At 43.8% G+C, this 271,404-nt stretch overlaps 7 protein-coding genes across 24 annotated transcripts; 4 read left to right on the top strand and 3 right to left on the bottom strand.

Annotated features, from left to right (window-relative positions):
• Window positions 1-41,120: 41,120 nt before the first annotated feature.
• On the top strand, window positions 41,121-79,328 carry Zmym6 (zinc finger MYM-type containing 6). 12 transcript variants are annotated; one of them, XM_078025886.1, is made up of 17 exons: window positions 41,122-41,443; window positions 41,896-41,947; window positions 42,493-42,658; window positions 48,648-48,732; window positions 49,384-49,627; window positions 55,115-55,289; window positions 55,404-55,595; window positions 57,615-57,765; window positions 58,478-58,593; window positions 59,784-60,065; window positions 60,241-60,391; window positions 61,159-61,331; window positions 63,257-63,404; window positions 64,922-65,062; window positions 65,615-65,652; window positions 74,626-74,779; window positions 77,270-79,328. In XM_078025886.1, exons 3-17 carry the CDS (start codon window positions 42,566-42,568, stop codon window positions 79,129-79,131), a joined length of 4,005 nt encoding a protein of 1,334 aa, XP_077882012.1. In that variant the 5' UTR covers window positions 41,122-41,443; window positions 41,896-41,947; window positions 42,493-42,565; the 3' UTR covers window positions 79,132-79,328. The 12 variants fall into 12 exon arrangements, 10 of the variants coding, with proteins under 10 accessions (XP_013220077.2, XP_077882012.1, XP_013220066.2 ...); XM_013364612.4 differs by having other exon boundaries at window positions 41,853-41,947; XM_078025887.1 differs by lacking the exon at window positions 41,122-41,443 and adding an exon at window positions 41,486-41,654.
• Window positions 79,329-80,600: 1,272 nt separating this feature from the next.
• Window positions 80,601-119,906, top strand: Tmem35b (transmembrane protein 35B). 4 transcript variants are annotated; one of them, XM_013362247.4, is made up of 5 exons: window positions 80,601-81,026; window positions 81,646-81,699; window positions 82,391-82,571; window positions 119,093-119,147; window positions 119,731-119,906. In XM_013362247.4, the coding sequence occupies exons 1-4, from the start codon at window positions 80,730-80,732 to the stop codon at window positions 119,134-119,136; spliced, it is 576 nt and encodes a 191-aa protein (XP_013217701.2). In that variant the 5' UTR covers window positions 80,601-80,729; the 3' UTR covers window positions 119,137-119,147; window positions 119,731-119,906. The 4 variants fall into 4 exon arrangements, with proteins under 4 accessions (XP_013217701.2, XP_040144285.1, XP_013217699.2 ...); XM_040288351.2 differs by lacking the exons at window positions 119,093-119,147; window positions 119,731-119,906 and adding an exon at window positions 83,357-83,498 and having other exon boundaries at window positions 80,602-81,026; XM_013362245.4 differs by lacking the exons at window positions 119,093-119,147; window positions 119,731-119,906 and adding an exon at window positions 83,506-84,651 and having other exon boundaries at window positions 80,624-81,026.
• Window positions 119,907-121,766: 1,860 nt separating this feature from the next.
• On the top strand, window positions 121,767-182,514 carry Dlgap3 (DLG associated protein 3). Of its 3 annotated transcripts, XM_040288349.2 has the most exons (13): window positions 125,498-125,626; window positions 125,853-125,961; window positions 142,903-142,985; window positions 144,471-145,628; window positions 149,587-149,792; window positions 150,118-150,190; window positions 163,456-163,669; window positions 163,929-164,242; window positions 164,631-164,716; window positions 178,973-179,457; window positions 180,442-180,533; window positions 180,846-180,989; window positions 181,657-182,514. In XM_040288349.2, the coding sequence occupies exons 4-13, from the start codon at window positions 144,522-144,524 to the stop codon at window positions 181,873-181,875; spliced, it is 2,940 nt and encodes a 979-aa protein (XP_040144283.2). In that variant the 5' UTR covers window positions 125,498-125,626; window positions 125,853-125,961; window positions 142,903-142,985; window positions 144,471-144,521; the 3' UTR covers window positions 181,876-182,514. The 3 variants fall into 3 exon arrangements, with proteins under 3 accessions (XP_077882015.1, XP_040144283.2, XP_077882016.1); XM_078025889.1 differs by lacking the exons at window positions 125,498-125,626; window positions 125,853-125,961 and adding an exon at window positions 121,767-121,975; XM_078025890.1 differs by lacking the exons at window positions 125,498-125,626; window positions 125,853-125,961; window positions 142,903-142,985 and adding an exon at window positions 149,001-149,256 and having other exon boundaries at window positions 145,495-145,628.
• A 3,129-nt stretch (window positions 182,515-185,643) lies between these two features.
• Smim12 (small integral membrane protein 12) lies at window positions 185,644-191,829 on the top strand. 2 transcript variants are annotated; one of them, XM_040288338.2, is made up of 3 exons: window positions 185,644-187,615; window positions 190,728-190,821; window positions 190,908-191,829. In XM_040288338.2, the coding sequence occupies exon 3, from the start codon at window positions 190,913-190,915 to the stop codon at window positions 191,189-191,191; it is 279 nt and encodes a 92-aa protein (XP_040144272.1). In that variant the 5' UTR covers window positions 185,644-187,615; window positions 190,728-190,821; window positions 190,908-190,912; the 3' UTR covers window positions 191,192-191,829. The 2 variants fall into 2 exon arrangements, with proteins under 2 accessions (XP_040144272.1, XP_005317845.1); XM_005317788.5 differs by lacking the exon at window positions 190,728-190,821 and having other exon boundaries at window positions 187,457-187,615.
• A 45,380-nt stretch (window positions 191,830-237,209) lies between these two features.
• Gja4 (gap junction protein alpha 4) lies at window positions 237,210-239,998 on the bottom strand. Its single transcript, XM_078025884.1, has 2 exons — window positions 239,856-239,998; window positions 237,210-238,728 (listed from the first exon to the last, which is right to left on the bottom strand). Exon 2 carries the CDS (start codon window positions 238,710-238,712, stop codon window positions 237,708-237,710), a length of 1,005 nt encoding a protein of 334 aa, XP_077882010.1. The 5' UTR covers window positions 238,713-238,728; window positions 239,856-239,998; the 3' UTR covers window positions 237,210-237,707.
• Window positions 239,999-246,618: 6,620 nt separating this feature from the next.
• Window positions 246,619-251,089, bottom strand: Gjb3 (gap junction protein beta 3). Its single transcript, XM_005317786.4, has 2 exons — window positions 250,646-251,089; window positions 246,619-248,072 (listed from the first exon to the last, which is right to left on the bottom strand). The coding sequence occupies exon 2, from the start codon at window positions 248,036-248,038 to the stop codon at window positions 247,232-247,234; it is 807 nt and encodes a 268-aa protein (XP_005317843.2). The 5' UTR covers window positions 248,039-248,072; window positions 250,646-251,089; the 3' UTR covers window positions 246,619-247,231.
• Window positions 251,090-268,226: 17,137 nt separating this feature from the next.
• Gjb4 (gap junction protein beta 4) lies at window positions 268,227-270,996 on the bottom strand. The gene is made up of 2 exons (XM_005317785.5): window positions 270,618-270,996; window positions 268,227-269,566 (listed from the first exon to the last, which is right to left on the bottom strand). Exon 2 carries the CDS (start codon window positions 269,259-269,261, stop codon window positions 268,461-268,463), a length of 801 nt encoding a protein of 266 aa, XP_005317842.2. The 5' UTR covers window positions 269,262-269,566; window positions 270,618-270,996; the 3' UTR covers window positions 268,227-268,460.
• Window positions 270,997-271,404: the final 408 nt, after the last annotated feature.

The raw sequence follows: 271,404 nt of genomic DNA, 5'->3' as shown, positions 1-271,404 counted from the left end.
GCTGCAACATTCATAAAACAAATTCTCCTCAAATTCAAGAATCAAATAGACCACAACACAATAATTATGGGTGACTTCAACACACCTCTCTCACCATTGGACAGATCCTCCAAACAAAAGTTGAACAAAGAAACTATAGAACTCAATATCACAATCAATAACCTAGACTTAACTGACATATATAGAATATATCAACCATCATCAAGTGGATATACTTTTTTTCTCAACAGCACATGGATCCTTCTCAAAAATAGACCATATATTATGCCATAGGGCAACCCTCAGTAAATATAAAGGGGTGGAGATAATACCATGCATTTTATCTGATCATAATGGAATGAAACTGGAAATCAATGATAAAAGAAGAAAGGAAAAATCCTACATCACATGGAAAATGAACAATATGTTACTGAATGATCAATGGGTTACAGAAGACATAAAGGAGGAAATCAAAAAATTCTTAGAAATAAATGAAAATACAGACACAACATAACGGAATCTGTGGGACACAATGAAAGCAGTTTTAAGAGGGAAATTCATTGCCTGGAGGTCATTCCTCAAAAAAAGGAAAAACCAACAAATAAATGAGCTCACACTTCATCTCAAAGCCCTAGAAAAGGGAGAGCAAAACAACAGCAAATGTAGCAGAAGGCAAGAAATAATTAAAATCAGAGCAGAAATCAATGAAATTGAAACAAAAGAAACTATTGAAAAAATTAACAAAACTAAAAGTTGATTCTTTGAAAAAATAAATAAGATTGACAGACCCTTAGCCATGCTAATGAAGAGAAGAAGAGAGAGAACTCAAATTACTAACATACGGGACGAAAAAGGCAATATTACAACAGATGCTACAGAAATACAGAAGACAATTAGAAATTATTTTGAAAACCTATATTTCAATAAAATAGAAGATAGTGAAGACATCGATAAATTTCTTAAGTCATATGATTTGCCCAGACTGAGTCAGGAGGGTACACACAATTTGAACAGACCAATATCAACAGATGAAATAGAAGAAGCAATCAAAAGACTACCAACCAAGAAATGCCCAAGACCGGATGGGTGTACAGTGGAGTTTTACAAAACCTTTAAAGAAGAATTAATACCAATACTTTTCAAGTTATTTCAGGAAATAGAAAAAGAGGGAGAACTTCCAAATTCATTCTATGAGGCCAATATCACCCTGATTCCAAAACCAGACAAAGACACCTCAAAGAAAGAAAACTACAGACCAATATCTCTGATGAACCTAGATGCAAAAATCCTCAATAAAATTCTGGCAAATTGGATACAAAGGCACATCAAAAAAATTGTGCACCATGATCAAGTGGGATTCATCTCTGTGATGCAAGGATGGTTCAATATACGCGGAAATCAATAAATGTTATTCACCACATCAATAGACTCAAAGATAAGAACCATATGATCATCTCGATAGATGCAGAAAAAGCATTCGACAAAGTACAGCATCCCTTTATGTTCAAGACATTAGAAAAACTAGGGATAACAGGAACTTACCTCGACATTGTAAAAGCTATCTATGCTAAGCCTCAGGCTAGCATCATTTTGAATGAAGAAAAATTGAAGGCATTCCCTCTAAAATCTGGAACAAGACAGGGATGCCCTCTATCACCACTTTTATTTAATATAGTTCTCAAAACACTGGCCAGAGCAATTAGACAGATGAAAGAAATTAAAGGCATAAAAATAAGAAAAGAAGAACTTAAATTATCACTATTTGTGGATGACATGATTCTATACCTAGTAGACCGAAAAGGATCTACAAAAAAACTACTAGAACTAATAAATGAATTCAGCAAAGTGGCAGGATATAAAATCAACACGCATAAATCAAAGGTATTTCTGTATATCGGCGACAAAACTTCTGAAACGGAAATGAGGAAAAACACTCCATTCACAATATCCTCAAAAAAAAAAAAACACTTGGGAATCAACCTAACAAAAGAGGTGAAAGATTTATACAATGAAAACCCTAAAGAGATAAGTAGAAGAAGATCTTAGAAGATGGAAAAATATACACTGTTCATGGATAGGCAGAACTAACATCATCAAAATGGCAATATTACCAAAAGTTCTCTATAGGTTTAATGCAATGCCAATCAAAATCCCAACAGCATTTCTTGTAGAAATAGATAAAGCAATCATGAAATTCATATGGAAAAATAAAAGACCCAGAATAGCAAAAGCAATTCTAAGCAGGAAGTGTGAATCAGGCGGTATAGCAATACCAGATTTCAAACTATATTACAGAGCAATAGTAACAAAAACAGCATGGTACTGGTACCAAAACAGGAGGGTGGACCAATGGTATAGAATAGAGGACACAGAGACTAATCCACAAAGTTACAACTATCTTATATTTGATAAAGGGGCTAAAAACATGCAATGGAGGAAGGATAGCAACTTCAACAAATGGTGCTGGGAAAACTGGAAACCCATATGTAACAAAATGAAACTGAATCCCCTCCTCTCGCCATGCACAAAAGTTAACTCAAAGTGGATCAAGGAGCTTGATATCAAATCAGAGTCACGGCATCTGATAGAAGAAAAAGTTGGCTCCGATCTACATATTGTGGGGTCAGGCTCCAAATTCCTTAATAGGACACCCATAGCTCAAGAGTTAATAACAAGAATCAACAAATGGGACTAACTGAAACTAAAAAGTTTTTTCTCAGCAAGAGAAACAATAAGAGAGGTAAATAGGGAGCCTACATCATGGGAACAAATTTTTATCCTCACACTTTAGATAGAGCCCTAATATCCAGAGTATACAAAGAACTCAAAAAATTAAACAATAAGATAACAAATAACCCAATCAACAAATGGGCCAAGGACCTGAACAGACACTTCTCAGAAGACGACATACAATCAATCAACAAGTACATGAAAAAATGCTCACCATCTCTAGCAATCAGAGAAATGCAAATCAAAACCACCCTAAGATACCATCTCACTCCAGTAAGATTGGCAGCCATTAGGAAGTCAAACAACAACAAGTACTGGCGAGGATGTGGGGAAAAGGGTACTCTTGTACATTGCTGGTGGGACTGCAAACTAGTACTGCCAATTTGGAAAGCAGTATGGAGATTCCTGGGAAAGCTGGGAATGGGACCACCATTTGACCCAGCTATTGCCCTTCTCGGACTATTCCCTGAAGACCTTAAAAGAGCGTACTACAGGGATACTGCCACATTGATGTTCATAGCAGTACAATTCACAATTGATAGACTGTGGAACCAACCCAGATGCCCTTCAATAGATGAATGGATAAAAAAATGTGGCATTTATACACCATGGAGTATTACACAGCACTAAAAAATGACAAAATCATGGAATTTGCAGGGAAATGGATGGCACTAGAGCAGATTATGCTTAGTGAAGCTAGCCAATCCCTAAAAAACAAATACCAAATGTCTTCTTTGATATAATGAGAGCAACTAAGAACAGAGCAGGGAGGAAGAGCAGGAAGAAAAGATTAACATTAAACAGAGATATGAGATGGGAGGGAAAGGGAGAGAAAAGAGAAATTGCATGGAAATGAAGGGAGACCCTCATTGCTATACAAAATTACATATAAGAGGTTGTGAAGGGAATGGGAAAATAAACAAGGAGAGAAATGAATTACAGTAGATGGGGTAGAGAGAGAAGATGGGAGGGGAGGGGAGGGGGGATAGTAGAGGATAGGAAAGGTAGCAGAATACAACAGTTACTAATAGGGCATTATGTAAAATTGTGGATGTGTAACTGATGTGATTCTCCAATCTGTATTTGGGGTAAAAATTGGGAGTCCATAACCCACTTGAATCTAATGTATGAAATATGATATGTCAAGAGCTTTGTAATGTTTTGAACAACCAATTAAAATAAAATAAAATAAAATAAAATAAATAGCCAGGAAAAAAATAAATATAAAATAAAATCAGGAATAAATGAAGGTCAAAAAAAATAAATAGCCAGGAAAAAAAATAAATATAAAATAAAATCAGGAATAAATGAAGTTCAAAAAGAAAAGAAAAAAAAGAAATAGATAAAGCAATTATGGAATTCATATGGAAAAATAAAAGACCCAGAATAGCAAAAATAACTCTAAGCAGGAATGTGAATCAGGCGGTATAGCGATACCAGACCTCAAACTATACTACAGAGCAATAGTAACAAAAACACCATGGTACTGGTACCAAAACAGGTGGGTGGACCAATGGTACAGAATAGAGGACACAGAAACCAATCCACAAAACTACAATTATGTTATATTTGATAAAGGGGCTAAAAGCATGAAATGGAGGAAGGATTGCATCTTCAACAAATGGTGCTGGGAAAACTGGAAATCCATATGCAACAAAATGAAACTGAATCCCTTCCTCTCGCCATGCACAAAAGTTAACTCAAAATGGATCAAGGAGCTTGATATCAAATCAGAGACTCTGCGTCTGATACAAGAAAAAGTTGGCTACGATCTACATACTGTGGGGTCGGGCTCCAAATTCCTTAATAGGACGCCCATAGCCCAAGAGTTAATAACTAGAATCAACAAATGGGACTTACTCAAACTAAAAAGTTTTTTCTCAGCGAGCATGATTATAATCCCATTGATTTGAGATGCTGAGTCAGCTTCAGCAACTTATTGAGACCTGTAGCAATTCATCAAAACCCTTACTAATAATAGTATTTCTGGATTTAATCCCCAGGACCAAAACAACAAGAGCAAAAGCAAAGGTCAGAGGGTAGAGGGGAAAAGAGATAAGGAAAGGTAATCCGTTAACAGTGGCTACAGAACAGGGATGTAGGTTAGTGATAGAACACTTGCCTACCAGGTGGGAGGCCTCTGATTCTATTCCCAGGACAGCAAACAACAAAACAGTTGCTACAGGCAACATCATCCTGAATGAGGAAAAAAGAAAATATTTCCTCTAAGAGAAGGAACAAGACAAGTTCACTTTCACTTCTCTACTATAACATTAGAAGTTCTTTTTTTAAAATTTTTTAATATTTATTTATTTTTAGTATTTGGCGGACACAACATCTTTGTTGGTATGTGGTGCTGAGGATCGAACCTGGGCCACACGCATGCCAGGCGAGCGCGCTACCGCTTGAGCCACATCCCCAGCCCAACATTAGAAGTTCTATCCAGAGCAATTAGGCAGGAAAAAAAAGTAAGGAGGCATACAAATAGGAAAGGAGAAAGTCAAATTATTGTGTTTGCAGATGATATTGGAGGATATGGAAAACAACAACCCCCAGGGAAAAAAGGGAACAACCCTCAAGGAGAAAGGAGTTCAATGGATGCTGGGGAGAGAAGGCAAACAGTGAGCTCTGGGATCTGAATGTTCATTCACCCTTTCCCAGAAACAATGGGTTTTGAATTTTTGCTACTGTTTTCTGATTTGGGGTTTGAACTTGCACAACTGTTCCCCCTGACTGCCCATCCAATGCATTTTACAAATAATTCAAATCTTATTATGAATCAAATTGTAATAGGGGTTCACTTGATGTTTTGACTATATCTCTTGTGGCTTTAAAACTTATATATTTTTTTCCTAAACTTTTTCTCCCTAATCTTTTTTCTAACCTTTCCCCTGATCTTCTCTGATCTTCTTTTCCCTAAACAACTTCTCCTTGATCATCTTCCTTTTCCTCCTCCTCCTCCTCCTCCTCCTCCTCTTCTTCTTATATTTTTTTAGTTGTAAATGGACACAATACCTTTATTTCATTTATTTATTTTTATGTGCTGCTGAGAATAGAACCCAGTGTGTCACACATGCTAGATGGGTGCTCTACCACTGAGCCACAATCCCATCCCCCTCCCTTATTTTCCCTCATCTTCTCCTTCATGATTTCTCCTCTCTGATCTCATTTTCTCTGAATCACCTCTGTAAAAGCCCCCTGTTTCTGCTGATGAACGGAATTACAGCCTTGGGACAGGAGTCCCCTGTGTTTCTCCCTTGCTAGCAAAGCAATAAACCTTCTTTTTCCTTTTTTCTCAAAACTGTGTCCTGTTATAGGATTGGCATCAAAGACAAGGAGCAGGTTTCCAGCAACAAAATCTCATGTATTATGAATCAAAACTCACTCAAACCTATGAATCAAAGCTCACTCAAACCCTATAAAAAATCAGACTCCTCCTATAATCAGTTGCCATTTTCTCTCCTGAAAATGTGCCATTCTGCTACTTAATAAAGAAAGCTTGCTGATCTATTGAGGTCTGTCCCCATTTGGGTTATTTTTGCTTTCAAATATGTTTTTTTTTTAGTTTATGAAAAAACAGAAATTTATTTTTAACAGTTTTTATTCTTTTTTAATTGGCACATTATAATTATACATAACAGTGGGATTTGTTATAATATATTCATATTTGCTCACAATAAAACAGTATAATTTTATCAATTTCATTTCCTAGTACTTCCCTTTTCCTTCTTCTCCCTTATCCTATATATATTTTTTCAATTATTTGTAATTAGTTATACATGATAAAAGAATGCATTTTGACACATTGTACACAAATGGAGCACAACTTCTCATTCTTCTGGATATACATGGTGCACTCATACTAGTAGTGTTCATACATATTTATAGGGTAATAATGTCTGTCTCATCCTATCGTCCTTTCCATTCCCACAGCCCCATCCCTACCCTCACTACTTTCTGCCCAATCCAAAGTTCCTTCGTTCTTCCCTACCCCCCACTACTATGAATCAGCATCTGCTTATCAGAGAAAACATTCAGTCTTTGGTTTTTTTTGGGGGGGGGATTGGCTTATTTCACTTAGCATGATGCTTTTTAGTTCCATCCATTTACCTGCAAATGCCACAATTTTATTTTTTCTTTAGGGATGAGTAATATTCCATTGTGTATATATACCACATTTTCTTTATCCATTCATATGTTGGAGGGCATCTAGGTTGGTTCCATAGTTTAGCTATTGTGAATTGAGCTTTTATAAACACTGATGTGATTGTGTCAGTGTTGTATGCTGATTTTAAGTCCTTTGGGTATAAACCAAGGAGTGGGATAGCTGGGTCAAATGATAGTTCCATTCCAAGTTTTCTGCGGCATCTCCATACTGCTTTCCAAAGTGGTTGCACAAATTTTTGGTCCTACCAGCAATATATGAGTGTACCTTTTTTGCCACATCCTCCCCAACCCTTATTATTGCTTATATTCTTTTTTTATTGATTTTATTTTATTTTTTAAAAATACATGACAGCAGTGGAATGCATTATATTTCTCTTTTTTTGTTGTTTTTAAAGAGAGAGAATTTTAATATTTATTTATTTATTTTTTAGTTTTCAGCGGAGACAACATCTTTATTTGTATGTGGTGCTGAGGATTGAACCCGGGCCTCACGCATGCCAGGCGAGCGCGCTACCACTGGAGCCACATCCCCAGCCCCTACATTTCTTATTACACATATAGAGCACAAATTTTCATATCTCTCTATATAAAGTATGTTCACACCAATGCATGCCTTTATATGTGTACTTTGTTTTTGGTTTTTTTTTTTGCATTACAATTCTTAATACACACATATACCACAATTTTTCATATTTCTGTTTGTATATAAAATATGTTGACACTCAATTCAAGTCTTCGTACATGTACTTTGTGTAATGATGTCCATCACATTCCACCATCTTTGCTAATCCCCTGTACTCTGCCTTTCCCTTCCACTCCTCTTCCCTATATAAAATTCATCTAATCCCCCCATGCTCTCCCTCTCTACCCCACTATAAGTCAGAGAAAAATTCGGCATTTGTTTTTTTGGGATTGGCTAACTTCACTTAGCATTATCTTCTCCAATGCCATTGCTTGCATTCTTGATAATTGCCATTCTGACTGGAGTGAGATGAAGTCTTAGAGTAGTTTGGATTTGCATTTCTCTAATTGCTAGAGATGATTAACATTTTTCTATGTGTTTCTTGACCACTCATATTTTTTCGGTGAAGTGTTTAGTTCCTTAGTCCATTTATTGATTGGGTTATTTGTGTTATTTGTGTTTTTTGGTGTTAAGTTTTTTGAGTTCTTATATATATATATATATATATATATATATATATTGGTGATTAGTGCTCTATGTGAGGTGTATGTAGTAAACATTTTTTTCCCATTCTGTAGGCTCTCTCTTCTCATTATTGATTGTTTCCTTTGCTGAGAAGAAACTTTTTAGTTTGAATCCATCCCATTTACTGATTTTTAATTTGACTACTTGCATTTTAGGAGTCTTCTTAAGGAAGTCAGGTCCTAAGCCAACATGATGAAGATTTTGGCCTTCTTTTTCTTCTGTTACGTGTAAGGTCTCTGTTCTGTTGGAACAGATCCCCTACAGATCCACTTTGACTTGATTTTTGTGTAGGGTGAGAGTTAGAGGTTTAATTTCATTTTGCTACATATGGATTACCAGTTTTCCCTCCACCATTTGTTTTAGAAGCTATCTTTTCTCCAATGTATGTTTTTGGCACTTTTGTCTAGTATGAGATAACTGTATTTATATGGGCTTATCTATGTGTCTTTGATCTTGTACTATTCGTCTACATGTCTATTTTGGTACTAATACCATGTGGTTTTTGTTACTATTGCTCTATGGTATAGTTTAAATTCTGATATTGTGATGGTTCCTGCTTCACTCTTTTGACAAGGATTGCTTTGGCTATTCTTGGTCTCTTATTTTTCCAAAAAAAACTTAATGATTTCTTTTTATACTTCTATGAAGAATGTCATTGGAATTTTAATAGGAATTGCATTAAATCTATATAACAATTTTGGTATTATGGCCATTTTGATAATATTAATTCTGCCTAACCAAGATAATGGAAAATCTTGTCATCTTCTAAGGTCTTCTTCAATTTATTCTTTAGAGTTCTGTAGTTTTCATTATACAGGCCTTTTACCTCTCTTGTTAAATTGATTCCCAAGGTTTTTTTTTTTTTGAGGCTATTGTGAATGGGGTAGTTTTCCTTATTTCTCTTGCAGTAGATTCATCACTGATGTATAGGAATGTGTTTGACTTGTGGGTGTTGATTTTATATCCTGTTACTTTGCTGAATTAATTTATTAGTTCTAGAGGTTTTCTGGTGGAATTTTTTGTATCTTCTAAGTATAGAAACATGTCATTGGCAAATAGTGATAATTTGAGTTCTTCTTTTCCTATTTGTATCCCTCTGACTTATTTCATCTGGCTGATTCCTCTGGCTAGAGTTTCCAGGACCACGTTGAATAGAAGTGGTAAAAGAGGGCACCCTTGTCTTGTTTCAGTTTTTAGAAGGAATGCTTCCAATTTTTCTCTGTTTATAATGATGTTGTCCTTGAGCTTAGCATAGGTAACTTTTACAATATTGAGATATGTTTCTGTTATCCCTAGTTTTTCTAGTGTTTTGAACATGAGGGGATACTGCATTTTGTCAAATGCTTTTTCTGTGTCTACTGAAATAATCATACGGTTCTTGTATTTAAGTCCATTTATATGATGTATTACGTTTATTGATTTCCATATGTTGAACCAAGCTTGCATCCCTGGGATGAACCCCCACTTGATTGTGGTGCACTATCTTTTCAATATGTTTTTGTATGTGATTTGCTGAATTTTATTGAGAATTTTTGTGTCTATGTTCATCAGGGATATTTGTCTGAAGTTTTCTCTCCTTGATGTGTCTTTGTCTGGTTTTGGTATCAAACTCATAGAATGAGTTTTCTATTTCATGGAATAATTTGAGAAGTATTGGTATCAGTTCTTTTTTTTTCTTTTTTTTTTAAAGAGAGAGAGAGAGAGAATTTTTTTTAATATTTATTTTTTAGTTTTCGGCGGACACAACATCTTTGTTGGTATGTGGTGCTGAGGATCGAACCCTGGCCGCACGCATACCAGGCGAGCGCGCTACTGCTTGAGCCACACCCCCAGCCCGGTATCAGTTCTTCTTTGAAGGTCTTGTAGAACTCATCTGAGACACAGTCTGGTCCTGGGCTTTTCTTGGTTAGTAGGCTTTTGATGGTGCCTTCTATTTCATTGTTAGAAATTGATCTGTTTAAACTGTGTATGTCTTCCTGATTCAGTTTCAGTAGATCATATGTCTCTAAACATTTGTTGATGCCTTCAAGACTTTCTATTTTATTGGAGTATAAATTTTCAAAATAGTTTCTAATTATCTTCTGTATTTCAATAGTGTTCATTGTGATATTTACTTTTTCATCATGAAGTCTAGTAATATGATTTTTCTGTCTCCTTCTCTTCATTACTGTGGTTAAAGGTTTATCAATTTTATTTATTTTTCTAAAGAACCAACTTTTTGTTTTGTTAATTTTTCTTTTATTTCAATTTTATTAATTTCAGCTCTAATTTCAATTATTTCCTGTCTTCTACTACTTTTGGTGTTGATTTGTTCTTCTTTTTCTAGGTCTTTGAGATATAATGTTAGGTCATTCATTGACTTTTTATTCATTTAAGGAATGAGCTCAATGCAATGAACTTTCCTCTTAGCACTGTCTTCTTAGTGTCCCAGAGATTTTGATATGTTGTATTGGTATTCTCATTTACCTCTAAGAATTTTTTAAAATCTCCTCCCTGATGTCTTCTGTTATCCCTTCATTCAATAACATATATTTAGTCTCCAGGTGTTGGAGTAGCTTTTATTTTTTATTTTATCATTTATTTCTAATTTTATTCCATATGATATGATAGAATGCAGGGTAGTATTTCCTTTTTTTTTGTATTTGCTGAGAGTTGCTTTGTGGCATAACATATGGTCTATTTTAGAGAAGGATCCATGTGCTGCTGAGAAAAAGGTGTATTTGCTCACTGATGGATAAAATACTCTATATGTCTGTTAAGTCTAAACCATTGATTGTATTATTTAGTTCTATAGTTTCCTTTTTAAAAAAAATTTTTTAGTTGTAGATGGACACAAGTCTTTTGTTTTGTTTATTTATTTTTATATGGTGCTGAGAATCAAGCCCAGTGCCTCACATGTGCGAGGCAAGTGCTGTACCACTGAGCCACAACTCCAGCCCATAGTTCTATAGTTTCTTTGTTTAGTTTTTGTTTTGCAGATTTATCCAGTGGTGAGAGAGGTGTGCTAAAGTCACCCAGTATTATTTTGTTTGGTCTATTTGATTCTTGAAATTGAGAGGGGTTTATTTGATGTACATAGACGCTCCATTGTTTGGGGCATAAATATGTACGATTGTTATATCTTGTTCATGTATAATTCTCTTAAGCAGTATGAAATGTCCTTCTTTATCCTTTTTGACAAACTTTGGTTTTAAGTCTGCTTTGTCTGATATGAGGATGGAAACCTCTGCTTGTTTACACAGTTCATATTAGTGATGTTTTTTTTTCCCCCAACCTTTCACCTTCAGCCTGAGGTGAGTCTTTTGAAGATAGCATATTGTTGGGTCTTTTTTTTTTTAATTCCAATCTGCCAGTCTATGTCTTTTGATTGATGAGTTTAGGCCATTAACATTCAGTATTATTATTGAGATATGATTTGTATTCCCAGTCATTTTGGTTTACTTTTGGTTTTTAATTTGACTTAGTTTCTCCTTTGATTGACCTTTCCTTTGGTGTAGCTTCTCCTTTTGCTGGATTTCAAGTTTTTTTTTCCATTTCTTCCTTGTGGAATATTTTGCTGAGAATATTCTGTAGTGTAGGCTTTCTAGTTGTGAATTCTTTTAATTTCTGTTTATCATGGAAGGTTTTTAGTTCATCTTCAAATCTGAAGCTTAATTTTGCAAGACATAAAGTTCTCGGTTGGCATGCATTTTCTTTTAGAGCTTGATATATGTTATTCCAGGACCTTCTGGCATTAAGGGTCTGGGTTGAGAAATCAGCTGAAATCCAAATTGGTTTCTTTTGGCATAATTATAGCCATCTTCCTTTCCCCACCTTCAATTAATACTGTTTTTTTTTTAAAAAAATATTGTAGCTGTAGATGAACAGAATGCCTTTATTTTATTTGTTTATTTTTATGTGGTGCTGAGAATCGAACCCAGTTGCCTTACACATTTGAGGCAAGTGCTCTGCCTCTGAGCAACAGCCCCAGCCCAAATACCATTCTTATCTTCATCAAATTACTGCTGGTCTGTTCTCTTATTGAGAGATAAGAAACAACTTACTGGTCTCTTGAGATGGGGATGTGTCAGTTCCTCTGTTCTCTCCTTGAGAGAGAACTGCCTGACTTGGTTCCCAAGAAGCAAACGTGTCTTCCACAAAATCAGGTGAGACTTGCTGGGCCAGTCACTGGTACTAAATCCATCCCTAACTCTCCGCCAGTATTCTAGCCTATAAAAAGTAACATTCAAGGGGCTGGGGTTGTGGCTCAGAGGTAGAGCACTTGCCTAGCATGCATGAGGCACTGGATTTGATCCTCAGCACCACATTAAAAAAAATAAATAGAGATATTCTGCCAACCCCAATTAAAAAATAAATGTTAAAAAAAGAGTAACATTCAAGGGACAGACCAGCCCATCAGGCTCCTGACAATAAATCTGCTTCTTATCGCAGGTGTGTGTGTAATCCTGAACCACTTTTCTTTCAGTTTCCCCCCCTATGTAATTTGATTTTTTTCTCTCACAGTCTTTAAAATTCTATCCATATTCTGTACGTTAGTCATTCTCATTTATTATGTGCCTTGGTGTGGATCTGCTGTAATTTTGTACTTTGGGGATCCTGTAAACCTTTTTCCATTTTATTATTTAGATTTAAAATTTTTTTCTGACATTATGTCTTTAAAAAGATTATGCATTCCTTTGGTTTGTATCTCTATGCCTCCTTCACCTATTCTGATAAATCTTAAATTTTGTAATTTCATATTATCCCATATTTCTTTTTTTCTTAGACAAGCACTCTACCAACTGAGCTATAGCTCCAGCCATTATCCCATATTTCTTAGAAGTTTTGTTTCTGGTTTCTTACCATCTCTTCTATGCAGTTGACTTTATTTTCAAGAGTTAATTTGTCTTCATTGTCTGAGGCTCTATCTTCTAAGTGGTCTAGTCTGTTGGTGATACTTTCCACTGAAGTTTTAATTTAGTTTATTGTTTCCTTCATTTCCAGAATTTCTGCTTGATTCCTTTTTATAATCTCTGCCTCTTTATTGAAGTGATCTTTTACTTCCTGTATTTTCTCTCCAATGCCATCATTTATTTAGAAGATCAGCCTATTTATCTTCTAAACTCCTTCTCTGACATTTCTTCTACTGTATTGTCTATGGATTCTATTCTTGAACATCTTGGTTTGTCTCAGGCACTTTATTCTCTTGTTTTTTCATGTTGTTTGTGTGTCTTCACATCTAGTGGTACAGTTTCTACCCTGTGGTCTTATTAGTGTCCCTGAAGGCTTCTAGGACCTCACCTTTAAGTGGGAGACCAATATTAACAGCACCCAAAGTAAACAATGTACACCTTTAAACCAAGTAGCTCCTATTAAGGCATCTACAGTTTTGTTGCAACCAACAGAAATGATGTGTTCAATTATTGTCTATAATATAAACAGTGAGTTTGATAAAAGGGTTTACTATTTCTAAGGATGGACAATGAGGAGCAGAAGTAGTGTACGATGTGATGTTTATGAGGGAGAAGAAAAGAAAATAGATGTAAAAATTTATAATAAGAGTGAGGGAGGAATTAATAGAGGTTGACTGCTAGTATGAGAGAAGTGAGAAAGAGAATCCAGGGAGACAGAGTGGTGAGAGAAAAAAATATAGAGAGATTAAAAAAGTAAAAATATAAGTATACACAACAAAACTGTATATAATATTCAGACATTCCATTCCTCAATAAATTGATGCATGGAAATATTTGGATTCAAAGATGGTGGAGATAGGAGAGAGAGGGCAAAAGAAAAAAAGTCTCAATGGAAAATTGAACAATAGCTCCCACTGGTTTTCAAAAATTTTCTTTGCTTCCCTTCTCCACCCATAGTGATAACCGCCAGTTACTGCTGCGACAAGTTCTGCTCCCTCAAATATTGAAGTTTGAACGTTAGAGAAGCACGCCGAGGCAAGCATATAAAGCAAGGTTTATTTAAAAAAGGGCAACATAGACTTCTCCCAGGAGGGAGAAGGGGGCCATAGCTGGTATCCTGGTATCCCTAAAAGCAAGGTGTTCTGCCCTTTTTATATGTCCTAGGCTTCCTTTGTTCTCCTGCCTTTCCCCTCTTATCTTTCTCCTTCCTTCATACGTTATTAGGCCCAGAACTAGGCCCAGGAATGCTTGGTGGGAGGGCCCAAAGGTGGGAAACAGGTGGGCTGAAGGGGGAAGGGCAGGATGGAGCAGCCCAGGGCACATCAACAAACTTCTAGCTCCCTGTAAGGAGAAGCAATTCCTGGGACAGGTTATCTTGGCAACAGGTTGGAGCAGAGACAGGTTCTTGATAAGGGTGGAGGAAGGGCTCTGAAGGAATTAACATTTCAATCCCTCAGGGGACAGTCTCCAACTTGTCAGGCTCACTCAAAGTTGGCCTGACTTAATCGACTCAATAGATTTACCTATCTATTCTGACTGCCTGTTTAATTCTGGCTTCATTAGACGGGTTTGTCTGAAGTTTGATGGTAGCTACAGTCCAGTGGGTGCTGGACACTTGGGTGGGTGAGCCGATGTAGCAAGATGCTCTCACACCCTCTCTCCTACCTTCAGTCTTACCATTCCTTGTAGCTGGCCCCTTCCGTCCCTGCTCACTTCAGGACTCCCTGAGTTGGAGAGAGCTTGGTTTTCTCCAGTTTCTCCAACCTGAGCTTCCCCTGGGAAACTGCCCCTAGTCTCCAGCTTTCCACAAGCTTGCTAGTCCCAGACTGGTCCACTTAAGTCCAACTGCAATCTGACCAAGTTGGGCTTCAGCTTCCCCAGGCTCTGCCTTACTGCAGTCCCAAGGTATCAATGCCCTTTCAACTTGCAAGGGAGACCATCAGGGATGCACTCACACAAAGGAGTTGTAGGGACAGATGAGGCAAGGCACCAAAGATAGCAGGAAACAGATTTCTTTGGCTGCAGCCAGGTTCAGAGGGCACAGCTTTTGCTGTAATCAATTCCCTGAACCCCGAGTTTAAGAGTTTTATACCCAGCATCAAAGGGGAGGGTCCCAGAAGTTCACAGTCTGCATAAGTTCACATAAAAGCAACTTTTTCTTTCACTGTTTGGGGCAAGTTAACCCTTCAAGGACAACATCTGAGAAGGGGAGAGCTTCTTCTCCCCTTTCTTTCCTCCCCCTGCCAGCTGTTACCATGGAGCCCAATTGGTAACTTCTCTTATCTTAAAAATGTAGACATCACTGTGAAGCTCCAGCTCAAGGCCAGAGGCCTTGTTTGCACATTTCTACAAACTACTATACTGGATATGTTTGCAAAAAACTAGTAAGGAGGTGTCCAGCACCTGGAGTGCTGATTTCTTCCTGGCCAATGGCCAAGTAAGATAGGGCAACATGAAAATAGGAAGTTTATCTACATTGAACTCTTTTGCAGAGACTCTTATGCTGACAGTCCTAAAATCAACCTGGTGAAGATTACTGGAGAAGCCCAGTTAAGACTTTTCTGTGGAGAAAGGGGGTGCCACTACAGAGTGACCATGCAAAGAGGCAGCCAGATGGCAGCCACTAGCACACCCAGCAGAAAGACCTCAGGTGCAACCAGACCTGCAAGTACCCCAATAATATATCTCCAGGCTCTGGCTGTTGTCCTCAGATTGAGGTAGCTATGCCCCAAGATGGCAGCCATAGGCAAAACTGAAGGCCATGGCCAGTGTCCCCAAGATGGCGGGGGCCATGTGTAACCAAACCTGTGCATATTGTGATAATGGACTTCCAGGAAGCAAGGTGCAGCCAGCGATCCACTGGTGGTCTGTGGGCGGTCTTCAGGCTAAGGGCAAGCGATTTGTTGGGTGGTAGGTGATGGGCAGGCAAGAGGTGGTCATAGGCTCAAACAGCCAATCATAGGCAGTAGTCAGTCAGTGAGATGTGTTCAAAAGGCAGGCAATATTCTGGTAGACAGTGAGTGATCATGGCGGACGAATGGGGGGTAAACAGCCAGGGATCAGTGGGCATCGATGGCTGCCTTGCAAAGAACAGTATTTCCTCTGCTTCTCTGATATGATTCTATATGTATAAAAACCAAACTGTGTGCAGTGGTACATGCTCATTATCCCAGCTTCTGGGGAGGCTGAGGCAGGAGGATTGCAAGTTCCAGGCCTGTTTCGGAAACACTGTCTCAAAATAAAAAGGATTAGGGGTGTAGATCAATGGCATGGTGCTCTCCTAGCATGCTGCAGGCTTGTGAGACTCAAAGTTGTAAGTTTTTTGACTTGCAAATTCAAAAAATGAGATCCACAGACAAGGGTGAGAGCCAAGTAACAGGATTTATTAAAGTAATAGAAAGCAGAGCTCCCACAAGGGGAGAGGAACCAAGGAGGGTTGACATTGGATGGCTGTTTTCAGGGGTTTATATGATAATGTTAGAAGGATGTTGGGTGGCCTTAAAGACCATATACTACAGAATTTAAAGAAATGGGTCTTTGAGTCCAGTCACACCAGGGCACCTGGTGTTCAGGAGCCCCATGTCCAATAGGATGTTGATCACGTGCTGCTTCCCCTCAGGGACTGGCTCAGAGTCCCATTGCAGACCTTCAGTCTCCAATAGAGACACTGGTTATGAGCTATCTATTCCATTTGTGGTCAACTGCAGAAATGCGTAAGTCGTCAAATGCAGAAACTCCTGAAGATGGGACCCTTAACCCTGTCTGCCTAACATATTTCTATCTCCTGCTCTCTCTTGAATCCATACACAGACACACACAACCCAAACAAATCTACCCTGAAAATAATCCAACTTAAAAATGGGCAAATTAGTCAGGTGTGGTGGCGCATGCTTGTAATCCTAGAAGCTTGGGAGGCTGAAGCAGGAGGATCTCAAGTTCAAAGTCAGTCTCAGCAATTTAGTGAGGCCCTAAGCAACTCAGTGAAAAAGGGCTGGGGATGTGGCTCCAGGGGTTAAGCATCCCTGAGTTCAATCCCTGGTACCAAAAAAAAGGAGGGGGCGAGGAAAAGTGGCAATACTGGGTAATGTTATTGGCCAAATTATATTGTAATATCATGTACAAGTATCAACATGTAACAACAAATCACCCCATTATGTATAATTATAATGCACCAATAAAAATATAGAAAAAAAGAAAGAACTGCTAAGGGAAGTTCTTCAAACAGAAGAAGTGCCTGAAGGAAATCTAGAATATAAGAAAGACCTGGGTATGGCAGCACAGGCCTATAATCCCAGAAGCCTGGGAGGCTGAGGCAGGAGGATAGTGAGTTCAAAGGCAGCCTCAGCAATTTAGCTATGCCCTAATCAATTTAGCAAGAGCCTATCTCAAAATAAAATACACTCAAGGGCTGGGTATGTGGTTTAGTGGTTGAGCACGCCTGGGTTTAATCCCCAGTACCAACAACAATACCTTGAAGGAAGAAAAAAATAATCGAGGATGTTGAAGAACTGAATAACATCATCAAACAATTTCACCTAATTTACATTTAATTGAACACACACCTGACCATAGGAAATTTATATATATATATATATATATACACTTACATACTGGGGATTGAACCAGGGGTATGTAATCACTTATCCATGTCCCCAGTCCTGTTTATTTTTTATTTTGAGTCAGGGTCTCATTAAGTTGCTTAGTGCCTCGCTAAGTTGCTGAGGCTGGCTTTGAACTCATCACCCTCTTGTCTCAGCCTCTAGAGCTGCTGAGATTCCAGGCATGTGCCATTGCACCTAGCAAAACGTACATTCTTTTCAGGTACAAATGTAACATTTTCCAAGATAGACATATCTTGTATCATAAAAACCAATTATAATAAATTGGGAGACGAGGGTACTAGAGATTGAAACCAGGGGCATTTTACCACTGAGTCACATCCCCATCTATTGGCATAAGATCAATATTAGCATCAAACCAATATTGGCATCAGCTTATGAGATTCCTCTTGCTAGCCATAAACCTGCTCTCTAAGTGCCGACAGGCTGCTGCTCTCCTTGGAAGGACAGCGTATACCTTATGTTACCGACAATAAATCTCTTGCGTGGGAATCTGGGGTATGGCTTGGTCTTTGGACTTTGCGTGGACTCTGTGAGTGACATTTCACCATTCCTTTTTTATTTTTTATTTTGAGACACTGTCTTATGAAGGTGCTGAGGCTGACTTTTAATGTGTGATCTCCCGCCTCATCCTCTCAAGTCCCTGAGACTACAAGAGTGTATCACCACATCCAGCCAAATCAGAATAAGTTTAATAAAACTGACAAAACAAATATTTCTCTGAACATAAAGGAAATAAATTATAAATCAACAACAGAAAGATAACAAAATATTTCAAAACATTTGGAAATTAAACAAACTTCAAAACTTCTGAACAACACAAAATGTGATCAAAGGAGAAGACTGGAGGAAAAATATTAAAAAGTAATATACACACACACACACACACACACACACACATTTTTTGGTACCAGGGATTGAACCCAGGAGCGCTTAACCACCGAGTCACATCCCCAGCCCTTTTTTATATTTTATTTTGAGACAGGGTCTTGTTAAATTGCTCAGGGCCTTCCTAAGTTGCTGAGGCCGGCTTTGAACTCAGCCTCTGGAGCTGCTGGAATTACAGGCTTGCACCACCCTGCCTGGTTAGAAAATATATATTTTTTAATATTTATTTTTTAGTTATAGGTGGACACAGTATCTATTTTTATGTGGTGCTGAAGATTGAACCCAGTGCCTCACACATGCTAGGCAAGCTTTCCACCTCTGAGCCACAACCCCTGCTCATTAGAAAATATTTTTTATTGAATGAAAAGATACAACCTATCAAAACTTGTGGGATGCCATCAAAGCAGTATTTAAAGGGAGATTTATAGCATTAAGTAATTATAAAGAATGTCCTCAAATCACTGATACAAATTTGTTATAAAATTAGAAAAAGGAGAGGAAAATACAAAGTAAGCAGAATGAAGGAAATTTTAAGTAAAAATCAATGAAATTTAAAAAAAGTGTCTGGGAATGTTGTTCAGTGGTAGAGTTCTTGCCAAGCATGCACAAGGCCCTGAGTTCTAGCCCCAGATCTGCAAAATATAAAATAAATAGTTCAAAATGTAAATAATACAAAAATTGATAAAACCAAAAGTTTACTTCTGAAAAGATCAATAAAATTAGTAACCCTGTAGCAAGACTGACAAAGAAAAATGAGAATAATCACAACTATTGATACCAGAAGTGAAAGAGGGGAGGGAGATTGGGAAAATAGTTCAGTGTACAAGCATGTGCTTGGTTTATGTAAGGTCCTGAATTCAGTCCACAATCAAAATAAAGCAAGAGGAGGCAATGTAAAAGAAACTATTGCTATAGACCTCATAAACATGAAAAGAACAAAAATACTACAAGCAACTTTGCACATAAATATTTAACCACTTAGGTTCAAAAAACCATAACTTATAGATAACCTGGGGCTGGGGATGTGGCTCAAGTTGTAACGCACTTGCCTGGCATGCGTGGGGCTCTGGGTTCGATCCTTAGCACCACAGGGGAGTCTGCTAGCCTATGTGTTTTGATTGGTGAGTTTAAGCCATTAACATTTAGGGTTACTATTGAGATATGGTTTGTAATTCCAGCCGTGCTTATTTATTTTTGTTATTTAACTTAATTTGTTTTTCCTCTTTGATTAGTTTTTCCTTTACTGTAGTATCTCCCACTGTTGATTTTCGCTGTTGAAAAATGTTTTGCCAATGATGCTTTGAAGCACCGGTTTTCTAGCTGCAAATTCTTTTAATTTTTGTTTATCAAAGAAGATTTTTATTTCATCTTCAAACCTGAAGCTTAATTTTGCTGGATACAAGATTCTTTGTTGGAACCCATTATCTTTCAGCGTTTGAAATACGTTGTTCCAGGATCTTCTAGCTTTCAGAGTCTGTGTTGAAAAATCCACCCTTAACCTAATTGGTTTACCCCCTAAATGTAAATGTAATCTGCTTCCTTTTTCTTGTGGCTTTTAAAATTCTCTCCTTGTATGTATGTTGGGCATTTTCATTATAATGTGTCTTGGTGTGGGTCTCTTGTGGTTTTGTAGATTCGGTGTCCTTTAGGCTTCTAGGATTTGGATTTCCGTTTCATTCTCCATGTCTGGAAACTTTTCTAAAATTATTTCATTGAAGAGGTTGCTCATTCCTTTGGTTTGGATCTCTATACCTTCCTCTATTCCAATAACTCTTAGATTTTGTCTCTTTATGCTATCCCGTATTTCTTGGATGTTCTGCTCGTGGTTTCTTATCAGCCTTTCTGAGCTGTCTACATTTTTTTTAGAGATGATATATTTTGTCTTAGTTGTCTGATGTTCTGACTTCTAAGTCTTCTACTCTGCTGGTGATACTCTCATTTGAGTTTTTAATTTAGTTTTTTATTTCCTTCATTTCCAGGATTTCTTTACCTATTCCAAATGCCTGGGACATGGAGTACTCAGATTCACTGGTCTAGGTCACATAGTTGCACTTCTAATGTCCCCTTTCCCTGATCCAGCTACTTCTAAATTCTGTGAGTCAGTGGTCATTTGTCACCAAACATCCTATTATATGTATTTGTGAGTAATTCAACAAATATGCTTTAGTTTCTAGGTGAATAAAATTTGTCTCACTAAGCAAGATAAAGCAGTTGAGTTTACAAGACACATAGGATCCTGTGTCTATTTAAAGAATAATTTATCTTGCTGGGGCTGTGGCTCAGCGGCAGAGCACTCACCTAGCATGTGCAAGGCCCTGGGTTTGATCCTCAGCACCATATAAACATAAATAAATAAAATGAAGGTATTGTGTCCAACTACAACTAAAAATACATTTTAAAAAGAAAGTATAAAAAAAGAAAAATTTATCATTTTTTCCTCTTTTATGTGCAGTGTGGGGATGGAACTCTAGGCCTCCAGCATGCTAGGCAAATACCACCTTTAGAAGAACTGGAACAGTGACTGCACATCCCCGATTTTGGTAGTAGGACTAAGAAAAAAATACTATAAAAAAGATTGAGAAGTGAGGATTTAGATCAGGGTCAGATTGCTTGCTTGGTGTATGCAAGACCCTGAGTTTGGTCCTTAGAAAAAGAAAGAAAGAGAAAAAGAAAGAAAAAAAATTGAATCCCTGTCTCAAGTGAGGACTTACATTGGGCTTGTTCATTTGTGTTATTTGGTGGGTTCTTTTCCATTCTTGATTTTTGTCTCAAAGATGTTACTGGCGCCCAATGTAGAAGCTGTTGGGAGAGTTGATCCTATGTTTTGTTAAAAATTCAAGCTGACTGCAAAAATTATGAAAGTATCCAGTGAAGAAACAAGAAGAGTGTGTGCATTTGTGTGTTGGCTTAGGAGGCAGCCAATGTCTTTGACAAAACCAAGGAAGAAAATGTTTCAGAAGGTAAGAAGAGGGTGAAGTTCTGGGGGCTATGAGATTTTAGGGTGCCCAACCCAGTGCTCTTTGCAGCACTTTGTTGAAAGGTCTGGAGACTATCACTGGGAGTCATGTCTTGATGAAAATGATCACACCCTGGCCACAGGCCCCCATGAGGACATGAAGACTGAAGCAATGGCCATCTCCAAGGTAAACAGACCATTGAACTAATGACCACAAAGCTTCTGTGATGCTTTGGTAGCAGGCAAGACTGACAGTGGCATCTATCTATAACCCTGGTGGCATTCTCTTGGGAACCTCAATAATGATGGAGGTTAAATTTTCTGTCAGTGTGACAGCATGAGGTCTCATATTTGGATTTAATTTAATTAAAAGAAAATAAACAAATGTACGGTTTTTTTTCTTACCTGAGTGTGCCCTAAAATTCAAAATTGTTACTTTTGGATGAAGCATTGGAATCCACCTTATCCCTTGATTTACCTCTTTTGAAAAGTGTCTGAAGAGAGAGACCCTGTGGGAGCCAAGTACCATCCAAGAAGGGTTCCGAGGATTGCATGCATAATCAGTGACATTCTTACCTGTAGAAGGCATAGATGTTGAAAATATACTGGTTTGAGTCCAGGAGTAGAAATTCATAAAGAATAGAACTTAATGCAACTACTTTATTCTTTGTATTCTGTATCCCTCCGAATAGGCTGCATTTATTTTTTAAGAGACTAGTACTAAAATTTCTTCATTTGATTGTCCCATATGGATGATGTACCCATTTAGTGCTCATGGTTGCAAGTAATATATAATCCAACTTAAATGGTTTTTTTAAAAAAGGAAATGTATAAAAAGAGGACAGTTTCAAACTTGCCTTAGTTGGGGCAACTGACTCTCAGCTCTACCTTTTAGACGGGCTTTATTCCCTTGTTGCCCTCTTCATGGGGATAGAGGGGGTTTTAGTCATCTTTTTAATTGCTGTGACTAAAGGACCTGACCAGAACAATTGTAGAGGAAGAAAAGTTTATTTGAGGGCTCTTAGTTTCAGAGGGCTTACTCCATAGAAAGCTGGCTCCATTTTTCAGGGCTCAAGGTAAGGCAGAAATCATGGTGGAAGAGTGTAGCAGAGAGAAGCCACCCATATGGTGATCAGAAAGGAGAGAGAGAGAGAGAGAGAGAGAGAGAGAGAGAGAGAGAGAGAGAGAGAGAGAGAGACTCTACTCTCCAGATACAAAATGTATACCCCATAGGCATGCCTCCAATGAGCCACTTCCTCCAGCCACACCCCATCAGCCTCCAGCCACCACTCAGTTAATCCCATCAGGAATTAATCCACTGATTGGATTAAGGATATGACCCCATCATTTTTTTTCCCAAACTTTCTGCATTGTCTCACACATGAGCTTTTGGGGGACACCTCACATCCAAACCATAACATGAGGTTACTATGAAACATCCTTCCTCATTCAGAACCAGGAAGAGAGAGGGTATTTCTTTTTATACATATTGGACTACTGACCTGTTTGGGGGTCTTGTGTTGTTTCTGAACTAATTAGTGTGGCAAGGAGGCTGGAACACTATTACTACCAGACTTAGAGGTAGCGTCAGTTCCTAAGTACTTGGCTGCCACAGAGTGGGGAGGGCTGGGATGGAGGATTGCATAAGTGGCACAATTTCAAGTACATCTAAAAAAATGATTCACAGAAAGGAGATAGGATGAAATATATTAAATGCAAAGTGTCTTTGAGACTATGAGACTCAGGGTAAATTTCCTTTTCCCTTACATTTTGAGTTAAATGTGTGTATCTAATGCCTATATCTACATATATCCCCCTGACCATATAACCATGTATCACTTTTACAATAGAAATAAAACACCATGAAAGTAGCAAAATACCAATGTAAGATTACACCACACAATTAGTACACAGTCTAATTGCTAGTAAGTAGAAGAATCTGTAACAGGAAAAGTAAGAATGAGTCATGATTCTCTTTGTCTCCTTGAAGAGACTTTTACTTTCTCAAGGCTCTTTATACCAAACGGAAGAAAAATTGAAAACTCTTTAATGCATAACACCATGTCTCAAGACAGCTATTAGAAATATATTTTGGGTTCTATTTGCTGGCTGTATAGGTCTTGCTTTGTCTTCCTGTTTGACAATCACTTTCTATCTGTTCCTGAAACTGTGTGTCCTGTCTCTTATAGCCCTGTCTTCTAGTACCCAGGAGACCAGTGGGCATGGAGTTTTCACTCAATAAATGTTTGCTTAATGAATGGATGGGTAAACGTAACCTTTCTGTCTCAGGGTGTCTTTGTGTTCATCTTTCATTGTGACTGTCTCTGAGCCATGAATCTAAATGACCAAGTGTGGAATAAATTAACCTTGAAACTGTCTGGCTTTTTCCAGCTGATATAAACCTTTCAGGGACATAGCATTTGGATACAGCACTGTTTTTTTTTTTCATACATTTATTGGTATATTATAATTATACATATTAGTGTGGGATTTTTTGTTATGTATTTGTATATGCACACAATATAATAATATAATTTGGTCAATATCATTCCCCAGTTTTTCCCCTTTTCCTTCCTCCTCCTACCCCCTGGTCCCTTTCCTCTATTTTCATTGATTTTCATGAGTCTCAACTTTTTTCTCCTTTTTTCTTTCCTCTAGCTTCCCCATATGAGAGAAAACATACAACCCTTGACTTTTTGAGTTTGTCTTATTCAATTAACACAATGCTCTCAAGTTCCAGCCATTTTCCTGCAAATGACATAATTTCATTTTTATATTTTTTATTTTTTTGGTACTGGGGGTTGATTCCAGAGGTGCTTTACCACTGAGCCACGTTCCCAGCTCCCATTTTTAAATTAAAAAAAAAAATCTTTTTTGAGACAGGGCCTTGTTATGTTGCTTAGAGCCTCATTAAATTTCTAAGGCTGACCTTGAATTTGGGAACCACCTGCCTCAGCCTCCCGAGTTTCTGGGATTACAGGTGTGCACCACTGTGCCTGGATCATTCTTATCTATAGCTGAATAAACCTCCTGTTGTATATAGACCACATTTTCTTTATTTATTATCCAATGACATGTTTTGTAATTTGGCTATTGTGAATTGTGCTGCTATAAACAGGGGTATGCATGTATTACTGTAATATAACTTTAACTCTTTAGGGGAAGTACTGAGGAGTGGTACAGCTGGATCAGTTGGTTTATATGGTGGTTCCATTCTTAGTCTTTTGAGGAACCTCCATATTGCTTTTCATTACGTTTGTACTAATTTACATTCTCACCAAAGTGTAAAAGTGTTCCTTTCCCTCTACATCCTCTCCAGCATTTATTGTTTGTATTCTTGACTGCCATTCTAACTGGAGTGAGGTGAAATCTCAAGTGTAGCTTTGATTCACATTTCCCAATTATTAAAGATAATGAACATTTTTTCATGCATTTGTTGGCTATTTGTATTCTTCTTTGGAGAAGTGTCTGTTTAGTTCATTTGCCCATTTATTAATTGGGTTTATTATTGTTTTTGGCAGTCAGTTTTTTGAGTTCTTCATATATTCTAGATGTTAATCTTCTGTCAGAAGAGTAGCTAGCAGAGATTTTCTCCCATTTTATAGGTTCTCTCTTCACATCCCTAATTATTTCCTTTGCTGTGTAAAGCTTTTTATATTTTATTTTTTCTTTCCATATTTTTAATTGGTGCATTATTGTTGTACCCAATGGTGGGATTTGTTGTGACATAGTTGGACATGCACACAATATAACAATATAATTTTGTTAATATCATTCCCTAGTATTTCCCCTTTTCCTCCTTCCATCCCTCTCCTTGTCCCTTTCCCCAACTCTACTGATCTCCCTTCAGTATTCATGAGACACCCCCCCACACACAAACACACCTTTTTTTCTCTGCAAAAGTTTTTTTTTTTTCACAAAGCAATCTTTATTTAGCAGATTCCAGGCACTATGGAGATCGACTGACCCACACTCCTTCTTAGAATAAGACACATTAGCACTTACTTCTGTGAAGCTGATGGTAACTCAGGGCCCCTTCAAACCTGTTGAATATATATTCAGTTGGGATAGGGATTCTCTATTTAATAAAATAGATTTAATAAAAAGCAAAAGCTTTTTAATTTTATGCCGTTCCATTTATTAATTCTCAGTATTATTTCATGAGCTTTGGGAAGTCTACTGAGAAAGTCATTGCCTGTGCCTATATGTTGTAGTGTCGATCCTAGGTTTTTTCTAGGAGTTGCATGTTTTCTAGTTTAATTCCTAGGTCTTCAATCCATTTTGAGTTGGCTTTTATGCAGGGTGAGAGATAGATAATCAGTTTCCCCAGAACCATTGTTAAAAAAGCAGTCTTTTCTCCAACATATGTTCTTGGTGCCTTTGTCAAGGATCAGATGACCATCTGTGTAGGTTTGTATCTTTCCTGTATTCTGTGTGATTGGTCTACGTGTCTGATTTTGTGCCCTTACCATGCAGTTTTTGTCACCATAGCTCTGCAGCATGATTTGAAGTCTGGAATTGTGATGCGTCCAGTATTGCTTTTTTGGTTTAGAATTGCTTCAGGTATTCTGGGTCTTCTGTTATTCCAAATGAATTTTAGGATTTTTTTTCCTACTTCAGTATTTGGCACTGTTCCATAATCTTTCCACAGTGATCTCCAAAGGAAGGCTTGGAGTCACTTAATCTGGGGTAAACCACTTGGTAGCATATGAAGTAAGAATCCTCTCACTTTTTAGGGGTCAGGCTCAGCTTGGAGTTCTTTTACTGCTAGTTCATTTCCCCATTTTAAAGACATTCATAGAGCAATATGATCTTTGGAGTCATCCTGTGTGTAAATCTGACTCTATCATTCACTGAAATCTTGGGCACGAAGTTTCCTCATATGTAAAATGGTGATAGCAATACTTTAAAATAGTATTGAACTCAGGGATGCTTAACCACTGAGCCACATCCCCAGTCCTTTTTTAAAAAATATTTTTTTTCAGTTGTTGATGGATTTATTTATATGTGGTGCTGAGAATTGAACCCAGTGCCTCACACATGTGAGGCAAGTACTCTACCAATGAGCCCCAACTCTATCACCCCCAGTCCTTTTTGTTATTTTGAGGCAGGATCTCACTAAGTTGTTCAGGGTGTTGCCAAATTGCTGAAGCTGGCTTTCAACTTGTGAATCCTCCTGCTTTAGCCTCCAGAGTGCTAGGATAACAGGCATGTGCCAAAATGCCTGGCCAATACTATTTTATTCATTATTTTTATGTGGTGCTTCATGCATGCTAAGGCAAGTGCTCTGCCACTGAGCTATAGCCCCAGCTCTAATGCTACATTCTTAATGGGATTGCTGAGCAAATCAAATGGAATAATGTATGGAAAGCACATCTGCTCTAAAATGAGTGCTGAATAATTGTTAATTATTAAGTTGTGAAGAATTAAAACCACACACACACACATTAAAATAGATGTAGTTCCTGCCTTCTTGGAGCTCACCTGGAGGATGAGGTTTGGACGTGTAAATAAAATTGCCAGCATGAGATCTTCAGGTGACAATATCGTGTGTCGGGAGCCTCATAAAAGGGACACTTATCCTGGGATTGAGGTCAAGGAAGGCTTCCAGAATAATGTTATGTAAAAATTGATATAAGAAAGCTGAGTAGGACTGTACCAAATAAAGAAAAGGAGAAAGAGTATTCTAGGAATAGCATCTTCAGAGGCTGAGAGTCAAGAAACAGCTTGAATCAGTTGAAGAATTGAAATAAATTCAGCATTATTGAAGCTGAGAGGCAATTCTTCAAGTTGAAAGTAATAACAAGAACTAAGGCTGGAGGTAGGTACAGCCACATCATACCGAACCTTAAATCAGTTTAGGAAGTGGGAAGGGTAGTGGGAGGACATAAAAGAATTTTAATCTAGGAAGTCACTTGATCCGATTTGCAGTGTACAAAGACTGCCCTACCAGCTGTTGTTATTGGGAGCAGCATGTCTCCAAGTACAGAGACCACCAGGCAAATTCAGAGACTGTTGTCATAATCCAGATCAGAGATGATGATGGCCTGACCCTGGAGGGTGGACTGGGGTGGAGAGAAACAAACTGATCAGAACACATTTAAGAGTTAAGATTCTTTCATCATGGATGGATGTGAGAGTTGAGCTAAGCATGATGATCAGAAAGCCTGGTGGATGGTAATGTTGACCTAAAATAAGAGTAGATTTCAAAATAAATGAGTTTATTTGGGAATGACCTGGGGATTATAATTCAAACTATGCCTATTTGTAATGGATCATAGGCATATCTGAGGAGGTAAGGGCAAGGGAAAGATTTTAAGGGCTAAAAGGAGAAGTTCACACACAATGTCCTGAAACAAAGTTTATTAATCACAGAGGCTCATGGCAGAAGCTGGAGATTACTTATTGTTAACACTGACTGTTGCCGGGGAGATGTCTTTGCAGAGCAATTTATCTGGAATGCTTTGTGTATTAGAGAGTTCTTGTAATAATTTTCATCATAGGCATACGTGCATAGGGACCTTCAAAAGGGCTTTGTGATAGTTCTTATCAAGGGCATGTGCTAAGAGACTCTCCTTTATGCTCTCCTAACTCCCTTTTGTTAGGATTTGGCATAACACAACTTAATTTTGATTATGACAACTTTCACAGTAGTATTATTGCATGAGGTAGGGAATATCGGAAGTAGTTGTTGGGGTGGAGCTCCTGGGCAAATAATAAGTTCAATGTTAGCTATATTGAGTTTTGTTGAGTTTGAGGTGCTGGGGAAATATTTAATAGGCAGTTGGATAACCAGTTCAGAAGAAGTATCTGGGAAGGAGTTATAGCTTTTGAGTTGTCACATAGAGTTGTCTACAACCATGGAAGTTAGTGACAAGTGTACCATGTTGTGGGTAAAGTGAGCTGAAAGAGGACCAAAGAAACACTGACAAGAGTTAATATAGATAGGGGAACACAAAAAAAGAGGCAGAAAAGAAAAGGCCAGAGCAATATGAGGAAAACTTGGAGATTATGTCAAAAACCAAGTGAAGAGAGTTTAAAAGAGGATGCCGTTGAGCTAGGCTCAGTGGCATATGCCTATCAATTCAGCTATTTTGGGAGTTCAAAGCTATTTGCAAGTTTGAGGCCAGGGCAACTAGAGAGACCCTGTCTCAAAAATACACAAGTAAATAAAAATAAAAAGGGCTGGGGATATAGCTCAGTGGTAAAGTACACCGCTGGGTTTGATCCTCAGTACCAGAAAAAAAAAAAAAGAGGATGATGTGGACAATATCAAGTTTATTGATTGTTGAAGAAAGGACTAGGAAATAGCCAGTCAATAATGACTAGCAACAAAGTCATTAGTGAATTTACTGAAGGTGGTTCCTGTAGGAGGCAGAAGCCAGATAGCTATGAATCAAGGAGCAGGTGACATGAAGAAGTAGAAACCATGAATGTAGCCAGCTCTTCCAAGAGGTGTGTGGCTGTGACAAAGGAAATAAGGTGGTAACTAGAGAGATGCTCTCTCTCCTTTGAAACAGGAGAAGAAAAAAAAATTTTCACATAAACTGTAGAAAACTGAGTTTGATAAGAGAACTGAGGGATGAGTTTGATAAGAGAACTGAGGGAATTCTTATTTAATGACATCTAGTATTTTCTATAAGAATAAGAAATTGGGCCATCTGCTGTGTGTGCCAGGGAAGGGTTACAGATTTAAAGAGAAAGCAACTCTGAATAGTTAGAGGACTAACATCCAGAACTATAAAGGAACTCAAAACCCAAAAAACCCAATTAATAAATGGGCAAATGAATTAAACAGACATGTCTCAAAACAAGAAATATAAATGGCCATAAATATATGAAAAAATGTTCAACATCCTTAGCAATTAGGGAAATACAAATCAAAACTATGATGAGATTTTATCTCTTACCAGTCAGAATAATAGAGTTCATCAAGAATACAAACAACAGTAAATGTTGGAGAGGATGTAAAGAAAAGGGGACACTTTTTACACTGCTGTGGGATTGTAAATTAGTACAACCACTATGGAAATCAGTATGAAGTTTCCCCAAAAGACTGGGAGTGGAACTACCACATGACCCAGCTATAGTGATGCATGCTTATCCATATCTATAGCAGCACAGTTCACAGTGGCCCAACTATGGAACCAGCCTAGGTGTCCAGCAATAGATGAATGGATAAAGAAAATGGGATATGTGTACCCAGTGGGGTTTTGTTCAGCTATAAAGAAAAATGAAATTATGTCATTCTTGGGAAAATGGATGGACTATTATGTTAAGTGAAATAAGCCAAACTCAGAAGGTCAAGCGTTGCACATTTTCTCTCACATGTGGAAGCTAGAGAGGAAAAAGGAAAAGAAAGGTGTTAGGTCTTGCCAGCGACCAGTGCAAATGAGATGAACCAGGTTTAAAAGAGCTGGCTGCTACATTAAGCTAAGAAAAAGGGTGAAAAAGCACAGTAATTTTCATATCGAGTGTGGGACAGCTCTGTGACCTTAGGGGTCAGCTTCTGCTTGGAAAGAGAGCGTGTACCCAGAATCTCTTTATTTTTTATAGGGGGACACACAAAGGAGTTTTGATAGAATGTTCTCCACCAAATAAGGCAGGGGATTAGGTTTCAAAGGGGGTTGTCCAATCCCATTGGGTAACACCCAAGTCCAGGGCTAGAGCAGACTTTTTTTGCCAAGCGAAGTTGGAGGCCCCTTGTATTGCACAGTGTAAGACGAGTAATGCCAGACCAACACCCCCTTACTCAAGGCTGGGAGAGGATGCTTAGCTTATGGGCGGCCTCCCATAGTTGGGGTGGGGAAAATCAAAAGGCGATCAGTTGAATAAAGGAAAGGGATTAGGAGGTGGGAGGTGGGGAGGGAGGTGCGAAGTGCTGGGGAGAAATAATTGCCAAATTATATTGAATATGTAACAACAAATTTCACCTTGTGTACAAGTATAATGCACCAATAAAAAAATGTGAAAAACAAAAAGAAACTCCGAATAGTCATTGCAAAGAGTGGAAGAGAGATCTGACAAAAGTCATGGGGGGATTTCTGACCAATGCCATTATCCCAGTTGAGATTGAAAACTGAATATTTGTACCGGCTCGGTAGGCTGTAGGGGTAAGCAGACAAAGTGTGGGCAGGAGAGACTGTTTTCTTGACAGGTACAACAGAAGGTCCCCAGAAGATAGCTGAGAATATTGGCAAGTGATTAGGAGAAATGATGCAGCATGAACTGTAACCTGATTATAAAAAGAAAAAACACAATGGAATGTTAATAAATAGAATAAAAGTAGAGTGGTCAAGGAACTAGTAGTCTTTATAAAACACAGGGGCAGGGCTGTGGTAGCTCAGTGGAAGAGCGCTTGCCTAGCATGTGTGAGGCAGTGGGTTTGATCCTCAGCACTACATAAAATAAATAAAATAAATGTATAAAAAGCACAGTAAAAAAACCCCACAGGGGCAACTTTAGAGAAAATTTTAAAAAGATTGGAGAGGCATGATGGTGTATACCTGTAATCCCAGCAACTCAGGAGGTTGAGGCAGGAGGATTACAAGTTTAAGGGCAGCCTCAGAAACTCAGTGAGGCCCTGTCTCAAAAGAAAAAATAAAAAGAGATGGGAATGTAGTGCAGTGGTAATGTACCCCTAGCTTCAATCACCAGTATGACGACGACGACTACTACTATTATAATAAATTTAAAAAGATAGGAGGCTATAGTTGGGATTGATAAGGGATTCTTGCAGAGAGACTGGACACGGAGGCTTTCAGCTAGGAAGCAACTTTGTTAGTGCTAGCACCTTCGGAGTGAATTGGCATTTATTAGGAAAGTGCCCTCTGCCTCTTGCTAGGTAACCGAAACCTAACTTTAAACCATAACTGCCCTCCTCTTGCTAGATCACCAAATCTTAGCTTGTAGCAAGAACTGGCCTTGAACATAAAAAAATAGAAACTTACCCTTCCCCCGAAATCACCTGGCCCTTACAGCCAACCAAGAATATTAACCCCGCCCTTTGAAGAAGTAGCAATGGCTGTTCCAACTAGAGGCTGTCCCCCCTTAAAAAAAAAAAAAAAAAAAAACCCTTGTTTAGGTCTGGGGTTGTGGCTCAGTGATAGAGCACTTGGCTAGCATGTGTGAGGCACTGGGTTCGATCCTCAGCTCCACATTAAAAAAATAAATTAATTAAATAAAGGTAGTGTGTCCGTCTACAACAGAAAAAAAAATCTTCCAAAACAAACAAACAAAAAAAACCCCTTGTTTAAAAATCCTTTGCAGATTTTCTGAAAGTGCAGCACTCCTCTCTCTGGGTGTCTACCCAGTAGTCTGCAACAATAAAACCTTTTATTCAGTGTGATCTTTTCTCAATAGTTAACCTTACAGAATCCTAGTTAACCTTACAGAATCCAAAGGCTGAGCCCTCAGCTCAGCTGCTCAATGCCTAATATATCCTCCATTAGTTTTCCCTTTACATGTTAGGCCCTCTATTTCCAGTAAGTGGTAACAGTCATTCTGATTGGGTATTTTATTATTGATGTATTATATGTTTTACATAATGATGGGATTTGTCTTTACACATTTCAGTTATAATTTTTTGTTTATTTTTTACTTGCCTGCTTGGCCAAATACATATATAACAAATTTAAATTATATGTGTAAATACATATTTAAATCAACATACTCTTTACAGAATAAAAATACTGAAAAAATAATCACATACCTATGCAAAGACACACTTATAACTCATTATTAAATGTATCACATCACATTCACCCTTGTGTTAAAGCTAGTTTACTTTTCTCTTTTGAGTATTAGAGAATGCATATTTTTATAGATTTGACTTATTCTAATGGACCCAATTATAATATTTTTAAACAAAATTGCTATAACTTGACCAGTGGATGTATCTTGAAACTTTGTCTGTTTGGCTCTTCCCCTTATATTCTTGAAATATTTTTTTCTTTCTTGTTTCAACATAATAGTCCAAAGACATACTGATTTGTGTGTGTGTGTGTGTGTGTGTGTGTGTGTGTGTGTGCGCGCGCTGCATGGAATCAACTACTCTGCCAAAGCATTCCAGATTCTTTTGGTAGAGGTGCCCAGGGCCTTGGGTGCAGGGGCAAGCTCTATCACTGAACTACACTCCCAGCCCCAAATTTAGATTTTAGTGGTGTTCTTCAGACTAGATGTTGGGCAAAATTTTTTGAGCAGCTATCGGGCCTTTTATAGTAGTGACAAATTTAGAAAAAAATATTTTAAGGTCATGATCTTGAAATTTTGTTTTCTATTTTAACATGATTTCTTACTGAATCATAATTTTTCCCCCGGTGGTACTGGAGATTGAATCCAAGGTCACTCTATTACTGAGCATTATCACTAACCCCTTTGAAAATAGTTTTGGGTCAGGGTCTCACTAAGTTGCCCAGTTGGCTTTGAACTTGTGATCCTTCTGACTCAGCCTCCCAAGTTGCTGAGACTGTAGATGTACTGGATTTTGAAATTTTGGTAGTCTAAGCATTCAACACTCCCTCTGACTCAGAATATTCTGATCTCCCTTTTAGGGAAATTCTCCATTATTGTGGGTGAAGATGATTCTCTGCCTGCCTTCTACTGCCAGTCTCACAGTGGGAAGTTGTCTTAATCCATTTTCTGTCACCAATAGCACACTATCATAGATGGGCAAGTTATAAAGAAAATAAATTAGGGCTGGGGCTGTAGCTCAATGGCAGAGCGCTTGCCTAGCATCAGAGGCACTGGGTTCTATCCTCAGCACCACATAAAAATAAACAAATAAAATAAAGGCATTCTGTCCATATACAATTACAAAAATAATTTTAAAAAAAGAAAATAAATATGTTTTGGCCCATATTTCTGGTCCAAGGTGGAGGGGCTGCCTCTGGTGTTGACCTTGCTGGCATGACCTTCATGGTAACTTCTGTGTTTTAATTTAAACTTGCTGAGTATTCCCTTGCACCACTAGTCTTATTTATTTATTTATAATGGAACCCATGGCCTTGTGCATGCTAGGTAAGTGCTCTACCCCTGAGCTATATCCCTCCCATTGAAATACTATTAATGAGATCTATCTTTGTAATCCACAGATGAAGTGTGATGCCAGATTCGTGGGATCCCAATAGAACTCCAGGAGCCGAATCCGATGCAATCACACAAGAGTCTTTATTGCAAGCTCCAGCCTGGACTCATAAGCGTTCTAGACGCAGCGGTCCCAGAGAGTGAGTCCCAGTCCTTTGTTCAGTGAGATTTTATTGGTTTTGGGGGGATACTCTATATGTCACAACATCACACAGCAAATCATTCCATACCTCGGGAAAGTCAAACAACAACTCTTAACATTGATTAGCACATTCACTGGCGGGAACAAGTTGTGTCCATCTACAACTAAAAAAAAAAAAAGATAAAAATGTTTATATGACTATAGGCGTGAAAAAGAACATTTTGCTTACAAAACAAAGGATTAGACTTTGGCTTTTTCTTCTACAATACATCACTCTTGGACAAACTGCTGACAATTTTGGAAATACCATAAAATATATTATAGAGGTTGCTAATGTTCCACTAAAATCCACCCTTCCTCCTTTCTGTGAGATTGTAATTGTAGTCTGGAATGTGTCCCTCTATCTTGATCCCCAGTACGATTAACGTGTAGCCATGTGGACTGAGTTGCATCTAAATGAATGCAATCAGAAGGGTTATGTGCCATTTCTGAACCCAGCAACTTAAGACCTTGTTCACCTCCTCTATACTCGCAGAAGATGTGCCTTGATCCAGTTACAATGACAGAGAAACAAGATGTGAAAATACTCTGACCTACTAATGCCCTGAGGTGTTATACAAGAGAAGGATAAACATCAATTTTATTTGAGCCATTGATTTTTGGGGTTTATTTGTCATAGAAATTTAGTCTTTAATACATAACCTTATCTGAAGAAAATAATTTGAAGGGTAATCTAGTTTTCAAGGTATTGGAAAATGAAAAAAGTGTGAAAAACAATAATCTGTACACTATAGTTAAATCTACATAGAACAGAACATTTTAACAGAGAATATATCATCAAAGTATAAAATAAAAATTCTTGAAACAGAAAATGCATATGTAAAGGAAATTCTAATCAGACATGATAATATGCAGTAGTCCCAGCTTCTTGGGAGTTAAGAGACAGGAGAATCATTTGAGCTCGGGAATTCAAGGCCAGCCTAGGCAACACAGTGTGACTTCCTTCTTTTAAAAGATAAAACCAAAACCCAAACTAAACTTTAAAAGGAAAAAAGAATTTCTTAAAGGAAATTCCTAGTAATATCAGACTAAAATTTGCTATTGTATTGTGTTATTTATTGTTATGTAGCAAAATATTCCAAAACTTAATGACTTAAAACAATAATTTGGTATTTCTAATGATTGGTCAGAGTACTTCCATTCCACATGATGTTGATGGGGTCATTTCTGTGTCTGTGTTCTGCTAGAAATTTGACTGGAATATCCAAGATAGTGTCACTCAATTTTCCTTGTTTCTAGAATAAATATAATGTTTAATCATTTTAAATTGAAAATATAATAGCAGAAACAAGATAAAGATGCCCAATTGCATGATTTTCATTCAACATATTATTAGAGGTTTTAGCCAATACAATAAAGCAAGAAAAAGAAATAAAAGTTATAAGATTTGAAAGGAAGGAAAAACATTAGAATTAATAAGTGAATTTAGCAAGGGTGCTATGTTCCAAACCAACATACAAAAGTAAGTTATATTTTTGTATTCATACTGAAAACAAATAATTATAAAATAAAAATCTTATAATTTAAAATAATTTAAAATATTAAATCACCTAGAATTAATCTAACAAAGACATAAGCAATCTTTATGCTTAAAACTATAGAACATTAAGATAAATTAGAGACACCAAAATAAATGGAAAGACATTCTATCTTCATAGATTAGATGAGTAAACCCTTTATATGCTGGTATTAGTTTCCTAGTATTTTAATAATACTTTAATCCCTGTCTCTCTTGTCACATGGTGTTCTTCTATGTGTCCATCTCTATGTCTCTTTTCTTATGAGGATGTTAGTCAAACTGGATGTAGGGCCTGTCTTACTCCAGTATGGCCTTGCCTTTACTAATTACATCTGCAATAACCCTATTTCTAAATAAGGTCACATTTTAAGAGTTAGGACTTCAACATATCTTTTGGGGAAGACAAAATCCTACACACTAAGTAACAAATACTTATTTTACAAAATAAGTATACAGCTTCAGTATAATACTGAATACAAACACAGCTAATTTTAAAATTTACAATTTTTCTTATAATTGATCTGTTTCTAAAATTTATACAAATATGCAAAGGAGCAAGGAAAGGCTAGACAATCTTTTTTTAAAAAACATTTTTTTAGGGCTGGGGTTTTGACTCAGTGGTAGAGTGCTTGCCTAGCATGTCTGAGGCACTGGATTCGATTCTCAGCACCACATAAAAATAAATTCAATAAAGGTATTGTGTCCATCTACAACTAAAAATTTAAAAATTACATTTTTTAGTTGTAAATGGACACAATACCTTTATTTTATTTAATTACTTTTATGTGGTGCTGAGGATCGAACCCAGTGCCTCACATGTGCTAGGCCAGCTATCCACCACTGAGCTACAACCCCAGCCCCACAAACACAATTGAAGAACATAATGGGAAGGAGAATTTTTTTCTATCAGATATCAAGATTTATTATAGATCTGTAACAGAAATTAAGACAGTGTGGTATTTCCATAAGGAGAGACAAAGGAAAAAACTGCATGGTTCTGAAACAAACATATGCATATATAGACAAGATATATGACGAAGGTGACAGTGCAGAGAAATAAAGGACAGCCTCTTAAAAAATAGGGTTTTGTCAATTTAATATTCACATAGAAAAAAAGACACCCGATTTACCACATACTATATGCAAAACCCAACTTCAGAAGGATAATAGCTCTAAAGGGGAATGACAAAGTAATAAAACTTTCAGAGATTTCCAACCTATGGTAGAAAAATATTTCTTTTTTTTTAAAGAGAGAGTGAGAGAGGAGGAGAGAGAGAGAGAGAGAGAGAGAGAGAGAGAGAGAGAGAGAGAGAGAAAGAGAGAGAGTTTTTAATATTTATTTTTTAGTTCTCGGCGGACACAACATCTTTGTTGGTATGTGGTGCTGAGGATCGAACCTGGGCCGCATGCATGCCAGGCGAGTGCGCTACTGCTTGAGCCACATCCCCAGCCCCAGAAAATATTTCTTAACAGTATGCAAAAGGCACTTAGTGTAAAAGTCTTCTACATTCATCAAATGGCACCAAAATAAAGTGAAAAGGCAAGCAACTAAATGGGGGAAGATATTTGGAATACTTGTATTCAAAAAGGACTTGACATAGTCCATTTCTATTGTTACAACAAAAATTGGGTGATTTGTAAATAATAGAAACTTATTTCTTTTAATATTTATTTTTTAGTTTTTGGTGGACACAAGATCTTTATTTTATTTTTATGTGGTGCTGAGGATCGAACCTAGCGCCCTGCACATGCCAGTAAAGCACGCTACCGCTTGAGCCACATCCCCAGCCCTAGAAAGTTATTTCTCATGGTTCTGGAGACCGGGTAGCCCAAGATTACTGTGCCAATCAATCTGGTGTCCAATAAGTGCTCACTCTCTTGATTTTACATGGAACCTTGTTGCTGGATCCTCTGGAAGGGAGTAACATTGTCTCCACATAGGTGAAGGGTAAAAGAGAAGGAGGGTCAGGCAAACTTTGTGTTAAGCCTCATTTATAAAGGTATTAATTCCATTCTACAGTCTAATCATTACCTCTTAAGAGTATCACTTTGAGATTTTAGTTTCAATATCTAAGAGAGGAGAATTCATATCCAGAAAATATGTCCACAAGAAAATGACAGACAATCCAACAAAACAAAAACACCAAAAGCCAAGTAAGACTCTTGAACAGGCACTTTGAGAGAGGATATCTAGATATCCAAAAACATGAAAATGAGTTCAACCTCAATAACTTGGGAAATGCTAATTTGTTGAGAGCCACAGCCAAAGCGGCCCCAGCAAACTTCCAGCTGATTGGCTCCTCTGCGGTGATGCTCATTGGGCTGTTTCCCCGCCCTTTCAGGCCATGGAGCTGCTCATTGGGAGACTCTTTTGGCTCCACCCACACGACCCAGCCAATTGGCCTCAAGAGCGGGAGGAGTGGGGGTTGAGAGGCTCGCTGGAAGCCGGTGGTGGCAATTGGGCTCTGAGGGAATTCCTGAAGAGCTCCTGTGGTGCAGTGTGTTTCTAAAAAGTTCGTTTCTGCTTGACTAGTGGCTTGTGAATTGTTCCCAGCCAGACTGTGGCATTTGGTGGCCTACACGGGGAACGACTGAGGGTAAATGATAAGGTAAACTGCTTGCCCCTGAGGGCAGGGCGAGAGGATGGGTAGCCATTTTAAGATTCTTCTTTCGTATTGTTTTGCTTTTGTTTTAAGTTGCCTGTCCCTGGAGATGGGTGAGACGGAAGAAAAACTGCTCACATCTGAGGAAAAAACTATTTGCGTCTGAGGAACAGATAGGGAGAAAGGACGGATGGACATTTCAGGAGGATAGAGAGGCTGATATAATGAATTTTTGTTCCATTTTTGTTTTATTCTGTTTTGGTTTTGTTTGGTGTTATCTTGTTGGGTTGTGTTATCTTTATAATAGAAATATGGGATCAGGAATTAGTAAAAAACAAACCGAAAGAGTGTTAAGTAAATTATTAGAGGAAGGAGGCATCCCAGTAAAACCAAGAACAGTTAGGGCATAGGTCGATACAATACAAAAATGTAGCCCATGGCTTTTTAAGGAGGAGTTGTTGAATATATCACAATGGGACCATCATGGTGAAGATTTAAGGGAGAGGGAAAAGAAACACCCAGGAACTCTGCCAGTTGGCACATTGCCATTATGGATGATACGATTTTGTTTGCCTAGTCCAAAGCCTTCAGTTCAGACTATGGTAGAAGACATGTTAGATCAAGTAAAAGAGAAGGTCTCTCGAGCTAGTCAGACAGAGGAAGAAAATTTAAAGGAGGAAAAGCCATCAGGGGAGAAGTTAAGACAGGAGGCTGACGCCTTGAGGTCAGCTCATCCGATGATGGGTAAGGACCATATGTAGTATTGGACAAAGGTAGGCACTGTCCCTAAGCCACATGCTTGTTGTTTAATTAAACAGAGAGGGGGAGATGTTGAGAGCCACAGCCGAAGTGGCCCCAGCAAACTTCCAGCTAATTGGCTCACAGCGGCCCCAGCAAACTTCCAGCTGATTGGCTACTCTGTGGTGATGCTCATTGGGCTGTTTCCCCGACGTTTCAGACCACGGAGCTGCTCATTGGGGAACTATTTTGGCTCTCCCCGTGACCCAGCCAATCGGCCTCAGGAACGGGAGGAGTCGGGGTTGAGAGGCTCACTGTAAGCTAGTGGTGGCAGTTGGGCTCTGAGGGAATTCCTGAAGAGCTCGTGTGGTGCGGCGTGTGTGTTCTAAAAATAAAGTTCATTTCTGCTTGACAAGTGGCTCATGATTGTGCCCAGCCAGACTGCGGCACTAATTAATTTTTTTTTTTTTTGAGGGGATGCCCTAGATTGAACTCAGGGGCACATGGTCCCTGAGCCACATCTCCAGCTCTATATTGTATTTTATTTAGAGACAGGGTCTCACTGAATTGTTTAGTGCCTTGCTTTTGCTGAGGCTGACTTTGGAGTCAGGTAGCCTCCTAAGCCCTGTAATTATAGGCATGTGCCTCCTCACTTGGCAGGAAATGCTAATTAAAATTTCAGTGAGCCAGGAGCGATGGCACATGCCTGTAATCCCAGCAGCTCTGGAGGCTGAGGCAGGAGGCAAAACCAGCTTCAGCAACTACTGGTGACCCTGTCTCTAAATAAAATATAAAAAAGGGCTGGTTATGTGGCTCAATGATCAAGTGCCCTGGTTTCAATCCCTGGTATTAAATAAATTAATTAAATAAAAATTAAATAAATAGAGCCACAGCCAGATATGGCTGTACCCCAAGAGTTGGCAGAAATTATAAAAATTTTTACTAGTAATTATTGGTTAAGATGTCGGGCAACTAAAATGCTCACACATTGCTGGTGGAAGTATAAACTGAAATAACCACCTTCTAAAATTGTTCAACATTTTCTACTTAAGTTTTATGTATATATGCAAGCAATTACATGTGTGCATATGTTACAAAAATAAGAACATTAACAGTAGTCTTATTCCTAATAGCCCCTGTTGCAAGCGTCACTATTAATAATTACTCAGAGGCAGATTGTCTTTAAATACAAGTGTATATTAGATTACACCAATCATCAAACAATTAATGCAAAAAGTGTGGGGTGTGCTGGAGCACCTCAATTTGCATTCAATACACACTAATTAAGCACTACAAGCAAGTCACACAATCCTAGGGCAACCACAAGCCCCAAAGTCCCTCTGATGCCACCAGACTTCTCTTAGCCAAAGAGCAGACCTTGTCATTATATGCTGGTTCTCTCCAGCCAATGGTTGGATGTCAGGGAATGGTGGAGTCCATCTGGGGACAGACAGCAAGGCTGCCAGTCTCACTGACGTCCTCAGAGTGAAGCTCTTCAATGTTGCAGAACAGGCGGTGTATTTAAAGTTCCAAGTTGGTGGTGTATATTGGTGATTAGTTACACCCAGTGAGAGTCAATGTCCATTGATTTATGTCCAGTGAGATGATGTAATTGTGACTGGGCATGTTCTTTGCGCATGTCCATGGAGCTATGCTTCCTGTCAATTGCAACCAGACATGATTAAGCATGCCTGTGGCTGCCATTCCTTATGGCTAGCAACTTAGTGAGTCCCAGCATGTCTATGGCACATGCTCCTTACAGTCCCTAATTGGAAACGATTTAGGACCATCAATCATAAATGATCAAATTGTAGTATACTCATTAAACATAGTACTACGGAGCAGGCAAAAGGAATAAACAACCACACAAATCATGGATGCATCTTCAAAACAATGTTGAATGAAAAAATACTCAAACTTGACTTTGGCAAGTTAATCTCATTATTTATATCTCAAAGATATAATGTATTTCTTAAAGGTGCGTTCAAGATTAATGGAGCCCAGTAGGATGGCATCCCCATCCGCTGGGGTGGGAATGTGGGTTGAAGCAGGAGGATCATGAGTTCAAAGCCAGCCTCAGCAAAAGCGAGGCGCTAAGAAACTCAGTGAGACCCTGTCTCTAAATAAAATACAAAATAGGGCTGGGGATCTGGCTCAGTGGTTGAGTACCCCTGAGTTTCCCTAGTCCACAAAAAAAAAAAAGCATTAATTGGAATAATAAATGAAATGTCAGGTATTATTTATTATGTTGTCTTGACAGGCCACCTTTCTGCAAACAGCCATAAAAGAATAGAGCAGAACACTTGTAGCGCCATCTAACGTCCCTGACAGCCTACCCCAAACTCCTTTTCCACAGGATCTGTTTCTTTAAGAAGTCAACCATAATTGGAGTAAAGGGGATGCTGGGAGTGAATGTCCTCTCTTCTTGGTCCTGGGGCATGACGGGAAAAGGGGGCGGAGACTAGTGCTGGCAGGGTCCACTGAATTCAGGTCTGAGGCATGACGGGAAATAAGGGCGGAGACAGGGCTCTGAAGGCTCCCTGAGCTCAGGTCCGGGGCATGATGGGAGAGAAGGGTGGAGACCAGGGCTGGCAAGGTCCACTCAGCTCAGTTTATGGCATGACGGGAAAGAAGGGCGGAGACCAGGGTTGGACAGGTCCACTGGGCTCAAGTCTCGGGCATGACGGGAAAGAAGGGCGGAGAACAGGGTTGCATACGCGCCCTTGGCCGAATATTGCGTTAAGCTGGATCCCGCAGAATTCCAGTAGGAGAAAATACTGTTCCTGCCAGCGCGAGGCCTTAGCTCCTGTTCTGCGTTCTCCGCTCGGGACTCCTCTGGGAACCGGGAGGCAACTGAAGGTGGGGCGCCGCGGGGAGGGCTGGCGGGCGGGGGGGCGGAGCGCAGCCGCGCCACGTGACAAGGAGGCGCTGGGCGGGCTGCGCGGCAGCGGTGGCGTGCTCCTACAGCAGAGGTCTCCTGGGGACGTGCTGACAGGCTAGCGGGTCCAATGCTCTTCCTCCAAGACTGGGTTGCGGCGTCGGTTCTTACTGACGGGCACGAGACTTCTTGGTGGGAATGGGAAGTTGGGAACTCATGCAATAACTCGGAGGAGGGATGAGCGCCCTTAGGTGGTTTAAACTGTGGCAAGTGGTCAAAAGTTCTTAAGACTTCTTTGGCACGGACTTTAAGAGTAGTTGTCAGTTTCCTTGTTTGTCTTGTTTGGATAGGTTCCCATTTGGTTCAACTTTAATACGCATTTTTTTTTAGAGGAAGGGAAGCTGACTTGAATGGCCAAGTTTCTTGTTTACAGGATGGCGTTACCTGCATTCAGAGGGGCCTGACCCCAATGGAGACGCTGAAAGGTACAAGTGACCCACGTTAAGGGCATATTGTTGTGATGGGGTCTGGACCTCTGAACCAGCATTAGACTAAGAATTGGCATCCTTGAAGGGTTCAAGTGAAGGGTGAGTTAGAGATATGGGGAGGTTACTGTGTCCCTCTTTAAGAAATAAGACCTCTAGGTCAGTACTCCTGGAATTAGGAACTGTATTTCTTGAATCCATTCTTCTGAAAGCTTGGTAACTTCCTCTCACAGCTCGGTCTGCTATTCTAATTTCTTTTGCAACCTTAAACATTGGAGAAATTAGTGCTTGTCTTTAACGGGGAAGTTCAAGCTGTTGATAGAAGACTGTTTTCTTATGTTAAGGTAGTTGCTAAAGGAGAGAAAGCAGGAAGAAAAAAAGAACAGTTAGTCATGGTTCCAGAGGGTTGTTTTTCAAATGTTCAATCTTGACACTTTTAACATTGATAAAGGGGAGGATTCCCCCTCCCCATAAAAACAACAACCAACAAAACAAAACAAAAAAACACTAAATAGCTGTGTACTGATCGTGTATTTTTGTTTTAGGAGTCCAACTATCCATTGCCAAGAAGAAATCTATTGGTTATAAAACTAGAACGCCTCTACATAAAAAAGTAGAATGAAAGAACCTTTGGATGGTGGATGTGTCAAAGCAATGATACCTCAACAGGGGCTTCTGGACAAAATTAAAGAAGAACCTGACAATGCTCAAGTAAACTTTTCCTTTTGAAAAAGTGCCCCCCCCTTCTTGTCTACTTTTGAATTGAAAAATTTACATAACCAGTTTAAGGCTTATAAACTAAAACAAATATTCTTTCCCCCTTAGGTGGGTGCTTTGGTTTGATTTTGTACTCTCAAAGTTCATGTGTTGGATGCATAATTAACCAATGCAATGTTGTTGGGGGTTGAGGCCTAATACCAGATAATTAGGTCATGAGGACTTCTGTCCTCAAGGATGGATTGATGCCATGGAGTGGGTTAGTTATTGCAAGAGAGGCCTTGTTATAAAAGCCAGTTCAGCCCTCTTTTGCTTCTTGCTCTTTCTTGGATCCTCTGTTGCATTTTCTTGTGATATAGCACATAAGACCCTGACTAGGTATAACCCTTATATCTTGGATTTCACAGGCTCCAGAACTGTAATAAATTTCTTTTCCTTATGAATTATCCAGTCTGTGGTGTTCACTTATAGCAACACAAAATGGAGTAAGACAATGGGTTAATCAGATTTCTGTGCTTTGAATGATGAAATATCTTGGTAACCCTGTACTATTTTGTTTTGTAAAAAGAAAATGATATGAATTATCATTTTTTTTCATATTTGGCATTTAAAAAAAAAAGTCTCTTACATCTGATATCACTTTCTTGTTCTGTTAGGTATTTGTTGTCTATTGTATGCTCTGGGGCCCCAGAAATGAGTAGTTACCTTAGTCTCCTAACTCGTAGAATGTACTAATTAGTAAAGAAGACAGATTATACAAGTATTGGCCAACTAAAAAAAATATTTATATATGTATGGCTACAAACTATAACAAATGCTTTAGAAGAAAAGCCTGAAAAATGGGCACTCTGACCTACTTTTGGTCAGGGGATAGGAGTAGTTACAGAAGGCCTCCCAGAGGGAAGGATTTGTAAGCTAAATTGTGAAGAACAAATTGACTAGGCAACTGGCATGAAGAAGAGTGTTCAAAACAGTCCTGAGTTGGAAAGATACATGGTTCTTTTGGGAACTTCAAGACCAGTGAATCTGGAACAGAAAAGTATTAAAATGATAATGATGGTGAACAACAACAATAACAGATGGTATGGGGCTGGAGTTGTGGCTCAGTGGTAGAACATTTGCCTGGCATGTGTGAGGCCCTGGGTTCAATCTTCAGCACCACATATAAATAATTAAAATAAAAAGATCCATTGACAACTAAAAAAGAATTTTAAAAAACCAGATGGTATTAGTGTATCCATATGCAGTATATGTTGTGTCATAATAATATGATATAATTATTAATAACTTATTATATGTACTTAGAGCTTGAACACTGTTGCAAGCAGTTTACATACATGAATCCTCTTGGTGATTGCAACTTTTGGGTTAAATAGGAGCAGACATACATAAGAAATAGATGGTAGTTTGTTAAAAGGTCACACAATTAAGGATACCATCTGTCTTATATGTTTTCTGTTGCTATAACAGAATACCTGAAACTGGTTGATTTATAAATAAGTTTATTTTGGCTCACATCTGGAGGCTGTGAGTCTAAGAACATGTTATTAGTATCTGCTTGACTTCTGGTGAGTGCATAGTATTGTCTTATCTCATAGTGGAAAAGTGGAAGGGCAAGCATATGAGCTTGGAAGTTACAAAATTTAAACCCTGCTTTATAACAACACATTCAATAACTAATTCAGTCCTATAAGAAAGACATCAATCCCTCTTAGTGATCTGATCACCATTTTATAATGTCACCACCTCTCAATACTTTTTCAGTGAAAATCAAATTTCAACGTAAGTTTCAGAGGGGATGGATCATATTCAAACTGTAGCACTAAGTCATTTCATATTGCTATAACAAAATACCATAGACTGTAAGGTCTATAAATGACAGATGAATTTCCCTATGGTTCTGGAGGCTAGCAGTTTGAAATCAGGATGCCACATGATTGGGTTTTGGGGGAAGAGCCAATTTCTTGTAGCCTTAGGTGGTGAAAAAGCTAGCTAGTTCTCTAGCCTCTTTTTTTTAATATTTATTTTTTTAGATGTAGATGGACATAACATAATGCCTTTATTTTTATGTGGTGCTGAGGATCGAACCTGGGTCCTGCCTGTGCTAGGCAAGCACTCTACCGCTGAGCCACAATCCCAGCCCCTCTAGCCTCTTTTTTATAAGGGCACCAATGCTGATTATGAGGTCTCTACCCTCATGACCTAATTACCTCACAGAGGGCTCACCTCCAGATGTCACCTAAGAGATTATAAGGATTTCAACTTATAAATTCGGGAGGAGGGGACATAGACATCCAGTGTATTGCAGATATCTTAGTAGTAATGAAATAACATAACCAAAGACAGTGGAATCATTGACAGTGTCAGATTTAACTAAGGCCAAGTAAGATAGAAACCTAAAAGTGTTTATTGAACTAGGTAATTTGAGATGATTGGTTATCTTAAATAATTTCTGATAAACTAGTAGCCTGATTGTTTCTGGTTCGGGAAGAAATTAAAGTGAGGAAGTAGAGAAAGAATGAAGTACATTTATTGAAGTTTGGTGGACTAGAGAGGGGAGAGGGAGGGGAGTATATTCATTTATAATTCGAGGGGAAGAAACCAATATGGAGATGGAGAGAGGTGGTAGATAAAGGGAGGTAGGATAGAGTGCTAGAAGAAGGAAGAGAAAAATCTTGAACACAAGCACTGTTTAAGAAGGTTGCCTTTTCCTGTGAGTTAAGAAAAATTTGCTGATCAGTTTAGAGATAGCGGGAATCAGGATGTTGAGGAACTTATTGCTTAGTTGCTTGTTTTTAATTGATTAAATTGAAACATTAGTGAGCAGGAAGTATGTGAGGTATGGTTTTGAGGGTAATGAAGGTTTAGAATAGTTATTTTGCAAAATAAAAGAAACTGACCAGGGAAATATAATAAGAATGTAAGAAAAATATTAGAGATTGAGTAGTTAATAAGGCAAAACTGAGGAAGGTATATATTAGTACTTTTAACGTCTACCTCTGAGTGCCAGTAAATAAATATCAAGTAATGTTTAAGACCATTCACTTTGGATGGAATGGATTTGGATTTATTCATTCATAAAATATTTATTATGGCCACTAAGTATAAGAGCTGGTATTTTTGGGTATACATCATTATGCTACACACTTTATGTTAAATCATTTGTTTTCTGCTAATGGTCTATGGGTAATATCTTTATTTTACAGTTAAGGAAATTGAAATGAAGAATGTTTAAGTAACTTGAATAAGAGCCAAGATAATGTTTCTGTCTGCTGTCAGAAACCATAGTTTTCTCTGTTGTTTACTATGCCTGGTATCGGATATACAGAGATGAAAATAATGAAAATACAGATACGGTCCTTGTCCATAATGGACATAGTCCTTTCAGTCTAGTGTGTTAGCCATTAATCACATTACCATTCCTCAAAATATGAAATAATGTTATAAGTGCTATGAGAGAAAGCAGATGAAAGAGAACTGAAGAAAACTTAATTTCAGCTGGGGACCAGTGTTTGAATTCATCCTATCAGTTATATTATATTTGTACATCTGTGAGAGAGAGCATGAATTTTGGAAGAGAGACCTGGGTTTGATTTTCATACTTAGTATTTTTGTTACCTTGGACAAGTTACGGAACATCTCTAAACTTTACTTTCCTTTTCTATAAAGATTGTATGATAGTTATCTTTTAAAATTTTTTATTTGTTCTTTTTAGTTATATATGACAATAGAATGTATTTTGATATATCATACATATATGGAGTATAATATCTCATTTTTTGTGTTTGTACATGATGTGGAGTTACACTGGTTGGGTATACATATAAGACATAGGAAAGTTATGTCTGATTCATTCTACTGTCTTTCCTATTCCCATGCCCTATCCCTTCCCTTCCTTTTACGAACATTGGCCTTGGGTTTTTGGGATTGACTTATTTCACTTAGCATGATAGTCTCCAGTTCTGTCCATTTACTGGCAAATGCCATAATTTAGTTCTTTTGGGCTTAGTAATATTTTCTTGTTTATATGTACCACATTTTCTTTATCCATTCATCAGTTGAAGGACACCTAGGCTGGTCCCATAGCTTCGCTATTGTGAATTGAGCTGCTATAAACATTGTTATGGGTATGTTGCTGTAGTATGCTGATTTTAAGTCCTTTGGGTATAAACTGAGGAGTGGGATAACTGGATCAAATGGTGATTCCATTTTAGGTTTTCTGAGGAAGCTCCCTACTGTTTTCCAGGGATTGCACCAATTTGTAGTCCCATCAGCAATGTATGAGACTGTGTTTTTTCCCACATCCTCACTAATATTTATTGTTTTTTGTATTCTTTTTTTAATATTTATTTTTTTAGTTATAGGTGGACACAATATCTTCATTAAAAAAATTTTTTTTTTTAATATGGTTCTGAGGATTGAACCCAGTGCCTACCATGGACTGAACACATGGTAGGCAAGCGCTCTACCTCTGAGACACAACCCCAGCCTGTTACTTGTATTCTTGATAATTGCCATTCTGACTGGAGTGAGATGAAATCTAGTGTAGTTTTAATTTGAATTTCTCTAATTGCTAGAGATGTTAACATTTTTTTCATATATTTGTGGACTGATTGTATTTATCTTTTTTTTTTTTAAGTATTTATTTATTTTAGTTCTCGGCGGGCAAACACAACATCTTTGTTTGTATGCAGTGCTGAGGCTCGAACCCGGGCCGCATGCATGCCAGGCGAGCGCGCTACCACTTGAGCCACATCCCCAGCCCTGTATTTATTTTTCTGTGAAGTGTTTGTTTGTTTCCTTTGTCCATTTATTGATTGGGTTGTTTTGTTGGTGTTAAGTTTTTTGAGTTCTTTATATATCCTGGAGATAATGCTTTATCTGAGGTGCTGGTGGCAAAGAGTTTCTCACATTCTGTAGGCTCTCCCTTCACATTCTTACTTGTTTTCTTTGCTGTGAAGAAGCTTTTTAGTTTGATACCATCCCATTTATTGATTCTTGATTTTACTTTTTGCACTTTAGGTGTTTGGTTGAGGCTTGTTCCTAAGCCGACATGATGAAGATTTGTGCCTACTTTTTCTTCTAATATAGGCGCAGGGTCTCTGGTCTAATGTCTAGGTCCTTGATCCACTTTGAGCTGAGTTTTATGAGGAGTGAGAGATGGGGGATAGTTCTGTCTTATAGGGAGCACCTCTTTTGGTGTCCAAGTACCTTTCATGGAAAGTGGTGAATTAATGCAGTGGTTCCTAGTTTTTGGCACTTAATAAAGCAATTTCAAAATTTTTGGTTTTGGAACTGACCATAGTTGTTTATTTTGTTAAGTATAGGTAGGTTTTTGCTAATTGCCATTTATTATGTCCATTGTTTTAGAAAAGACAGTTTTTTAAAAATTGTTTATTCAGAAATATGTAAGGCCATTTTAACACAAAAGATGGTCGTGATTTCCAAATAAATGGTAGTCCTTTTCAAGATAGGTGTATATATTTTTAAAAATTTGTTTAATGATTATTTTATTTTACATTTTAAAGAGTATATTAAGGTAAATCTGATTTAGGCTGTGATGCTTTGTGCATAATGAGTTGATTGCATTGAAATTCTTTTCTACCGTTACAGATATGACAGCTTATAAGTCTTTTGGCTAAAATTACTGATCTAGATCTAATCTCTAAATCATCCAGATTTCATTTCATTTACTGCTCCCTTGTAAATACATCCTAGAAAATGAGTAGTAGTCTGGGTTGGAATAACTGTATATTATTCTCATTCGTCAAGATTTTATTTGGAAAGTGGATATAGCTTTATAAAATATTCTCCAATTCTAAAGATTGTCTTTATGAAGATTAAATCTAGTCTAATAACTTTCAAATTTTGACTTTTGAGATATTTGTGAAGGTGATTGTAAGTAAAATATAAAAGATATGAATGTGATAGAATTACTTACATATATTTTATTCATTTTTCTCTTTTTCTTTGTATTTAAAAGGAGTATGGACATGCCCAACAGCCAAAAACTCAAGAAAGTGAATTGAAAATCAGTGCTGTATTTTCAGTTAGTGACAATTCTCTTGGTAAGAAATAGAACTGGGGCTGGGGATGTGGCTCAAGCGGTAGCGCGCTCGCCGGGCATGCACGCGGCCCGGGTTCGATCCTCAGCACCACATACCAACAAAGATGTTGTGTCTGCCGAGAACTAAAAAATAAATATTAAAAATTCTCTCTCTCTCTCTCTCTCTCTCTCTCTCTCTCTCCCCTCTCTCACTCTCTCTAAAAAAAAAAAGAACTGTTGAGTTAATACTGTTAATATTTGTTTACTCTAATACAATTGAGGGAAAGCACCTCTTCATCTAAGTTTTCTCCTTTAGAGCATGTTTTTCAAATTGGGAGCTGTTATTCACCATCATTTTAAAAAAGGAAATAGAATATATCAGAATGTGATGTGTATAGCAGAGAAATGTGCTATTTCTTGAAACTTCTGTTTCAGTTATTGAATTATACACACACACACACACACACATACAAATGTGTGTGAGAACTGGGGTATAATGTAAAATTTAATTTTTATAGGTCATAATTTAAAAAGTTTGAAATCCTTGTTTTAGAACATTGTTTCATTGAATTTCAAAACAGATTATATGTCCTAAAAAAGAATTATACATACATTTAATATTTTGCATATATAAAAAATACTAAAACTGGTGTTTTTTTTCTTATTTTGCTAGCCCAGCAGTTGACTTCAGGCTTTTCTCTTGTACCACCTGGCACAAAAGTATTGGTTCCTTCAGTTCCACCTGTAGCTATTCAGGTTTTTTGTTCTGGTTGTAAAAAGATGCTTTACAAGGGTCAAACTGCATATCACAAGACAGGATCTACTCAGCTCTTCTGTTCCACACAATGTATTATCGGATATTCTTCACTTGTCTGCCTACCACTTCCTCCCAAGAAAACCTGCACAAACTGCTCAAGGTATAAAATTCTTAATGATATCTCTTTTTTACTTTAATTTTTTAAATGTGTATATATTTTAGTTTAAACATGTTGCTACCTCATGTCTCTTTGACACATTTCTATGGAAATTGTTTTTTAACTATATAAAGTTTTACAACATTATATAAGTAACTTGGTGTTAGAAGTATTGCCTAAACCAGTTTTCTGTCTCTTTCAGTTTAAATTTTACCATGGAAAGAAATGAACCATTTTTTGAATTGTAAGACCACTCATATTTCTGTAAATGTGGACAACAACCATTTAGAATTGTTTAAAAGCTATCTTAAAGTATAGATACAGCTGGGCATGGTGGTGCATGCCTATAATCCCAGTGGCTCAGGAGGCTAAGGTAGGAGGATCACGAGTTCAAAGCCAGCCTCAGCAAAAACAAGGCACTAAGCAACTCAGTGAGACCCTATTTTTTAAATAAAATACAAAAAATAGGGCTGGGGATGAGGTTTAGTGGTCAAGTGCCCTTGAGTTCAATCCCCAGTACCCCCACAAAAGTATAGATACATTAGTATCATGTGTGTGTGTGTGTGTGTGTGTGTGTGTGTGTGTGTGTGTGTGTGTGTGTGTATGTGTGTGTGCGCGCTCGAGATTTAACCCAGGAGTGCTTTACCACTGAGCTACATCCCTAGTTCTTTTTCTATTTTATTTTGAGACAGAGGTCTTGCTAGTTGCTGAGGCTGGCCTCAAACTTGCCATTCTCTGGCCTCAGCCTCCTGAGTAGCTGGGTTTACAGGCACATGCCACTGCATCCAGCTTAGACTCATTCTTAATAATATATGAAAGTTATTTAATTTTTTAGAAGGCAAAAACTGCTAAGTGGTCACAGAAATAGGTGTTTACTTCTAATATCCTTGTGAGCCTTTATTTGGGTCCTTGCTTTATAACACTGCTTAGATGCAGAGAGAAGAAGAAACAGAAAGTTATATAAACTTTCCTTTATCTTATTTTTGAAGAATTTGCCATGATTTGCCTATTTTCATGATAGTTGATTCCAGTAAAGAAAGTGTGAAACTTCTAGCTTCAAGTTTCATATGCTGGAGCCAGTAGGACTAGATTTAGTGGCCATCACAACTCTAGATCCTAAGGTAAATGTCTTCTTACTGGCTAGCAGCTGCCAAGATCACACATGAATGAAACAGCAAATGAAATTGTTGCAAGTTTGTGTTGTCAGTAGTGATTACTTAGAGGAAGAAAAGTTAAAGCCTGGTTGTAGATCAGTGGTGGTAGTTCATTGGTAGAGCAGTTGTCTGGCATGAGTGAAGCCCTGGGTTCAATCCTCAGAACTAAAGGGGGAGAAAAAAAAAAAGAGCTTGGTGTTTTAGATTATGATTCCATCATTTCTTATTAGCTAAGTGACTTGGGAGAGATACGTTAACTTTTCTGAATCTCAGTTTTTCACTGGTAAATAAAATCTACTACTTTTTTTTTTTTTTTTAGATTTTTTTGTAGTTGTAGATGGACAGAATGCCTTAAATTATTTATTTTTTTGTTTATTTTTATGTGGTGCTGAGAATCGAACCCAGTGCCTCACACATACTAGGTAAGCGCTCTACCACTGAGCCCCTGCCCCAGCCCAATATCTACATCTTTTTAAAAAATATTTATTTTAAATTATTTGTCAGTAGACCTTTATTAATTTATTTTTATGTTGGCTGATTATCGAACCCAGGGCCTCACATGCCAGGCAACTGCTCTACCACTGAGCCACAGCCTCAGCCCCAAGAGTTTTTTTTCTTTCCACTTTTTTTTATTGGTACATCATAGTTTTACATAATGATAGGATTTGTTACATATTTATACATGCACAGGCACATAGAACAACACTGAAATTTGGTCAGTATCACTCCCCAACACTTCCTGCCTTCTTCCACTTCTGCTGTCCCCTAGTCCCTTGCATTTATTGATCTCCCTACCCCCTAGGATTTTTGTTGTTGTTGTTCTAGGTATTAAATCCAAAGGTGCTTACCCAATGAGCCACATCTCCAGTCTACCCCCCCCTTTTTTTTTGAGGTGCTGGTGATTAAACCCAGGGCCTTGTGCATGTGAGGCAAGCCCTCTACTAACTGAGCTATATCCCCAGCCTCCAGCACTCTTTTATATTTTATTTAGAGATGGAGTCTCCCTGTGTTGTTTAGGGCCTCACTAAATTATTGCAGCTGGCTTTGAACTATCCTCCTGCCTCAGCTTCCTAAGCCACTGGAATTATAGGCATGTACCACTGTCCCTGATTCCCTAGGATTTTAATAAGACAGTGTTAGCATATTACCTAGCACATACTTGATAGGGGGAATCTTACTGTTAATAATAAATTTTAAATATTTATGTGCTACTATTTATAATTATTACTTTGCATTATTATTGTGTATACTTTATAGGCTCTTTCATCTTTGAAGATAGGTGACAGTTTCTTTATCTAGTTGGTGTGTTTGAAAGAATGAACAAGGCTTTTGTTGGAGAAAATGCCCATTTATTGAGGAGGAACACCTCTGCATATTTATAGAGCCGGGGGTGGTTTGACAGTTATGACAGTTTAATGGTTGAATGGTTTGACAGTTGGCATGGGGTGCTTTCTGATTGGTGGGTAAGGATCATTGAGCCAGCAAGGCTAGTCTGATTGGTGGGTAAGGATCATGTGAGCCAACAGGGCTCACCACTGGACGGCTCTTCTCAGGGGATGGGGAAGTTAGTCTGTGGAGCGAGGCAACTCCCAACATGTTGGCTTAAGGTATCTAAAAGTAAATTCTGCTAAAAGAAAAATCTCCAAAAGGGAGAGGTATTGTTCAGGGTTTTATTTGTATATTCAAGTGTAATTTGTTTTAAAATGCCCTTTTTATACTTTAATATGATAATGTCTTTTTTTTAAATATATATATTTAGTCATAGATGGACACAATACCTTTATTTTCTCTATTTAGTTTCTTTTTTTACGTAGTGCTGGGTATCAGACCCAGTGCCTGGGGCATGGTAGACAAGCACTCTACTACTGAGCCACAACCCCAGCCCTGTTAATGTCATTTTAATGAAACTGAAATGAGAGAGTAAATCAAGTTTTGTTTTTAGATATTTTGTTTCAACATATTGAATATCAATATAAAATGAATTAAGTTTTAAAGAACTTGGCATAACTTATACATCTGAGTGTATAATATAGTTTTTAAAGTAGCACCCTGTTTGGTGACTTTTTACCACAGTGCTGCCCTTGTTTAGATTTATTTATTCATGTGTTTATTTATTTATTTATTGTGGTGCCAGGGATTAAACCCAAGGCCTCACACATGCTAGACAAATGCTCTGCCACTGAGCAGCCCCCCAAAAAAGTTTTTGATCTCTGGATTTTGCTTTCAGAGTGTATGGAACATTCTTTTAGATTAATTTAGGGTACAAATCTGTCTTTTCAGCATGTATTTAAAAAAAAAAAGTTACTTGATGTCTTCTCAGGTCAGTATAGTGAGTGATTAAACTGAGTTACCCTGTCAAGCATGATATTCAGTCATACAATTAAACAATGGTTTTAGGTTCTTATAAATTATAAGAGAAATTAAGGGAAAGAAGAGAAAATAGAAGAAAATGTTTTGAGCCATGTTATTATGGCAACAGGTATAATTTTTTTCCCCAGGATAAATGTTCAGGTTTAACATTCATTTGAATACATAAGGGGATAAATGTTAAGGTTTAACACTCATTTGAATACATAAGGTTTGGAGTGCATTTGTATTTGTGTGCACAAGTTTTTTTAAAAAGTCATTCTTATTGAGTAACTTATGCATACACTATGACACTGGCAGATATGCCTTATTAAGTAAAATTCTTTATTGCTGTTTTTAGTAAGACAGAGCGATACTTTTTAAAATTAATACTTCACTTACATATAAGCATATCTATTTACTTTTTTATTCTGCATAATAAAGTTACAGGATGAGAGCCAAGTTAGTAGAACAATTTAATTCCAGGCTGCCTGCATTTGTACTCTGCCATCACTGCTAACCAACAGTACAACTTTGACAACTGATTTCACCTCTGATTTGCTTTTCTTATCTGTGAAGTGGCAATTATATTTCCCTCCTTGTGTTTTTATGATATTTAAATTGGTAATTAAGCCAGGGGTGGTGATACATACCTGTAATCTCAAGGCCTCGGGAGGCTGAGGCAGGAGGACTGCAAGTTTAAAGCCAGCCTCAGCAACGTAGTGAGACCCTGTCTCAAAAAAGGACTGTGGATTTCATTTGGTGGTTAAGGGCCCTGGGTTCAAACCAAATAAATAAATAATAAATAAATAGGGTAATTGAGTAAAGTGAATAATGCTTGGCACATATTAGTTACTCAGTTTATTTATATATAATATTACTGCCATTATTATTATTGTGACCTTGACTACTGTTTCTAGTTAATAACTGTTCCTTTGATTTTTTTACTTGTGGGAGGAATAGTAATATTTAGGTTCTCTTTTACCAGAGTATTTCCATCAGTGCTTATTGCAATAATTAGCTCTTATAAAATGGCTCTAGAAATCTCATACAATTAAAAAAAAAAAGAAATCACACACAATTATTCAGTTATTTGTGTTCTTCCTGTCTCATTTATGTCATGCTTATTTTTTGTTAGTCATTGGTAGTTTCCATTTCCTCAAATCTTGTATTTTTAAATTTTAAAAAATTTCACATAATGTCTCATTCATATTTCTATTCTTGGCAGTTGCTGGAGAGTAAGAGGACACATATCTTGAGGTCTGGAGTTACAGGATGGCCACTGAATTTAGTCTTATTGACTCTAGAAGATGAAATTTGGTTGGAGCTGGAAGCTTCACTGTTTTTTTGTCATGAGCTACTGGCCGGTTATATTTTTTTGTTTTATTTTTAATTAAGAACTCCTTTTTTGAATCCAGAGCCCCCTCTGTGCTATGCAAATGCTGTACCACTGAGCAATATTCCTAGCCTCTTTTTATATTGTTTTGAGACAGGGTCTTATTAAGTTGAACAGTCTGGCCTCTAATTTGCGATGCCCCGCCTCAGCCTCTTGAGTAGCTGGGATTACAAGCATGTGCAGCCATGCCCCACTGACTGCTTATATTTTAAATGAAGTTCTCCCTCCACACATCTGTGAATTAGATATTATAAGCCCCATTTACATGAGGAAATTGAAACAGTAATTGCCTAACTCATTGTTACTCAGCTGATAAGTGACAGAACATAATCATCCAACCCAGATTATTTTTTTTTTAATTTGTCGATAGACCCAGTACCTTCATTTTATTTGTTTATTTTATGTGGTGCTGGGGATCGAACTCAGTGCCTCACGTATGCTAGGCAAGCGCCCTGCCACTGAGCCACAACTCCAGGTTTTCATATGCTTTATTCAAGTTCTTTTTCTAGCTGCCCCTGGTAAATATCAGGGGTAAATACTAGCTACAAAGAGGAGAAAGTTACATTTTGTTTTGCCTTTGTTATTTATTTTTAGAGAAATTTTAAATACAAAGGATGTGATCACAACCCGGTTTGAAAATTCTTCTCTTAGCAAAGATTTCTGCAGCCAATCATGCCTGTCTTCTTATGAGCTAAAGAAAAAACCTGTTGTTACCATATATACCAATAGCATTTCGACAAAGTGCAGTATGTGTCAGAAAAATGCTGATGTAAGTTACATTTTACTTTTATTGGGATTCTTCTTAGAGATCAGAGATTTTTTTAACTGGCTGCACTTACTTTATGTGTGTGTGTGTGTGTGTGTTTGTGTGTTTATTTCCTAGGTTCGATTTGAAGTTAAATATCAAAATGTGGTACATGGTCTTTGTAGTGATGCCTGTTTTTCCAAATTTCACTCCACCAACAACCTCACCATGAACTGTTGTGAGAACTGTGGAAGCTATTGCTATAGTAGCTCTGGACCCTGCCAATCCCAGAAGGTTTTTAGTTCAACAAGTGTTACAGCATACAAGCAGGTATGAATATCAGTTTGTCATGCATAGTCAGGCTTATTTACTCTTGAGCTGGCTGAGTAGGGATGAACTGCAGAATAAAAGAGCAAGCTCCTGCCATCCATTCAACCTAATGTGATTTCCTCTCCAGGAAAATGTGATTCTGATATTGTGGGGGTGACTGTGATGTGAGATAATACAGGTGGAGTAGGTTACTTTAAGGTTCTCTTCATGCCTAAGAATTCATAGGTAATTACATGATTTGCTGTGTGAACTATTTTGTGAAATTGTGAAGAAAACTCCTTATTGTTAATAAACTATGAGCAAAAGTTAAAAGGTGATAATCAGTGAATCTTAGGAAACTACCTTTTTTTTGTTTGTTTTGTTTTTGGCACCAGGGATGGAACCCAGGGTTGCTTGACCACTGAGCCACATTGCCAGCCATTTTTTATATGTTAGGCTGGCTTTTAACTCGCAATCTTCCTGCCTTAGCCTCCTGAGCCTTTGGGATTATAGGCGTGTGCCACCACTCCCAGCATCTTTTTTATTCTGAAAAGTATTTTGAACTTAATTGTCATTTTGTTTTTTATTTTTAATTGTTATTTTGGCTTAAGTATTAAAATACTTTAGCTGATTTTATTTATTGTAGTGAGTAGTAGATTAATCTGGTTATTAAAAATATCACTTTGTAAATTTGATTATTTCTAATGATTTGGGTTTTTAGTTTTTTGTTTTTTTTTTTTAAAGAATGTGAACTGGGCTTGATCCTCAGCACCACATAAAAATGAAAAAAAGATATTGTGTGTCCACCTACAACTAAAAAATATTTAAAAACAAAAAGAATTTGAATGATAGTTTTTTTTCTTTTTTTGACCAGGTTTTTGATTTGGTAATTCTGTTGTGCTGTTAGGAATGTACATTCGTGATTAAAAAGTATATCTTTTCTAGGAGTTGCCACTTAGGCAGTCTATTTACTACTTTCACAGGAATAGAATCTGATATTTTGTAAATGATCCAAAAATCAGTTCCATGTTTAATTTTGTTACTGGTGTTGTACTCAGTCCATTGCATAAAGGATGTTCCTCTTTTGCTAGGAAGATTATGTGAAACTTCACAATTTACATTTTCCTGCTGTTTACTTTCTTACTGAGACCATAATATAGCAGTTAGGAGCCTAAACTTTGGAGTGTGATGGAATAAGTTTAATTTCCTGTTTCTATTTATCTGTGAATTTAACTAAAGTTGCTTTTTAAACTTTGGTTAATGTAATTTTTGAAAGCACATCACTATATTGTTTAAGAATGATATGATATAGTGTATGTTAATTGCTTAGCATGAGATTTGACTTTAGTTAAGCATTCAGAAAGTTAATAAGATTGATTGTATAAATAATAGTCCCCATTTAATACTACAATTATTTCTTGCAACAAACTTACAGGCAGACTTTATTATGAAATTCAGTTTAAAAAAAATAGTAGTTCTGGGGCTGCTGTTGTGGCTCAGAGGTAGAGCTCTCGCCTAGCATGTGCAGGGCGCTGGGTTCAATCCTCAGCACCACATAAAAATAAAGAAATAAAAGCATTGTGTCCAACTATAAAAAAACTAAAAAAAAAGTAGAACTGTAAGATCTCATGATATGCATAAAATAGCATTTCAGTCTCTCACTAGAGAGTCTCATAAATTAAGTAGCTTTAAAGATGGTGGTGGATTTTACTAGATTGAGGTTTAGGTCCATACTGAAGATGGCTCTTTGGCTCAGGGACCACCTGGTCCTCTCTGGTTATTTATGATGAGAAAAGTATGTTAATTCCTTGTTTATTACTTGTGTTTTGTTCTCGATAAAATCTGAGTAGCTACTACTTTTCTTCAATCTTATTATTGTCTGAAAAAACCTGTTTTCCAACTTTCATAAAAGTCTACTTGTCATGCTCAAATATTTCAGTCAAAGGCAATTGTTAAAGGTAGCTTTTCTTCTTTTTAGAACAATATCTAGTTATGTATGCTTGCACTAAATATCTAAACATTATCTTGTTTTCTTAATAGAATTCGGCCCAAACGCCTCCCTATGCTCTGGGGAAATCATTGAGGCGCTCTGCTGAAATGATTGAGACTACAAATGACTCAGGAAAAACAGAACTTTTCTGTTCTATTAATTGCTTATCTGCTTATAGAGTTAAAACTGTTACTTCTTCAGGTAATGTTTAAATTTGATAAATTTATAGATTAGTAACTGTTGAAGAAGCCTGCAACTGCTTTTCTTTCATTTTCTAACCTAAATTTATCTGTAGGGTTAAATACTCAAGTTTGATTTTAAAAATTGATTTTTAAATGCAAATAATTATATATATATATATATATTTTATAGGCTTTGTATATGAGAAGAAAGAAAAAATAATTGTAAGTTCTTGTTAGTTATTTAAGTAGGAGTTAATAAAGGTTAGATGTGGTTAGATTTACAAATTATTATAGAATTCCTTGATTTTTTTTTGTTCTTTATTTTTATTGTTGTTGTTTATTATAGTTGGTATTCCATATCTGTAGCTTCCCTATTCATGGATTCAAACAACTGGATCAAAAATATTCCAGAAAAAAATTGCCTCTGTACTAAACATATAGACATTTTTTTTCCTTGTCAAGTATTATAGGTAATCCAGAGGTGCTTTAAAGTATATGAAAAGATATTTGGAAAGGTATGCTTAGATTACGTGCAAATACTGTGACATTTTACGTAAGGAAATGGAGCATTTATGGATTTTGGAATCCTCATGGAGTTTTGGAACTAATTTCCCCAGGTTACTCCGCTGTGCCGTTGTACTGAATATTTGATTATTTTTTCTTCTACTTATAGGTTTTTATTTGTTCATTTTTATAATGTATTCATTGCTTTTTATTTTTTTGTCATCAAGGCGTCCAGGTTTCATGTCACAGTTGTAAAACTTCTGCAATTCCTCAGTATCACCTAGCTATGTCAAATGGAACTATATACAGCTTCTGTAGCTCCAACTGTGTGGTAGCTTTCCAGGTATGATCAATCTAAGGTAGTGTTTTATCCTTGTAGTTTTCTTAGGTTTTATTCCATGGCAAAATGTTAACTGCTAAAGGTCTATACTTTAAAAAGTTCATATTTAAAAAGAAAAACATTCTGTTCAGCCTGGGTTCCAGAGGTTATTTGTATGAATTATCTAAGCCTGGACATAGGGCTTCGTTATTCAGGGTACTTAGGTGAACTATTCTTCCCTTCTACTTTCTCCCTTGGTTCTCTCCATTTCTGAAGGATGGAGACTAGGCTATAGTATGGTGAAGTACAGTAGTAGCCTTTGGGAGCTCATGTGCCCCTTACTCTCATCCTGGGCCAGAAACTTAAGAACTCCTCGCATGTAGTTATAAGCATCCACTTGTCCCATTTTCTTCTATTTTATGCAATACACACAAAAAGTTTTGTGATATCCTGGGTGGAAGGAGGCCTGATGTGGTATCTCTGGCCCCAAGGAGAAAAGAGACTGCTGATAGCCACAGCGTTATAATAGCTATTAGGAGTTGGTAACTGAGTGTAGTGGCACACACACCTGCAGACCCAGCTATTCCAGAAGTTGAAGTAGAAGGATAGCAAGTTCAAGGTCAGTTTGTGCAATGTAGGTGAGACCCGTGTCTCAAAGTTTTTTTTTTTTAAGTGTGGGGGCAGAGGTGCTGGGGATGGGTTCAGTTGTAGAGTGCCTGCCTAGCATGTGTCAGGCCCAGGGTCTAATTCCCCATTACTACCAAAAACAAGAAAAGATTTGGTTGGTGACAAGCATGCAGGAAGAGGTACCCTGAGGGAAGGCGAGGCCTGCCATAATTTATTGGAGAAATATCTGAGAGTTTGTTATCTGGGCAGTCTGGATTCCAGTCCTCAACCTTTAAAAAAAAAAAAAGAAATATATATATATTTTTTAGTTGTCCGTGGACCTTTATTTTTTACATATTTATATGCAGTGCTGAGAATCTAACCCAGTGCCTCACACATACTAGCTCTACCACTGAGCTACAACTCTAGTCAAGTCTCAATCTTTTAATGTTGCATTTGTCAGTCCTTATATTTTGAAAGTATGTCATTGAAACTCTTCCTATGAGAAATAAGATTTTTAAAAACTGTTGTGGGATTAATTAAATTGAGAAAGTAAAAATATCAAGTTATTTCTCAGTTGATTAAAATTTTTGCCTGTGTTCATTCAGAATGTATTTAACAAACCAAATGGAACACAGTCTTCTGCCGTGCCTCCGTCTCAGGGCCAAGTGGTTGCGAGTTCACCTTGCCAATCAGTAAGGCCACCAGGAGGTGGTGGCCTTGCCTCTGCCATTTCCTCCAGCTCTGTCACTGGCTCTGCCATAGCAGCCAGTCACCAGACTCTTGGTGAACAATTCCAGCAGGTTGCGGTAACGCAGACAGTTGTGAAACTCAAGTGTCAGCACTGTTATCATCTGTTTGCCACAAAGCCAGAACTTCTTTTCTACAAGGTAAGGAGAGATGATAAAAGGAATTGCATAGGAACTTATGCAATAGAAGCACTTTTAGAAGTACTTTTTTCATCTTTGACAGTCACTGAGTTTGCTTTGAAATAAGAAGGAAAAGGATTTATTAACAATAAAGCAGCTGTTTAGTTAGATCTTAATGACTATTATTTCTCTGCAGGGTAAAATGTTTCTGTTTTGTGGCAAGATTTGCTCTGATGAATACAAAAGAAGAAATAAAGTTATGGCAATGTGTGACTACTGTAAACTGCAGAAAATTATAAAGGAAACTGTGAGATTCTCAGGGGTTGATAAGCCATTCTGTAGTGAAGGTAAAGAAAATGGCTTCGCATTATATACACAGCATGTGGTTGTTATGAAATAATTTATGATGAGTTGGGCAATTAATCATGATTAATTTTCAAGTAATTTTTCTCTTATGAGGTATAAGTTGAACATTTTTTATGTTGAGGTTTACTTAGTTTAAAGTCTTTTTTCAAGTTTATTTTTTTGCTGTGCTGGGATTGAATTTATGGCCTTTTTGTTGTAGGAAAGTGCTCTATTACTGAGCTACACCCCAGTCCTGAAGTCTTTTTCTTTTTTTTTTTATATTTTTTTAGTTGGTCAATGGACCTTTATTTTTTTTTTTTTATTTACTTCTATGTGGTGCTGAGGATCGAACCCAGTGCCTTACACATTCCAGGCAAGTGCGCTACCGCTGAGCTACAGCCTCAGCCCTGAAGTCTTTCTTTTTATAAATGTTACAGTAACCTCAGTAAGGAAAAATTATCAAAATATAATTAAATAATGGTATTCATATAGAAAATCTTGTAAATAGGGAACTTTAGTAGTTACTGCTTCTTGGTTTAAGAAACTTATAGTTCTGATGTTTCTGAATATAGATGGTCTTATATTTACATTTAAAAGGGGATGTGGGTTTGTTTTGTGAATATAAAAAGACTTCTTTAACCTAGAGGCAAATAGTATGTCAAACGTTTAGAAATTAGCTTAGGATTTGTATCTGACTATATAAACTCACTTTACCCCCTGAAGTTAATGTAAATTTGATGTTTCTTCTTGCATCCCTGTGTGTGTTCAGTCTGCAAACTTCTCTGTGCTCGAGACTTTGGAGAGCGATGGGGAAACTACTGTAAGATGTGTAGTTATTGTTCACAGACGTCCCCTAATTTGGTAGAAAATCGATTGGAGGGAAAGTTAGAAGAGTTTTGTTGTGAAGACTGCATGACCAAATTTACAGTTTTGTTTTATCAGGTAAGTGTGATATACTTTTTAACTTTTCTTTGTTTTCCCACTGGGACAGGGTCTTACTGTGGTGTTGAGTTGGCCTTGAACTCACAATCCTGACTCTGCCTCCCAAGTAGGCTTTTGTGTGTTTTTTTTAAGTTAGTGCAAATTATTTGCTATTTAAAATATGTTCAAATTATGTGAATAAAAGTGTGGTGTTTAGAGCTGTATAGAATAAATTATGGGCTACTGTAACAAAATTTGGTTGAATATAACCATCTTTGGAGAACAGAGTTAGGATTTCTAGAGACTTTGTTGTTGATTGAAGACATGTACCATTTATTTTTGCTTTCTTTCATTTATTTCAAGGCACATTGACCTTGTTTGTAACTTCGAGTTCTTTTCAGTTATAACTTTACATAATATTGCCTGAAGTGGCTCTCATTTAGGTTACTCTGAAGAATTTGAAGTCAAACCTTGTTCTTACTTCATGGGTCAAATGACAATGACTAGCAACCTTACCCACTTTTAGAAAAGGTTACCTTTTTGAAAGACTGTCAATGATAGTTACAATTAAAAATAAAGAAAAGAAGTGAAGACTAGGGAGGTTAAGTAATGTGCCTTTGAGGAAACTGGTAGGTGACACCTAGGTAGCACCTGTAACACTTTATTGAAGTCTCTATTTTCTTATCTACCTCACTCCCAAAATATAATATTCTTGTGGTGGCAGATAATAACTTTTTCATCATTCTTTCTATGTTTAGGACCAATCAGTGCTTAAGACAGTGGATATCTAATTAGATGTTTGTTGAGTAAATAAAAGTCTTAATGACCTCAAAGCCTATATTCCTTCTACTGTCATATGCTGCTGCCTTTTGTATGTGTGTGTGGGGGTGTTACTGGGGATTGAACCCAGAAGTGCTGTACCACTGAGCTATATTCCCAGCCCTTTTTATTTTACTTGAAAACTGGCTAAGTTGCCCAGGCTGGCCTTGAACTTTTTTTTTTTTTTTTTTTTTTTTTTTTTTGAGATGCGTCATCGGGGTGGGGGTACCAGGAATTGAACTCGGGGGCACTTGGCCACCGAGCCACATCCTCAGCCCTATTTTGTATTGTGGAGACAGTCTCTGAGTTGCTTAGTGCCTCACTTTTGCTGAGTCTGACTTTGAACTTGTGATCCTCCTGCCTCAGCCTACCCATCTGCTGGGATTACAGGCGTGCATCACTGTGCTCAGCTGGCCTTGACCTTGAATTTTTGATCTTTCCACCTCAGCCTCTCCAGCAGCTGTAATAACAGGCATGTACCACCATGCCTATATGACTTCTTAATGTTTTGAAAATAGAATCTGCCTTTAGATTTTTTCATCACTAATTTTGAAAACAGAAGAGCAATTTGTATATTCTTTTTTTTTTTTTTTTAGTTATAGGTGGACACGATATCTTTATTTTTATGTGGTACTGAGGATCAAACCCAGCGCCTCACGCATGTAAGTGCTCATGCTAGGTGAGCACTCTAGTGCTGAGCCACAACCCCAGCTCCCTGTTTGTATATTCTTAACCTAGGACATCTACGTGAAAAAAAATAATAATTATATATGTGTGTGAATATCTATATATCTCTATATATATTTTTTCACATTTTATATATATTCACTTTTTTTTAAATATTTATTTGTTAGTATTTGGCGGACACAACATCTTTGTTTTGTATGTGGTGTTGTGGGATCGAACTCTGGCCGCACGCATGCCAGGCGAGCAAGCTACCGCTTGAGCCACATCCCCAGCCCCTATATTCACACTTTAATTTCAGTATTTTAGAATAGGAACCTTACATTTTGTAGACTCAGGTGACCTATATACCATGTTTTCATAGTGCCTCTAGTTTATGATGAATGTTGTCTTTTCATTATTTTATAGTTTTGAGCCTATATTGTCTTAAATTTCTTTCTCAGATGGCCAAGTGTGATGGTTGTAAACGACAGGGTAAGCTAAGTGAGTCCATAAAATGGAGAGGCATCATCAAACATTTCTGTAATCTGTTCTGTGTCTTGAAGTTCTGCCATCAGCAAAGCATGAATGATCCTCCTCCACAAAATAAAGGTAAGATTAAACTTAGCTAATGAGACCTTTATATCAGTTCTAGGATATATTATCAGCATACAAAGTTGAAAATAATATAATAAAAACAATTTTACTGGATTCAAATAATCTGATGGGAAAATTAATTTTGGTCTTATAATCAAACATACCAAGAAATTAATAAATCTGTACTAATTTATAGGAAATATTTATTTGATTGCTTTTGATTGAACTTATGTGTACATACATAACTTACATAGTTTATTTTCAGTTATTAACTGACTAGTCTGAAACTTAAAAAATCAGCACAAACAAAGGGAGAGAATATAAGTAGATTAATATAGTTTCTGTGGCTGATGTAAGATTTGATCCAGAGCCTGTTTGTAGCAAAGGAGAAAAGAACAACACATTAATTATCTCAGAAAAAATAAATAGACCACTTCTTCATGGGTAGCAAAGTTTTTCTTGGCTAAGAATAAAATAATTTTGTAAGTAGGACAGCTAATGTGGTCAGACTGTCAGAAGAATAGATATGTGGCATGTCCTTAAAGTAGCTTTCCTAAGTAGCACTTTCTGAATGTTAGATCAAAACGCTTGGCATTATTACCTTATATACATGTATGATTACACTATTGGTGTGACTCAACACCATGTACATCAAGAAGAATGAGAAGTTATGCTCCATTTGTGTACAGTGGATCAAAATTTATTCTATCATGTATGACTGATTAGAACAAATAAAAAAAAATCCCCCCCAAAAAAACACTTGATATAATGTTCTCTGATCAGAGCCTGAAGTGCTACCTAATTAACAGAATTTATGTCCTTTGGCCCCTTGCAGTCTGGCTCTTTTCTACCTTTGCAGTCTTATTAATTCTTACCTTAATCACATATGCTGATCTTTTGTGTTAGCTATTTGTTATCCCGGACCAGTCATGTTTGGAAGAATATTCATTTTGTAATGTAACTTCAGAAAACCAATGTTAAGTGGTGGATAGATAGGTCCCTCATCAACTTACTTAGATAAATTGGCATGTTAAATTTTTATTTGAAGCAAATTCAAATGTAGAGTTTTAACATTCACTAATAGAACAGCCCAGTCACTCCTGAAGCTAATACCTATATTTTTACCCAGAAAATTTCATTTTTCTGAAGCTTATTTTACAAAATCAAGCTCCTTTTTTTTTTTTTTTTAATGTGGTACTGAGGATCGAACCCAGGGAGAGAGAATTTTTTAATATTTATTTTTCAATTTTCGGTGGACACAACATCTTTATTTTTATGTGGTACTAAGGATCAAACCCAGGGCCCCGCGCATGCCAGGCGAGCATGCTACTGCTTGAGCCACATCTCCAGCCCCAGAATCAAGTTCTTTTTAAGCCCCAGTAAACACTAATCTGACCAGAATCCCTCAACCCAGTGTTACATAGAGTTAGATATTTTCATTGCCTCTTGAGAACCTTGTTGTTAAATAGCTTTGTGTGTTGTATTGTATGATTATTTTGTTTATACCTGGTCTTTTTATTTATTTTAATCAGTAAATATTTGTAAGGCACGAACTGCTTTGATGGAGCTCCCTTCTGCAAAGACAGTTACAATACCAGTTATAACCAATGTGGTGTCATTGGCAAAAATACCTGTTGCCCAATCTACAGGAAACACTAACAGTGTTTTAAAAGGTATGACTTGATAAAAAGGCATTTGGCTAGAAGGTAGAGGTAAGCATTGCATAGCCTAATTGTTTCTTCTTGGTAATATTTTTCTTTATATAAGAAAACCCTCTCCTCTGTCTCTGGGGAAAGTAGGTAGCAAGCAAGGTGATGTTGGTGTAAAAGCAAGCCATATAGATTGTTGATTTTTTTTTTTTTTCAAGAACCCAGATGATTTTAACATACCTGCTTCTTTATCATCAGAGATTGTAGTGCAATAAGATGGGCCTTGGGCCTGGGGCCTGGAGATCTGTACCTTTACCATATACTACAGGTGATATTGATGTGGTTTCCTTAGTCCATTTTTTGAAAATTCTAGTCTAGACTGTAGCCTACTTTGGAGTGAGGAAATTAACTCCTTGATCTCAGTGTTATTATGTTTGTTTTGGGAATAGTAGTGTATGTCTTGGAGTATAGCTTAGTGGTAAAGTGCTTGCTTAGCATGCACAAGGTCCTGGGTTTGATCCCATCACTGTAAAAAAAACACCTTTTTTTAAAAAAAAAAATCTTAATTTATAACAGGTGCAGCTACTAAGGAGGCAGCAAAGATCATTGAAGATGTAAGTTTTATTTTTACTTTTTTATTTTTCCTGATAATACCATTAGGGTTTATTTTCATTTTGGACATAACATTCTAATATATCTGAATAATTTTCTATTTATAGCCTATTTACAAAAGGCAAAGTAGGGCTGGGGTTATGGCTCAGTGGAAGATCAAGCGCTCACCTAGCACATGTAAAGCACTGGGTTCGATCCTCATTACCACATAAAAACAAGTAAAATAGGGGCTGGGGTTGTGGCTCAGTGGTTGAGTGCTCACCTAGCATGTGTGAGGCACTGGGTTTGATCCTCAGCACCACATAGATTTAAATAAGTGAAATAAAGGTGTTGTGTCCATCTACAACAAAATATATATATATTGTTTAAAAAGGCAGAGTAATATATCATGCACTAACTTTTTGTCTTGAACGTTATAGTTTGCCTCTAGATCATTAATAAGAATATATTCCTAATTTATTTTACTGTTTGTGTTAACTTTAATTTTTAAAAAAAGATTGCTGTTTCATCTGGTTGCTTATTTTTCTTACTATTTTCAAGTATTTATTTTTTAGACTAGAAAGTTTTTTGAAAGTTTAGTGTGGAGTCATTGTAAGTAAATTTTGTGAGAAAATGTGCAAGGTGAAAGTATATGTAAACTCTCATTTTATGTCTCATTTGAAATAGAGTGAAACTTCCCAAAAAATTTTTAAAAATTTAGGAAATGCATCATTTCAGATCTGGTAGGCTAAAAGGATTCCAAACTATGCATCACCTTAATAGGAGAATAAAATTTCCTTTGTCCTTTGTCAGGATCATGTTAGTGTGTTAGCTCTTGGGTTAATGTTTTTGGTGACTATTGTGCTGCTATCTTAACATTTGCTCTTGATTTAATTAAAAATCTTATATGATGGTATTATTCAAGGGTTAAGTGGTAGTACTGGTGCTAAAAAGTGTGCCCCAAATTCAGTAGCTTTGGAATAGAAGTTAGCTGTGATGAAAATCTATGAAGATGATACCTCATACTGCTAATTCAGCCAAGTGTACTTACCCTGCACAGTGGTGGAGGTGATGGTCAAGAAACCTAAAGCAGCCTTAAAGTAGGTGCATTTCCTTAGTTCACAAAAATTATAGCCAAGCAAGGATAATGAAATAAGTGGAAAATATCCTGGCAGTATGGACATGATTTGAAAGGAGATGACAGTGAAACAAAATGTTTTACTGAAAGTCACTGCCCTTCTAATTTTAAAGTCCATTGAGAGTTTTTTTTTTTCTTTTTGATACTGGGGATGGAACCCAGAGGATCCTCCTACCACAGCCTCCTGAGCCACTGGGATTACAGGCATGGGCCATCATGCCTGGCCCCATTGAGGTTTTAAGAATATAAAACTGAGCAGGCAGACTATATCTACCTCTAAAGCTATTAACACCTTAAAGAACCTATCACTTGGAAGACAATATGTGGTAACTTGATAAAAATGATTCTGTGAAAGTGGTAAAGAAGGTAGATTTGCACAGTCAATGAAGGGCCCATTAAAAATTTGCTTGGAAGAAGCTAATTTTACAATATTCTTAGTTCTATTTTTCTATCTCTTAATATGGATATAGAGATTGCATGTGTTATACTTATAATACATATACATGTATTGTATGTATACATATTATACACTATATACATAAAATGAACATGGAAAATTTATTTAAAAAATGAAAATTTGCTTGATTTAGAATTAGAAAAACAAAGGCAGAGGAAGAAGACCACAGCAATTAACCTGGTCTTCCTTACAATTAACAGTAAGACTGTTGGCATGGGCTTTTAACCATGTTTTAGTAGAAATAATTTATTTTTGAACAAGATAATCCAAGTATGGATTGCTGTTCTAGGTAGCAAGGAAAAAGATCAAAAGTGAGTCTGCCAAGAAATCCTCAATGGAAAAAAAGAGAGAAAAAAACCACATTAGATTCATTCTTTAGCAAAAGTCTTGCAGGGAATCAAACCAGCTTTCACTGGAATGTAGAAAGATAGCTTGTCCTAATTTAGTAGCTCTTAACTCTCCCATTATTTGTGTTGTTGGAAGATGATAATTCCTTCTTAGTTATTTTCAGGCAATATACCATATTAATGAAATGTCATTAAATTAACTTACTTTGATATTTATTTGTATATTATATATTGTACATTAAATTATTTAAAAATTACATGATTAGTAAATCACTATTGAACCATTAATAATTGTTATTAACTATACAATATAATTATTAACTATATAATTATATAAATGAAGTGTTTTAATGTTATATATTAATAAGTATTATTAACATGTTTATACAAATGTTCTATATTGATTGTAGATTTATGTAGTCTGAGAGTACATCCCTCTGCCACTTTGTCTAAATGGGACAGTTAGTCTTGAATTGTGCTAGGTTTGAATTGTTCAGGTTATTCAGGAACTCTGTACCTCATATTTAATGTGTCTGCCCTATATATGCTTTCCTCATGTGGAGTATTTTTAAAATTCACCAGTCATTTAAATTGTGTTACCAAGTACCTCTGGTTAAGATTTTCAATTTAGTCTATAAAAAGCTAACAATAAATAATGTAATTAATGCTCTTATGATGTGAAAAAAGTCCCTTACAGTCTTAGAATCATTTTGTTGTTGTTTCTCCAAGAATGGCAGTGTGAATCTCCCTTCAGTTATTTAAATGTACTTAAATTTGGTGGAATGGTAAAAAAATTATGAAAAGTACAAAGAAAATCTGAAAAAGTCAGCAAACTTTAGGTAGTAAATACTTTGTAGATCATTTGGTCTCTGTTCTGCCATTGCCGTGCAGAAACGAACACAGACAATAGATGAATTAGTGAGGGTGGCTGTGTCCCAATAAAATTTATTTACAAAATGGATAGAGGATTGGACTTTGCCCATAGTCTGTAGTTTGTCAACTCTCTACTTTGTTCCCATCACCTAGAATTAACCATTATTTGCCTATAGTTTTTCCCCTCTTGCCTTTTTCTTTTTAAAAATTATTCACTATCACTAATCCCTTTTCACATCTCCAGAAACAATATCATGAGTTTTGGGTGTCCTTTCAGACCATTTTGTAATCTTTTGTATATGTAGTATGAAAATATTTAATATTATTTTTAGAAATATTTATCTGTGTTGATACATTTTGTTCATTTCTGTTGATTCTATTTAGTATTGTATTTTCTGTAGGTACCATATTTAATTATCCACTTCGTTATTGTTAAACATTAGGTTGTTTCTAGCTTTTTACTATTAAAAAAAAAATCTCTGCTAAAATGAATATCCTTGTATATGTCTTCTTGTGCATCTATATGCAGGAATTTCTCTAGTGTAGAAATGAAAGAGTAGAATTATTGAATCAAAGAGTATTTGGATTTCTAGTTTTTAAATTGCCCTACAGTGACTGTTATTTGTTTATATCCATTTCTCATAGCCTCACCATCATTTCTTTTTACTTATTTATTTAAAAGTTTTTTTAATTGGCTGAGTACAATGGTGTATACCTGTAATCCCAGAGACTCAGGAGGCAGAGGCACGAGGTTTGTATGTTCAAGTCCAGCTTCAGCAATTTAGCAAGACCCTGTTTCAAAATAAAAAATGAAAAGGTCTGGGGATGTAGCTTCGTGGCAAAGCACCTCTGTTCAATTCTTTTAATTTGTTTGTTTATTTTAATTGTTTAGTTGTCAGTGGACTTTATTTCTCTACGGTGCTGAGAATCAAACCCAGTGCCTCACACATGCTAGGCAAGTGCTTTTACCACTGAGCCACAACCCCAGCCCCCCCTGTTCAATTCTTTTTTGTGTGTGTGGTTCTGGGGATTGAACCCAGGGCCTTGTGCATGTGAGGCAAACACTCTACCAACTGAGCTGTATCCTCAGCCCCTATTCAATTCTTAATACCACAAACGATTAATTATTGTATTATAATTATACATAGTAGTGGGATTGGTTGTTATTTCTGCATGCACACAGTATAACAATGCAATTTGGTCAGTTTCATTTCAGAGCAACTCCCTGAGCAACTCCCTTTTCTCCCATCTTCCCTCCTTCTGTTTCCCTTTCTTTATTCTACCTGTCACCATTCTATTTTAATGAAATCCCCCTACCTTTTTCTTCTTTTTTCTCTCTAGCTTCTACATGAGAGAGAAAACATATGACTTGACTCTTGACTTTCTGAGTTTGCCTTATTTCACTTAACATGATGCTTTCAAGTTTCATCCATTTTCCTGCAAGTGACATAACTTTATTCTTCTTTATAACTAAATAAAACTCAGTTGTGTTTATAATACAATTCCTTATCTGTTCATCTATTTATGAATACCTAGGCTGGTTCCATAATTTAGCCATTGTGAATTGTGCTGCTATAAACATGAGTATGCATGTTTGCTAGTATAATGACTTCAAGTCTTTGGGATAAATACTGAAGACTGGTGTCACTGGGTCATATGGTGACTCCATCCCTAGTCTTTTGAGGAACTTCCATAGTGACTTTCATAGTGGTTATACTAATTTATAAACCTATCAATGGTGTAAAAGTGTTCCTTTTCCCCCCACTCATTTTTATTAAATGTCATATTTAATTTTTTTTCCTCTTGCCAATCTGTTTGATGGTTTTATTGTTTTCTTATATGTCTCTGATTACTAGTAGGTTTGCTTATATTTCTGTTTTTTGGTCCTTTGGATTTTCTTTTCTTAGAATTTCTTTCTTTTAATCTCCCCCTATTTTTGTACTGAATTACCTTTTTCTAACTGATTTCTGGGTCTTTGTACAGTCATTTTTGTTTCTATGGTTTCTGTCACCCATGGCCAACCATAGTCTGAAAATATTAATGGAAAATTCCAGAAATAAGTAATTCATAAATTTTATATTGCACACCATTCTGGGTAGCATTATGAAATCTCACACTATTCTAGCCTGTCATTAGGTAGTTTTTAGTACTACCTAGATGATGGGGCTGATTTTCAAGATTCATTCCTCTTGCTCTGACCTTTGAGCTCTAGCTAGATTTATGTATCCAACTGCCTACTTGACATTTAGACGTAGCCATGTAGAATAACTATCTCAAATATGTCTAAAATAGAATCATTGTATTTCCCTTAGGCTTCTCTCCAGCGTTGGCTACTTCTTACCACCCTTGGGCTACATCTGTACTGTCGCCTTTCTTCTGGATTATTTCAGTGACCTCCTGCCTGTCTTCTTGTATCCATTCTTACCGTGTTTTTTCTCCCTGTGGTTGCCAAAATGATCCTTCTAAAACAAATCAAATCATGTTACTCCTATGCTCAAAAACCTTTTTGTTGAAATTCTTAAGCAGAGGAATAAAGAAAGGAAGGAGCTAGTTCCCACATTAAAATTATTGGAAAACTACAGATATCATAAAGCTACATACATAATTAAGACACAGCTACAGGAGTTGACTCTCAACAGAAAGGAAATCCAGAAATAGACCGTGTGTGTGTGTGTGTGTGTGTGTGTGTGTGTGTGTGTGTGTGTGTCTGAATTTAGTAACAATAAAGGTGGCATTTCAGATCAGTAGGAGAAATATGGATTATTCAATAATGATATGACAGCCTAGTAGAGTAGACATATAGAAGATTTCTTTATGGATTTCTACCTCACAATTCAGACCAAAATAAAGTTTAGATAGAGAAAATATTTAAATGTAAGAAACAATGAAAATTAAGAAATAGGAGAAAAATTTAATAATGTAGAAGTGGGGAAAGCATTTCTACTTTCCATGAAAGAAGCCACAGGGAAATTCAACTATATTTCAAAGTCAAAAGACAAATGACAGAATGCAGAGGTTGCAACTCTTTTCACAAAAAGCTAGTTTAAAAAATTGTGAATCAATAAAAAGACCCAATGTCCAGTAGAAAATAGGCCAAAATATGATCCATCAGTTTACAGACTGAACATAAAAATAGCTCTTAAACATAGGAAAAGATATTCAACTTCAAAATTAGAGAAATACTGTTAGAATTGCAGTTTAATCATATTGGCCAAGATAGAAATGATGAACAGCATTGTTAAATCATTCTTACACATTGCTAATAGGAGCATAAATGGGTAAAGCTGCTACAGAGTCATTTAATAGAGACCTTAATTTAAAATGTAAATATAATTTACCTAGGAATTCCATTTTTAGTAATATACCTTTCAAATACATTTTGCACATTTGTGAAATTGATTATATACTAGGATATAAACTGCAGCATTTTTCACAGTAACAGAATTGTGAAAGCAACCTGGTTGTTTCATCAGTGACTGGGGTCATGGTGAGTTCATTCTTGAATTATCATGTGAATTAGGAAAAAAATAGCCCTATTCAGGCAAAGTCTGAAGTTCACCCCTTTCTGGTCCCACACCTGTTTACATGGTCTAGCAAGTAGAACCTCCTGTACAAGCATATATAGTAGCCTTGGTTGTAGTTAAACTTGGTATAACATATCCATACAACAGAATACTATGCTGTTGTTAAAAAGAATGCAGCAGCTCTGTATGTGTAGATATAGAGGAAAAGCACCCTCCCATTTGTGCTTTAAACACATGTGTGCCTTTGTGCATTTTTGTATACACATATAGAATATACCTGAAAGCCAACAATAACTAGATTATAGTGACTGTCTCTGAGGAGAACTGAATGGGAGAGAATTTTAAGAGGGAAAATTATTTTGACATTGTTTACTGTTTGAATCTTTAAATTTTATGTTGCATATGCATAGGATTTTTAAAAAAATAAAGGAAAACAAGGCAAAGGTTTGATAGACAATTCACAGGAATGGAAATGTAAGTAATGCTCACACATGAAGAAATGCTTCATCACACTAGAATAAGATAATTTCTCACTCATTAGAAATAGCAAAAACTACGATAATACTCAGTTGAATAGATTGCTGGGTAACAGGCTTGCATATATTGCTAATGGCCATGTAATATGGTATAACTTCTATGAAGAGCAATTTGGCAATATCATCAGAATTAAAATCATGTACATGTACTTTAAAACCCACCAACAACTTTAGACTTTATTCTGTAGAAATACTAACACATGCAGAACCAGTTTATGTATAAGATAGTTACTGTAGCATAAGATTTATAACTACCTAAATGGTCGTCAGCAAGGAATCTTCATATTATTGTATGAAGATTCTGTAATGGCCAACTATGCAAGCTGTTCTAGGCAGCTTTATACAAAATTATGTAGATATACCTCTAAGATAGGTTGTTAAGTGACAAGAACAAAGTGCTCAATCTTGCTAATATGCTACCATTTGTAGTCAGAAACAATTATTTAATTATATAGACCATCTCTAGAAGAAACTGGTAATAGTGATTGTATGCAAATTTGAGTCTAGATAGATGGCATTAACATGTACACTTTTATACCTTTTTAATTTTGTACTAAGTACATTTATTATTTACTTATTTGGTACTGGGGATTGAACCCAGGTGTGCTTTACCATTGAACATTCCTGTTCTTTTTTTTTTTTTTTTTTGAGAGGGGGGTGGTCTCACTAATTTGCTGAGACTGGCCTGTAATTTGAAATCCTCCCATCGCAGCCTCTCAAGTCTCTGGGATTATAAGGCATGTACTACTGTGCCCAACTCATTACTTATTTTAAATAAATGAATTTAAATATAACCTTCAATGGCATTCTATCATATTTAAAATACAGTCCCTTTTTTGTTATTGTTGCTGCTGTTTTTAACCAGGACCTTCTGGTTTTACACAGATTGACTTCTGCCAACCTTCCCAATATTCCCATTCTCCCCCTGCTTACTATTTCAGCTTCATTCTTGTTGATATTCCTAAGCCACGTTAGGCCCTTTCCATCTTGAGGGTTTTTGCACCTACAGCTCCTCTGCCTGGACTCCTCTGACCTCAGACTTTTGCTTGGCTCATTACTCTTGAATAATTCAGATGATCTTTGCTCAGATGTTTTCTCCAGAAGTATCCTTCACACTGTCACTTTTCATTCCCTTACCCTGCTTTATTTTTCTTTACTGATGTTGTCACTACCTGGAATTATACATTATATGTTTGTTCTACTTGTTTGTTTTCTGTCTCCCTCTAGAATGTAAGCTTCATAAGAGCAGGACTCCATTTGTTTTCTGCTCTATCCCCAGAGCTTAGAACAGTCCCTGGTTTGTGGTAAACATTCAGTAAATATTTACTGAATGAATAAACATTTAAATACATTCTCCCACTCTGTTGTTTATCCTTAACTTTATTTTATAAAGACCTTTGTTCACAGAAGTTTTAAATTTCCAGGTGGTCAAGTGTATCAGTCTTTTTTATTTTGTTATTTCTTTTGTGTTTGATTTAAGAATATTTTCTGTGCACTTTGATCATTTGGAAGTTCTCCAGTGATTTTAAGTTTTTTTTTTAATATTGGTCTTTAATCAATAAAGAATATTTTTTTTCCTGTATGTTCTGAGGTTGGATCTAATTTTTCTGAGTAGCCAATTGTCCTAATCAGCAAAAATTGTTTTCATTATTTGGATCATGCTACAGGCAGAATTATTACTTATTTTTTGTAGTGCTTGGATCAAACCCAGGGCCTTACACATGCTAGGCAAGGGCTCTCCTTCTGAGGTACCCTTCCAGCCCTCAGAATATCTTTTTTAAAAAGTCAGTAAATTGAACTAATACCAATTAGGAGAATTGAGAATTAACATATGTTTCCCAAAGTACCTTCTTTTTTGCAACTGCTCTTTCAGACAAATTATATTTCTTTTGATATATCACCTTTTTAAAAAAATTTTTAATATTTATTTTTTAGGTGTAGATGGACACAAAACAATGCCTCTATTTTTATGTGGTGCTAAGGATCAAACCTGGGTCCCACCCGTGCTAGGCGAGCCCTCTACTGCTGAGCCACAATCCCAGCACCCCCCCCCCATATATCACTTTTAAATGATAGTAATTAGTGATAAGGAACTAAAAACTCTCTTTTGTATTTAACTAGGAAAGTGCACAATCAGATGCCATGAAGCTTATATCTTCCCAGTCTTCTCAGTCTTCCAAGCTTTTAAAAAATAAAGCTGTATTATGTAAGCCTGTCACACAGACCAAGGCCACCTCTTGCAAACCACATACACAACAGAAGGAATGTCAGACAGGTACGTGACTTTGTGCTTTCCCCAATGTGTTTACTGGTTTTTATAAGAAAGGAAAGAAAGAATTGACAGTTTCTCGAATATGAAAAACATTAATTTCTAGATCACCTCTCTAAATCCACATGCACACATGTATGTGAACAGACTTGTATATACACAGACATCTACATGTGTATATTGCTATTTTCCAAATATGCAGACAACTATTTTAATTACTAAGATAAAGATTTGATTAAATTTATTACTGATTTAGCTGGGTGTTGTGGTGCATGCGTATAATCTCAGCCCCTCAAGAGGCTGAGGCAGGAGGATCCTAAATTCAAGGCCAGCCTCAGCAACTTAGTGAGGACTTAAGCAACTTTGTGAGACCCTGACTCAAAATAAAAAGGGCTGGAGATGTGGTTAAGTGCCCCTGAGTTAAGTGACATGGCATACCATGTCCAGTCTGATTTTATTTTTAATAAAGTGTTACTGGTTTAACCTTATTTCTTTTTTCTTTTTTTTAAACACTGACTTCAATTGTTAGACATATCTTAAGATGTTTGTGATCAGAAAAATTGTTGGACTTCATACTTGAAAAAGCTGTAAATTATTGCTCTAGTCCATGTTAACTACTTTTAAGCCCACTGTGCTTGTATTTGCAATTACTTTAGTAGCCAGCTATGCCCAAAGCATTTTTAAAATTATTTTTAATGATATTGGAATTGAACCCAGGGCATGTTTGGCAAGTGCTTTTTCCATTGAGCTATATCCTCAGCCCCTTATTTATTTATTTATCTATTTGTCTTTATTGGTTGATAGATACTAGGGATTGAACCCAAGGGTGCTTAACCACTGAGCCATATTCCCTAGCACTTTTTATTTTTTATTTTGAGACAGGGTCTTGCTAGATTGCTTACAGCCTTGCTTAGTTGCCCAGTCTGGCCTCAAATTTATGATCCTCCTACCTTAGCTGACTGAACAGCTGGGATTTTAGCCATGCATACCATGTCCAGTCTGATTTATTTTTAATAAAGATTTTTCCTTTTGTAATTATCTGTATTTAAAAAGCTTAGTCTATGTGGGCACGGTACACCTCTAATCCTAGCAACTCAGGAGGATGAGGCAGCAGAATTATAAGTTAGAGGCTGGCCTCAGCAATTTAGCTAGATAGACCCTGTCTCAAAAAAACAACAACAACAACAACAAAAAAACCCAATAACAATGATAGCAAAAAAAAAACAAAAACCTGTCAAAAAGTACTCAGCTGTTTTTTATTCAGGGTACCTTTCTTATGGTAGGAGTCAAAGAAATTGCTATTTTTCTTCTTCAGGAGATTTGATTATTTTATATCCCTGTTAAAATGATACACTATGTACATGAATTTATATGGTCACATGTGGAGGTTAGTAAAGGCTCTGTGGGCATCTGTATGTGGGGGTATATGTGTACCTATACATTTTTTAAATTTCTAGACTAAATATTAGATTATTTTCTGTATACTATTGTAAACTGTTAACTGCTTTGTTATTTCATTCTATTGAAAATATTCCATGTCAGTATAAATTTAAATATACATCAGAATTCTTAATATACATAAATTTCAGAGTATATAACATAACCAACCCCCTAAGACTAGAACTTCAGATTTATTTATCTCCTTCCTTTCTTCTCCAGGATGGGCATTGACCCCAAAACATGCCGTATGCTAGGCAAGTGCTCCACCACTGAGCTCTACCCCCAGCTCCTAGATTTTTTAATACTTATAAACAATGTCAAGTTAAAGTGTATTAATGGATCTTTGTCCACTTGTCTAGTTATGTTCTTAAGACAAATCCTAAGAAGCAGGATTTCTCATTCAAAGGCTGCAGTCAGTTTTTAAAGCTTTTAAAACCTGTTGCTAAATTGCCTTCCTGAAAAGTTACAATTTATGTTCTAAATATCAGTGTTGGATAGGATTAATTTCTCTTCACCCTCTCTGACACTGGATATCACAATCAACAATTGCCCCTGTGTCTTTAACTAACTAGGTTTCTTTCTTTTCCTTAACTTTAATTTTGAAAAATATCAAAATTCAGACAGATTGAAAAACAGTATCATTAATGTCAGCATACCCTTTATCTAGATTCACCAAGTACTTCCTTCTTCCAACATTTTGGTTCTTTTCCTGAGCTCTTTGAAAATAAAATAATTATTCTTAATTTGTGTGTGTCATGGACTTCAGAACTAATTCCAGTAAACTGTTATATATGTGAGATTAATTTCACATTTTATAGCTTATAATTTTATTATAATCAAGTGGCCAAACTTTGGACAAAGGAGAAATTGAGTTTTTAATGGCATCATGAAGGTATTATAGTCTGTTTTTAAAACTTTAATCAGGATATTATTTTCATAAATATAAATAGTAACAAAAAATTTTTAAATGTGTGGGGAAAAAACAAAGAACAATGCTTATTTATTCTTGAACTTAACAGTTTACACATTTAACAGTGATTCAAATATTTCCTTCAGATTTAGCCATGCCAAATGAGAAAAATGATGCAGAACTTGATTCTCCACCTGCAAAGAAAAAAAGAATAGGTTTTTTCCAGACTTATGATTTGGAATATTTAAAGGTTGGTTGTATTATGTGTCCTGGATCAAAAGAGAGTTCACCAAGGCCACAGTGTGTCGTTTGTGGAGAGATCTTACCCAGTGAAAGTTTGAAGCCGGCAAATCTTTCTCATCATTTGAAGACAAAACATTCAGAATTAGAAAACAAGCCAGTAGATTTCTTTGTACAAAAATCTCTTGAAATGGAATGTCAAAACAGTTCTTTAAAAAAGTGTTTACTAGTTGAAAAGTCACTTGTGAAAGCTTCTTATTTAATTGCTTTCCAAATTGCTGCCAGCAAAAAGCCATTCTCTATTGCTGAAGAATTAATCAAACCATATTTAGTAGAAATGTGTTCGGAAGTTTTGGGTTCAAGTGCTGGAGACAAAATGAAAACCATTCCTCTCTCTAATAATATAGTTGGATACAGAATTGATGAATTATCTGCAGACATCGAAGATCAGCTGATCCAAAAGGTCAGAGAGTCAGCGTGGTTTGCTCTTCAGATAGATGAGTCATCAGAAATCTCAAATACCACCCTTCTCTTGTGCTATATTCGTTTCATTGATTATGAGTATAGTGATATAAAAGAAGAATTATTATTTTGCCTTGAAATGCCTTCTCAAATCACTGGTTTTGAAATATTTGAACTAATAAACAAGTATATCGATAGTAAATCTCTGAATTGGAAACATTGTGTTGGTCTCTGTACTGATGGGGCTGTAAGCATTACTGGCAGGTATTCTGATTTAAGGGCAAAAATTCAAGAAGTTGCCATGAGTACAGTGGCATTTACACATTGTTTTATTCACCGTGAACTCTTAGCAGCTGAAAAGTTGTCTCCATGTTTACATGAAGTTCTTTTACAGTCAGCACAAATTTTAAGTTTTGTAAAGAGTAATTCATCGAATTCACGGATGTTAACAATTTTGTGTGAAGAGATGGGACCCGAGCATGTGCATTTACCACTTCGTGTTGAAATATGTTGGATATCAAGAGGGAGAATTTTAACAAGGTTATTTGAATTACGACATGAAATTGAAATATTTTTAAATCAAAAGCATTCAGATTTCGCCACCTATTTTCATGATGAGGAATGGGTTGCAAAGCTAGCCTATTTAGCGGATATATTTTCACTTATAAATGAGTTAAATTCAAGTCTGCAAGGAACCATGACTACTTTCTTCAATTTGTATAATAAAATGGATATTTATAAGAAAAAGTTAAAAATGTGGTTGAAGCGGACACAAGAGAATGATTATGATATGTTCCCTTCATTTTCTGAATTCTCAAACTCATCAGACTTAAATGTGAGAAATATCACAAGCATTATTCTTGAGCACCTGGAAGGACTTTCTCAAATGTTCCATGACTGCTACCCACCAGAAGATGACTTGCGTCCAGGAAATTTGTGGATTATTAACCCATTTACGAATCACCAAAATAATAATCTTACTAATTTTGAAAAAGAAAAATTAAAACAGTTATTTTCAGATTTAGGATTACAGTCACTATTTAAATCAGTGTCTGTAACGCAGTTTTGGATAAACGCAAAGACAAGTTACCCAGAACTGCATGAAAAGGCAATGAAATTTTTATTACCTTTTTCAACTGTTTATTTATGTGATGCTGCCTTTTCAGCTTTGACTGTGTCAAGACAAAGAAATCTGTTGGTTTCTGGCTCTGCCCTGAGACTTGCAGTCACATCAATAATTCCAAGGATAGAAAAATTAGTAAAGGAGAAAGAAAAGCAGTGTGCATGTTGTTTATCATCAGTCTAATTTTTGAGCTGGGGTTGTGGCTCAGTGGTAGAGCACTTGCCTGGCATGTATGAAGCACTGGGTTCAATCCTCAGCACATTAAATAAACAAATAAATAAAGGTATTGTGTCCATCTACCACTAAAAATATAAATAAAGAAGTCTAATTTTGTGTTAAATTTTGTGTAACTATCCTAAAATATAATTTCCTAATGTGGATTTGTGTTTTCAGTGTTTGTTTTAATAATTTTCTAATCTTTTGGAAGGATTTAATAATTACGCATTTGTGCATAATTATGTTTAGTTTTTTAATAATCCGACATAGAGAATTTGGTTGACAAACTTGGGTTAGTGACCAAGATTGCATCTAATTAAAGACTTTTTTTTTTTTTTGGATGGGGGACTGAACTGAGGTGCTCAGCAACTAAGCTTCATTCCCAGTTCATGTTATTTTTTGTTTTTATGAGATAGGGTCTCAATAAATTGCTGAGGCTGGCCTTGAATCTGTTACCCTCCAGCCTCAGCCTCCTGAGCTGCTGGGATTACAAGGAGTCCACTACTTCCCCCTGCTAAAAGGCCCAGTTTCTAATATGATAGCACAATCTGAATGTTGAAGTTGGACATGGGAGATTTCTGTCTTCAGGCAGCCAGCTGCCCCCAGCAGATTATAGGCAGGTGGAAAACAAAGTAATGGTTAACAGGGAATAGGACAGAGGGGAGTTTGAGACTGTTTGGGGCTTTCTCTGGCAGGCTAGACCAGGGCTTGGCAAACTTTTTTCACAAAGGGCCATATAGTAAATATTAGGTTTTGCACCTATAGTGTGGCCACTCCTACACAGTTGCAGTGTAAAAGCAGCCAGAGACAAATGAGTATTTCAGTAAAACTTTATGAACACTGAGATGCCAATTTCGTATAATTTTTATGTGTCGCGAAAACTTCTTGCACTTTTTAATCATTAAAAAGTGTAAACAAACATTATCTTGTGTGGAGGAGAGCAGAAAAACCAAACAGCTAGCAGAATTTGGCCCACACTTTGCCCAGCCAGCTTCTAAACAGCCATCCTGGTAAGAGCAGATGGGCCAGGAATGGCCTACAGTGCTTTTGTTCAATGAAAGCCTCTCTTCCCCTGACAAGTATCTGAATTTTCAAACACCTTTCACATTTTAAATTCAGCTGAGACGTCAGAGGGCAGATACTTCAAGCAAGATATACAAGAACACCTTTTTTTTGAGTGGGGGAGGGGTACCGGGATTGAACTCAGGGGCACTCCACCACTGAGCCACATCCCCAGCCCTGTTAAGTATTTTATTTAGAGACAGGGTCTCACTGAGTTGCTGAGGCTGGCTTTGAACTCAGATCCTCCTAAGGGATTACAGGCTTGCGCCACCGCGCTGCACGACTAGTTAATTACTGGTTATCTATGTATCAGGTTGTTTAGATTACTCATTTACAAATGATTTTCTGCAGGCCTGACAGCCAAGGCCTTATTGCCCTGTGGGTGCAGACACTGAGGTCGTTTGGGGTCGGGCGACAGCCCAGTTCCTCCTGCTAGTGTGGCAGTCGCAGGGCCAAAGCCCGGGCCCTGGGGCAGAACGCGGCTCCTGCGCGGCCACGGCCAGATGCCCACGTTTGCCTCCACTTTGTGCTGGCCGGGAGGCGGGGCCGCCCCTGGATTCGGGCGGTGGCAGTTCGCTCGAGAGCCCGCGGGCCTGGCGGGCACGTCCCAGAGGGTGGGCGCGGCCTTCCGGCGGCGGCGGAGGCGGGAGGAAGCGAGCCCGCGAGGCGGCCTCTGGGTCCCGAGCGGCGCGGCCATGGCGCTCGTGCTCGCCGCCCTGCGCGTCCTGCTGGGCGGTTTCTTTGCGCTCACGGGGGCGGCCAAGCTCTCGCAGATCTCGGCTCCCGTGTCGCAGCAGATGGTGAGCGAGTGGGTGGGTGGGTGGGCGGGAGCCGGGAGCGTGGCGAGTGCTCGGCCTGGCCGCGCGGGAGCTGGGCCCCGCGTCGGGGACCTCCCCGGAGTTCCTCGAGTTTTCTGCTCCTCCCTGGGCGGGAGCGGGTGGGACCACCCTTTCCGGCTGAGCACTGGCTTCGCGGGGCGAATTGAGAGCCCGAGAGGAGTGCTTGGGCCCCCTTTTGGCGGAGGATGAGTGTCCTTCCACCTTCTTCCCCTCTACTTTTTGGTGAGTCGCGAAGCAGGCTGTAGTAATCCCCACTTTGCAGGTAGGAAACCTGCCCTGAAGGTGAGGTATAATCTAATGTGCAGGAAGCAGGACCCAAACCAGACTCTCCTAATTCAATCCCTTCTTTTCCCAACAAGCCTAGAAAGCCCCTGCCACCTCTCTGGCTAGTTCCAGAGTGTAGGAAAGCTTTCATCTCCAGTTTACCAGTGCCCCCAGCCCCTCCAAGAGGCCAGGCTTTGAGGGAGGCCCCAGTTGCCTCTCTCTCCCAAGCCTAGGTTCTCCCTTTATGATTTAGGATGGTGGATTATTTGGAGGAAGAATCTCACCAGAGCCTTCAGCTTAAACTGTTTCCTTGCAGGGCCGAGTAGGAGAGGTAGAAGAGAAGTGGGAGAGCAGGAAAAGTCAACTGTGGGTGAGCTGTCATTTGGCCTAGAGAACGGCCCAATTCAGCAAGAGGGTCTTGTTGAGCCCTTCCTTGAGTCCGCCACATTGGAATCCGGAACCCAACTGAGGATATTGAAGATGGGGTCTGTTTAATGAGTGCTTCCACCACCTCATCACCTCCAAACATTCCCTGAAAAGTAGTCTGAAGAGGAACCAGGCCTAGCATGATGGGCTTGCCTGTAATCCCAGTGGCTTGAGAGGCTGAGACAGAGGATTTCAAGTTTGATGCCAGCCTCAGCAATTTAGCAAGTCCCTAAGCCACTGAGATCCTGTCTCAAAATAGAAAGGGCTGGGGATGTAGCTCAGTAGTAAAGTGCCCATTGGTTTAATCCCCAGTACAAAACAATAACAAAACAAAAAGGATCTTGGAATCCTCAAGCAAGGCCTTATTCCCAGAGGGGAAGGCCCAAGCCTTGGGGCCAGGGTGTAATCTGATGAGAAAATCAACTTCTCACTTGGGGCCTAGAGCCTGTATGTATCCTGATTTCAAAACTCAGCACCACAAGGTGGCTTTTCCAGGCTGACCTCAGGCTCTGACCTAGGGTAAATAATGGTTTTATTAAGGGGGTTGAGAACAAAGGTATAGAATGCCCCTGTGGGGCATCTGGACAGTATTTCCTAGGTGAGCATGGCTGATAGGCATTCCCTGCCATTTGTAGAAAGCCCTGTTCGTGCAGTTTGCTGAGGTGTTCCCGTTGAAGTTGTTCGGCTACCAGCCAGATCCTGTGAACTACCAAACAGCTGTGGGCTGGCTGGAGCTGCTGGCTGGGTTGCTGTTGGTCGTGGGCCCACCCGTGCTACAAGATATCAGTAACTTCCTCTTGACCCTCCTCATGATGGGTAAGGGGGCCTGGGGAAATGGGATCTTCTGGGAGGAATGATAGAAGACCTGTTCTTTCCCCCACTACTGTTGCCACCTTTTCTCTCTGGGACCAAGAACACTTTCTGCTCTGCTGCAGTTTCCATAGTCTTCAGAAGAGGACAGTGTGAAACTTGATATACCATAATACTAACCCATGTCAAGTATACTTTTTACCTCATGGCTGCATAGTATTCCATTATGAGGATGTATTATAACCTCAGAACCCCTACTCCTTCCACACACCCACTCCTGGAATGAGGGGAGGAACAACAGCTGCCACTTGGCTTATGTATATAGTAGATGGGAGTAGAGAGCTAGGAAGCTAAGGCCCCCTGAACAGAAAGGCAGATGGTTTCTGTGAGCCGCCTCTTGTAGAAGCTGTGTCCACAGGAACTGCTGATGTACGGAGACAGCTCTGCCTCAAAGACTAGACATCTTCAGGCTCTTCTTTATCCCCTTGGCCTGTGTCACCATTATTGGTACTGTTACCACCCTGTCTCCTAAGCATTCTTTCCATTTCTAGACCTTTCCTCGTTTTCAGATCTTTGCCAACACTTTTGCCACAATTCCCACAACTCCTCCCCTCCTGTAGATTTAGGATTAAGAAAGAAGAAGGATCGGGAAAAATTTGTTCCCAAATCCCTGTCTACCTACCTCATAGTCCCTGCCCCCTTCGACTAGAATGTTGCTGTTTCTTTCTTAACCTCTGAGTGAGCCTTTATTAGTCCAAGAGGCTTCTAACTCTTGGTCCTGCTTTCTGCAGGAAGCCAAAGATGAGGAGAAGGATTCATGTGGAGGATGTTTAATCGGAGGGCTTGGGCTGGAGTGGGTCAGCCTAGGCTGGAACCCCTGAGCTCTCAGGATCTTCTGGCTGCTTCCAGGGAGCCTCAGGGATTTCATTTTCCATTCCAGTGGCTATCTTCACTTTGGTATCTCTGAAAGAGTCACTGAGCACCTCCATCCCAGCCATTGTCTGCTTGGGGCTCCTGCTGCTGCTGGACGTCTGCCAGTTCTTAGCCCAAACTAAGAAGATGGTCAGACACTCTAGGAAGAAGACTCCAAGTGCATTCAAGGAACCCTGGACGTAGAGAGTCCTTTCATACCATGCAGCTGTCACAGAAGGAACATGCTGGAATAGTCTGTCACCTCACTACCAGTACGTTCCATGTCTTCCAGTGTTGAAGGAGACATCTTGTCTACCTAGCCCTGATTACTCTCTGTAACCATACTGTTCTCTTTTGAGGGGTAGATGTTGCACACACTGACATTCTTCATGTCATGTGAAAATAGAAAATAAGCAGAAAAGAAATTTAAAACACCAAAATCCTAATATTCCAAAATTACCACTTTTAATGCCTTGGTACTATGTCTCTTATCTTTTTCTATGCCTTTGTATAGATTTATATATTTTTTAAATGAAAATGAGATCATATATCCTATTTTATTACCTACTTTTTAAACCTAGTATTCTATAACACCATTCTGTGTCTCTTTTACCTCGTTAGTCTTGATGGCTGCATAGTATTCCATTGTAAGGATTTAGTCTACCTTCCGTGAGGAACGTTCCCAATTTTTTATGATTGTAAACCTCACAATAAATCATCTTTGCATATACTTATTTCCTTTCCCTAGAAGTGAAGGTGCTGGTTCAAAAAGCATGCAATTTTTGAGATATTAAAATACACATTTTAAAATTTATAGGTTGAATGTTACAGAGTTTAAGTATCTGTTTCTGCCTATGCCCTTCTAAGCCACATGAAAGATTCCTTCCCATTCTTTTTTTCTCTCTTACACTTTAGATTTAAAGAGCTTACAAAAATGGGCATTGAGTCATTTTATAGGACCCGAAATCACTGGCCTTTGCTGGTGACATATGGCCCAGTCCCAGGGCTCCTTGACTCCTTATGTAGATCTGGGGACAGCCAACTCCCTGGAATGCTGAATGGTACAGCAGGGCCCAAAGCCTGGGAGGAATCCCGGGGATCAGAAGGGAAGGTGGATAACATGTCATGTCACCAGCCACTTCACCTTTTGGAAATTACCTCCCATGAAGGAAAATAGGAAAAAGTTTATTTATACCAATATTCTATATTAGCTTATAAATTGCTTTGGGGGTAGGAACAATCAGAAGTCTATGTATATTACACCATTTCAGGTTCATGTCAGAAAAGCAATTCCTGCTCTGTCACTGACTAGCATGAACCTCAGGCAAGTGGAAAATCTTGGTTGGAGATCTTGTGTCCAAAAGCACAATGATGTAATCTACCTATAGCACAGATAAATAGATAAGTGGATAACAGTTCATAAATACATGTGGCAGTGTCAAAACAATAAGGAAATTTTCTCTCACTTAAGCAGTCCAGAGATGACTTCATTTTCAGTGTTGGTTAATTTTGTGCTTAATGAGCACACAAAGGACCAGCGTTCTTTCAACTTTCTGTTATGCTGCTTTCAGTTTATTGGCTGCTGCCTTCAGAGTTGCAGAATAGCTGCAGCAGCTACAGACTGCACAGTTGCACATTTCTAAAAGTGAAAAGAGAAAGGATCTTCTAGAAGTCCCTAGATTTTTCCCTCACATCTCACCGGCCAGAATTATGCCACATTTCCATTCCTAAACCAATCTCTGTCAAGAAAGATGGAATTCCTATGGTGGACTTAATACCCATTTTTATCCATTTGGTCAGTGAGGAAAGGGTGGGGAATGACAGTATTTGCCACTTGCTAGTTTGTTTATAAAATACGAAAAATAACTAGGGTTGGGGTTGTGCCTTAGCGGTACAGCGCTTTCCTAGCACGTGCAAGGCCCTGGGTTCCATCCTCAGGTGTTGTGGCTCAGTGGTGGCGTGCTCGCCTAGCAAACGCAAGTGGCCCTGGGTTCGATTCCTCAGCACCACATAAAAAAAAATAAAGGTATTGTGTCCAACTACAACTAAAAAATAAATATTAAAAATCAATAAATAAAATAAAGGTATTGTTTTTTTTTCAGATCTTTGCCAACACTTTTGCCACAATTCCCACACCTCCTCTCCTCCTGTAGATGTAGGATTAAATAAACATTAAAAAACTTAATTATTTCAAATTTTGGCATATAACAGGCCAGTAAATGCTGTTATTAAATATCAATTTGTGGGGCTGGGGATGTGGCTCAAGCGGTAGCGCGCATGCGTGCGCCCTGGGTTCGATCCTCAGCACCACATACCAACAAAGATGTTGTGTCTGCCGAGAACTAAAAAAAATAAATATTAAAAATTCTCTATCTCTCTCTCTCCTCTCTCACTCTCTCTTTAAAAAAAAAAATATCAATTTGTTCTGATGAGACTATGGATCAGAAAGTTTTAGGTATTTATATGTCAGACCTGAGACTAGAACTAAGGCCTGACTGATTCCAAATCCTACCCTTTGTTTTGCACCAACTGCCAGAACTGAAAATAGGCTGGTATGACACCTGGGAGGACCTGTCCACTGTGATCAAATCTGCCCTGCCTTCCAGAATTACCCCTCTGCATGAAAATGTTGAAACCCATAGAAGTAGAGCCTGGAAAGCCCTGGCTGCTGTAGCCCACCTGTCTCCAGTCAGGACTGTGAGTAGAACCTCTCGCAGCTGGCGTGGACTGAAGCCTCCCGTTTACCAGTGCTTGGCCTGTAGGCTGATAAGTAGCCACTGGCTCTCAAAGTTGGCTATAGGACAGGCCCAGCAGCTGCAGGTCAGGCATGGTGCTGAAAAAATGGGATGGACACTGTGTGGAGGAGCAGTTAGGATTGACTGCAGCAGGAATCTTGAGGGCCTCCTCAATAGCCCAAGGAGAAGCCAGGCCCCAGGAAACGTGTGCCCCATACTGCAGCCTAAGTCTACGTTAGCTCAGCACCTTTACATTCCCTTGCCTGGCCTCCTGCTATCTTCCTCTATGTGCCATTGCTGTACCCCATAAACCCAGCTCCCAGCTGCCATAGGTGGGCCCCAGCTTCTCCCTATAGGGGCCCATTCATGTGTCATCCAGAGATTAACAAGAAAGTTCCGGGACATGTGGGTAGGAGGGGATTCTTCCCTGTCTCAACTCCTTATCAGGACCCCAGAGAAAGCTCCAGCAACCAGCACAACCAGAGGAAAGGGGGATAATCTGAAGGGATGACAGGGAGGAGTTGAGAACTAGAACTGAGGTGGACAGAACTGGGAGTGGGGTGGGGGTGGAATACAGTAATTTGGGGTCCTGGAAAAGGACTGGAGCCTGAGAGACTCAAAGGTGGAAATCCAGATGTTAGCACTGGAGGGACTGAGTTTGAGGATATGATAGGGTTTGTCCAAGTGTCAAAATTAGTAGTTTTGGTAATGTATGGACGATAAAAATGGACATCCTCCTTGGAGAGGGCAGGAACATGACCAGATGTTTTTGTGTTGTTTTGCTGGCTGCATGTGTGCCTGTGTGGGTACACATTTATCTGCGCACTGCCTAGAGGGAAGGGAGCGAGCGGTTATGATGTATCTCCCCAGTGTCAGCCACAGGGCCCAGAGTTTTACTTATGCTTTCTCATAATCCTCCCAACAACCTTATGAGGTAGGTATTTTAATCTCCATTTTACAGCAGGGAAGACAGGCTCAGTGAGGCTGAGTAATTGGCCCAAGGTCACATGGCAAATAAATGTGTGTATCTAGAAGTGCAAGGTTCCTGGGCCTGTGCTTTTTTTGCTTTGCTGCCCAGAGTTCTCAGTCTGACCCAGAACTTCTTTATGGTCATAGGAAACTTCTTTATGGAGGAGTGTCCCCCCACCCCCACCCCCACTCCCGGGGAAGGACTCAATATTCCAGCCTCATTTCTCTGGGACTCCCTATTGCCCCAGCCCTGCTTGGACTCACTTCACATAGGTGTACCCCCAGGATTCTGATTATCTGTGAAGGGCACCTCCCCTGTCCCGGTCACCAAGGTGGGAAATTTCCAAGCCCTCTTGGGACTCCTCTCTTTCCTCATTTCCTCTAGCTCTTCACTGAGAACTCTGGCGTCCATCCCCTCCCCTCTGTCCACAGCTCCTCTCATGGAACCCCTTGCCTCTACTGTTCCCCTCTAGCAAGGTCTGAAGAAGAGGGGATTAGTGTGGGACGGGGTGGGCTGGGGACTTATTTTTGTCATCTGGCCTCCACAGGGACCTCTCTTCCTCTCCCCAGTTCAAGGTCGAAGATGAACCTGGGTGTTGGTGGTTGCAGCCCCTGGGTCCACCCAGCTAGCTTCTTCATGATGCCTGTGGCCTATGCCTTGGCCCTGAGCCTGGGGCTGCCTCCCAATGTGGCCACGCTGGCGGTGTTTGTCTGCGGTGGTGGGTGCCTGTCCTGGCCCTTTGTCTCTGCCTACTTCACCTGGCCCTGGCCAACGTGCGCCTCAAGCTCACAGGGCCGCTGCGGCCACCTACTACCAGGGCCTGGCCTACTGGCCCTTCCCCGAGGCTGCCTGCCACGCCACAGGGGCTGCCTACCCTGTGTCCACCTGTGTGGCTGTGGCCTTAATGGCACTGGTCATCTTGTGGCGGTGTGGCTCAGTGTGCGGGCCCAGTCTGGTCTGTGCAGTGTGTCGCTGGGCTGCTCCACGAGCTGCGCCTGGGGCCTGGCTGTCCTGTTGGCTGCCTGGAGCATTGCTGGGCACACCCAGGCCTGGCCTGCGCTGCGTTGGCCTTCTATACCACAGCCTTTCTGCTGGCGCTTTCGGCAGACAGGAGCCTGGCATAGTCACTCTCGGGACCCACATGCTGGGCCCTGCCTCTGCCAGCCTGCCTCGGTGCATGGCCAAGACTATGATCTCGGGGCTCTTGCTTGTCTTCGCGCTCTGCCTGGTGCCTCACAGCCTCCTAGAGCCCTGGGACCAAGATGGGTGCCGCCCCCTCCACACTGGATGTCCTGCACACCATTAGCCTGGTGCTGTGGAGCCTCAGCAGTTGCTTGGGTTCGCTCATCTATTTCTTCTTAGTGCCCCACATTCTCCAGGACTTCAGGAAGCTGAGCTTCTGACCCAGGTGGGAGGCCAGGCTCACAGGGACTCCTTGGCATCTTCCTAGAGAGGCCCCTGGCCTTCGTGTGTGCTGTACCCATCTGGTACCCGCCTAGAGGGGTTCAGGGTGGAGAAAGTTCATTGGAATGACCTGCATTCCCATCCTATGGCAGTCCCTTACTAGCCGTGGAGCCGTGGACCAATGGCAGTCTGTGACAAGGGGAGAACATTCTTTGTAACCTGTGTCCCCGGACTCTGCCAGCTTCTGAACACAAATAATATGCTATTGTTTTTTTTAAACTCGTGAGAGGTTTAAGAGCATTAATGTGGGCAACTGGATCTTGCTACCCTCTAGAGCTCCTCTTCTACTACCCCTGCCTCTCTCTGTGGGCTTACCTACCTTCTCAGTCCCTGGAATATGACAGCCTTTGCACCCGACGACTTAGCCAGGAATGATTTTCCTCTCTCCCCTTCACTAAGTTAATTACTCTTCCTCCTTACTTCCCCAAAAGTCCCTCTTAAAAAGATAACCTCTTCAACAAATGTTGCTGGGAAAACTGGAAATCCATATGTAGTAGAATGAAATTGAACCCCTATCTCCCACCCTGCACAAAAAATAAGCTCGAAGTGAATCAAGGACCTAGATATTACACCAGAGACCCTGCAGCTATTAGAAGAAAAAGTAGGCCCAACTCTCCATCATGTCAGCTTAGGAACCGACTTCCGCAATAACACTCCTAAAGCACAAGAAGTAAAATCAAGAATCAATAAACAGGCTGGTATCAAACTAAAAATCTTCTTCACAGCAAAGGAAACAATCAAGAATGTGAACAGAGAGCCTGCTGAATGGGAAAAAATCTTTACTACCTGTACCTCAGATACAGCATTAATCTCCAGGATATATAAAGAACTCAAAAAACTTACCACCAAAAAAACAAACAACCCAATCAATAAATGGGCAAAGGAACAGAAGAAGAAATAGGAATGGTCAACAAATATATGAAAGGCTGGGGATATAGCTCTGTAGGTAGAGTGGTTGCCTCGTATGCACAAATCTCCAACACATCACACACACACACACACACACACACACACACACACACCAAATTTATGAAAAAATGATGAACATCTCTTGCAATAAGAGAATTGCACATTAAAACTACACTGAGATTTCATTTCATTCCAGTCAGAATGGTGATTATCAGGAATACAAGCAACAGTAAATGTTGTCAAGGATGTGGGGGGAAAGTTTCATACATTGCTGGTGGGAATTTGTGCAACCACTCTGGAAAGCAGAATGGAGATTCCTCAGAAAACTTGTAATGGAACCATCATTTGTCATCCCACTCCTCCATTTATACCCGAAGGACTTAAAATCAGCATACAACACTGATACAATCACATCAGTGTTTATAGCAGCTCAATTCACAATAGCCAAGCTATGGAACCAACCTAGGTGCGCTTCAACAGATGAATGGATAAAGAAAATATAATATATATACACAATGGAATATTACTCTGCCATAAATAAAATAAAATGGCATTTGCCAATAATGGATAGAACTGGAGAATATTATGCTAAGTGAAATAAACCAGCTCCAAAAACCAAAGGTTGAATGTTTTCTCTGATATGTGAATGCTAATATGCAATAAGGGGGACGGAGATAGAAGTTCACTGGATTAGACAAAGGGAAATAAAAGGGAGGGAGGGGGAATGGGAATAGAAAAGACAGTAGAATGAATTGGACATAACTTCTCTATGCTCATATATGAATACATGCTCAGTATAACTCTACATTATGTACAATCACAAGAATGGGATCCTAATTAAAATAAATTATACTCCATATATGTATAATATGTCAAAATACACTATTGTCATGTATTTATAAAAAGAACAAAAAAGTCACTCATAACACACTTACACACACACACACCCCTGGATCAGATCTGATGGCTCATTCATATTTCTTTTCACAATTGTAATCAAGACATTAATTGAGCATTATGTTCTTTTTTCTTTATCTCTTGCCAGAATGTATTTATGATGATCCATAAGAAATTCTAGGCCCCAAAAGGTTAAATATTGGCGATTCTATTTTCATTTAATTTAACTTTATAAGTTCTACATTTACCTTGCTCACTACAGTATCTCCTGAGCTCAGTACTGTGCCTTGCACATCAAAGTATCGAGTGAATGAAACCTTTATATCATTAACACTCTCAAATTCTCTGACATCCTGATCTCTAGTAAATTTTCCTCAAACATTTCTGGAAATTTCTGAGCTTGTCTTAACTCCAGTGTAGTCCTAATAACTGTCTCCTTCTGCCATTGCTGGATATCTGCAACTCTACTATCACTCCCACTGTGCCAAGACTTGGTGGTAACCAAACTGGAGATCCATCTTGCCATAAGCCCAGTCAAAAATTAGGCTGACTTACCTCCTTCAGCTTCAACTCTTGACTTTCACGGGGTGCAAATCCCTGCCAATAGCTCTGACTATGGGTGCTTTCCCCCTTTCTGGATAACTCAGCAATCTGCTTCTGGTGAGGGAATGGAATCATCCTCTCTCCTCAGCTATGTTATTAGCACCCCACCCCCCAGCAAGACTGCTTGAGTCTCCGAGAGTTGGAGCTTAGCCAGTAAGAACAGCAAGTTCACATTCCCAAGTCTGCCTTAGAGAAGGGGTCCATCAATCAGCCCCCATGTCTTACTTGCCTCCCGACCTGCTCACTGAGTTTGCCTTCCAATGATAAATTTGGTAAATTCCTGCTTTTCTTCTTGACAAATTACTTCTCATTGGTCCCTTATTCCTTCTTCAACTTTTTTCTTTTATGTTTTAAAAGTAATACATGTTCCTGAAAGTAAATTCAAAGCAGTAGAGAAAATGTGAAATAGAAAGTAAAGGTCCCCCAGTGGTAGCCGCTATTCACAGTTCCGTGTGTGTGTATATATCTTTTCAGATGTTTTTTATTCTAGTACAAATACATGGATAGTCAATTTTCATCAAAAACCTACCAATGGGATAGTATTACAAGGTTCTTCTGCCAATTTGCTTCTTCATTTAATTCATCTTGTCCATCTTTCCACATCAGCAATGTAATTCTATCTCATTCTCTTTATTAGTTGTGGTACTTATTTTACTCAATTGGCCCCCTGTTGATGGACGTTTGTTTCCATTATTTTATTGTTATAAACAGTGCTACAATGAATGTTCTTGTTCACAAACCTTTGCATTAACTTGTAAATCTGTAGAATAAATTCCTGGCAATGAAATTGCTGTGTCAAAGAATATGTGTATACACTAGAATTGTTTAATGATAATCACCAAATTGACTCCAAAAACGCTGTACCAAGTACACACCCAGCAACAGCATGTGAAGATCCTCCCTGAACAGGACTGGGTGTTATTACCCGCCCCCGCCTTCTTGAATCAGGACTTTTTTAAAAATATTTTTTTTAGTTGTTGATAGACCTTTATTTCATGTATTTATATGTGGTGCTAAGAATTGAACCTAGTGCTTCACACATGCCAGGCAAGTGCGCTACCACTGAGCCCCAGCCCCAGCTTGAATCTGGACTTCTGTTGGTGCCTATGTTCATCAGTTTTGTGTTATTATTCTTTTAAATATTTATTTTTTTAGTTGTAGTTAGACATAATACCTTTATTTTGTTTGCTTATTTTTATGTGGTGCTGAGAATCGAACCCAGGGCCTTGAATGTGCTAGGTGAGCACACCACTGCTGAGCCACAACCCCAGTTCAGTTTTGTGTTATTACAACCTAAGATAATCAACTTATAAAGGGAAAGGTCACATGGTGGCACATGCCTGTAACCACAGCTACTGGGGAGGCTGAAGTAGGAGGATTGCAAATTTAAGGCTGGCCTTGGCCAGCAACCTATCAAAAACCTGTCTAAAAAAAGAAAAAGAGCTGGGAATGTGGTTCAGTGGGTAGAGTATCCTTGGGTTCACTCCTCAATACTGCAATAAATAAGCAAATAAAATATTTTTAAAATAAAGGAAAATGTTTTGGCTCACAATTTTAGAAGTTTCAGCCTCTGATCAATTGGCCCCTTACTTTTTGGTCTGTGTCAGGGCAGTACACCATGGAAGGAGCACATGGCAGAGCAAAAAAACACTCACCTCATAGCCAGGAAGCAAAAGAGAGAAAGAAGAGAAAGACGGCATAGGGTTCCATAATCCCCTTTAAAGGCGCGTCCCCAAAGACCTTAAGAACTTCCGCTAGGCCTTAACTCTTAAAGCTTCCATCATCTCTGTGTTAGCTTTCCATTCCTATAATAAAATACTTGAGATAGTCAACTTATAAAGAGACAGTTCATTTCAGCTCATAGTTTGGAGGTTTCACTCCATCACTGGGTGGGCAAATTGATTTGGGGTCCATGACAAAGAAGCAAATAGTGGGCAGTGAGCATGTGATGTGGCAAAGCCTTTTACCTCATCACCATGCCAAGAGAGAGAGGAAGGGGCATGCTCACAGTCCCGTTTGAGGGCCTGCCTCCAATGACCTAAACCTCCCACTAGGCCCCAGTACCCTAAGTTTCCACCACCTGCCAATAGCACCAATCTGGGGATCGAATCTTTTAAACATGGGCCTTTGAGGGACATTTTGAATCTGAACTTCAGCAGTGCCCTAGTTCCTCTAGATATATCTGAATATATCTGCATCCCAACTGTGAGCATAGTTCTTTTTCTTTTTTCCCCTCTCTTTCTTAGAAGACTTCTCAGTCTCCTTGATGAGTGTTTGAAACCTGGTGGGAAAGGAAAGGATGTCACCTACTCCCTCACACTGGTCAAATCTTAGCCCATCTTGCTTGTTGGGGGGAATTAAAAGAGAACCCAAAAGAGAGCCCCCCAAAGCATGTCAGTACATCTGTGATAATTGTTGGTTCTCTATCCTTCCTTGGCAATCAAGCTGACTTAGACCATGTAGTGCTGACCACCCAAGGCCAGGAGACAGGCTAGGCCCTCAACATCATGAATTCATTTGCTCTGGTGGAATGAATAGCTCAGCTCCGGGGGCCATGCAAGGCTAGGTCTTTGAGAAATGACCTGGCATCCACACTAGGGCCAGCTGAATCTCCTAAGGCTGAATTTGATTCTGTCCAAATAACAAATGATTCCCAATGGCCTCATCTATCCTTGCGGTCTTGTACTATCATGCTTTTGATGTGACTTTTCCCCTAGTAAAGTAGTCAGTTTCCTTTGGGAAATGTCCAACTTAGTTTTCTGTGTCTGACCTGGGGGGGAAAAAAGACTTGAGAGTCAATTAGCTCTGGGAGGTCAGACACATGAAAAGAAAGTCTTGTCTAGAGTGGCAGTGTGGGGATCCCCTCCTCGCTTCCAGTCAGGTAGGAAGGTCCTGGGATAAATGTCCACAGGCAAAGAGCCTGAGGGATGGGAGCGAGCAGACTGCTTTGTACTACCAAGCTTTTTGGATTCTCAGTGCCTTACTTAATTCCAAACCCTCAAGAATTTTACAAAGACCCTCCCTTAATCTAGGAAGGAAAAAGGAGCCAAAATTGGTCCTTGACTGACACTGGGATGATCCCTTCTCTCCAGGATTCAGTGAAAATTCACCTGCCAGCTGTTTTCAGTAGCTACTAATTAGTACATCACAGACTCCTTGTCCCTTTTGCAGAGCCAGGAATGTCCAACCCTTGCCCATAATCCACCTGGGTGGCACTCTGTGGCTGCAGGGTGCAGACATGGTGCAGGGAAGCTATTTTTAAGCATACGAGCATGTGCATGCTCATTCTCTCTCTCTCTCTCTCTCTCTCTCTCTCTCTCTCTCTCTCTCTCTCTCACTCACACACACACACACACACACACACACACACACACACACACAAGCCAAGCTCCCCTTCTCTGCTTGACTCCACCCTCTCCTCAACTCAGTCACAGTCCAGATGTGTAAACCTAGCCCAAACCTCTTCTTGCCCTTGGCCAGGACTGACTTAGTCCTTGGCTCTGTACAATCCACTTGGGCTTCTCTGCTGGTCCTGCGTCCTCTGTGACTCTACCTGCTTCAGCCTGAGCCCTCATCTCTAGCCCAGGTCCCATCTACTCACTGGTCACTTAGGGAAGCCTATTAGACTCCAGCTTTTTACCTTCTTTCTTCTAGTCTGTAGGCCTCAAAGCACTCTCCCTGCTGCTGATGCTTTGCCTTGACATCTCTTTCTCCATCTTGTGGCCCCAGGAGGAGGATAGTTTCCCCTCTGGATCCTGCAGATCTGTGACTGCAGCTGTCCTTCACTGACCCTGAAGCCACATCCTAGGACGACATTCCAGCTTCAGGGACTAGGACCTTTCCAGAACAATGGTTCCTCAGGCTCTCCCCGCCTTGCCTTGCCCTTTCCTAACCCTAATAGGAATTATTGTCATCAAATCAGCCTTCCTCACCCCTAATTCTCTGTGAGCACCAGCCTCGTTCTGAAATGCACTTGTGGTTGGGGCCATAAGCATTTGTGAGGTCCTTGGCAAGAATATAAATGGAAGCCCACATCCTAATGTCTAAACATTTAAAAGTTATAAATTAAGCTAACACATTGTTAAATAAAATGCATTCCATCTTACTGCCTTGACAAGTATGCCTTTGTAATGACAAAATAGAAAAATATGTGTAAAGCTGTGGTTTTCAGGGCTAAAAATCAGCAAATTATCAAAGGTGACTGAATTTGATTCTGCACATTAGGTTTAAACATTGTATTTGGGTCACGTATGATAAATTATTATCAGAGAAAAGATGAAATGTTTTAATTTCATCACACAACTCATTATCATCCATAATGTGAATTTTTACCATTTCTTAAGTCATATTTATATTTGTAAAAAATCTCAAAAACTTTTTTCAAAAATTTCATGATGAGCTATTACATAAAAAAACAGCAAATGAGGGCTGGAGTTGTAGTTCAGTGGTAGAGCGCTTGCCTAGCATGTGAGGCACTGGGTTTGATTCTCAGTACACATATAAATAAATTAAATAAAGATCAATCAATAACTAAAAAAAATTAAAAAACAGCAAATGACAATTGGTTGCTAAATTTGTTCATATCCCTCTTCAATCAAGATTGTACCTCAATCTGTATCAGCCAACAGTATCTGTAGAAATTAGTTTGGAGCTGTGCATGGTGGTCCATGCCTGTAATCCCAGTGGCTAGGGAGGCTGAGGCAGGAGGATTGCAAATTCCAGCCAGCCTCAGAAGCTTAGTGAAGCCCTACACAACTTACTAAGACCCTGTGTCAAAATAAAAAATAAAAAGGGCTGGAGACATGCTTCAGTGGTTAAGTGCCCCTGGGCTCAATTCCTGGTGCCAAAGAAAGAAAGAAAATTGGTTTGGAGATTATTTGTGAATTTTATTCATTGTAATGCAAACATTTTCCTTTAGTTCTAATTGCCTTATATTTTATTTAAATCACACATTGGGCTGGGCATGGTGGCGCATGCCTATAATCCTAACAATTTGGCAGGCTGAGACAAGAGGATCACAATGTCAAGGCCAGCCTGGTGAGACCCTGGGATTGTGGCTCAGTGGTAGAGTGCTTGACTTGCTTGTGGCTTTATGGCACCTCAGCACCATAAAAAAATAAATGAATAAAATAAAGGTATTGTATCCATGTATGTATGTGTGAGTGTGTGTGTGTGTGTGTGTGTGTGTGTGTGTGTGTGTGTATATATATATACGCTAAGGATGTAGGTAGGTGATAGAGTGCCTCTAAACTCAATTCTCAATGCTGAAAAGTAAAATCAATCAATCTCACTTTGGTTACCTATTTCACACACAGGTTTTGTTTTTTTTTAAAAAAAAAAACTCTGATGAACCATTTCCTAATATTTGTAATAAATATTTTTTTAAAAATCTTTTAAGAAATATTTTAATTTAAAAAATGAAATAGTAAAGCTTAGCTGTTTTATAAGCTTTTATTAACATTTTCAGTAGCATGCAATAGGGCAAATCAAGTAACAGTAATACATAGTCAAAAGTGGTGTTTTTCCATCAAAGACTACGATTTGTTCCTTATTTGAAAATTTTAGTTGTTTCATTTAATTTTTCTAGCACATCTCATATCTATCTTAAATAAATTCAATTTAATTGATTTAATGGCATTTAGTTGAGATTGCCATAATATGTTTGAGAGAGCTTCTGAGGCCAAATTTGATGTGTTTCATCAAGATGTTCCATCTTTGGTCATATCCAGAAAATGTTATTTATGTATAATATTTGAATTACTCAAAACCCCATCATTGCCATTAACACAGTTAATACCATGTCTTTATTTCCAAAAACTACTCATGAGATTTTTGGCCAAAATTTTGGCCTTGTTGCCTTTCTTTGTCACATTAGCACTATGACTGTAGAGCCATCCTTGGCAGTCTTTTAAATCACTGTTGAAAATCAAAGCTGTTTTTCTCCCCCAGGTCTTAGCTTAAGTCAAACTTGTACTTTGGGATTCTCATTTGCAAAGGATGTAGCAATAGTACTTCACTCTGTTTGCAAGAACTAGAAAAAGTCAAATAAACCACAAAAGTCAAGTTTTAAAGTTACCGAACAGCTGTGGGAGGACCAAAAGAAAGCTGATGTTGCCTAGATGTTTTCTTCCCTGGAAACATTTGCATCTGCATTCTGTATATGTCCTGAGTATTGAGCCTGATCCATACAGAGGGAAAGAAACCAGTAAGTCTTTTGTAGTTAAATGGGCCTGCTGTGAAAAAAAAAAATCAAGGTTTCTAAAACCAGCTAATTTTAACTATAGGACATTTTCTGAATCCTGAGACTGGATGTGGAAGTCTGGGAAGCTGGGCTAAGGGCTTCTAAAGGCAGTGTGAGATCTTCTATAATCTTGAGATGCTTAGGACACAAAGGTCACCTAGTGGAGGAAGGCCTGATACAAAAACACAGCTGTCATCCTCAAAATGTTTGCCAGTCTGAAGCTGTAGGGGTGAAGAAGTAGAGAAAAGGGATAAAGTGTTGAGCCTGGAACATCCAAAGAGCAGGACTGAATCTTTTGCAGATCTTACAAAGTTGGGGAGACAGAGATCAATTAGACTCTCAGTCAAAAGCCCAAGAGGGCCTAGCCTGAAAACAGAAATGAATTGGAGATGAGCTGAATAATACTAGAACTGCAACCCCGTTCTTTTTCAGTTAATTGCTGATTAGGTTGAGGTAATTAATCAGTTCCTCATCCTATCTGCCTCGAAAAGGAAAGGTGGAACTTTTCTCTGGTGGGAGATACCATATATAGCCTCTAGGTCTTTTATGTGCAAGTGTCAATGGGTGTTTTTTTTACTGCCTCTAAAATCCTTTTAATAAATGTCAGGGGTCAATATCTGGTATGCAATAAAAGTTCCTAGGTATATTAAGAGGCAAAAAAATGTGATTGATAATCAAGAGAACAGATAGACAATAGAAACAGACCCACAAATGACCCAGCTATTGGAGTAACAAGATAAGGATTTTAAGTTTCTATACTTAATTATAATGATTAAAGAAAATATTAAGACATATATACAAATGTATCAAAATGGATAATTTCAACAGAGAATTAGAATCATAAAAAGAATCAAATGATTTGAGAACTATAGAAAAGGTAACATTGATAGGATATGGGATTCTTTCACAATAAAAATAAATGCCAATAAGCATAGTTTACTTTTGTAACATTTCAATTAGTCCAAAAACCTATATAATAAGTACAACAAATTAATTGATCTCTTGTTAGTGCAAATCTATCAATTAATAATCAAAATTAATTTATGCCACATGGTAAATTTTCACCAGAAATGTCTGAGAAGAAGGAATAGCTGGAATTTCCACACTGATAGAAACAAAGTAAGAAAAACCTGCTACCAAATATCTTATTAGCCTCTGGTACTCAGGAGGCTGAGTGGCGAAATGACCTCTTCCGCTGCAGGCTGCCAGGACTCTGTTCTGCCGTGTTAGAGAAAATCAGAGATGGAGTAGGTTACCCTTGAAAATGCAGTTTCATAGGGACAAGCATAGTAACAAACAGTGTTTGTAAAAATGCTAGCTGAGAAAAAAAAATTATATATCAATAAGGTTTTAAAGAAAATGCAAATTCAACTAGAGTCCATTTAGTTCAAATTATTTTTCTTAGATTGTCAAATTTGCCTTGAAAATTAAGGCAGGACAAAAGTTTAGAAAAAAAAGATGAGAAAATATATAGGAGCTGGTGTTAGAGAGACCAGGATAAACTTCTAGCTCTATCGTTTTTCCATACAGACCCTTAGCAAAGTATTGCCAATCTACATGCCCAGTAGATTGGCAATACTTTGCTAAGTATTGTTTTTTGTTTTTTGTTTTTGTTTTTTGTTTGTTTGTTTGTTTCCCAGATGTAAAGGAGAAGATGGTCTCCACAAGGCAATTCATTTAGTGCCTGGACATATCAGACTGTCAAGGAGTGGTGGTGATCGTCCTTACAACTCTGTGGGGACTAATATTTGAAGATAAAATGTTCGTTATTTTGAAGATTTTCTTTTTAATTGGGCTTTCTTTGAGCAGATTTGTTTCTGTAGTGCTGTAGGATAAAATGCAATATGATGGGATATAAAATATGGCAACTAAGCACTGGTCACATGCCCAGGACAGACACTGAAATTATACATCGACTCATGAATATTGAAATGAAAATCTGGCTATGTAAAATGTATTTACATTTATGTATTTTTTTCACGAGCAAAACAGAAAAGATGGAAAGTAACAATAAGCAGAAACTAATTAGCAGCGCAATGTCAGAAGTGGAGACGTTTGAGATTCTGTGCTATAATTTATCTTCTGCACTGTGAATTTTAACTAAAACAAGAGGCTGTGCTGAAAACAACATCTCCCTCTGGTCAATTCAGGGGAATGGTCATTCTGAAAAGGCTGCTGCTGTTATCACAAGATGGGATAAGCTTAACCAATCAGGATCAGCTGTTTATGTCCCCTCCTAAAAGAAGTGCTCATAGAAGATATCTATGGCAAATGGAACAGAGGATGTTGTTTAAAGAAGGGTTCCTTCTAATGCTACCTCCTGGCAATGACTGTGATTGGCAGTGACTGGTCAGAGTTGGAACTTCCAAATTGAGTTTATAGCCCATTTTTGTCTAAAATCCCCAGGTGTCAATCACTATTTGCCAAAACAAACAAGCAGAAATAAAGTTGAGTTTCTTTTATTTTATTTAAAAAACAATCAAATGAACATTCTAGGACTGAAACAACACAATATCTGAAATTAGAAATACATTACACGGGTTTAACAGCAGACTAGACATAGATTACAAAATCATTAGAAAACATCCAAACAGAATACAAAGGGAATAACGAACAAGTTTTAAAAATAGAGCATAAAATTCAAATGAAATCAATCAAAATACCTACATGATTTTAATTGTAATACCAGAAGAAAAGAGTAAGAAAATGGAATGAAGGTCATAATTAAAGAAATAAGGGGGCTAGGATTGTGGCTCATGCTTGTCTTGCATGTGTGAGGCACTGGGTTCAATCCTCAGCACCACATAAAAATAAATAAACAAAATAAAAGTATTTGTTCATCTATGACTAAGAGCCAAGAATTTTTCAAAACTAATGAAAGGCATTGATCCACAGAGTCAAGAGCTCTCATGAAACCCTTCTAGGATAAAACAAAATAGAGTAACAAACCAAACCAACCAACCAAAAATCTCATAGGAATATCATAAACAATTAAAATCCAAAACTATTAGGAAATCTTAAAATCATCTAGAAGATGATTTTACAGTCAAAGAAACAATAATAAGATTGGTAAATACTTTGTGAAAACTATAAGACAATGGAATTACATATCTGAAGTGCTGAGAGGGAAAAACAAATAAACTTGGCAATGCAGAAAAAATAATAAAAATAAATGTGAAATAAAAATTTCTTCAAAAATAAAAATAAAATTAAAAAATAGGAGCTGGAGTTAGAGAGATCAGGGATAAACTCCTAGTTCTATTATATTTCCACCCTTAGAAAAGTATTGCCCCTCTACATGCCCAAAATAAAAATAGAAATAAAAAATAAATGTGAAAGAAAAAATTTATTCAGAACAGCTGACAGTCATCACTAGTAGATCTGCAATATAATAAAAACTAACTTAAGGGGCTGGGGATGTGGCTCAAGCGGTAGCGCGCTCGCCTGGCATGCGTGTGGCCCGGGTTCAATTCTCAGCACCACATACAAACAAAGATGTTGTGTCCCCTGAAAACTGAAAAAGGAAAAAAAAAATAATAACTTAAGGTAGACTGTAGTAAATCAAGAATGTATATTGTAATTTCTAGCATAAACAGAAAGAAGTATAAAAGAACCTATCAAAGTTAGTAGAAGTGAAGAAATTAAGAACACCTGATTAATTCAAACATAAGCAAGAAAGAGACATAAAAGACAAACAAAAGATAAAACAAATATCAAAATGGTAGATTTAAGCCAAACTGTAACAGTAATAACATTAAGAGTAAGAGAATTGGGGGCTGGGATTGTGGCTCAGCAGTAGATTGCTCACCTAGCATGTGTGAGGCCCTGGGTTTGATCCTTAGCACCACATAAAAACAAATAAATAAAATAAAATAAAATATATTGAGCCCAACTGCAACTAAGAAATAAATATTTTTTAAAAATAAACAAGTAAACAAATAAATAAAATAAAGCTATTGTGTCCATGTACAACTAAAAAATAAATATTAAAAAAAGAGTAAGTGAATGGAACAAATTAAGAGACAACACTGGTATAGTTAGATAAAAACCAAAATCAATGATTTGTTTCTTATGAGATAGATGTATTTTATATAAAATGATGAAGAAAGGTTGAAAATAAAAACATGGAAAAGATATACTATGTAAATACTGAAAGAAAACTGGTGCAGCTATATTAATATTAGACAAAGTAGACTTTGAATCAAGAAGTATTAGAGAGACATTGCTGAATGATTAAACAGTCAGTTCAAAAGGTATATATGGGTAGTAAGGTGGCACATGCCTGTAATCCCAGTGACTTGGGAGGCTGAGGCTGGAAGACTTTGAGTTTAAAGCCAGCCTAGCAATGTACTGAGACCCTGTCTTAAAATAAAAAGAGCTTGGTATGTAGCTCAGTGGGATTGAAATAAATAAACAAATAAAATAAAAAATAAGTAAACAAATGAGGATAGCTCAGTGGTAGAGTGCTCTTGGATTCAATCCTCAGAACTGGGGGAAAAATGACATACATAACAAACCTAAAGTAATAAGCAATATTAAGGTTTAGATATGAGGTGTCCCCCTAAAGCTCATGTATAAGTGCAAAAAAGTTTAGAAGTGAAATGATCAGGTAATGAAAGCCTTGACCTAATCATAATCAGTACATTAATCTACTTGAATGGATTAGCTGGGTGGTAACTGTAGACAGGTGGGGTGTGGCTGGAAGAGGAGGGTACCTGGGAGCATGACTTTGGGGCTTGTATTTTGTTCCTGGTAAGTGAATCTCTGTTTCCTGTTGCCCTGTCCTGAGCTGCTTTCCTTCTCCACACTCTTCTGCCATGATGTTCTGCCTCACCTTGGGCACAGAGCAATGGAATTGGCTGTCTATGGACTGAAACCATGAACCCCAAAGAAACTTTTCCTCTTCTACGTTGTTTAGTTAGGTCTTTTTGTCACAGTGGCAGAAAAGGTTGACAAGGCAGAAAGGCTGACTTACACATGCAGCTAAGAATACATTGTAAAAATACATTTAAAAAAAAAAAGAGTTGGGCTGGGGATGTGGCTCAAGCGGTAGCGCGCTCTCCTGGCATGCGTGCGGCCTGGGTTGGATCCTCAGCACCACATACAAACAAAGATGTTGTGTCTGCCGAAAACTAAAAAAAATAAATATTAAAAAAATTCTCTCTCTCTCTCTCTCTTTAAAAAAAAAAAAAAAAGAGTTAACAGTACTTAAAGTGGGAATAGACAAAGCAAATCCACAGCCAGACTGGAGATTTAGCGAATTTCTCACAGAAACAGAACACACAGATAAAACTGTGAGTATAAAATATTTTAACAATATGTTTAATCAATTGGATCTAACTGACATTTATCCTACATTATGAACAACAGCACTCTTATGAAGTATACAGAACATTCACCACATAATATGCTATGAAACAAATCTTAGCAACTTTCAAAACTTGGGTTGGGGGTGTAGCTGGGGTGGGTAGCTCAGTAGTAGAACTCTAAACTAGCATGAGGAGGCCATGGGTCCAATCTTCAACAGAGAATCAAGCCCGATTCTCTGACCACGGGGAATTATTATGTCAAAATCAATAATAGAAAGATAGCCAGACCTAGTGGCTCACGCCTGTAATCCCAGCAACTTGGGAGGCTAAGGCAGGAGGATCATGAGTTCAAAGCCAGCCTCACCAAAAGCAAGGCACTAAGCAACTTGGTGAGACCCTGCCTCTGAATAAAATACAAAATAGATCTGAGATTTGGCTCCGTGGTTGAGTGCTCTTGAATTCAATCCCTGGTACCCACCCCCAAAATAGAAAGATAAATAGAAAAATCCTCCAAATATTTGTATTTTAAGCAATTTGCTAAAACCATCTATTGGCCAAAGGAGGAATCACAAAATAAATTATAATTTTTGAACATCAATTATATCTCATGATATCTTACTAGACAGGTAAAGTAATGCTTAGAGAATTTTATATTTAAATAAGTATATCAGAAAATAAAGTTTAAAAACAAGTGATGTAAACTTCAATCCCAAGAAGCTATAAAAGGAACAAATTAAACCTAAGAAAAGCAAAGGAAAAGAAACAGTAAAGAATAAGAGCAAAAATCAATGAAATTGAAAGCAAGTATAAAGTGATAAAATCAACAAAATCTAAAGTTGGGTCTTTGAAAAAAATAATAAAATTGATAAATGACTAGCAAAATTGATGAATATAAATAAGGGTAAGAAACTAAATTATCAATATAAGTAACAAAAGAAAGGATTTTTTAAGTGAGAAAATTAATACAGCAAATATTTTGAAGATAATATATCTGAAAATAGGCAAATAATCTGAAAGATAAAATTTACCAATTCATATATTTATGTAGTTATTATTACTTATATATTAATATATAATTATTTATTATTTATGTTATATATTTATATTATTTATATATTAATGCATATTTATTGTTATTATATTTTTAATATATATTTTGTCATGACATGATTCCATAATGAAAACCTTACCATATAGTTCCAAGCCTAGATGGGTTCACTGGAGAAAATCTTTAAAACCTAAGAAAACAGAAATAACTAATAACCAAACACTCTTCCCAGGGATAGAAAAAGAGTTATCACTTCCTAATTTCTTTTATGAGTACAGCATAACAATGATAACAATGATACCTGAGAACATTACAAGAAAGGAAAATTATAGGCTAATGTCTCTCATGAATATAGCTACAAAAAACCCTAAATAGGATTATGACAGATTGATTTGTATGATATATAAAAAGGATACTACATCACAAATAAGGATTGATGACTACAGTTCAAGTTGTGGTTTAACATTTAAAAATTAGTCAATATATTTTGCCACATTTGCATAATTAAGAAAAACTAATATACAGAAAAAGCATTTAATAATGTTCAACACTAATTCATGACAAAATGTCTAAGCATGTGAGGAATAAGAGGGGATTCCTCATTTTGATAAAATACTATTTTCTCCAAAATTCTAAGCTAATATCATTCTTTTTTTTTAACATTTTAGTTGTAGTTGGACACAATACCTTTATTTTTATTTTTATGTGGTGCTGAAGATCGAACCCAGCATCCTGCATGTGCTAGGCGAGTGCTCTATCGCTAAGCCAAAACCCTAGCCCCTAATATTATTCTTAATTATGAAATTTGAATCCTTTACTCCTGAGATCAGATCCAGACATCAGCTATCTCTATGTCATTGGCATTTTACTGGAGTTTCTAGCCAGTGCATTGAGAAAGAAAAGGAAATAAAATTTTGAAAGATTGGAAAGGAAGAAATAAAACTGTCAATATTTGTAGCTAGATGATCATATGCAAATCCAAAGAACTGACGAACAATTAGTATTCAAGAATGAATTTACCAGGATCATGGGATAGAAGATCAATATGCAAAAACACTAATGTATCTAAATAATAACAGCAAACAATTGGAAAAGAAAATAAAATTAGTTTCCACAGTGAGTGTATACACCTACACAAACACACACACACACAAATCCTATGAATAAATCCAATGAAAGTGTTCAAGCCCTCTAAACTAAAAACTACATAATATTTAAGATATTCTAAAAGAAAATCTATGTGACTGAAGGGATCTACCATATTCATGGATTGGAAATCTCAGAGTTGTCAAAATGCCAGTTCTTCTCAAAATGACCTATAGATTTAATACAATCTCTGTAACAATCCTAATGAACTCTTTTTTTGTGGAAATCTACAAACTAATTCTAAAATTCATATAGAAATATAAAGGAACTATAATAGCCAAGGCAGTCTTAACAGAGGAACTAATTCAGAGGACTTCTACTTCCAGATATCAAGACAGGATTAGGGCTATAGTTCAGTGATAGAGAAATGCCTAGCCTGCATGGAGCTCTGGGTTTTATCCCCAGCCTTGCAATAAATAAAAAATAAAATGTGTGTGTGGGGGTGCGCGTGCGCATTTGTGCACGCGGGTATATATATGTCTATTTTAAATTTAATACTTGATTCAATTTGTAAATATTGAACAACAGTTTTCTTTTCTTGAAATGCCTTTGTATGATTTTGGCAGTAATGTTGGTTTTATAAACAACCTGGAAATTATTCTTGTGTAGGATAGTTTCATTTCTTCTTTGATGTTTGTAGAATCTCCTAGTTCTCCTTACTGCTTCTAACCAAGATACACAAAGAGACTTGATTGCTTTGTCATCTGACCAGATGCATGTTTTTCCCTGCAGGCTTGAACCCAAGCCCAGTGTTTGAATATTCCTAGAAACTGATATATTTGTATAGGTTGTTACCTGAAATTCAGAAAGATCATGAATGCTGTTAAACATGTTAAAACCTAGCTCTACCCTGAGCTTAATTTCTTAAGCCCTTATACTAACACCATAGACTGAACCTCTCTTTGCAGACACTCCTCAGTAGAATATCGATTTTTCTGGCTGTCCAATGAAAAGATATGGGCAACATTTTTTTAAAAAATTTGTTTTAGTTGTAGATGAACATACAGTATCTTTATTTATTTTTATGTGGTGCTGAGGATCAAACCCAATGCCTCACACATGTGAGGCAAGTGCTTTACCACTGAGCTACAGCCCCAGCCCAACACTTTTTTTTTTTTTTGTACTGAGGATTGAACCTAGGGTTCCTGATCACCAGTAGATATTTTATTATTTATTTATATCCCTTTTATTATTTAATTATTTATTTTGGGTGGGGATGTTGGGGATTGAACTCAGGGGCACTCAACCACTGAGCCACATCCCCAGCCCTATTTTGTATTTTATTTAGAGACAGGGTCTCATGGAGTTGCTTAGCGCCTCACTTTTGCTGAGGTTGGCTTTGAACATGCAATCCTCCTGCCTCAGCCTCCTGAGCCTCTGGGATTGCAGGCAGGAATGCACCACTGCACCTGGCTGTTTATTTTTTATTTTATATTTTGAGGCAGGGTCTTGCTAAGTTGCTGAGGGATTCACTAAGTTGCCAAGGCTGGCCTTGAACTTGTGATTCTCCTGCTTCAGCTTCCATTGTCACTGGGACTATAGGCATGTGCCACCATGCCCAGTTGTTCTTTTTCTTGATTATGGTTGGTTACAGGAATGTATTTACTTTTCGACATAACCATTGAGTGTTACACTTAAAATTTATGCACTATGTGTAGGCATACTTAGTTATGTACAATGTAACTGCAATTCAATAAACTTATTTAAACTTAAAAATTAGTTTATTAAACATTTTTAATTAATCTTCACTAAGAAAAATGCACTTTTCGTGCTGGGCTGTGGCTCAGTGGCAGAGCACTTGCATAGCATGGGCGAGGCACTGGTTTCAATTCTCAGCACCACATATATATAAATAAATAAAATAAAGGTCCATCAACATCTAAAAAAAAGAAAAATGTACTTTTAAGTGTGCTTTTGAAACAGGGTTTTGATCATTTAAAGGTAACAGATTGCCACAGCTGGGTATGAACTAAGGATCCTGTCTGAGAGAGGTATGGCAAATCCTCCTCCTTTTGCCTCCATTTATGATTCACACAAGAAGAATGAAGAGGAGTCCTGAATTCTTCCAAGATGTGTTGGCTGGTGGACTGGGCTGATCCCAAACAAAGTCTAATGTCAGAGAAAGGAGACCAGAGTCATGGAAGGAGAATTTGCTATACATGGAAGAAGGAGTTGAGTATATGGACCAACTCTAGCAATAGATGCCAAGTAATGCTTCGAGCTACATAACAGGGGACTGGCACAGAAGCTAATCCTGGTCTAGCCCTCTCGTGGTTGATATGTACCCAGGGAAACATGGATTATGAGTTTGAATTAGATAGTTAAACAATGGATCTCTAAAATATCATGGGGCTCAGTCAATCTTGCTATGACGCCTCCCTTCTCTTTCACTGAACATTCCTCAGAAGAGTCCCTTTCTTACTTCTAAAAAGACAGGGATTTTCTAGCTTGAATGCAATGCAGTCTCTGAGTTTCATTGGCCTTCGGGCTACGGCTGAATTCCAGCTCCACCAGCACATGGCACAGCTGAGTTCCTGCTTCACTGGTTCCTAGTGATGGTGGTGATGAAAACATCAGCAGGAATGGAATTTGAGCAGGAGTATGACTCTGTGGAATCATTAGGGCCTAAGGTTATGGAGTCCCTGCTTGGACGTCCTGGCAATGAGAAAAAGAACGATATTAACTAACAGCTCAAGCAATTTTACCCCAGGACCTCTCCAGCTGAGCATAACACAGAAAATGCATGCTCTCCATTTCACAAGAGATAACTTTAATCTCAGGCATCAGGCCAAAGCAGCAGCATTTCAATTCCACTAATGATGGCACATGGCAATGATGGGAGTCCACTGCCAGTGTGGAGTGGTCCTTCCATGAATGATTGAGTTCTGAGCCTGCAGATTTCTGGCTTGGCAGGCCATGGCTAAAGCCCCTACATTTTGCTTACTTGCAAAAATTCTGGATTTTAAGCTACCAAGATTAAGTTGGGAGTGTTAGTGGAAAACAGTTGTATTCATTAACTGGCGAAGTCTGTGATCTCTGATTACCTTTGTGAGATTTTAGAAATATTTCAGAATGAAGGTCTAGGATGCAAGAAGTAATGAAGAAAAATAAAATAGTAAATATGTGGATACATATAAATAAAACTTCACTGCGTAAAACAGTAATAAAGTCTGGTGGGTTTTTTCAAAGATTAAATTAAAACACATGGCAACAATCACACACACACACACTCACACTCACACACATTCCCATAGCCAGTATTGCTTTATGAGGTCAGTTGACAGCTTATGTATTGCTGCTTTGAAGGCAACCTGTCTCTTCTTCTCTGATTGAGTTTTCTTTCCTCCCTCCTTCCTTCCCTTCCTTCCTTTTTTCCTTCCTTCCTTCCTTCCTTCCTTCCTTCTCCTCCTCCTACTCCTTCTTTAAAAAACCCACAACTTATTATTTATTTATTTACTTATTTATGTAGTGCTGAGGATCAAACTCAGTGCTTCACACATGCTAGGCAAGCACTCTACCAGAGCCCCAGCCCCAGCCTTGCTTTGCAGTTTTAATATGATCTTGTAGGTGTGGCTTTCTTTTTAATTTTTCTGCTTGAAGTTTTTTGGAAATCTGTAGTTTGACATCTTCATCAATTCTGGAAAACCATCAGTCATTATCTCTCTATTTTGCCTCTGTCCCATTCTCTCCCTCTGCTTTTGGGTTTTGTCTTGGATGTGTGTTGGGCCATCTCATATTACCCTTGATCTTTCTTAATGTCTTCCACAGATCTTTATCCCTCTATAATGTTTCCTGGGCATTTTTCAGCTCTATCTTCCTGTTCACTGATTCTATTAGTACTTGCCTTCGGTTGGCTTTTAAACTCATTTATTGAGTTTCTAATTTTAGTTATTATATTTTTCATTTCTTGAAGTTATTTTTAGTCCCCTTTCCTATCTGGTTGGTTGTTCTTTAAAATTTCTCATATTTCAAATTGGTCTTTTATTTTTTTAATGGACCTGAGATACACAGAACTGGATCAGTCATAATTCTTGGTCTACGGTTCATGCTTATCACTGGACATGAACCCCTTGCTTTCTGTGTGAATGTTATGTATGTATTTATAAAAGAATATAATGAGTACTGCTCAACCTGAAAGCTACAAGAGCTATTTCTCTGCTCTTCCCATCCAATGACTGTTTTTGCTCTTTCCAAATTTGTGATTATTGTTCTCTTCCTTGTGCATAGAGTTATTCAACATGCCTGAATATATGTTCAGTTTTTGTCATTTTTGAACTGAATGAAAAAAATATTATGGTACATATAATTTAGGGGATGTTAAAAATACTCAATGCTATATTAACTAAAATGTATCCCTATTTTTGCATGCTTTATGTAATATTCCATTGTGTGACTATTTTATGATGATTTTAGCCCTTCTGTTAGTAGACATTTTGCTTGTTTCTATTTCTTTCCTACTGCAAACAGTGTTACTATATATATTCTTGTGTATATCTCATGATAAATAATATGAGCAGGAGTTTCCACTTGGTATGTAACTAGGAGTGTCATGCTGAGTTGTAATATATGTAGGGCTATTGCTAGCTAATACATACCAGCAGAACTACAGGCTAGCACACAGTTTGATTGGTTAAACATCTGTTCTGATTGATTAGCAGCATGTATTGGTTATTAATACTTTGAATATTATCCTATAAATATCAAACTTTTCAAACCAATGCTGAATTATTTAAAAATAGGTGTTCTAATTTATACCTGTACCAGATGTGTGTAAGAGATCCTATTGATTCACATTCTAATACTTGGAATGGTCAGATTTTCAATTTTTTGTGAATCTAATGGTATGCATTAGTATCTCATTGTGGTCTTAATTTGTGTTTCCCTAGTTACTAATAGTCCATATGTGTTTCCTGTAAGAATTCCCTGCTCATATGTGTTGCTCATGTAACATGTCTTTTTTTTTTTTTTTTTTTTTTGGGTACTGAGGACTGGACTCAGGGGCACTTGACCACTGAGCCACATTCCCAGCCCTATTTTGTATTTTATTTAGAGACAAGGTCTCACTGAATTTCTTACTGCATTGCTTTTGCTGAGGCTGGCTTTGAACTTGCAATCCTCCTGCCTCAGCTTCCTGGGCTGCTGGGATTACAGGTGTGTGCTACTGCACCTGGCCAAGTAACATGTATTTTTTAAAACTGATTTTGAGGAATTCATATAGAGAAATAAACAATTATTAATACTAATTCTTGGTCAGTTATACATATATTACAAAAATCTTCTCATTTATAGCTTGCCTTTCCCTTTATTTAATATAGTTAAATATATCCATCTTTTTTTTTTTTTTTTTGAGACAGGTGCTCTCTGAGTTTTTTAGGGTCTAGCTAAGTTGCTGAGGCTGGCTTTGAACTTGTGATCCTTCCTCGGCCTCCAGAGCCACTGGGATTACACTGTGCCACCAAGTCCAGCAACACATCTTTTCTTTCTTGGATAGTGCTTTTTTGGTGCTTATTGGTGCTTATTGTTTATAAGAAAATATTTCTAAACCAAGTTCAAAAGGACATTTGCGGGGCTGGGGATGTGGCTCAAGCGGTAGCGCGCTCGCCTGGCATGCGTGCGGCCCGGGTTCGATCCTCAGCAGCACCACATACCAACAAAGATGTTGTGTCCGCCAAGAACTAAGAAAAAATAAATAAATGTTAAAATTCTCTCTCTCTCTCTCTCTCTCTCTCTCTCTCTCTCTCTCTCTCTCTCTGTCCCCCTCTCTCACTCTCTCTTTAAAAAAAAAAAAAAAAAAAAAAAAGGACATTTGCCAGGTGTGGTGGTGTATACCTGTAGTCCAGCTACTTCAGAGGCTGAGACAGAAGGATCCCTTGAGCCCAGGGGTTTGAGGCCAGCCTAGGCAACACAGAAAGACCTCATCTCTTAAAAAACAAAAAAGGATATTTACCTAAACTTTTGTGATGGATAATTTTATGTCAACATAACTGGGCCTTGGAGTGCCTAAATATTTGGTTAAACATTATTTCTGGTATGTTTGTAAGGGTGTTTCTGGATGAGATTAAAATTTGAATCATAAACTGAATACAGCAAATGGCTCTCCCTAGTGTGGGTGGGCCTCATCCAACCCATTGAAGGCCTAAGGAGAATAAAAAGGCTAAGAAAGAATTCTTTCTCCCTGGGCATGTTGGCATACCCTTGTAATCCCAGCAATTTGGGAGCCTGAGGCAGGAGGATGGAGAGTTCAAAGCCAGGATCAGCAGATTAGCAAGGCATTTAGCAACTCATGAGACTGTGTCTCTAAAAAAAATATTAAAAAAAGGGCTGTGGGTCAGTGGTTAAGCACCCCAGGGTTCAATCCCTGCTACAAAAAAAAAAAAAAAAAAAAAAAAAAGAAAGAAAAAAAATCTTTCTCTCTACCTGTCTTTAAGCTGGGACACGGGTCTTCTGTTTTTGAACTGAGAATGAAATGATACTAAGAGCTCTCTTGAGTCTCCAGTTTGCTTAGTACAGATTCTAGGACTTCTCAGCCTCCATAGTCGTGAGAGCTAAATCCTTATCATCTATCTATCCATTCATTCATCTGTCTACACACACACACACACACACACACACACACACACACACACACACACACCATTGCTTCTATTTCTCTGGAAAACCAGATTAATAAATTTCTATTAAGAACTTTGCATTTGACATTTAATTCATTAACCTGACCCAACTGGAGTTGAATTGTATATTGTGTGAAGTAGGGACCCAATTAATTAATTTTCCAAATGGATAATCATTTGTCCTCCTTTTTCTACTTATCTGCAATGGCCTCTCTGTCATACATCCAAAGTTTCATATATAAATCTGTTTTGAGCTCTCTAGTCTATTGTACTGATCGTTTTGTCTCTCCCAGCTAGCACAGACCACATGGTCTTGATGCTATATCTTCTGATATGTGATAGGGCAAATGACACCTCTTTAGTCTCCAGAAGTATTTAGAGTAATTAATGAGATCTCTTAGTACCCAGTGTGAAGCTTTTAATACCATTTCAAATTAAAAGCAACCTGGATTTTTTGAAGAATGGCTATTTTCAGGTCTGGTACAGCAAATGACAAAATGAGTTGAAATATTTTCTTATATTATGAAGCAAAGAAATTACCAAATGTTTCTGAGTGTGTGAAGGACCCAGCAGCCAACTTAAAGACACTACCTTTGGCCATAAATGGGGAAAATAGAGCATAAGTAGAATTGAAGCCGAGCATTAAGGAGGTTTTCTTTCATTACTGTGAGTTTGGCTATCAGCAAGAGGGCCTTGGGGCAGCTACCCCCTCTAGCCTATCTATTGTGTAATATGTCAGGAACTGCACACTGGTAAACTATTCAGTGACAATAATAGCCCAAGGAAATAATAATCTTTGTTCTTGAGTTGGGCAGAACTGAAAAACATCTCCTGACTAGGCGATTAGGATCAGATATGCATCATCTGGCCCATCCAACGTGAGGAGGCACCCACCAGTCTGGTTACCCATCACATACTGTAAGGAGGTTATATAAACCACTCTGAAATCAGCTTCCTAGCAAGATGAATTCTGTCCCAAGAATCCTCTGTCTTCCTGTCTAGCTGGATTTTCAAATAAAGTTGACTTCCTTACCTGAACAACTTATTTTATTTTATTTTGGTACTAGGGATTGAACCCAGGGGTGCTTAACTGCTGAGCCACATCCCCAGCCCTTTTTAATATTTTATTTAGAGAAAGGATCTTGCTAAGTTACTTCAGGCCTCACTAAGTTTCTGAGGCTGGCTGGGAGTTTGTGATCCTCCTGCCTCAGCCTCCCAAGCCACTGGGATTACAGAGTACCATGCCTAGCAACAACTTATTTTTTATGTAATTGGCCTGTTGTATGGTGAGCAGTTGGGCTTGGGTCCCATAATGGAATAAAAGCTTCAATGGATCAAAATATACCCAATACATTTAAAATGATACTTAAAAAAGCCCTTATTACTCTATAGCCTATATCCCCTCTTTGGAATATGCTAGGGAACCAAGTTGTTATTTTTATTTTATTTGGGGTTAAAAAGGACATCATAAAGTACATGTTAAATGTTTATAATTTTTATCTTTTTTTTCAGTTGTAGATGTACACAATTCCTTTGTTTTATTTTTATGTGGTGCTAAAGGATGGAACTCAGTGCCTCCTCACACATGCCAGGCAAGTTGTTCTCCACTGAGCCACAACCCCAGCCCCTAGAATTTTTATCTTTGTTGCTATTACTTTTGTTTTGAAACAGATTATGCTGTGTTGTTCAGGCTGCCCTCGAACTTCTGGGCTCAAGCAATCCTTCTATCTGTCTCCTGAGTAGCTGGACTGTATAGGCCTGCACTATTATGCCCAGTATATAGATTTTAATAAATATAATGTAAAGTTTGATTTTTTTCTTATGTGTATGTGGTACCTGGGGTTGAACCCAGGAGCCCTGCTGAGTTACATCCCCAGCCCTTTTAATTTTTTGAGACAGGGTCTCACTAAATTGCCCAGGTTGGCCTTGAACTTGTGACCCTCCTGCCTAAGCCTGGAGAGTAGCTGAGATTTCAGGCAAGTGCCATTATTCCAGGCTTAAAGTAAAATCCTAGAGGTAAGATCGATGAGAATTTTACTTTTATATACATCCAAAAGAAGACATAGAACAATATTTTTCAAAACTTTATGGGCATGGAATCATCTGTTGAATTGGTTAACATGTAAATGGATTCAGTAGGTCCATGCTGGGATTTCAGATTCTGTATTTCTTTCTTTCTTTTTTTAAAAAAATATTTATTTCTTAGTTGTAGGTGGAGACAATACCTTTATTTTATATTTTATGTGGTGCTGAGAATTGAACCCAGTGCCTCAAGCATGCCAGGTGAGCGCTCTACCACTGAGACACAAACTCAGCCCCAGATTCTGCATTTCTAACAAATCCTGGGTGATGCTTGTGAACCCCACTTTGTGAAGCTAGGATATATGATTCTATGTAGAATATAACAGGAGTTCTTCTTTTTTTAATATTTATTATTTAGTTGAACACAATACCTTTATTTCACTTATCTATTTTTATGTGGTGCTGAGGATCGAACTCAGGGTCTCGCAAGTGCAAGGCCAGCACTCTACCACTGAGCCACATCCCCAGGCCCAGGAGTTCTTCTTCTTCTTCTTTTTTTTTTTTTAAAAAAATATATTTATTTTTTAGTTGTAGTTGGACACAATACCTTTATTTCACTTATTTATTTTTATGTGGTGCTAAGGATCCAGGGTTTCGCATGTGCTACCGCTGAGTCACATCCCAAGCCCAGGAGTTCTTCTTTTTATTGTTGCATGATTTTTCTACTATACCATGATTTCATAATTTATTGACTTATTTTCCCCATTGGTAGACATATTTGTTTTTTCCATCATGGGGCTATTGTGAAATAAGTTGCTATGGATATTCTTGTACCTGTCTTTTGGTAGACATATGCATTCAATTTGAGGAGTATGTTTCTAGGAGTAGAATTGCCGAGTCATAGGGTAGGCACATGTTTAGCTTTAGTAGGTGCTGCCAGTATACCAAAATTGTGGTACCATTACACTCTTACCTGCAATGTATAGTTGCTTCCCATTTTACCAATACTTGGTACCACTGATCTTTGTAAATTGTAGCATTCTGTTGGATGTATGGTGGGATCCTACTTAGATTTTAAATTCAATTTCTTTCATGAGTAATACTATTGAACACCTATTTTTATGCTTATCAGCCAGTTGTTGATCCTCTTTTGAGAAGGTTCATTTAAGGTTTTTTGCTCATTGCAATTTTGAACTTGTTTCCTAATGGTTTGTGGGTGTTCTTGATATATTCTGGACATTAGTTCTTTATTTTTTTAAATTGGTGCACTATAGTTGTACATATTGTTGGGATTCTTGTTACCTATTTGTGCATGCACACAATGTAACAATACAATTTGGCCAATATCACTGCCTAGCACTCTCCCAACCACAAGACAGGAGTTCTTTAAAAATTTTTTTAGTTGTAGATGGACACAATACCTTTATTTTATTTATTTATTTATTTATATGTGATGCTGAGGATCGGAACCCAGTGCCTCACACATGCTAGGCAAGCGCCCTACCACTGAGCTACAACCCCAGCCCCAGATGAGTTCTTGATTGGATTGTAATTGCAAATATTTTCTCCTGGCCTTTGGTTTTTCACTCTCTTAATGGTTTCTTTTAATGAATATAATTATTTAATTAAAAAATTATTTCTGATACTGGGGATTGAGCCCAGGGCATTTTACCACTGAGCTATATCCCCAACCCTTTTTATTTTCATTTTGAGACAGGCTCTCTCTAGGTTGCTTAGGGGCTTACTAAGTTGCTGAGGCTCCCTCAAACTTGCAATCCTCCTGCCTCAGGTTTCCAAGAGGTTGGGATTACAGGTGTAATGGCTGGCATAATTGTTTAATTTTAATAAATCCAACTTGTCAATATATCCTTATATGGTCAGCACTTTTTGCATCCTGCTTGGGAAATATTTGTCCACTCCAAGGTCATAAAGGTGTTCTCCTGTAGTATTTTCTTGTGGAAGATTTAATGTTTTGCCATTCACATTTGGTCTATGATCTATTTTGAATTGCTTTTTTTGTTTGTTTGTTTTTTATTTTCCTTCCACTTTTTGAGGTCAAGGTTCATTTATTTCCCTCCGATTCATTGCTTTTAAAATTGGAAACTAAAGGAATGAATATTTTTCCTGCTTTTTCTGTATGAACTGTATATTAAGGTAATAAAACAATTGAGGAAGTTTCTCTTTATGGAAGTGTTCCAGCCAATAAATGAAGAGGGAATTATATAATTTGTACACCATTATTTTGCAAACTCTAATGCAAAAAGGAGACATTATAAAAAGAGAGACAACTAGATATGGTGTGTCTACTAATGAAAATATGCAATACCACCTATGAAGAAATTCCTGCTCCAGAATTGAACCAGCATCTGATTGAAGCTCTAGATCTAATTACCCATATATAGAAAATATAGGGGATAAGTTGTGCACAGTGGTGCACACCTATAATCTCAGCTAGTTGGGAAACTGAGGCAGGAGGATACCAAGTTCAAGGCCAACCTGAACAAGACAAATTAAAAAATAGAAAGGACAGGGGATGTAGTTCAGTGGTGGAGTGCTTCTGGGCTCTGTATCCAATAGTAGAAGTAAAAAAGGGGTGGGGACAGAGGGGATAGAGGAAAAACAATAACTCTACAGATAAAATTCAAAATATATAAAATGCTCAGGATAAAAAATCTGACCTCTTCAACAAATAAATTTGCTATTAAAAGAAAAGGAGAGAGGGACTATATATTTTTTTAAAAATAGTTTTTAGTTGTCAATGGATTTTTAAAATTTATTTTTATACAGTGCTGAGGATCAAACCTAGGGCCTCACACATGCCAGGCAAGTGATCTACCACTGAGCCACAACTTCAGCCCCCTAGATTTTTTAAATGGTACCAACTGATTACAATGTATGAAAAATATTAGGGAAATATAACTGAATATTTGATAGGTATTTGATGACTAATGGTAATATGCAATACCACCTATGAAGAAATTCCTGCTCCAGAATTTATTTAGATGTGGTTATGATACTGTATAATGTTTAACAAAATAGTTCTTGTATGTACATACTAAAATATTAATAAAATATTATGTCTAGGCCTTGCTTCAAAATAATATAAAGAGAGTGCAAATAGAAGATATAGATTAAACAATACTGGCTGCAGGTTTATAATCATTGCATTTGGGTAACAGACATATGGTATTATACTATTTTCCCCTTTTTTGTTATATGTTTAAAAATTTTCATGAGAATATTAAAAAGTGTCTTAGTCATTCTTGGCTCTTAACTTTTCCATATTAATTTTAGAATCAGGTAATCATGTAACATGACATTTCAACTGAAATTGCATTAAATCTAGGGTTCAATATGGGAAGAATTACATCCCTATGAAAATTATAGTTTTTTTTTTAATCAATGTGAAATATCTCTTCATTTATTGTCTTTTTTGGGGGTGGTGGTGGTGGTGGTTACCAGGAATTTAACTCAGGGGCACTCAACCACTGAGCCACATCCCCAACCCTATTTTGTATTTTTATTTAGAAAAGGGTCTCACTGAGTTACTTAGCACCTTGCTTTTGCTGGGGCTGGCTTTAAACTTGCAATCCTCCTACCTCAGTCTATCCAGCTGCTGGGATTACAAGCATGTGCCACCACAACTGGCACCATTTATTGTCTTTTTAAATGACATTCAGAGTTTATAGTTCTATGTACCTTTTATTAGATTTGTCATTAAATATCTGACATTGTTGTGGCTATTGTAAATGATGCACTTTAAAACTCACACACATTTAGTTAGAGGTGGTGCCGCACACCCATATTCCCAGCTACTTGGCTGGGATTATAGGTGTGAGGCTGAGACATGAGGATCACAAGTTCAAGGCCAGCCTGGAAAATTCAGTGAGATCCTGTCTTAAAATAAAATAAAATAGGTGGGGATGTAGCTCAGTGGTAGAACACTTATCATGTGTCAGGCCCTTGGTTCGATCCACAGTCCTGCAAAACAAAAGCAAAAACAGGACACAAAAAGGAAGAAAAGAAAAATTACATATTTTAACAAAATAATTTTAGTCAATTAGAAATAAAATGGAACTTTATGTGATTGAGAGGGGTCTCCAAAAACTTTACAGTAAATATCATCCTAAAGGAGAAAAATCAAAAGCACTAAAGTTGGACTGGGGCTGTAGCTCAGTGGCGGAGTGCTTGCGTTGCACTTGTGGGGCACTGGGTTTGATCTTCAGCACCACATAAAAATAAACAAATAAAATAAAGGCATGCTATCCATTTACAACTACAAAATTTTTTTAAAAAGCACTTAAGTTATGGAAATAACTTTTAAAAACTTTTTTTTTTTTAAACCAGCTATCTGGGTATTCCTTAACCCAAGCAAGTTGACACATTAAAATTAACCATCACACTGATTCTTGTTCATGGAGTCAAGTTTTTTTTTTTCCTGTGTTCATTTTCTTTGAAAATTTATCTGTGGAAATAATTTGAGGCCTGAGATGACCATGATTCTTTTAAGAAAGATTTACTTTTGTTTCTGCCAGGCACCTGAGGCACTATCATTCTGGGACCATTTTATACTAATTCTTGGTTTGAGTTTTTCTAGCTCTCCTAGGTCTGCTGAATTGGGCTGCATGTGGTGTGAGACCTAACTTGTAGTTATGAGTCTTCAGGAGGTGATTGTTTCCTCTGACACTCATTGCTATTGCCAACATCAAAACAAGCTATTTTCTTGCAATTTTCCATGTGTAGGGATGGGCTGAGTTTTTTTTCTAGTTCTCTTGTATATTGAGAATATAGCCCCTTGGGGGTTCTAAGTTCTGATTAAGGAATATTTGACCTCCTTGGGCAGATTCTAGGTCTTATCTTTTTTCTCTTATGCCCTAAGAGATCATGACAACTGATGGTAAATTTCATTTGTCATCACATGTTCTTGTATCAGTTATTTATTGCCATGATATTGGTGGCATAACACACCATCCCAAAACTCAGTGACTTAAAGTGACAAGCACTTACTACCGATCAAGAGTTTTCAAATTGGCTTGATGATTCTTCCTACTCAGCTGGCTTCACATGTGTCTACAGTCAGCGTGGCCATAAATATTTCTGCTGCTTGTGGCTGGACTCTGTTGTGTGCTTACAGGTCAGCTGCTCTAGGCTGGCCTTCAGTGTTCTTGGTTGGAATGGTTGGGATGACATGGCTCTTTTCTACCTTGTCACTCATTCTTCAGTAGGCTTTCTTAGGCTTGTTCTCATTGTGGAGGCAGGAGACCAAGAGAAAGAGGAGAGATGTGCAAGTCTTTTAGTGACTAGACTTAGAATTGGCACATTGTGACTTCTTCTACGGTTTATATTGGCCAAATCACGTCAGAAATCCCCCCAGATTCCAGGGGAGGGAAAACAAAGTCCACTTTCAATCAGAGAGTTAGTTACAAAGTCAAATGGCAAAGGACATGAATTCAGGGAGAGGTGGAGAATTGGTGCTCTTTTTGCCACTTATCTGTCATAGCCCCCACTTCTAAAGTTGGCTTCAGTTCCCTTCTTTCTTCTTTGGTTCTGCCTTCATTTAGGTTTAAACTGGAGTGATTCTTATTTTTTTTTTTTGCCAGCACATTGATGTATTTAAGAAGACTTTAAAAAGTCTTATCTATCATTTATCATGTTTTCAGCAGGAGGATCAACCAAGACACTTGGTCTCTGTCATGCTGCTTGATTGACACTTTGGTGAGTTTCTGTCTTTGTACCTCTGCAACTCTCCATCTGAAATTCTCTCTTCCAACCTTTGAGACTCTACTCAAAAGCCTCCTTTATGCTTCTTTGACTGCCTCTCTTCACCTAGACAGAGCTGACTATTGCCTCTAGATTCTAAAAGTATTCTGTGCCCACTTCTGTTAAGTCATAGAATTCCTAATGTAGCAGTCATAAAATACAGAGTCCCTTGTTCAAAAATTATTAAAAATTTGAAGATAATGACAGCAGAGCATTAAAACAAGAGCGTGGTCCTTCTAAGTATGGGGTCCTTTTAAGTAAGAGTTTGACCATAAGTCAAACTCCAGTGAAGCTGGCTCAGATAGTCATTATTGATTAACATCTCCTTTGTCTTTAAGAATCACCAGATGGGTGTTCTTTCTAAGGTAATCCTGTTTGATTAATCATTATATCCCAAGAGGCTAGCAAGGTGCCAGGGATGATCAGTCAATGTTGTTGAAGGAACAAATGAAAACTACATTAGGTTGTCAATTTTATTTTTATTTATTTATTTATTTATTTATTTATTTTATTTATTTTTTTAATATTTATTTTTCAGTATTTGGCAGACACAGCATCTTTGTCTGTATGTGGTGCTGAGGATCGAACCCGGGCCGCACGCATGCCAGGCGAGCGCACTACCACTTGAACCACATCCCCAGCCCAAGATTGTCAATTTTAAAACACAACTCTTTGATAACAGCTTTAAGAGAAAAGTAGAAAAACCATAGCAAATGTCCCATCTATTGTAAGATGCTTTCCAGTTTCAGAATGGTTAACAAAATATACATGTTGGAACTGACAAAGCATGATGGTGTCTTTTAGCATCCTAGATGATGAATTTTTCTCTTTCTTTCTTTCATACTGGCATTTGAACTCAGGGGCACTTTACCACTGAGCCACATCCCCAGCCCTTTTTATTTTTCCTTTTGAGACAAGGTCTTGCTCAGATGCTGAGGCTGGTCTTGAACTTACGGTCCTCCTGCCTCTGCCTCCTGAGTTGTTGGGATTATAGGCATGCACAACCACACCAGGCTAGATGGTGACTTTCTTATACTTCATGGAAAGTAAGATGTTTCTTTCAATTCCAAGGAGTTTCTGGGACTAATTTCCTATCCTATTTTCTCTGACATTTACTCTTTACTGACCGATTCCTGGGCTGGGAACTGTAGCCTTAGCACATGATTCAAGGGACAATGTCCTATATTGTAGGGTAGGATAGTTGAACAAACTGCTAATCTCCCACTAAGATTTCTCAGTTTCCTTTGAGAGAAGGAGTCTCTAAGCTCCTTTATGTAATGTTGCACCTTTCAACATCTCCCTGGGACTTGGCTCCCAGTTCTAACTCTTTAGGGCCTGTGGCTTCTACTTTCTGTACCTCAGTTTGCCGTTTTATACAGGAATAAGAACCAGTGACTCCAAACGGATACGGAGAGAAAGGAGGTGTTATGGGGAGCACTGAATCAGAACAACTCCAGGGTCTCTCTCCAGAGCGATGCTCCGTCTCCCAAGCCTTTCAAACCCATGCCTCAACAGTTCAAGTTTTCAAAACCAGAAAAGGTGGAGGAAGAGGGCTTTAAGGACGCACACGGCCCTCCACCCCAACTTTCACACCCACCCAAGAAAGTCAGAATCCAGAGCCAGCCCCTCCTCCACATCTTCAGCCCCTCCCCCTGCGGCTCCCCCCACGAGGCCCCCTCCCCCCCATTACAGCATCGTTCTGGGCGCCAAGACGGATTCTAGCCAGGGACTGCTGCAGTCAGCTCTCCGCCTCTCCTGGCTCCTGCAGCTTATGTACTGGCTCTGCAGCCACCGGCTGTGCTTCGGACAGTTCCCTTTCCCTCTCCCACCCCGCCCCCGCCATGGCACAGCCCCTGGCTCTGGGCCCAGAGGTGGGCGGGCACAGTGGGTACGGGTGGGGGCCCCAGCAGAGACCGCAGGTATAGCGGGGTTCTCCTTCTACATTGGGGATGCCTCCACTGTGCGGAGTGTAGGTGGGGGACGCCTGTCAGTGGCCCTGAGACCGGGCACAGCGCCTCATCTTGGCAGGGCTGGGGCAGAAGAGGGGGGCTTCCTGAACCAAGCCCAAGTGCTGAAGTCGGGGAGCAGACCTGGAAAACCCGAAGGAGTGTCTCCTAAGGGGACGTGTCAGGATGGGGGCTATGTGTGACATTCAGAGTGTGACTATGCCTCAGTGGGGCAGGAGACCTTGAATGTGAGACTGTGACTGTCTCCCCAACCGCCCGGCTCTGGGCTTAGGTCCCTGTGCCTAAATCGGCTGTGCGTGGCAGTGACACTGTTATGTGCCCGTTTTGGGTCCTCGGTGGACACTGCTCCCGCGGCCCCCAGTGAGCGGGATCTTATTGGCACCCTCGGCTGGGCCTCCCCAGCGCTGTCGCTCAGCTCGGCGGGTGCTCCTCGTGGACCCGGTGGCCGCCCGCCGGCTGCGACCTGGGCCCTCCTGGGTCCGGTGCGGGGGCGGGGAGCTTGGTCCCCCTCCCGCCCCTCAGCTCCCAGCTCGGCCGCCCTGCGCGGGGGCGGGGGCGGGGGCGGAGCGCGCGGGCGGGATCCCCCCGCCTCCCCTTCCTGGTCCCCGGGAAATCCAGCCTCCGTGGCTTGGCCGCCTCCCGCTCCCGCGCCCGCTGCCGCTCGGCGCTCGCTCGGGGCTCCGCAGCCGGCGCGGCCCCTTCGCTGGGGGCTCCGCAGTGCCGGGTCCGGGTCCCTGCTCTCACGGCCGTCGCCGCAGCGCCCCCCGCCCGGGCCGCCGGCACCATGTAACCCGGCCGGAGCCCGAGCTGGGCCAGGTAAGCCGCCGGGAGGGGTGGGGACGGGGCTGCACTCGCCGCGCCCTCTGCAGCGCCCCCCAGGCTCGGCCCGGCTGCGGCCCGGGCGCCGCCCACGCCCCGGGCTCCGGCGGCCGCAGCTCCGGCCCCGGAGGGGGGAGGGGCTGGGCCTCCTCCGCGGCCCCCGCCCCTGCCCCGGCCTGGAGGCCCGCGGGCCTGACCCGAGGGACGCGCGGGGGACCACACGGACCAAGGACCCGCTCTCCGGGCCCGGGCCATGCCAAGCCGGTCAGCCCCCGCCCAGCCCTTCTCGGGCTGGAGGCTTGGGTCTGGGAGGGAGTAGCTGGTTGGTTGTGGGGGGAAGTCGTGATGTTGGGGAGATCCGGAGAGAAGTTTCCTCTGCAGGTGTGAGTGCGTGTCACTGTGTGTCTGTGGTGAGTGTGTGAGTGTGTCACCGTGTGGGTCTGTGGATGATTGTGTGGCAGAGAGTGTATGTCACTGTGGATGAGTGTGTGTGCGTGCAGTGATTGTATGCAACGAGGGTATTACTGTACATGTGTCTGTAGACATGTGTGTGAATGAGTGTGTGTGTGTTGCCACTGTGTGTGGCTGTGTATGTTTCTGTGAGTGTGTGTGTGCCCGTGTGTGCGTGCCTGTGTGGCTGACTGTAAGGGTCCGGGTATCTGTGGTCTGCGTGACTGAGTGTGTGTGTGTGTGTGTGTGTGTGTGTGTGTGTGTGTGTGTGTGTTGGCTGTGTGAGAATGTATCTGAGCAGGGTTCACTCTAAATTGCCCACACCTGGTCTTTGCCATCCTGTCCCCCCACATTACCAAGTCTTGGTGGGATGTGGCACCTGGAACAGGGAAATCAGACTTCTCAGAGGTCAGATCATCCCTTCTCTCTAGGGACTCCTTATCCTGGACTCAGACAAGAGCCTCATGACACTCCCTACATTGGTCTCCACATTCACCTACCTTGGGGCATCTTCTATGGTGCTACTGGTTGTGTCCTTCCTGCATGCAGGGCTCTGCTGGTGGTGGTGGTGGGCCTGGAGCTGAAGACTGTGTGCCTGTATGTGCTGTTTCTCCTTCTTGGGGCCTGGGAGCTTGTGTCACCTCAGGCCCTTTAGAGCCAGAAGCTGAGGAGGCCAGGTGGAAGTGTCTGGTCTATTGTTAGTCATCAGAGCAGGTGGCTCTCTCCCAGAGTTCCAAGCCCCAAATCTCCAAGTTCTGGGTCATTGGTTCAACCCACTGGCTCCAGGTGTGTCTGTACTGAGCTCCTTGAAGTAATAATAATACAACGCCTCTGTATCAGTCCAGGACTTTTGAAAATGCTCTTCTCTCAACTCTTTATTTCTCCAAAAGCCTTGAGGAACAGGCAGGGCAGGTATCAGGTTAAGCCATATGAAATTTCCAATATCCACGGTTCTATTTTAACCTACAAAAACAGCCATTTCACATGTGTCAAGCTAATATAATGCCAATTCACAGATGAGAATGTTGAGGTTTGAGAGATGAATTCCATTTCCCACAATCACACATTTCTAGTCAGTGGTACAGAAAGACTCCAACTTATCTTTTGTTGACCCAAGGAACTGAACTGGACCAGGGTTAGAGAGTGGCACTCCCTGTTGTGTGCTCTCTGACACTGGGGGCATTGCCCTCCACCTCTGCCCAGCATTTCCTGAATGCTGGGGCTACTTGTGCACCCAGCTGCCAATGCCTAAAAGGGAGAGAGGGAGAAAAGAGGGAAGGGAGGGAGAGGCTTCGTGAGTTGGCAGTGAATCAGGGTCTAAAAAGGGAGCTGGGAGGGCTAGGGTGGCAGGTGTTTCTAAAAGGAACATGAACATAGGATGAACAGCCTCAGACACAGCCCCCGCATCCCCACCCCCACTGCCCCACTGATCTGGCAGGCAGTGCCCACCGCTTTTTGTGCCAGGGGGCTCACGTCCAAAGAGTGAGCTTATATGTAGTTATACAGAACGATGGCCATTGAAGGAATCTTAGAATTGACATGGTCCAAACTCTTAATTACACACTGGGGACCCTGAAGCCAAGAGCAGGGAGTGGATCTGCCCAAGGTCACAAAACAAACTTGTGGGTTCCAAGGCTAGCCTTAGCCAAGGAACTTTCTAACCCCCCAGGTGGCCTTCTATTCCTGAACTCCCCACCCCCATCAAAGCTGAGTATAGGGGATTTGGGGAGAAGTAATGAAGAGTCAATATCTCTAAGGCTGTAGACCCTTTAACCTGGGACTCCTTTCCAAAGAGGGGATGCTAAAGATATTCCTGGGGATGGGGATTCCTAGCCATACCTGCTGCAGAGGCAGGCCAGGGCTAGTCTGAGTTCCTGATGGTAAAGGGGCTGGAGCTGCTACAGGCCTTAGTCCTAGACATTCTTCTGTGTCAGTGCCTGCTGTCAGCAGCTGCCTGGCACCTCACATGTCCTCCAGCTGATGTTGGGGCCTGAGCTGGCTGAGCTTCCCACTGCCCCCCAGTTTCTGGTACATTTTGCCTCTAGCTGGGCTGACACTTCCCTTGGTTTCTGATAGGTAGAAAAACTTCTGGGGCTTATCTGATTTAGGGAGGGTCTATAGTTACTTCTAAAACCTTTCTGATTCAATCTTCCAGGAGTTAAGGGCATATGATGATTATGATTGTCCCTATTTTATAGGTGAGGGGACAGAAATTCAGTGAGAAGTTTCCTATTTGGTTGGTTGGTAGGAGTGAGGGGGTGAGGGAGCAAATAACAGGAGCTTTTGTTGAAAGGGGCTTCCAAAGACTTCCTCCAGTGTCTTACATCCCCATGGTCAGGAAACCTTCCCAGATTCTGATATCATTCCCACTTCGTGGAGTCAAAGCTTTGTCTCCCAGCGGGGGGTGGGAAGAACAGCTGCGTACCCTCCTCTATGCAAGCATTATGTCTCAATTCCCTCTTTATCCACCCCCCTTCCAGTCTGAAGGCTGCTGGCTCAGCGGGCCTCCTGCCGTCTGGGGAGTCTGGGTTTGAGCTGGGGTGAGGCGGTGGCACCATCGTTATGGTAACGAGCTGCCAGCTCATCGTTGCTAATAACTTGTCAGGCCCCTGGGCTTAATGCAGCATCCCTTCCCACCAGTCTTTCTTCCCATGTCACAGACAGAAAAAGTGAGGCTGTGAGGGAGGGGCCTAGAAAGAAAGCAATCTGGGGAGGTAGGTGGCCTTTTCCCTGGGACTGTAGTTAGAGAGCAAAGGACAGGGAGGAGAGGTTGCTTGATTCACACACATAGTCACACAGTTTAATTGCATGGGCTGGTAACATGTGAATGCACTCAGAACATTTTCCTGTAAACTTGTACATGCTAGCTGACATGTTCATGTACTTTTACACAGCAGCCCACAGGCAAGCATACTCCAGGCATCAGAACATGCTTGTGCATGAGTACTGCCTCTGCCATCTGTACATAAGGCACCCAAGAAATCTGGGTTTGTGGGGGTGTCCAGGTATGTGGGTGGGGATCTGATCTTTTTCTGATGCAGCTTCAAAGTGTCTTGTTAACAAAGGGACAGAATGGTCCCAGGGTTCCTTCTTCTCCCTTCCAGTCAAGAGCTCAGAATGGGAGTGGGCTGGGGACAGTGTGGGGGGCCCAAGCTCTTCGCTCCCAAAGGCCTCTGCCTCTGTGCCCTTTGAGTTCAGGTAGCCCCTGCCCCCCTCACTCCGTTATTTCTCATCCTCTTCTCTTCCTGTGTGTAAATATTAAAGAGCTGAGCCTGCAGGGCTGATGTAGACATGGGGAGAGAATGAAATTAAAAAGGATTCCCTCGCCCCCAACCCGACACCCCCGCCCCACAGTCCCCCGCTCCTGCCTCCTCCCCTCTCCCCTCCCCTCACTCAGTGCTTCCACGTTCTCTCCTCCCCCCAGTCCAGATGGGAGCTGGCTCCTTCAGAAAGGGGGCTCAGAACAGGGTGTGGGGAGCTACCTCTTTCTGCCTCCCCCCAGCACATCTGCCTACAGGGCTGGGAGCCCCCACGTGAGTATTTCTTTTATTTTTGGGGTAGTGGTTAAGAAGGAAAGTGTTTTTTAGAACCAGCTGTGAGTGGCGTTGAGAGGCTCAGGGCTGAAAGGAGGTGGGTGGGGTCCTGTCTCTAGGCTCCCTCCAGAAAGCTCAGGGTCGGGGTTTCTTTCCACTCTTGGGACGTAGAGGGAAGGGAGGGGTATCAGGTGCCCCCGGTGGTTGGAAGTGAGTGTGGGAGAGGTAGGGAAGAGGGGCTTTGGCTCTAAAGAAGGTGTGTGGTGGGGAAAGCCTGCTCCTTCCTGGCATTTTTGGGTCTCTGGAGGGGCCGGAATGTCCCTGGGAGCTGTCCCGAGTGCTGAACTGGGTTCTATAGGATTTGCTGCTTAGGAGCTGTCTCGAGTGCTGAACTGGGCTGCGTTCGGGACGAGGATGAAAAGGCGGCCGGACAGTGCTGAAGGCTCCCTAGAAAATTTCTCCCAGATGACCCACTTTCCAAGGGCAGAGTCCTTGGCTAGAAATAAATATTCTGGGGTCCCGTCCGTGGATTTAGGCCTCACAGTTGTTAGTGGTATTTGGAAAAGGGACTCCCCTTTCCCTGTTTGCTCACCCCCCTTCTTCTAAAACCATCCTACAGTTCTGAGGGGAGGAGGGTAGGGATGGAAGATGAAATTGTGGCTGTGAGATCTCGTCCCCTGGGGAAATTTTTAGTGCAACAAGCTCAGGGGTACTTTCACCAGCCTCTCTCCTACTGGGTTCCAAAAGTTCAGGCTCAAGGCAGTTCTAGGTTAAGAGAACTTGGGTCTTGCTGGTTACTCCTGGCGTGGACAGCACTCAGGAGTTCAGGATGATTTTGTTGGTATCCTCATGCTCATCAGACTTTGGAATTCAGGACAGGGACGCTGAAAAATTCTGCAAATCTCTCTTGTGCTCTGCCCATCCCCAGCCCTAGCTCGGAGCAGCATTTGGGAAAGACTTTTGTTGGGGAGGAAGATTTCTAAGCAAAGGAATCAAGGAGTGGGTGGGGTTGTTCAGTGCCATGGAGAAGAGAAGGAGGAGGCTACTGGAGACAGGGCAGTAGGAAAAGAGGAAGATCTGGAGGAGTTAAAATATTCAAATTGAGGGATGAGCTCTGGGTTTCAGTCCTTAGCTTCCCTGGGTATCTTTTCCTCACTAACCTACAGTCAGGGTCATTGCAATTATCTGAGTTCTTCTGCTTTGTCTTCATAACTGTGAAGGGACTAGAGCTAGGAGTTATTTCTCCAGGTCCCTTCCCTTGTCCCAGGGGGATGAGAGCCAAATGTCAGGACATGCAGATGAGATTGTGGGGGAACAACAGGCAGGAGGGGGTGATGGCAGCTCACCTCCCATCCTCAAGAGCACAATCAAATATTCAAATGGGATCCTTCTTAGAGGGAGAGGAAGGAAAGGGTTTCCAGATGCTACTGGGCAGAAATTGGGTGTGGTGGGGAGTTAAAGACGAGGGAGAGATATCTAGGGGATCTCAAACTGAACCAGTTCCTCCCTTCCCAGATGTGACTTCTAGTTAATAAGGAGCCCTTCACCCATCATGTTTTTGATGTAACTCATCAAGATGATTCCTCTCTTCTCTGGCTGCTTGAGAGGAGCTGAGTTTTCTTATGCTGTGGGTGCTGGGAGGTGGTAGGTGTGGGTGTGGGTGCCTGTTTGGGGAGGGGAGGTGTTTGTGCTCTACTCAGCTCCCTTAGTTACATAACAGCTTTGATAAGACTTTACTTTGGAACTGCTGCTACTGCCTGAAGCAGTCACCCCTCCACCCCCACATGGAATGCTGATGTCCACCCCCTTTTCCCTGGCCCCTTGGAGAGTCCTGCTATTCATGATCCAGTGTTCCAGCAGCTGCTTCCCTGCCAGGAGTGTCTGTGGCTTGCCTCCCTGTTCTCTGACTGGCTCCTGTTTTTAAACATTTGCTTCTTTTGTTATTCTAAACCCAGGTCACTCTTTTACTTTTGTTAGCCTCCTGGTCTCCCCTCTCCCTGGGCAGGGCCCTCAGGCTGGGATGAGAGGGGTTCACTGGACATCATGAAGGTCTCCTCTGGGGTAGAAGAAGGGTATCTCAGGAGGTTTCAGGACTGGAGCTAATTCCCTTCCTGCTTCTTCCTCTGCCTTAAGATCTGTTATATCTGTTTTGGAGTTTGGGAGTGGTGGGTCATACCCAGACGTTCTTGGAGGAAGGACTCTGGCATTGATATTTCCCTTTTTAAAATTAAGGGGCTGTATTTTCGGGGGAGCTTCTTGGGTGGGAAGGGATACACTAATTTTGTTGTTACCTCACCCAAGTTGTCTGAGCAAGTTCTGGTTTTTCCATGCATGCAGCAAGGGAATTTCAGAACTCTTCTTTTAAATTGACTTTTTTTTTTCTCCCTGAGAGTGGGTGAGAATGGGATGTGTCCAGGAGTGAGTATGTCCTATTGATAACAGAAATACCTTTCCAAATGGAGAAGTGGGAGACTTGCAAGTTTGCAATTACTTATTAATTGGAGAGAATATGGACTTCTGGTTTGTGGACAGGGGAGGGAATGACCATCCCTGTGAATGGGTCTGTGACTGTGTATATGTACATTTGTATATGTGAGTTTGCTGCATGGGTATAAAAACATTTATGTACATAAGTGTGGGCACACATATACATGCATGTGTGTATGACTTTATGTATGCATGCATATATGTGACTGTGCAGGCAACTAATTAAACCAGTGTGTGTGTGTGTGTGTGTGTGTGTGTGTGTGTGTGTCTCTGGTGTCCAGTGATACCTTATGTGTGAGTGTAAGCATGAATGTGAGCATGTATGTGGGCCACATATATACTGTACATAATGAATCAACAATGTATAAATATATGTACATAAGTTGAGTCGTGCATGTGAGTAAATGTAAGAGAGAGATTAAGAGAGATTAATTCTGATTGAACATTGAGGCTAAAAGTTGTTCTCCCACTAGTTTGAACTTGATCCACTCTGATGCCTATGGCTCTTCTCCAGAAAGCAGGCTCCCTGTAGTCTCTCAAATTCTCAGGTCCTGGAGAGCCAACTATACTCTGCCACTATCCGTAGGCTTCCCCTACTAAGGCAGTACATATGACTGACTAAAATACACAAATCACCAAGGATGGGCTTGAGAATTCTTGGCCTCCCAGGCTGTGGTACAAAGTCAGGTCCAGTTTCTGTAGGACAGTCTGCAGGTATGCACTTGTATGCTGTATCTCCTTTTCTCCACTTCAACTGCCATTGTTTTAAATCAGTTCACCCTCATCCCGATTTCTCACCAAAGTTATCATAACATGTTCCCAACTGTTGTCCATCTTTGCCAGTCCACCTCCATGAATTCTCCCTCTAAAAGCAGCCAGAGTAAGATGAGATCATGACTTTTCAATGGCCTTCCATCTCATTTGGAGTGAAATCTAAAGTGCCTAGTGGGGCCTGAGCAAAGTTGAGTGTTGTGTATAAAATAGGCATCGATCACCTCTCTGATCCTACATGGGCTTCCTTTCTGTTCCATAAAGTACTGAGCACAGTGGCACCCTGAGGCTGCTGCATTTACTCTTTCCTTCAGCCTGAAATGTTCTCCTCCCAGATAGCCACGCAACTTACTCCCTCACTTTATTCAAATCTTCACTCAAAAGTACCATATTTGGATAGGCCTCCCCAACAATCTAACTTAAATAGTCTCTTATCACTCTACCCCTCACCCCAGTTTATATATATATATATATACACACACACACACACACACATACATATTTGTATTAATTTTCAGTACTTGTTACCACCATCATCTCATATATTTGTTTATCATTCCACTTTCCCTGCTAGAATATAAACTTCATGAGAATGGGAGCTTCATATATCTTGTTCATGGCTTTCTCTTCGGTGTCTAGAAGAGTATCTGGCTTAGAGTAGGCACTCACTACATTTGTGTTAAATAAACCAATTGTGGATGGATCAAGGTGGAACAAGAAGCAAGGCAAGGAGACCATTTAGGAACCTGTTGGGACAGCTTTGGTGAGAAATTAGCATGAGAGTAGCCTGATGGCAGTGGTGGTGGAGAAAAGCAGATCCAGTGTTCAAACACACGTGCACACGTGTGTGTGCCTGTGTGTGTACATGTGTATTTTAGCCAGTTATATCTGCTGTGTTAGCAGGGGAAGGCTAAGGAAGGTAAAGGTGTGTACATGTGTAAAATATGTGGTGTGCATGTTACGAACACCCTGTGACAAGCTGGACACCCTCCAGCTAACCCTGGCTGCCATCCTGCCTTCCTTTTGGATCTTGTCACCACCATCCCACATATCCCCACCTCTGCCAGCCAGGCTGCAGAAGCCTGCTAAGTGGAGGCTCTGTGGTTCCATTCCATCAGTGATGTGGAGCGGTTGCCTTAGGGAGCAGGGGTAGGGAGCAATGGGAAGGATCTTAGGAAGTCAGAGCCACTGACAGTCTGAGAGACTCCAAGAGGCATGTGAACCTCCCAGAGGAGAGGGAGGAGGAGGAGGACTGTGGTGAGCTCAGAGCCAGAGAGCTCAGGCATGGCCCAGACTTCCTGAAGCCAGATGTAGTATCCTCCCTGTTCCACTCTAGGCCCTCTCTCCTGGTGGGGAGGGTGCCTTAACCAAGGATAGGCTTGAGAATTCTTGGCCTCCCAGGCTGTGGTATAAAGTCAGGTCCAATTTCTATAGGACAGTCTGGGGTTTGGCAGTAGGAGAGGAATTTCTGTTCATCTCAACTTTGATTATTTTCTTGTCTCCCAAGAGAGGATGGGAAATTAAGTTGTGCTGCAGAATGAGGAACTAAGGTTAGACCTCAGGCAGGACCAATCAGCTGTTTGCCTGAAGGGACTAAGACATACTATGTGGGTGAGCAAAGCTGGAAGGAGGTCTGGTGAGGAAAGGAGGAAGAAATGGGAGTTGTGGGGTAGCCCCACCCCGTGCCACTTTCTGACCTTGGGTGGAAGGGGCAGTCAAGACCCAAGATCCTGTTTGAGAGTTCCTCCTCTAGACCTCCAAGCCTGGAGCTGGGTTGCCTCAGTGCTAACACTCCTTTCAGGTTCTGGGGTGTAGGGGGCCCTTCCCTGCTTTCTCTTTTCTGGGCTAGGGGCCGGGCGCTGCAGCCGCTCCCCTCCCACCTGGGCTGTGAGCATGGGGGTTGGGCCGAAACAGCCGCCAGAGCCGCCCACCTGCCCGCGGTGTCATGGCAACGACTCTGCCCACGTGGACGAAGAGGAAAGGGAGGAGAAGAGAGGAGAGGAGGCATCACGACCGGAGGATGGCAGGGGGCTTCTCTGGGTCCCTTCTGCTGAAGCCCTCACCCCTCTAGCTTGGCCCCAGTCCTAGCTTCCTTACTTCCAAGCCCCCAGGGCAGGGTGGGGCTGGTATTCCTGCCCTGGCCTCCTAGTGTGCTTGTCCTTGGGTGTCCTGAGTAATGACAACCTTGGCCTCCTGCACTGTGGGGCCCTGGCTGGGGTCCTGGGGGACCTGGGGCTTTGGCACATGCCGGTTTCTCCCTCTCTGCCCTTCCTGCAAGTCGGGGATGGTGCCTGGGGCTGAGGGGATGAGAGCCCGACCTACTTCTCTATTTTCTCACTATTTTTCAAAAGGAAAATGACCCACTTTTCAGCCAATCGGACTGGGGCCTGTTCCCAGGCTGATTCCCTGAGCCCCCCTGCCCAGGCCTCTGCCCCATCCTCAGCCTCTTAGACACGTGCTGGGCTCACTTTTTAAGGGAAGCAGGTGCACCTGTGTAGAGGGGTCCCCCCTGCCATCTGTGCCAGGCTCAGGGAGGAACCTGTTCTGAGTGGGGCAGGGGTGGGCCAAGATTGGCTGATCCAGCTTCTATCACCCCTGCTTTGGGGGAGATGCTGTGGACTGCCTCAGTCCCAGGCACTTTGAATGACCTATCTGCCAGCCCCTTACACTCCCAGGATGTATCTTCCATCTCACAGATGGCAGGAAGGGCTGTGGGGAGGGCTCGAGGAGAACCACTTCCCCCTTCTCACCTTGTTTTGCTGGATGGTAGTGGGCTTTTCCCAAACTGCTCCATTTCCAGGTGGAAAGGGAGAGCCTTTGGTGCTGAGAGACATGTCTGTCTGACTGCCTGCATGACAGTTTTTCCCAGAGACCCCTCCTAGAGGATTCTGCCTGTGCCTCTCTTCCCAAGCCCCTCCCCTTCTCTAGGATATTGGTCTGGGCCTCAGAGCCCCCTCCCTCCCTCAGCTATATTGGCCTGGACTGGCTTGGGGGGTGATTAGGGATTTAATTATTTAGTTTCTCCAGCTCAGTAGATTAATTCCATCCATCACAGGCAGACCGAGTCTTCTCCTTCTCTCTGGGCTGCCTGGCCAACCCCAGAGGGAGGGAGCAGCATTGCTCACCTGGGCCTACTATCGGATCTGGGAACAATGGATAAAGTTCTTGTTGGGGGAGGATTGGTGTATGACATTGAGCAGATCTGGGTGCTTAAGAGCTGTGAAATGAACATGTATAGCTCTCGGACGGGGATGAGCATGTGGATGTGTGAGATGTGAGATTTGCATCTGTGGAGCTTCTGTGCACACAAACATCAGTGTGTTGTGGAAGAAAACACACATGTGTAAGGGCCTTTACAGGAATAAGTTTGTGTGTTATCTGTGTACATTATTTGACGATGGCTATATGTGAGAGGACAAATTCTGTGTAAGATGTATATAGATGACTTCATGTCTCTGCAGTTTACCTATACATGAACACGTGTTCAATTGTGAATGAGCAGTCTTGGGAACATATATAGCCACGTGGGAGGGAGGGAGGGAAGGCGGAGGTGGAGCTTTCCTGAGGCAGAGTCCTGAGCCAGGGCCATGGAGTGCCGGCTGCTGGCCTCATCAGACCATTTTGGTCAGGGAGACATGCTATTTTAGTCATGTCTGTTTAGCCTGGGCTTGGTGTCCTGGTGGTTGAAAGTGTCAGGCCTGGATTCAGACACATATTGAAATCCCTCTTCCACCACCTGTGTGACCTTGGGCAATTTTCTTTATATTCTAAGACTCTCTTTCCTCATCTGTAAAATGGGACAATGGGACTAGTGATGGTAGCTACTGCATAGGACAGTTGTGAGGACTATAGGAGGAAATGCATCCAAAGCACTTAACACAGTGTCTGTGTGGTTGTGGGCTTTCAGGGAGCTTGAACTGAATTGAAAGGCACCAGATATTGTCTGTTCAGTGTTTAAATCCAACCTCAGCTCGCATGCCTCCCTGGGCAGGAAACTCCCAGCTCTTCAGCAACTGGGACCAACTTTCCCTGCTGTGAAATTCTGGCCCAGCGACAGGGAGTCATTTTTCTTCCGCCTTCTCCTGTTTCTCCCCCTTTCTCTAAGCATTAACTGGGAGCGCTATTTCTTGATGGCTCAGTTGCTGACCCTGAAAATGTTGGGCACCTACTGGGTGCTTGGTTTGTCCATACAGAGATAGATTGTATGAATCATGGCCTTTAAGGAGCTCATAGTCTGACAACACAGTTACCCTTCTGTGCTGAAGGGAAGTATGGGACCCAAGAGGAGGTAGAACCTTCTGTGTCCTGGGTTGATGGGAAAAGCACTCCTACGGAAGGCTTCTTAGAAGAGGGTGAAATTGAAAGGACAGGTCTTCTATATGGACATTATAGTCTATACTGCTTCCTTTCCCTACATACCCTCCTGTTCTCTCCCCAGATGCCCACTCTCTTCTGTCCTTCTAAGCCCGGAGATTTAGAGAGGAGCAAGGGCTCTGACAACCCTGAGGCTGGGGCAGGGTCTGGCAGTTTCTGGTAGTGCCAAGATTTGAACCCTGCCTTCAGCCAACAAAAGGACCTTCAAGGGACCCTGGGGGAACAGCCCTGTGCTTGATTTCCCTATAGGAGAGGCTCAGAAGGAGGGGACAGGCCTCGCGCTGGAAGTCCCTGACACAGCTCACACAAAAGGCTTATAGGGAAAGAAATATATATATATATATATAAAAATTGGGAACTTGGTAAAATGATGGATATGTTAGCTTAATTGTGGTATCCACTTCATGGTATATAGGTATATTAAAATAATATATCACACACATATTAAATATATGCAATTTCTGTTTTTTTTCTGAAGAGCAGGCCTAGGAGTATCCTGAAAATTGTACTTTTGATGACTTCTTCAGATGATTCTGATTTAGATATTTGAAGAACTGTTTTTCAAATACTGAGTTGATATACAAATATGTACTACAGATGAAAATCAAAATCTTCCGTTGAGTTGTGGTATCCAGAAATTATTAGGGCCACAGAAGGATTAAAACCTTAGCAAGCCACATTTGGTAGAAGAGACACTAAAACACAAAATTGAATAACATTTGAAGAATTTCTTGGAGTTACTAACCTATGTCTAGAAATAAGTCTCATAAGAAATATCGGTCACGATTTATCTAAGGATATAACAACTTAAGAAATGATTGTATTATATTTTCTGGAAAAATTATAAAAAGGCTTATAGGACAGTGTGTTAACCCTGGAGGCAGTTCTAAACTTAGAACCTCCCAGAGGGACTAGATACCTAGGCTGGCGGTAGGAAAGGTTATGATCCTGGCCAAGCACCTCATGCCCAGTGGACCCCTGTCATGGACTTGGACACCTACCTGTTGTTCTCAGGTGGCCCTGCAGGATCATCAGGTCAGGCAATACACTGAAGACCAGGGCAGCACCAGCCCAAATCACATACAAATGAAAGAAGGTGCTAGGGCACTAAAGTCAGGAGTAGCCAATATATGGGGACAAATGTGCCAGTTGACTTGTTGCCACAACCTAAGGAAGTAGGCATCAATTTCCCTATTTTAAGGATGAGAAAATGGAAGCTCAGAAAGAGGAAAGGGGTTGTTCATGGTCACGCAGGTAGGCTGCAGTAGATGATCGGAGGTGGATGATTGTCTCTCTAGTACCCAAGCTGTGAGGTTGCTGAACTTTCCCTTCCAGATCCCTGGAGTTGGAAGAGAAACTGCCAGCCCTGGCTGCAGGGGTTTGGCAGGATCTGTGAATCAAGGGCTTCTAGCTCTCTCAGATGACACCATCTTTGGCCACCTGGGCTGTCCTGCTGTCTCCTGCATGCTCAAGATGTGGGATGTCTTCAGAAAGATCCCAGGCAAACAAATTCTTCAATGCATGAAACAAATGAGTTTTCAGAGTATCCATTTCTGATCCAAACCTCTCATTTGTCCACAACCTCAGCCCAGGGCTGTCTGAGACATCCTCCTAGAGGTCTCAGCTGGGTGTGGTGGCTCATGCCAGTCATCACAACAACTCAGGAGCCTGAGGCATGAGGATGGCAAGTTTAAGGCCAGGCTGGACAACTTAGTGAGACCCTGACTCAAAATAAAAAAGTAAAAAGGACTGAGGATGTAGCTCAGTGGTAAAGCATCCCTGGGTTCAATCCCCAGTAAAAACAAAAACAAACCCACAAAAAGCAAAACCTTGTGTCTAATTCCCATACAGTTAAATTGTTTTTCTTTCATTATCCATAGCTACCCCTCATCACAGTATGGGACATTTCATCTGTATTATCTTTATTCTTATGGCATCACAGTAAAAAGAAGTGACTATTTTTATTCCCATTTGAAAATGGGGAAAGTGACCTTGAGAGAGACGAAGGGACTTCCTTAAGGTTACATGTTTAGTAACTGGCAGAGCTGGGCTATGGACCCTAAAGTTTGGTTCCAGGCCTGGAACTCACAGTCTCTCTTACCAGTTGTCCCTGGCCAGGATCTCTTAGGAGTTCTGGTCCTGGGAGTCTTACTTCTTTACAGATGGAGGCTCCTGGAGAGCTTCAAGAGGGGGAGAATGGACATGTCAGGGCAGCATAGCGGAGAATCAGTTTAGCTGACAAGATGGAGGAGATGGCTGAGAACAGGCTGGAAATGTTGGCCATGATGAGTGAAGCTGATCAAGATGAATTATGTCTTAGTGGGCCTTTGGCCGCCCTGGAGAAGAAGGAGGAAGTTCAAACTTTGCTTTTGGGGTCTCTTGATTACATGGTCCAACTAAAGAAGGAGCTCTGGGACCCAGCAAGTTAGAGTGAGGAGTCCTACTTGGGGCTGGAGGGTGAACCTCGAGTCTTGCTCCTACATACAGCTCATCCATGAGAGCCCTCCTTACAGCCTATTCTTGCCATGAAACATTGGGATGTTGGGATGGTCACCTTTTTTTTCTTCTTACTCCTTCTCTACTACCTTCCCTGTGCAAAAGGGCACATCTTAGGGTAGACCTGGGCAAACAGGATGAGCAGGGCTGGGTTCAGAGGCAGAATTTCAAATACCAAATTTTGAAGATTGTTCTAAAGCCTTTTTTTTTTTTTTTTTTGCAGTGCTGGGTATTAAACCCAGGGCCTCACACATGCTAGGCAAGCACTCTACCATTGAGCCACACCCCAGCACTGTTCCAAAGCCTTTTGAAGGAAAGGTGTGGAGGTCCTTTCTGTGGGCACCAGAAGGTGGGTGAGGCAGCAAGGGAAGATACTTATTCATGCAGTAGATATTTTTTTGAGCACCCATTAGTGCTAGGCATTGTTCTAGATGCTCAGGATACTGCAGAGCATGAGACAGATACAGTTCCTGCCCTTCTGGGTTCTACCATGGTAAGACACACTCTACATGTGTAATGAATGGAGAAAATAATATCAAGGAGCAGTAAGTTCCATGAGGATAATAAAACAGGGTGATGTGGAACGATGTGGGGGATGTGGCTGAACTTTAGTTAGAGCGAGTGGTCAGAGAAGGCCTCTCTGAGCTGAGCCCCAAAAAATGAGACAGAGGAAGCCATGGGAATATCTGGGACAGAGTGTTCCAGCAGAGAGAACATCAAGTGCAAAGCCCCCTGAGGTGGGATTTTCAAAGAGATTATAGGTAGTGTGGGTTATTCACAGGTTGAACGCCATCCAGTGGGTCAGGAGATGCATTTAGACTCAGATCTGCCTGCATGTCTTGAGTGTTTTGGAGCAGTAAACCCATTTTCTATGAAATTCCTGCCCTATGCCCCCAGGAAGAGTTGATGAAATACAGAAGTGAAGGTGAGTGAATAAGACCTCTCTCCTTCCATTCTGTTCCTCCTTCCTCTTTCAAACCTCTCTCCTTCCATTCTGTTCCTCCTTCCTCTTTCTCCACTTTCTGGGGCAGGGAGGATAGGAGAAGGGTTTTCCTTGGAGTCCTAAGGGCTGAGGTCTTCAGCCATGGGACAGGTCGAGGGGTTGAGGGAAGCACGGACAAGGGCACCAGACCAGCAGCTACAGAGATCCTACCACAGGCATCGGGGTAAAGCCAGTGTCACACTGGCCAGGGGGCTCAGGCAGAGGTAGGTGAAGGGAGAGGCCTCTGTGGGCAAAGATGAATAGCCAGGTCAGAGGCCCTGTGTTAGGCTCCCAGTGACTAGCTTATTCAGTGTGGGCACATGGCCCCTGCCACCCAACCAGTCAGGGTTGGGAAAGGGCTGTACAGGAAAACTGAGACAGAATCCTGGCCATATTGGTTAGGTCAGCTCAAGGAAATGTGGGAGATAGGCGAAACCTGAAGCTTTGGGGTCCCGGGGCACACGTGGCTCACCCACAGGCATGGGAGAGCCCAGGCTTGTAGCATCAAAATAAATTCTAGGCCTCACTTGGTCTAAGTTCTGCTCTAATACTGGAACTGGTGTGGGGATGACCTCATGGGCTCCCTGTGATGGGATCGGGTAGGACAGACCCCCAGTGAGACAGCAGCTGTACCCTTTTGCTGAACAATCACGTCAAGCTTGTCACTCTCCCAGAGGCTCCCCGAGGAAGGGGTGAGTCAGCTAATATTCAGTAATCGAAATCTTCGTCTTTGCCCAAGGTGTCACTTTTTCAACCTCTGAGACACTTTGCTAAATGTACCTGGATCCCTGGGTCCCTAGATATGGACAATCTTAGGAACAACTTACCTTTTCCACAGCAGAATACCTTTGGCCTTCGATGGTTTTCACAGAGAGATTAAGTGACCTACCTAAGGTCACACTGTAAGCCAATGGAGGAAGTAAACAAAGCAAAACCACAAATAACGATATCTACCTTTATTGGGTTTTTACCATGTGCTAGGTACAGTGCTAAGGGAATTATATGCTTTCCTTTATTATCCCTCACATCATTAGTACTTTATGATGGCTCTCATACAATCCCCATTTTGCAGGTGAGGAAATAGTTTAAGAGAGGTGAATCACCTGCCCAAGTACACACAGCTAGTTAAGTGAGTGGAGAGGGATTTGAACCCAGATAGTCTGAAGACACAGTCCACACCAGTAACCGCTTTGATCCAGTGAGTTTGTGAGTCACCTCCGTCTCAAGAAAATCAACTGATTTGGCTGGGCAGAGCCCTGGGGGCTAGGGAGAGAAAACACTCTGACTCCTTCCTCTATATCCCTTTTCCTTCCCCCATTTTCCATTCTTTTTCTGGAAGGTAATTGCTTGGGGCAGTGACAACCTCCCTGGCGAATTACACAGCTGGTTTCCCAGTGAGATTTGTAACAACAACCCCGCCAGCCTGGCAGCCCCCAGCAAGTTCCGGTTTAAGAAACTAATTGCTGGATTGTGTAGTTGGTGCTAAATTGGGTAATTTCTTGGTGACGGCATCTGTGCCACTTCTTCCATTCCCAGATAGATTCAAGCTCTATCAGAGAAGAATTTGTCACACAAGGCACCCTCCCAGACTCCTTCGCTTCCCACTTCCCAGCCAGCCACAAGCGACTTACAGAAGTGGCTGCTTTCCCGGCCCAGTGGTTCATCATCTGGGCAGCTCCTTGTGTCCTGGGATAGTGGAGAGATGACTTAGTGCAGTAAAGTGGGGAAAATAATGGCAGCACCCAGAGTTGCCACAGGGCTTCAGAGTGCTTGTTTTATTCTGTGCTCGTCTAACTTTAGTCTTGGCATAAACTCGCCATGCAGGGGAAAAGGTTAAATCATGCACTGGTTTGCTCTGGAGTGTGTGATGTAGGTGAGGTCTTTTGATTGGTTTGTTTGCTAAACAAAAGCAAAAACATCCAAATGCACTATTTCCTTCAGAATGGCATTGGGTAAGTGACTTCTCTGGGCTAACAGCACAGACAGTGGAGAAGTTAAGGCTTTGGAGTTAGGCAGCGCTGGGTTTGACTTCTGGCTTTGCTACCGGCTTCGGCTTTCAGTGTGACTTTAGGATGGTTAATTAGCTTCTCAAAGTCTTATTTTCTTTTTCTATAAATTGGGAGGGGTGGGGATAATCTCCATCTCTTGAAATGGTTTTGGGAATCAGATAAAATATCACAAATGGAAGGCTCTAAAAAGTCTCTCAACAAGCATCTGCCACGTGCCAGGCACTGTGCTAGGTGCTGGGGAGAGCACAGCCACTGAGACGGACAAGATTCCTGCGCAGAACTTGCATTCTAGCAGGAGAGACAGGTGATCTCGGAATCACACAAATTTAAAATGGTAACGATGTAAGAGCCAGGTCCGTGGTGCCTTGAGAGCAAACAGCAGGGGGATCTGACCTACTCAGGGAGGCCAGAGAAAGCTTCCCCGAGGAAGCAACCACTGGGCTGAGATCTGAAGGGAATGCAGGAGGCAGCAAGGCAGAGGTGGGCCAGAAAAGCATTGGGGACAGTGGGAATAGGCCCCATGATGTGAAGGATCATGGAACTGAAAAAAGACTGGCATGGCTGAAGCAGAGAGAGCAAGGAGTGGGCATGTGGTGAGAGGATGTCGGAAAGCAGGAAGGGACACACCGTGCTGGCCTGGTCAGACAGGTGAAGGTGCTTTATCCTAAGCATCATCAGGAAGCCAGTGAAGAATTTAAAGCAGAGAAGCCACATGATCAGATTAGCGTTTCCAGATGATCATTTGGGTTGGAGAAGGGTAAGAGCTGAAACATGGAGACCAGTTGGGAGACTTTTGCAGATGTACAGGCAGAAGGTGGTGTTCGGAGGTGTAGCTGGATTCGTTCGTAGCGCTTTCTGCTGCACATGCAGAAAATCTGGCCCAGGGAGGTTTAAAATAGAGTTCATTCCCGATCACAGCAGGCCTGGGGAAAGGCAACCGCTTGTGTTGCTTCCTGGCTCCTTGGTGCCAGGACTAACATCCCTGCCATTGCCGAGGGCTTTCTCTCACGGTGGCAAGATCGCTACCCTCATTCTGGCCATCGTTATTTTATTCTGGCCAAAAAGAAGGGGAGGAAAGATGGCACTAGCAAGCTCCATCCTTTTTGTGACAAAGGCAAAACAATTTCCCAGAAACCCTCACCTAATTTTTATGTTTTGTTTTGAAGTCCTGAGGATTGAACTTGGTGGTGGGCTACCACTGAGCTACATTCCTAGCCTCATTTTTTTTTTTTCCCTAAGACAGGGCCTTACTAGGTTGTCCAAGCTGGCCTTGAATTTGATCCGCCTGTCTCAGTCTCCTGAATAGCTGAGATTACAGGTGTGGCCACAGTGCCTGGCTCATCATATGTTCATGTATATATATCGTTATTCAAAACTGAATCACGTGGCCTGAAGTTACATGGGAGGCTGGGAAAGGGAGGAGGTTAGGAATGAGTTTTAGCTAGTCAGCCAACAGTGATTGGTGGCAACAGAAATAAATGGGTACATTTATTTTTAGGAAGCAGAATCCATAGGACTGGGTGATAGATTATGAATCTCTTCCTCACTTGTTTTTCCTTTCCCTAGATCATGTCTAGTATGAGTAAATGGCTGTGCTGAAGAGAGGTGCCAAAATAGTGGGGACAGAGGGTGAAGGAATGTGGCTGTGAAGCATAATATATAGGAATAAATCAGTTGATAATGAATTTTTTTTGTTTAGGAAATCCATAAATTAGATATCTTTTCCCCCCAGTAACTTGGATTTTTTAAAATACCCTTTACTGTTTGGACACTGAGGAATTCAGAATTCCAAAATAAATGCCTCACATGAGACATTACATTGCACGATATTTTAGAGTTTATAAAGTGGTTTTGTATGCATTGTGTCATTCGATATGCACTGAAGTGAGCAGGGATCTCTACAGAGAAGTTGGGTCACTTGTCTGGGTTGTATACCTTCTGGTCTTGAGACTGTGCTCTTTCCACTAGACAGTGCTGCCCTGTAGGACATGGGTCAGGGAGCCAGAAGGGTCTGTATGGAGAGGAGTAACTGTAAGGACTTATCTCCTCTGAGAATACAGCCAGGAGAATATGGATCAATTTTAAAGAGACTGAAGTTTGTAAAGCTCTTGATCACAGCTTACCTATGTGAAGCTGGATACAGAGAGCAACTGAGAACATCTACCATTGGGAAGTTCAGTGTGAGATTCCAGCTTAATAGGACTGCAAACCAACCAAATGGGATTGTGTGCAGCTCTACCAAAGTGGCCTTTGGTGCTCTGCATCTCAGACATGGGTCCTGCCTGGGCCAGGAAGAGGAGTGAGCCATGGACAAAGGACCCAGGCTGTCAAAGCTTCTATCCAAGGTGTGAAACGTTTGCAAGTGCTTTTCCAAGTGCCTAGGAGGCAGCCATCTTGGTCTGAAGTGCCCTCTGTTACCCCAGGAAAGGGCAGTAAAAGAGAAGAATTGTCATAGATCCAGGCAGCTGATATCTGTGAGGTCATCCCAGTCTCTCTCCAGGCAAGATAACCAGTAGCCACTTCAGTTCAGTTCCCAGGGTGAGCTTGGAGCTAGGCAGATCTCACACTCTCCTCTATGGAAGATTCCCAGGAGACTCCACAATCTTCTTCATTGTCTCACATCCCTCAGGGTCAGGAAGTTCTTCCTGATGTCTGACTGCGTCTCTTCACTACTATTAATCATGCTTGCAAAGCTAGCTCTTCTTCCTGACATCCCTGTGTCTAATAATGGCATCATTAGTCTTCCAGTCACGGCTGCTGCAAACTTCAGAGTCGTCTTCCTTTCTGACTCCCTCTCTCTCCTTCCCACTGTTCTCCAAATCCTGTCTTTCTACTGGAACTTTCTCTTTATTTGTACAACTCTTCTGGCTTGTGCTTGCCTTTCCTCCATTGGGAGTTATCTCCCCTCCACCTTTGTGAAATACACAGCCATCTTATACTCTAATTCGGTACCCTCTTCTCTGAGAAGTCTTCCTTGATTTCTCTCTACTGAATGGTCTTGCTCTCATCTGAACGAGCCTAATATTTTGGCACCTCTCTCCAGCACAGCCATTTACTCATGTACTTAGTGTATGTTTATTAAAGATTAGGTCTGAGCAAAGCCCTAGATTAGATTCTAGAGATCCAGAGATGAATAGGACTTGGTTCCTACCCCGCAGAAGACTATACTGGAGGGGAGGAGAAAGAAATGGCAACAATTTCAGTGCAGTGTGATAGTTGTTTCATGGGGCCACCCTGGGTGTTATAAAAGCCCAGTAGAGAGGCATAACCCAGAATGAGAGTACAGAAAGTCTTCAAGGGAAGGTGGGGCTTAATGTAAGTGTTAGCTGGGGTTGGGAGGTTTGGGGCAGGTAAAAGGAAATTCTAGGAGGAGGGAACAGCTCATGTAAAAATATAGGGACCTGAAATAACTCTGTCATACGAAAGGTTGTTCCCTGTTAAACTATAGACCCCTTGAGGACAGGGATCACATTTAAATTACCTCTATACAAGTCTCATTCAGAGTTTTACTCATGGTAGCTGCTCAAAATGTTTGTGGAAGGCAGCCATATTTAAGGGCAGTGAAAATGCTGTGGCTCAGCACCATGGACAGATCACACAGACACCTGCAGTTGGAGGTAGTCCAACCTGTGAGCTCATTTGCATGCATTTGCATAATGAAGCCAACCTCATTTCCCTGGGGGTCTGAAGGCTCTGCATCATGGGGGATCCAATCAGTCTTGGTTTTGGGGGTTGGGAAGGGAAACTGTCAGGGCCAGAGACCAAAGGACTTCAGAAGAATCTCTTTTCTCTTCTGCTGACCACTTCTTTCTTTTCTGTTAGGATCCAGTGGTCCTGAGCCTTCTGAAGTTAGGATTCTGCCTGGTGGTGGGGATCCTGGCATCAAGGATGGGATACCCCGGATGGTGAGTGGTAGGAAATTCTGGGAGATGGGATTAGATTCAGGTTCTCAAATCTGAATAATTGGAGTTTGTGTAGCCTTACTATTTTGAGCTCCAGTTTCTCATGGTAAGTGTGGATAATATCTGCATGATAGGCTGTCAGTGGGGTTAGGGTGTTAAGTATGCACAGTACCTGGTAAATAGGAAGTGTTTAGGAAGTAGTATGAGATTAACTGTGAGCAGGGTTTGGAAGAAGCCTGAAACAGGGTGGGTGTGGGGAGGTGGTGGTGGGAGGAAGGGAGATGGAGTCTCAGAGGTGCTGCTGTCTGGAGTCTTCTGGATTGTCATCCCCTCCTAGTCAGCAGATGGCCCAGGACATGGTCTGGGATGAGGGAGAGCTCCGTCTGCCAGCTCCTTCGTCCCTGTCCTTCCTGCTGTCACCCCCTCCTGCCATAGCTCCTGTCCTGGCAGCTCCTGGAGTTCTGATTGGAGGCAGCTCTTGCTGAGAGTTGACCTCTCTGTCTGTAGCCTTGGCAGCCTGGGATGGGGGCCAGGGACACAGGTTCCAGACCTTCTTCTTCATCACCCCTCTGCCTTGCCAGCCCACTGTTCCTAGGAGGAGGAACTCCTGGGTTCCAATCCCAGTTTAGGATTCAGATACTACCTGTATAGCCAGCATCCCTGCTCTATGGCTTTTCCTCCCTCCTTGATTCCCCCACCCCCACCCTAGTGGAAAGAAGCTGTGGGAGGGGGTACATGACAAAAGGGGAAATTTCACTAGAGAATATTTGGAGCCCAGAATATTTCCCCGAAGAGGCCTTTCATGCTCATAGAGGGTGGGAGCAGCCACAGCTTCTGCATAAGCTGGCAGCCCCAGTGGAGGAAACAGGAGGAGTCATCTCAGGTTTTCCTTCCTGTCTCAGTGATGGGGGTGGGGGAATGAGCCTGCAGCCAGATGGAAGGAACTGGGTGTGGAAGGAAGGGGAGGGATTTTTCTGTGAAATGGTGCTAGATATGTAGATTTGAGTCCAGTGTTCTCTGGTCACATGGCTGGGAGCTGTGACCCTGAGGCCTGGCACCTATGGTAGTAGGCTGTGGAGTAGGGTTGGGACAGGTGTAGAGTTCTGGATCTGTTTGCCTAAACCCAGCATGTTAAAAGTTAGTCCACCTAATGACTGGTTTCCTTGACTATTTGGTGTGTTTGCTGTGGATTTCCTTTTGTTTTTGATAACCTAAGGATATTTAAAAACCCATTTGGCTGAGAGGATTTCCTCTTGTGAATAACTATATATCAAATTTGCAGCATTTGATGAATGATGGGATTATTTTGTGTCCTTGTGTCTTTGTCTGTTTTGACTATTTTAAGGACTTTTCAGCCCATTTGTGGAAAAGTAGTACAATTAATCACAATAAATTGATACCTAAAGGAATACAAGACTGCCTAATGAAAGATGGTTTTAGGTGAAGTAGCTTGTTCGGTTTGAAACCCATTTCTCCCTATTTTCCCAGGAGGTTCCTGGGGCCTGGCCCCCAACACTATGAAGAGCCTTTGCTGAGGCCATGAGGGGTTACCATGGCGACCGAGGCAGCCATCCCCGCCCAGCCCGCTTTGCTGACCAGCAGCATATGGACGTGGGCCCAGCTGCCAGGGCCCCATACCTGCTGGGCTCCAGGGAGGCCTTCTCCACCGAGCCCCGCTTCTGTGCCCCAAGAGCTGGCCTGGGACACCTTTCTCCAGAAGGTCCCCTGAGCCTGAGTGAGGGGCCATCAGTAGGCCCTGAGGGAGGGCCAGGGGGGGCTGGGGCAGGGGGGGGGAGCAGCACCTTCCCCAGGATGTACCCCGGCCAGGGCCCCTTCGACACCTGTGAAGACTGTGTGGGCCACCCTCAGGGCAAGGGTGCCCCGCGCCTGCCTCCCACACTCCTGGATCAGTTTGAAAAGCAGTTGCCCGTTCAGCAAGATGGCTTCCACACGCTACCATACCAGCGAGGTCCAGCAGGGGCTGGGCCTGGGCCAGGGCCAGGTTCTGGCACTGCCCCAGAGGCTCGAAGCGAGAGTCCCAGCCGCATCCGGCACCTGGTTCACTCTGTGCAGAAGCTCTTTGCCAAGTCCCACTCTCTGGAGGCACCTGGAAAGCGGGACTATAATGGGCCTAAGGCCGAGGGAAGAGGTGGTTCTGGGGGAGACAGCTACCCTGGCCCAGGCTCTGGAGGCCCCCACACCTCCCACCACCACCATCACCACCACCATCACCACCACCATCAGTCCCGGCATGGCAAGAGGAGCAAGAGCAAGGACCGCAAGGGGGATGGGAGGCACCAGACCAAGGCCGCCGGCTGGTGGAGCTCCGATGATAACTTGGACAGTGATAGTGGCTTCCTGGGGGGTGGGCGACCCCCTGGGGAGCCTGGTGGTCCCTTCTGCCTGGAGGCTCCAGATGGGTCCTACCGGGACTTGAGCTTCAAGGGACGCTCAGGCGGGTCGGAAGGCCGCTGCCTTGCCTGCACTGGCATGTCCATGTCACTGGATGGACAATCAGTCAAGCGAAGTGCCTGGCATACCATGATGGTCAGCCAGGGCCGGGACGGATACCCCGGGGCCGGGCCGGGCAAGGGGCTTCTGGGTCCGGAGGCCAAGGCCAAAGCCAGGACTTATCACTATCTGCAGGTGAGGCTTTGTGGGGGTGGGGAACAGGGTCCTCAGCCCTCACCAGTCTTGTCAGCCAGGAAACAGGGAAAGGGTTGGATGGGAACCAGCTGACCCTCTGATGGAGGACACGAATGCAGAGAGGTGCCACTTGCCTCACTGTGTCACCCTGAGCCCCTGTTGGGGCTTTAGTTCCCCAGTTTGTGCAGTGCAGGGGCCCTTCTTCTGATGATGCACATCAATGCCAGGAAGACTTCTCACTGACCTACTGTTTTGGACAAGGTGTGCTGACCTCTATCTTATGAGATTGGAGGCAGAATGAGGTTGAGAAAAGGCAGTGCATAGCGTGAAGCTCTCTGACCCTAGCTGCCCTTTAGCTTGGAGGTTGACAGTTGGAAAACAATTCTCCTGGCCCAAAGCCTTCTCCTGAACTTTACTGCTCAAATCAGAGTGGTCCAGATGTTTGAATATGAAGGCCAGTTTCCAGTATATGCTTCTGCTGAGGTTTGTCATTCTTGGGTACCTGTGGTGGGAAAGCCGGTGGGGGCAGGGTGGCGGGGTATGGAAGAGCCTCGGGTCACTGTCTTGTGAGTTTTCCTAGGCTGAGGACATGCTGAAGTCTGAGCCCTGATTTAATTCCAGGTGGTGTTGGGAGTGGAGTTTCTGACAATAATTGGCATGCTCTCCCCATCCTGTTTTACTATCTCTGAGGCCTCTGCTGGCGAGGCTAAGAGTTTTGACCTCTTCTGATGGACCCTTCATCGCACCCTCTGCCAGCCCAGTCTGTTTTATTGAGCTCTCCTGTACTTTTAGAAGGAAAAGTCAATAAAAGTTCTGGAGGTCCAGCAGACTTAGGGTTATCTCCTAAACCCACATTCCTCATAGATGATCAATCCACATTCATTCATTCCATGAGCATTTACTTTGTGCTCAGATGGGTACAGAGTTGAAGACATAGACGCTGCTTGTGAGAACTCACAGTTTAGGAGGAGTGGACAAGGAAGCAGCTGGAATAGAGTATGATTGGCTGTGACAGAAGAGAGTCCTGGGCACCATGGGGACACAGGAGTCCCCTCACCTACCTGGTGATGGTGGCCAGGGGTGGCTTGAAACAGCTTCTAGGAGGAATGTCCCCTAAATGGAGTGTCAGCAGAGGAGTTGGAGTTATTTGAGTGCAGATTAAAAGTGTTCCAGGAAGAGACTACAGGCTGTTCAGAGGTGTGGAGAAGTGAGCCTGCATGTGTCTTTTGGGTGTTTTCAGCCTTGCTGGTAAGTTGTTCACACATTAAGGTTCTCCTGGGGAAACTCTTGAAAGCCCAGAGGAGAAAATAGGGCCATTGTGGAAGTAGAAAGGGACTTCTGGGATTCGGGACTTGTGGGTTGGCCTTGGATTGCCTCCTCCTGGGTAGGAAGGTGCTCTAAGCTGAACTTTGAAGGATGCAGGGAGGGAACAGCCACTATTCCTCCCCCATAACCGAGCCCTTGCCATCCCTGGAGGCCTGCCACCATTTTGCTGCTCCCCGCTGCTTTTCCAGGGCTGCCCTGACCTCCCTGGGGGCTTCCTTTTTAACATGCACCTCACAGTGTCCTGCAGAGGAGCGAGGAACTCTGCAGTGGCTACGGAGTGGGAGCCCTGCAGTGTGGCCGAGCCTGCCCTGGCTGGCCCATCTGCTGACTTATCTGCTGCTCCCCTCTGTACAGCATGGGGAAAGGGAATGGTCCTCAGGGTCTGGGATTCCAGGGTGTCATGGAGTGGGAAGTCCGAGCTCCTTTAGGTGAGAACCAAGGAGCTGCAGGAGCCTCCCAGACAGCCTGGCACTCCCCAGTGCACAAGCAGGGGGGCTGGCTCCATCAGACTGGGTATTTTCTTCAGACTCCTGGACCTTTTGTTCAAGTCCCATTTCTCTCCCTAGACACCAGCCCTTCCTCAACCCTTTTCTGGGTCCTCTCTTTCCATTCTGAGCCTTGTTCCTTTAAGGAGCCTCATCTCCTTTCTATATTCCCATTTCCCAGCCCTGACCCCTTGCTGAGTCCTGCTCTTCCTTGAGGGTTCCTTCTTGGGCTCTCATTCCATCCCTGGTCCCCAGTTCTCATACTGATCCCTGTCCTTATCCCTCTCCTGAGCCTTGTCCCCTCTTGGAGCCCTGTCTTTGCCCTGTGCAGCCTCTTCTTTACAACAAGTGTTTTAAGTCCTATTGGCTCCCCTCGTCGTCTCCCCTGGCCTTCACTTAGATGACATTCTTTGCAAATGTAGGTGATCCTCGTGGACTCCCTCAGAGGAAAAGCCAGGACCACCTAGCTCAGGCTGATCCCTTTACAAAGGCTTGAGCCCATCCTCCTCCATCCCTCAACTGTCCCCTTTCTAAAAGAAAATCTTTACTGTCTTTTCATCCTGAAAACATGCTCAAAGTCACTTTCACCCTAAAAACATCTTTCCTCAATTTCACTGCCCCTTGTGCTTCTTGCTTCCCTTTCTACCTGAGTTCTTAGGGTCTACTCTCTTCGCTTCCTTTTCCTTCTGCCCCTCACAACCCCTGACCGCTGAAGGGACCTGGTTTCTGAGAGCTACCTTCAAAGGGTACCTTCCATACCTATAATAATAGTTAACATTTATTGATCACTCTCTGTGTCCAGGACACTCGGTATCGGTTTATTTAACTTTCCCAACAACCCTTTGTTGTAGGTATAATTCCATTAGCAGTTCCCCGACAAGAAAGCCAGGTTGATGCTTAGTGATTAATCGGTTTTGCTCAAGTTCACCTAGCTAGCAAGCAGGGGGCCAGAATTTGCTTATGGATCTTCCAACTCCGAAGCCTGAGTTACTAACCTCTGAACGCACTGTGGCATTTGACATAATCAACTTCTTTTATTCTCGAGATGTCTCCTGTTTCTATGACATGGCATTCTCCTGACTTCCCTCCCACCCTCCTGCCCACTCCTTCTCAGGTGACTCCACAGGCTCCTCTTCTGTTCTTCACAGCCCCCTTTTAAATGTCAGTGGATTGCTCTTAGCTCTCTTCCTGTATCCCCTGGGTTGTCTCCTTCTCTCCTATGGATCCAGCTGCCACCATGACTCCCACAGGTCTACCTCTAGCTCCAGTCTCCCTGCTGAACCCCAGACCAAACATCCAACCACCTCCTTAACAGTTCTGGGCCAAACTCAAGGTGCTCAACCCCAAACCTATCACCTCTCCCCAAGCCGATGGCTCCGGGGTTCTGTGGCTCAGTGAGCAACTGCACCCCGCCCCCCAGGTCCTCAGCCATCAGCCTGGCAGTCATTCTTAACTCCTCCCTGCCTCCTTTTCCCCCCACGGCTAATCAGGCTCACTGATGCTCCTTAACACCTCTCATCTGCATCTCCTCTTCCCCCTCATTGTCACTGTCTTAATTTAGGCCTCATCATCTCTTGCCTGGATAACAGCCTCAGCCTCCTAATTGGTCTCCCACCTGCCACTTGAGCCCCTGCCCTGCTCCTGGTCCTCCACCCTGCAGCCTCCGTCTGGGCTGTCGAGGGCTCCCTCTGAACACAAATCTGATGTGTCCTCTGCATAACATCCTCTTTGGCTCCTCACGGGGTCGAGCAGAGTCAGAGGATGCAGCAGGCGAGCTGGTTCAGAGGATGGAAGAGGAAGGATAGAAGGTGCCTGAGGTCAGTGGATACTTCACTGCCGGGAGCGGGATTGACAAAGGTCACTTGGGCTTCTGATCTTCAGTCAGCCTGTCAGCACCTGGCAGGTTACACCCCAGACTCTCTAAGTGGCCCTCAGTTAAGTGGCAGGAGGTCCCGGGAGGATGAAGGAGTCTCTCCTTCAAGGGAGGGGCGCCCGATCTGAGACCTCCCTTCTTGTTCCTCCTCTGACTGCTCATGAACCTGGTCTGCCCCAACCAGGGAGCCCCCCACTGGCAGTAGAGGTAGAGGATCCTGGCCCCTAAGTTGACAAGGGACATGTCTGAGAGACAGAGGCCCTTGTCCCTGCAGGTGCCGCAAGATGACTGGGGGGGTTACCCCACGGGTGGCAAGGATGGGGAGATCCCCTGCCGTAGGATGCGGAGCGGCAGCTACATCAAAGCCATGGGGGATGAGGAGAGCGGCGACTCCGACGGCAGCCCCAAGACATCTCCCAAAGCAGTTGCCCGGCGCTTCGCCACCCGACGCTCCTCCAGCGTGGACCAGGCCCGGATCAAGTAAGGACAGGGAGGGCTGGCAGTGGGTGTCAGGAAGCTGATGCTGGGTTTCTGCAGTTGTGTGCAGAGTGGGTTCCTGTTGGGCAGCCCTGCAAAGGGTTCAAGTGGGGTATCTTTCTCTGCCCCATATGAAGGGGAAGGATTTGATCATAGTTCCTGTCTGAGTGCCTTTTGCGGGGATGGGGGGTGGTGGTGTCCTCTTTACCCAATGTCTCCTAGGGGATCTCTGGAGGTTTCTGAGGAACAGAACCTTGTCAGAAGTCCCATTGCCTTCATTTCCCTTAGCAGACCCCCGTTCTGACATTGACATTTTGACCTTTTCCAGCTGCTGTGTCCCACCCCGGATTCACCCCCGGAGCTCTATCCCTGGCTACAGCCGTTCCCTCACCACTGGACAGGTAGGGAGAGGCCAGTGCACCTGGAGGGAAGGGAGGAGGGGGGTGTTCCGGGCCATATTCATCCTAGGCCTTGAAACCAGAGGTCTGGCCAAGGGGAGAGCTCAGACCTGGTTCTGGTGAAACTGGGAAACCTGCCTTGAGTCTCCCGGAGCTACTCAGACTGGGGGGTCTCAGTCACATCTGCGGAACCTGCCAAGAATTCTCAAGGTTATGAGCTTGTAAGGAAGGACAACACTCCTTCTCTGAGGGTCTCTGGCCCTCTTCAGGCCTGACTGCTTCCAGCCCACCCCCATGCAAAGAGGGGGATTGATTTGTACAGATAGGACATGGGCCAAGCTGCAGCCTCCCAGGCGATCTGGGCCTGAGTTCTGCCCCTACCACCTCCATCCCTTGGGACCCCCAGTGAGATATCTTACTTCTCAATGCCTCTCTTTTTTCATCTTTAAAATGACAACAGTAGTGGTAGTTATCTCTCAAGAGATTTGTGAGAGTTCAGCGGAAAACTGCATTCAAACACAAGGTACCAGTCCCAAAATTGGTATTTTGTACATGTGAGTTTCATCCCTAAGTGTAGGCTTTCTCTTTAATTAAGCAGAGACAGCTGCAGTCTAGTCATTAAATCTGGAGATGGTCTTGAATTCCAGCTCAGCTACTTACCAGCTGAGTGACCTGGGGCTAGTAACTTGACTTTGTTTGAGCCCCACTTTCCCTATTTAAAAATAGGCATCATAATAGTGTTCTTGGCACATGGCCAGCACTCAATAAAGGTTAGCTATTTTTGCTGTTTGCTGGGGGAAAAAGCAAGGCAAAAAGTGATGCAGAAGACTGTCCACACCGACTCCCATTGTTCCCCACAGCGCTTTCTCAGTATTCCTTTGTTACATTTCCTGAATCAGGGAATCTTATTGGCACAGCTGTCTTTTCACATCACACCAACCTATGTTGCTAAACCCACTAGTTAATGCTCAGTTCTGGTGTTACTCGACCCATCAGTAACATCTTACCCAGTTGCTAACTCTCCTTCTTGAAACATTTTTTTTTTTTCTCCTTGACTTTGGACACACCAGACCCTCAAGATTCTCCCCCTGGCTGCTTAATCTCACCTGTGTGCTGGATGCCTCTAAGACTGTAGGATTTCAACATTGGAGTTTTCCAGGGCTCCTGGACTGCTTCTACACCCACTCCTTGGGTGATCTCATCTAGGCTCATGGCTTTGAATATTACTGAGAGCCTGATGACTCCTCTGGATACACAACCCCAGCCCCAATCTTCCCAGGAACACGAGGCACATTTATCAAGCCGTGTATTGAAATCTCACTGGGATGTCCAGTAGAGATCTCAAACTGGAGATGCCCAAAAGTAAACTGCTGACACCCCCTTTCCCTCCTCCATGGATTGGTGCTCCACCCACCATCTTCTCCTTTTCAGATAGCATCAACTTTGTTCTTTCAGGAACTAGGTCTGAAAGTTCAAAGTCAGTGCTTTTCTTACTTTTTTTTTTTTTTTTTTGGTGTGTGTGTGTGTGTATGTGTGCTGGGATGGAACCCAGGCCCCCAGACATGCTAAGCATGTCCTCTGCAGCCATGCAATACCCCTAACCCATGAAGTCAATCTGTTTTTTTTTCCTCTCATATCCCCTATCTAATCCCTCAGCAAAGCCTCTGGGTCCCACCTTCAAAATGTCAAAATGTATCCTGGATCCAGCCACCCTTTACCACTTCTGCTGAAAGTTACCATGTCCTTTTGCCTGGGGTCTTACAGTGCCTTCTAGTTGGCCTCCTGGAACCTGCCCTAGCTTCACTTCATTCTCATCAGTGTGGACAGGGTGGTCATTTAAACAGATTCCTGCATTCATTTGCAAATCTGCTCAAAACCCTCACCCTTGCTCAGAGTAACCATCAAGGACTTTACCACGAGTTATAAGGCCCTGCGTGATTTGTCCAGTGCTGCCTCCAAGTTCCTCTCCAAACAAGGGTCCCTCTTCCACTGCAGCTGCACTAGACCCCCTGCTGTTCCTGGACACCTCACTGTGCTCTAGACTTAGGGCCTTTGCATCTGGGGCTCCCTCTGCCTGGGTGTCTCCTTCCCAGACACTGCCCTGGATCACTTCCTCACTTCTTTCAGATCTTTTCCCATATGTTCTAAAATTTTAATTTAACCACCCCCTGCCCCCCCCACCCGCAACATTTCCGATTCCCTTTCCTCCTCCTTCTGCTCCTCTTCTTTTCTCCTCCTCCCACTTTACATTATCTAACATCACATATACTTGATATATTTCTCCTGGAGGAATGGCTTAGAATCTCTGCTTTACGGAAGAGGAAAGAGATTTAAAGCACCAGAGATGCCACCCTGTTATCTCTAATAATGCCTTTTCTCTTAAGTCTATTTTTTTTTTGTTGAGTATTTGCCCAGAACATCTTTTTCCATCTTTGACTTTAAAGATTTTATTTTTGTCTGCTAATGTTTCAGGTATGTCTGTTGTAAATAGTCTGTGGTTAGATTTGATTTTATAACCATTTGATAATTGTTTGAGAGTTTAGTACGTTTATATTTATTGTGATTGCTGATACACTTGGATTTATTTCTGTCATCTTATATCGTGCCTTCTGTTTATCCTGCCTCCTGGGTGATACATTTCTACTCCTTTGCTGCCTCTTTTGGATTGATTGCCTCTTTTGGATTGATTCTTCTTCTGCCAAATCCCATGCTGGTTTGGCAGTTATGTATTCTATTTTATTCTTCATGGTTACCTTTATAATTTTAACGTGCATACTTGACTTAGCAGTTCAAACCTGATGGTTTTTTTTCCTACCTTCCCTCTGAACAATGCAAAGATCTTAGGACACTTAATTTTGATGACCTCTTCCATTCTTCTTTTTTTACGCAATATGAATTTATTTTCAGTGATATAGTTCTTTCCCAACATTCATGAGGCCATGGGTTCAATTGCCAGTGCCATACACACAAAAAGTTATTATCTCAGAGTTCTGGGTGCTAAAAATACAATGTTAAGTTGTGGTGGGGGTGGTTTCTCCTATTTAGGGACTTGTATTTTCATGTTGTTGTTTGAAGAATAAAACACACTGAATTTGATCAGGTACTGTTCATCTAATTTTCTCTTCATGGTTGTACTTTTGATATAAAATTTAAGAAATCTTTGCCTAATCCAAGATCATGAAAATTAATATTTCTTATACTTAATTTAGGTATGTGATCTATTTTGAGTTTTTTGGGGGAGTACTGTGTGTATGATTTGAGTTAGGGGTCCAACTTTATCCTTTTGCATTTTGATATCCAATTTTCTCAGCATCATTTTTTGAAAAGATTTTTCTTCCTCCTTGGCTCCTTTGTCAAAATCAATGTACTTATAAGTGTATGTGTTTAATTAATGAAACTTCAAATTTATTCCATGGCTATAGCCACCTGCTCGATTACTATAACTTTATAGTAAGAATTGATTATGGTAAATTTAATAATAGGATTTTGTAATTCTTCATAAGGATTGTTTTGTGTCTCCCTTAGGAACCTTGTTGAAAGGCTTCATGTATAGTTGGGAATTTGAAGAAACAGCATTGAATGCCCAGATCAGTTTTTGGGGTATTGTGTTCTTAACAATATTAAGTATTATTATTCTTGGACATGGGCTGTTTTTTCATTTATTCAGGTCTCTCTTTTTATTTCAGCATTTAAAAAATTTAATTTTATTGTAGATTGATAAATTGTATGTAATTATGAAGTACAAAGTGATGAAATAATATATAAACAAAAGGTGGAATAATTAAAATATTAGCATGCCCATCCCCTCAAATAATTTAATGACTTTTTTGTCAAAGGGATAAAAAATGCCTCTCTATAAATATTTTTCTGGTTGTTGACGGACCTTTGTTTTATTTATTCCTATGTGGTGATGAGAATTGAACCCAGTGCCTCACACTATAGGCAAGCACTATACCACTGAGCCATAACCCCAGCCCTTAAATGACTTTAAAAACAAACAAACAAACAAACAAATTTTCTTTTTTTTTTTTAGTTGTAGATGGACACACTACTTTTATTTTTTTAAAATAAAAATAGGCAAGTGCTAGATCTACCACTGAGCTACAACCAAAGTCCTGAAAAGACTTTTTGATGATCACTTTCCTTCTTTGTATGTACTTGTTGCCCAGTATTTCAGTTCTACCTTTTTATCTCTCAAATTAGTCTTTATTATTGTTGCTACTTTTTATGCTCAGTACTTGATTATGTGTGCTCACAACTTTACCTTTTTTCTTCTTTACCATTTACCATTACATCTTTTTTTAAAAAAAATATTATGTGCATTTTTAACCTTTATTTTATTTATTTATTTTTATGTGGTACTGAGGATCAAACCCCAGCCTCACTCATGCTAGGCAAGCACTCTGCAACTGAGCTATGACCCCAGCCCACCATTGCAACTTATATCCATTCCTTTCTCCTAAAATATATTCTTTTTTTAAAAAAAAATATTTTTTTAGATGTTGATGGACCTTTATTTTATTCATTTATTTTTGTGTGGTGCTGAGAATCAAACCCAGTGCCTCACACATCTAGGCAAGTGTTCTACCACTGAGCCACAACCCCAGCCCCTAAAGTATATTCTTTAGTAAGTTTTTCAGTGAATGTCTGTTCACTATACAGCAAGCTTCAACAAAAATACATGTTATCCTTGGTTTTTATTTTTTATTTTTATCTTTTTGATGCCAGAGTTCAAATCCAGGGCCTCACATACGCTAGGCAAGTCCTCTACAACTAAGCTATATCTCCAGGTCCTTATCCTCATTATTTGATATAGTTTAGCTTACTAGGGGAATTTTAAGTCAATAATTATTTTTCTCAATGTTTCAAAGCTATTTGTCATCTATCTTCTATTGTTACTGTTAAGAAGTCTGCTATTAGTATAATTGCCTTTGTAGGTAATTTTCATTTCTGCCCGGTTGCTGTTGAGATCTCGATTTGATTTTGGTGTTCTGCAGTTTTATTGTGATATGTTTGAGCATGTGCTCCCTAAATCTGAGGATTCATGTCTTTCATCCTTTTTGGAAAATTCTCTCTGGTTACTGTTTGAATGGTATATTTTTCCATTCTCTTACTTTCCACTCATGTTTATTTTGAATTTAAGGTATGTCCATTATAGACCACATGTAGTTGGGTCTTGTTCTTTTGTTTTGGTATTAGGAATTGAACTCAGGGGTGCTTTACCAATGAAGTACATACCCAGTCCTTTACATTTTTTTTTTAATTTTGAGACAGGATCTTGCTAAGTTGCTGATCTTGGACTTGCCGTCCTTCTGACTCACCAGTTACTGAGATTACAGGCATGTACCACCATGTCTAGCTAATCTCTGCCTGTTGAGTGGGAGTCTTCCATCCATTAATATATAATACAGTTATTGACATGATTGGGTTGTCTCATATCATAATTTGTTTATCTGCACTTTCTTTATTGTCTTCTTTTGTGTTAAATGCATCTTTTAGTGTACCATTTCAATTTCTTTGTTACTTTTTCACTATATTATTTGAATTATTTTATTAGTGGTTACACTAGGAATTACAATGTGTATCTTAGCTTATCAAATATAATTAATGATGTTAAAATATAGAAGCATTGCTCCAATATATCTCCTTTTTCTATCCCTGCTTTGTGATATTATTGTTACTTATGCATATGTTGTAAACTTAATAGTTGTTATAATCAACATTGGTATTATAGTAAGTGCTTTATGTAACCTTATGTCTTTCAAAGAAGAGGGTGAGGAAAATATTTTATATAGCCTTTTATATTTACTCACATAGTTATAATTTCTGTGTTCTTCATTTCTTTTGTGTATCTGAGTTACCACTCGGTGTTATTTCCTTTTAGCCTGAAGGACTTCCATTAATATTTCTTGTAAGATAAGTGTGCTGGCAATAAATTCTTCAGTCTATATCTGGAAATATCTTTATTTTAAATTCATATTTGAAGGGCAGTTTTGCTGGATATAGAATTCCTGGTTGACAATCTTTTCTGCCATTCCATTGACTTTTGGTGTTCATTGTTTCTGATGAAAAGCCAATGTTTCCTAATATGTGATGAATTATTTTTCTCTTGCTGCTATTAAGTTTTCTCTGTCTTCAGATATCAACATTTTGACTGTTTCAATATGAGTCTCTTAGAGTTTAACTTACTTTAGGTTCATTGAGCTTCTGTAATCTGTAGGTTAATTTTTTTAAAGGAATTGGTTTTAGATGTTGATATGTTTTCATTTTACTCCTTTATGCATATGTGGTGCTGAGAATCGAACCCAGTACCTTCCACATGCTAGGCAAGCACTGTATCACTGAGTCACAACCCCAGCTCAATAGGTAAATTTTTAAAAAATCAAATTTAGAAAATTTTAGGCCATTATTTCTTAAAATATTGTTTCTCTCTCTGTCTTTTCCCTCTTTCTTCCACCTCTTCTTCATCCTCCTTTTTCTCCTTTTCTACTTTTTTTCCTTTTTCTAGGGCTGCCATTACATCTATTTTGGTGTGCTTGATGTTGTCCCACAAATTTCTGAGACTTCATTTATTCTGTTATATCTTCTCTTTCCATTCTTCAGATTGGGAAATTTATATTGACCTATTTTCAGGTTTACCAGTCATTTCTTATGTAGAGCCCCTCTACTGAATTTTTCATTTCAGTTATTATACTGTTCAGCTCCAGAATTTCCATTTATTTCTCTTTTTAAAAATAATTTATCTTTCTTTGTTGTGCTTTGTATTCATTAAACCATTGTGGTTGTGCTTGGCTTTAAATCTTTAAGCATAAAAAAATATTTAAGAATGGCTTTTGGGCTGAGGTTGTAGCTCAGTGGTGGAGAGCTTGCCCCTTATGTGTGAGGCACTGGGTTCGATCATTAGCACCACATATAAACAAAATAAAGATATTGTGTCCATCAATAACTAAAAGATCTTTTTTTAAAAAAAAAGAATGGTTTTCTTTTATTCTTTTAATTAATTAATTAATAGTACTGGGGATTGAACCAGGTTCTCTTGCATGGTAGGCAAGCATTCTGCCACTGAACTACATCCCAAACCCTTGAATATATTTATAATAATTACTTTGTTAGTTTTGAGTGATAAATACAACATTTGGGGACAATTTGCATTTTCTTCATTATTTGCATGTCTCATGATTTTTAGATGAATACGGAACATTTTGGGTAAATGGCAACTCTGAATTCTTACTTTTTCCTCCTGAAAATTGTTATTGCTTTGTTTATTTGTTAATGTGTCCCTGGACAAAATTGGTGAAATCAGTCTGCCCTATAACATGTAGCCACTGATGTCTCTGTTCAGTTTGTTTGTTTGTTTTTCTTTTTTAAGCCCTGTTTCCTCTGGAGGTTGTCCTTGTACCTACATATCTTAGTGTTTAGTTAAAGATTGGTCAGAAGTTGTGCTAAAAAATCCTGAGCTAGGAAGGCTTCTTTCTCTCCCTTGGTTCTCTGCAAGGCCTAAAGGGGGATAACTTCAGGTTGTTTTCAAGGTTGCCATGGCTTTTACTCTTCCCCAGGCTGTCTTGTATTTTTCTCTGAACTTATATATTAGTTCCATTGGCCAGAGATGTGTAGGTGGTTCAGAGCCTCTCTGGTCTCTGCTGTGCATTCACCCAATCTCCAGTTGGCCCAAAATATGTGGAGAAGTTATCAAACTCACTGTGACTATCTCATTTCCTGGAATTTTTTGGTTAATTTTCTGGCTGATCTGCAAGTCCATTTCTTGCCCCATGCAGTGCTGAAACCTCAGCCTAGGAGTGTTTCTGGCCTTCCCTGTTCTTGAAGCTGTCACTGACAATGCTCCAAATGAAGTGGAGCCCCTGGTAATGGCAGAAGGCAGCTAGTTTCACACACTGGATGAACTGTTGTAACTCTGAGAGCTGGAGGCTTAGGAAATTGGAGCGCCTGAGGCAAGGCTACTGCAGAGTCATGCTGTTCTTATCCAAAATTCAGAAATGTTCATGATGAAGGTTCCTTTTTTAAAAAAATATATGTTTATTTTATTTATTTAAGGTTCCTTTTTAAAAAAAATGTTTTTTTTATTTATTTGTATATGGTGTTGAGGATCTAACCCAGGACCTCACACATGCTAGGTGAGCGCTCTACTGCTGAGCCACAACCCCAGCCCCTGAAGGTTCCTTTTTGTGTGCCTTCAATTGATTATAATGGGATAAAGTGATTATTTTTACAGTTTTTTCCAGCTTTCTAGTCATCTTGGGTGATAGGATTTAATGTCTTCCTTACTCTTTTATGTCTGAAATCACAAGTCACAAAAATTCCCAACAAGTGTCCTTATCTCTTTAAATATTGTCTCTCTCACAGTCTATGTAGTCTGTCCATCTGGAGCTCCTATTGTTGTAAGAGGGACTTTCTATTGTTTCTTCCATGTATCTATTTTAACCTCTATATTTTCCATCTCTTTGCCTCCCTATGCTGCTCCCTAGGTGTGTTCCTTGGGTGAATCTTCCAATTCAGTGACTTTTTCTTCAGTCATATCTTATCTACTATCAACTCATCAGTTGTATTCTAATTTTACTAACTTATTTTTATTTCTCAAAATCTGATTTGATTCCTTTTCAAATATTTAGTTTCTCTTTTCCCCAAGCTTTTGTTCTCTCTCTCTATTTTCAGTTTTAGCTTTGAAGTTAGGACTTTTAAAGGTAGTTCAAAGCTTGGCACAATAACACATGTCTGTACTCCTTGCTCCTCAGGAGACTGAGGCAGGAGGATCACCTTAGCCCAGAAATTCAAGGCCAACCTGAACAACACAGCAAGATCCTATCTTTCTTGTAAAAAGAATCAAACATAGTTTAAAAACAATTTTGCTATACATAAGGCAAAATTGCTTTACATGGCAAAAGTTTTATGTATCTCCTAGATAGTTAAAAACTGGATTCTCAATGACTTAATAGAAGTTTATGTCACAGTTTGTATTAGTTATCTATTCCTACATAATAATTTATACCAAAATGCAGCGTCTGAAAACACAGGAACTTATTATCTCCTATTTCTGTGGGTCAGGCATCTGAGGGCAGCTTAACTAGGTGCTACCTGGGTCAGGCATCTCACAGGGCTGCAGTTAAGGTGATGGGCAGGGCTGTGGTCATCTCAGGGCTTGCCTGGGGGGAGGCCTGCTTCCATGCTTACTCACGTGCCTGTTTGCAGGCTTAGATCCTCACCACCTATTGGCCAGAGACATCAGATTCTTGTCATGTGGGACTCACTTTAGGGACATTGCACAACATGGCAGCCTACTTCCATGTGAATCTAAAATAGAAACCACAGTCTGTAACCTAGACTCAGAAGTGACATCTCCAATATCTGCCATGTTCTATTCATGAGAAGTGGGCCAATAAGTCCAGTCCGCACTCCAGAGGAAGTAGTGCATGCCAGGAGTTGGAGACCATTAGGGTGATGTCAGAGATGGCTGCTACATAGACACTGTTTGCTCATCTTCAGTGGAGGCCTGAGCAGCCTGGGTTAGGCATGGATCCCTCAGGTATACATTTTGCAGTTGCTTCTGTTAGAATATTCCTGGTCCAGAGCCATTTTATGTGAATTTTTAATCTAGGCCATGCAAGCCCCATGAAGAGATAAAATCCTGTGTCTGTGGGAGGACTGGTTTATGGGTACAGGTTTTTAGGGGATTTGTCTCCTTTCTTCCCTCTGGTGCCTGAACTACAGACTGGCTTTTTTCTATCAGCCTGTGGTAAGGATTGATTTTTTTTTAAAAAAAATTTTTTTGTCTACATTTTCATCGAAGATTTCCCCTTTTCTAGCTTTTAAAGGTTCTCATTTCAGCTTCTCATTTGGGTTTCGTGTGAGCCCAAAGCCTCACTCCTCCGCCCAAGTGGGTGTTAAAACTTAAGTCTTTTGGTTACTGAGACCAGAACCCCCTGCCCCCACTGCCCGCCTCCACTGGGCTCTTTGCAGCATTGGCTCACATAGTTCATATTCTGATTTTCCAGTCTCCTCTTTGCTTTTGTCCCCTGGGGACTTAGCTTGCTTTCTTGTGAGCTCAGCTATGCATATAAAATGACATTTGTTATGTTTCATCCAGTGTTTTGGAGTGGCTTGAAACGAGAGGCTTCAAAGGTTATCTAAACGAAATAACTTACGTAAAGTGTACCGGATGTCACCTGGCCCCCAGCTGGACCCACCAACTCTAGCTCTGGGCGACTTTTAATTAGATTCAAACGAAGTATTTTCCTTTCATTATCCCATGTGCTTGGAAATGGCCACTGATTCTGAGTCTGGTTTGTAGAAAGGCTCAGGATCTCATTTCCCCAGAGGATTCTTTTTGACTCTCCTTCAAGTGGGGGTTGGAGGAAGGAGGATGGAAGTTGATGCAGGAATAATGGGTGTATTCACCATGCAGCGGGACCATTTTGTAAGCATAATATCACATAGGGCAGATCAACTCAGGTGCAGTATTCCTCTGTGAGTCTATATAGGTAGAGACTGGGTTTCCCTTGGTCTTCGTCCCTTGTAGACTCCACAGAATCTCCTCTTGGCCAGTTGAGCTGGAAGGTATATGACCACCGGGAGCTTCTCACTCTGCCACTGTCTGCCTTGGATAGAGTTGGTTGTGGACATAGCTGGGTGTTATTTTAAATATACATAGAGATATTATTTGGAATAGAGAGCTCTCTCATTCTGAATGATATTGCCACTGTGTTTTAAGAACCCTTGCTACTAATAGTCATAGCTAATGTTTATTAAGCATCTGCTGTGTCAGATATTATGCCTACTGCTTTACACATAGAAGAAAACTGAAGTTAAGTTCAGAATGAGATTCCTTGAATCCCTGATGACCAGGCTACTTGAGACCACAATGCTCTTGGCTAGTGTTAGATTAGCTCCCATGGGATCCAGGAGGGACTCTCTGGGCTGGATAGGTTTTAGTTGGGGAGTACTTTGAGCCTAATCTAGAAAGGGCAGAAGTTGGTTGAGCTCCTGAGCTCCAGGAAATACCTTGGCAACTGCTGTCCATGGGGTTCCCAACACCCAGAGACAGAATAACTGAATAGTAGATTACAGGAAGTCATGGTGACAGCCACAGATGCCACATGGTGTGGCTTAGGCTGGTTGGACATGGAAGAATTTAACTTCTACTGGATCTTGGATTGCTTTTTCTGTAGCCTGTGATTTCTGTTCCATTGTAATGAAGTTCCTTTAGAAAGGAATTCAGGCAGTCCTCTTTTTCAGTTCTGGGCCTACATTAGAACCACTGAGTCTGTGTCTTCAGCAGATTTTTTTTCTGAGCTTCTAAGCAGCCAAAGCAGAGAAAAGCATATAGTCAGAGGGCCCGAGTTAACATAGATTTAACAGGCTCCCTAGGAGATCCTGATACTTAATCAGCCTTACAGGGGAGCTGACAAATTTAGCATTTAATTTTAGTTTTACCACTTACCAACTGGCTATCTGTGGACAATTTATCTGTCCTCTCTGAGTCTTAGTTTTCCCATTGATAGAATGGGATGGAAATTCCAGCTCTATTTGAGCTAGGGCCTAGTGAAATCATGCTATACTTAGGAGGCCTAGTTATGGAAATATTAAGCAGCATTTTACACTTGGGTCAAGACAATTCTTTGAATCTCTATCGACTGCACATAAATATGATGCTGTGAATCTTTCCTGGGAGATGTCACAGATGCAGCCTAGGATACTTGCTGTTATATTCACCATGGGATATTATTGAGAACCTTGTGTAAGACTCCATCCAGTGGCCTCTGCACAGTCATCCACAGGGAGATTTATCTTGGGCTCAGTGACAGGAGCAGTTATGGTTCTCATGAATGCCCCTACCCTGTGCTTTCTGGGTATGATTTTCTATGCACCAGTTGCCATACTAGGTGCATTGAAAATGGAGTGTCAAGATCAGTTGTTTTGATATTTATGAATTAATTCATATCCATACCAGGTGCTTGCCTCTCCTCTTAGTTTCTTGTCTAATTCAGAACAACAACAAAAACCAATTGCAAGTTCCCATTTTTTTGAGTCCCTTCAATAGACTTATAAATATGGTACCATTATCATTCCCATTTGACAGATGAGCAATCTGAGGCCCCCAAACTTTTGCTTTCCTAGGCCACATTGCTAGGAAGAGACAGAGACAGCACTTGAATCTAGGTGAGCCTCATCTCATGGCCTATGTAGGCAACTCTCAGGCTATATTTCATGCATGCTTTGGCTGAGTGGAAGCTCCGGGAAGAGTATGTACCCATTTGGAGCAATGTTTAGGACTCTGTCAGCTGTGTTTTGTCACAGAGCTTACCTCTGGTACTACTTTTTCCTACCTTTATCTTTTTCTTTATGCTGAAAACTCTGTAGTATATTTAGTCTCAGTCTATGGTTTGTGGCATGGTTCCATGAACAAAAATTTTGTATTGTATTTTTCTTCCTTGCTTCTATATTTTTTTAACATCATGAATTCTGCCCCACAAAATGTGAAAAACAAAAACAAGAACTTCAACCCATAGGCTTGGGATGCTGAGGCAGGAGGATTGCAAGTTCAGAGCCAGCCTCGGTGACTTAGGGAGGCCCTGAGCAACTTAGTGAGACCCTATCTCAAAATAAAAAGGGGAAGTGATTCAGTGGTTAAGTGCCCCTGGGTTCAATCCCCAATATCAAAAACAAAAACTTCATCCAGTAATGGTTGAGCTTTCCTTGGAGGGTGAGGGCAGGGCAGGAACCAGTGGACCAAGTTAGAACCCTTGTTCGTGACCACAAAGTGGGGAAAGCCTTGAGATACCTGTAGGCTAATAATTACATTCCATCTTGCCCCTGGGTATATATATCTATAGGTTGATTTTAATCAATTTTGTAATGTAGTGAGGTAATAAGTAATAAAGTGTCTTTCCCTGCAGTCCCCACCCTGATACCCAGCAGGAGTATGGATGACAAGATTCTCTGTCAGGCTCAAGTGTGAGAAAGATGAAGAACTAGGTAGAGAAGAAAGTGTGGTCAGAGTCCGGGGTACAGCCAGACACCTGGAGAAGCACAGGTGGGGGACAGGTAGGGGTATTTCAATAAAACTGGGCCCCAAGGCAGGCCTTAGGGAGTACAGGTGTCCCCATCTTTCTTTGGGGACAGTGAGAGTTTCTTTTATCCCAAATGCTGGAGAAGAAGAGTCACAGAGGGCTAGTGGATGAAGACTAGCTATGTACCTAAGGCAGAGCACCCCTTCCCAGCTCCTTGGTAACTGACCTCCCGGCCCCTGCCCCTAGCTCAGCGACGAGTTGAACCAGCAGCTGGAGGCCGTGTGCGGGTCTGTGTTTGGGGAGCTTGAGTCCCAGGCCGTGGACGCCCTGGACCTGCCCGGCTGTTTCCGCATGCGGAGCCACAGCTACCTCCGGGCCATCCAGGCCGGCTGCTCTCAAGACGACGACTGCCTACCCCTCCTTGCTGCCCCTGCCTCTGTCTCAGGGAGGCCCGGCTCCTGTAAGTATGCTTTCTCTGTCCCTGGCCTGGGCCTTGGTTGGAGACCACCCTGGTGTCCGTTCCGGTCAGTGCCATGGCCATGCTGTGGACAGATCACTTTCCTCTCTGGGCGGGATGAGAACAGTCCTTGGCCCTGTGTGTAGCAGCACATGGCGTGCGCGTGGCGGCCGGGTCCTGGGGGAGCACATGCGTGTGCCTGGTGATGGGCCTTAGATTCTTGCGGGGATGTGTATCTCATTCCCTGCTTCACCCTCCACAGCCTTCAACTTCAGAAAGGCCCCGCCCCCCATCCCGCCGGGAAGCCAGGCCCCGCCCCGCATCTCCATCACGGCCCAGAGCAGCACCGACTCTGCCCACGAGAGCTTCACCGCCACGGAGGGCCCAGCCCGGCGCTGCAGCTCCGCAGACGGGCTGGACGGCCCCGCCATGGGCGCACGCACCCTCGAGTTGGCGCCGGTGCCACCCCGGGCCAGCCCCAAGCCCCCCACACTCATCATCAAAACCATCCCTGGCAGGGAGGAGCTGCGGAGCCTGGCGCGACAGCGGAAGTGGCGGCCGTCCATTGGTGTGCAGGTAAGAAAGGAGGAGGCACCGTCCAAGGCTCAGGTCCGGCCAGCTGGGGAGGGGTTGAGAAGATCAGAGGGGCCTTCTGGATACATAGAGCTTCTTGGCCTGTCTTGAGCTGCAAGTAGACCCTGTGCCTGGTCATCGACAGGGCTGTTTCAGCAACTCTAGCGTGCTCAACTCGTCCCTTTCCTTGTCCCATCATCCCTGATAGAGAGTGCAGAGAGGGGCCCAGTTGTTGCCACCTTGATGAGTCTGCTCTCTCATCTCCTCAGGGAGATTATCCGTTGAAGATTTGCCAGTTGGCTTGGGGCTCAGCCAGTGCTGACCATTCTCACTGGGAAGGGGTGTGTCCCCTGGCTAGGCCCCGCTGCTGACTCCTCCACCCTGCCACCAGGTGGAGACTATCTCAGACTCTGACACCGAGAACAGGAGCCGAAGAGAGTTTCACTCCATCGGTGTACAGGTGGAAGAGGACAAGAGGTAGGTCATGGTGGGTACACTCAGGTGTCACCGGGGAGAAGAGGAGCAAGGGCTGGTCATGTCCTCCTTGGCTCACTCTGCCTGCACTTGCTCTCCTACTGGAGTGAGACCCCACCTTCTTATTGGGGAGAAGTCAGAGCAGACAGAGGTTGTCCACAGAGACCTCCAGGGTAGTCATCAAACCTAAAGCGAGTTCTCCTTGTACTCATGCCACTCTCAGGTGCCTAGAGGCAGACAGACAGTGGTTGGGGGAAAGAGAGGTATACCATAGGTGGCAAGCAGGCCTCCAGTCATTGGCCTTTACAGGGGATAATAGGGCTGCCAATCTCTCCTTACATCCTGAGGTGTGCCAGTATGTGAACCCAAAAGAAAAAAATAAACAGGAAGTCTGCTTGTCTCGGCTCCTGGCAGATATAACACTCCTCCCCACTTGGTTGCACAAGGTTTAACCAGTTGGGGGTACCTATTATATGTCTGTGGTGTACCCAAGACAGTAGAATTACCAGCAGCCACTCTTCTGGCATTAGGTGGCCTCAGAAACACTGCTTCCTTAATTTCCACCTGAAGAATTAGCATTGTAAGCTCCAGAGGGAATATTGAAAGAAGTCCTCTCTGTTGTTGGGTGTCCCTGAGGAGACACTTTCTTTAACAACCACATGGCCGTGCCACAGTGCCCATCTGCCCTCTGGAGCACGATGCCTGGTGGCCCTGGGTATGGTGTCTGGGAACCTTTCTGGGGCTGACTGAGAGTTTTGTGGTAATCCAAGTTGTCCAGGCCAAACCCACTGCAGGTGTCAAACTAGTGCCCCAGCACTGTCCCTTGCAGCTCTGTTCCCATGTGCCGTTGTTGGCCTTCTGGCCTTCCTTGTGGTTCTGCCATCTATTCCTGGGACCCCCTGGGGTTCCTGTGTGTGTGTGTGTGTGTGTGTGTGTGTGTGTGTCTGATCAAGTCTTCTTAGGGTTTCTGTGGGAGTCACCCTTTTCCTCCACTCTTGCTCTAGCTCCCTGAAGGTCCATACACTCCTGATGTAGTAAATGCTTCCTTCAAGGGTGACAAAAGGCTGCTTCTGTCACCCCCATCACTACTAAAGCCGATGTCCTCCAAACTCTTAATAGGTCAGGAAGATTACAAAGAAGTGACAATTTATGACAAACTCAATTTGCAAATCCATGATTTAAGTTTTTGAGGATGGATATAGCTCTATGCTCCTAATTCTACACATCACCCTGACTCCAGGACCATAAACCAAGCCCGTGTGTCTTCACTGCTTGCTTGGGATGCATCCAGATAGATCTCTGAGGAGTCCCTCTATTCCTCCTAACAGGCCTGAATCCTGGGAGGAGTGTAGCAGGCATCCTAGCTGAGCACACTCTGCCATTCATTCATGATGTATTCATTCAGCAAATACTTTTTAAGCCTTTGTTATATGACACATGTTTGGTGCACTGCCTTAAATGCTCAGGGAAACACCAAAGACACGACTTTTGTCCTTATAGAAGTTATGATCTAGAGGGAAACTGAGGCAATCAGTAAATAATCCATGAATAAAAATAGGAAGATACATTGTGGTAATACCATGTAATGATATTATTGCACATCATGGTGGGAATATGAAAGAGGAAGCGATAAGAGAGAAGGAACCTTATTTAGATTAAGCAGATGACATTTGAACTGATGTTTGAGAACACTACAGTGATGATTGGGGTAAAAGCATTCTAGGGAGAAGAAATCACATATGCGAAGGCCCTGGGGCGAGAAAGGTTTGACACGCATCAGGAACTGATAGAAGGTTCCTGTGATTGGCAAGGAGTGCATTGGGGGAGTAACGAGAGAGTGCATTGGAGAGTTCCAGGGGCCAGGTCATGCCGAGCATGGGCATGATAAAGAACTGGAATCTAATTATAAGTAATGAGTAGCTATTAAAAGGTTAAAGAAAGAGTGTGACATGCTCCAATTTATGTTTACAAAAGATCACTTGCTACTGAATGGAGAATGAATTTGAGGAAAGTAGTGGTGGAATTGAGGCTAGTAGAAAGGTGATGGTGTTTTGCACTATGGTAGCTATTATGATCTAGGTCTTTTTTTTCTGTTTTATTTTATAGCGAGGCACTGCTAGTATATGAGGACACTATTAAGTTTTGCCTATTGATTTTGTATTTAGCAGCCTTGTTGCTCTCCCTTATCAGGTCTCAGGTTATCTGAAAAATCATGATGGGTTTTCTGTATAGATTTTTTTTGCAAATGAGGATATTTCTTCTAGATCTTTATTTTAAATTTATTTTTCTTATAATAATGCATTGAATAAGACTTCCTGTTTACTCCTGAGTAGTAGCTTGCTTATTCCATTCTTGAGTTTAGTAGCTAGGCTTCTCAAGATGTCGGCTACATTTTGTGATAGGTACTGTTTTTTTTCAGGTTAGGGAATTTCTTTCTATTGCTAGTTGACTAAGAGTTTTTATTTTCATTTTTTTTTAAAATAGAAAAGACAAGTGGAATTTTACTGAATGCTTTCTCAGAGGTCTACTTAGATGATCCTAGATTTTCTCTTTCCATGTGGAATGTGGTGCATTATATGAATACATTTTCCCAGTTGGTCCATTCTTTCATTCCTGGGTAAACTCTGCTTGATCCCGTTATCAGTTTGGATTGAATTTGCCTGTAAGAGGGTCTTGGTGTCTCAAAGAAGTGTATTTCTCTTACATCTAAAGCCACATGGATGTAAAGAGGTATGGTGTCAGGACCCCAGGCTCTTCTTCGGCTGCTTTTCCATCCTTTGTGTATTACCTCATATCCAGGAGCTGAAATTCAAGCTCCTCCTGCCATGTCTGTACTGAGCAGTGGGAAGGAGGAACTGAGGAAGAAGGGTATCATCCTTTTTAAAAAGTTACACACAGCACTTTAACCTACATCACCTTGGCTGTAGGCTGTAACCACATCACGTGGTGGCAACTGGCTGCTGGGGGGGGGGGGCTATGGAGGATAGTCTTTCAGCTGGAAGCTGTCTGCAAAGTACAAAGTCCACAGCTGAAAATTACAGTTCTTATGACTAAAGACTGAGATGAGAATGGATGTATGCAGTCTTGGAGTTTTTATCACAGCCTTGATGTATTATTTTTATGTGTATTGCTATATTTTTGAGTAGTTACTACTTTAGGATTTTTATACCTATGTTCACAAGGATATTGGCCTGAAGTTTTGTTTTATTTTTGTTCAGCTCAGGTATTAAGGTTATGCTAGACTCCTAAAATGAATTTGGTTGCTTTCTTTGTTTCCATTCTTTGTAACAATTTGTGTAAAGCAAGCATGATCTATTCCCTAAGGTTTGGGAAGGGTTACCTATAAAACTATCTAGGCCTGATGCCTTTTGGGAATAAGAGAGTTTTTGGAACTATGGTTTCAGTTTCTTTAGTGGTTATTGATCAATTCTGGTTTTATTGTTTTTTTTGAGTCCATTTAGGTGACTTGTATTTTTCTAAACAATGGACCATTTTACAAAAGTTGGTAGTTTTCCAAATTGGCATGAAATATTGTGTCTAATAGCAATATAATTTTATAAATATTCATGGTATATTTAAATTAGCTTCCTTTTCCTTCCTAAGACATGTATTTATGCTTGACCTCTCTTTCTTGATCAACCTTGTATCTTCTAACATTGAAATGTATTTTTAAATTACATTTTATCAGCCTTTTAAATAACTAGCTTTTGGTTTTGGTGAGCAATCATAAATACTTCCTTTCTTTTACCACTTTGGTGTTACGATTTTATTTCTTCTAACATGTTTGACTTTTATTTTTAAAAAATTCTAGAACTCAAACACTGACTTCTAATATCTCTTATTTTTCTAATGTGCTTTTGGGGCTATAAATTCCCTTTCTTGCTATACTGTTATAACTGCATCTCATAAGTTTTGGAATTTGGTATTTTTCATTGTTCAGTTCTAAATAGTTTGTAACGTTCATCATATTTTTCCTTTTAACCTATGAATTTAGAAAAAAAATTTCTGGTTTTATTGTTTGTTTATTTTTTAAGTTTCCAAGTGTATTTCTTGGAGGGAGGGCCTGCCTTTTGATGATTGGTTTCTGAATTTGCTATGTGTGGTCACAGCATGTGTTCTGTCTGGGACTTAGTCCTTAGAATGTGTTGAGGCTTCCTCTATCATATATACACATATTATATGTATATCATATATAGCATATCACATATGTGGTCTAATTTATAAATTATATCTTTCAAATGTTTATCTTTCATTTTCTTGGTACATTTCTTGGTTTTTGTTTGTTTGTTTTGTTTTTTGGTACTGGGGATTGAACTCAGAGGCACTTATCACTGAGCCACATCCCCATCCCTTTTTTTGGATTTTATTTAGAGACAAGGTTTCACTGAGTGGCTTAGGGCCTTGTTAAGTTGCTGAGGTTGGCTTTGAACTCAGATCCTCCTGCCTCAGCCTCCTGAGCCGCTAGGATTATAGCTGTGTGTGTATATATATATATGATGGACCTTTATTTTATTTATTTATATACAGTGCTGAGAATCGAACCCAGAGCCTCACACATGCTCGGCAAGTGCTGTACCACTAAGCTACAGCCCCAGCCCCTTATCTGCCAGTTTTGAGAGAGGTGTGTTTAATGTCTTACTGTGATTGTGGATAAGTCATTTTCCCTGGTAACTTTTTTTTTTTGTTGAGTCTGACTGTGTGCTGTTATAGTTATTTTAGCTTTTCAGTAGACTGACTCTTTTTATCATGAAATAGGCTGCTTCCCCTACTCACTAATGATTTTTGCCTTTTTAAAAAATTTCTATAGCTGCTTTCTTTTGGTTACTTTTCCAATACATCTTTCTGCATTTCTTTCTTTTTTAATATTTATTTTTAGCTGTATTTGGACACAATACTTTTATTTTATTTATTTTTATGTGGTGCTGAGGATCGAACCCAGGGCCTCACACATGCTAGGCGAGCGCTCTATGGCTGAGCCACATCCCCAGCCCTGCATCTCTTTATTTCTGATGTTCCTATATCCTTACATTTTAGATGTGTTGGTTATTGTAAGCAATATTTAGCCAGAGTTTAGTAGACATATTTATCCCATTTGATGTTGATATAGTAATATTTTTGTTATTTACTTGAATTTATTTCTGCCCTTTTTTATGAGGGTACTGGTATAATTGAACAGAGGTGCTCTACCATTGAACTAATCCCTAGGGGTTCCCTAGAACCCCTCTTTTTTTTTTAGTTTGAGTCAGAGTCTCCCTAAGTTGCTGAGGCTGGCCTTGAACTTGGGATCCTCCTGTCTCAGCCTCCCGAGCAATGAGGATCACAGGTGTGCGTCATCATGCCCAACTATTTCTGTCACCTGTAAATTTTTTTCTATTTAACATGCTTTTTGTTACTTTTCTCCTCTCTGATTTTTCTGTTTTCTGTTGAACTGATCAAGTATACTTTCTTTTTCCCTCCACTGGTTTGGAAGTTTTACATTTTGTAGTGGTGACTTATCTTACAAATTTGACAGATATGCTTAATTTCTTGGTTTTCTAATGATGTCTAAAATTAGTATTTCTGTCCCTCTTAGATACGAAACAAGAGGCTCTGAACACTTCCATTTCACTTTAACTCCTTCCCTTCATCTTCTATATTGTATTTATCTAGGATTTTGATTCTATCTATTTAAAAGTTTCTGCTCGGTCAGTTGTTGTGTTTTTTTATGGCTTTAATAGTGTGGATTTACAAACATGTTTGAGCAATTTATGAGCTCACTATTACTGCCTGCTCCTTCCTCACGGGCTCAGTTTCCACCGTGCTGTGGTACACCTTGAGCTTGGGACCACTTTTAAAGTTAATATCTCGGCTTGAATTTCTGTGTTTCCCTGGCAGTACACATTTGAACCCCACACCTCCGCACAAAGCAGCCTTAATGTTCTGATTTCCCAGCATCCTGCTTCCAGACCACACTCCTGAATCGCTGGCATGAGCTTATTTGGTCCAGGTTTGTAAACTGAACAGACCTTCTTGGTTTCTGGCTTCATGTTACGGGTATCCTTCCAGCATTCCATGACGCTCAGATTTGGGGTCTCTCCTCCCTCCCTCGGCATTCCCTTCTAGCCTCTAGCATATGTCTGGCCCCAGATTCCCGGGGCTCCCTTGGCTTAGACGCCCTCTCACTACTTGCGTTTTGAATTTCCTTTTTGCTTCTGGTACCTGAAGATGTCTCTTTCCTGTTTTCAAGCTTGGCATTGTAGCAAAAACACCTTTTCAGTTTGATTTTCTCCAGCGTTTCTAAGTGTTTGGGGCGTGGGCGGGAGCTTCCTAAGTCGATTCAGTCTACTATAGTGATCAGTGCTTTGATCACAAGGCTGATAGCAGCAGATTCAGGGAGAAGTGGACCCAGGTGAGAGGCATTTTGGGGTGAAAGGTGGGCAGGGCAGGGTCAGGCAGAGAGCCTGGGCTTCCCTGCCCTCGTATAAGTGCTTGGTGAGGTCTCGATGGGGTGGAATCAGTTTGAAAAAGTGTCTGAAAAATGGGATTGCCTGGGACAGGTGATCACACTGGGAATTCAGAGGCAGTGACAGGTGGGGAGAGGGGAGATCTGGCCCATCTCTCTGGCCCAGCTCCCTCGCTTGTCTGCTGAAGGCATCCTTAGTTATACACCTGTAGAGCCCTTGCTGTCCCTTCTGTCCCTGGCACTTTGAGTCTGACTCACCACACACCATGCCCCAGCTGGCGCTTAACACTGAGCCATGAATTCCAGCAGCCTCGCCAGGCAAATATCCAGGACTCGCCCCCCCCCCACCCACTACCACCCATTTCCTTGGACTCCTGTCCTTTCTCCTGTCTAGCTTGTCTGTACTTTGGTTTTAAAATTGCTGGACAGGAAAGTGCTTGTCTCTGCCTTTCAGGGTCTTCTCTGCCAACCTCTTGGGTAGAGTTCAGATGCACAGCCTGTTACATCTGACAATTGCCTGTGGATCCTTCTAGTTGTCCATCATCAGTGATGACTTAGCTTAGATAAATGCACAGGGGTGGGGACTGCACCCTCACCCCCACCCAGGACTCATTTGCCCACAGATGGATTGGATCCCTGTTATTTGCCAAATTCTGGGCTGGGTATTGAGGATAGACGTGAGCAGAACCAGATACAACTCCTGCCTTGGGGAAACATAGCTCCATGCTAATCTCAGAGTCTCCACAATAATAAGGAATAGGGCTGGGGATGCCACTCAGTGGGGGAGCACTTGCCTAGCTCTTATGAGGCCCTGAATTTGATGCCCAACAGTGAAACAAAACAAAACAAAACAAAACCCAGGCTGGGGGAGACTTACAGCTGTGACAGCTGGCACAGAGGAGAGGCAGGTGTGCCATGAGTCTGTATTCTGGGGGCTTTAAGCTGGTCATAGGGGTCAGACCGGGCATCCCTGGGAAGTGACATTTGGGTAGAGACCTGATGGATGAACAAAATTAACTAAATGAAAATCAGAGATAAAAATGTTCCAGGCAGAAGGAATTGCACGTGCTAAGGCCTTGTGGTGAGAAGCAACATACCTGAAAACAGTCATCAGCTCTGTCCCAAGGTGACCTTACCACCCCGACTTCCCCACCCAGTACCCTCTGGGTCATGTAAAGGGTCTTCTCGTATCCTTGCTGAATTTTAGAAGACTATCCTGGGGTCCCCTGGGGGTCACAGAAGATGTGCCTCCAGCTCCATCTAACCATGGGCATCTGACAACCCTACTTAGATCCACTTGCACCCACCCAGGGCTACTTGGGAAACTGTGTAGGAAGGCCTGTCCACCCCTTCCTTAGCATCATGGTCACTTTGGCGTTAGCACCTGGGGAAGGGCATGTGCTGAAAGGACACGCCCTTGGAGCCCCAGGAAGGAGTCTCCCATCCTCATGAAGCTACATTCCAAGATAAGCCCTGGCACAGGCATTGCCTCCCCTCCCCCGCTTCAACTCCAGGGTGGTTCCTAACTGACCTTCATGACTCCTCCTGAAATGCCATCTAGTCCCACCCCGGCTAGATGGGTCTCAGGGACCCCAGCCTGATCATCTTAGATGCACTGTGCCTGGCTGACGTGTCACTGCCCCTTCTCCTCCCTGCCCTTCCTCCTCCTGCCCCTACCCATCTCCTGCCCAGTACCCCTTGGCAAACCCTCTTGACAGTTTCTGGCTTTTTCCTTGGACACTGTGTCTCAGGGGGTAATCCAGCTTCTTGCCAGAGGTTTATGTGTTATCCCCCAGGGAATCACAGAGGGAATATCTCTCTAAAGTAACCATGAAAACAACTTCCAGAATCCCCAGGAATGTGATCATCACCTGGAAGAACTGAAGAGGAGGAGGCCTCTGGAGCCTAGTTAAAAGGCCCGAGGAGAAAACACCGTGAATGCATTGTTACACGGCAGTGAGAATTCACAGCTGGAGCCAGTTTCTATCCTGTGCTTACAGCTGTTGGTGGAGAGCACAGCAAACACTGCCAGATCCAAAACTTCAATGGGGCATAAGCCCTGGGCTTCACAGTCCTGAAGACTCATCTGCTATAGTTAGGATTAGGTTTGGCTGTGAATTATAGATCCCCTCCTCCAAATGACAAGTGACTTCAAAATGATTGAATTTTATTTCTTTGTGGCTGAGAACAATCCCAGAGGGCTGGTAGGTATTCCATGGTGTCAGGACCCAGGCTCCTTCTGTCTTCCTGCTCTTCCACCCTTGACACTTGCTTGCTGTCTCATGTTCTAAGTGGCTGCTTGTGGTCCAGCCATCATGTCTGACTCTGGTTATCAAGGAGGAGGGAAGGACAAAAAAGGGCACACCTGTCTTTTTAAAGACACCTTTCTTTCTTTCCTTTTCTTTTTTTGAGGGGACTGGGGATGGAATCCAGAGCTGGGAAAAGTATAAATGGCAGCCACACCCCAAAGAAAAACCCCAACATGGCGCCTAATGACCTTCTCTTCCTACTTTCCCTTCTTTTCATTGGCTCGAAAAGTTCCCATCGGCACAGGGCCTTGGGCATGCTAGACAACTGTTCTACCACTAAGCTATACTCCCAGCCCAATGCTTTCCATATATATATATATATATATATATATTCTGTTTATATACACTTGAGATGATAAAATTATACAGATGGAAAACAGATCCAGTGCTTTCCTTTGAAGACTACTTTCTGGAAGTTGTACATACCACTTTTGCTTATATCTTATGGACTGGAACTTAGCCACATGGCGATACCTAGTTGTAAGGGAGATTGAGAAAAGAATCTGTATCCAAAGTGGCCACTGTCCAGCTTAAAATTATGGGATTCTGTTACTAAGGAAGAAAGAAAGAATGGATGTTGGGGGATAATTAGTGGTCTCTACTATCCTTCCTTCCAGCCAACCAACCAATCAACCACCCAGCCAACATTTATGTTTGAGGAGCTGCCCTATTTAGTGGGAGAGACAGATATGCAAATAACTCACTACAATACAATGTGATATGGAGTATAAAAGAGGTTTTGTTTGGAGTACTGTGGAAGAACAGATGGAAGTGATCAACAGCAATCAGAATAATTAATGACTACAATGCCCTCGCTGGGGCCTCCTGCTACATTCGGACTATTGTGTATATCCAGCTCCCTTTCTTTGCAGTGAGAGCCGCAAACTTTCCTACTTCTCCATAATAGCCAACACAATGGGCCGGCAGGTGCTGTCCTGAGTTCTTCATACACATTATCTCACTGCAGTCTCGAAAGCTGAGACTGTTCTTCTCACTTACAGATGAGAAACAGGCCCAAGCCATGGAGCCGGCTGTTGGATGCGGGCAGCCTGACTCCTGAGTGCCTGGGCTTAACCTCTCTGTTCTGTCACCCCTTCCTCTGTCCCCACCAGTCTCCTCCAACAGAGAGTCTCCCCAGCCACTGCACTGTGACGGCCGATGTCATCTGGTGGGACCTTGCTTCACCTCCAGGCCAGCCCCCAACTTGCCTGCATCCCTCCCCTGGCTCGGCCTTGGTCTTCTTGGCTAGAGCTTCCCTCCCCTGCAGTCTGGAGAGGCAGCAGGCTGTGGTGGCTTAAGGAAGTCACTCGGCCTCTTTAAACATCACTTTCCTGTCTGTAAGTAGGGATGGGACTAACACCCTTGTCACGGGACTAGCCTTGCACCTACTCAGTGCTCAGAGGATGTTATTACTTTTTATCCCCCTTCCATCTGGTTCCTTGGACTGTTATCTCTCTGCATCTTCAATCAGGTCGAATTGGTTTCCTATTCCTGCCATAACAAATGACCACAAATGTAGTGAGGTAACGCATACATATTTAATGTCTTACATTCCTGGAGGTTAGAAGGTTGTACTGGGTCTCACAGGGCTAATATCTAGGTGTTACAGGACCACATCCCTTCAGGGGCGGGGGGTTTAGGAAGAATCAGTTTTGTTACCTTTTCCAGTTGACTGAGGCTGTTTGCATTCCTCCTGGCCTTTGGGGGTTCAAAGCCAGCTGCACTGGTCCTGCCCTCAGGTTGCCTTACACCAGCCTGGATTCCTTCCTCCCACCTCCTGCCTGACCTCTTGCCTCCCTTTCTCACTGACAGGGACCCTGTGACTAAACTGCACAGCCCTGGATAATCCAGGGCACTCACTTCATCCCATCTGTGGAGTTCCCAACACATTCACAGGCTCAGGGGATTTGGGTGTGAACCTCTTTGGATGCCATTATCTTGCCTACCCCTGGGATTATTTCCCCTTGGGATGTAGTAGGTAAGAACCATCCTAAATAAAACACCTCTCCTTTAACTGTGTGCCCTTCACACTTCTTTGCTTCTTAGGCAAACTTTTGTTTTTGGTACCAGGGATTGAATTCAGGGGCACTTAATGACTGAGCACATTTCAGCCTTTAAAAAAAAATTATTTTGAGACAGTCTTTATTAAAGTGCTTAGGGCCTCAATAAATTACTGAGGTTGGTATTGAATTTGCAATCTTCCTGTCTCAGCCTCCCAAGTGGCTGAGATTACAGGTGTGCACCACCACATCGGCTCTAGGAGTCATCTTAATTAGGTTTCCCACTTCCTTAAAACCCGCTGCAATCTGTGTCTGCCCCCACATCCCACCAAACCGACTTTTGCCCTGGTTACAGTGGCTTTGGTGACTCTTTTCATTATGAACCAGCTGCATTGTCCGTGCTGTCTGCTCATTCCTGCTGGAGACCTTCCTGTCCCTATCTTCCTTTAGGTCATTTTGGTTTTCTTTCTCATCCTCCCTGGCTTCTTCCTCTCCTCTGTGAGCTATGCTGTTCCTCTATGAGCTATGCTGTCTCCACCCACCTGTGAAATGTCCATGTTTCTCTGGACTTTAGGTTTGATCCCTTGCTCTTTTCTTGCTAGTTTTAAATGCCACTTACACAAGGATGGCCGACTCCTGTTTGTGCTGTGGAAATCTCTGGCCCCTGGCTGGGAGTGTTGGTGAGGAGTGTGCTTCTACTACTAATCTCATGAGCTCATCAGCTCTTCAGTCTTCCTTGACGCACACACAGTGAGAGAGCTCACTGAGGTAGTGACTTGAGAACCATGAAGCCTGGGGCACTTGGTGCTTCTGTTCCAGACTGTGTGGCTGCTTCCATGGAGATGGAGCGCCATCCTCTCAGGACTTCTCAGAGGAAGGTGTGAAAGACAGCAGGCCCAGGTGTGCCAGAGGACAGATCCGTGTTTAGTGGGGGTGACAGGGAAGCAGCAGGGATAGCAGCTTTTGGGTAGTGTATTTACTGGTGCAAACTCCACCTTTACCTCTGTGATTTGTAACTCCTGGAGCTCTGAAGGAGTTACATGCTCACTAGTTCAAAGGCACAGAACTATTCATGGGAAGCTAAGATGCATCCTGACGGTAGTTAGACACACAAGACTCTCACCAGGGAACAGTTTAACCAAATAGTGAGGCTGCCTCTGAATGCAAGAAGACTGCTGGTGGGGGCGGGGGGCCGTGAAACTGAAGAGTGGCCTGGGGTCAGTCAGGAGATTCAGAGAGGAAAAGGGACTTGGCCATGGAGTGGACAGGGAGTGAAGAGGAGGAAGGCCATTTGGGGTAGGGGAATAACATGTGCCAAGGTAGAGAATCAGGATAACAGATAATCTATTTGGGGAATAGGGAGATTGTAGGGGAGATGAGGTCAAAGATGAGGACAGCAGCCGGAGCATCTGGGCCTCATAAGGGCTTTAGGTAGGTTCTAGCAGGAAGTTTGAACTTGATCTCGCTGGCAGTGGGAAGCTATCGAATTTTTTGTTCCAGTTCTGGGCATTAAACCTAACATGCATAGTCAGCAAGTGCTGTACCACTGAACTATGCCTCTTACCTGAAGAAATGATGGTGTGTGTGTGTGTGTGTGTGTGTGTGTGTGTGTGTGTGTGTGTGTGTGTGTGTGTGTTTGCTGGGAATTGAACCAAGGGTCCTATGTATGTTAGGCAAGTATTTTACCACAGATCTACATCCCCAGCTCCTATTTAAAGGTTCTGATCACAGAAATGACTTGACAGAGTTCAGCTCTTTTAGGAAGATTACTCTTTGGTAGATTGGGGAGGGATTGTTGGGCCTTAGATCTTAAAATATGCAAGGTATACTTTTAGAGGATATACCTTGATAATTACTGGCCCATTCCTATAATCTTATATTCCTATAATTTTATATGTGTGTATATTTTTAGATGTAGGTGCATATTTATATATAATATATAATCATTTATAACATGTATTTTAAATTTACTCTCACACATATTAGATGGCCTAGGTGAACACATAGTGACAAAGCTAGCATTAGAACTCAGGTCTACCTCCTAGTCCAGTGATCTTCTATATTGATCTGAGTGGTTGCAGAGGTATCTGAAAGGAGGCTGTCCAACTGTCTAGGCACATGGTGATGCCAGTCTTGACCAGGGCAGACACCCAGGTAAAGACCATGTGGGAGGCAATGAAGACATGTTGTCTCTCCTCCTCTCTCTCTCGGTGGGGGTGGGGACATAGGGCTCGTTGGAGACTGCACATGAGTGCATCTCTCTTTCCTGGGTCCTGCAGCATCCTTCTGGGCCTGGTTTCTATGGCAACAAGCTCCCAGCAGGCAGCCCGCCAGCTGGAGGGAAGCAGGCAGGCAGGCAAGGAGAAAAGGCCTGGGCAGTGTGGGGAAGGCTGAAGTTGGCGGGGGTTGGGAGTCTCCTGGGAAGCTGGACAGGTCTCTGGAGCTGTCCCAACAAGCCTGTCTGTCTTCTGACCATGTGTGAAGGGGGCGGGAAACTCAGGACCCATAGATCTTTCTTGTGAGATCCTTGCATTCTCAGATGTAGAACTTCTGTTCATCCTCTGTCCCCCCGCATCTCCTGACTCCCACTTCTTAAAAGTATTGTCAGACCCTAACCTTATACCTCTTAGGAGGCCACTGAGTTCTTTATAGAAAAGAGCCCCTACTCTGAACTCAGGGGAAAAAAATGAACAAGGCCAATTGACTTTCTGTTTTGCATAGGATTTGCATATTATTAACTCAAAGACAAGAAATTTCCAGGCCCTGTGTCACTCCTGCCAACAACTTAATTCAGCTCCACTGGCACTGGCATACTGTGTCTGGCCAGGCTCTGGGCTGAGCTGTCAGGGTCCCTAGGGGAGAAGTCCTCCCAGCCGCCTGCCCACTCCACCCCCAGCTGCTCCCAGGCACCTCCTCCCCTGATGTTCTAGCAGCTGCTGTGGAGTGTGGAACAGAGTGCTCCAACTGCGGAACCCAGCAGGCAGCCCTGGGTCCAAATTCTGGATCTGCTACTTTGTGGCTGGGTGATGCTAGGCCTCTGGGCCTAGATTTACTCATGGGTCTTAGGGCTCAGTACACACTGTACAGCTAGTGCAAACCAGCATGGATTTACCTTTGTTAGAATGCTGAATACATTTGCATTCATCCATAAAGAGTTAACACTACCCTGGACCCTACCTGGGACCCTCTGATCTACCTCACAATCCAGCTTCTACAGGTACCGTCCCAGCACTTTGGTCACAGTCTGCTCGGATTGGTATATGACAGCGTCTGTTCTGGCCATGGAGTACTGGTTGTTAAATATTTTGACTGTCACCCTGTCGAGAGGTGGTGCGATGAGTAGGTATATTGGGTACCTACTAGTTGCAAGGACTCATCCATTTCCAGTGCTTGGCCTCATGCTCACTGCTTTGTAGGTTCCCTTGCTCACTCCTTTCCCCTTTTGCCTGGGATGTGGGTGAGGGCTAAGATGGTCAGGGACAGAGGGGACAGGCACCTCTCTCCACAGGCGGGCAAGGTTCAAGCGCTCCAACAGCGTGACGGCCGGTGTGCAGGCAGACCTGGAACTGGAGGGCCTGGCCGGCCTGGCCACGGTGGCCACAGAAGACAAGGCCCTGCAGTTTGGACGATCCTTCCAGAGGCATGCCTCTGAGCCCCAGCCCGGGCCCCGGGCCCCCACCTACTCAGTCTTCCGCACGGTCCACACACAGGGCCAGTGGGCCTACCGCGAGGGCTACCCACTGCCGTATGAGCCGCCGGCCACCGATGGGTCGTCCGGCCCTGCCCCCGCCCCCGCCCCTGGCCCCGGGTCTGGCCGCCGCGACTCCTGGATGGAGCGTGGTTCACGTAGCCTCCCCGACTCAGGCCGCACGTCCCCCTGCCCACGGGACGGCGAGTGGTTCATCAAGATGCTGCGGGCAGAGGTGGAGAAGCTGGAGCACTGGTGCCAGCAGATGGAGCGTGAGGCGGAGGACTATGAGCTGCCTGAGGAGAGTGAGTTGGCCCCATCCAGGAGTGTTGCAGGGCTGGGGGCTGGGGGCTGAGGGCACAGGGGACCGTGGAGCCGGGAGAGTGGGGCTGCAGCATAGTAGGCTCCCCCCACCCCGTGGGACTGAGTTTGCCTTCTTTCCTGGTTCTTCAGCCCCAAAGTTGGGGAGGTGGGGGGTCAGCAGTGGCAGCAGGACCTGCTGGGAGCTCTTAGAATCAAGCCGCTCTGATCAGGTAGAAGGCTAGACATTTAGAAGATGGCTATCAATCCAGGTCACCAAATCCATGAGGACAAAGGGAATCCAGATCTGAACTGGTGTAGGGATCCAGAGTGATCCAGGAGCAAGACCTGGAGGTAGAGGGAAGGTAGTGCCAGACAGATCAGATCTGAGGCTCAGCTAAGCAGTCATTGCCCTGGCTTGAGAGGGCATGGTCCCTCCCTGTAAATCCAGGCTGAGGGGAGGGGAGACACAGTCTCTAACTTTATGGGACTAGGAAGTCAAAGTGTCATGTTCATGAAATTACCTAATAATAATTCTTTTTTTTTTTTCTTTTGTGGGGCCGGGGCTGGGGATAGAACCTGGGATTCCCAAATGCTAGACAAGTGCTCTACCACTGAACTTCACCCCTAGTCGTCCTTATTTTTGTGATAGGGCCTTGCTAAGTTGCTGAGCGTCTAAGTTTGGTCAATAGGGCTAGGCTGGGGCTGGTATCCATCTGTTCTCTGATGTGGAAGGAGAAGGATACAGGATGAGTGCTTAGCTAATGTAGGCTGTGTGAAGGAAGGAGCATCAGTGCCTCAGGATTCAGTCCTCTTGGTGAGGTGGGCAGGGAGCTGCTAGTCAGGAATTGAGGATGGGGATGGGGAAGGGGCTGGGGGAGATAGACTGTGCAAATAACTGAGTGGTGAGAATCATTCAGGGCAGACTTCCTGGAGGTGGGGGAAGGAGATGTCTCATTCTCCTCCTTGAGTTTCCTTCTGCTCTCCAGTCCTGGAGAAGATCCGCAGTGCTGTGGGCAGCACACAACTTCTCCTGTCCCAGAAGGTCCAGCAGTTCTTCCGGCTGTGTCAGCAAAGCATGGTGAGTGCCCATAGGAATACAGCCTACCAGGTTTGTTGACCTGGCAGATGATCCAGAATGTGACCTGGAGGTAAGACCAGGTCTGTGTGCCTGCAGGAGTAGTTTTGAGTATATTGTGCCAGGAGAGGGGGTCAGATATTTGTGCCCAAGAAAGGAGAGACCTGGGCTCTTTTTGGTCTTGCTTTCTCCCACCCCCAACCCTTCTCCCAGGTTGAACTTCCTGAGGGTGAGATTGGATGGGGTTATCTGTGGTCCTGACTGGGGTCAGACCTCCGTAACTGGCTGCCCCCACTATGTCTTCCACTGCTGCAGGACCCCACTGCGTTCCCCGTGCCCACCTTCCAGGACCTGGCGGGTTTCTGGGACCTCCTACAGCTCTCCATTGAGGATGTGACCCTCAAGTTCCTGGAGTTACAGCAACTCAAGGCCAACAGCTGGAAACTCCTGGAGCCTAAGGTATGTGTTGGGGGGTGTTTCTAGAGGCCACACTGTGGACAATTACCTTCCATGGAGAGATGTGTATGAAGGGGAAGGACCCATGAGGAGGGACCCATGGGCAGCAAGGTGATGGGTGACCATCCGCTTCCAGAACTTCTGGTCATTGCAATCTGGGTGGCCCCAGTACTTATCACTGCCTGAACTTCCAGAGCTGCTTCAGGCATCTCTGGCCCTTGCAGTTTGGAAGAATAGAACTAGACCTAGAAGGTCACCTTCAGCTCAGGCCTACGCATAGAGGACAGAGCAGTATATATACCCTCAGACCTCAGCCTACTAGATCCTGTCTGCCATGGGTCTCAAAGGAGTAGCGGGTCACCTCGCTTGCTAGCCTCGGTTCTCAGAGCTGTGCCCAAGTCCACCTGGCGTGAAAACAGTCTCTCAGCCAGCATCCCGATGCGAGCTGTTCAGAACTGCTCCACCAGGGGGCGCTCGAACACGTCACGTTTTAGTGAAAGATTGGGGGGCGGGCTTTGACCTTGGCAGATCGAGTACACCTGGGGCTTCTAGTCGCGGCACCCGCGTTCAGAGTCACACAGTTTCCATCCCTCCGGGAGCTGGGATGTGGGGGCACGGGATGCCGGGTGGATTCCCCGCGCCCAAGCTCAGCCGCCCGCTCTCCCGACAGGAGGAGAAGAAGGTCCCTCCGCCGATACCAAAGAAGCCCTCGCGGGGCCGGGGCGTGCCGGTGAAGGAGCGCTCCCTGGACTCCGTGGACCGGCAGCGGCAGGAAGCGCGCAAGCGGCTCCTGGCGGCCAAGCGCGCCGCCTCCTTCCGCCACAGCTCGGCCACCGAGAGCGCGGACAGCATCGAGATCTACATCCCCGAGGCCCAGACCAGGCTGTGACCCGCCCGGCCCGCCCAGCCCGGCCCGGGCCCGCGGTTTTCTACCCGTACTGTACACCCAGCGTCGAGGTCACTGTGAACGCGGGCCGCCCAGTGCGCCCGCCGCGCCGGCACCGCACGCCCCGGCCCCTCCTGCCCGTCACACTCTCGTGGGTTTTTTACCTTCCTGACCCCACGCGAAGGCGCCCGGGCTGGGCTGGGGGCCGTGCCTCTCCGCCCTGCGCTCCCCACCTGGAACCCCCACCTTCCTGGTCCGACGCTTTGTCCCCACCTCCCCATGGGCACCATCTCTGCCATTATTTCCCCCCACGGGCCAGGCCGGGCCGGGTCCCTCATCTGGGCTCTGCGTCCCCCCACCCACCCCGCGGGGCTGGGCTTCGTGGGGATCAAGCTTCGTGGCTTTTTATGAAGAATCCCAAACCCCGCCTAGGAGCCCACCCCACCCTCCCAGGGCTCCACCTTCAGCCCTCAGCCCACAGGGCCCAGGGACCACAGTGGCTGGACCAACCCAGGACCAGGGCGCCTGGGCCTCTCCCCTTTCCCAACGGCTGGGGAGGGGAGATGGGGGCTTCCCCTCACCACACCTGTGGCTGTTCCCACATCCCGAGTATCCCAGGAAAAATAAAACCGCAGAACTGCACTTGAGCCAGCTGCTCTCTCCAGAAGAGGCCACCTCTGCCTGGGGGTGGGCGTGGCAGGGAGGGGGGCAGAGAAGTGCCATGCTGGTGCTCTTGATTTTGGGACAGCACAGGTCCTAAGCCCCTCCACGGGAATGGGCCAGCTTGGAGAAAGGGGATTTGGCCCTCTGGTGGCCACAAAAAGGACCGAGGCTTTCCTGGAGGGGCTCTGGTGGCCTGCAGAAGGGAAGGTGACAACCTCTTCACTCTCCCTGGTTCAGTTTGGTTCCCTTTCTGCCTCCCATTCCTCTTAGGGTTCCCCCAGAGCGGGAAGCACTGGCGCCCAATGCGAGGCACACAGCATGTGCTCAACAAACAGTGTGGTTATTATTAGGTATCTACAAATATGGTTTCTCTTCCCTTGAGGGCACAGTGTTCCTTCTGCTCCAGTCATTCCTAATCAGCAGCAGAAAACTATTCAGAAAAGTGCTGCAACTTCCTCTGATGCCTCCTATGGGTGGACACTGGGAAAAGGAGGTAGAAGGAACATAACTTTCCTGGGAAGCCAATCCAGACCTAGTAGTAGTGATGGCTAATATTTATCAAAAATGCTTCATGTGGGTCAGGCAAGGGATGCATGCATTATGTGAATATAGCTCATTCTTACAATGGAGGACAAAGCTGAGTCCAAGGAAGGTTAAGTGATTTGTCCAAAGTCATAAAGCTAGAAGTGGTATCCCAGGTCTATTGCCAAGTCATGACTTCTTAGTTTTATAGTCTTCCTAGCTCACGAAAGACTTGGTTGCAGCCCCCACCCAGAAAGCCCTATTTGTAGTCCCTTGAGGTTAGTGTGTCACCTAATCCCCTCAAGGGGTTGTTTGCTCTTCTGGGCTCTCCTGGACCAATTCTCACATTTATTCAGCAAACATCACTCTCAGACACCACAGAGGTAACCCTGAACTGTGCAGTTTCTGTCCTTATAGAGCTTATGTTCTTATGGGAAAACCAGACAAGTAAACAAGCAATTAAAATGCAGTGGTGAGTGCTGGGAATGACTAGGTATTAGCCACTGACAAAGGGCTGGGGCTGGGAAGAATGTTCCAAGATCAGGGAACAGCTGTGGAAAGGCCTGGAGGAGAAAGGGCATTGGGAAGGCAGAGATGGATCATGTGGGCTTCTGGATCTGGTTGAGGAGGGTGGGCCTGCATTCTGTGTGCCCTGGGGAACTACAGATGGGTTTTGAAATGAAGAGTGGTGTAAACGTTTTATAGGCTGGTTTGGGAGACTACTACTCTGACAACTACTATTCATGCACACTCCCATGAGCCCATGAGGAGGGCTCCCATGTGATCTGAATTCCCCAAAGCAAATTAGCTTGGAGCTGATCCCATGCAGATTCCTGGCCTTGGTCCAATACTTAGTGAATAGACCCCATCCTTGAATGGTTATTTAACAAGTGGTCCAGGTGATTCTGATGTGAGGCCAAGTTTGGGAACACAGGTTGGATCACACAGGCTTCCTTTAGAAGTGATGATTTGTCTCTCTCCCATAGATTTGGCAAGGGAAGCCTGGACTGCATTACTTCTCTGAGATTGTTTCATGTCTAAAATTGGGACATGAATGAGTTTGGAACTAGACAGTACTCAGAACGATCTTGTGAAGTGGGTGTTGTTATCACCTCCATAAGGAAACTGAGGCTTGGAGAGGTTAAACAGCTTACCTCAAATCCTGAAGCTAGGAAGCAGCTGAGTCCAAGTTCAACCTTCTACATTATACCATTGTTTTTTTTTTTTCAAGGTCCATATCTTTTCTCAGAAATGGAGCTGGGTTTCCTGGATCAGGAGGTATATGGGAGTGGGCACAGAGGAGCAGGTCAGTTTCTGCAGTTCTGATCATCTTGCTACTGGCATGATGTTTAAAATATCCCCAGGTGATGCTAACGTGGGGCACTCCCCTTAGGTTGTTGTGACCTGGGTAGTTGTACTGAGCCCTAAGGGTATATTAACGTGGAGACCAAGTTCCTGTTCATGAGTTAACCCCAGTCTGGCCATAGCCAGGAACATGAACAGAAAGGCTACAAAGGGAGGTAGGCCTGCTCCCCTAGGAGGTCTGAGGAGATGAGAGTGGGGAGGTGCTAGCAATCAGGGTGCCAGTCTGTTTTGTGTTGCTATAATAGAATACCTGGAAAATTTATAATGAGCAGAAATTAATTGACTCACAGTTTTGGAGGCTGGAAAGTCCAACATCATAATGCCTAAAACCAGGGCACAGCCTTGTATGCCTGTAGTTCCAGCTATTCAGGAGGTTCATTTGAGTCCAGATGTTCAGGGTCAGCCTGGAACACAGAGCAGGATACTGTTAAAAAAAAAAAAAAGTGCCTGCATTTGGCCAGGGCCTTCTTGCTGCATCATCCCATGGTGGAAGGCGAGAGAGGGCCAGAAAGGGGAAGAGGGGGCCAAACTCACATCTTTAAAAGGGTACCAAATCCCACCCACCCACGAGAATGGAGTGCTCAGCCAAATCACCTCTTAAAGACCCCATTATAACAGCAATTAAATTTCCACATGAATTCTGGAGGAACATACATTTAAACCCTAGCATAGGAGCCCGAGAAAACTTTCTGCTTTGTGAACTGAGTCTCGCAGGATGAATTAGCATTTTGCAGTCAAGGAAGAGAAGGGAGAACATTCCTTTCAGGTGAAGGGATCAACTTTGGCAGAAGCTTGGAAAGGGTATGTGTGCTAGGAATGATGGGAGAGCAAAGGATGGAGGTGGGCACTAGGCTGGGATGGGGTATGGGGGGAGTGGAGCGATGTGGCCAGAAGGGACCCATGGTGGCAGTGGGGTGTGAGGAGGTAAACTAGGGATTTCATGTTTTTGGTTCTTTTTTTAAGTTTTTGAAAGACCCTTGGGCCAAAAGGATGTAAGTGGTCTGGAGGGGCCAATAAGAAGGCAGGGAGACCATTGATAATGGGATCCAGGTAAGAGGGAGTGATGTTGACTTTGAGAGACATTTAGGAAGCTTTGGTGAAACAATCTCAGAGAAGTGACCTTGAAAGTCACTCAGGTTTTTGGCTTGATGAGTGAATAAGGCCAAAAAAAAAAAAAAAAAAAAAAAAGGATGAGAGGAGGGGCTGGGGCTATGTAGCTCAGTTGGTAGAGTGCTTGCCTAGCATTTGTGAGGCACTGGGTTTGATCCTCAGCACCACATAAAAATAAAATAAAGGTGTCCATCTACTATATATTTTTTTTAAAAAAAGGACAGGAGGAATGACTGTGTGTAATATTTAACATATCAGTAATAATTTACTGAGCACTTATTGAGGAGGTGCCAAGTACTATGCCAAGCACTTTATATATCTTAAGGTGATTTAATTCAGCAATCCTAGAGGATAGGTACTATTATTGTCTTTATTTTTTTAAGAGAGAGTAAGAGAGAATTTCTTAATATTTATTTTTTAGTTTTCGGCGGACACAACATCTTTGTATGTAGTGCTGAGGATCGAACCTGGGCCGTACGCATGCCTGGCGAACGCGCTACAGCTTGAGCCACATCCCCAGCCCCTATTCCTGTCTTTAAAAATGAGGAGTATAAATATAGCTTTCCTGAGATTAGCAGATAGACTGAGCTGGGATAGCCATCTGATTTCCAAGTGTGGGCTCTTGAGCCCCACCCAGTTCTGCCTGAGGACTCTGTTTGGACCCAAGACACAGCTCAAGGGCTGGTTCTTCTAGGGAGCCTTCCCTGATCCTTCCTGGTTGTGCTGATGGTCCTCATTTGTCATCATGTTTCTTATACCCTGGAGATATTCTGTAAATTTGTCTGCTTCCCCTTCCATCAATTCCGGAGGTCAGGGAAGGTCCAGGGTCATATCTGCATCTCCAGTGCCTACTACGTGTTAATTGGGTGGCTGAATGCCAGTTATTCTAGGCAGTTCTGTTCCCTTCTCCTTTCTTACTTATTCAATGTGCAAGCAAATAAGTTCTGCTAATAACAGTCTCCTAAATAGTTCTTTATACTATTTCTTTCCATCTTAATTGCCAAACTTAGCTTTGGGCTCTTCCCAGTAATAGAGGAAGGGTCTCTAACCTGATAGTGCAGTATAGGAGGCTTCCTATGAAAGTAATTCATGAACTTGAAAACAAAAACAACCAAACAAAAAGAGTTACTTTGTTGAACAAAGTAACTGGGTAAGTACTTAAGGTAATTGGAAAAGCATAAGCAAAGTTACAGGCCTGTAAAACAGTTTGGTCTGTGTGGGGAAATAGGAAGGTATTATTATGTATTACTAAAGATAAGGAAATATGCCAGGCAGAGATCAGTTTGATGAGGTTGGGAAGGAAGGTCCATGTGGAACCATTAAGGAGGTTTGGCACAGGGACTTTCTTTTTTTTTTTTTTTCCTGTATGTGATAAAATAGATATCTGTTCAGTGTACAGTGGAAATACAAAAGAGGGAGTGAATACTTGCACCCGAGGGGTCACAGGTTTTACTTTATTTCCATTTTTTGTACTCCCAATAGCTGCTATTTGTTTCCCTGCTTGTGGTGTGCCTAGCACAGTACTTTACGTACATGGTCTTATATAATCCTCAAACATCCCTGAAAAATGGGTGTTATTACTTCTATACAGAAGAAAAGGAAGCTCAGACAGATTAATAATGTTTCCACGGTCACACAGCTGAAAGCTAGCTCGGATCCGAAGAGGTCTTAAAACACTAGATTATAATCTCCTAAAGAGAGTTACTTTAGGTCAGGGGTCATGTCTTATGTTTCTGTGTACCCGACCTAGGTCTTAGAAGATGCCTAATAAACGTCAGTTGAATGAATGAATGAATGCCTTTCACTTTCTCCACGAGAAAAGCACGTGGCGACGTCACAGTGAAACCTCCCAGACATGAGGGGGCGCTGTACCGATTTCAGCGCAGTAGGGTCGGGCTGCGCACACCTAGCTCCGTCTCTCCCTTGGCTGGAGCTCAGCCAATCCCTGTGCTCGAGAGAACCCGCGGCCAGTGGGCGGGGTCACAGAACAACGCCCCGCGGGCCGTCGGGAGCCGTGACATCCGTGCTCCCGGCTAGCGGGTGGAGAGCGGGGCCAGGCCGAGGAGTGCGGGCTGGGCCGCAGGTGAGCACGCGGGCCCGGAGAGCAGTTACCTTCTCTGGAGCGGCTGCCGGGGCCGCCCGTTCCACGATGACGGCTTCGGGCCGCGACCTCTGAATTAGGGGAAGGGTGATAGCGAGTTTCTGCTCCCGCGCTGGCCCGGCCTAACGGAGCCCTCTCTTCCCGGAGCTTGGTTGCAGAGTCTGGGAGCCCAGCCGGCCTTCTGCGGGTTCTTGGCCTCAGGCACCCGAGTGAGGATAGACGTTGACAGGGCCAAGTGTGTGGTGGGACGGAGGAAAGAGGGTAGCTGTCTGGACCTTGACCTCACTTGCGCTTCTAACCCTGGCTGGGCTCGAGTGGCTTTGAGAGCTCATTCTTCCACCTTCTGAGGCCCCCTCTGTCCTTAGCAGTTTTCCAATTTGAGAGTGCATCTTCGGGTCCCACTGGACCTACGGGGCCCAGGCCCAGGTTTCTTGGCAGCCCGTTGATCTATATTGCATACATTATTCCTCCATTGGAAATAGTCGTGACAGTATTTGAGAGACACTTCTGCCTCTTTCATTTTGATACCCTGGGGTTGACTCCATGGAGTCTCTAGTTTTCGTTTAATCAGCAAAGACATCTGCTGTGTTCCTGCCACCTTTTGAGGGTGGGTGGATGACTGCTGTGGTTTTACCCTAGTGAATTGCTTGAGCAGTCTGTCATTCATACAGTGAATTCCTTCAAGCTTCCCCCACCTTGACCAATTTGTGCCAGGGAGGTTGGGAGAGGTGGAGGGATGGATAGGACATAGTGGGACTGGACTGATGGATATGGTCCTTGCTCTTTAGGAACTTTAAGGTGTTTTGAGAAATTCAGACAAGTAGGGCAAGCCAGCACAGTGCCCACACAGAGAACATGGTTATAAGTGTTCAATAAATGAATAAATTGACTTATTTGGAAATGACTATAACATAAGCAGGAAGACAGAGACCTTGTATTGAGAGAATTTTAGTTGTAGACTTGTGATTGGTATGTTTTAGGACAGATTGGAAAGCTCAGTGGAGCTGCTGTTTAGAAAAAGTGTTTGCTTAAAAAGAGAGAATTTGCTTAAATGACAGGAAATAAAATGGAGACGTGTTAGGTTTGGGATTCTTCAGGGTGTCTCTTTTAACAATGTCTTAAGAATTTTACAAATTTCTCAGTATTATCAATTTACAAAAAGGGAAGCATTTCTAGGTAATAAATGCTAAGTTAATGGGGAAAAACTGCAGGAGGCTCTTCCTAAGTCCAAAATTTGGACAGAATCCATACAGGATCTGCAGTGTGTTCTTTCCACCAGAAAAGCACAGGCTTTGAAGTTAGAGAGATCTGGGCTTAAAATCAATGGGTCTATCATTTCTAGTGGTCTTGAGCAAGTTAACAATGCCTCTTAGCCTTTATGGCTTTAGACGAAAATCTGGGCTACCTCACAAAGACATTGTGAGGGCCAGATGATGACTAGTGTATAAGTTGTCCAGTGTAGGGTCTGGTGCTGAGACAAAGGACTAGGAAGGGATTCTTGAAGCTGCTGCAGTTTTCTGCCCCCATGATGGTCCATTATAGTCTTAGGTCCACAGAACACTTGGATTCTGAAAGGGAGAGAATGAAAGAATAGATTATCTTTTCTTTGGTGAGATTTTGATTGTTACTGTAGTCCAGAGATAGGCTGGGGAAATATCCACAGGAGCACAGACAGATTTTTAGTTGGGGCTTTTGGGCAAGTCACTTAACCCTCTGATAAGGCCATCTATCTTAGGGTAGAGATGAGGATAAAAGAGATAGTTTATGTAAAGTGCTTAGCCCAAGCCTAGCTATAACATGTGCTTAATAAGTAGTAGCCATCATTATTATAATTGTGAATGATATTTGATAACTGAAAACCCATTTTGTTCCATTGTCCAAGGTGTAGAACACCTATAAAAACTTAAAATTGAGCAACAAATATACTGCTTCTGGTAACTTTGAAGTAATTATTGTTTTTAGAAGTTTACTCCTTTGAGAAATGAAATAGGTGAATGATTATATCATTTGAAAATATATATATATGTGTATTTCACATATATGCATAAAGGATTTATGAGCTCTAGAGTATGATTTGCAACCTATTTTATAATCTTGTGTCAATATCATTGAAATGTTTACAGAATTGATAACTTGGGACTTCATTGGTTAGTATCAATAATAATCATTTGTCACTAAATGGCCATTAAAGTGAGCCCATTTGTGTGTGTGTGTGTGTGCGTGTGTGTACGTATGTTTGGTACCTGGGATTGAACCCAGCAGTGCTTTAAACACTGAGCCACATCTCCAGCCCCTTTTTATATTTTTTTTAGAGATAGGGTCTCATTAAGTTGCTTAGGGCCTTGCTATGTTGCTGAGGATGACTTTGAACTCCTGATCTTCCTGCCAAGGCTCTTGAGCCATTGGGATTATAGGTGTGCGACACTGTGCCTGGAAATTTGTGTGTTTTTACATTACTCTGGCATTGTCCTGTTTCATTTCAGGAGGCCCTAGTACACTTCCGCTCCTTTTATTTTCTGCCATGCCTTGTACAGTGTTTTTTTACAGAGAATTTTCAAGTCCTGGGTCCTGTGATGCCCAGAGTATATAATGGTTTGTGATATTTTTAGGAGTTTACTATGTAAATGTAAGGAAATGAGTTTGATTGAAGATAGTATATTTTGAAGAAGGTTTGACCAGCAGATTTGGGAAGTATAGATTAGTCCCAGTGTTAGAAAATCAAGTTCAGGATAGAAATAAAACCTTTATTTATCTCACACTCAGAACAGTTAGGTGATGGATTATGGTTTTGGCTGTTTTGATATGCTCCTTGTACTTTACATGAGGAAGAGGAACTATTTTCTCATTTATTGAGGAGGTGGGAGATGACAGTGGGATTGTATATGGTCATTGTCTAATTTTGTAGAACAGAGAAAGGCTTTTTTTCCCTTCCTAATATGTTGGCAAACTGGAGGGTTTGCGGGGCTGTGGTCCACAAAAGGCTTGATGCTCAGAGGTCCCCTTGTGGGGAGCACTGCCATGCATAGGTGCATGGTGCATGGGATAAAGATTCTTTCCCTCTTCCCTAATAATTGAATATTTAAAAATTTCCTAGATTATTTCAGGGACCTGACTGTGCATAAAGCATAGTACCCTCTGGCATTACTCTGCAGCAGCTGGCTGCTCAGTAAATGGTGCCAGGAAACTTGGTAAGTGGTGTGCCCTGTGGGTTGTCGATATCTGGTGGGTTGTGGGTGTTTGTTTCTCCCTAATTCTACCTTATGCTCTGCTGCAGATGTCATGTGGCCTGTGTTTTGGACCGTGGTGCGTACCTATGCTCCCTATGTCACATTCCCTGTGGCCTTCGTGGTCGGGGCTGTGGGCTACCACCTGGAATGGTTCATCAGGGGAAAGGATCCCCAGCCAATGGAGGAGGAAAAGAGCATCTCAGAGCGCCGGGAGGATCGTAAGCTAGATGAGCTGCTGGGCAAGGACCACACTCAGGTGGTGAGCCTTAAGGACAAGCTGGAGTTTGCTCCCAAAGCTGTCCTGAACAGAAACCGCCCGGAGAAGAACTAATGGAGGACATAGGGCCATATGGTCCACAGGGCTGAGACTGGTTCTGCCATGTCATCCCAGCCCCAGAACATACATCTGATTTGCTTTGCTGCTTATTCTGGCCCCTCCTGCACCCCACAACCACACTGTACTGGCTGTTCCTTTTTGGCCAGGCAGGCACAACAGCAGCTGAGGGGCCAGCAAAGAGGAAGGCTGCATCTGTTGAATCAGGTCCACAACTGCTCAGGCTTCTGGGCTTACGTGGGTGCACTGCACAGAGGACTGTTATGGAATGAACATTGGTTCTCAGACTACCTGGGGAGATGGTTTGGTCTCAGGTGGGAGGGCTGGGATTTGGATGTTGCCTTTAAGAGGGGTCCACACATGTCAAGTTCTAGTTTGCACTGGGAAAAGTTCAAAAATCTACCTGGCTTCCTCAATTGATTCACCCTCTTTCATGTTCATTCTTTCAGAAATTCTGTTAGCTCAGGAATGGGATTCTCCAGGGAAGGAAAGCATTTTTCTGTTGTCAGAAGCTCAGGCTGCTCACCTTGGGACAGGGAGGAACATGTGCCTGGTGAATTTGCTTGAAAACAATCACTGTCTTCCACTCCTCACTGATGTGTAATGAAAACCTTGATTAAAGTGGCAACTGAGCACCTGTTGATTGAATCTTATCTTCTAGAGGCATTTGGTATCTCCTTAGGAGTTAGGAAGCTCAGGCATTCAGGTGGGACAATAGTGGTGTTCAAGGACTCCCAGGGGCCTGGAAGCCTTGTTTCAGGTGGTTCACAGCCTTGATAGTTGCTGTGAATCCCAGAGACCCAGGTTCCCAAGAGCCTTTTTACTATGACAACAAGAGGCTATAGCATCATCTAAAGTCCAAGTACAGAAGATGGATGTGTGTATGCATGCATGCACATACTACACATGACACCCTTCTCTTGAAAAGTAATATATGCACAGTTAGAGAAAATTTGGTAGGGATTAAAAAAGGTCACCCATGCTCTCAGTGCTCTAACTACTGTTAACCTTTTGATATCTTCACTACTCTAGTTTTTAAAGATATAATTTACTTTATTATTTTTTCATGTTTCTCTTGTTTTTAAAATTTTTTTCAGTACTGGGGATTGAACTCAGAGCTTTTCACGAGCTAGTCAAGCACTCTACCACTGAGCTATAACCTTATCCCCCCTTTTTAGCATTGTGACCAGGGTCTTGCTAAATTGCCCAGGCTAACCTCAAATTTGGTCACCTTTGGGCTTCCACCTCCTAAATAGCTGGGATTACATGCATGCCTTACCATGCCTGGTTACATATTATTTCTTAAAGTCATTTCCATCATATACTGTGGTTATCATAATTTTTTTTAAAAAATTTCTTTTAGTTATAGATGGACATAGTATCTTTATTTTATTTATTTATGTGGTGCTGAGGATTGAACCCAGTGCCCCACATATGCAAGACAAGAGCTCTACCACTGAGCCACAACCCCAGCCCTTATAATTGTTTTTTTTTTTTTTTTGTAGTTGGACACAATGCCTTTATTTTATTTATTTTTATGTAGTGCTGTGGTGCTGAGGATAGAATCCAGTGCCTCGAACGTGCTAGATGAGCACTCTACTGCTGAGCCACAACCCCAGCCCCTCCTCATTGTTTTTAATAGTTGCATAATTGCCCATCAAATGGGAGTATGGCAAAAGTTTATTTTAAAGATTCCTTGTTGGTGGACATTTGAATTGTTTGTTCACAAATTTACATACTGCAATGAAGATCTTTTACAAGGCTTTCTCTGCATTTTTGAGTTAATGGTAGGAAGAGTAAATGGTATTTGGATAAAAGAATTAAGTTTTGAGGGTTTCTGTGCATAGTTAACTAAATGTCTTTCCAAGAAGATTGTAGGAGTTTATGCAGAATGTTACCACTTAAGATGTTGCCAGTGGGATTGTACAGGCTGCAGAGTAGAGGGCTGGAACAGGCATAGGATCTTGTTGCCGAGTGGTGAACCACCTAAGTGAGCAAGGGGATTGTAAATAATGAGCACTAGACAAAGAGGGAATCTGCGTCCTTGCCCACCTTATCAGGTTCTCTCTCCCCAGGACCTGATGGTTTTAACTAGTAGGTGAGGCTGGAATTCCTCAACAGGTAGAGATGCCAGCTGTGGAGAGGAGGAAGCAAATCCAGTGAATGGCTTCCCCTCCGTGTTGCTGAGGCCAGGTGGGGTTGTTGAACTGAGCTGCTGTTGTCTCCCAGGGAAGGAATCCCATGAAGAGTATGGGGGAAGATTGCTAATTCTGTAAAATTAGGGTTCTGAAAGGATCTGCTAAACTCAGTTTCTGGTTACAGATCACCTGTGGCATGCCTCATGACAGACCGGTGCTGCCACCCTGTGGCAGACCTGAGCATCACCAGGCCTGGAATAGCTCCAGGGGGCTAAACCAGGAGCAAACTTGATGCCTACAGGTCAATCAGAGGGCAAGTGAACAGTAGGCTAGTCTGGCTGGGAACTGGAAAGTACAGCCCTGCCTAGAGGGGGCAGTAGTGATTCAGCTTTCAATTTGTGCTGCTTGCACAGTGGCACGAGATTTTCCATTTTTTTCTTCAAAAGATGCTGGAAATTCAATGGAGTTTTAATTTTTTTATTTGTGAAAACTTATGTTTCGTTTTGTTTTTTTAAAATGTGACAGTTTGTTTTTAAAAAATTAAGCATGCTAACACAGGGTTAATTGGGCTAGGGGCTGCCAATTAGTGATCTTTCAAAATGCCCTTCTCAGGATGTAGCTTGTAGACTGCTTGCCTGGCATGTGTGAGGCCCTGGGTTCCATCCCCAGCATTGGAACAACAACAACAAAAAGCCCCTCTGCTAATGACATGGCCTAATTCATTTTTTTAGTTGTCTAACATCTTGTAACAAATATCAGGTCCCATAATTGGTTTCCATTGAACACTTTTGGGTCTCCTGCACATGCGCAGTTTAATATCAACCTAAGCAAAACATTTGAGGAAGGAAAGCCACATAAATGATAGAAAAAGATTTTCCCAGAGACATTTTTAGATTTTCAGATATTTTAAAACAACCCTGTCTCTGCTGGTATGCCTCCTACCAATGCCTCGCTAAGGAAGCCCTATCTTTAGAAATGCAAGTTGTTCCCTTCTTCAGGCTCACTTTGATTGTGCCCCCTTTTAAATAATTTCATTTCCTAGGGCAAATCCTGGCGGAATTTCTGCCTCCAGCAAGTCTATTAATATTCTCAGCTAGATCTTTCTTTCCCACAGACTGGCTGAGATCTAGTGCCATAGTGGCTGTGCATGCTCTCCTGCTTCTGTGCAGGTGACATCAAGTAGCAGGGCTAATGTAGATGTGGGTAAAGACAGGTCATGGTTGCTGGGGTGAATCAGGGCATGGACTGGTTTTCTTCCATGTTTGCTGATTCACCTTGAAAGCATGTGATCCTCTCTTACTGGTCCCACAGTCACAGTTCATTGAAACACATTATTAAGTGGCTGAGCTTGGAGCTCTTTGCTTGTCCTCTACTCCCCTAGGTTCTTTTTTTATCTTTATTTAATTAATTAATTAATTTTTTTTTTTTTTATTAGCCCCGTGATGGTGGTGGCTTTGGAGCAGGGTTATCCTGTCTGAGCATGGCAGGAATCACTTTTCTGCCTTCAGCGGCTCAGTGTCTGGTGCTTTTCCACTCTCGTCCCTTTCCTGTGCCTGTTGCTGTGTTAGCATGTCAGCTGGGTAGCTGCCAGGACAAACCTTCCAGAGAGCCCTTTGACTCTTGTCGGCTTCCCAGGGCCCTGGGCTGGTGGGACTGTTGGCCAAGTGAAACAGCATGGAATTAGTCCCACTGAAGTCTGGGTCGGGGGCAGTCAGCTGGGATGAAGAAGGCTCTGCCTTGCCTCGCTTGTCCTCATCCATGTTGGCATCGGTGTCTACGTATTTGTGGAGTGCTGAGCCAGGGCAGTGTGGTAGAATGAGAGTAAAATGGGTTTTGGAGGTTGGCAGACTTGAGTTATGAACAATGCTTCAACAACTAGACCTTGGTCAAGTCGCCGAAGCCTTTCTGAAGCTCAGTATCCTCATTTGAAAAACATATAAGACTTTTTGGAGGTGGTTTGAGAGGGGATAAGGTAGTGTATGTGAAGTTTTAGCACAGCCCATGGCAACTAGTAGGTACTCAGTGAGTGTTAGCTGCTTTAATTTTTATTGCAGAGAATGCCTATATTTCCTGCAGTTGTTGCATGTACCATTGTGATCCTGGTGAGTGGGAGAAGAGAGCGATTTCAGCTGGTGACCCCAAGGACCCTCATAGGCCTGGTGGTTGAGGGCTTCTTAGGAATAGTTTATGGAAAGGACTAGCTTTCCTAAGAATCAAGCTGACCCGGGGGACTACAGCCTTTAGACCTGGTTACTGAGTAGTACTCCACAGTGTGGTCTGCAAAGGCAAGAGGTGAGAAATGGGGAGTAAGTCATCCAGAGGTGTTCTGATCCAAGAGGTCATGGATCAGGAGAATGGGAAGACAGAACCTTGGACTTGAAGGCAAGAGAACTGGGAGGCTTGGGGATGCTGTCCTTTCTCCTGGCCTTTGGTTTCTTAGCCTGCAAAATGGGGTGCTAAAATGTCCCCTGCTAGTAGCACAGGAAGAGAAGCCGATTTGAGTATTTTGAAGACATGCAAGGGCTGGATGTGCTGACCCAGGAAAACTTCTCTTTTATCTAAGTGGGATGGCAGCCAATCTGAACAATAAAGTATAAATACAAGCTCTTTTATTCCTTTGCTGTTCATGGTCTCTTTTAAAAGGATTTGTTAAATAGAAGTCTTTGGAGGATTCAGTGTGAAGAGCAAAGAATAATTATTAATTGGTGTATCTGTTTTCATCCTCTTCCAGCAGTGCCTCTCATGTGCTTAAAAATTGTTTTTTTTTTTTTTTTGTGCTGGGGACTGAACCCAAGCTTCATGCATGCTAGGCAAGTGCTCTACACTGAGCCACACCCCCAGCCTGGTGTATTCTTTTTAAATTAAATTTGTTAACATTATCTGTTAAGCCACTTTTACATAAAACTATGGCTTTAAACAATGGCAAATGGGCCTTCTAAATTATTGAGATTTTAAAACAATGTTTAGCATCCTGGCAAGGGCATGGACACTTTGAAAGAGTCCAAGGTATTTGCCTTATGCCCTCTCTCACTGCCCCAAATGCTTCACATCCACCTCCATCTCCACTATCCATTGTTTTTCTTTTTTTGGTACTGGGAATTTAACCCAGAAGTGTTTTACTGTTAAGCTACATCCCTAGCATATAATTTTAATTTTTTATTTTAAGACAGAGTCTCACTAAGTCGCTGAGGCTGGCCTTGAACTTATGATCCTCCTGCCTCAGCCTCCTAAGTTGCTGGGATTACAGGTGTGCCCTGGCTCCATTGTTCTATTTCCTTTTGAGCCTGCACTGCCAAGTGCAACTGGAGCAATTTGTATAGTTCACTCCAGGCACTCTCCATTTGTGGGTTCTGGATGCAACACAATCTGGAATGCTTCAAAGTGATCATTTTTTTTAAATGTTTTTAGTTGTCAGTGGATCTTTATTTTTTAAAAATTTATATGACTCAAACCCAGCGCCTCACACATGCTAGTCAAGTGCTCTATAACTGAGCCACAACCCCAGCCCGAAGTAATCCTTTTTAAACAGGCTCCCTGAGTCCCCAACTCTACAGCTTTCTTAGCTGTGCTGCTTGCTCCTGCCTCTGCCACTGCAGTGCTGAGGCCGTCTTGGCTAAAAGTCTCTGTGATAGTAAATCTGGTCTCTTCGTTCCTTGGTCATGTTTGAGCTCTACGGTTTGCGGTTTGCGGCACTCTCTCATGGACTTCTCCCTGACGTCACCACCATCTCTGTGTCTGTCCGCTTCTCTCCCCTGTTCTAAACATGATCAACTCCCAGCTTCATTTTTGCCTCTGCTTCCTTGTTGGGCAATCCTAGCCTCATTGTGGCTTTAGCCACTTCCTGTCTCTGCCTTGATGACTCGCACATACATTTCTAGTTCTGAATTCTCCCCTAAGCTTCAAAGCAGTGCCCTGTACATAACCTGGAACAGATACTATGCATCTCTGCTTTGTTTTACTGTACAGTATGATAGTTAAGTGTGAAACCCAACTCTGTGATCTACTCATGTGACTTAAACTGTAGCGCATCATCTGTAAAGCAGGGCTAATTCTGCTTACCTCTCAGAGGTACTGAAGACTGAGATAATGTTTATAAAACACCTGGCACAGGCTCTGGCACAGAGCATCTCTTCTGTTGCTCACATCATTTTGATACTTCCTCCTCCCACTGTCCCCTTCATGGATTCCAGTGCCACCCTGTGGTGACCCACTCCTACATCTGGAATCCATCTCACTCCTCTGCTTTAGGCCCTCATCTTCTCTTGCCTAAATTCTTGGTCTTCTCCTGAACATTCCTTTTCTACCAGCATTTTCTTTCTAAAACAGTGGTTTGAGGTTATTCCATGAAGACCTCTGGCTCCTCTTGCCTACCTTGGCAAGAACCCTAGTGCCAGGTAAGATCTTTCACCATCTTGCCCCAAACCACCTCTTCAGCTTTCTCTCTCTCACTACCTGAGGGCAGAACCTGTTTTTGCAATTTCCTCAATATGTAGTGCTCCTTCAAACCTTGGTGCCTCCTGTCTGTGCATGGGCCTCCTTGGTTCTTGCCTCCTCAGCTACCTGGAGAACCCTCAGCTACAAGATTTACCATGTGGGTCCACACCTGACTTCCCCGAGCAGCGACTACCTTTCCCTCTCTGCTTCTCCAGCCCTGTGTTCATTCTACTGTGGCATTTGTTCCCAGGGACCATGACTACTGTGTATCTGTTTCCTTAGACTGTGAGTTACTTGAGAGTAGGGACCAAGTCTTACCACTGTCCCTTGCAGGTCTCATACATTGTCATTGTCAATAAATGTGAAAGAGGCCCTTGAGTGTGATTCTGGGAGGGAACAGGTAGTGGGGTGGGGGTGGAGAGCTCTCTGAAGGGTAAGGCAGCAGGGTACCAGGTTTGTGCTTTGAGGGGCCCGCTAGCCTGGAGCTAATGGCAGCTGTGTTTCGCTGCCGCTTTGCCTTCCCTAAGAGAAAACATTGGCTTAATTTTCCCAGGGGAAGTGGGCCTTGGGCAGAGGGCTGCCTTTCTCCACTGGGTAGGACCTGGACCAGCACAGCCATGATGAATTTGACCCTGATGACTCTGTAGTGGGGAACAATGTCCTCAGGAAAGCATTCAGGAAACCCTTCGTGTAGCAGTGATCAAAGCCCTATAGTAGCTCGGCGGGGTGGATGGGAAAACTCCAAGGAATCTAGCAAGGCCCTTGGGTCTGAGCCCAGGGAACTGCTTAATGCACTCAGCAGGTGGAGCGCTCGCCAGGCCTCAGACCCTTGGGCAGCCCTGGGGAGAAGGAAATCATGGGTGCAGGCAAGAGCACCTGCCTGGGAAGCCCTAGCGGCTGGAGTACCTCATTTTCCCCTAGTGTCTTCCTCCAACTGAGGGCCTGGGAGCTTGGGGTGGGCTGGCAGGTGAGGCTGAGAAGCCTCATGAACAGGTGGGGCAGGCTCTGGTGTCCATTTCATCAAGAAGCTAATGGAAAGGGGTTGGGAATAGTGTAGCTCCGTAGTAGAATGTACACTTTACATGCAGGAGACCTTCCATTCCAATCCCCAGCACCAAAATAAATAAATAAATACATTTAAGAGAGGGAGTGACAGGTTTCTGCTTCTCCCTTCAGAGGTTCTAACACAGTAAACCCGGGGCTGGGCTCTGGGATCTGCATTTTGGCTGGGCTGTGACTCAGTGGTGAGGCTTGTACTCAGCACGCACAAGCCTGATCTCCACCTCCAGCCCCTAAACAAAACAGAATCACACTAACGCAAGACTTCTTGTATTTATGTGAGATGATCTTTTCACTGCCCTCATCCTGGAGGAACACAAGTAGACGAGAGAGCTCTGGTTGTCCTTATGCCAACAGCAGGGACCTGGGACCTGGAGCAGGAAATGGCTCACCCCAGATAACGTAGGGTTCTTGGCAGAGCTGGCCATGCCGTCCCATGCCCTCTCCACTTCCCAGCTGCTGTTGTCATCTCACCAAACCAAGGTCAGCTTGTGGCCTACAGAGTGGCTGACGTGGAAACACCCTTGAGTGCCTGCTGGCCATCAGGCGCCACCACAGCCCTGTGGCCAGCGGCTCCCCTGACTGAACTCTGAAGCAGCCTGCAGCCTGCTCTTCCTGCCCCTTCTGGTTTCATTTCCCAGAGTGCAGACCCAAGACCAACTCTAGGGGTGGCTCTGGCCCTTTGATGCTCTCCAAGCTGTTTTTCTCACGTGCAGGAGGGTAGAAGGTCACGGTCTTTCCCACAGACGGAGTCCTGTGTGTTTATCATTTGTTCAACTGGTGACAAGGGGGATTGTTCAGCTGCTGTTGTCCCTAAAGCCCTGTCCCTAGCTGCCTCTCTTCTCACTCACATTCTATCCTGGGGTCTCTATAGGCTAAAATCCATGCCTTCCCCCAACCCCCTCCAAGAAACTGCTCTGGAGTCAGAATGTTTGTGTCCATACCCTGGCACTGCCACTTACTGCTCTGTGCTCTTGGCAAGCCACTTCACTTCTCAGTGTCTCAATCTCACTTGCCAAATGGGGCTAGTGCACTGCTTCTCTTCCAGGGTTTTTTCAGGTCTAAAACACACCAAGGCCCTCGGAACAGGGTGTCCCATTCAGTTAGCACTTAGGGAAAGCTGGTTACCGTGATTAGTAGAATTTCCCTCATTCCATGCATTTAGCCTCACTTCAGGGCCCAGGTCTCTGGGTTCTCAGAGGGGGTGCCTGAGCATAGAGGGGAAGCAGGCCCGCAGTGATGCTGTGGCAGAGGGCTAGGGAATGGGGGGAAAGCCATGGTCCTCACTGCTGAAATCCTAGACCCTGCCATTTGCTGCTTCTCTTCCCATTTCACTGCCACCATAGTCCTGTTCTGCACAACCTTGGTACCTTGCAGTGTCCACCAGCTCTAGCTGGGTCCTCAACACCCACACAGTCCTGACTTGGTTGGCTCACTGATTGGACTGGTAGAAGCTGGGTAGTGAGGGATGGGCTGAGCTGAAAGGGCCCTGCCTGGGTTATCGGGCTCCTGGAGTGCTATCCCAGTGTGAGGATAGCACACAGCTGGGTGTGCACGAGAAGGAAGTCTCCCCAGACCCTTCTTCATCTCCCAGACAAGTCGGGGAGGAGGCCTTTGTTTGCTAGGGCTGCCATAACAAAACACTTCTGAATGAGTGGCTTAGACAGCAAAAAGTTCTGGAGGCTGAAGTCCAAGGTCAAGTTGCCAGGAGGGTTGGCTTCTGTTTTTGTTTTTGGTACTAAGGATTGAATGTGGGGATGCTTAGCTACTTACTGAGCCACAACCCCTCTTTTATTTTGTATTTTGAGACAAGGTCTTGCTAAGTTGTTTAGGGCCTCACTGAGTTGCTGAGGCTGCCTTTGAACTCATGTTCCTCCTGCCTCAGCCTCCTGAGCCACTGTAATTACAGGTGTGTGCTACCATGCCTCACTGGGTTGGTTTTATTTGAGGCTTCCTGCCTGGCATTTTGTTGTTGTTGTGCAGGCTGGTTTTGAACTCCTGGGTTGAAGTGATCCTCCCACCTCAGCCTCCGGAGTAGCTGGGACTATGAGTATGCCACCACACCTGTCTGCTGTCTTTGACTTTGCAACCTCCTGCCCTCTTCACATGGTCTTCTCTCTGTGCATGAGCACCCCTGAGCCTTTGTCTCTGCGTCCAAATTTCTCCTTATGGACACCAGGCAGATTAGATTAGGGTCCACCCTATGGCCATTTAAACCCAGTCAGAGTTACAAAGGATACCTTCGAGTATAGCCACCTTCTGAGGAGTTGGGGTTTAGGTCTTCACCATCTGAGTCCCTGACAGGAGGATAGATGACAGCAGCATGGAAGGGGCTTCCCCTGGGGAAACCTGCAGAGTGGGGACAGCAGCCATGAGGTAAGGTATGGGCCTACTGAGGGCAGGCCTGCTGGTCCCTGGCTGCTTGCTTGGCCTTTAGGTGAGGCTAATACTGGGTCCTCCTCCTCTTCTCCCCAAGAGGTCAGGTGGGAACTAAATGCTTGAGGCTGGAAAGCTGTGTGAACTGGTGATCCCTGTGGACTCTGGGGTGAAGGAACAGTCAGGGGCCAGGCACGGTCCTGTCCGTCCCCTGCCTTATCAACCTGGACATCCTTCTGCCTCCAGGCTGTGGCCCAGGATCTCCCAGTGTGGCACACTGACTTTGAAGGGGTAAGGCTGCCACCTTTGTTTTAGCTGAGCTCTTCAGCATTCTGTGTCCCCTGCTGGGCAGGGAGTGGTGGAAACAGCATGGAGAATCCAAACATCTCTTCTATTATTTTTTCCAGAAGACTTCACCTGCCTGATGGGGTTGATTCAGGCTGACACTGTAGTAAAGGTTTTCCCTGAGCTCATGAGTTTCCTGGTAAGAGTGAGGGCAGGGGGAAGCCACTCAGCAGTGTGGTGGGAGTCAGAATTGGCCATTATTCATGCAGCCCCACAAGGCAGGCTGGGGGTCATTTCAGGGGCCTCTGATGGGGCACCACCCTCCCCAGTTCTCTGTGTCTCCCACTGGGTCAGTAGTCCTAGGCCTCATGAGGTTTCTTATCAACCAGGATCCAAGAGAGGCAGGAGGGGACTGCCCAGCGAGTCCCACGAATCCCAAGCTTGCAGAGGTTCCCGGCATCTTGGAAAAGGGTCAGAGGGTGGCTACCCGAATTCTGTGGACCTTGTCATCTTGGGAAGCTAAGGCAGAAAAGTCCTGCCTGGGAAAAAAGAAAAGGGAAACTGTGCTCACTGAACTGCAGGTTGAGCACCAGGCTGGACGCTCATGGGATTCCATTCAATCCTCTTGAGAGCTTTGCACAGCAGGGATTGTTTTTGCTATTTTTACAGAGGAGGAAACTGAGACTCAGGCTATTTAACTGCCCCAATCACACATTGGACAAGAGTTGGTCTTGTGGGAAGGAGAGCCTAGGTCTGCTGGCTTTGGATCTCTTTTCTGCTCCCAGTGAAGCTGGCTGTCCTTCCTGACTTCTCTGTGCCCTTTGCCTTTCTTCTCCTTGGACGGTGGAGGGTGGGAAAGTAGGAGAGGGCCTACTCCCTGCCTCCTTCCTTCCAGTTTAGAGACCTCTTTGTTCCCCCATTCCTGTGCACTCCACACTCCTGGCTGGCTGAGCCATAGCTTTCAGGTCTCCAGTGGCTAGGAGGAATTGAATTGGGTTGTCACCTCCGACCTGTCCCCTCCTCTTACACTGACCCTCCCAACACAGACAGCCACAATGGCCTGAGTGCTGCTCAGTTGAGTAGAGAACAATCTCCCTAGAGAAGGGCTTCTGGCAGATCTGGGAGCAGCCACCTGCCCCTCTCCAGGGGTGTTTCTCCAGTGCCAGGAAGGTGGGGGAGGACAAAGATTTGGTGGGTGTGTTGGGGATGGGGTTCTTAAGAGCAGATGTAAGAGGAGGGGACATATGGTACTTTCTCCACACCCTTTATCTAAACCTGACTCTCAGTGTCAAGCAGGGCTGTGTGTAATTTGGGCTACTTCTTATTAGTGGATTATGTGGTTATCTCTCTCATTAGCTGGGTGTCCCCGGGCCACTTAACTTCTCTGTGTCTTCATCTTTAATATGGTGATTTTCTACCTACTTCAGGTAACCGAGAGGCAAGTTCTCAGCACAGTGCCCAACTCCATAGAAGACATCAGCTCAGCTTTCCTGACAGTTGGTGGGTGTTCTGGGTCTTGGTGATCAGTTTCTGCTGGGAGGCCAGGTGCAGGGGAGGCTCAACCTGGGTAAACCTTTTCCCAAGCCCTGCAGGGGCCTCCTGCTTCCTGCTCCCTTGCTTCACTTTGCTTTTTGCAATGTGGAGGAAGCTGAAGGAACTGTGATTATCCACTCTGGGAAGATAAAACTGAAGGGTGACTCAATACGTTTTTGTAAGCCGCATGAAGGTTATCGTTCAGAACAGAGTGACCAGTGGACACCAGGAAACGTGATCAGTGTGCAGCAGAGAGGGATGGAGTAGACATGAGAAAGTCTTTCCCAGCAGTGGAGGCCTGAGGTCCTGGAAAGGCAGGGGGTAGGCGGGTGAGATCTAGGAAGCCTGTGAAATCTTTAAAAATAGGTCGTTTTGTTCTGGCTGGGCTTGGGTGGAGTTTGTCCAAGAGGTGGTCAGAGCCACTGGTCAGAAGCCAGCAAGGAATTCACCCTCGAATCAGAACTCAGCTGAGATTGGTGGCATCCTTAGGGGACAGTATTGAATATTGGAGATGAGCCTGGACCAAGGGAAAGACAGGGAAACCCTGCCTCAGCCCCTACCCCCAGCTTTGCCTGGCTGTATTTTCGGAGACAGCACAGGAAGTGGGCCTTCACAATGTCAGGATACAGGAAGCTATCGGACTATTGAAGGCCACTTCCTGTGAGCTGGTCATTCACATACATTTGTCACTGGCTATCAGGCCTTTTGGGCCCTGCCATTGTCTGGAGGGGTTGCAAAAGGCTGGGGGCGCCAGCAGAGGCTCTTGGAAACAGAATGTGCTATTGTGCTGAACTGGCAGCACCCTGCGGGGTGGGGAGGAAAGTGGTGGGTAAGAAAGGGGACGCCTGCCTCTCATTGTCACTGATTGCACAATGGAGCTGGGGGCTGGGGTCCTCTCCTACTCGTGGGAGCCTGAACTTCTAGAAGCAGGGGTGACTGCACAGGAGGCTGACTTCAGGCATAGCCCCAGATAGATCTGGAAAGTATTCTAGTACCTTATTAGCACTGGTAGGTTTTATCAGCCTTGGTGGGTTTTCTAGATCTCTGCCAGGAGCCAGTGTGTTGTAGAATGGGCTTGAAGTCAGGCCTAGATTTTGAAGTCCTTCTCTAACACTATCAACTGGGTGACTTTTTGCAAGTTGCCTCCCCACTCTGAGCTTCAATTCTGCTCTATGAAGTGAGGATAGTCCTGGCTAGCTCATAGGGATGGCCATTACTTGAGAGAATCTGTTGAAGATTTTAGCACATATTAGATGGCAGGTGGCACACACTAGATGTCCTTCTCTACTCTCAACGTTATTTCCAGCTCACTTCTGACCCTACCATCTGGTCCTCCAGTGAGTGAGCAAATCAGCATGTACCGGGGTATGAAGGGGTATTTTAATGTCAGCCCAAACAAAAAGCATTGCTTTGCCTTCCTCGATGCCAAGAATATCAAATCAACTGTTAATTATCTGCACTAATGGATACACAGCAGATAATTTTTCTTTGGTCATGTGCCTTATGTGTGAATCTGGGTGTGTTTGATTTCTGGAAGTTCATGTCAAGCCAAATAATGTAGTTCTAGCAGGCGAAGCTAGCTCAGAGAGGAGCTGGAGAAATGTCTGCTGCCCAGAGCTCTACTCTGCTCTGTAATCCAGCAGTTCTGGGAAGGGGTCACTTTCTTTTCTCAATTAATAGGAGGAGACTGTGTACTTCGGAGTCAGACACTTGGGTTCAAGTTTTGACTCTGGCCTCAATGATGAGATAGACTTGTTAGTGGCACTTTACAAGTCTTTTTTTTTTGGGGGGGGGTGTTACCTGGGATTGAACTCAGGGGCGCTCAAACACTGAGCCACATCCCCAGCCCTCAAGGTCTCATTGAGTTGATTAGCACCTCGCTTTTGTTTAACGGTATTTACCTTTCAGAGTTTTTGTGAGGATGAAATAAGAGCATGCAGCTGCCTCCGTAGCACACACCTGTAATCCCAGTGACTAAGGAAGCTAAGGCAGGAGGATGGCAAGTTCAAGGCCAACCTCAGCAATTTAGCAAGCCCTCGCTAAGCAACTTAGTGAGACCCTGTTTCAAAATAAAAAATAAAAAGGGCTGGGGATGTGGCTCAGTGGTTAAACACCTCTGGGTTTAATCCCTGGTACAAAAAAAAAAAAAAAAAAAGAATGCACATGCCATATCATCTGGGTGCTTTCCTTCCTTTTCTTTCCCTTCCCCCTTGTCTCTGTCACCTCAGCCATGCTCTGATGGCTCAGGCACACAGCTAAGGTTAGATATTTGGACTTCAGAGGGTTTTACTGCCGACTTCATGGAAGAGCTCAGGCAGGGCTGTTCAGTATGGAAGCTCCCAGCCATGTGTAGCTATTAAAGGTGAAATAAACTAAAATGAACAATGCAGTGCCCCACTAACCACCTTTCAAGTGTTCAGCAGCCACAGCGCCTGGTAGTTATGGTCTTGGACAGCCGAGGCAGAACATTCTTGTAGGCACAAAATGTCCTGTTGCATAATGCTGAGCTAGAGGCTAACTACGGAACCTGGTCAGCAGAAGGAAATAAACTAGCAAGGACAGGGGGTTCGGGAAGCTGAGATCTGAGTCAGTAGTGGCCCTATGCACTTGGAGTGTCTGCGAGGACTGGACTCTTCATGCTGGTGCGCTTAGTCTGACACTCAAAGGCTGGGGGACCTCTGAGGCTGGACCAAGAAAGCTGCCCAAGTAGACTTACATGGCCAGGGACAGGTCAGTTCCAGGCCTTATTGACTTACTGTTGCCTAGGTGCCACGGCCCCCAGGTAGGCGTGTTGTGACCATTAGGCCGGGGGACACCACAACCACCACAGACCCTTTAACCTGTCTGCAGCTCTATATTCTTGCATTTGTCTCCCATCCTTGGCACAGACACTGTAGATACTGACATGGCCTCACCCTGCCATAGAAGACACTCATCCTTTAAGAATGGATGGTAGTTCCTACACATGACTCTATCTCTCCTTACTCAGTCCCCTTGACTGCAGGGTGCTGACCCTGACATTCTCAGCATGAGCACTCCCAGCCAGGCCTGGTTCCTGGGCTTCGGCAGGCTGCTGGGCTTGGATCAGCCCTGTTGCAGAAGCCTGGTGTGCGTGAGTCCTAGGCACCCCTAGACCTTAGCCATCTGACCTCAGCAGCGTGTTCCCAGTTTATGCTGTTTACAAGCCCTGCTTTACTTCCTGACACTGACTAGTCAGTGTCACCTCTCTCACCCCACTGCAGGAGCTGGGCTAGGCCTCTGTGCTCTTGTGAACTGGATTCCTGCTCTGAACTCACGTGTCTTCTGAAACTGCAATTCCAAAATCTGCTCTGATCATCAAACTTGCCCTAAAGATCTCTCACTGGTGTGCTGGGTCTTGCCTTTGGAGTAGCTCACCCTGTCTGCCCAGTCAGATTTCTGGCCTTTCTCATTAGCTGCACCAACAGTGAAGTCCTAGCATGCTTGACAACTGAACCATTAGTGTTGGACAGATTTAGGGAGGCCTGTGGACTTTCCCACCTTGGGCAGGTTCATGGACAGTCAGAACATGCAGAGTTCAGAGCTGCTGGGCAAGTGCTAAGGTCAGGAGCTGGTCTGGGATTCCACTTGTGAGGTTAACTTGTCCCCATACTTGGGGGTAATCAGGATTTGTAGCTCAGAGTATATTCTGCTCTAATTGCTTCTTTCACAGTTGGGGGCCCTGAGGCAAGATAAGAGATATGGCTGTATATTGGGGGGTCTGATTTGGGACCCAACCCATCTTGCTTCTGTTGGTCTGAGGTCGCTCAGCCTTTTTCTCCATCCAAGCCCGGGGTCATCGTCTTCCACCCTAGTCCAGTATGAGCTATTCTTTTCCCTCCCATCTGACCTCTTCCTCTCCCCTCCTGCCACTTGAAGTTGTGGTCAGAAAGGTGGTCCCCAGGCATGGCAAGGTGCCTCTACCACCCATTCCCACCTCTGCTTCACTCAACTGCCAGCTGAGAGGTGGGGGCATCCGGGGAGGGGTCTTTGATTCCAGAAACAAACAATGTTGCTACCCCTGCCATTGTTGGGAGAAACCCAAGGGACAGCCCAACAGGGGGTGGTGCCCCTCCCCCCCACCCCAGGCTTTTCTTTTTCCTGGGCTGCTGCTCATTGTCCTTCCTATCCTGGGCTGGACATAGGGCCTTAGGCAAGTGACCAAAATCCACCTCGTGCTGTTCAGGCAGAAAAAAGATTTTAATGGTCTACATGGTACCTTCAGTGACAGACACAAGTCAACAGCACTCCCCATCTCCCACCTTTGCATCTCTCTGAGCTGGCTGTGATCTCTAACTAAAGTCTAGTTTCTTCCACACAAGGAAAACCGAGCCATAGATAGCTCCCAAGTCTTAGATGTCATAGGAGAGGGCAGCTATAATCCATGAGTTCTTTATCTTTATCCAAAAATCTCAGAGAAGGGACACACTGGCCCAAGTTCCTGTCCCCAGATGAATAACGGCTAGGAAGAAGTGTCAGATAAGGACATGGGAGCTTCAGCAATGGCCTGTGGATGGGGCCACGGTTCCTTGAGAGGGCATGTGACTCCTTAGATGACAGTACAAGGGAGAGCAGAACAGGTGTGGCAAGGCCTCTTGGGCAAGGGCAGGGGTTCACGGGATGGATTTTTCCCTCTCTGCTATGCGGATTTCTTAGTGGCAGTGTGCTGGCTTAGAGAAGGAACTGAGGAGAGGATGGTATGAGGATTTGGGGGATTTGTTCTGGAAATGGCATTAATGGTGTCCCACGTAGGCTGGCACCATAGAAACAGTCTGAGGCTCTGCCACCTCCACAAGATTTAGCATCTATAAGCCTGATCCCCATATCTAAAAGTACGCAGGAAGTGAGTTTTGCTGGCCTCACCAACATGTGGGTACAAATGAAATCGCACTTGCCAATGCCCCACTGTTTCTGTCCCATAGCTCCTGGTGTGTGTGACCCTTTACTTACTGAGCTTGGAGAACTCTCAGGTGTCCATTGCTTACTATTTCATGATTGAATCCATTCTGCAAGCCACAGAGAGGCTATAGGGTCCCTAAAAGTGTCTTTATTCCACATCCACTGCTGTCCCAGGGGCCTTAAACTTGCAGACAGCTTGGGTGGCAAGTGTCACCACATATCCATTGGTCCTTACTACATGGAACCACTTGGAATTCCATGAAGGCGGGAGAAGATTCACCAAAGCCAGCTCATACTTTGTCACTGGGCCCCAGAGCAGTGTGGCTTGTGAGGCTTCTCTCATAAGAGGTCCAGGAAAAAGACGCCCTTGACCTCTGACAGGAGCTCTCCTCCCTTTCTAAGGTTCTGACCTGGTCCCAGGAGCTGGGCTGGGAAAGGTATTAAACTCTGGCCTCTTTCTCCAGGACCCTGCCTTCTGCATACTCCCACATCAGGCCTGCTCTTGTCAATGGATGCTAGGAGGAGGGGACACTGTCCTTCAACCTATCAGATATAACCTGACTCTGAATCCCAGTTTAACCTTGTCCAGAAAACCCTCTTTGCCAGGAATGCAATTCCTTTTCAGATCGCTGTGTCGATTAAGGGAGATACACGAAGGGGCTCAGAGAATGTTGGTTCCCTTTCCTGAATCCTAGAGTTCAATGGCGTTCTTCTGGGAAGGCAGGGGCCATCATTTCCAACTTGTATAGCTTCTGGGAACCAGAGGTGCCCACTCAGAAGGTTAGGGATCCCTGGCACGGCTTGGCCAGAAGAAAGCAGGGTTCTCCCAGCCAGTAGCTCTTGTGTAGTCTCTTAGGGAGAGGTTGGTGAGGGGGCTGTGGTGAAATCAAAGATCCCGGCCGGTGGTAATATGTCACTGTCTTAAGACAAAAGGCCAGGGAGAGGGCCTCCTGGCTGAGGTGTGGACAGGAGACCTCAGACTTGAGAGGGGAGAAAGAGGCTGGAAATTTCTAGAGTCCTGAAAACCAGTGTTTCACCTGTGCTGCCCCCTGCAGTGTGCGTGTCTATCCCGCTGAAAGTGAAAACCGGCTTTCCTCCTGGCAGGAAGGCCGGCACTCAGCCTCTGCCAGGATGCGCCAGACAGCAGGCCCATCAGATAGGAAACACTCGTGCTCTGGCTCAAAGGCCTCTCCCTATGTTGGAATGATAACGAATCTCCCAGGGTTGGAGGGTAGACTAAAGGCAGGAAGGGGAGAGCCGGCTTCAAGAGTTCAGCTGAAAAGTAACACGGGGACAGCGACTAAACAAAGGGGAGGGAGAAAGGGCTAGGCCAAGGTCTTGGAGATGTTTGAAATCTTCCTGAGAGGAGGTGTCCTCCCCAGTCAGGTGTTCTGGGTTCTGGGAGCCAGGCCCAACTGTCCCTAAGCCCCTCCTCCTGTTTCCTGGGAAAGGCCCTCAGTGAAAGTTCGGGCTGCATCACTCCATCCCCAGCACAAGATCACTGACCCATGAAAGGAGCACACAGAGGACCAGGGGACCTTGGGGACCAGGCAGAGTCAGGATCAGCTGGAAGTTGAACTTCAAGGCTGGAGCCCAGAGGAGCTGAAGCCAGAGGAGAGGGCTGTGAACGTGGCTCTCAGAACTCCCTCCTGTGAAGCAGCCAGTATGACCTGCTGTCATTTTCCACAGAAAGACACATAGAACCTAGTCACACACACAATGAAGGTTCCATCTCCCGTAGGAGCACAAACGGCCACGTGCATGCCTGTGGGCACACATGGCCCAATACAGGACAGCACTTCCTCCCATCCTCAGCCACTCTGGTGCTGGAGAGTTTGTCCAGGCCCAGCAGGGTTTGCCCCTCCTCTTCTGCCCTCACCCCACCCCCACCCAGCCCCACCCCTGAGAAAGTCTAGCTCAGGGGTCCCCAGGGCTACACAGGAAATGCTTTGTACACTACGGGTCAGCCAGGCTATTTTCTGTCCCAGAACTGGAGGGAGGTTGGGCCAGGAGCAGCCTGTCACGACACATTCAGCTGTTCTTTGCCTTTCTTTTTTGTGGATTTTTCTCTGCCTCTACAATCAGTAGCGGGTGTATCTCTGTCTCTGTGTCTCTGTCCTGACTCTGTTTCTCTTTCAGGCCTCAGGATCATTTTGACTCAATGTCTTTGCCACCTTTCACTCGATGGTGACCTAACAGATCCTCCAGAGCTTAGCTCAGTGCCACCCCTTCAACAGCTTTCTCTTATCCTTTCTCTCCCCATCCCCAGAGCCATGTGCAGGAGGGACTCTGAGGAAGGTGCTCTGTGGATGAGCTAGGTCCCTCCTCCCTAGCTGGACCAAGGGCCCTCACCCTGACTTAATGACAGTGTTTCTCTGCATCGGAACACAGAGACATACATCACACGTGTGTCCATGTTTACCTCTGTTATTCATTTACTCACATGAAGGGAGGCAGCACCTGTAACAGTTAAGAACCTGACTGTGCAGCCAGACAGCCTGAGTTGCAATCTTAGCTGTGTGACCTCAGGTGAGTCACTTGACCTCTTTGGGTCTCAGGTGCCTCCACTGTAAGATGGGGATAAGCTAGCACTTGCTTCCTTGAGTTGTTGGGATAATTAAAAGAGTTAACAGGTATAAAGTACTGACAGCAGTGCCTGACCATCACAAGTACTCTCAAATGTCATCTATATTGTTATTTCACTAGTGCTGAGATGGAGAAATTGCATTTACTGGTACATCCCCCAGGGAGAAAACTATTTTTGGAAAGGATACTTTGACTAATCACTAGGGTGGAAGCTCTATTGTCAAAAGCTATATCCTTGAGTAACAAGAGATGGTTGCTAACCTGTCTTTATTTATTTATTTAGTGGTGCTTGGAATGGTACCTTGGCTCTTGAGCATGCTAGGTAAGTGGTACCCTGGCTCTTATGCTAGATAAGTGCTCTGTCACTGAGCTATACCTCAGGCCCTCAACTGCCTTTATTTAAGGAGTAACTGCAAGGCTTTTGTTTAGTTGAGTGTTATGCCACTTCTGGGCCAGAGCTGAATTGCTTGAGATGGGGCAGTCTGGGTAGGGAAGGGGGCAAGGGCAAGAAGGAGATGTGTGTGTTAGTTTCCAGTCACTGCTGAAACAAATCACAACACACTTAATGGCCTTAAGCAGGATTGATTACTGTAAGAACAGTACAATTTCTTATCTTACAGTTCTGGAGGTCATAATTCTGAAATGAATATCACTGGGCTAAGGTGAAGGTGTCAGCAGGCTGAAGGCTCTCAGGAAGGGCCCGTTTCCCTGCCTCTTCGGGAGAGGCTCCTACATTCTTTGGTACGTGGTTACCTTTCTCTATCTTTAAAGCTGACTCCAGGGCTCTCTACTGCTGAGCCACATCCCCAGCCCTTTTTTTATATTTTATTTAGAGATTTAGAGACAGGGTCTCACTGAGTTGCTGAGGCTAGTTTTGAACTTGGGATCCTCCTGCCTCAGCCTCCTGAGCCACTGGGATTATAGGTGTATGCTACCACATTCATTTTATACTTTTTTTGAGGAGGGCACTGGGGATTGAATTCAGAGGCAATTGACCACTGAGCCACATCCCCATTCCTTTTTTGTATTTTATTTAGAGACGGGCTCTCACTGAGTTGCTTAGTGCCTCACATTTTTGCTAAGGCTGGCTTTGAACTTGAGATCCTCCTGCCTCAACCTCCCAAGCCGTTGGGATTACTGGTGTGGGTCACTGCACTGGCTCTTTTTATACTTTTAATGGCTCCTTTGACAACCCCCCAAAAGATATTTTCCTTCTAAATGTCAACTGAACCTTCATTCTCTTTTTATGGAGGAGAGGTTCTATAGATTGAATGCAGGGCCTTGTGCATGCTAGGCAAGTGCTCTATGGCTGAGATACATCTCTCACTTTTTTCTTCCATTTTTTTTTGTTTTGAGACAGGGTCTCTCTCAGTTGCTGAGGCTGGCCCCAAACTTGCCATCCCCCTGCCTCAGCCTTCTAAGTCTTTGGTATTTCAAGCATGTGCCGTCAAGCCCAGTTCTTAATTCTCATTTGCCTTGTAACCTAACATAGTCCCAGGTTCTAGGGACTAGGACATGGACATCTTGGGGTGGGAGCATTATTCTGCCCACCCCTAAGGACTAAATGGTGGCAAGGAGCGTGGGGAATAAATGTATCTAATGAGCATTTGGGGTTCTTGCTGAGGGGTGTGCTTCTGTCTTACTTACAAAACTTCCAGTTCTCGGGCGCTTTGTGGATTGCATTTTCTTTGGGGGAGGGTGGAAATGTGGAATCTCACTTCAAGGGTTGACATGAGGTAAAAGCAAAGGTCACCCTGGACAGGAGGAGACCAAAGTGGATTACACAATCATTCACTCAACCTATGTGTGCCAGGCCAGGCCCACAGGCCTGTAGCCTTTAAATCATGAACAATCTATTGGAGGAGACAGGTGTACCAACAGGGGAGAGTTATTCCAGGTCAGGAGGGTCAGTGATGAGGGTCTGTGCGGTCAGAGCACAGAGAAGACCCCTGATAGCCGGGAGAGAGAAGGGGCTGGGAAGCTTCCTGAGGAGGAGATGCCTAATCTGAACTTTGAAGGAGAAATAGAAATCCATCAGATGACCATTGAGCTAGGGTGAAGAGATGAAGGCTCAAGTTGGCACAGCGTGTATCAACGTGTGTGACGGGCCTGGCATGTGAACAGTGCTCCGACAATATTGCATTTCTAGAAAGAATACTCTGGTGTTATCCTGTCCTATTTCCATTTCTTAGCTGGTCATGGACCTGCCAAACTTAACCAAACAGGAGACACCTCCTTTAGGAGAAGTCCCCTGCTGTTTGAGTGACCTGAGAGGTCTTTTTTCAGGAGCTTTCATTAGGAAAAGAGGAACATTAGTTTCTTATTTGATCTTCAATATGGCAATAACTTTCCACATCTAAAGAATGCTTCACACTTTACTGGATCCTTTCACCCACCAGCAGAAGAAGCCAAGGCTCAGAGAATTAACTGCTTTTCCCCAAGGTCACACAGCTGTGCTGTAGAACCAAGACTAGGGTCCAAAGTCCCTGCTTCACAGCCAGAGGCCTGAGCACCTGTGAATTGCTGGGCATCCAGCTCCTTCCTTCTGGCTGCTGAAGCAGCTGGGGAGCTGGTCTGGTCGCCCAGTGCTGCCCATACCATTGTCCTCTCCCTGGGAAAGGGTTTTCTGAGGGTGGAAGTGGGCCCTGAAGCACAGGGAGAGCGCATTGTTCAGCTGCACCTGGAGGGTGAGCTCATGTCGGCAGACAGAAGGGGAGGCGGTGCCAGATTGGAGAGGGTCTGCTTGGTTCTTTGGGCCCAAGTCCCTACCTCCATCTTTGCTGTCTCCTCCTGGGAATTGTTCCTTTCCATGAGTCCTAGGCTGCCAATCAGGGGGCCAGGAACCTAGTAAGGCCAGCAGAGTTCCTAGTTTCCCTGGGAGGGTTGGGTCAGTGGGGTTTCCCTCTGTGTGGTGGGCTGGTTGTTAGGCCTGCAGAACCTTCTCTAAAACAGGGCTGTGTGCTCAAGTGAACCAGAGAGCAGCTGAGGATCTCTGCACCTTGCATTGCACAGCTCTAGGAAGAAATCCAAGGTCGCCAGCATTCCTCACTTGACTTGTTGGCCCCGGAGTTGTTCTCATACTCCCGACCTCATGGTTCCATTGCTGACACGTGGGGAAATGTGGGAACAGGTGCTCTCTAAGGTCCTCTCCTCACTCTCCCTCCAAAATACCAGCCCTCAGAGGCTCTGAACTATTGCTGACTTTTGTCATATAATTTTGGCTGCCCAGCACCCCAGAGTCCCTCTTTGTTTTGAGATACCTCCTTTGCATGTTGGAGGGAAGCAGAGCTCTCCTTCTCACCACAGAGGTCAAAGGGACCAATGTGTTTCCTCCTCCCCCTTCTGGCTACTTGGGCAGGCACATATAGTCGAGGCTTAGGACTTTGAATCTGGAGGGAATGACCCAGAGACGAAGGGACAGTGGAGGATTCATTCAGAGAGGCCATGTCCATAGGCACACAGGAGCGCTGAAATGGCATTCTGCATGCATTATTTGTCCACAATGTCACCTCAGCTGAGCTCCTGCTGCCACGCCTCCCTGGATTCCTGATTGTTCTCCGAGTTTCACTGGAAGCCTTCCTATGGATATTCTATATCCTCTAATATTTTTATGACATAGGTTGGCTTGAGTTTGTTCTGTTACTTACAACCAAGAATCCTGACTGAGCTCATTGTGGGTGCTAAGAAATAATGGTTAAATGAATCTACACAAGCAATTTCTATCCCAAGAAATGTCTCATACATGGCAACATTTGTTGCCTGTTTTCCTCTTTTGTCAGCAATGCAATCCTAGCCAATACAAACCAATTTGTCTGGTCCCACAGTTTCTGAGTACAGGCCTTCTATGGCATGCAGCAGGGGAATCCAGAGATGGGTCACACTTGGTCTGTTTCCCAGGACCACTAACACCAACATGGAGGACCAGCCTGGGCCTGCCCGGAGGGCCTAGCAGAGAACAGTGGAAAATCATAGTAGAAAAGAAGAGTTCTGGAGCTCCTGAGCCTGGGCTTTAGGAGGGTGCAGGTCCAGATGGGTGGAAGGCCATCCTAGGCTAGAGGAACAGCTCAAGGGGTGTGGGAAATCCTGGGGCACGTATGAGTCCATATAGAGATGGACTTTCATGCTGATTGCTGCTAACATTTTGATCAGGGGAGGGACATAGCAGCACGAGCCTGGGTTTTGGAACCAACAGCCAAATGTTGCCATGTATGAGGCAGAGCCCGGGCAAGTCACTTGAACTTTCTGAGCCTCAATGTCCTCATCTGTAAATGGAGGCAGTAAAACTCCACAGTTCATTACAAGGATTTGAGATATTTATGAAATAAAGTACCTGGTCCAGGAGGCACCCAACAAGGATCCCTGTGCTAGGACCACAAGCCCCCTCACCAGGGACCATGCCTTTTCTCTCCTAATTCTTGGCACAGTTCTTGGAACAGAGCCGGTGCTGGGTAACTCTCAAGTGGAAGACCCGTGGATGGAGTTTCGCAGCTAGTGTGGAGGAAGGAATGGAGAGGTGTAACTGTAAGAGGGATCCAGGCCTCAGGTTCAGAGCCACTCCTGGAGAATGAGGCCTGACTCCAAGGAAATAAAACACTCTCGATTCAGCAGCTGTTTCAACCTAGGGGATGAGGAAGAGCAAGGCTTCTAAGAACTGAGGGTTTCTTGTCCTGTGCAAGCAGAGACAGAGAAAAGGCTTCATGTTTTGGACTTTGAAGTGCTTGGTACACACTTAGTTGAACATGCAGATGGGCCTAGGAATGAGATGGTGTGAATCTGTGAATTGGTCCCCAGAATTGAATTGGAGAGAGATTTTTTAAAAAAATTTATTTTTTAGTTGTACTTGGACATAATACCTTTATTTATTTATTTATTTATATGTGGTGTTGAGGATTGATCCCAGGGCCTCACATATGCTAGGCAAGAGCTCTACCACTAAGCCACAACCCCATTCCTGGGACTGCTGATTGGTTTGACAGGTGGGGTAAGACCCAGGTTCCAGAAAACCAGAGAGCACAGGTAGCAGCAGAGCCATGGCAGGGGCTGCAGAAGAGCTTGTGGTCCTCTGTGGCCTGAAGGGCCAGTTTTCTGGAAAGGAAGTCAGGGGCTAAGATCCGGTGGGAGTTTTTGAGAGTCGATGCTGCCCCAGGGCCTGTGAGGCTGAGAATTCCTTGACTTCTCCACCTACTTGATAGCTACTGAATGCCGACTGCAACTAGGCTCTGTTCTGGGTCCTGGGGATGCAGTTGGGAATGAGATGGACCAGAACTCTACCTACCTGAAGTTCACTTTCCAGCAGAAGGGAAGACACGAAACCCATAAGGGAAACCATGATATAACTTCAGCTATCGGGAAGAGCTGAAGGCCCAGCCTCCCGGTGGGGGATTCCCCGCAGGTTCAAGGTTGAATTGATGACACAATGCATAGGTGAGAAGTCATCTTCCAGGGCTCCCTGCGGGGCTATGCTATCTGACAGAGGCAGAGCTCTGCCCAGGGTTAGAGTAGCAGGAGGTCTAGCCTGTTTGGATTGGATTCCCAGGACAGGGCCTGGGGACAGGAAACAGGTGGATGGAGCAAAAATAGAGCTGAGGACACATGGGAAGATGGGCAAGGGCTGTGAAATGAAGAGGTGGGTGGGAGTTGGACTAAGCTTGAGAGGATGGGGTCCAGGCTAGATCACGAGCCCAGAGAAGGGATATGTGGACTCATCAGGGACCTAAGGACTCATCCTTTAGGTCCTAGGTATGTTAGGTACCAGGGATCATTTCTGAGGCCAGCTCAGAATGTTGCTGCTTAGAGTATTCTATGGAGGCAGCATCTTACTTCCGTGGGAGAGCCGATTGGTTCATAATGTCTGCCAGCGTTACAAGCTTCGAGGGGCGTGCAGTGGTGCATGATGGGCTGTGGTAGGAGTAGCCCCACCTGACGGGGGGTATGTTTTATCAGTGTTTTACTCAGCTTTTTTGCTGCTGTGACTCAATGACCCCACCGGAACAATTGTGGAGGAGAAAAAGTTTATTTGGGGGCTCAAAGTTTCAGAGGTCTCAGTCCATAGGTAGCTGACTCCATTCCTTGGGGCTCCAGGTAAGGCAGGGCATCAAGGAGTATTGGAGGAGGGAAGCGGCTCACATGATGATCAGAATGCAGAGACAACCAGATCTCTACTCTCCAGGTACAAATGTATACCCCCAAGCCACGCCCCCAATGCCCACCTCCTACAGCCACACCCCAACTGCCTTCAGTTAATTAATCCCATCAGGTGAGCATTACACTGATTGGATTAAGCTTCTGATGGCCCAATCATTTCACCTCTGATCTTTCTTGCATTGTCTCACATGTGAGCTTTTGGGGGACACCTCACATCCAAACCATAACAATCACTAATATTCTCTGGATGCTGACAATAAAGAGCAGACTGAGTTTCAGTCACCTTACTATTCTTTCCAAAGGTACCACAGACAGGGCTTCCCGTAAACACCCCACACCTGGGGTGCTGCACCCATGCAAACCACAGGACCAAAACAGACTAGAGCGCCTCTTCCTGGCATCTGCTTTAAACCTCTGTAACAGGACACACAGTCCCTTTTTTTCCAAAGAGTTGGAATTGAAAGATAGCGTGCCCTCTTAAAGTCAGACAAACCACTGGACTTCCAGGGCTTTTCTTTGTGCAGAGAAGTGCCTGGTGTGGCCTTGCTAGGCACTCAGCACTCTGTGTACATGGACATGGTGGCACTAGCCAGTGGGCCAGAGGGGTCTGGATTCCTCAAGGAGGACATGGTGAAGGGTATTTGGGGACTGATTATTGGACAGTAGTATTATGACGTTTCTCCAAAAAGAGAAAATAAATAAATAAACACCAGCCAGCCTTTCAGAGGGGAGGTCATGGATGGGAATGGAAGGCAGAGGAAGACTCCTAGGGACTCTCTCTGGACAGGTCAGGTTGGCCAAGATGGCAAGACTTGTCATTTCCTGGTGGGGTTCAGAGCCTGTGGGTTGGCTGCAGGGGCTGTGACCCTGGGAGGGACAGCATCCTCTGCCTCAGAGCTGACGAGAGTCCCCGTGTGTGCAGGGCATGGGCTGGTGTGGCCTGAGGAACAAGAGTTTCTTCGGCCAAGTTGGGGCGGAGCTCCCTACTGCATCGACTGCAGCAGGTGTCACTGCCTCAGCCACAGCCCGGCACAGGTCCTTCCACTCATGCTGTGAACTGGCTGCTCTGTGCCTGAGGACTGGCCGCAGGGGCTTGCTTGGCCCACTCACGGGGCAGCCTGGGAGCCGGGAGAGTAGGGAGCCAGGAACAGCCCTTGGTCAAGGACAGGCACAAGTGTGGATTCATAGTCCAGCTTCCTTGTGTCCTGAGGCGTAGGTCTGCTCTGTGCTGTCTTCCCAGAGGCCCCCAGAGGCCCCCAGAGGCATAGACCCCAGTTACTCCCAGCAGCCCCTTCTCCCTTGGTTCCCTCTCTTCCTTGTCTCTGTTGCTTTATGGAAGCTTCCTGGGGACCAATTCTCAAACAAACCCTTTGGGTACAAATCTTTATTTCCTACTCTGGGAGGATCTCGTGAGACTCTAACCAAACTTGTCTGTTGTGAGCTTCCTGACAAAAAATGAGATCTAGATAAGGCAGGTTGATAATGCTCCCACCACATCTCTAGGACATTAATAACTTAAGTCTGATAAAGCAAAGACCCTTACAAATATGGTGGGCTGTGGTGGGACTGGACAGGGCATGGCAAAAGAACATGGACTTGACAGGCAGCTGTGGACTTATATCCCAAGGGCACCAATTGCCGTGTGACCTTGAATAGTCATTTAACCTTTCTGAAAAAGCTGATGGGCAGCAATCCTGATTTCTCATGTTCTCTAGGAGCACTGATAATGGTGTTCCTGGGGAGGGGAGGGACAGAGAGGCTGGCTAAGAGCAGGCACCGAGTAGGACATTGCAGCTCTCAAGGCTGGCCTCTGTGCTGCTGGGGTCAGTGATTGTCCCTGCAATCTGGCCACCTCTGGGCCCTTCTCTTTTCAGTGAGGAAAGACTTGGGTTGGGTGTTTTTCCCCCTGAGTGGCAAGGAGCTTTCTCTTCCCTCACCCTACTCTGAACCTGGCAGGCTGGCCTGAGTGACCTCTGGGCTCGGCCTGGCCCTGGCCCTGACAGCAGCCCCAGCTGGCAGCCTGGCAGCCAGACCCCTGTCTGTGCTTATCAGCTCCCGTGTTTGCTCAGGATGGGTACGGGCCTCCTCCTCCCCCTCAGAAAACAAGAAAACATGTTTTGCCAGTGGTGGGGCGGAGTGGGGTGGCCTGGCTGGCTCCAGGCCAGCCCCCTGGTGGGGCAGCCAGTGGCGGGCAGCCTGTTGTTGTTGGAGTGGAGGGCTGAGCGGGCCGTCTGTTTCCTCCAGCTGTCCAAGCACCTCGGGCTGGCGAGGAAGCCCGCAGTCCCGTCCGTGGGCCCAGCCGAACCCCTTGTCACAACAAGGGAACAATGGCTTGGATGGGCTGGTGGGTAGGTGGGAGGACAGCCCCCTCTGCTCCCTGTTTCCACCCTGGACAGGCAGGTTCGGGGGAGGCGGGCCTGCTCTCTCCTTACCCCCAGCCGCTGTCTTGTTTTCCACCTCTTTGAACATACAGTCTCCCAACTTGGGGGCCAAGGAAAATAGCAGCCTCAGGAAACGTCTCTGGGCTGGTGTTAGGGTTTGTGGCTCTTGGAGGCGACAGAGCTCCGGGAGGGGATTAGAGAAGGACTGGAGCTCATGGGTCGTGGTTCCTTTTCCCCTGAGCACCTTGCAGACTCTATCGTCCTGCATCTTTGGGTCTTCGGTCCCAGTGTAAGACCTGGGATGGAGCAGATGGCAGAAAAAATTTGTTGACTAAATCAGTGAAAGATTGAACATATGAATTAATTAATTTTCTAGCTCAGTTACCTGGTAGCTGTGTGACTTTCCAATGGTTGCTTAATCTCTCTAAACCTTATTTCCCTCATCTGTAGACTATGCACCTCATAGAATTGTTGTGAAAATAAAATGTGCTTCTAGCATTTTGGCTTTGTCCTGGGGAGCATACAGTATAATAAATCCAACGGATTTTAACTAGTGTCCCTGGATGATTGTTGTGTTGTGGTGCTGTCGTCAGTGTGTGATTTAGAGGAGGTTTCAGAGTATTTCCAATAAGAAGTCTATGATTTTATCTCTATGGATACAGGGAAGAGAGATAAGCAGATGCTATTCCTACTGGAGCCAGGAGGGCATCTCTCTACCTGTTCACCCTGCTGTGCGTTGTAGGCTGGCTCCTGGGCCTGGTCAGCTCTTGGGAACAAGCAAAGGAGTTTGGGTCTCCTGAGAGACTTGTGTCTTTCACAGGGAGTGGGGCCCTTTTACACATCCATCGCCAACTTTCATCTCCACGAAAATACTGCAGAAGTCAATAGGATCCCCGTCTTGGAGATGGTGAAACTGAGACTTAGAGACGGAGTCACATAGTCCAAGTCATACTTTTCAGTCTGTAACTTTGAAACACTAGACTGCATTTGCTCTATCAAGCCTCACTGCCAAGAGATTAAGATGTGCTACCCTACAGCTTGGATGATCAGTGGGGATTGTGCTCATGGATGATTTTAGACTCAGGAAGCAAAGATGGAGATTCAAGCTTGAGGCCAGAAATGGAAACAACAGAGCCGGGAACTGGTGTGCCACGAACTAAGGCTTGTGAGGAGTTGTGTTCAGTGCAGGAAGGGTAAGGTTAGAGCAGTGCTGTCTGTGGGTGTGCACTGCGTGGCCATGATGGATTAGTTACACTAATGAGTTAATGACAACAAAAATAAAAACCCAGCTCTCTGTGGCTCTATGGCTTAACACAAGAAAGTTTGTGTTTTGCTAATTTCACAGTCCAGGGCAATAGGCCCAGCCCTGCTTTGTGTACTCCTGTAGCCTCCTCTAGGGGCTCAGAGTTCTCGGCTAAATCTTCTCCAGTGCCCAGCAAAGAAAGGGAAACATGGGGAAGACAACTTGCCCTGAGCTGCCTGGTCTGTAAGTAACACACGTCACTTTCATCCCCATCCTGGTGGTGAGAACTGGTTGTGTAATCCTGCTAGATGCCTGGAGTCTGGAAGTGGGGTCCAGCAATGTGTCCAGGAAGAAGAGGTCAGCTCAACCAGTGAGCCTTAGCAGCTCTGCCGCAATAATGACACTTCTTTTAAAATATAGCTAACAATTTTGATGTGCAAGATACTGTGTTCCATAGAGGTTATTATTTTATTTAATTTTCATTTAATCCTTGCAACAGCCTGATGAGTAGGTAGGTAGTTAGGGAGACGACTTCCCCACTTTGTAGACCAGGAAACTGGTACCTATTAGTCTGCTTTCTATCATTAAACTTTTGTCTGTTGTAGAATTTCATATATATTTTCTTTCTTTTTTTTTTAACTTAACATGGTTTTGAGATATATCTATATAGTTAGTATGATAAATCTTCATTTATCCCCTTTAAAGCATTTTGTTAGTGGTGTTTCAGTGTGATTTAAATTTGCATTCCCTTAATGATTAACATTGAGTACATTTTCATGTCTTTTAGTTATCATTTTGATGAAGTCTTATTTATTAATTTTTTCTTTATGCTTTGTGTTTGTAAGAACTTGTGGTCACAAATTTTTGCCTATCTCAAGAATTTCTATTTTTTTTTTATACTTCTAGAAGTCTTATATGATTAACTCTCAAGTTTAGGCTTTAATAAACTTTTTGGGATAATTTTTGTGTTTGGTGTGAAGTAAGGCTAAGGTTCTTTTTTTTTTTCTATATATTCAACTGTTGCAGTGGTATCTGATGGGGGAAAAATCCTTTGCCAATGATTTACTTTAGCAGCTTTATCAAAAATCAAATGACTACATGTGTGTTGGTATATTTCTGGATTCTATTCTGTTTTATTGCTACATATGCTTATCTTTTTGTTAACATTTTGATCAAAATGACTTTAGTAAACCCTGAAAACAAGTAACATGTGTGTTCCATACTTGTTCTTTTTCTAGGTTAATTTCTGCCCCAAGTATTGATGAAGTTACCACCAGGATTCTATTTAATCTGCAAATCAACTTCAGGATAATCAACAACTTTAAAACATTGCTTTCTGTTATCCATGAACATTGTATGTCTTCCATTTAGTTAGATCTTATATTCTTTTCACCATATTTCATAGTTTTCAGGGTAGAGATCTGTACATTTTATTAAGTTGATTCCAAGGTTTGTTTTTTTTTTAGCTTTTTGCCATTGCAAGTAGCATTTTTATTTTTATATTCTTAACTATTCATTTATTTATTTTAGTACTGGGAATCAAACCCAGGGGCCCACACATGCCAGGCAAGTACTCTACCACTGAGCTACATCCCCCAGCTTCATAAGTGGCATTTTTAAAAATTCAAATTCTGATTATTCTATGTGGTATATAAAACACAGTTAATTTTTGTATACTGACTTTATAAATTGCAATTTTGCTAAATTGCTTATTTGTTCTACTATCTTTTTTGTAGGTTCATTGTGATTTTCTAAATTATTGTATCTCAAGAATAAAGAGAATTTGACTTTTTCTTTTATACGATGTATGCCTTTATTTCTTTTTCCTTATTTCATTGCACTGGCCAGTAAAATGTTAAATAGAAGTGATGTGATCAGAAATATTGCCTACATTGAGTGTGGTTCTCAAAATAGACACTCTTTATCAGATTGAGGAAGTTCTATTCTTAGATAACAGAGTTTTTTAACCACTGGGTGTTGAGTTTTGTCAAATGCTTTCTTGTACTTTTTGAAATGATCACGTGGTTTTGCTATCTAATGTTTCAGCAACCTTATATTCCAGGAATGAGCTAATTTAGTCATAGCTTTCTATATATCACTAAACTTCTGTTAAAGATTATTTGTGTCTAGGATGGGTGCAGTGGTGCATGCCTGTAATCCCAGTGGTTTGGGAGGCTGAGGCAGGAGGATTGTGAATTCAAAGCCAGTCTCAGCAATTTAGCAAGGCTCTAAGCAACTTAGCAAGCCACAACTTATCAAGTCTCTAAATAAAATATAAAGCAGGCTGGGGATGTAGCTCAAGGATTAAGTGCACCTGAGTTCAATCCCCAGTACCAAAAGGGGAGGGAAATATTTTATGTGTTTATGTCAATGAGGAGTTTTGGTCTGTAATTTATTTTTTGAATTTTGTTATCTATTATTTTTATAAGGCTAATGATTGCCTCCTATACTGAATCAAGTTTAAAAAAATATTCTGGAGGAGTTTGTGTAGAAATGCTAATATTTTTGCTTTACATGTTTGGTAGAATTCACCAGTTATGTTATCTGAGCCTGGAGTGTTTTTTTTTTTTTTTTTGTAGGAAGACTTCAAACTTCAAACTATTTCTTTAAATAGATTCAGGGGTGTCTTGGTTATCGATTTTTGAGTGAGCATTAGTTGTTTATATTTTTCAAGGAACTTATCCATTTTATCTGAATTGTTGGATTTGTTGGCATGGAATTATTCATAATATTTTCTTATTCTTCTAATTTTTTTTGCGGGGGGGGGGTACAAGGGATTGAACTCAGGGGCGCTCAACCACTGAGCCACACCCCAACCCTATTTTGCATTTTATTTAGAAATAAGGTCTCACTGAGTTGCTTAGCTCCTCGCTTTTGCTGAGGCTGGATTTGAACTCCCAATCCTCTTGCTTCAGCCTCCAACTCCTCTGGGATTACAGGTGTGGGCAACTGCGCCCAGCTCTTATTCTTTTAATAGCTGTAGGATTTTTGTACTTCAAATTGGTAAAATAGGTCTTTTCTCTTTTTGTCTTCATCAGTGTGGCTGGTGGTTAATCAATTTTTTATGTCTTTATGTATTTTTTAAAGAATGAGTTTGATTTAATTGATTTTCTCTATTGTTCATATATTATTCAAGAATGTTATATAAATGGGATTGTACCATGTGGAGTCTTTTGGGATTGGCTTACTTTACTCAGCATGATTAGTGGAGTGATATCTCATTGTGATTTTAGTTTTACTTCCCTAATGGCGAATATGTCGATACACTTCAAGTTCTTATTTGTCACTAGTGTATCTTCCTTCAGTGAAATAACTCTTTATGTCTTTTGCCCTGTTCTAATTAAATTGTTGGCTTTTTTACTGTTGAGTTTTGAGAGTTTATTGTATATTCTAGGTACTAGTCCTCCCTTGGATATGTGGTTTGCAAATATTTTCTTTCTCTCTGCTTTTTCTTTTTATTCTCTTAGAGTCTTTCACAGAGGGTATATTTTTATTTTGAAGAAATTCAATTCATCCATGTTTCCTTTTATAGATCAAGCTTTTTGTGTCAAGTCTAAGAACTCTTTGCTTAGTCCAAAATCTCTTTAATATTTTTTTTTTCTTTTTATGGTGCTGGGGATTGAATTCAGGGCCCTGGGCATGCATAGCAAGCATTCTACCAACTGAGTTATATCCCCAGACCTTCTTTAATGATTTTTTTTATAACTTTACAATTGATATTTAAATTCCATGATTCATTTTGTATAAGGTGTGAGACTGAGAGTGAGGTGCATTAAAAAAATTTTTTTTAAATAGATGGACACTATACTTTGATTTTAGTTATGTGTTTATTTTATGTGAAGCTGAGGATTGAACCCAGTGCCTCACACATGCTAGGCAAGCATTTTACCACCGAGCTACAATCCAGCCCTGCATTTGTTTTTCTAAAATTTATTTATTTTTGCCTATGGACGTCCAATTGTTCCACCACTATTTCTTGAAAAGATTACCTTGCTCCATTGAATTGATTTTATGCCTTTATTAAAAATCAGTTGAGAATAATTTGGTTTATTTCTGAGTTCTCTGGTTCATTCCAGTGATGTTCTATCTTTCCATCGGTACCATGCAGCTAGTTCTGGTGCCTATCTAATAATTCTTGAAATTGGATAGGCTGATTTTTTTCATATATACAATGCACACACACATATATGTAATTTTAGCTATTCTAATAAATTTGCATTTCCATATAAATTTTAGAATAACCTTGTCAATATGAATAAAAAGACTTACTGGGATTTTGATAGTAATCCCCTTAATCCTGCATATCAATTTGGAGAGAATTATCTCTTTTTTTTCTCTTTTAATACTAGGCATTGAACCCCAGGGTCTTGTACATGCTAGGCAAGTGATCTGTCACTGACTCAATCCTCAGACATTATTATTTTATTTTGAGATAAGGTCTTGCTAAGTTGCCCAGGTTGGCCTTAAACTTGAGATCCTTCTGCCTCAGCATCCTGAGTGGCTGGAATTACAAGCATGCACCACTATGACCAATCAGAATTATTATCTTTACTATATTGAATCCTCCAATCCATGAACATTATAAATCTCTCCACTTATTTTTTTTTTTGAACCAGGGATTGAACCCAGGATTGCTCAACCACTGAGCCACATCTCAGCCATTCTGATTTTTTTTATTTTGAGACAGGGTCTCACTAAGTTGCTCAGGGACTCACTAAGTTGCTGAGGCTGGCTTTGAACTTGCCTCAGCCTCCTAAACCGCTGGGATTGTGGGCATGCACCACCACATCTGGCTTTATTTAATTCTTTAAAAAAATTCTTTCAGGGGCTAAGATTGTGGCTCAGCAGAAGAACGCTTGCCTTGCACGGGCGGGACCTGAGTTCGATCCTCAGCACCACATAAAAATAAAGGCATTGTGTTGTGTCCATCTACACCTAAAAAATAAAGAAATAAATATTTAAAAAATTCTTTCATTAGCATTGTGTAAGTTTTAAACATGCATATTGTTATATTCACTCCTCATTTTTTTCAGTGATTTTAAATGGTATTGTATTTTAAAGTTCATAAGTTCATTGTTAACATACAGAAGTACAAGTGATTTTCTGCATACACAATCATGTTATCAGCAAATACAGTTTTCTTTCTTTCAAATATGTGACTTATATTTCCTAGCTCCCTACTTGGCTTTCTCTACACCACCCTGGAAGGGTATTGGGAGCAACTTGTTTTAGCGTCTTGAGGGTGGAAGTCTAGGCTCCCCACCCAGCCTTTGCTAGTGTGGGTGGGTGTGTGGCCTCACCGTACAACATTGTGTGCAAATGTACACTTGTACAGCCTGTGACTTGCACAGTTTTTTTCCGTGGTGTTTGCCTGGGGTGGTTATTGTCTCAAAGTTTTCTGCCTCGCCAGGCCGCCTCTTTCTTTGGCCTTTGTCTAGAGAGAGCAGTGTTTGTTGGAGCTTTTTCTTTTTTTCTTTTTTGGTCTGTGCCTGTTGGCATTAAACGTTTTCTGCCTTCTTAGCCTCCCAATCTTAGATTTTTGAGACAAAAAGAAAATTTAGAGCAGTCACCATCACGTTATTCCTCTGGTTCTGGAGGTTTTTGGAAGTGGAAGCTGTTATTATATTTACCTCCATTGTTGACTTAGAAGCTGTATCTCTATTTTAAGACATGTTTTTGTAGAGGTTTCTCTAGGGTTTACAATATCTTTAATTTATTATCGTAGTCTGTCTTCAAATATTATTTTACCACTTTGTGTATTATGTAAGAACCTTGTAACGATGTATTTCCATTTTTTTTTCTCCTGGCTTATGGGTTACTGCTGTTCTGTTTTATTCCTACATACACTATGAACCACATACTATAATGTCATTATTTTTGACTTCAGTCAATTAAAAGATAATTGAGATTTGACTTCAGTTGATTAAAAGATTAAAAGAGATTTTTAAAATGCGTATGTTCCCTCACATATTTACCATTTTTTTCTCTCTTCATTCATGTAGATCCAAATTTCCATTAGTATCCTTTTGCTTCTGCTGGAAGAATTTTCTTAAACATAATTTATAATGCAAGCCTGCTGGCAATGAATGAGTTTTTCTTTGTTTGAAATACTTTTGTTTTGCTTTCATTAAAAAAATAACAACTTTGATGAGATATAATTTACTTACCATACAATTCACTCATTCAAAGTGTACAATCCAATGATTCTCAGTACATTCGAGGAGCTGTTCAGCCAACGCCACAGTCAATTTCAGAACATTTTAATTGTCCCAGAAAGAAATGGGGTACCCTTCAGCAGTCACTGTCACCCCCTAGCTCCCAGCTGGGGTAACACTAAGCTGCATTCTGTCTCTAGATTTTCTTGTTCTGGACATTAACTGACAAGACAATCGTACAAGACCTGGTCTTTGTGACTGCCTTCTTTTCTTAGCATAATATTTTCATATGCATTGTAGGCATCTGTCAGTTTCATTTTGAAATGTATTTCTCTAGATTTAGAGCCATAGGTTAATAGCCTTGTTTTTAACTTAAAAAATGTCCTGTTTTGTTTTATGTGCTTAGTTGTTTAGCACCTCGTTTTTGCTGAGGTCGGCTTTGAACTCATAATCCTCCTACCTCAGCCTCCCGAGCTGCTGGGATTACAGGCATGCACCACCGTGCCCAGCCCTCTGTTCCTCTTAATGCTTCTTTTTTCTCTAGATGCTTTTAAGATTTTCTTGTTGTCTCTGATTTTCAACTATTTGATTATGATGTGCCCTGGTGTGGTTTTTGTTTATACCTATCCTGCTTCAATTTCATTGAGTTTCTTAGCTGAGATTCTGTGAGTTTATGATTTTCATCAAATTTGAAATTTTTTGGTCATTTAAAAAAATTTCTTTTCTGGGCTGGGGATGTAGCACAGTGGTAGAATACTTGCCTGGCATGTCCAAGGCTCTGGGTTCCATCGCCAACATGAAAAACCAACAACAATACAAAAACAAACAAACAGCGACCCAGAAAACAGAAAAACCAAATCTTTTTCTGTGTTCTGTCTCTTCTTCTGGGATTATCCTGTTCATTATTAGATAGCTTATTATTATTATCCCATAGTCATTCAATTTCTTTGAATAATTTTCTTTCTGTACTTCATTTTGGCTAATTTCTATTAGCATGTCTTCATCTTTATTGAAAAATTTTACTAGTTTCTATTCTTATGTAAATTTCATCCCTTGTATTTTTTTCTGATATCACATTTACTTCTCTTTACAAAATCCATTTTGGTCTTTAAAAAAATATTTCATATTTTTTCCTCCAGAACAATCAAATTTCCTTTATATCCTCAAGAATATATTTTTATATTTATAATATATCTTAAATTTCACTGTTAATGCCATCATCTGTATCATTTGGGGGTCTGTTTTTATTGATTAAAATGTCTTCTGGTTGGGGCTAGGGAGTGTAGCTTAGTGGTAGAGCACTTGGGTAGCATGCATGAGGCCCTGGGTTCAAGACAGTCTCAGATGTTTTGTTCTAGCAGCAGAATTGGACTAAAGACACCCAGCCAACAAGCCCTCAGAGAAATGTTCACTTAAAACTCTCACACTGGTGCTGCTGTCCCTGGGTGGAATTTCCTGCGATGGTCATGGAGTCTGTAATCCCTGGATGCTCCGCAGCATGCATTGGGTTTCTCTCTACCACTTTCTGAAGAATCCTTGATGGGACCGTCTGATTTGGTTGAATGTAAGTTAGGGCCAAACCCTGGCTGCTAAGTTCCAGGGAAAAGGTACAGTCTCCCCACTTTGGCTTCCATTATGGAAGATAGACCCTGACTTCCATGTGTCCTAGGACCTCCTCCCTAAATTGAAGGTACTCAGATGTCTGTTCAGAGCTAGCTCCCCACCCAGAGCAGATTCTTCCCTTGTGTAGGCAGTCTCTGTCTTCTAGCCTCCCTGCCTGTTCCCACCCCAGGGTCGTAAAGGTGGCCACCGTTCCTTTCTTTTTGTGTCACGTACCTACCTCACATGCAATATTTTGGGGTTTTCTTCTAAACTGACTGTCATCTGGGTGTGGTGGTACACGCCTGTAAACCCAGCAGCTGAAACACGATGAAACACAATTGTATGCTTAATCTTATTTGGAAATAATTTCCAAAGTCCCATTGATGCCATGCTTGGATGGTAGAGTTCTCAGTACTCTCAGTGTGTCTGCCTCTGAAAGGCCGTGCTGTCATCTCTGCTGCCCTTCTAGAGGCCACCATAGAGCCTCCTGGGAAGTCACCCTGGGATCCCTGGCTTATTATGCTCTATCTGGGCAAGGACTGACCATGGTTAGAGCTTGGCATTTGCACCATGATCCTAACCGAATGCCTGGCCAGCTCCGCTGGGGAAGCTGTGTGGACCTATACTGGGCTTGCTTCCTGTGTCTTCCTGCCCTCATTTGCCTCCTGGAGATTTGCCTTCTCTCCTCTGGAGAGCTCCTGTTTCTGATTCCAGAGATTCCTCTGGGCATGGCCCAGCTGGGCTGATGGAGGTCCTTTGTGCTCACTGAATGGCCTAGTCAAGTCCCCCACCTCAACTTTGGGCTCCCTGCATCACTTTCCTCTGCCACCTCCCATTCTGTGGTTTGAGGTGGAGCAAGGGATATGGCTTTTTTGGAAATGATATTTTGAGCTTAACAAAAAAACCTCAACCAACCAGACTCTAGAATCAGCGTCCTCTCTGCCAGGGAATGCCATTACATTAAGCTCCTTAAATTTATCAGAGGGAGGAGAAATCTGATTTATCAAAGCTGGGAGTGGCTAATACTCCAGATGGACAGAATCCAGGTTTAAGAGGATGATCCTTATCAGTCAGATCAGTGAGCTGAGGTGGACATGATGACATTGAATGGGTGCAGATGGCAGATCATCACTTTTATTGCCCAAATTCCTAATCATATAAGCTCATGCTTAGTAATAGCTTAGTGGCTTCCTACTTGCAAAAAGCTCAGGGGTTTTAGTTGAAAAAAATCTCATTATATCACCAAACTAGCCTAACCCTGATTACAAAACATCTCCACGTGGCACCCACGGAAGCCAAGGAACAGTTTTATTTCATGCTTTTGGTTGTAACACAAACAGAATGAAGATATATCATGTGAAGAAATAAGGCGGTCTGAACATTTAATTCCAATAGGCATTCCTTTTTTTTTTTTTGTGAGGAAATACAAATTACTAAGATACATTCATGAAGAAGAAAACTTGAATAGACAATTTGTTGCCAAACAATTTTTGAAAAAAAGGCACCAAGTCCAGCTGGCTTTATAGGCATATTTGTTAAAACCTTCCAGGAATCAAGGCATTAAAACAATTGCAGGCCTGTGTATAGAATTCCAGGCTTAAAATCAGGTTCCTTGAAATCCTGAGGGCTTTGTTCCATTGTCTGATAGCTTTGAATATTGTTGCAAAGCCTGATGCTATTCTGAGTCCTGAGATTGTACATGGAACTATGGGCTCGCTCTCGGAACATGTAGGCACATCTCTGTCTCTGGTGTTCTAAAACTCTTCAATAGGTTGGACCTCTGCTCATCCCTTGGCACTTAGTGACCTCCCAATCTAGAAATAATTGAATTTTCTTTGATTTCTTACACTCCTGATATTTTCTGTCTCCTTCTCTGCAACTCCTGCTAGTTGGACCTCCTTTACTCATCCTTTGATCATTTTTAATCTTTTTTTCCCCTAATGTCTCTATCTTTAATATTTTACTCTAGCTTTTGGGACTTGCATAACTAACTTCCACTCTATCTACTGAAGTTTTTGATTCTGCTATCCTGTCTTTACTTTCCAATAACTTGGTTTGTCATTGTTCTCTACGTGTTTTGTGGAATCTCATCTTCCCATTTCATGGATGCAAGGACCCTCTTTTATCCTGAATAAAACATTGAGTTTAAAATTTCTCCATGCAAAATCTCTCCTTCCTCTGGACAGCTTTATTCTGCTTATTTCAGGTTCTTTCAGATAAGATGGTTTTCTCAAAAGCCTGAGATCCTCAATTGTGTGCTCATCTTTAAGAGTCACTAGGGCTGAAAATGTGGTCCAATGGCAGAGTGCTTGTCTAGCAGGCACAAGGCCCTGAGTTCTACTGCAGAACTACCCACCCCACCCCCTCAAGAAAGAATCACTAAAATCTGTTTAACTAAGACCGAACTGTAACTGGACATGTTGGTGCACTCCAGAAATCCCAGTGATGTGGGAAGCTGAGGAGGGAGGATTGAAAGTTTGAGGCCAGTCTCCAGTCTCAGCAACTTAGCAAGGCCCTAAGATCATGTCTCAAAATAAAAAAATAAAATGAGGGGTTGGGGTTGTGGCTCAATGGTAAAGTGCCTCTGGGTTTAATCCTCACTCAACACCCCCCTCCCAAAAAAAAAAAAAAAAAAAAAAAAGAGTGAACTCTAATGTAATCACTGGGATTTGGGTGATAATGATATGTCATTATTGGTTTATTGGTCATGATAAATAAATGTACACCTATTGTGAGGGGTATTGATAGAGAGGCTGTGCATGTGTAGGGCAAGGGATATAAGGAAAAACTCAATCTTTTGCCATGAGCTCTAAAAAACAAGACTATTAAATAAACAAACGAAAATTAAACGTTGTATTGGAGGTTCTAACCAGTGCAGTAAGGCAAATAAAAATGAAGTTAATGAAGGAAAAAAAAAAAGAGCTTTTTGGACACTGTGTGAATGATTGGGGCCTTCTGATTAGGATCATCACAGTTGGACTATCCGGCTATTTACTTCCTTGGGGGAACTCCCAGGCCACTTATGTTTATATATCTTTTCTGTGGGTCTGACAGATTCCACTGAGAAGCCTCTTGTGAACACCTGTCTGAAGAAAAAAATGTATATATCCATAGCTATCTATCTATCTATCCATCTATCTTTGACTTCTAGGACTCTCAAGAAAAGGAAAAGTAATAGAAGGAGAATGTCTTCTACCAGGTATTTATTAAGGTATCTTACAAAGCTACAGCAATGAAAACTGATATTATAAAATGATAGCTCAAAGGAACACAGTAATTTTATGTATGAAAGTCTAGCATATATACTGCGAGGTCTATTTGCTGCTATATACTATGTATCACAGATGAGTGTAGAAAGGATTACCCAATAAGTACTGCTGAGACACAGGATTTATTGGTTCTTTGTCTTGTGAATTCAAAGAATGAGATCCACTGACACTAAGATGAGAGTAAAGTAACAGGATTTATTAAGTAGAAAGAAAGGAGCGCTCACCCAGGGGTAGGGTGTCAAGACAGGGTTGCCCCAAGTGGCTGTTGTCTAGGGGTTTATATGGTAATGCTAGAGGGGAACTGAGATCCTCAATTGTGTGCTCTTCTTTAAGAGTCACTAGGGCTGAAAATGTGGTCCAATGGTAGAGTGAAAATCATAGCCTGGTTTATTTTGGGGGGTGTCTAGGGGATTGAACTCAGGGGCACTCTACCACTGAGCCACATCCCCATCCCTATTTAGTATTTTATTTAGAGAGAGAGTCTCACCGAGTTGTTCAGCACCTCACTTTTGCTGAGGCTGGCTTTGAACTTGAGATCCTCCTGTCTCAGCCTCCAGAGCCACCGGGATTACAGGTGTGCGCCACTGTGCCCACTTTGGGCTGGAGATTTTCTAAAGAAGTGGGTCTCTGAGTCCAGTCACACCAGGGCACTGGTGTTCATGGGTCCCCAGTCCAATCAGGATGTTGATTCCGTGCTGCTTTGCTTCAGGGTCTGGCTCTGGTTCTGGTGCAGACTTTCAGGCCCCAGAGGAGTCACTGGTCACTAGCTGTCTACTCTATTTATAAACTGGGCGGGGTGGCGGGGTAGCTGCACTTAATCCTGCCTGCCTAACACATTTCTATCTCCTGCTGTCACTGCTGGACTCTTAATTTTTTAATTAATTAATTGTTTTGGTGGTACTGAGAATGGGAACCATGGCCTCATGCATGCTAGCCAAGTGCTCGACCACTGAACACCATCCCCCTCCCAATCATGGGTTATTTGCAGGGTAAATTTAGCACTTCACTTTACATTGTATGCTAAAATTAATGTAGGGTGGAAGGCTAAAGCATACTATTTGTGGAAAGGGAAAAAATTGATAAATTTGACCACATAGAAATTATAAACTTCTGCAGACAAAATAACACACAGAAATTTTTTAATAATATGCCAGATAAAGAGTTGATATCTTCCCTGCCTTCGCCCATTTGGTGTGCTATAACAAAACACCACAAATTATGTGGTTTATAAACAAAACACTAACACTTATTTTTCCCCCCCCCTCTGTTCTGGAGGCTTGGAAGTCCAAGTTGAAGACACTGGCAAATTTGATGTCTAGTGAGGGCCTGCTTCCTCTTTGAGCTTTCTGATGTCCTCACATGGTGGGAGGGGTGAACCATTTCAGTTATTTTCTTTTTTAAAATAAGGGCATTAATTCCATTTGTGAAGGGTCCACTTCCATGACTTAGCCCACCTGCCAAAGATCCCACCTCCCAATACCAATAATCTCTCAGGATTAGGACTTCAACACGTGAATTTTGGAAAGACATATTCAGACCATAGCATTCTGTCTATAAAGAACATGTACAAAATGATCAGAAAGCACTAAAACCTGGTAGAAAATGGGGAAAATATATACATATATCTATATAAAAGAAAAAGCATAAGTCGAAGCCTTATGTTAAAATGTTAACCCTAATTAGTAATCAAGGTGATGATTACTAATGAAATTAGTAATGAAAGGTGATACCATTTTTTCTTGCTGTTTAATAATAATTAAAAGTTATAATAATGCTTAGCATGCACTAGAGACTCCGGCATTGAGAAAAAATTTGAAAAGCTAGTACAAGTGCCTTAAAATGAGGACTTTCATACAATACCATTGAACAAGTGATTTTTTTTTCTTGGTAGTACATACCGAAAACAACCCTGAGCAACAAATACATCAAGCCCTTTTCTTTTTCTTTTTTTGTTCCAGGGATTGAACTCAGGAGCACTTAACCACTGAGCCACATCCCCAGCCCTGTTTTGTATTTTATTTAGAGACAGGGTCTGGCTGAATTGCTCAGAGTCTCTCTAAGTTGCTGAGGCTGGCTTTGAACTCGCAATCCTCCTGCCTCAGCCTCCAGAGCTGCTGGGATCACAGGCGTGTGAGCCACTGCAACTGGCCTCAAGCCCCTTTCTTCTTCAGAACCTTGGAAAATGTTCCCTCTGCTTGGAACACTCTCCCTAGATCACCCCGCCTCACCCTTCAGGTGTGAAAGCTCATCTCCTCCAGGCAGACTTCCACCACCTCCAGGCTAGATCAGATCCTCTTTCTTTAGTTTTCTATCCAGCAGTGTTCTGGAGAATCAAATGGCCGGGGCAGGTGGGGGCTGAAATCTCACCATTCAGTGTTTAAACTTCCACCAAACTCTTCTATATTTGTTAATTGAGCTCCTGTCCTCATCTACATGGTGTTTCCTCAGCCTGAGACAGTTTTATCCTTTCAAGAGAATAAACTTCCATCCTTCCACGGTGAGGGGGTGGTCACCTCTGATGGAGCAGGGACTTGGGCATAACTGCACTAGGTCAGCCCTCCTCTTTTTATAGCTCCACCCCTGTTTCCCCTGGGGGAGTTGGAGCCCTCACTCTTATCTTGGGCTTGTTCTTCTCTGTTTCTGGATCGTTTACAATGAATCACTTTCACCATCAGAAAAAAATATCCTAAAATTTTTTTTAAAAAGTCCCTAAATTTTAAAAGGTAAGAAATTTTAAAATTTCTTTGACCCTGTGATTTCATTTCTTGGAATCTCTCTCTTTTAGGGAAATGGAAACTTGGAAAACATTTATGTACAGGGCAAGTACATCACAGTACAATTTATTGTAGAAGCTCATAAGATTTTATCATCAGTTGCTTAACCATGACCTCAACCTTAGGTTTTTAGAATATAACTAATGATCTAGGAATGAAAGATGACTGGAAGGAATGACTTTAGAACGTCACATCACGTTTAACATTTGGAAAAATAATTCCATATAAGAAAAATAGAAAGAAATTAAAAGGTTAATGTCATCCCAGATTGCAATGAAGAGAGGGAGAGGTTTTGGGTTGCGAGGTGTAATCTGGATTCTGATCACCTGGAGAATGGTGTCCAGCACATAGGGGAGGGTGACGCATGTTAAGAAGAAAGAGGACAAACAGCAGGTGGGTCAGAGACTTCTGGAAATAAGGGTCAGCTGAGGGGATGGGAGGAGCAGGGCCTCTGGTGTTACTGCATGTGCCTGCAGGGCTTAGCGGAAGGACAGAACAGCTGAGTGTCACGTGGCTCCTGGGGTCAGACCAAGGCTGTCTGCAGAAGCTTAAAGGTGGAGAAAGATGTTGGGGCAATCCTATGTTGGAAGCCTCTTCCTGAAAGCATGCACAGTCAGGCGAGGTTGGTGTGAAAAGGACATGAAGGACCCCAGACAAGGGCTCTTGAGGTCAGTGGTAGAACCATGGGGTCAGGCACCCAGTGGCCAGTGAGCAGCATATTAGATGGGGAAGAAGTTCAGACATCACCCGGCCCAGAAGCTCTCTTGCCGTTCATAACATTTATGACGTCCACATGCTCCCAACAGCCATAGATAAGATGACCTTGGGTTATGCAAAATTCCCAGTGTACTTTATATAACCCCATGCCTTTCTTTTCTACTCAGGAAGGCAATCTAAATTCAAGTGCTTAGAATTCATCTTTTTATAGAAATAACCTTGAATCTGTTCTGATTCATAAAAAACAACACATCACTCATGAGCTTCAGATCAATGATTTGTATACAGCACTCCTGTACCCAATTGCTGTTTCTCACACAGACCTTTTGTTCACAACAGGGAGAACGAGGCCTAGAGAATGGAAAGAACCACAGTCCAATGAGTCTGAGAGGTGGGAGGTGGGGGCCAGGTCTCCAGATGGTGGATCTTTCTGGGACTGAGAACCACCTGCTATCAACTTAGGTTTGGGTGGTAGTCAGGGATAGGCCAGTGAGAGGAAGGAGAAGCAAGGGAAGAAGTGAGACCTGCACCTGCTGTTCCATCCAGGCCACACCACCAAGCAGGTGCCCGAGTCTCACATATACTGACCGTTCTCCTCAGCCTCCCTGACCAGGGCTTAGAGGTGGGGGTGGGGCAGGGAGGGGTGGAGACAGACACACAGGGAGAATGTCATATGAAGATGGAGTGATGCTTCTAGAAGCCAAGAAAAGCTGAAAGAAACTACCAGAATTTAGCAGAGAGGCATGGAACAGATTGTGCCTCTAGGAACCAGTCTTCCAGCCTCCAGAACTGTGAGAGAACAGATTTTCCCCATTCCAGCCACCAGCTTGAGGTACTGTTACAGCAGCTCGAGTGGGCGAAGGCAGGTAGAGGGCACTCAGAACCACTCTTCCCTGCAGAAGTCTTTCTACAGGGAAGGTTTGGCCCTCCCCAAACCATAATGTCTCCCCCACACCACACTGTCCTCACCCTTAAACCAAGTCTATTTGCCTGTGGGTTTGTGTGACCACCAGTCGAGGTCCCAATTCCAGTCTTGTGGAAGGTCCAAATCCTGAGCCCCAGCCTGACCCCACGCACAACACCAAACTCACAGCTGGTGAGCTTTGAGGGGTGGGTAGGGTGTCCTCTTTTCTCTCTTAAATCTTCCTGCTACTTTCCAAACTAGGACAGGTAGGGGAAACCAGAAACACAGGCTCCCAGGGCCCTCGGGTAGGGCTGGCTCCAAGACACCAACCTCTAGCTCACAGCCTCTGGCTGAGGGATTCTATTGAAGAGGACCTCCCAGCCTTCTCCAATGTATGCATTGCCTCGTTTCTGCCCAGTTTAACTTAACCCCCCATTTTACAATCAGAACTAATGCTGTGTGGGGCTTCGGTGGGGCTTCTGGGGAACACAAGTATCTCCTTGGCACTATCTTGCTGAGAAAGGCATGTATTGAATAGTGGTCCAGAGCATGAGAGGAAGAGACTAGAGCTGGACAAGTCAGGGAGGGCTTCTCAGAGGTGTTTTTAGCCTTGCTGAGAAGTGTGAATTGATTTACTGCTTGACTATCAGGAGTCAGGGACAGGTATATTCTATTTTCTCATCATTAATGAGTCAGGCAATGTGATCTGCATTTAGATATGAGAAAACTGAGAGGAGTGAAATTGTTGGATTATATATGTTGTGGGCAGCATTCACATTCAGGACCCTCTGATGCCAAAGCTCATCTTCCTTTTCCTTCTGCACTGGGGCTTTTACCTTTTCCAGGTCTACTAGCGTTTAAAGAACCGTGGGCTCTGGAAGTGTGGGGCAAGGATTGTCCAGGCTGCCGTGGTCTGATCTCCCTGGGTCTGTGGGTGCATGGAGGACGGCTAAGATGCAGACCCTTCAGCTGCTCCTTCCGGAGGGTGGACTAGAGAAGGCCAAGGCAGGAAGGACAAGTAAAGTAACTCTCCCTTCCCAAACCCCCCCCCCGGGGTCCAGGATGAGGTGGGACAGGTGCAGGGTGCATGGGAAGCATTTGAATTGGGCTGTGGAGGGCGTGGCTGGTGGGCCCTCTTGGGAAGCAAAGTGTCCAGTTGGAAGCACACTGCAGGCAGGCAGTGTGGCTGGGGCCGAATAGGAAAAGACACTGCTTTGGCCACCAGTTGTTGGGCCTGTTGATTACCAGGGTCCCAAATGGGCTGAGGCAGTAGGATGAAGAGAAGAGGCCAGTGCCTGGGACGTTTCAAAAGGCAGAAAGTTAGGACCCAGGGCTGCTGGGAGGCAGGACACAGGAGCTTGAGGTCTAAGGTACTGGCTGGAGTTGAGGCTGAAGAGACAAAGACAGTCTGTGCAGGACTGAAAAAAAAAAAAAAGTCCCAGGCAAAGTAACAGTCCCCTCCCGAAGAGCATCAGGACAGCATCGATACACACCTCAGTTGTGGCCAAGTCCCATTTATTTTAGAAGCACAAATAGTGGAACAAGGAAAGAGTGACAAAAATAAGGCACTAGTCTCCTGGACAGGGCCAGAGCCAGCACAGGTTCTGTCTGACTGTGTGATCAAGGCTGACCCAGCAGCCTCCACTAGCCTTTCCCTGTGAGGAGAGGTTGAGAGGACAACCTAGGTAAAGGCCACTCTTCCAGAAGGGTAGGTATAGAACAAGGTGGCTCTGGGTCTCTCCAGATAGGTGAAAAGGCCCACAACACCCTTGTCCAAAAGCACCTGGGCTGGCTCTGTCTGTGCCCGGGAGTGTGGAAGCCATAGTGCCCTCTGGTCACCAGGAAGACCCCAGGAAACCAAGAACTACCTGCAGTGGGGCCCCCTGGCCAGACAGTATCCTCATCCCCGCCATCTCTGCAGAGCCCTGGAGAGGGGGCCTCCACAGCAGTCGGATTTCTCAGGACCCCTCTTTTGAATGTCATAAGTCCCAGGCCCCTACACATACTGTTTCTTGGAAGAACAGGTGCTGGGACGACTGGGGGATTTCCTTCCAGTCTGGGGAGGTGGGTCCAGGAAGAGCGGCGGCGGGTTGGAGGAAGCCAGTCTTTCCTCGGTGGTCAAGTTGGCCCAGTTTTGCTCAGTGGACGAGAGCCCGTTGTAGGTGGGGCATGGTGGCGATGAGGGCCCCTCACCCATGGGGAGGTAGAAGAACACCTGTTCAGGGTAAGGGTCTGAGGAGGTGCCCTGGGCGGGGGTTGTGTCCCGGCCTTGCTGCGCCCTTATCCCCCGGCTGAGGCAGCGGCACAGCAGGTACGCCAACTCCAGCAGGTTGAGCACCAGGGAGATCACTCCAACCACCAGCATGAAGATGATGAAGATGGTCTTCTCCGTGGGGCGGGAGACGTAGCAGTCCACGAAGTGGGGACAGGGTGCACGCTGGCACACAAACACAGGCTCCATGGTCCAGCCGTAAAGGCGCCACTGGCCATAGAGAAAGCCTGCCTCTAGCATGCTCTTGCACAGCACGCTGGCCACATAGGTGCCCATCAGCGCCCCACGGATCCGCAGGCGACCATCCTCTGCCACGGAGATCTTGGCCATCTGACGTTCTACGGCTGCCAGAGCCCGCTCCACGTGTGGGTCCTTGACTGGCAGGGCCCGCAGCTCACCCTCCTTCTGCCGCAGCCGTTCTTCTCTCCGGGACAGGTAAATGACGTGGCCCAGGTAAACCAGGGTGGGCGTGCTGACAAAGAGGAACTGCAGCACCCAGTAGCGCACGTGGGAGATGGGGAAGGCCAGGTCGTAGCAGACGTTGGTGCAGCCCGGCTGGGCTGTGTTACACTGGAAATCTGACTGCTCATCGCCCCACACGGACTCTCCAGCCAGGCCCAGGATGAGGATGCGGAAGATGAAGAGCACTGTCAGCCAGATCTTGCCCACCACAGTCGAGTGCTCCTGGACCTGGTCTAGCAACTTCTCAAGGAAGCCCCAGTCACCCATGGCTCGCGGCCTCTGTCTGCAGGGAGACAGAGCAAATCAGCATGGCAACGGAGCATTCTGCTCAGTCTGACCTAGCAACAAGCCTCGTGTGTGTGTGTGTGTGTGTGTGTGTGTGTGTGTGTGTGTGTGTGTGTGTGTGTGTATGAATGGAGTGTGGTCCTCCCATGTCCATTCTACCTGCAAGGAGACTCAGGCTCAGCAAGGAGTCAGGGCCCGAAGCAGAGCTTTGTGATGATGGCTGCTAAGTTGTATGCCCTTGTTTTACTTATCTGAATGGCAGGGGCAAGGGGTATTCATGTATTTGTGCCTGCTTGTCCCCACCCAGAGCCCCAGGATGACCCAAGGAGATCTGGATTGAGTTGAAGCTCCTTTGCCTATGGGATCAGAAAATTTGAGGAATTTATCCAAGGTCACACAGCTGTGCTCTACCCTTCCTCCCTCTTGCCCAAGGCTGGCTATTCCCAGATAGAAGGGTGGGTGAGTGGTGGGTGGTAGAGGTGTTAATTTCAGATTCTTAGGGGGCTCAGATTCTCAGGCTCCCCCCACCCCCCACCCCAGCTGGCCTCACTGTACTCTGGGCTTGCAGTGGGGGTGGGGAACGGATCTGAGTGAGGTTTTAGAAACTGAACGGGGCTTCCTGCATTAACTTCACCTGGCAACAATAGTAAGCACCTGCCACTTAAATAGGGCTACTTGGTCCTGTCCTCTCCTCTGCCCTATCTCTCCCCTGACCTCCAAAGCTGCTTCTGTCAAATTTTAGACTTTTGAAAGGAATTGTCTTTGCAGGGTGGAGACACAGGCCTCAAAGTTCCCAGAACATTTAGGGGGAAGGAAGGTGAGGGGGGGGGAGAGAAGAGGGAGTGCCTCTTCCGGGGGGCAAAGCCGTTGAGCGCCAGGCTCTGGAACCAGACCAGGGTTCAAATCTCCCCTCCTTCTTACTAACCGGCTGGGCACCTCCGAGTCCCCTCCCGTCAGGATTCAGTGAAGGAAGGGGGAAGCAGCTCTTGGTGAGCAGCCTGGCCAGAGGCAGGCAAGGTGTGCGCTGCCGGCCTGTGTAGCTGGGATCGCGGCGGGCGCCCGGCAGCAACCCCCAGCCCCTAGCTGTGGCTGGACCCGTGTCACACATCCCCTGCCCCGACTCACCGCCTGCCAGCCTGCCGGGCCCGCCCAGTTGGAGGTGGGGGACGATGGCCTTAGCGGCGCCCGCGGGAGCCCTGCTGGACCGCGCTGGCCGCGGGCGCCTTAAATAGCGCCGAGGGGGCGGGGTGGGGGCAGGAAACGCCACCGGAGGGCGGCGGGCGCTGGGGAGGCGGGGCGGGGCTGGGAGGGGAAGACTCCCTGAGCTCACCCCGGGAGGTGGCACTGTGAGTTGGGGGGCCACAGAGGGCTAAGTCCTCTTCCCCTCTGCTGCCTCTGGCCATCGAATTCCTGATGGCAAGTTCTGCGCCTGTTTCTTTGGCCATGGGATGGGAGTTCAAGGCCAGGAGCTTTTAGGGTGGCTGAATTTGCAAGGATTATATTAAGAATTTGCGGATCTGCGCAGCCTGCTGAGAGGCCGTGAGGGATGGGCCGTGGAGACCACTTATTAGGTGGCGGTGGTATGGCCAGGATTTGGCAATCAAGGCTCATTACGACATGGGAACCATATGGGAGGGAGGGGTTTTACTCCAGACTTCCTAGAGTCAGAGGTGGATCTGGGAGTCTACGCCTAGCTCATGATCTTCCCGAGGTCTCGACCATCTCTGTTTCTGGGCCAATTTACAGAATCAGGGCACTAAGCAAATCCCTGGAGGCCCTTGAGATTGGGAGTAGGGGGATACCTCCTGCCCATTAGGTTGCCTCTAAGCAGGAGGGGGCATCAAAGAAATTAAAGGGAGAGGCAGAGCACATGGTCATTTATTCAGGCTTCCTGTGTGGATTAATGAACATTAATAAGATCCATGAGGATTAAGTGCACCGCTGGAGAAACCATGAGAAACCAGACTGACCTGATCTCTGGGTCCAGTTCTCACGGCTGGTGCAGAAATTAAGCGCATCAGCCTTTGGGTGATGGTAGCAGGGAAGTCACGGGACTTGGTTAGGAACTTTTCCTGGAGGAGACTGCGGGTAGCCAGGTGGAGCAGAAGAGCCCTCCAGGGCAGGGGGGAGGGACCGGCACTGTGAGGTTTGAGATGGTGTCTCTGTTCCCAGCATTGCTTAAGCCCTAGTTCTTCAGTTTCTGCCTCTACAGAAGAGGCTAGTGATAGGACCTAAGGTGCAGGGTTGATGGTGGACCCACTTTAAGCACTTTGTGCCTGAATAGTACATACAAACGAGTGTCTAAAATACTGTGATAAGAACTTTGTGATGAGAAGGTCCTGCGGGGTGGTCTCTGAGGGGGCAGAAAAGGCAGGAAGCTCAGGGACAGCCCCAGAGGTTCGTTCTGTCTGTCTGGGACAGCAAGTGTGTAGGCTCAGACCTCAGAACTCCAGCAATGGCTGCCCCTGGGGTTCAGGCTGAGCTGGCTTTCCCTTCTAGGCCCTTCTCTCAGGGCCAGGCGAAGCCAAGACTCCTGGGATTCCAAAGCCGACAACTGCGCCCACTTAGTTCTGACCCTTGAGGGCATGGGAATGGAGGCCCCTAGAGACTGGCTCTCGCCACGCCTCCCCGCCTCTGCTCCAGTGTTCTTTGCTGCGGCTGTGCCTGGCTCTCCTGAGGCCTTTAGGCCCAATGGAAGGGGAAGGAGGGGAAAGTGGGTGAATGGGAGTGATGTCAAAGCTGCCCTCACCCTGCTCTGACCCCTTCCTTAGGGGTCCTAGAGGTCAGGGCTTCAGTAACCTGGTCCCTTCCCCAGAGGAAGAAGGAGCTGGAACCAGCCAAAACAACACTGTCCAGAACTGTGGACATTTCTGTGAGGGAAACATTCCTAGAACCCCACATGTCCTCCTTCCCAACTAGTCTCTTCCACTTAGCCTCCACCCTTGCCTAGAATTGACCATAATGTTACCTGGTTTAAATCTTTTCCATGCTCCCCCACTGTCTTCCAGGTGAGGCTTATGTTCTCCCCCATCCAGGCCTCGACCCCTCCTCCATTTCCACTCCTTTCCCTCATGCCCTCCGTTGCCCAGGCATATCTAATTATTTGAGTTTCTCTGTGACCGCTTGTCTTCATCCATGCTATTCCTACTGCCTGGAGCACCCTCACATGCGGGTCCCTACTGAGATAGAAGAAGATAGGCAGTGGAGAGTAGGGAAGGGATGGTAAAGGTCGACGGGAGGGCAGACATGAGAACAGCCATTTTAACATGCTCCAACATGTACTTCCGGCCTGCGCTCTCGAATGTGGAACAATTGAAATATCAAGAACCCATCAAGATAAATAGGCTGTGGGAGATACATATAATATTACTCAGCCTTAAAGAAGAATGAAATGATAGCATTTGCTGGTAAATGGATGGAATTGGAGAACGTCACGCTAAGTGAAATAAGCCAATCCCCAAAGAACCAAAGGCCAAATGTTTTCTCTGATATGTGGATGATAATTCACAATAAGGTGACGGTGGTGGGGAAGAATAGAGGACTAGATAGAGGGGAGTGAAGGGAGGGGAAGGAGCATACGGGTAGGAAGGATAGCTGAATTGGACCTCATGACCCTATGTGCATATATGTCACACATGACCTGTGTGACTTTACATCATGTACAACCAGATGAACGGGAAGTTATACTGCATTTATGTATGATATGTCAAAAATGCATCCTCCTTTGTCATGTATCACTAATTAGAACAACAACAGCAAAAGAACCGATCAGGAAGAGCTCATCAACTTCACATGTGCCTTCCAAAGGAGGAGCTGTAAGACTTAGATGGCGATCTTCCCTCTCCCAGGTGCACTGTGCTTAGTTCTGAGTATTTCTTTCACCTTCCTTTAAAATAAAATTCCTGCTCACTCGCTTCCCTTGTTTGCAGTGTTCATTCTTTGATTCTGGGGAACATGAACTTGATCCTGACTCCTTCCGGAAGATTCCCAGTCTTTCGGATGTTTGCTCAGATGTCACTTTTCCCAGCAATCTGCTCTCTCGCTGCCCCTGGGTTAGGTGTACCTGTGTGTGCTCAGTGGCTCAGGTACTGCCTGTGGTCCATTGCTGCTGTTATTTATGTATTTATTTTTAATTGTGGTTAAAACATAAAATTTGCCATCTTAAAAATTTTAATTGCACCAGGTACAAAATTATAGGCTCCTGCCTATAATCCCAGTAGTTAGGGAAGCTGAGGCAGGAGGATCCCAAGTTCAAAGCCAGCCTCAGCAATTTAGCAAGTCCCTAAGCAACTGAGTGAGACCCTATCTCAAAATTAAAAAAAAAAAAATAAGAGGGGCTGGGGATGTGGCTCAGTGGTTAAGCCTCCTATTCCCCACCCCAGGCTTCAATCCCTGGTACCAAAAAAAAAAAAATCACATTCCAATGATATTGAGTATATTCACATTGTTGTGCAACAGATCTCCATATCCTTTCATTTTGCAAGACTGAAATTCTATACCCATCAAACAACTCCTTTTTCTTTATACTGCTCCCATTAGATTGTGAGCCCCTTGAGGGCAGGTGGCCAGGTCTCACTTATATCCCAGCACCTAGCAGCACACCACACAACAGATATATACTGAGCACCTCCCAGGTGCAGTGGCATTGTCCTAGACACTCTCCTAGACACTGGAGACCCAACAGGGGACCCACACAAATCCCCGTCCTTAAGGAGTTCACATTCAGGCTGGGGAACGACAAACAAATAAAATTGGGACATGTTAGTGATCTGTGCTAAGGGTCAGATAAAAAGGTTTGAAAGTGCAAGGTTGGCCAGTTTCACCCTCAGACAGAAGAGAGGAGAGATTTGCACTAAGCAGCAGACATGGGAGGTGAGCTGTGAAGGAAGAGAGGAAGTGCTGTGGCTCTTTGGGGAACTGAACATGCAAAAGCCCTGAGGCAGGAGATTGTCCTGCTTGAGGAACAGCCAAGATGTGGTTGGAGTGGGTGATCAAGGAGAGGTGAGGACAGAAAAGCACTTGTGGGGTGGAGGCAGTGGAGGCTGGGTGGGGCAGATCTTATAGGCCTTGCATAAATAAGAGGCCTTTGTAGGCTTTATCTAGCTTAGATTTTGACAGGATCCCCCTGGCTACTGGGCTAAGAAGAGACTATGAGAGTGGGTGGCAAATGGACATCTCCCACTCTCTGCCGAGCATGGAGTCTGGTCAGCTGGCCTCCAACAGCTAGCACTTTCAAGTCTGCTTCTGCTGTCCAGGTGGCCCAGTGCTTCTTGGGCTGAGCTTGGGCAATAATGGAGCCCTGGGGTGGTTGAGGGCCCAGCCATTTCTGCCTAGTGCAGGATGCCTCATGGCCAGTCTTAGCTTCAGAGCTCCTGTGGTGGATCTTGTGGCTCTATGCTCTCCCTTTTCCATCTGCAGGGGTAACTCCCCAGCACTCTCTCTGCACTCCCTACCTCTTCTCAGAGTCTGCCTCCCAGAGTCGGGGCAGGCAGCAGAAAGACGGAAGCCACAATCCAGGTGAGAGGTGACAGGGTGTCTAAGTCAGGTGGGTCCCTATAACACAGTTCCAGAGCCTGGGCAGCTTGAACAAAGCCACTTCTTTCCCACAGATCTGGAGACTGGAAATCTGAGATCGGGTACCAGCATGGTCGGGTTCTTGGTGAGGCTCCTTTTCATGGTTTGCAGATGTTGACCTTCTCATTGGATCCTCTCTGGTGATAAGGGCACTAAACTCGCTCAAGGGGGCTCCACCTTCATGACCTGATCATCTCCCAAAGTTCCTACTGCTTAATACATCACACTGGAGAACAGGATTTCAACAAATGGCATTGGGGGAGAGGCACGAGTTTGGTCCATACAAGGGATTTTGACAGGGTGAATGCAGACAAAACGATCTCCTGTTTACCTTGGGCTGCAGGGTGGCTGTGACTGTGTGCAGTAGATGTGGACTTACAGACTATGTGCCGTCTTCATCCATCATGTGCACAATGCAGGGAGACTTGCAGTGAATCCTGGTATGGTGGGGGACAGGGAGGTAGAGGTGTATTCTCAGAAGACAACACCAAAAGGGACATGAGAGCCACCTTGTGGTGACAGCGAGTCCCTTGTGGGGATTCTGGTGAAACAGTAGCCCCACACGTGCTGGATGAAGTCAGTGAGCGGCTTTGCTCAGAACAGCTTTCAGGCCAAAGATGGGATGTGCAGAGCTGGAATGTTCCTTCCTTTGTGGTCTTGGCCTGCATCCTGGAGAAATGTGGCCAGGACTGCAAGTTCAGCCCATGTTGAGCCCTCAGGTCCTACTCAGAGGGCCAATTATGTTTTCTGGTTGCTTTGGCTTCCAGGCCACCCTTGACCAGGCAGCTGGAACCACCCAGGAAGATACTGGAATTCACAGCAGCACGTAGGCGAAAAAGATCATGCCTCTCAGAGACTTTATGACCCTCTAGTCCTGACCTACCATGTAGCCTGAGCATCAGGCAGAGATGTTCCTGAGCACTGGCACACACCGGTATTTATGGGACACATCATGCTTATGCTTCACCTACAGTGTCTCCTTTGATCCCTATAACAATTCTACTGGTATGCACTGTCCCAAGTGCTGTGTTGAGTAAAGTTCCCCTGCCCCTGAGAGCTACTCTCCACCCCGCTGTGCCTGGGAGCTTGACTTGTATTGGCTGTTTCACAGGCTCCCTTCCCCTCTGATTTCTCCTGGGTCAGTGGGAGCCACTGGCAGGCGAACAGGAGGTGGGAGAGCAGGAGGGATTTGTCTGGTTGCTGTCGTGGGATGCATCTCTTAGCTGCTGGCTGATGTTACCCTGCTGCTAGCCCCAAGGTACTGCAGTATCCCTTGTGGGTTCCCTTAATCATGTCCACACCTTTGAAAACAGTCTTTCTTGGAAACTCTTTAAAGTTACTCAGTTTGAATGGACCATCTGTTTTCTTCTGGGACCCAGTTCCTTTTTGTATGGATGCCAAGACTGAGGTCCTGAGAGCTCAGTCCAAGGTTAGTTAGGGCGGTGAACCTGTGCTTGTGAAGCGGTTAACGATCAGTCCTGGGAGTGTGGTGAACGGTATAGCCCAGCCCTGGGCCCTTTAAACTCAGCTCGCTCATCCACCTGCCAGGGCCACATGGGACAGCAAAGGTGAGCCACAGCCTGTCTCCACAGTGCCCTGGCCTCTGCTTGCACTGGCTCTGGCTTTTCTGGCTCCTGAGCTTGGCCTTGATGGTCACTAAATGTTCCTCTGGGGTGGTTTATCCTTGTACCCCCTTTTGTTTCCCATTCTGGTCTGGCCTGGGATATTGGTGTCCTCTGAATGCCCGGTTGGTCAGTCAATGCTGGAAGTGGGGCTGTGAGCCATCGTAATGGGGGGGGGGGCAGGGCTGGTGAGTTTTTTCTGTGTCCCTCGGGCTCTGGTCCTACTCCCCTATGCAGTCTCAGAGTCCTGGTAAGGTCTAGTGAGGGGAAAATGGAAGGGGCTGAATGAACTGCTGGGCGAGGCTTGGACTGCACACAGGCTACGTGGCCTGTTATGAGAGTGTGAACAGCAGGGATTGTGTGTACTCAGGGTGGGGACGCAGGTTGTGATGGCAGTGATTGGGTGACAAGGGAGGAGGGAGTGTGGTTCGCCTAATGAAAAGTGCAGTGATTGTGTGTCTTCAGGGCAGAGTCTAATTCTGAAGGTTAGGGGAGCGGTTGTAGAGGGAGGACAGCGCCCTCTTGTGTCCACGGCTAGAATACCAACATGTGTATCAGGTTCCCTGGCTCCAGCCTGTCAACCCCAGCTCTGCCTGACCCCAGCCATCTCCACCCTAGTTTCACCCACCAGCCACGCGGCTCTTCCCTGCTGTCAGGGATCTGTAAGTGGCAGTATCAACACGGAGCCAATCTGTATAAAATACAGCTTTATTGATTTCAAGGAGCTGCCTTGCGGGTGTTCCTACTGGCACATCCACCTGAGTTCCTGGGGACAGAGGGCACCAGGCTGAACACCTGGGGAGGGAGGAAGACAAGAGCACCACTGACTGAGGCTGGAGGAAGGTTTGGGGGCAGGGGGCTGCTGCTGAGGGAGGAGGGTCCCTGAGTGTCTAGAACTGTTGCCTCTTCCCACACCCCCTGCAGACTTCCCATGCTGGAGGAGACCTTCCCACCTGTGGAGCCTGGTGCGCCCAGCCTGGGGCAAACATCTCTCCTCTGGGGAGCATGCCTCACCCCTCTAGTGCTATTCCCTTAGGGAAGCCTGGCTTGACTGTCCCCTTAGGGGTCACGAAGGAGCCCCGCTCCCCGGCATGCTTATATTAGGTACATTTGCTTGTTTAAATGTCTGCCTCCTCCGTGGGGGTGTGCAGTGTGAGCTAAATCCAGGTGGACAGCACAGTACCCAGCAGCAAAAATAACTGCCCCAAATGAAACTGGAGAGCTTGGTGAGTTCAAAGTGGGAGTTCCCAGCACCTACAGGACCTCTTCACCATGCAGCCCCTCTCACCCCGCCCCCAGACGTGGTCAGACGGGGGTCAGTTTGGGTGCCGAAGCCTGCATCGTGTCATCGTCTGGGTTGGGACCCAGCTCTCCGGCCTCCACCAACTTGTGGTGGCAGCGGCAGGTGGAGGCCCGGCTGCTGGAGGATGGGAGGCTCCTTGTGGGTTTGTCCTTGTGCAGGCCTCGCAGGATCCTGTGGAAGATGAGGTAGCAGATCTCACAGATGGTGAGTACAATGCAGACGGCGGAGGCGCCCACCATGAAGTAGGTGAAGACCTTCTTCTCGGTGGGCCGAGCGATGTAGCAGTCCACGGTGTTGGGGCAGGGCGACACGCTGACACACTGCACCAGGCGCGGCATGCCGAAGCCATGCCAGAGCGTGTGCAGCACGTACAGGAAGAGGAACTCGATGATGAGCTTGAAGATGAGGCTGAACAGGTAGGTCCACCACAGGCCCCCGTGCTTCTTGCCGGTGTTGCTGTACAGCTTGGCACACTGGTCCCCGTGCTTCTGGCGGTGGCGCCGCTCCCGCTCCTCCCGGTACGCGACATGCAGGATGACCAGCAGCGAGGGGCAGGTGACGAAGATGAGCTGCAGGGCCCACAGGCGGATGTTGGAGATGGGAAAGAAGTAGTCATAGCACACGTTGGTGCAGCCGGGCTGCTTGGTGTTGCAGTCAAAGTCCTTCTGCTCGTCACCCCAGACGCGCTCTGCGGCCACCACGTACACCAGCACCCGGAAGACGAATACCACCGACAGCCAGATGCGCCCAAATGCTGTGGAGTACTTGTTCACGCCACTCAGGAGGCCCTGGAGCGTCTTCCAGTCCATGGTGCCTGGTGGGGACAAGGGGGACCGTGCCCACCTGAGGGAATGATTGGAAAAATTGTCATGTTAATGAATCAGTCACATTTATTGAACATTTACTAGGTGCCAGGAATTGTTCTGCAGTCTTTATGTAGACAGACAAGTTCAATCATCACAGTGTTCCTTTGAGATTGGGACTATTATTCCTCCCATATTATTCCTCCCTTTCCAATAGGAAACTGAGATACAATGAGAAGTAACCTGCTCACAGTCAGAGCTAGTAAGCTAGCAGAAGGGAATGTGTGCTTGTTGCCAACAGTGACCATTCACTGAGCATTTACTATGAGCCACGTATGAAGCTAACCGCCCTGTGTGCAGAAGCTCACTTAATCCTATAATGACCCCACGGGGCAGATAGACTCTGCTCCCCATTTACAGATGAAAAGCTGATAATCAAATGACATAAAATTGCCAGGCACACTCTACATGGTAAATGTTCATGAAATGCCAGCTATTTATTACTGTGAAGTGCCTAGAGGTCAAGTCCCTCACTTAAGCCTGACTCAAGGCCAGGCTGTCCTGCTAGGGCCTGTGCTCTCCACCTTTCCCCTCCCTCTGTGCTGCACACCTGCCTGTCACCTTGTCCATGCCTTCACATCAGCCTGTGAAGTTGGGGTTTATGAGCCCCAATCTCTAGAGAGGAAACGAAGTCTGGGAGAGGAGCCAGAGCCTCTGAGGTCTACTGGCCAGTGGTTAGTGACGATGGGAACCATTTTGGGTTGAGTGCACATGGAGGGTTATGGCTTTGCTCCTGGAAGGTCACCAGGGCTTCGTGGTGAGGAGGTGTGCTTTGGTCTGTCCTTAAATCACACATCCTTCTCCCAGCCCTGGAGTGACTCACAGGGTGTGGCTGGGTGAGTCACTGAGTGTACCTTGTATCATGGTGCGCTGCCATGGGTGTGAGAGCAGACACCTCTTCAGGTGCTTGTGTGGACCTGCGTGCACATGTGAGCGCCCTGGAGCTGGGCCTGTGCTCTGAGCCACCGTCACTCTTATTTATCTATATCACTGCCTTGGCCGCCTCACTGGCCTTGAGGCTACTGCTTGTGCACCTCTGAGTCCATTCAGTCACGCTCATGCTACCTGCTTAGAACCCCCACTAGCTTCTCACTGTTTAGAACTGAACCCCGGATTCGACATCTTCACTGTCTTCTCCCACTCGCTTGCTCTGCCTCTCCCTGCTCCCGCTGTACTGAGGCCTCTGGCCTTTACATTGATTCCTCTGCTCGGAATGCTCTTCCTCTAGAACCCCACATAGCTGGACCCTTCTCATTTACCTCTGCTCAAACATTAGGACCTCTTAGGACTACCCTGGATCTGAACCTGTCTCCATTCTCTCTGCTCCTGCCCCCTTTCTTTTCTTCACAGTTCTTAATCACCACTTGAAATTCAAGTATTTATCATTTTTTTGGTTCATATTAATTGTCTGGTGTCCCAATTAAAATGTCAACTCCATTTTGTTCAGGGCTTCATGGTTAGTGCCTAGTGCCTGGCATACAGTAGGCACTCACTAAATGCTCTGTGGGCAAACAAGTGAATGCTGAGTTCTCAGAGAGGGGGTGGGAAGGCTCAGCAGGAGCTGCAAGGGCCTGGACAGGAGAGAGGGAGGGTGCGGACCCCTTCCCTACATCACCCTCCTGACCGCCTGCCCCTTGGAAGCACAATCTCCTACAGCTGGGGTGACTGGGAAGACCTCAAGTCTGGAGACCCTCCTCTGTGCCCCACTCCCATCGCCCCAAGCCCGGCCTTTGGGGAGGACTGTGAACCATGCAGTGACCATAAAGTCGTGCCTGCAGTCAGACCTCAGCTCTGCCATTTACTAGCTGAAAGCCGCCCAAGAATTCTCTAATGTAACTGGCCGTTTCTTTACCTCCAAAGGGAAACAAGTCCTATTTTCTTGGACTATTGTAAGAATCCCAAGAGAAGGTTCCCTCCCCTGATCGCCACTCACCTGGGGAGAGTTCAGGGGGCTGAGGTGGAGAGGGGAGCATCATCTGCTAGCCCGGGAGAAGAGGAGCCCCAAGAGCTGCTTCCACCTGAAGCCCTCCACCGCTGCCCCCTGGGCCCCCACCTTCACCTTCCAGGTGCTCAGGCCCAGTCCCGCCTGCCAGACACACCCGAGGGAGGCGACTCATGGGGAAAGAATTTCCCTCTCAGACCGCGCTGTGGACTGGCGGATCCGGTTCTGGACCCCTGCAGTCCCCCACCACTAGCTCCCAGCACAGTCTACCGAGTGCCTACTGATCCCAGCTCCGGGGATGGGACGGCGTCCAGCTTTTGCTGGCCACCCCTACGATGCCCTCCAAAGACAGAAGCCCCTTCCCTTCCCACCCGTTTCCCCTCATTCCGAGCAGCTCGGGAGCTTGTGGTTCTGGGGTGGTGGTGGTGTCGGCCCAGGAACCTTCCAGTAACTGGAAGGGTCACCCCGCCAAGAACCGAGGGTCGAGCAGGCGGAGGCAGGTTGGGGTGTCTCTCCCTCTGCCGCCTGTTCGCTTCCTGCCCCCAGCCCCGCCGCAGGGGAGCGCACGGGAGCACTCGCACCCCCGGGGACCGCCCCTGTCCCGCTCTTACCGTCAGCAGCACGGCCACCTTGGGGCCTGGCCCCGCGTCCCCGAGGCCCGCAGCAGAGGAGGCCCGAGGGAGGCCCAGCGCAGCTCTGAGGCACGCGGCGGGCTGACCCGGGTGGGCGGGGAGGGAGGGTCCGGGGTCGAGGAGGGAGGGTCCAAGGTCGAGGAGGGAGGGTCCAGGGTCGGGGGCGGAGCCCCAGCCGCCCGCAGCGGCCGGGGGTTCTAATCCCTGCGCCGCACGCGCCCCGGGCACGCTCCCGAGGAGCTCGCGGCTCGGCCGGGCCTCGGTTTGCTCACCCGTGGAACGGGGGCGTCGGTGGCCATGGGCAGGGCTGTGGCAAAGGCGCCAATGAGATTCGAGGCGTGAGGCCCTCGGTAAACTGTTAAGCGCCGCGGCCGTGGGACAGGCTGCAATCTTGACTCGCCCCCGCGCGGTACCACGGATTCTGTGCCAGTGCCCTGCCCATCCTGGTCCCCGCCCGGCGCAAGGCCCCAACCCTGCGTGAGGACACTCCAGGAAGCCGGCTCCCGCCTCCCCCGGCCCCCCACCCCCCCACGGGTCCCCGATGACAGCGTGGACGGAGACAGGTGCACTTTGGAGGGCCACAGTGGGGGCCAGACTGTGCCCTCGGCGGAAGGGCTGCGGGGAGATCTATGCCTGCAAGGGAGATGTGGGGGGTGAAGGCGGGATGGAGAGGTCTTTGCCTGGAGTTAAGTCAAGGGGCAGAGCCTGTCCCCGGGTCAGACCTGCGCCCTGCACCCTCTGGAGAGAGTCAGGGGCCTGTGGCTGGGTGGCACCTGGCCTGGGCTCTGGGAACAAAGATGCTTTGTCTTATTGACTTGTTGCTATGACGAGGAACCTGACAAGAGCCCATGGTGTCCCAGGCTCCTTGGGAACCCCCTGGCTTACGGACTTCGGGAATCCCTGAATCTTAGTCACCCTTAGTCACCCTCAGGCCTGAGTCCTCCCTGTCTGGACAGAGATGGCTGCCACTATGGGAACGGCACATCGCATTTGTCCCGGATTTGCACTGGTTTATGCCTGCGGTCCTGGCATAATTAACAGCACCACTTTGTAATTTAAAAAATGGCCCCTGGGCTGGGGAAGTGTGGCAGTGGCAGACTGCTTGCTTGGCATGCATGAAGCCCTGGGTCCCATCATCAGCACCGGAAAACAAAACAAAACAGGAAAGAAACCCTCCTAAGTAATGCATCAACTATGGTCCCCCTGCCACTTCTCATTTTGTGAGAGAACTACCCTAAATTGGCGGCCCAGAAACATCTCTGTGCCAGGCTCTGCCCCACAGGCCTTATTTCATCCTCTCAGCATGCACACGGGGCAGGTGTGATTCTTCCTGCTTCTGTGAGTGAGAAAACTGACACACAGAGAAGTTGGGTGACTTGCTCAGGGTCACACTGCTAATAAGTAACAGAGCCAGCTTGGGGGTCTCAGCAGGGTTGAGTACCTGTATATAGGGCACAGCTATAGGGCAGAGGCCACCTTTTACTCACTGTGGCCATGACCCTTGAAAATCTCTGCTGAGATCCAACAGTGGCTGGTCTGGGTGGCTCTGTGCCGATGTGTTTGAGGGTGTGTGGGTGTGATGGTGGGGGTACCATGACTCTGCCACCTGCTGCCTGTCTCCTGTTGCTCTGCTCCGTTTCAAAGCTTGCTTCCCACCTCCTTACCTCCTAGCCCCATTCCAACTCATGGGAACAATGTTCCTGTCCCTACTGTATTACTAAATACAGCTTGTCAAGGCCACCATGAATCTCCATGATGCCAACCCTGACAGCCATGTCTCAGTCTCCATCTTCTTCGACCTTCAGAAGCACCTGAAAAAACTGGCCCCTCCTTTCTTCTCAGAGCATTTTCTTTCCCGGGCTTCCTTGACACCCGTTCCTGATGTCCTCACATCTGGGAACCTTCATGTCCTGGGTTCTAGGTGGCCAAGTCCCAGGACCCTTCTCTCTCTCAGGTGAGCTCCGGGGACTTTAACTCCCATTTGTCCACTGATGATGTGCACTTTTCCAAGGCCAGACCTGAGCGGTGAGGGCTGCCCACATGTTTTTCCTTCCTGAGTCATTTGTGCATATTCAACTATGGCGACAGCATTCATTTAATCTATGGAAGGATGCCAGGAAGGTAAGTGGGCACTTTGCCTTTTTCATTTGAAAAATATTGGACATTTCCCTTACCCGTAGGTAAAGAGCAGATTCTTCTTCTCCTCCTCCTTCTTCCTCCTCCTCCTCCTCCTCTTCTTCTTCTTTTTGTAAAAGAACTAAATAGTATATTTTTCTATAATCTATTTAATCAGTCCTCTTTTAATGAAAATTAAGGCTGTTTTTAGTCTTCCTTTCTATCTCAAACACCATTGCAACAAATATCCTTGAATAAACATTATTGAATTCATTAAAAATTTTGTTTATAGGATACTTTCCTAGCAGTGGAACTTTTGGGTTGAAGGTATATGTTCATTTAAAAATTTGGACGTGAGAATTCTTGTTTCTCTATACCCTTTTCACTGTAGTGTTCCCAAACTTTACGATTATTGCTGGTGGTACTTCATTATACTTTTATTTTACATTTCTCCTATCATGGAGTGAGATTGAACATCTTTTCATACATTTAAAAGCCATTTTCGTTTATTTTCCTGTGAATTGTTCTTTGTCCATTTATAATTAGATGGTTGCCTTTTTATTATTGATTTCCTAGGAGCTCTTTTTTTTTTTTAAGAGAGTGGGGGGGGGGAGAGAGAAAGAGAATTTAATTATTTATTTTTTAGTTGTCGGCGGACACAACATCTTTGTTGGTATGTGGTGCTGAGGATCGAACCTGGGCCGCACGCATGCCAGGCGAGTGCGCTACCGCTTGAGCCACATCCCCAGCCCCCCTAGGAGCTCTTTATATATTAAGGAAACCAGTCCTCTGTCTGAGATAGGAATAGAATTTCCTCTCTCCAGTTTGACATTTATATTTTAAGTTTTATATGGAGTTTTTATCAAGCAGAATAAAACATTTTTATGTAGTCAAATACATTAATCTTTTTTTTTAATGCCCTCTGGGTTTGGTCTTATTTAGAAATGCCTTTGCCACTCTGAGAATATTTAAATAAAAATGTCTCCCATGGTTTCTTCTAATGATATAAACCGCATCATGTCACTCCCCTATGAAAACCTTGCAGTGACTTCTCATTACCTTTAGATTAGTACCCACTCTCCTGAGGTTGGCCTATAAGGTTGCAAATGACCTAGTCTCGCCTCACCTCCGGTCACACGCCATCCCTATGATGACTCTCCAGTCTCAGTGGCCTTCTTTCTGTTCCTCCAACAAGCTGTGCTGCCCTTTGCCTTTGCTGTTCTCTCGGCCTGGACTGTGCTTTCTTGACTCTTGACCGGGCAGGTTCCTCTGGTCACCCTGTCCAAAGCCTCCTGGCCCCCTTCCTCAGCACTGCCCCAGCAGGCACTCTTCCCGGTTCTCACAGAGGACCCCCAGGAGCAGAGGCTCAGGGCTCAGGGCTCTGCAGCCTCTCCCAGGCCTTGGGGTGCAGCAGACACTGTTCCTATTTATAAAGTAAATGCCGGGTGTGCAGAAGGTTGAGTGTGGGGGAGATGGTGTGTTTCTGGGGTTAGTGTGGACGGCATGAGTGAGTGTGTTTGGATGTGTGTGGTTGGGGAGGTTATGTGTGCCTGTGTGGCTGTGTGTGAGGCGGTGGTGTGTAGGGTGTGTGTGTGTGTGTGTGTGTGTGTGTGTGTGTGTGCATGTGCACTTGGGTTACTCTGCTCTAGGGACCTGGTGACTTCACTGCATAGGTCCTGTTAATCTGACCCTGCCAGAGGCTGCCCTTTCCTCCTGTGATCAGGAGGTACCCCCTAAACTGGCCTTTGTGCTTGGGGGAATGAGCAGGGAGAGCTCCCCATTCCTCAGAGAGGCTCTGAGGACTTGACGTCCTTGAAGCCTCACCCTAGATTTCTGCTCCTTGAGAAGGGGACTGTGTGGGAGGCCATCTAGGCCATCCCCCTGCCTCAGGGCAAGATTGTGTTGCGCCAGGGCTTGGCAGCTGCCTCTGCCACCTCCACGCCCCTTAGGCCATACACCTGCCATCTGGGGGTGGTAGGCCCTAAGCCACTGCATCTCTTCCGGTCCAGGCCCTGGTCCAGTCTCCTCTTTCTCCCAGGCTGCCCCTCAGTCTTTGCCCTGGCCTTGGGCAGGGGTTTCCAGGATGGGCAGGACCTCCCCTGGGGTTGCCCTTGTGTTCCTGCATCTGCAGCAGAGGCTTGAAGACCGCTTTATTCCTTGGTCAGAGAGATGGGACAGGGAGAAGCCACCAGGATGTCAGGTGTGAAGGGATGTGGCTGTCTACTCCTGCCTGGGGTGGCAGACGGGAGGAAGCCAAGTCCCAGGACCCAGGCTGGAACGTGCTTTTCTTCCAGGACACCCCATGTTGCTTGAGACATCTGCATCCACAGATGCAGAGAACATCTGTGGACGTAATGGACAGATTACTGAGTTGCTGTCTGGATTCTACAAGTTCCTCCACCCTGCTGGCCACCAGGGACTGACCTCCACCTCTTCTCTCCACCGCCATCAGCCTTTTGCTCTGTCCTGGATCTTCCTCGTTTCCCCGCTACAGGAAGCACCCTCACACACCCACACCCCTCCTTGGCCCTGTTTCTTCTTCTGGTATCTGTTCATTTCCTCTTACCCCTTCATTGAAAAATTCCTCAAAAGAGTGGCTGTGATTCATCATCTCCATTTTTTTCCTCCTTCTTATACTCTCTTGAAGTTATTCTAGTTAGGTTTTTGCTTTCCATACTCTACACTCCAGCTCTGTGCAGTAGCACGCACTTGTAATCCCAGTAACTTGGGAGGCTGAGACAGGAGGATCACGAGTTCAAGACCAGCCTCGGCAACTTAGGGAGACCCTGCCTCAAAATAAAAAAATTGAAAGGGCTGGGGACATGGCTTGGCAATAAATCATGCCTGGGTTCAATATCCAGTTCCCCAGTACAAAACAAAACAAGATAACCCTATAACATCCTCCAGAAGATCCTCCCTGGTGACCTGCCCTCCTCCAGGAAGCGAGTTTTGACTCAGCCTCATGCTCTTGTCGAGACATGGCTAAATCCCATGGTCAGGTCTTCATCCTTCCCCGGATTCTTAGCAGCATGGAATGAAGCTGGTTCCTCTCTCCCTCAGCTGTTTTGGCTTCTAGGACATCCCACTCCCCTGTCTTTCCCCTCTTCCTTTCTCAGTCTCTATATCTCCCCAACTTCTAAGTATTGGGGCATCCTTGGGCTTGGTCCTTGGACTCCTCCTCTTCTCTGTCTTCACTCACTCTCTTGCTAATGTCAACCAGTATCAGGCTTTGAAGCACCAAAACTCGGTGGACAACTCCTAGATACTGGACCCCAGCTCAGGCTGTTTCCATTCTCAGGTATCCAGTCGCTAAGTGACTTTTCCCTATGGATGCTCAGTGGGAAACACATCTTACTGTGTCCCAAATTAAGCTCTTTACTTACGAAAGTTGTCCGACTTAGAAGCAAAGCCAAACCAAATCCAAAACCAAAGAGGCAAAGATCAACACACTGAGTTAAATTTGAATTTTAGCTTGTACGTGGGACCTGCTTGTATTAAAACAATCTCATACTGTTTAGGTGACGTCTGTTTATCTGGCCATGAACTCCTTCTCTTCTCCTCCAGGAGTCTCTTCTCACTTGGCTCTTCCAGTAAGTGGCATTTTTACTCACCTACTTGTTTAGGCCCCAGACCATGAATAAAGTCATTGCCGACCCTCTTTTCAATTACCCAACATTCAATGGGTGGAATTTTGGTGCTGCTTTCAAAACATTTTCAGAATCTGACCAAACTGTTCCATCCTTTAGGGTTTGTACCCAGGAGTGGACTTGCAGGGTCCTGTAGCAACTCTGTATGGCCCTGGTAACATGAAGCATAAACCGTATCTTTCCTGGATTAATCCATGACCGGATCACCCCTGGGTCGATCCAATAGTCTCATAACTGCTCCCCCAACTTTAGTCCTTGTCCCCGTTCATTTATTGTAATGCAGTCTCCTGACGGGCGGTGCATGTTTTTGTTCAAAATGCCCCCCGCCCCCCACCCTTGCTCCTCTGCTCACTCAGACTGACAGCTAACAGCATCAGGGTGGCCTGTAGGATCCTATGCATGCAAGCCTGCCAGGCCTCACCTGCACACTCCTTCCCTCCTCTCCTGGCTCACTGGCGTCCTAGCGGCCACGGATGAACAGCAGGTCCTGCCCAGCCTCAGTGCCGTGGACGTACTCTTTGTCTGGAGCAGCCTGGCCGACCTGCCCTGGCCTTCCTATCTGGAGTTGTAGTCCCCGCTCCAGCTCATGGCAGCTGTTGAATCAGTCCCCCTCTAGCTTAGCGCCCCATCTCCAGAGGTTTCTCCCTGACCACCTGCTCTTCTTCCGGAAGCCTTCGGTGACCATATCTCCTTTTCCCCCTCCTTCTCTCTACCAGGCGGAAATCCCAGGGGGCTGAATGGCCGGCTGGAGTCCATCTGCTCATCCAGCCTCTGCTCCCTCTGGGTTAGCGGTGGGGGATGGAGGGCTCTTTGCTTGGCCTGTGCTTCGAGTTGCCAGAGTGTGGGACATCAGGATGGCTGGGGAAGCCAGCTGGGGGTGAAGTGTGTACAGCAGGCCTTGACGCTAGCCCGTCACCTCGTGTGTGGGAGCTTCCTGGAGCTTTGGAGCCTCGATCCTGGCCAAGGAAGGAAGGGACACTGGACATCGGGAGGAGAGGCTTGGTTGGGTCTGGGTTGCAGGGATGTGTTTTTTGCGATCACTGTCCCTACACCTGGGAGAGGTCCTGACCGCAGCACTGGAGAACTGGCTTGCCAAGGCTAAGCTGGGAAGTGTGGGTGAAGGAGCAGGTTGGGAGGGAAAGAGAAAACGGGGGTCAAAGGGAGCGTCACTGTGCCTGGAGTTGGCTAAATGACTTGTCGTGATATTCTGGTGCAGCCATTTTGATCAGGTCTTTGGGACATTCTGACGCAGTCCTGAAAAGACCCTTTCTGTCATGATGTTACGTGCACAATAGACAGCCTCACCTCCTCACCCCCCCATCCCTGAGTCTCACCCAATTTCCCACACTTAGCCCATCCCGGAGCCTCAGGGGTGGGGTGCGGCTCTGGGCTGGCTGCCTTCACAGAGCCAAATTGTCTTCTGTACCCTCAGTGTTGCCCGTGCGAATGTGACATGGCGCAGTCTTTGTGGAAAACTGTTTGGCAGTTCTTCAAAAAGTGAATCAGAGTTACCATCTGAGCCAGCAAGCCCACTCCTGGGTACACACCCAAGAGGACCAAACGGAGGGACTCAAAATCTGGGACGTGAATGTTCCTTGCAAAAAAAGCACTCACGATAGACAAGAGGTGGAGACAACCCAAATGTCCACCAACGATGAGAGGATAAACAAAATGTGGTCTAAACCCTCGTGGGACTCTATTCAACCATAAACAGGAATAGAGTTCTGATACAGGCTACAACAGGGATGGATCTTGAGAATATTATGGTAAGTGACATGGACCACATGCCAGAAGATAAATGTTATGTGACTCCACTTTTGTGAAATATTGAGTGGGCAAACTCATAGGTACAGGAAGGAGGTGAAAGGTGACCAGGGACTAGGGTGAGGGGTGAGTGGGGGTTAGTGCTGAATGGGTACGGAGTCTTCATTAGGGGCAATGAAAAAGTTCTAGAATTAAATGCTGGTGATGGTTGTATACAGTTGCGAATGTGTTGAAAGGCACTGCCCTGTACACTTAAAAGTGGCTAAGGTGGTCATTTTGATGGAATGTGTTTTCTATCAACATGAAAAAATGAAAGAAGAGAGTAGGGGTCGAAATATGGATTTGGGATTCAACATTGTCCTGGTGGGAAGTCAAGGCCACAGGAGAGGATGAGATCACCCAGGGAGGGGGTGAAGAATGAGGAGAGCACAGGGTCTGGGATGGAGCCCCAGGACCTTCCCAGCTCAGGGGTGGGCTGAGGCCGACAGGGAGAGCATGGAAGGAAGCCAGAGAATGGTGCTGCAGAAGCCTCAGTCGGTGCCTTAGCTGGGACTCTTCATTGTGAAGGAAGGGCAGGGCTGGGATTGTGGCTCAGCGGTAGAGCACCTACCTGGCATGTGCAAGGCCCTGGGTTTGATCCTCAGCACCACATATAAATAAATGAATAAAGGTATTGTGTCCAACTACAATTTAAAAAAAAAAGACAGAAATGCAACTTGAATTAGTTTGGGCATGGAAGGGGAATGTATGGGTTCAGAGAAACACAGGAAAGGCAGGGATGGATGCCTTGGGCTCCTAACAGCCCCTGGAGCTGGCTCTGGAGTGTGTTGAGGCCCTCTCCCTCTCCCTTGCCTCCTGTCTTTTCTGGTACTGGTGGGATTTTGCATAAGACTTTGCACAAGGTCAGCAGCAGCTCTGAACTCACATGTCTTCCCAAGTTTTGCCACCATTTGCTTCACTTAGAATCAATTGAAATAATCTGAAGATCATTTCAGGCCTCACCTGTGTTCACCCTAATTCACTCCAAGGGGCCCCGATGCATGACTGACGGTCATCTTTAGAACCCCAGTATAGTGGGGGAGCAGTCCTGGGTAGACAGAACAAAGAGCCCATGGAACCGGGAAGAGCCTAGAGATGGAAGGCGGCGTGTTATAATTGCCAACTCATCAAGACAAGAAATGGAAAGCCTCGATGTGTGACAAAGGAACTGTAGGTGAAGCTGGCACAGGCAGGGCTGCGGGGTGTCTTGGTGGGGCAGAGATGGATCACTGCCGGTGGGTGGTGGGCGAGAGAGTAGGAAGCCAGGGAGGAGAAATGGCTGTGAAAGCCAGGAGAGAGATAATGAGGTCGCTGCAGGGGGTTAGGGTTAAGGAAAGGTTGGGCTTTTGTTTTTTGATGGGAAAGATCTGAACTTGCTTATGTGCTCAGAGAACTAGGGGGGAGGCCGAGATCACAGATTTAGGAGACAGCAAGGAAGTGGGGAGAATAGGCTCCTTGGCACTTGTAGGGAGATTAGAGAAGTAACAGGTGCAGCATCCTCACCGCCCCCATCCCCCCACTGGGCTTCAGGGGGAGAGGGAGGAAAGGGAACGGGTGGTCTGTGGGCTTGGAGACAGTCACAGGGAGAGTATGCTTCTTGGACAGCTCTGCTTTCTCGGAGAAATAAAATGGAATGAGCCAGAACACTTGCCAGGAGAGACATTGGGAATACTGCCACCATGGTCAATGGTCAGGAGACTAAGGGGCAGGGCTGGAGGATGTGAATTGGCAGTGATCTGGCTTTGTGGGCTGCTCTCATGGAGCCCAGCACAGGGAGAAGGGATGGAAACACTCATGAGGACTGATGGGGGTCAGGCGTTCTGCTCAGCGGGACAATGGGGATACTGCTGGGACAGGAATTTGTTGCAATCTTTACCTGGGCAAGAGTTTGTTACCCTTTTACTGTGTGCCTGGCATGGGGCGGGTGCCATCCCTGCTGTGGTCCAGGAGAGATGCAGGCATCTGTTGGCTCGTGAGATGAGGGTGATATCAGAGATGCTGTGGTGCTCAGGCCTCGCCCGGATACAGAAGGAGGGGAACAGAGGAGCAGCTGGTGGACGGGGAAAAGGGCTGCGGTGCCTGTGAGGTCCTGAGTGGAGGAGCTAAGTGGGGGGCTGGGCGGCAGCAGCAGTCCACGGTGGGATGACCTGACCTTGCACCTGTCTCACACCTGTCCTTCTCTGGTCCAAGTTTGAGCCTCCCAGGGGCTTTGGATCCCATTCCCTTGAGCTCCCTTTGGGACCTCGACCTTCCCCTACCAACCTCATACCGTTAAATATTCTTAAATATCCCTTTCAACGCTCTCTTCCAAGCTTGCCGTCTCCATTTATCTGGCCCTCACTGTCCCTCCTGCTTCACTGGGACCTGGCTTCTCCCTGTGTCCCATCTCTGCAGACCACTCTACTGCCTCAGGTACCACTGTGTGAATCTGCTGAGTTCACTTCAGCCCTTAGTGAATTTGACCCACATCAGCCTTTGGTTCTGGAGATCACTTTCACCTTCTAGAAACTTCTTTCTCTCGGGCTTCTTCCTCCTCTGTGACACTCATAGTCCCTCGGCTTTGTTGACACCTATGGACCTAAGCTCGGCTGCCTTTCCTGCATTCCATTTGGCCTTGCAGCCTCCATCCTTGGGCATCTTTCCTGGTCTCCCTGCATCTCTGTTCAGCATCACCCGCTCTCCACGCTCATCACCTCCCACCGCAGAGGGCAGCCCTCCCTCCTCCCAATAAGAAGACACTGCAGACAGTTTGGGGCTCACTGAATATATAAACTTCTAGCCGGGAGTGGTGGCACATGCCTGGAATCCCAGGGACGTGGGAGGTTGAGGCAGGAGGAGCCAGCCTCAGAAATTTAGCAAGGCATTAAGCAACTATCAAGAGTCAAAAAATAACAAGGGCTGGGGATGTAGCTCAATGGTTAAGCCCCCATGGGCTCAATCCTTAGTACCAAATACACACCACAAAAAAACAAAACAAAACAAAAACCGTCTAGTGTGGGTAGAATAAGAAGGTACTCTATTACCTTCATTTGCTATGTATATTTTAGAAAGTCATAGATTGTATAAAATACATTAAGAAGTATTGCTTTTCCTCTCCTCATATTTTATGGAGCCATTTTATTTAATAGCATCAATTAACATCAATTCTGGTTAATATTAGACTTTTGTTCTCATGGACATTTTACAGAGCACAAAAACTTTATTTCTGTCCAAGTTATTTGGGTCATAATGCTTTTTGAATCTCTATGAGAAGCTGGAGGTTTTATTCTTGGCCACAAAAGGCTGCATGATATTAGGTGCGTAAATTTTAAAAATCATCCAGGGGGGGTGTCTGTTCTCTCCACAACATAACCACTTCCTCTATGGTTTTTAAAGTATGTCTTTTTTTTTTTTTTAAGGGCTTGCTTACAAAGACAAAACTTGCAGTTGTAAGGTTCTACCCTAGGAATAATGATGAGATTTTGTGAAATGTCTTTGCCTCCATATTTTCCGATTCTGCCAAGTGACCTCCATGAATATCCCAGACTTCATTGATTGAGGTTATTTCAGGCTAATGAGTTTCCCCCAAAGAACATTTTGTTGTTCAAAATGCAATAATTGAGATCATGCCCCATAATGCATAACACTTTGTAGGGACTTGATTATAAGTCAAACCCTTCCTACATGAGGGGTAATTTTGGAACAAAATCTTCCCTTCTGTTTAGGCGTTTGTGCTGACTCCCAACTCTGTATCTCCTGGTTGATCCTTTTGCTAGATGTCTCCACCTGGGTGCCCATCAGTCAGTCAGTCGACACTTTTTTATTGAGTGCTTACTATGTGTCAAGCACTGTCAAGGTGCTAGGAGAGCCTGTGATGAGCACAGCAGAGTCAGTCCCTCCGCTCTAGGAGCTCATTTCTGTGGGGACATAAAAAGAATAAACATGTAAACGAATAAGAAAATTTCATCAGCTAGGATGAACTACAAAGGAGACAAAATGAGGCCTGGGACAGAGAGTGCTGGTGTGGTGCGTGCTTCTGGGGAGGGCCGGTCAGAAGCAGGCTCTGGGAGTGGGGCTGTTTGATCTGCGATGTGAAGGCCGAGGAGACAGGTGTGTGAGACTCTAGGGGAAGGACCTTGCCAGCAGGAGCAGGTGCAAAGACCTTGAGAAGGAGAAGGTCACTGGGAGGGGAGTGTGGCCAAAATGGGGAGCCAAGGATGTGGGCCTGGTGAGGAAGCCAGGGCCCACCCACGCAGGCCGCGGTTGGAAAGGTTTGGTTGATTTTTTGTTTTTCTGGTCTTGATGGGAAGCCACTTGGAGGGTTTTAAAGCAAGGGAGTGACTCGATTGATTTGATTTACTTGCCAGAAAGATCTTTCAGGCTGTTCTGTGGAAGAGGAATTTCAAAGGAGCAAGAGTTGGGGCAGGGAGACTAGTTGCTGCAGGTGTCCAGGTGTCGAAACACCAAGTGGCTTGGGCTGGGGTTGGAGATGGTAGGGAGTGAATGTATGTTGGAATTACAGCCAACGTGACTTGGCCATGGTGTGGGTGTCGTCGTTATGAGGAAAGAGGCTCCTGGGCTTTTGAGTGGAGCAGCTGGGTGGATGGAGATGACATCTTCCAAGGTGGGGAAGACTGAGAGAGAACATAAATCTGTCCTTGGTGCAGGGAATCAGGGGTTAGACGAAAGCGGATTCCTGAGTCTGATACCCATGGAGAGGTTACATCCAAACTCATAGATGAGGGAGTCATCAGCTTATAGATGTACTGGACGAGATCAGCAAGGGGAAAATGTCTGTAGAGGAGAGAAGAGTACAGAGAACTGGGCCCTGGGAGGTCTTTGTTTAGAGAGGAGGAAGAGACGCCCATGGGCATCAAGGCCTGTTGGTGAGGTGGGAGGAAGCCCGGACCTGCCCAGGAGCCAAGAGAGGACAGGGCTGAGGGGGGAGCTCTCATGGCCAGATGTTGCTGCAGGAGTAAGATGAGGCAGAAGAACTGGCCACTGGATTTGGTAACTTGGAGGTCATGGGTCGGAATGAAGTGACGAGGAAATGGAGACATATGCAGATAAATTCTAGAGGATTTTGGGTTTAGTCAATGGGATAGTAGCTGGAGAAGGATGGGGTTGATGTCAAGAGAGAATTAAAAAGAGAAAGAGATGAACATATCATAGGATATTTGCAGAAAGGGAAATCGTGAGTTGGGGGAGAGGGTACCAACTGTGCTGCACAGTCTGGAGCCGGTGAGAGGCGATGGAGCCTGGCGACCTGGTGGAGGGGTTGTAACAGGAGCAGGGATGCTTTGTCCCTGTCACAGAAGGCGTAGCAGACAGGCACACTTGCCGGCGAGGTGGCATGGTGGCTGTGGAGGTGAGGCGCTGTGCTAGCGCTCAGCTATTGCTCCTGGGCCCCAGAGACACAGGACCCCGTGTGTCGGCTGGAATGGCGGATTGGGAGAAGGCAGTTTGAGGAATGAGGAGAAGGTAGAATATATAGTCATCCGGGAGAATCAGATTCAAGTTTTAGAAAAATGTAGGATTTCTTTGAGAGGTCGAGTGTCCATTTGAGCTTTGTGGTCAGAAGTCTAAGTTGAGACCAGTCAGTCTGGTTGGATGGTGATGCCACATGGAAATGCCACGTGGAGAGGGTCTTGCCAGGTCTTTGTGAGCGAAGGAGGAGCACACAAAGGCAAAGGAGTGGAGGAGAGCTACGGATTCATGGCTGTCTGGGGGCCTGTGGTGTCTGAGCTGGACAGGAGGGGAGGGAGGCTGTGGAGGGGGTGACCGGCAGGTCAGTGGGTGGGCAGGAGGACTGCTGGAGTGGGAGTGAGGCTGGGTGGGCTAGCCAGACGGGAGATGAGGCTGCTCACGGTACAGACAAGGTCTAGGATGTGAGTGCACACACGTGGGAGGGTGGGATGGGTGGAGTGGGAGTGAGGAAGTATAATCTCTCCTGGAACTGAGAGGACTTCCTGAGGGACATGAGATCCCTAGGGATGATAACAATGTAGTCATGGAAAGGCAACAAGCCAGGGCTCTGATAGCCCAGGAATGGAAGGGAATAACCATGCCTCCCTTTGAAGCTGAAATCATGGCGTCTTCCTCAAACCTGCTCCTCCTCTGAGGCTCCCGACTCTAGTCAATGGCACCACCGCCCCGAGGCAGAAACCTGGATGTCACTTTGATTCCTCCCTCGACTTGATCCCCACACCCAACGGAATCACCGGATCTTTATGATTCTATCTCCATAAGCATTTCTTAAATCCAGCTACTTCTTTCCATCCCCATCGCACACGCCCTGCCTGGTTCAGGCCTGGTTTTTTCTCTCTCAGACAATTGCATCAGGTTCCAAACAGGTAGCCCTGCCTCTGTGCCTCCACGTTGTAACCAGAGACACTGCAAATTGGATCATGTCCTCTCCCTGCTAAATCTCTCCGGGGCCTGTCATTGTCTTTAGGTTAAAGTCCAAAAAAATATCATGAACAGAGATTTATAAACAAAACTTGCATGATCCTGCACAACCCCCGATTCCAGTCCCTCACCCGACTGACCGCCATCTGGGTTTCCTTCAATCTTTGTCATCAGATTTGCTCTCCTTTGCATACCCTGTCCCCTCGTCTGGAATCCCACCTCCTTCGCTGGGAGAAACCCTCCTGTTTCTCTCTCGTCAGTGTAAGAGGTCCCAGGGAGCCCTTTCCTGGATGCCTGGCTATTAGAGCCTCCTTTCTCTCTCCGCCAGTGCCCCGTGCTTCTGCCAGTGAGCCATGAGATGGGCAGCTGTCCTCTTATCTAGAATGTAAGCTTCATGAGGCCAGGAGTCCTGTCGGATTCTTCCCATCACTCAACACAGAACTGTGAGGTGAAAGTTAGCAATCAGGATTTGTTGGCCCGAATCCAATGGAAGATGGTAGGGTGGAGTGGGTTGTGGTCCTGGGAGTGGGCTGCTGAATGTTCTGGAAGGAGAGGAGGCCACAGAATGAAAAGGACAGAGTAATGCACAGGGGGTTACCACAGTCCCAGATCACAGGAAGACACCAGAAGACCCTTGGCCATGGGTCAGGAGTAGACAGCAGCAAAGGGCACAGGAAAGTGGGTGGCGGAGGAAAATGGCAGTAGCAGGAACAAGTGGGGATTCTTCATGAAGATGGGGGCGGATCAGGGTCTGAGGGGCGGAGAGCGCCGTGTGCAGGGCTTGAGATCCTGAGTGAGGTTGAGGATGAGACAGTCCGATGGCCGAAGTGTGGCCTACAAGTTGAGTTTCAGCTCCCTTTGGAAGCTTCTGGCCAGTCTCAGGTGGTGTTCTGCCTCCACCTGGCTTGTGGCTTAGGACTTGAGACCTCTGGGGAGTAGCATCCATGGAGGAGATGAGCTCACCATAGGCAGGACCCCCCAGCAGCCCCTGGAATGGACTCCTAAACTCTCATGTGAATTGGTTGCGTCTGGGCCTCTGGCCTGGACTTGGGAGCTATTTTTGTCTGAGCAGTGTGTGGCCATCTGGTTTGGTCAAGAGTGCTGCCCTGCTCTCCTGGGTTGGATGGTCACAGCTCTGGTTTGAATTGGGGGTGAAAGCTGCCTTTGTCTCATGGGCTCAGGAATTAACAGGTGGTGCCCTTGTCACAGTGTCCACTTTATGCTTGGAATATAACCTTGCTGCTCTGATACTGCCACAGATTTTTAAAATGGACGAGTTTCTGTCTCTTCCTCTCTCTCTGCTCCTCCCTAATCTCATCTCAGGGGAACCGAGATTACCTTTCTTCCCCGTGTAAACAGCGTTATCTGTCCTGAGTACACACCCACCATAGGAATGAAGTAATCCAGACTTTGGGGATGATACCAGTGATCTCAGAAATGACAGTCTCCCAAATGAACGAGCGAATTACAACTCCAGACGGAGAACATGCGGAATGTAGCCTTTGAGTCACTGTTTAAAAGCCCCCTGTTTCTGCTGATGGGCAGAATCACAGCCTTTGGACAGGGGTCCCCTGTGTTTCTCCTTTGCTAGCCAAGCAAGAAACCGTGACCTGGGTATTGGATTGGCATCGGGGACAGGAGCTTTCAGCAACAATAGATGGAAATGGTGCCCTGCCCAGGTCCCCTTTACTGGAGGACACCCATTTCCCAGCTGCTGTGAATATTAACTGCTCGTGGGTTATAGCAGACCCTGGAGAATTAGCCTCAACTGTGCCAAAGCTACCCCCCGCCCTTTTCAGCTGGCCATCCCGCTATCACAAGTCCAGTGTCCTGGCCTCCAGGGGGAGACAAGTTGGTGGTGAGATTTATGATCTAAATCCCCCTCACTGCACTGATCAGGCCGCAGGCTGGTGCCCTTCCTGCTCAGTTCAGCCTCAGCTCTGACTGGCTTCCCTACAGCTTCTTTCACATGCACCAGATCCCTGCCTCTGGCTCTGCCTCTGGGGACTTGACTGGAGAGGGGGTGACCTCTGATTTTGTCCCATATTCGGGGTGGGCATGGAGGCTACCCAGTGGGCCTGGAGGAACCCCTCTCTTCTCTAGGTCCAAGTTTCCCCATCTAGAAATGAAACTTTGAGGCTGGATTTAGGTAAAACAACAAATCAATCAAACGCGAAGCCACTTTGCTGACCTCCCGGGCTAGGTGTGGTGGAAGGTTCAGATAAACAGGACACACCATCCTTCCCCCAAGCACCTCACAGCTCATTTACTCATTTAACAAACATTTATTGAAGGTCAGCAGGGACCTGGTGACTCAGCATCTTGCCCTCAAGGGTTCATAGGCTGATGGGAGACACTGGGGGGAACTGGCCACCCCGATTCGGGGAGAAGGGCAGAGGAGAGCAGCACCTGGGCGGGCGGGCGCATGGGGAGGTGGGGAGGCTGTCCTTGGGGTTTGAGGACAGGTCACAGAGGAGGCCGGAAGGACATCCCAGGGAAGGGGAGGAGCGTGGTAGAGGCCTGAGGCCTGCCACAGCATGACTGTGGGCCCGGGAACCACCTGCCTTTGGTATTATTGTGGGTTGGAAGAGAGGAAGCCGGCGAGGTGGAGGGCTGCAGGGCCAGGTTGAGGGCAACGGGGATGGGGTGGGAGGATTTTTAAAGTGAGAACAATGGCATGGTCAGATTCAAGAAGAGATCCATCACTCCATCCTGGAGAGGAGGGCAGACCTGAGAGGCGGGGGTGAGGCTGGGGGTGGAAGGGGGCAGATTTGGGGGTTGTTTGGAGCTGGGAGTGCTGTGTTGGGACGCAGGTGTGAAGGCTGGGGGAATCAGCAGGACAAGACAGCTTCCGGCTTGGACAATGGGGTGGGGGGTGGCAATGCCTTTCATGAGTGGAGTGGGGACTTTGAGAGGAGGCAGGTTTGGGGGAAGATGATGGGGTCCCTTTGGAGTTGCAGGGGGTATGAGGTGACTGTGGGTCCCCTAGAGGGCTGTTTAGTGGCAACTGGTGGGACTCAGGGGCAGGTTCAGGCTGAAAGCATGGTCCTGAGTCTTGGAGGCCTGAGGACTGGGGTGGGGGAGGATGAGGCTGCTCAGGCAGTACATGGGGGTGAGAAGAAGGGAACTGCCATCGATCCAAGGATCCGCCTGGGGACACATCTCCTAGACAGCCTGGGAAATTCCATTCTGCCCTTGTTCCAGGTTCACTCCCACCCTCAGGAACTCCCCTACCAGGGACCCGTACTGGGCAGAGCTGGGGAAGTCAGACATGGGAGGCAGAGGCCTCTGGAGTCCCATGCTTTGCATTCATCTGAGGGACATTCCGTGGGAAGGAGCTCCTGTGGGCACAGGGTCCCCATGCCTCCCTCTTCTCCTGCCTTGGTCAGCTGGTGGCAGCGTCATGAGGCCCCTGGTGTAGCCCCTGCCTTTGGGCATTCCCCTTCACATTCTGGTGGCACAATGTATGTGAGTGGGTGGGGTGGGGAGTGACAGGAGGATTTGAGGTTCTGGGGCTCAGATGACCATTGAGTTGCCTGGGGCCCCTCTCTGAGGTCCATGGGAACTCCCGTACTTCCTTACCCACCACTCTTCACTGGGGCTGCAAGTACTTGGAAAATCATGTTTATTAATAGGTTTGACATAACCTGTTGTCTTATACAAAATCCCCACCGGGGACCCCGGCACCAAAACCGTACCCCTCCACTGCATCCTGGCTCCTGGGTGAGCTTCCTGAGCCCCCACCGCCACCTACCTGCTCTACAGAAGATGTCACTGCCCTGGTCCATTTTCCTTAGGGGACAGCCAGGGGATCTGGGGATCCTATCTGCTGATTTTGCAGGTTATGGATACCCACCTGCATCGATTGGGGTGAACCCTGCCTTTATTAGGACAGAGTTCCCATCTTGGGGGTGCCCTCCCTGGGAGACCACATATGGTGGGCACGTGTCGGGTAGACGACTTCGGCGCCGAGACCTCTGCCGCCGGGGGCCGAGGATCTCCATGCACCTCTTGCTCACCAGGTAGGTGACCTCACTGAGGTTGAGCAGGATGCAGATGGCCGCGGTGGCCACCATGAAGTAGGTGAAGACCTTCTTCTCCGTGGGCCGGGAGATGTAGCAGTCCACGGTGTGGGGGCAGGGATCCACCGAGCAGGCCACCACGCGCGGCATGTCATAATCCTGGTAGAGGCGGTGGAAGATGTACAGGAAGCCCGCGTCCACGGCGGCCTTGAAGATGAGGCTCAGCAGGTAGGTCCACCACAGCCCGCCGCGCTTCTTGCTCAGGTTGCTGTACAGCGGCGCCGCCCCGGGCCCGTGTCTCAGGCGGTGCCTCCGCTCCCGCTCCTCGCGGTAGGCCACGTGCATGACGACGAGCAGCGAGGGGCAGGTGACCAGGATGAGCTGCAGGGCCCAGAGGCGCACGTGGGACACGGGGAAGAACTCGTCGTAGCAGACGTTGGGGCAGCCGGGCTGCTTGGTGTTGCAGATGAAGTCCTTCTGCTCGTCGTCCCACACCTCCTCGGCCGCCACCACGTACACCAGCACGCGGAAGATGAAGACCACCGACAGCCAGATGCGGCCCAGCGCCGTCGAGTACTTGTTCACGCCGCTCAGGAGGCTTTGCAGGAAGGTCCAGTTCATGCTGATGGCTTCCTCCGCGCCTCACACCGGCGGGTCTACACCTGGGTGCCACCCACTCAGGCCTTGGGAGCCTGGGAAGACCTGGAAATGGGCACCCTGGAGTACGATGCGGGGGACAATACCGGTTCACAACCACGGGGTCATGGTGTCCTCACTCACAAGGACTTGGAGGGGGAGGCATGGCCATCACCCCGATGTCACTGGGAGGTGAGCCCAGAGGCACCTGCCCCGGTCCCACAGCTGGATGTAGCAGAGCTGGTCTTGAGCCTTTGTCCTCAGATTGGGGAATCAGGGATTATTTTATTCTACAAAGTAATAAATACACGTGAGAGTAATCATGCTGCCCCACAGGCCCGCCAGCCTCTCTTACCCCAGGACTTGGGAAGAGAATGAATGACCCCCTCCCCTGAATGACCCCTGGCCAGGCTGGACCAGGCAGGAGGTGTGGGGGTGCATCCTTTAGGGTTGTCAGATGAATCCAGCTTTGACTGAATGCCAACAGGTGCCAGGCCCCACACCGGGCATGTCCGCAATCTGCGCCTACGTAGATCCCAGGACAATCTCCATCCTCACTCCTCCTCCTTGGCTCCAGGAAGCTTCCCAGACATCCCCTCCTACACTAAACAGAGCCCTTTGAAATTGTGGTGGCTTGGCATCATCCCTGCCACCTCCCTGCCTTGGCGCCGGAACACTGACGGTCTCGACCACAAGTGGGTTCCTCTGGAATTCCAACTGTTTGAGCTCCAGGGAAGGCCAGGGGTGGGCACCGGCTGGACCCTGGCACGGTGTGCAGCCCACCATTGCTTTTCTTTCTCTGAGACTCCCCTTCTCTGACGGCTCGGCTGCCTTGGCTGGCTACCTCTCCTGCTCTCCTCGTCCTGGCCGTGTTCTGTATCTGTCAACCTCCACCACCTCTTATCTGGAGTCCTCATCCTATTCCATCCCACGGCCTGCCCTCTCCTGTCTCTATCTCAGCCTTGTTAGGCACCAAACCCCTGGGACACCTGCCGAGCACCCTTCCACGGCAGGCCACGTTCACCTGTCTTTCTTGTCAGACTGCATCTCATTCATCTGTCCCCACGACCCAGCTCTGGGTCTGGCCCAGCGAACACGCAATACATGTTGGTTACACTGCAGTGAAGCCCCACGCCTTCCCGACCCCTCTTCATCTCTTCTCCGGTCCTCTGGCCTCCCTTTGGTCTGGCAGGGTATTCCTTCCCCTCCTTGGAGTTCCCTTGGGGTTCTCCAGGGACCCTCACCCCTGCACTCTGGCCCCAGCCCCAGCTCCCGGGGGTTTCCTCAAGCCCTGCTGGCCTCATCTTCCTGGCCCTGTCTCCTGCCCTGTTAGGTCCTCACCCTTCTCGAGTCCAGTGGCTGCTCTCCTGTCCCTGGCTTGTCCGTCTGCCCGAGGGCCTCCCGGAGGCAGCTTTTGTTTCTCGCTTCTGAGTGGGGTGGGGCTTTCTGAGCCAATGAGCCAGGCGAGAGTGATCCGGGTGGGTGGGTAGGGCAGGCCGACGGGCGGACTTCCCCGGGCACATATTCAGAGCAAACACCGGGGCGCTCCTCTCCTGGCCTACGCCTTCTCCCTAACCTCGCAGAGGCAGGTGGGTGAGACTGCAGTGAGAGAACAGGGCCTGGTGCGATCATGCCAAGGAAGCCTGGTTCTGACGTCCTCAGCAGCTGACATCTACAGAAAGGGGCAATTTCGATTCAGCCCAGGACCGCGCGTGTCCTACCCTGGTGGGGATTTTTCTGGGGATCAGATCTTGAGCTGCCTTTGGCTTGCACAGGGGGGATGGGAGGGGCCGGCCGTGGCCTTTCTAGATGGGCACCTGCTGCCCCGCTTGAGGCAAGGAATGCAGGTTGGCAGCATGAAATGCCCCAGTTGTCAGGGGCCCAGACACAGCCTCACTCTCCCTTCCCTGTGGACCTGGGCCTCTGTGCTTCTGGGTAAGTGGGTAAGGCCTTCAGGGACGTGAGGTACCCACTGGGGCTGCAGAGGACCCTGGGCCTGCGTCTGGCTGGCACAGTGAAGGTTAATGAGCAGCCAGGGAGGGGCCCCTGTGCCTCATTTCCCACAAGCATTTATCGAGTGCTTCCTAATAGCAATGATTAACATTTATGTGGCCTTTTACAGCCAGCT

The sequence above is a fragment of the Ictidomys tridecemlineatus genome, chromosome 11 (assembly GCF_052094955.1).
Source record: "Ictidomys tridecemlineatus isolate mIctTri1 chromosome 11, mIctTri1.hap1, whole genome shotgun sequence".
Taxonomy (NCBI): Eukaryota; Metazoa; Chordata; class Mammalia; order Rodentia; family Sciuridae; genus Ictidomys; species Ictidomys tridecemlineatus.
Note: the sequence above shows the minus strand (reverse complement) of the source record. Positions and strands in the feature narration are given on the sequence as shown.

What these genes read in the sequence shown, in the direction of transcription:
- Zmym6 (XM_013364623.4), top strand. Translation starts at nt 42,566, where the DNA reads ATGAAAGAACCTTTGGATGGTGGATGTGTCAAAGCAATGATACCTCAA. An exon ending in ACTGTGTGGTAGCTTTCCAG is followed by an intron (nt 58,594 to 59,783) that starts GTATGATCAATC and finishes GTGTTCATTCAG; the next exon opens with AATGTATTTAACAAACCAAA. An exon ending in CAGAACTTCTTTTCTACAAG is followed by an intron (nt 60,066 to 60,240) that starts GTAAGGAGAGAT and finishes ATTTCTCTGCAG; the next exon opens with GGTAAAATGTTTCTGTTTTG.
- Tmem35b (XM_013362245.4), top strand. Translation starts at nt 80,730, where the DNA reads ATGCCCACGTTTGCCTCCACTTTGTGCTGGCCGGGAGGCGGGGCCGCC. An exon ending in CTCCCGTGTCGCAGCAGATG is followed by an intron (nt 81,027 to 81,645) that starts GTGAGCGAGTGG and finishes GTTTCCTTGCAG; the next exon opens with GGCCGAGTAGGAGAGGTAGA. An exon ending in CTTGACCCTCCTCATGATGG is followed by an intron (nt 82,572 to 83,505) that starts GTAAGGGGGCCT and finishes TTTCCATTCCAG; the next exon opens with TGGCTATCTTCACTTTGGTA.
- Dlgap3 (XM_078025889.1), top strand. Translation starts at nt 144,522, where the DNA reads ATGAGGGGTTACCATGGCGACCGAGGCAGCCATCCCCGCCCAGCCCGC. An exon ending in GGACTTATCACTATCTGCAG is followed by an intron (nt 145,629 to 149,586) that starts GTGAGGCTTTGT and finishes TTGTCCCTGCAG; the next exon opens with GTGCCGCAAGATGACTGGGG. An exon ending in CAGGTGGAAGAGGACAAGAG is followed by an intron (nt 164,717 to 178,972) that starts GTAGGTCATGGT and finishes CTCTCTCCACAG; the next exon opens with GCGGGCAAGGTTCAAGCGCT.
- Smim12 (XM_040288338.2), top strand. Translation starts at nt 190,913, where the DNA reads ATGTGGCCTGTGTTTTGGACCGTGGTGCGTACCTATGCTCCCTATGTC.
- Gja4 (XM_078025884.1), bottom strand. Translation starts at nt 238,712, where the DNA reads ATGGGTGACTGGGGCTTCCTTGAGAAGTTGCTAGACCAGGTCCAGGAG.
- Gjb3 (XM_005317786.4), bottom strand. Translation starts at nt 248,038, where the DNA reads ATGGACTGGAAGACGCTCCAGGGCCTCCTGAGTGGCGTGAACAAGTAC.
- Gjb4 (XM_005317785.5), bottom strand. Translation starts at nt 269,261, where the DNA reads ATGAACTGGACCTTCCTGCAAAGCCTCCTGAGCGGCGTGAACAAGTAC.